At 44.1% G+C, this 283,717-nt stretch overlaps 22 protein-coding genes across 50 annotated transcripts; 11 read left to right on the top strand and 11 right to left on the bottom strand.

The window, feature by feature from the left end:
- The first annotated feature begins 4,318 nt into the window (after positions 1–4,318).
- On the top strand, positions 4,319–34,033 carry LOC118504586 (inositol-trisphosphate 3-kinase A-like). 6 transcript variants are annotated; one of them, XM_036039241.1, is made up of 8 exons: positions 4,319–4,444; positions 20,677–21,284; positions 30,686–30,862; positions 30,951–31,023; positions 31,320–31,450; positions 31,519–31,659; positions 32,120–32,230; positions 32,298–34,033. In XM_036039241.1, exons 2-8 carry the CDS (start codon positions 21,021–21,023, stop codon positions 32,868–32,870), a joined length of 1,470 nt encoding a protein of 489 aa, XP_035895134.1. In that variant the 5' UTR covers positions 4,319–4,444; positions 20,677–21,020; the 3' UTR covers positions 32,871–34,033. The 6 variants fall into 6 exon arrangements, with proteins under 6 accessions (XP_035895134.1, XP_035895133.1, XP_035895130.1 ...); XM_036039240.1 differs by having other exon boundaries at positions 4,327–4,476; XM_036039237.1 differs by lacking the exons at positions 4,319–4,444; positions 20,677–21,284 and adding exons at positions 23,473–24,121; positions 27,847–28,755.
- LOC118504587 (cytochrome P450 4C1-like) lies at positions 33,838–39,049 on the bottom strand. Its single transcript, XM_036039242.1, has 5 exons — positions 38,624–39,049; positions 37,402–37,599; positions 37,148–37,333; positions 36,472–37,086; positions 33,838–36,406 (listed from the first exon to the last, which is right to left on the bottom strand). The coding sequence occupies exons 1-5, from the start codon at positions 38,793–38,795 to the stop codon at positions 36,051–36,053; spliced, it is 1,527 nt and encodes a 508-aa protein (XP_035895135.1). The 5' UTR covers positions 38,796–39,049; the 3' UTR covers positions 33,838–36,050.
- Positions 39,050–40,900: 1,851 nt separating this feature from the next.
- LOC118504595 (probable cytochrome P450 313b1) lies at positions 40,901–42,848 on the top strand. The gene is made up of 4 exons (XM_036039256.1): positions 40,901–41,532; positions 41,598–41,667; positions 41,744–42,309; positions 42,390–42,848. The coding sequence occupies exons 1-4, from the start codon at positions 40,980–40,982 to the stop codon at positions 42,728–42,730; spliced, it is 1,530 nt and encodes a 509-aa protein (XP_035895149.1). The 5' UTR covers positions 40,901–40,979; the 3' UTR covers positions 42,731–42,848.
- Positions 42,849–45,079: 2,231 nt separating this feature from the next.
- LOC118504592 (cytochrome P450 4C1-like) lies at positions 45,080–48,537 on the bottom strand. 3 transcript variants are annotated; one of them, XM_036039254.1, is made up of 5 exons: positions 47,141–48,537; positions 46,741–46,938; positions 46,487–46,672; positions 45,809–46,426; positions 45,081–45,487 (listed from the first exon to the last, which is right to left on the bottom strand). In XM_036039254.1, exons 1-5 carry the CDS (start codon positions 47,310–47,312, stop codon positions 45,147–45,149), a joined length of 1,515 nt encoding a protein of 504 aa, XP_035895147.1. In that variant the 5' UTR covers positions 47,313–48,537; the 3' UTR covers positions 45,081–45,146. The 3 variants fall into 3 exon arrangements, with proteins under 3 accessions (XP_035895146.1, XP_035895145.1, XP_035895147.1); XM_036039253.1 differs by having other exon boundaries at positions 45,080–45,487; positions 45,809–46,672; positions 46,741–46,923; XM_036039252.1 differs by having other exon boundaries at positions 45,080–45,487; positions 45,809–46,672.
- A 153-nt stretch (positions 48,538–48,690) lies between these two features.
- LOC118504598 (glycine N-methyltransferase) lies at positions 48,691–50,606 on the bottom strand. The gene is made up of 4 exons (XM_036039263.1): positions 50,452–50,606; positions 49,575–49,933; positions 49,232–49,488; positions 48,691–49,160 (listed from the first exon to the last, which is right to left on the bottom strand). Exons 2-4 carry the CDS (start codon positions 49,912–49,914, stop codon positions 48,891–48,893), a joined length of 867 nt encoding a protein of 288 aa, XP_035895156.1. The 5' UTR covers positions 49,915–49,933; positions 50,452–50,606; the 3' UTR covers positions 48,691–48,890.
- Positions 50,607–51,076: 470 nt separating this feature from the next.
- Positions 51,077–84,674, bottom strand: LOC118504589. Of its 3 annotated transcripts, none has more exons than XM_036039244.1 (9): positions 84,571–84,674; positions 69,675–70,905; positions 63,998–64,496; positions 55,417–55,628; positions 55,153–55,336; positions 54,761–55,079; positions 54,198–54,682; positions 53,209–53,579; positions 51,077–53,142 (listed from the first exon to the last, which is right to left on the bottom strand). In XM_036039244.1, exons 2-9 carry the CDS (start codon positions 69,851–69,853, stop codon positions 52,203–52,205), a joined length of 3,189 nt encoding a protein of 1,062 aa, XP_035895137.1. In that variant the 5' UTR covers positions 69,854–70,905; positions 84,571–84,674; the 3' UTR covers positions 51,077–52,202. The 3 variants fall into 3 exon arrangements, with proteins under 3 accessions (XP_035895137.1, XP_035895136.1, XP_035895138.1); XM_036039243.1 differs by lacking the exon at positions 84,571–84,674 and adding an exon at positions 83,909–84,554; XM_036039245.1 differs by lacking the exon at positions 84,571–84,674 and having other exon boundaries at positions 52,217–52,413; positions 52,473–53,142; positions 69,675–70,304.
- LOC118504597 (leucine-rich repeat-containing protein 40-like) lies at positions 66,937–103,808 on the top strand. Of its 6 annotated transcripts, none has more exons than XR_004905321.1 (3): positions 66,937–67,086; positions 67,146–68,344; positions 68,413–69,637. XR_004905321.1 is itself a non-coding variant. In XM_036039262.1 (3 exons), the coding sequence occupies exons 1-3, from the start codon at positions 67,019–67,021 to the stop codon at positions 103,791–103,793; spliced, it is 396 nt and encodes a 131-aa protein (XP_035895155.1). In that variant the 5' UTR covers positions 66,937–67,018; the 3' UTR covers positions 103,794–103,808. The 6 variants fall into 6 exon arrangements, 4 of the variants coding, with proteins under 4 accessions (XP_035895155.1, XP_035895154.1, XP_035895153.1 ...); XR_004905322.1 differs by having other exon boundaries at positions 68,399–68,538; XM_036039262.1 differs by lacking the exon at positions 68,413–69,637 and adding an exon at positions 103,783–103,808 and having other exon boundaries at positions 67,146–67,462.
- On the top strand, positions 97,079–101,019 carry LOC118504590. The gene is made up of 2 exons (XM_036039247.1): positions 97,079–97,771; positions 98,426–101,019. The coding sequence occupies exons 1-2, from the start codon at positions 97,082–97,084 to the stop codon at positions 100,790–100,792; spliced, it is 3,057 nt and encodes a 1,018-aa protein (XP_035895140.1). The 5' UTR covers positions 97,079–97,081; the 3' UTR covers positions 100,793–101,019.
- A 10,511-nt stretch (positions 103,809–114,319) lies between the features above and the next one.
- LOC118504591 lies at positions 114,320–124,349 on the bottom strand. 4 transcript variants are annotated; one of them, XM_036039251.1, is made up of 3 exons: positions 124,091–124,349; positions 122,454–123,443; positions 114,320–117,759 (listed from the first exon to the last, which is right to left on the bottom strand). In XM_036039251.1, exons 2-3 carry the CDS (start codon positions 123,151–123,153, stop codon positions 116,513–116,515), a joined length of 1,947 nt encoding a protein of 648 aa, XP_035895144.1. In that variant the 5' UTR covers positions 123,154–123,443; positions 124,091–124,349; the 3' UTR covers positions 114,320–116,512. The 4 variants fall into 4 exon arrangements, with proteins under 4 accessions (XP_035895144.1, XP_035895143.1, XP_035895142.1 ...); XM_036039250.1 differs by having other exon boundaries at positions 124,154–124,346; XM_036039249.1 differs by having other exon boundaries at positions 124,134–124,346.
- A 1,634-nt stretch (positions 124,350–125,983) lies between these two features.
- LOC118504593 (cytochrome P450 4c21-like) lies at positions 125,984–131,345 on the top strand. The gene is made up of 5 exons (XM_036039255.1): positions 125,984–126,374; positions 129,012–129,267; positions 129,682–129,808; positions 129,877–130,113; positions 130,206–131,345. Exons 1-5 carry the CDS (start codon positions 126,032–126,034, stop codon positions 130,782–130,784), a joined length of 1,542 nt encoding a protein of 513 aa, XP_035895148.1. The 5' UTR covers positions 125,984–126,031; the 3' UTR covers positions 130,785–131,345.
- Positions 131,346–132,162: 817 nt separating this feature from the next.
- On the top strand, positions 132,163–133,782 carry LOC118504596. The gene is made up of 3 exons (XM_036039257.1): positions 132,163–132,291; positions 132,356–133,456; positions 133,520–133,782. The coding sequence occupies exons 1-3, from the start codon at positions 132,244–132,246 to the stop codon at positions 133,721–133,723; spliced, it is 1,353 nt and encodes a 450-aa protein (XP_035895150.1). The 5' UTR covers positions 132,163–132,243; the 3' UTR covers positions 133,724–133,782.
- Positions 133,733–137,823, bottom strand: LOC118502450. The gene is made up of 10 exons (XM_036034679.1): positions 137,428–137,823; positions 137,101–137,359; positions 136,899–137,025; positions 136,660–136,827; positions 136,008–136,593; positions 135,188–135,568; positions 134,862–135,117; positions 134,666–134,792; positions 134,435–134,584; positions 133,733–134,369 (listed from the first exon to the last, which is right to left on the bottom strand). The coding sequence occupies exons 1-10, from the start codon at positions 137,774–137,776 to the stop codon at positions 133,770–133,772; spliced, it is 3,003 nt and encodes a 1,000-aa protein (XP_035890572.1). The 5' UTR covers positions 137,777–137,823; the 3' UTR covers positions 133,733–133,769.
- A 1,945-nt stretch (positions 137,824–139,768) lies between these two features.
- Positions 139,769–141,742, bottom strand: LOC118504599 (cytochrome P450 4c21-like). Its single transcript, XM_036039264.1, has 5 exons — positions 141,370–141,742; positions 141,041–141,293; positions 140,840–140,966; positions 140,599–140,781; positions 139,769–140,514 (listed from the first exon to the last, which is right to left on the bottom strand). The coding sequence occupies exons 1-5, from the start codon at positions 141,716–141,718 to the stop codon at positions 139,927–139,929; spliced, it is 1,500 nt and encodes a 499-aa protein (XP_035895157.1). The 5' UTR covers positions 141,719–141,742; the 3' UTR covers positions 139,769–139,926.
- A 734-nt stretch (positions 141,743–142,476) lies between these two features.
- Positions 142,477–144,693, top strand: LOC118504600 (cytochrome P450 4c21-like). The gene is made up of 4 exons (XM_036039265.1): positions 142,477–142,877; positions 142,943–143,325; positions 143,388–143,567; positions 143,649–144,693. Exons 1-4 carry the CDS (start codon positions 142,532–142,534, stop codon positions 144,249–144,251), a joined length of 1,512 nt encoding a protein of 503 aa, XP_035895158.1. The 5' UTR covers positions 142,477–142,531; the 3' UTR covers positions 144,252–144,693.
- Positions 144,694–157,094: 12,401 nt separating this feature from the next.
- LOC118504602 (atrophin-1) lies at positions 157,095–192,403 on the top strand. Its single transcript, XM_036039266.1, has 2 exons — positions 157,095–159,040; positions 189,314–192,403. The coding sequence occupies exons 1-2, from the start codon at positions 157,770–157,772 to the stop codon at positions 189,534–189,536; spliced, it is 1,494 nt and encodes a 497-aa protein (XP_035895159.1). The 5' UTR covers positions 157,095–157,769; the 3' UTR covers positions 189,537–192,403.
- Positions 192,404–204,002: 11,599 nt separating this feature from the next.
- On the bottom strand, positions 204,003–205,671 carry LOC118504608. Its single transcript, XM_036039285.1, has 2 exons — positions 205,366–205,671; positions 204,003–205,288 (listed from the first exon to the last, which is right to left on the bottom strand). Exons 1-2 carry the CDS (start codon positions 205,366–205,368, stop codon positions 204,935–204,937), a joined length of 357 nt encoding a protein of 118 aa, XP_035895178.1. The 5' UTR covers positions 205,369–205,671; the 3' UTR covers positions 204,003–204,934.
- Positions 205,672–205,783: 112 nt separating this feature from the next.
- LOC118504604 (glutaminase kidney isoform, mitochondrial) lies at positions 205,784–211,149 on the bottom strand. 2 transcript variants are annotated; one of them, XM_036039278.1, is made up of 5 exons: positions 210,871–211,149; positions 210,178–210,475; positions 209,805–209,888; positions 207,764–207,860; positions 205,784–207,686 (listed from the first exon to the last, which is right to left on the bottom strand). In XM_036039278.1, exons 2-5 carry the CDS (start codon positions 210,333–210,335, stop codon positions 206,085–206,087), a joined length of 1,941 nt encoding a protein of 646 aa, XP_035895171.1. In that variant the 5' UTR covers positions 210,336–210,475; positions 210,871–211,149; the 3' UTR covers positions 205,784–206,084. The 2 variants fall into 2 exon arrangements, with proteins under 2 accessions (XP_035895171.1, XP_035895172.1); XM_036039279.1 differs by lacking the exons at positions 209,805–209,888; positions 210,178–210,475; positions 210,871–211,149 and adding an exon at positions 208,456–209,040.
- Positions 211,150–211,844: 695 nt separating this feature from the next.
- On the top strand, positions 211,845–213,317 carry LOC118504609 (dynein light chain roadblock-type 2). Its single transcript, XM_036039286.1, has 3 exons — positions 211,845–212,124; positions 212,237–212,315; positions 212,441–213,317. Exons 1-3 carry the CDS (start codon positions 212,122–212,124, stop codon positions 212,650–212,652), a joined length of 294 nt encoding a protein of 97 aa, XP_035895179.1. The 5' UTR covers positions 211,845–212,121; the 3' UTR covers positions 212,653–213,317.
- On the bottom strand, positions 212,953–244,753 carry LOC118504603 (AP-1 complex subunit gamma-1-like). Of its 10 annotated transcripts, none has more exons than XM_036039272.1 (9): positions 244,554–244,663; positions 241,886–242,233; positions 217,806–217,873; positions 217,410–217,740; positions 215,745–216,702; positions 215,484–215,682; positions 215,060–215,180; positions 214,740–214,983; positions 212,965–214,666 (listed from the first exon to the last, which is right to left on the bottom strand). In XM_036039272.1, exons 2-9 carry the CDS (start codon positions 241,939–241,941, stop codon positions 213,974–213,976), a joined length of 2,670 nt encoding a protein of 889 aa, XP_035895165.1. In that variant the 5' UTR covers positions 241,942–242,233; positions 244,554–244,663; the 3' UTR covers positions 212,965–213,973. The 10 variants fall into 10 exon arrangements, with proteins under 10 accessions (XP_035895160.1, XP_035895165.1, XP_035895166.1 ...); XM_036039273.1 differs by having other exon boundaries at positions 244,497–244,652; XM_036039268.1 differs by having other exon boundaries at positions 244,466–244,652.
- A 6,264-nt stretch (positions 244,754–251,017) lies between these two features.
- Positions 251,018–252,415, top strand: LOC118504606 (sugar transporter SWEET1-like). Its single transcript, XM_036039283.1, has 4 exons — positions 251,018–251,322; positions 251,394–251,679; positions 251,758–251,877; positions 251,950–252,415. Exons 1-4 carry the CDS (start codon positions 251,147–251,149, stop codon positions 252,049–252,051), a joined length of 684 nt encoding a protein of 227 aa, XP_035895176.1. The 5' UTR covers positions 251,018–251,146; the 3' UTR covers positions 252,052–252,415.
- A 101-nt stretch (positions 252,416–252,516) lies between these two features.
- On the top strand, positions 252,517–254,298 carry LOC118504607 (sugar transporter SWEET1-like). The gene is made up of 3 exons (XM_036039284.1): positions 252,517–253,312; positions 253,383–253,788; positions 253,861–254,298. The coding sequence occupies exons 1-3, from the start codon at positions 253,143–253,145 to the stop codon at positions 253,957–253,959; spliced, it is 675 nt and encodes a 224-aa protein (XP_035895177.1). The 5' UTR covers positions 252,517–253,142; the 3' UTR covers positions 253,960–254,298.
- Positions 254,299–254,357: 59 nt separating this feature from the next.
- LOC118504605 (KH domain-containing, RNA-binding, signal transduction-associated protein 3-like) lies at positions 254,358–257,048 on the bottom strand. 2 transcript variants are annotated; one of them, XM_036039282.1, is made up of 4 exons: positions 256,698–257,048; positions 256,004–256,637; positions 255,767–255,933; positions 254,358–254,502 (listed from the first exon to the last, which is right to left on the bottom strand). In XM_036039282.1, exons 1-4 carry the CDS (start codon positions 256,906–256,908, stop codon positions 254,438–254,440), a joined length of 1,077 nt encoding a protein of 358 aa, XP_035895175.1. In that variant the 5' UTR covers positions 256,909–257,048; the 3' UTR covers positions 254,358–254,437. The 2 variants fall into 2 exon arrangements, with proteins under 2 accessions (XP_035895175.1, XP_035895174.1); XM_036039281.1 differs by having other exon boundaries at positions 254,375–255,599; positions 256,698–257,047.
- Between the last annotated feature and the right edge of the window lie 26,669 nt (positions 257,049–283,717).

Consider the following 283,717-nt stretch of genomic DNA (forward strand, 5'->3'; position numbering starts at 1 on the left):
CTTACTCCTCAACATTCTTTGCCAAGCTCGTGTTTCAGGGATTGTCCAATCAGAAGGCACGGTGGTGGATGCATTACATTGCTAATTGTTGCAATGAAAGTGAGAACATTGAGTTGAGCTTTAGTTTGCGTTGCCCGCTACACGATGGTGATTCGCGAACCAACGATTTACTTCTTGAGACGTACGCCGTGCCTATACCCTGCTACCATCAAACCGGCACGCTCATAAAATCATATCCTCGCGCCCGGCGGTCATTGGAATGACGTCAATGGTTGGGGTACTCTGGACCATGCTGCGCAGCAATCGGAGCTGCACAGCAGTTTCGAATTTGGCCCATCAAGTGGCATTTGATTGGGGCTGTATAACCAGACGCAAGGTAGATGGCCGGCGGGCAGGAGGCCTTATGGCTTTTATCGCACCGTAACAACTTAATGGTCGATGAGCGAGAGCAGTGCAAAAAAAAAACCTACCAGCATCGCCGCTAGTAGTGTAACGGCGTTGACGGGACGGCGCTGTAATGTGGGCACGGCCACTTTAAATAGGCAGTAGAACTTAAAGCTATCAGCCGACGGTATTAACATTGGTGAGCTATGGGTATGTGATGGCATCTGCGTAGAACGGAACGTAGGAGGTTAAAGCATTCCAAAAAGCCGGACACAGTAGCAGTTACTGAGCATGATTAAGCAGTTTGACACATTTGACAGTGTGTGAATAAAGTTACAAATTCTGTTTGGTTTGCCAAAATCGTACAAACTCAAGTCAACACCTGCGGAAACGTTAACCAAACCTAAGCCGTGGAGAATCACTGAGCGGGGTGTATGTTTGCAAACAGGTTGTTATCGCGTTAAAAATAGAGACAGTTGGCATGGTTTTCGTGGAGATTGTCGTATGTGGCAACCGTGGGATACTGACATTGTTTCTCAAGCGATAAAGTCACAGCCACAGTCAACGCATAAGCGCATTTATTGGAGGGGCTAGCACGTATCGAAAAATACTCTCGTAGCCAAGACTGACTGATCTTTGCATGGTTTTCTTTTCATTTCTGCCATGATTTACCACAAACCGTTATCAGTTGATACGGTGCCTGGGTTGTATCACCATTTATGTTGTTATCTGCTCTAGCATTTGTTCGTGTGTATGCTTGTGTTGTAAGATTATGGTATATTAAGCAATGCCAAATATACTTCGGTTTGGGATCGGTAGTAAATAACGATAAATAACAAAGGCAGTAAACGGGATGGTTCATGTGTTCGGAGTAAATTTGTGTATTCATCTTCGGTATATTTACTGGTTTGAAACGGATTGACAAGATCAAACGAGAAGGCATTTTTTATTGTGAATAATGTTTATAATTTTTTTAATATCCCTTAATTACTAATGATTCATTAGACTTAAATTCCGACTTACAAATGTATAAAGCGCAGGCTAGGTATAAAAAAGTAAATTAAATTACGCAATGGATTTCTGTAAATAGAAAAATAAAGTTAGTTAACCTCAAAATAAAACCTAAAACTAAACAGGTTGCCAAAGAGTAAGAAAAGGAAAAGGATTGAGCGAGACGTGTCTTGAGGAGAAAGCAAATTGGCAATGACGCAAAACAAACTAACCGGTGCAGAATTGGCAAAGGATTATAAAATTAGATTGAACTAAACGGAAACTTATTTCATCGCCATGCTATTGAGTGCTGACGTCAATTTGGCGTTTCCTCAGTGATCGTATCTTTCCATTCGTAGAAAAGACTTTTTTTAAAGGGTATTCACACAAATTAAGCTTGTCTTTAGCGCTTAACGATACAGGTTTTGTTTAAATAGTTAATTGGTCAAGGGATTGTTTAAAAAAGAATATCTAAAATGCCAAAATGCGACTGCATACGCAGTTTAGCTTATGAAGCTGATATTGTGCGACGGTTCGGAGAAGAAAATGTTCTTCGTATAATGAGAAGTTTAAGCTGTAGAATGTGTAAAGTATCCAATTAGCTAAAGGCGGTCCTGGTGGTAGAGGCAGCGACAACGGCACCGGTTTTCATGATCTAAGAGGTCCTTAGGCCAAGAAGAGAGAGAGAAAGAAAGAGAGAAAGAGAGAGAAGAATATGTAAATATTGTTTAATAGTGTAGTGCAAGACGGATGTAGATCGTCGGGCAGTTGTACATAGATGATTTGTATAATGTGAGATGAGATATAGAAATTTAAAATCTTTCTTAATTATTTTCTTGCAGAATATTATTAAAACTTGTTTGGGCTAAGAGTGCAATGTTCCATTCGATTTTTACGCGAAAACTGTGTTCTTTTTTTCGTCGGTCCCTGTAAGTTTGAAAAAGCTTTGTATTGCGGCTTGCATACTTTCAGGAGTAAAAAGCTCGGCGCACGCGGTAATGGTTGATTTTATCATCTAAACTCGCTTGAAGTTGAATATTTATCAATAGTTAATAGTCTAAGTTGGAAGATTGCTCTTTCATGACCTTTTATAAAAATAAATGAGAGGTTTTTCCTATATTCACAAATTCACATCTTCATGGATAATGAAGTGTGAACAAATTTTCCATACAGCATAAATGTAATAATTTTATATAAGACCGTTACAAACAACAAATATGAATCATACTATAATAACTTTCACATGAAATAAATAATATGAAAATAATAATTAAACTAAGCTTACGTGGAAAATAATTAAATTTTAAGGAGCAATCAAAAACTCATATTATATAGGAGTCACTTTCGTCCAATAATATAAAGTTCAATTATGATAGCTAATAAAAAGTAAATATTTTCTTTTCTTTTCTTCCTTCAGGTTAGTATGAATGAAACGGGCAGAGCAACAACAAAAAATGCTGGTACATTACAATAGAAGGGGTTCGTGGTTTGAACTACGCCTTTTGTTCGTTGAAGTCTTTTGTTGCCTGACGGAAAGCTGAATCATGAACGATTGGCATGAACCATTTATTCATTTTTGAGACATGTGCGTAACCGTAAGTAAACGAGACTATAGCAATGTATATTGAGGGAGATCGATTCTCCAGCAAACATTACCCACCCTTGACATGCGATGACGACCGTTTCGAAACGTGCAAAGGTTATTAAAAATTGAAAACATAAAAATAAAAAAAAATTGGTTTACTTTCATTTTTTTCAACACGTATCTTTTGATTAAAATTGAAAAAAAATGTGCTAAAAACCCGACTTATGTAAAAAACAGAAACTAAATTTCCCGAAGCAGTTTGACAAAAATCCTCCCGACTGGTAGCCAGCATACGCCTCTGTCCTCGTCTAAATAAACAAATAGGCACAATGATTGACTGTAAAGCGGTCACTGTTCATTTGTTTGGCTCGAAACAGAACCGTGACATGAAAATGATAAATGAATCTTGGTCCAGTTTGGCCGAGGGATATGTGCGATTGGTATTCTCACAAATACTTGAAATTTCTCTTTTTCCTATTGTGTTTATCTTCTCTATCCGATGTCATTCATTTATCGGAAACAAAACCAAGCGGTAGGACGGAATTGAAGCAATAACAAGAGTAGCAGGACAAGCTCATGTTGGTGTATAAGAAACGTACAAAGTTCAGGATCAAAATTTGTTAAATGAAAGCACTTTTTTGCTGGTAAGAAATGGGGTGCGATTGCGGCCCGGTGGTGTTACTGTACGACATGTATATCACAGGTAAAATAATCCAGCGAGACGATTAATCTTTCGCTAATGGAACTTCCATAGCTGACGGTGTACATTAATAAGATTGATTAATCAAATTAGGCCGACCAAATTACACGGTCGTTGTGGTTCCTTTGAGATACTCGGCATGATGATTTTGCACTTTAGGCGTCATTGATGGACCAAACTGGATAATATCTAATTTTTCTACACGATCATATTACATTATATGCCATACTGTGTCCGGTTGTCACATGAGGGTTCGACGTAACTGAGCGATTTTAAGGAAAATAAATTGTACCAGTACACATATTCTACACACATTACGTTGTTTTTTTATGTGCAAATATTGATCATTAACACTAGAGCTGACAACAATGACAATACAATGTTAATCAGATTTCGAGACAAAACACTTCGACCACCGCAAACTTGCCAACAGCATCTTACACATCTCGCACATGGCTCGGAGCATAGAGATACAGACGTTGTATTACAGAGCACGAGAGAAGGAAGAGAGCTTTTGCAATATAGCGAGCGCTCAATATCAATCTACAGGATCCTGTACGTGCGGCATATCTACGAGAGTAGTAGATACGGAGTATAATCATACCGGAGCGTACGAGCTGAGAGCAAACCCTCGTCGCGCACTGATCGTCCGGGATGCTGTGGACAAAGTTGGTGGTTGAATAGTCACGAATTCGTCGGCCGAGCTTCAAGACGTGTTTCGTGGTGCCGTGTCCTCGCGTTACGTTACTGATCGGTTAAACCGTGATCGATTTGGTGTTTCGGTGGTCGGTAATGGAACAACAACTTCTGATATTAGGTCTGTGTGTGTGTGTGTGTGATGATGTATTTTTTTCGATGCTGTCGATGTTAATGGCCTTCTAGAGTGGGCATTACTTGCGTAGAACAAAAGTGACATGATCGTCGTCGTTGTTGTGTGACTGTGACCAAATGAGTTTGTGATGCGTCATATTGTTGTTCAGTAGTGTTTTCTGTCAGTACGCATGAATAAGATTGAAAACAAAGTAGTAGTGACGATCGACCGCCATAATTCTCCGCTCGCCAAATCAACGTTGCTGCCGTGTGCCCTGACGTAACGGTGGACAAATTGAAATAGATTTAGTGATTAGCGGACAACCGTGCATGTGCACCGACCGATCGGCTTTGTGGGGCTTTCTCCAGCTTCAGGCGCAACGCCCGGCAGGTCCTCGATCGCTGATTGTGCTTCGGTGACCGTGCGCCTGGGCATAAGCCGCCAATCCAAGGGTCTGGCCCCCGGGACGCTTGCAATCGTAAGGAGCGACAGATACGCAGATACGCGGGACAAAGATGAGATAGAGAGAGAGAGAGTGTGTGTTGGGGGATAAGAAAAAACCCCTTGCGTGGAACCCGGCAACCCGCCAACCCGTACGCACCCGTTGCGTTTTTTTGTAATGGTTGCCCTCTGCATTCGTTAGCGTCTTTATTTCGAACCTGTCGATCGTGTGCGATCGTAATAATCAATTTACATTTATGAAATATATCAACCAGTTTTTGCCTTTGATTGATTTTGATCCAGGTGTGCGCGTTTCTCTGTGGTGCGCGTTTGTAGTGGTGCTGCATATGGTGGATGTGTTTGGCGTTTGGCGCTTCGCCAAAGTGCCAACGGAGGGCCAAGAATGCAGTACGCAGCGCGATGCCTGGGCGCGAAGTTGAAGTATCGAGCTACGGTGGTGGTGGTCGATGGCCAGCAATTCCTAAAACGGTCGAACGTATCGAATGCTACAAATTGTTGACATGCCAGATGCGATGCATTAGTGGTGCTCAGAAGAGAGAGAAAAACGAGCGCGACGGTGCAGTCTATTTGTACAACACTCCTGCCTTTCACGGTGACGTACGCTTTTTGTTAAACAAATGATTGTGGCTGGTGTTGGCAGTGTCGTGGGAACTGGCACATAATGAAGTGTTTACCACTCACATGTCACAAGCTGATGATATGCTATTCTACTTAAGAACTCACCTTAAGAATCACTTTTGCAAAGAGAAGGGTATACGTACGTGATATTGTTTATAGTTACAAGGCAATACAATTCCATTGTGTATTCAACTTGTTCGTGACAAACGAAAAAATATTGCTTCAATATTTTTTATGTTTATTGACCGTTAAATTTGTTTGAATAGTTCATAACGCTTCATAAATATGTAACGCGTTACAAGCAATGCTGTCCCAAGTAACTGCCTTACAAAAGAGGCAACCCTTTGGTAAAAAAGCCACACAGACATACGATTCAGAAGTCTCGGTTTGGTCGGTATGTTTGGTTTTACATAATGTACTTGTGTTGACAAGCTACGTTATCATAACAAAGATGTAAACAAACAATGGTTTGTTTGCGTCACTTGTGTCTACGAATAATAGAAAACGGTGTTGTAGTTAATGGTACGCTTATGACTAAGGATGAGGATGAATTATGCTTCAGGCTGACTTAAGAACTATTATGTTAGGTAACATACTAGAAGAATCGTTAGGACTGAATATCCGGTTAGGGAGGTTATTGAATTAAGAAAATCATAAATGATAGTTCAAGAGCTTTAGATGTAGAAGATGAAGATGTAGCTACTTTACTTGTTAATATTGGATGTTAAATACTTATTCGTATGTCCTTGCAAATAGTCCCATAACTACCATTTATTGTTTTTTCCCCAAAAATCCAAATTTAATTCCTTATGGTTCTAGTTTTTTTAAACTAGATATTTATCTACTTCCTCAAAGCACTTCGACACGTTTCTTGGTTAACCATCTGTAACCTTTGAAATTTGAACCGAGCCGTTCGCCGAAGGACAAAAGGGCCCCCAAGTATCGTTAAGCATCTGTAACACTGTCGATGTTGATCGTTGCTTGATAATGTAGTGCTAAGAATGGGAGGGGAACGGAAAAACACACAGACAACACGTCTCGAACTCGGCTTCCTACTCCGGAATAATTTTAACCCCCTTTTTCAGCTTTCAATCAATGGTTACATCTGTCTGTTTGAAGTTTGGTTTGTTGGTAGGTAAAGATCGTTTGCATACCGCCGGATCTAACTAGATGTGACGTAGGTTCGTGGTAGACCTGTCGAAACCCCTGCCGGAGCAGCTACGGCTTCAGTCTAGTGTTTGGCACACACAGGTACCACATCGCAGCTCGGCTAGGGTCGCGCTTAGACTCAGCATGATTTTTCGTACCTTACGACACACGTACTCGGGTGATGTTGCACACGATGAAACGCGCCTGTACCTATAGGCGCAGGAACTGTAGCATTCGGGGCGTTGTGCAAGGGGAAGCAACCATTGTTGAGCGCCCCAAAAGTAGTAAAGTGTGGCGTGGAAACAGTGTAATGGCGCGTGATCAGTGCTACTCATAAATCCTGCGCATAACGAACCATGGCGAAGCCGAGGTTCGTCGCCGAAGAGTGGCCGCTGTAGTGGTGGTGTCGTGAGATGTCGATACAACCAAGGGCGTCCTGCGGATCACGACGAATTGGGAGATTGTACGCACGATGTGTATCGTTACACCGTTGCACGGTTTGCCCTGCTTGTGCCCAATTCCTGCGTGCAGCCCAAAAAAAAAAAAAAACGTAAGAGTGGAAGAGACGCAACAACAACTATAAAGAAACAGCTTCCAGACCGTTCACTCACGGCAGCATGATACGGTTTGGCGAATGATGATGATAGGTCACTATGGGAAGACGGTGGAGAATAGGAAGAGGTGCTGATCATTACACCTCTCGAGCCCTTAATGTGGCACGGTTTCTCCCGCCGATCCCGCACATTCGAAGTTTCGGACCGACGCATTTGCTTCAAATCCGAAAGGCGTGAGAGTGAGCATGATTGATTGTGGGCAATTTGAAGTCGGGACGGAATTCGGTGGATGCAAATGAAGGAGCGCGGTGCAAAATGAAGCCTTTGAGAGTCGCTAGTGGTTTGGCGAATTAGTAGAAAATTTGTGTAGTAAGCGGATAGGTACAGCGATTGGTAGAATCGTTAGGAACGACATTTAAAAGTATTGCGCAAAAGACCACAAAAACTATCTTCATGATCACCTTAAAATGTCTTCATATCCGCGTAGTACCCCTTGCTTGCAGTTGCATGAAAGCCGCGGCGTCAAAGGACACCAAAGTGACAGGTAAAAGCCCTGAAACTGTGGTCACCGTTGCCGGCGAGGTTCGCTGACACACTAATTCTCAGGCAAGATAGATGCCAGCGGCAGATCCGACTAATGGATGGACATTGATTTAGGCTTAATTTCTGGAATGCCCATATCGGGACAATCATTGGCCTGGTCGTGGGATTCAGTGCCAATCCCTTACGTGTACGCTCAAGATGGTTGGCAGGAGAGAGAGAGAGAGTGAGCGAGAGACCTCCGATGACTAGCTGACGACCAAGGGATAGTGACGGCGTAGATGTTCGCCTTCAATGGGACGGTCTATAATTTGGCGAATAATTGCTCACACCTTTAAGGTAAAATACACTCCCTCCCTGATAAACACTCCCCAGCCGTGTCTCGCTAGTAGTCATCAGATTGGTGCTGTCCCCTTACGTTACGGAGACAGCTCTGAAAAGAAGTTGAAATGGATTTTTGGCACTTTTGACGGTATCAATTAAATCCGTCAACCATTCCGGCCCATCAACTGCCACCAAGCGAAGGGCGATGGTTTACTATCCTAGCGCCTCGCGCGATGCTTACGTTTGTCACGTGCGCTAAACGATAAATTGGCGATAAAACAACGGCACACACCGGTCCGTGAGGTGTGCTTTTATTTATACGCTACGTTTAAAGCTTCTCGGCCGGCGAGTCACTAATTACCATTTTGGTCACCATCGTGAACGGCGAGAGGGCCAGCTCCACGGGCCAGGTCTTCGGTTGTGTTCGTACTTCCCGGTTTTGTTCTTCTTTTTGTTGTTGTTGTTTGGTCTGTTTCTAGTCCAAAACGGACCAAATGTCGCCAACATTGCTGCAGCTGAGTCCTTTTCGCACCAATTTTGGGCCCAACGCAATAAGCAAGGCCTCGCGTGGCTTCACCTCAACTGCTTGAGCTGCGCCACGGTTGTTTTGTGCACTTATTTCATCCTAATTTGGTCATCGTGATGAGGTAGATATTGGGGTTGCGCTGTGGTTGTTGTTTTCGGAAGGCTCAAGAATTGGGCAGCCAGTTTTTTGTAGCTGATTTGAACCCATTAGAATTGTGGAGCCAGTGAACGTTGGGTTGGTTTTTGTATGTTTGCAACTCTGATACTGGTTGCCACTCCACGCCGAATGGTTGCTTTTATTGGTCAATTAGGAAGTTTACCAAATTTATGAGCAAAGCAACACTCGTAAAATATGTACGGATCGCTTCCCAATCGGTCTGCTCACAAAACCAGCCAGGAAAAACAAATAAAAAAAACACAATTTCAACTGCGAACCGCGAGTCAGTTTAACGGCAAGAATTCATCCATCTTCGTAAAAACAGCTGCAATTGCAGTTAAGCAAAACTGTGCGCGATACTATCTCTCCGTCTCGGGCTGGCGTTCGTCCGTAGGCCTCACCAGCCATCAGAAAACTACCAAATTGAGCGCAAAATGTCTGTATTGTGCTTGTTTTTTTGTTTTTCGGCTTCGGTTTGCCGAGTGCTCCGCCGGTCCGTCGATTTACATTTAATGCCGTACATTACTTCGGTACTCGTGCCGATACAGTTTTCTGTGTGGTTTCGAACCAGTAAGTTTTTTGGGTGGAGTTGGTTGCATTTTGTCCCCCTTAAAAGATACATCAGTGAGCGCCGTACTCGATGAAACGGAACAAAATATGGCAACTCATTTGATGAATGTATTCCAATGTGCGTAGGCCCCAAAAAAACAACCCGCTGCGCTGTTTGGAAGACTTTATGTGACCGTATTTTAGTTGCTGCTGCTGCTGCTGAATGGAAGAGCTGCTCCTTCAGTGCCGAGATTTTACCCTACGAAAAACCAATCGATCAACGTTAAATGGACCGTTTGGTGTTTTATTTTCACCCGCTTGCAATCGATCGAACGGCTGGCCGCAACTGTAACAGTTTTATCGGGCCTGATAAACGATCGGAAATTAATTCATTTACGAGCCCATCATTTGGGCGGAATGTTTATTGATTTATATGCGATCAATTCACACCGAAATGGCAAAACAAATCCAATATCTCCTTCGCACCGAGCACGATCAATAAACGACAATGAACGGTTTGTTTCGGGGAGGGGGTTGGCAGTTTTGTTTTTTTTTCGCTTGTGTTTTATTTATTTTTTGCTGGCGATCGGCGTATTCAATTAAGCCGTTTGAGCGATAGTTTGGATGTTGCCGATGTATTTTATGGTATTTACATGCAAAGTGATCCATCGCCACAGGGTAGGGCCGCACCAGGAATGGGCTTTTGTGCAGGAATAAGTATCATAAATAAGGGTTATTACATCGTTGTCAGTGTGTACAATGCATTATTATTATTATAATGGTGGAAATTACGCACCGCTACATACATTGTACAGTGGAGCGATGCGAGGGAACTGACAACATTATTATGATTGTCGTTTTGTTACTACAACCCGATACTGTACGGTTGCCATACTGAGGTAGACAGGAAGGTCAGAACATATAGTTTTGATATCTTTATACTATATGGTTTGTTTGAATAATTCCCGATACTAAAATAATCTGTCGAACAAATTGCGACCGGTGTACGGATGTGGCGGGCTGTCGAGAGTCGAGTCTTTTGAAAGTCTCTCAAACCCCCCAAGTAGCTGTCAGCATTGATTCGTTCCAGCATTGCATCCAGGAATAGTGCAAGGCTTGCGTGTGCGGTGCATCGGTTTGATCGGTCAGTACGGTACTGTACGGGAATCTGCCCAACTGCAGCCGAAACCCGGGCTATCGTGTTCGACCATGTACCCCGATCGATGGACAGCGTTGATTAATGGGTTTTTGATGAATTTGACATTTTGCAGCTGTCAACAGTGATTTTCTCTGCGGTTTGCAACCGATCGGCTTGACGGCTCCATTCACTTTCTGTGCCGTGCCCGCTGCGGTTGTTGATGTCTGAAGTTCCGAGTTTGCGAGTAGGTCACGACAGGACGTCAGCTACAGTCGATTCCCCAGGCTTATAACAATATTCCGAACCGGGCATGTTTACTGTTGGCTCACCATAAGTGGGCCAAAGGGACGTGATCCTGTTTTTTGTACCGATTCCGGTTGGTTATGTTTTTAGTATCGCCACCGTCTCCGAGCCTGCATTACGGTTCCTTTAAGAGTCTGCCGTATAATAATGAACATACGCACCGTAGCCACAGTATCCACGGGAAAAAAAGTGCACAAAAATTTTAGTGCATACGTCCGGGAAAGTGGGCACCGAGTTGCGTGTACTGTGTTGGTGAGGGTTGGACCATGATTGATGGGTCGACTTAATTTTGATGCGTTCTTAGCCGGCGCAAAATCATTCCGAGAATCGGCTGCACGGGTTTGTAATTTATTAGCGAATATTTTTTCTTTGGGTGCAAAATTATTCTGGAAGCCGCAAAACGACACTCACTCACGAACAAGCCGTGCAAACGGCGGGTGATAATTCTTCGCGACCATGTTATGCGGTGAGCATGAGCTCTTCTTTATTTTATGACCACCGATCCATATTTGGCCCTTCATCCTTCAGGTATCGATCGTTCCGATGTGCCGATCACATTTCGCCGGAATGCATAATGAAGGCCGTAAATTATGATGGGAATGCACAAAATGTTCATAATTTTGATATATATTCGAACGTCATGGTTATGTGTTGCTGGAACATGATTCCTGTGCGCTTGGCATGGTCAATGGGTTCGCTGTTGTTGGGTTTGTTATTATGCAGTTTTTAGGAATAAATTTGTCATAAAATTGAGAACTGATGTTCGTGTTATGCGTTGTTTTATGCCTAAAGTATACGGTGACCCTGTTATGCTATGGTAGTGTGCTGTGTGTTTATTTGCGTAAGTTGAAGTACACTGCAATAATCAAGTCATTCAGTTCCAGTAGCCCCCCAAAAAGTCTGACAAGATTTAGTCTTTATAGACTCTAAAGTGCTGAAGGCTACAGGTTTTGTTTCGAACGCAAACGAAAATGATTCAATTAAACTCTTTTTAAAACACCATAAGCACATTAAAAGCTTCATTTTCAAGACAATAAATCTCAAAAAAGCATCATATGTTATGCAGTACTTTGCCACTATCTGCGAATCTGTATCGACTATTTACGTGAAAAATAAAACCAAAGCGTGGTATCGGCGAGGCATTGGCAAGCATTTTAAGCATGCTAAAAAAACAAACTTGCCCGGAAAGGACATCAGCCAGTGAACGAACTACATGAAATGGATTACATCTGATAGTGATTTTGTCATAAGTGAGCGTAATTTTTGGTACACGGTACAGATTCTACGATTGCCGTCGTCCCAGCCGTACAGACCAGCTCGTGTAACCTTCGGAGCCCTTTTGCCTACCCCGTTTCGTTGGGCCAGTGCAGTGTACGGACGGCGGAAGGCTAGCCATGTCCTTGGACCCTTTTCGGATGCAGCATCGAAGTGGTTCAGCGCTTTCAGCGAAGCGCGACGGGAGCGTGATCTTCAACACTCAGTTGCAGTGGGCTTGCACTTTTGGGGAGCAACTTTCTCGACGACGATCGTCGCGTGAGCGCGAGGTCGTAAATTACATCAGTCAATTAAGTTTAAATAAACGAGTTAATTTAAAATACGACCGACCGGTCGAACCGCGTGATCCGCGTACGATCGGATCGAAGCCCTGCCGCCGGGGTGCATCCCGTGCTGTGAGTTCGAACAAATTGGGGGCAAATCGTTGTTTGCAATGCGAATGTTTATTGCATTTGTTCGGCTCGGTGCAGTCGTGAGCTTGTTGTCGCAGCTGCGTGCTGATGGGCGGTATCCGGATATTTCGGATTTTTGTACGAACGGATGAGCGTACATGGGTGATTGTGTTGAATTATATTGCCAATTAGTGATGGATACGTCACGCCTACTGTCCTTATTGCTGTCTGGATGCCTGCGCTGTGACAATATATCTTCGAAGACTAGTTAACAGCGTGTTGAGGACACATTTGTGGTTCTGCTATCAGGTTTTGTGGAAATCTGGTGGTGGGCAGAATTCTATAGCTCTGTGCATTGAACTGAAGCAATAAAGAGGTAAAGATGGTAAAGTGACGATACTCTAGAACCCTACGATACTTAAGTTATCGATCCAACACCACGCACCAGGAAGACGGTCGGTCGGTGAACGGTGATGACTTGAAGGGTATTTATCTTCTTTGCGATAGCCCGGTGTCGGTGAAGCAACTTGTTGCTCAATCACAGCCTCACACCGTAATCGATTAGGTGATGAATTATTCAGCGTAGTTATAATGAAGTGCAGCTGTTTGCAGCAATATCCACCGGCCGGTCCGTGATCGCACCACGCATAGCATTAAGCACGACAGACAGATACACTTACCCCAATGCTCCACGACGTACGATGAAAATGTCATCGGCTGGTACTGTGGCTAGAGTAGATAAGGGCTTCTACTACCACGAAATGACTGAATCTCAACCAACCATTCCAATCTCATTCCCAGCCCAGCACTGGTAATCGGATGGATGAATCAGCTGTTAAGTGATAAATTAATTCAAAGACTTCAGCAAACGACCAAAATGGTGCTGCGGAATTGGTGCCTGCACGGTTACGGGGGATTGGCGCAGCGATCGATTATGCTGTCACCCATGCTGTTGCCCGCAAAGAAAAGAGATTGACGCCACACCTCTGAGGAATCCGAGGTGCTCCATAACCGGGATGAAGCTCTCCTTCGAAACGCATATTGTAGACGGATACGCTTTGCAAGCCCTGCGTTCAGGCCTGAAGTCTCATGTTATTAATTTTGCGCGCGCACTGTCTCCCATGCTTGGCTCGTACGTTCATTCCACCCCCGGCTTTTGGTTCGTCGATCGCGCACAGAGCGACGAGTTCGTTACCCAACGCCTCAACCCTCTCGATCAGTCTGTGTCACGAATCCGGCAAGCATCTGGATGAAAGTGGGCATTGGCAATGGCATTTTTCTCTTGCCCTCTCTGCATGTATCGCAAAGAATGGTTTGAACAGTGCGGACCGTTGGCTTGTTTTCCTTTCGACCATTGCGAGAAATCCATTCAAAGGCAGCTGAAGCCGATCGATTCAAATGGTAATCCTTACGGGGAACAAATAGTCCGTTGAAATGGAAGCAAGACTGCTTGGAAGGAGGAAAGATAAAGCACCGCGTGGCGGTGCAATACGCATTGCGGAAAGGGAAACCTTGCAAAAGAATGCCATCGTCCATCCCATTGGCGGCAAATTGGCAAGGGGGTTAGTATGGCGTGTGAAACAACGATTGATGATGAACCCAGCGATGAAATCGGTGGTGTGTTCAATTTCGGCAGTCAATGATCCTTTGGAAGCTTCATTTCTGCGTTGGGACTTTACAGGTTTGTTGTTGGATGAAAAATTGTTTTTATTGTGTGTGAGTGTGTGTGTGTGTGTATGTGCTGAAAGTTTCGTACCAAAGGTTAACATATTGTTGAGCATGGGTTTGGGTGTAGTGGGTTCGTTTGTTTTTCCTACCTGCAAGAGGACAGTAACAATTGGAAGCATAATTTTGAAAGGTTTTGATAAATACCTGCTAGAAAGGATGGTTCTTGTTGTGGTTCTCTTTTCAACAACTGAAGAGAAATCAGAGTTATGGTTCTTTATGATATCGAAAGAGTATAATAAACCATACGCAACATAGATCTTCAGACTGTAAAAGATATGTGATGCCTCTACCGACATGACGCCCAGAACCTGCTTCACAGTAACACCCCCTGTTAATGGATTTAGTGAGTCACTGACAACATCTTTATAAATTAATTCATTTATGGGATGGGCAATGCGAATTAAACAGTGGTTATGGATCATTTGCTGGACCTCGGGCATACTGCGCCAGTGACACCTCTTCATTACACCTTGATTACTAACGTGCCTCCAGAAGGGGCAGAGCCCAGCACTGAACAAGCCATGCACGGAGACTAATTATAAATAATTATTATCATTTGCCTGATAATAAAACACCGATGGTAGTGAGAGATATCGCAAACCTATCATCTTTCTAGGATTTATGAATATTGTATGATTAATCAGTGGCTTTCGCGTTTGCAGCGATGTTTCCTCGTGGCTCTTTTCCGTCCAACTGTAGCGTCGCGAAGAGTGTAAGATATAGGCGAGGTTTGAAAGTTAAACCTTGTTAGCGAATGATCATAGATTGTGCTATCGCGATAAGATAACATGACAACATGACAAGCCTTGTTGCATCGTCACACATCCTTCGAAGGCAAGGGCTCTGTTAGCGATGACTCCCGGTGTATACGGAGCAGCAGCAGGTGCAGCGAAAGGGGATTAATTTATAGAGCAATACAATAAATGTATGCTTGCGGTGTAGTTTCTTAAGGTAATAATTTACTACGTCCCTCTGTGGTCTTTTTATTGGCGTTAAGCTTAGCCTGGTGTCAGTAGTCTATCTTGGTAAATGTATGCTGTGAGTCATAGATGTGTCGAATATATGTTAGCCACAATAACTTCCTGTGATACGCATTTGTGCCTTCCCTAACGCTACAAGGGAAATACATTTGTGCTTCATGTTGAGGTTAACTTCACGAACGAAACACAGATCCCAATGATCGGTTTCTCGTCGAGCAGAGAGGGACAATCAAAGTACATAGCAATGTTTGATAGGAAATCAGTTGTTTACATCACAGAAAGGCTTGCTGCAGGAGAGTGTGTAAACATGGGGATTATGACTAGCATCTGGCTTGTAGCATGAAAATGGACACTGGTTTATATCGTGGCAGTAAACTCTAACAGCAGATGATGAACATGTTACAGATACTGGTGTAAATATGTTCTCCAAAGCTAGTTTGGACAGTTTATCGGCATTTTTACACGATAATTAAGACGATCGTACGTAAATCATTTTACTTATCGTGTATGCACATGTTTGAGAGGCTTTTTTATGATCGTACAACATTGTATTACATACCAGTGGCAGTGTACATACCAGAAATACTAGCTTTCAATTATTTTGAAGTGCATAGTTGCATCAAGTCTATGAAAGAGTTATCTCCCACCTGTCACCTAGTGACTTACTAGGCTTATTTAAATCACGTAGATGAATTGCCCGTCCTTACTAAGGGACCAAGTTCCCTTGTATCGTTTGTAAATAACGAAAGTTTTAGTGAGCACCCGTTATCATATTCCAGGACGCATGTCCTCAAAGGCTCTCCTAGATTGTGTTCTCTCACCAACAATATGTGAACTACTTCTTGGTCAATATGTTAATCATAAAACATCAAACATTAGTGGCGGCTAGCTTAAGCCTTCATTGCATTGATCCTTTGTCTGTTTGTTCAGGGTTGACGTTGAAATCGGCTTTGTGAGTCTATCCGTAAAATCAAGGCGATGTAGGGAACCTGAATGCCGTGGTTCGCATAATACTCCTTACTCGTTTTGTTAAGGTTTTCGGTGAGATTAGTAACGTTTCAATATCGTGATATTTTCTGGTAGTACAAATCCCGAGATATCGTGATGCTTGTCGAATATCTGCAGAGTCTGTTGGTATTCCTCCTGTAAAACTAGATTGATAGCTTTCCATCGATATACGTTACGAGGAACGTTAATCTATTTTGTAAACTGGGAGTGTTCCAAGACTCATCACCCAATTCCTTGATGCCGCCAATAGTCCCTGGTTCTACTTTGCATAGCTGTTTGACCAGGCTGTTGTTTATTGGTCTATGGTTTTTTGTTTAATTTGTTATAAGTTTTGAGATTATTGGAAGCAGCGAGAACCAAACTAAAAGCTCTTCCACGATGTGTGAAATGATACTTAAATTAAGCCATACGACTCGTGCTATCGCATTATATCAAGTAGCACTTGTACCAGCTTAAAACAAGCTATAAAGTATGTAATTTTATCGTTTCATTTTTGGTTTAACACTTTAAGGTATCTTGTTTGCTATCTGTTCCTTCGAAACGGTAAATGGTTTTCTTGAACCACCAATCTCGAACTCTCACATTACAGTGTCCACCTTTGTGCGGCGCTTGTTTTTTTATTTTATTTAACAATACCATCTTCACTGCAGAAACGTCCCAGTCTTAACGGTAGCGCTTAACACGCAACCGGGTGGTGTTTGAGTGTTTGTTTATCGTGCACCGATTGTTGGCCTGGCCTGGCGCAGTAATGCAAACGGGATTTGTGGACCCGGTCTCAGCTACCGTTACGCACAGATCCTTCCTTCGTTAATCATTAATTAAAAATGTATCGCCTGGACGTCGATTGTATGACGGGGTGGTTCAAAGGCTTCGGAAGCAGAAGCACAGGCACTCTTTGGACAGCTTTTTCTTTTAGTAATGATCAGCCTGAGACGGCAGGTCGGCGCAGACGTCTTGGCGGTGTGCTTTCTATCATCATATCCGGCTGGAATCATTATTTGGAAGCAGCCGGACCGTCGCACACAGTTGTCGCCACAAACGGACGAAAAGATTAGCGCATCGGTAGCCTCCGGTGTAGCCGTCAATACGATGACAGTCGGCAAACATGCGACGCGGTAAAGAAGTCGATCAATTTATGCAAATATGACAAGCCGCTTCCAGGCGCGAGCAGCGAAAAGCTCTTAAGTGTCGCACGGACGAGATTGCGCACCCGGACCGTCCAACGGAAGCGGTCATTTTGTTTGCGATAATTTTTCACACCATCTGTCACGGTTGCGAACGCTGATCACTGACACTTGTCACCGTTTTCTCCCCGGGCCTCCGGGAGCTGGGTCTTTGTGTGTTTCGCGCTCACCTGATGCGTCACTGATGTCAAAAGCGGATAGATTTACGATCTCACACTTCTAGCTGGTCCAGGGGGGGAGGGGGGGGGGGGTAGAGAGAGTAAGGGATCGGTCTTCAGACTGGGCCAGGGAGTATGGGCCGGTTCAGTTACGATCCTGGAAGAAGCTTTCTTGACCGGGCGCTCGCATCGACCGATTCGTATCTGGTTCATAAAACGTTTTTGCTAATTTTCTGTCATGTTGTCAATCGAATGAAAAGGATCCGACTGTCTGTCGATGGAACGTTGTGATCATGTTGATCCGACGATCCGCCGTCGTCATCGGTTGCTACCAGTTTTTATTTGACTTTGCAATCGTAGCCTGATCGAAGCCATTAATCTAATGGACGGAAGCGATTGATAACTCGCTCAGGTTAGCAAGACGTCATACTTAAGTTTGTGTATTCATACTTAAATTGTGGAAGCTTTTATTTTATGTTTCTATTTCTCAAATCTTAAAAATATCTATAAAATTGTGCTGTATAAATCGTTACTATTAACAACGTAACAGTTAACATTAAGAGAATGCCCGTTATAAAAAAAACCATTTTTGCTTCGGATTAATCAACACACCGTTAGTGGTCCGGCGCCAAAACGCTAGCCGCCACTAATGTTTGATGTTTTATGATTAAAACCATCCACCGTGTTCATCCTGCTACATTAGCAATCGAAGCTGTTGAACCTTGCACCTGGTATACTATTATATCCAAAAAATCTGCCTCGGGCCAAATTATTTTGCTTTTAATATGTTTGCGCATGCTAATACACCTTTAGCATGGGAGAGAGAGAGCAAGTAAACAAAAAAAAATTTTGCCCAGATATTGCTGTCGCCTCTGGCATCTGGTGCTGAATAATGGAGTAGGCTGATTGTTCATTAAAAGGCTCCGTTTTTAGAGCCAAACAACAACAAAAAATGAAAACATTTTGACACTTTGACTTTCGTGTAATTTGCATTTCGGTTGAGAGTTCAAGGATTGCGCTGTGATACGCTGACGAACATGTTTTTGATATTGCTTGTTAACGAAAAAAAGGGTACACCTATGTTCGTACATATACCAAAATATGATCAGGTAAAGGAATCTGTTTTATACAACTAAACGGGAAACATTTTAAGGTAATCAATTTAGCAAGCACTAAAAAGCAATTCCTTTTTTCACCATTTATTGAACAAGTTTTAGAGCATAATTGGTGCCTTAAAAAAAGGCAGAAAAAGCACAGTTGGAATTCCACTGAAATTACCTTATTTTACAAATGCACCTCAAAACGATCACAACGGGATTACGACCAAACACTCATGTCCGTTGTTCGTTATTTCGTGCTAGTGACAGTGTTGGTAGGAGACAACAAGCAATTGTAATAAAAATAAACACATTGGCTCCAATTTAGCACGTTTTGCTTTACGCCTCCTTGAACTACAGTTTGGTTGACGTATAAACACACACACACGATTGCTGTTTGTTTATTTCCGCATCGCTGTCGTAAAAAGTGCAACAGCACGGAAAATCGACTGAGTGCAGTTTCTCCGTTGGGAGATGAAAGAGAGTTTATTTTAATCGATTATCGTTCAACTTTGAAGCAGTACCGGAATCAAAATTTCTTCTTTCTTGCTTTGTGTATGTATGGAAATACTTGATTGAATGTGTGTGATATTTTCACTTTATATTCACAATCAACATTATGGGCCTTATGCACTGTTCGGGTTTCAACTGTTTATTGTAACGTAAAGGAGTTCTTTACTTAAAGGTTCATTCGTGAATTAATGTTTATGTCAATAGTTGAGTTCATGCAATATAAGCCAAGTATACATTGTCCTAGTAGTTTTCTCTCTTAAATGAGTTCCTTTTTCTATTCATAAGGGGCCGCCTGGTTGTATATGCTGAGATCCTTGTGGTGGTGAATATGAAATTCTAAATATATTTTAATAATTGTGCATTTGAATTCCCAAATTAAATGCTACATTCAAAGACAAGGTTGCTTTTACATTTTGAACAAGAACTAGAGTTGCTATCTAGTTTCTAGTAATGGCTACCTAGTAATGGGACAATCAGGCGGCTGAGGCGATAATCAGCCGGCAGTACAGGAGATCAAATCCCATTCAGACCACCTCCCTGAAGGTAGGACTGACTATCTTCTTCTTCGGTAGCGCTACTACCTCGAAAGGTCCCGGCCTGCCATTTCTGACTTTTTGTGACTTGATTTTACCCGTGGCAAGATAGTCAGCCCTTCTGAGGACTGACTATCTACCTTTGGATACATAAAAGTCACATGAGAAATAGCAGTCCGACCTTTCGGGGTAGGAAGTGCCAAGGAAGATGATTAAGAAGAAGTAAAGTCTGCCTAAGATTTCTGAGGTTGTAATGCTTAAGAAACAGAAGATGGAGCTTTTTAACTTCGTACTACTCGTGTTTTGTATTATTTTAAGTTGTTTAAAAAATATAAACTAAAACCGTGATAAATACTGAAACCATATCCACAATTTATCTGTTATTAACATAAGCCACACCTGATGAGCGACTGGTCATCTCAACGTGCTAAAAAAAACCAGGACATCGCGATTACAAATCGTGTTTTATTTAATGATATTGCTGACAAGCAAACGTTTCACCGATGCGCAACGATGCCGTGTCATTCGTAACGATGACAACGAAATTGTGAATAAAAATGCAAAACGAAAGGCAACCGCAGAGCAATAATGAAACGTAACGTACGATATGAACTCATCTCGAGTCTCGCAACAGCAACTGCAGTAAGGGATAAATGTGACAAAGTATCGTAGTGCGCCGCATCCGTTTTGGGTTATCTGTAATGTCTCAAGAAGTTATTTGCAATCTCCGCCATCAAAAGTGAACCGCCCACCGTGCCCGATGTGCGCGGTTGGTAATACGAAGCTGCCAGTCATTCGCCATTCGTCCGATAATATATTCGCGAAGCCACATTGTGACCGGTGGTTGCAGTTGCCGTTATTTCTCAATTCGTCAGCCATTTCGCGAGTGCGGATTGTGCATCTTGGCGTTAATCAGATGGGCCGCCACCCATTCGTGATGGTGGAGCGTGTTTATATAGCAAGAGACACCGATTACCATCCGCGCTAATTCCCGCAAGTTCCAATCTTTTTCTCTCTAGGATACGTGCAATTAGGTGTGTGTGATCGTCGATTAACCCCGGTGCAGTGCGGTGCGCAGTGCTTGGTGGGACGCTAATTACACAACGATAGTTAACGATTACAATTTTATTAATTGCTTGTGTGATGTGTGTTTCGTGGAGGTTCTTTTTAACGTGCACGCACTGGCAGTTCACTTCCGGCGCGTCGTAACCCCTCACGTTCGGCTGGAGAAAGAAATCCAGCGCAAGAGGTTTGCTCTCCGTGTGTGTCTGTAAGAAGAAATATCAAAATACTCGAGTGCAGCGAGTGTGTATGGTTGAAAGTGTTGTGAGTTAAGATAAAGTGCAGATTTCTTGTACGCAAAATGTCACTGTTCTCATCGAGTAATAGTCGGCCACGGTCGCTGATGGAGGCGCTGCTCGCGAAGAAGATTGAAGCGGCCTCACAACAGACCGGTCCGGGTGGATCGCGATTGATACGAACCGATTCGATGGATTCGAGCAGCAGCATCGGTTCGCTGGGTTCGCAGATTTTGGGCGATGATGTGTGCCGGTGCGATGATTGTTTGCTCGGCATCGTTGATCTGTACACGATCGGGCCAAAGGAAACAGCGAGTGGTATTAAAAAGGTAGGCCAAATACATTGTTATCTGTTAAATTAAGTTGTTTGCTAGAAGCGTGGGTTTTTTTGATGATTGTTTGATTAAAAGGATGGAAATAATACTTTTTTGGCGAATGTCGTTTGAATATTTTTTAAGTTTTGCTTTTTATTAATTTTTTTTTAAAGCGGAACACATTGCTTCAGTTAAAATTTCATGAATATGTTTAAACCATATCAATAAATAGATAAATTGATGATCTGTAAGACAGTAGTTTGTAATGACATATTTTTTGTTAATAAAAAATTTTCAATTTAACCTTTAAAACATCTGAGAGCCTTTTAAATAAGCATAAGGCAGTGTCAAAATATATCTCATATCTACAATCTAGCTAAATTTATGACTGTGGTGACAGGAATTTGGAAAGGTTGGAATATTAATTAGAGAATGTAATTTGATACACAACTATGCATTGGCATCAATGAGTTCTACTATTTTACTATCTAGCTTTTGATAATTGGAAGGTTGATGTACAGGTTGCTAAACGATTTTTGTTATAAACGAATTGTGATAGCTGTGCAACATAATAATAAAGTTTTTAGAATTGATTGGAGAAATAGAAATATATTTTATAAATAGCTGTTGCTACTGTTTACTACAATCATTATTTTTAGTGAAACCCAAAAATGTTATTTAATTAGTTTTTGAGTGTTTTATGCCTGTGGCTTCATTGTTTGTGTGTTAAAATTACAAGTTAAATGATCAATGCTTTTACATGATCGTAAGCTTTTAATGACGTCATATGTGATGCGACAGAGCTTGCTCCATCTAGTAGAAGCTCCAACTAACCACGCGAAAGCTTCTTATTCACCACAGCAGGCAACATAGTGGTGAAACGAAATAAAAGCTTCATCGATCTAATAGATACGATCACGATCTTTAGTTTAACATTGAATCTGCGAGTTAATTACAGAAAGTGTTTTATTTCGGAAATGTGAAATTTAAATGATTGAATAACGTAAAAATCTTGACTTATATTGTCACACAACTCTGCAGTTCAGAAGATCAAGCAATTTCACAATCGAATTGTACATATGAAAAAATTCGAATATAAATAAAATATTTAAATTTACTAAGATTTACGAAGTTTTGTTTTCGCTTTGGTCTAAGTTTTTATTAGTATTTTAAGAAAAAAATCTAGGATCAACAATTCAAGGAGTTATAAAGTTTATATAGAAACTAGAAATATGTTTATTCCTAAAATTACTCCATCGCTCTTACATGTGCGTTCGAGATCATATCGCTGGTAAAAGCTCATTTCACAGCAACATGCGTGAAGCTTTCGTTTGGCCGCACGTGGCACGCACACCACCGAATTTAGGTAAACGCGAAAGCAATGATGCAAAATGGAGTATGTGAGTGGAGAGTCTAATCATAAATATGTTGAGTATGGAATGAGTAGGAAAATTTTAGGATATTTATTATTTGTTAAGAATCTAGAGATTAACAAAAATACGATGTAGCCAGCAAGTTTGGAAAATTCTATGGATATTAACATATGAATTATAACAAAGATTTGCAAACGTTTTGAAAATTCAAGTGACGCTTTAGACAGCTGATATAAGTGTTTTAATATTAGTTTTTATTTTGCCAATGTATCATTAAATTTTTCTCATAAATATTGTTTTGAATAAATATATTTGCTTTCTATTTTATCATACGTTAAGGACAGTCTGCTGCAATTTGATTCAGCAGTACTTTTTTATATTTTATTCATAAAAAGCTCTGCTCTTATATAGTTAAAGATCTTCGAATAGCTTTTTCTGAGTTAGAAAGGCATCTCACATTTGAAAAATCATAAATTATGTCTATCCACACTCATTTGTCCGCTTGTTTCCACTGTGCATGGCGTACTATTGTTTTGGAGGAAATGGGCACACGCACTGCAGTACGAATACACACGCCCCACATCTCTCTCATTCAGAGTCGCGCGGAGTCGCGGAGTGCGCGTGAAACAGCTTCTGGACACAAAAACACACACCCGCTGCTAGGGCTGATAAAGTGAAGCCGTGTGAAGCGAATGCGGCGATCAGCGTCACCATCGTTCGTCGCGATCGTTCGCCTTCACCGCGTTCGCGGCCTCCGCCAGCTTCCGACCCGGCGGTACCCGAAACCCGCCTGCGCAAAACTCGCGCGGTGCTTGCCCGCACCGACTGCTATTGTTGATAGTTCAGTCTAATTCCGACCACCGGTCGCGTCGTGTGTGCGTCGCGCATGTTATCGCGGTAGACTTTGTGCTTTGCATCCTCCGCCGCCAACATTGGCCCGCCTGCGTAGCCGGTCCCGCCCGTCCTCGAACGACCGTAGTTCGAGGCTGGTGTTTGCGTGCGCTTCTAAAACGAATCTTATTTCTACGTTGGTGGAAGAGCTTTACGCTGAACACAACACACGTCAATTGATCGACGATTGAGAACGTGAAGAACCGCTCGAAACCCGTGTGCCTCGTGTCACTCGCGTAGACACATACAGCCGAAGTTCGTGGTCGAATCTCAATTCAATCAGCCGCAAGACGTTTGGTGTGCGCGGATCTCGATCCGCGGGGTTACTACAGCCCGTGGGACTGCTGAGTTTTGGAGACAAGCCGACACTTTCACTTTTGCACGGTCGACGAAAGAGAGCAAAAAAAAAAAGTTTAAAGTTTTTGGACGAAAGTTACGCTACCGGTTTGCTTAGTTTAATGTGCGGTGCCTCGGTGCGTTCCTGTGCACAGCAGTGTGAAATGGACATTCGAGTGCTTTGCACGACCAGTGTGATGTGATCTTTACGCGAGCGATGTGTTAATTCTCCCGACAAACCCTCCAGTGTAGGTAGCTGCCTATCTTCGATCCCAGCATCAATGAGATGTGTTGTTGTGTTGCAGTTTTATGCACTACTCGTCCGAAACTCCGACAGGCAAAATGGGTGTAGTAGTAAACATGGCTGCAAGCGAACTCGACGACGAGCCCTGTTCGCCTCCCAGACACGCTGCCATGAAAAAAAAAACACCCAACTTATGGATCTCCCTCACACTATCGTTCTCTCTCTCTCTCTCTCTTTGTAACTAAGCAAACGGTTTTGACTAAATATTTGATCTCGAGATTAGGGTGGGACTAGTGCGAAACAATATACGCGGGACTTCGGGACCGTAGGCTCGCCGCCGTTCGGAATGCTGCCTGTTGCGCACCGGTAGTTCTCTCGCGCAAATCTACATCGCAATAGACATGGTTTGTGCGGTTTGTTGCTAGAAAAAGCCTGGGAATGCCTCGGTGCAAAGATTTACGAGCTTCTCCACCATTGCGGGACAGGAACTCGGAACTTCCATTTTGCGGGATGGGCGAAAGATTGTTCGACCGTCTTTTTGGTACGTGCCGTCCCGTTGGTGGCGGCAACTGGTGAGATTATCTTTCGCGGCATGGAAAGCGAGGGGGAAAAGCGAGTAGCGTTTGGTGTGGGAGCAATAGCAAAAAAAGGAAACAAATTGTAATACAAAAAATCCCACTGTTGGCGCCAGCGATACTGGATTGTTTAAACAACGCGCTCATTATCAGTGGCGGTGGCGTTCGGTTTGGTGTTGAAATGAGGTTACCGATTTGAAAAACATTTTACCCACCACACCTGATTGAATGATAAGAATGGAGCCCAGTGCTTTAGAACTTTGCAGCACTCTTCCAATAGTTGACAGTTGGGATTTTGAATAATTTTGAATAATTTGAATGAGATGTTTGATTTTAAGATATTTTCCAGTGGAATCGATGTTCAGTTCATAGCTCCCTAAGGCTCCTCATGTCAAAGAACTTGCAATGTCACCATGGCCATCCACGCACCGCGTCAAAAGATGCCACTTTTCAACTTGTGAAAATGCGTAGATGTAATGCGAGGATGCCAAACAATCTCCTACTCGTCGAGATTGCTACGCCCGACAGACGAACCTAACAAAGCCCAGACGAGACAACGCCTACGGGTTAACCTTTTGAATGCTGTCAAGAAGCGCGAAGCCACCGGTTGATTCATCCCAGACGTGTCTGGCCCGCTCTGGAGTTTCTGTGCGTTGGATGCGGCACCATTTATGTCCTATTGAAATGGCTTCTGCCATCATTAGAATGTTTGTGTTCTGCAGCATCATCTCCACCATACGGAGAACGACGGATGACGATGACGAATGGTGTTCTTCGAGCCCGTTCGAGATGTGTCGTTAGATTTTAGCACATATTTAATACTTCCAAAATGGAAATAAAAACCGGACACACACATATATCGTGATTCTTCCATTCGATAGTCGCTCGACGATATTTAGCGCGCAGTAACGTCAGTGCTGAAGGGGGCGTGTATGTTATGGGCACCCGATGCAGAAGACGTCATAAATTAGCAAATTTTCACCCTCCATCACCAACAACCAGTTTTGACCACGGGAAGTTGACTGTTAAATATCATTGCGCTGGAAATCGGTTGGGTCACAGACTTTGGTTGGTTTGCCGTGGAACCGTATCGCTTTTCGCGTTACTGGCGCTGACGATGGTTTGATTTCGGAAGCGAAAAGCTTGCGTCAAAGGGTGTTTTAAAATTCAAAATATTTCATTCGTTCTTCGTTGTATGACGCACGCACGATCGTATGGATTAAATCAGTTTCCATGATACATACGAAGTTGTGTTTTTTATTTGCTTTGAAAATGGTTATGACTCATAACAGAATAGTTTTTTTAAACTTTGATTGTGTGGTTTCTTCTTCCTTGGCACTACATCTACTCGAAAGGTGTCAGACTGTCACTTCTGGCTTTCTATGCCTTTATTGCACACGTGAGCTGGATAGTCAAGTCCTACGTACGGGAAGGCGGTCTGGATGGGATTTGAACTTCGGTCCTGTCGTGTGAAGATCGCTATTGCCTCGGCCATCGGACCACCTCTTCTTGCGTGGTTTATTAGTTTATAAAATAATCCAAAATTGGAAAAAATGTATTGAATTCCAACTTCTTAGGATAACTTCAAGTTCTTTTCTTCCAAATAACCTAAAACCTAAAGTAAGCTTGCGTGACTCCTAATGTTTTTATACTTCACCACAACATCACTGTACGCAATAGTGTTCGTAGCCGTACGTGCAGCTGAACCGGTTGTAACCATCTCTAATGGTCACTAATGGCGTCCCTGACGTTTCCTTATCACCACCAAGTTCAGATTCTCTCCTAAGCACACACCGTGCATCAACGAAACCGTGCATCAACCGAGCGAGACGGGTAAAGGGTTCGTGGTGTGGCGGTTGGTTGGGAAATATAAATTTATTGCCCCAACCTTCCAGCACTTGTCGCAGCAACGGTTACACAATAGTACGATGCTCCAAATGGAGGTCCAGTGACGGGGCAGATTGAACGCTGGCAGATCAACGATGCAACTGCGCTGGAATTGCGATATGTGGTGCAGCAGCAGCTTGCTCTTCCTTCGTGTTCTTCGGTGCGATGGCGTGACTGGCATGACGTTCGTGAAAAATGTCATCAAGATTGTGAAAGCAAGAAGAAACGGTTTTAAGATGCCATTTCGCTAGAATCTACGCGCTGACGAGCGTGGAGGTATCTGGCGAAAGGAATGGCAATTAGTTGATCTGGCTGTTGTATTGAACGTCTTCAATAGCAAAAAAACAAGAGAGACAACCTTTCACTTCGCTGGTAAATAAGTAAAGATTCGGGATGGGCATTTTCAATAAAACCCGCGCCATCTTGCCATCATTTCCAGCGTGTCGCCATGCCGGCAGTCGGGACAATGCTATTAAAATGGTGTTTTTGCGCTTTGCCTTAATCGATTATACCATTTGTGGGGTAATATCCATGAGTTACAATAATGCAAACCTGATTACTGTATGCGTTCGCGCTGGAACCATTGATTATGCGGTCTGGTGGAAGCGAATCGAACTCGTCAAAAAGCGTCGAATAGTAGCGACAGGTCCGCGGGAGCCACCCATCGTTATTCAGTAGCGAGTTGTGTCCGGCCGATTTATTTGCAAGCAAACCCGTCCGCGAAACGTTCACGGCAACCGGTTCGTGGCAGCGAACTTCCAAATATGTCCCCATAAGTACCGCAATAAATTTCCCTCGCTTTCGAACTGACCGGATACTTGCGGGTCGAAAAATGGGCAACATGAGATGAAACGACATCCAGTTTCCTGCCAGTAAGGAACGCACGATGATGAAAAGCATTTTTAACCCGTACACGATCAATCGCGTCGGGATCCTGCAATCGAGGTCCTGCAATTGAGGTGTTTACGGTTAAGGAAACTTGCCCGAACGATGACGGTTTGACGTGCCTCCACGAAGACAAATTAACTTCGGACGCCCCGAGGTTGTTGGGCTCGGGGTGGGTTTGGTTGTGATTGAATTCATTTTCATCCTGTCCGTCAGAGCTGATGTACAAGAAATCGATGGGAATTGCAAATCGAAGACAGAGATGTGGAGAGAGATAGAAAGAGAGGAAGTGAGAACCAAAATATTCAACATCTTTTTGCCTGTTAGGGTTTCGAGAGGACATGTGTTTTGTGTTCCATAAGCTGAAGTTTTACAAACCTTTACAGTGCTCCCTAGAGCATCACCGGTTTTCACCGGGACCGCCAGTAAAGAATACTCTAAATCCATTCAGTTTCGGCACCGAGGATTAAGAAACGATGCCTATCTGTACGCTACCGACGGTGACAATTTACGAGGACTTTGATAAGCTCAGTGCGAAGGAAGTGTACTTCACGGAGTCGGGCGATAAGGTGACGGTCAAGCTGCTCCACTTTCCCAACCTCAGCCCCGAAGAGCAGGACCATCTGAAGACCATGTCGGACAGTGGCGACGAGCATGGCGGTGGCAACAGTGGATCCGCCGGTGCCGGGACCTCTAGCGAATCGGTGCCACGCAGTCGGAAGAAGTCCTTCACCCGGAAGCTTTCCAACGATGCGCGCAAATTTTCGGCCCTTACTAGTCGCAAAAATTCGAAGGACGCAGAGCTGACCGCACCGGCACCGAATGCTTCCAATCTTCCACCAAACACGGGCGGGCAGCATCATCATCACCACCATCACTACCACCACCATCATCACCAGTACGTGCAGCAGCAACAGCAGAAACCGCATCAGAACGTTGGCGCGTATCATCATCAACATTATCAGCAATCGGCTCCGTTGCGGCAGCGGACGCAGAGTTCGTCCCACTCGCATTATCAAAATCAGCTTCCAATACTGCAACATCCGGCAGCGGATGCTGGATTTGGCGGTAGGCCCGAGCATGTGGGCGGAGGTGGCTCGCTGCGATACCGGATCGGTGCAAATCGGTCACCGTCGCCCCGCCAGTCCGCCAGTCTCTGTCCAGGGTACGAGCAGTACCAGATGTCACTGCTGGAGGTACCGATGCCACGTGATTATGGCGATGCATCGAGTGACGATCTGAGCTCCGAATGGGACTCGGACGTTCCGGACGTTCGACATGAATCGGGAGCGAAGGTAAGGGGTTCGGTTGAGTTTGTACCTTGTGAGAAGTTGTCTACTTGCAGTTAAAAATCGTCAAGTTCGGAGGAACTTTAAAAGAGTTGTGACATTCATTGCAACTCTCTCTCAAGAACGGAATAGCTGTGTTTGATCTTTTCGGATCACTTTCCATCTCAAAAGCATGTGCATCGGCCGTAAAGTTGTAAAAGGCCACTATATTCAGAATTGTTTATTTAGACTGCCAATATCAAGGGCCTTGTGAAGCGATAAGCACCAGCTCAAAAAATCTTGTAGAGATGTGTAGACGTAGTGAAGCTTGCGATTACGATGACTGCTCAAACCGGACCGATGTCTTAAAGTCATTTAAGTATTTTGACCCACCGCGAATAGTGTCAATGATTCATCATCAGTAAACGAGGTCATAGCATTGTTTAACAACTGTCCAGCTTGAAGAAAAAGCTGGATGCAAAACTGACTTTAAAGGTAGTTGTGTTTCAAGCGTCTCAACGACAGATGGAAGACGTAGATACGCTCCATGATACGCACAATTGTAGCTCACCGTTCAGATGCAGGTCACGAGCTTGGGTTTCTGTTTCCCCTGTGGAGAACAAAACCTGGAGACAACACGTTCGTGCACATGAAACCAGCACGTGCTGCGGTTGTAATGAAGAAGAAAGGTTGAATGTCGCACTACGTTGAGCGTCGGCGTAGGGATCACTAGCTGTGCCACATTTGCGGCGCAACCAACCACCATCGCATTAATCTAATTCACTCCAAAATTACATGTCTTTACGGTCACGTTAGACGGCCGGTGTCTATTTAAATGAGCGCACGAATCCATCGCACATCGATTTGTCGTCCGACTTCCGGCACAAGACTAACGAGCTTAATTTACGCGCGGGGTGTTGAAATACCCATCACTTCCCAAAATGGCACAACGAACGAATGCGCTGCACAATAATAATAATAATTGACATGACATTTGCTACGCACGACAATCCGTCTCGATTTGCGAACGCTAAACGAACCATACAAAAGGCCGGCCGGACAGTTGGCGCGTCATCGGCGAAGAAATGTGATAGCTTTAAAGTGGTATTTACGTAAGAGTGATGCTTACGCATGTTGCCGCGTCTACAAAGCCCTGGAGCCGGGCAAGAAAATTGGCGCGACAGCTAACCGTTAATAAAAATATCACACAATTGATGTGGGGGGGAGAGAAACATGTGAGCTGGATTTGATCTCACACCGAAGTACACCTGGGCAACGATGGAGGGGATGTGACTTAAATTAGATCTTATTTCGTCCGATTAAATGCATTTTAATTAAAGCTTGAAGCGTGAGTTCGAACTTTCTAATAGTGACAGACTTACATTTGTGCGTAAAGTTTGTAAGTAAGGAAACGAAAGTAGTGGTTTAAAAATGATTAAAATACTGACGTCAACACTGGCTAGAAATGATTCACATAAATCAGCATAAGATTGACGGAAATTTAAACCGCTGGCCGAGCAGTCATCTAATGAGTTTAGAGTTTCGGGAAGCCGAACTAGTTCTAGATGCAGTAATTCCAGGGATGAGTTGTGTTTGTTGTGGGTAATCGAATACGATGCATCTCGTACTGTTCGGTGAACTGTAACGAATAATGGTCGATGCGGTTTTGTGGCGACACTATTTTCAGAAGCGTAAAAGCGGTCCCGTATTACTTACAGCACGGTACGGAAACAAGGACACGACTTGCGGTTTACTTATAGATGTAGCTCGTTTGGCAGATTCAAACCAGGTTTTGCTTGCAAACGGATTGCTCACCGTAGGCTCGAAGTGTTATTTTTCTCAACTTCAAACAATGTTTATCGTCAACTATTACATAAACCAACAAATGGAATAGATCTGTGGCATTGATAAATGATTTGACACCTTCGTTTCTGCTTTTTCTCCCGATTCAACACAGCCGTCTGGATGGCGTAAGTTACGCAACATCGTTCAGTGGACCCCGTTCTTCCAGACGTACAAAAAGCAGCGTTACCCTTGGGTGCAGCTAGCTGGACATCAAGGAAACTTCAAAGCCGGACCGGACCAAGGAACGGTGCTCAAGAAGTTGTGTCCCAAAGAGGAAAAATGTTTTAAGGTGAGTGAGGAGCGGCTTGCTCACATTGGACGATGTGATGGCAGGGGTGATTTTCTAAATACTTCTTTCATCTATTGCTATCTCATAGGTTCTGATGAAGGATGTCTTGAGACCTTACGTACCAGAGTACAAGGGTCAGGTCAACAGTGAAGATGGAGAATGTATCCTTTTTTAAAGCGTTTAATATTGGGTTGTATATTTTTGAAGATTCTCAAAGTTGACAAAAACACCCTCAAAATTAAGGTTAAGCCTTCTTAAGGAACCTCACCTTACAGGTTAAGGTTCGCTTGTGATAGATTTTGTAGAATCTTTGATTCAATTTTCCCAATCACTCATCATTCTTTAGTTGAAGTAATGGATTTTAACAGCCCAAATATGAAGAAATATCAGTTTAGATGTTGATTGCACTTCAAGAATATGTACGTTTCCTTAACTCTTAACTATTCACGATGTCTAGCTACATATATCCAGCTGCAGGATTTACTCAGCGACTTCTATCAGCCGTGCGTTATGGACTGTAAAATAGGCGTTAGAACCTATCTGGAGGAGGAACTGTCGAAAGCCAAAGAGAAGCCGAAACTTCGAAAAGTATGATTTACACCTGTTTTCGAGTCTACGAACGCTGCTTCAACTTAATGCTTCGTTTTTATTTGTAGGACATGTATGAAAAAATGATACAAATCGATCAAAATGCCCCCACTGAGGAGGAGCACCGTGCTAAAGGTGTCACCAAGCCACGCTACATGGTGTGGAGGGAAACCATTTCCAGTACGTCTACGCTCGGATTTCGAATAGAGGTATGCTAGCGTTACTAATCAATCAAGCCAGTGTTTGAAGCAGCTAGGGAAACCCGGTCTCACTGAACCAGGATGTGAACAGTTTTGTTTGATTCTGAGTGCTAGATGTTGTTAAGCTACCTGATCATATCGATCACGTTTGTATCGAAATGACAGTTAAAGACATGGAACTGGTGGATAGAAAATAGCTTATTACTGTTTGTGAAGTTGAATATCACAAACACAGAAACAGTTCTCCAGTTAACCGGACGGACCATTGAAAATTTACGCATATGGTAGTGAATTCAAATTTCTGAGAGCTTTTGTACTGTTAAGTAAAATTATTTCGTAACCTATAACCATGTTTAGCTTATTTCAATATAAGACACGTAGATGTGGGGAGATGCATTAATATGCTGCTGCTTGTTAAAAAACCCCTAGAGCAAGCTGAAGATTCTTATGTCACATATCTACTCAATAGGGCATTAAAAAGAGCGATGGAACGAGTTCGAAGGATTTCAAAACGACCAAATCGCGGGACCAAATATGTGAAGCGTTCCGCGAATTCACCGACGGATTTCCTCATGCTATGGTAAGCTTTGCTAGCTGTGTACCTAACTGAGGCTACTGTTATTTTCATGTTTTCTTATGCTTTTCAGCCTAAATATATTCAGCGACTAAAGGCAATCCGGGCAACGCTGGAATATTCGGAGTTTTTCAAAAGTCACGAGGTGATAGGCAGCTCCCTGCTGTTCGTTCACGACCGGCACAAGGCGAGCGTATGGTTGATTGACTTTGCCAAAACGGTCGCACTCCCGGAGACGGTGGCAATAACGCATGACAGCAAGTGGAAGGTGGGCAATCACGAGGACGGATATCTGATCGGGATCAACAATCTTATCGACATCTTCAGCGAAGTGCACGATCGTCAAGCCGTTCAAACACTGACCGAGCGAATACCGAGGCTTTCCCTGCCGGACGATAGCAACGGTATCGATGGGGACCTGCAACGGCACGACGGATGTAATCGGAACGATCAGATCTCACCTACCACCACATTGCCCACTGTCTCCGGCCGGTGTGGCGATAAAATGAACTGCGTGAACAATAACAATAACGATTACGACTGCAAACCAGATGAGCAGAAACTGGTGGGCAGCAACACCTCGGACAGTGGCGTAGCCAGTGGCGTATTTATGAGTGCCGGGGCCCTAAGCAAACATGATGAATAGGTTCTTAATAAGTTTTTAATAAACATTATTTAAAAATAAAAAATAAAACGTAGGGAGGCCCGTTGGGGTAGTGGTAAGGCGCAGGTCCCGGCTGACTAGTGCCAAAATCCCATCTGGACAGTTTCCCAGTAGAAAAGACTGACTAATCGGTTACGTGGTAAAATAAGTTTAATACGCCGCCTTACAAAACAAACAGTTAGTTCAGTTTTTGCACATTTTTGTTTAGCTCATCATTTGTAGATTCAGTGTTCTCCATTGCCCATTCGACGCATTTCGATCCCTGGGTATGTTCGATGCAAAATCGTCATAGATAAATTGTGAGATATTATCCACGCTTGCGATTGAATTAGAATTATTCGAGCATGAGGCCACTCTAACAAACGTATGCATTTTGTACTATCGTTTCCATCACTTTTTTCTTATTTCCTTTCGTTGCTCATCACCACTTTGAAATCGTTTCAATTCATTTAGCACATAGTAACATTGCCTTTTTATGATACAATATTATAAAAGTTCCGCACCAAAAAATGAGCAAAATAAGCGGGATGCTGCGGACGCACTAACTGTCAGTTAAAACATGTGCGAAAACTGAAAGCTAGGTCAGGGCCCCAAGCTCGAATCAATTATTCCAGCAGCAAATCCTCTAGAATTTCGAAGATATTTATGCCTCAGTACGGAGCCTTGTACTCGGAGGCTTCAGTACGAGGTCCGTTTCATTTTGGGGCCTTCCTCAGTTTGGGCCCCCTGCAAAAGATTAGTATGCTTACCGTTACACTCGCCACTGAGTACAGATCTGCGTGATGTAGTTGGTTTAAAATTCGGCCTGATACAGGCAGTTATCTACGGGGCGTATGCTGCCAAACAAGGACTGAAACTCACAGTACTGGGAACGGTGAAATGTTTGAGCGTTATTCCCTAAGACAATTGTAGCTGGAACACAAACAACTTTTGAAAGGGACGATGTCGAATTATTGTCTTAGATACTATGGTTGGCGTGTTGAGCTCAACCGTTATCCATTGTTTGTAACTAGCACATTGCGAAACGGTTGTTTAATTTATAAAGTACTACGATCAAAAACACTCTTAGCTTTAGGATAGATTATTAGCGTAATTTACAGTAGATATAGTTGGCACATTTTAATACATATCCATTACCAAAAGTATCCAGAAAGGTATACGTTTTACTGTGGCTTGTTGGAGATATCACGTGAAAGTTGAGGTGTGACCATTGTATCTGGTAGGTATTTGTTCGAAAAGTAACCGAGCTATAGTAACGCATATAAAAAGTACGGTCAACCACGGTTTTTTGCCTGTTGGAGGTTGGTGGAACCTGGTTCGTTTTTTATGCAGTCATCGATACATAGGCATGAACAACATAGAGAGGAACATTACGTATTAGCTGGATAGAGTGAGGTATAATAACCTGCATTGTTCTATGAAGCGGTTCTTATCACACGATGGAAGCAATTACATCAATGATGTAAATCACTCATTTGATAACTGTTATGCGTTGGAGATTAATTGTACAACCGAGGGGGGGGGGGGGATGTTTGAGTCTGTTACGCATCAACGTCTCTAGAAAAAATGTAATAATTTTATCAATCAATCAAGAGAGAATTTCAATGGTGATTTGAGTTTCACTTTTTTCTTCCTTTCCAATAACACATGGCGAGGGCTTGGCATGGCTTTTCTGGTTTTCAAGGCTTGTTTTGCCCTGTGGCTCAATATTCAGTTGTGAGTGCTGGAGAACAGTTCAAATGGGATTTTATTACGGACCTGTGGAGTGTTTGACACCAGAGCGCAACCTCTAAGCCATTTTTTTATTCGTCTGTCTTCCTGAACGAAACTATACTCTCGCGCCTTCTCTCATTCATACAGTGCTCTATTATGCCTAAGCTTTGTGAACTTAAAAATGGAGGAATTTCTAAAAGTACATTAATTTCTCATGAATCTATATTTAATTCAGTATGTGGTTGGATTTACGATCGTCCCTTCTTTTAGACAGCATTCCTGCAGGTATTGCATGGTACAATCGTGACAAGCTCTACGGCGTGTTTAGATGAGAACGATAATACAAATCAATTCGTTATCCTCGGAAATTATAATATAAGGGTCTTACCTCAAATGATATTCTTTAAGTTAACAGATGGTTACAAGTCAGGGAATTACAGTGAACATATGAATATTTCTGGGGATTTCTAAGAAAATAAATGTAGCTTCGTATACAGCAAAGCTGTGCACTATACTGTAAAGAAATAGCTCAACCACAATGATGGTAGGTTCTCAATTGCGCCGATAATGATAAGTGCCATCCATGATCCCATTTAAACACAGGTTTGGATTGATCGAGCTATTCCTGGTGCAATGAGCAGAGGAGTACTATTTTTACACAATTACAGCACACTGTAATATAGCTTCAATAGTTACGGTTTTTTTCCAATCCAAAGTCAACAGCTGACCATACGGCACTAAGCCTTAATTCTAAACACAAAAATAAAATATATACAATACCTTCTTCTTCATTGGCACTACAACCTCGAGAGGTCTCAGCCTGCCATTTGTGATTTTCCGTGACTTGAATTATCCGTAGCAAAGAAGTCAGCCCTTCGTACAGGAAGGCGGTCTGGATGGGATTTAAACTCCTGGTCCTGAAATTTACGCAACAAAAGTTAAAGCTTAAAGTTTTTATAAATTAGAGTTGAATTAATAAAACCATATTTCTGATGCTAAAAAGTAAGATAACTTTTATTTGAATGTATGTAATTTTTTAAAGCAATTTTTTTCACCATATGTTTTGAATTTTCGCAACGAGTTCAAGAACTGGATTGTTAGATGCAATATCCAATAAAATCTATGCTTGTTTAAAGTAGCTTGCAGGAATACTGCCCGGCCGTCCTTCATTAATAAACAAAAAGTGGCTTAACCAAAGATAAATATAATACTTTCGCATAGTTCACATTTTTTTAGGAGCCAAAACCGGTGCAAGTTAGAAACATACTTTATAGTTTTATAGCTTATATTTTATCTTAGCGGAATGTGTCTTTTCAAGAACCCAGTACTCGTAGACAAGGAATTTTCACACTGCGGCTCTGTAGCATGGAACTGTGCCTTAATCAAACTATTTTAGTAAAGTCTTATGGATGAAAACTTTGAACAGTTTTCAGTAGAATTATTTAGACATTACACGGGACTACAACTGCGATCCTCTATCGACACAAGACACCCGTTTGTGATTCTAAGTATAATAGCGAACTTAATAGCTAGATCCTCCATCTTGAGCGAAGTTTTAAAGCGATAGTTTCGTACGAGGTGAGCAATAAGAATCTTCATCGACAGCCAGGCATATCGGATACCGATACAGTTCCGCGGTCCTCCACTGAACGGAAGATATGCATACGGGTGTCTTTCTGCTACCTTTTCCGGAAGGAAGTGATCGGGGTTGAACTTGTCCGACTCAGGACCCCAAATGGAAGGGTCACGATGTATCTGGTAGATGCCGAGTGCCACACAGCAGCCCGCCGGAATCGTGTGCTTGTCTAGAAGATGTTGAAGAGTATTACTTTAAATGACTTAGCTATGAAGTAATGAACTCATCGCTTACCATCCAATTTGACGTCCGCAACGCATTTTCTCCCAATTAAAGGACCCACGGGAAAGAGGCGCATCGTTTCCTTGCACACCATCTCGGTGTAGACAAGATTGTTTGCATCCTCCATCGTTACCGGTTTAGTTTTGTCCGGACACACACTCATCACCTCCTGGTAGACCATTTCCTGCACCTCCGGATGCATGGCAAGCATGAGCAACAAATTCGACATAGTAGTGGCGGTTGTATCGTGACCAGCAACAATCATCGTATCCACATGATCCTTGATATGGTCGTCAGTTAAGGAAGGATTGTGCTCTGCTAGTTCGAAGAGATTTTCAGCAAAATTAAGTGCCGGTTTGCTTCCGAACGCTTCCTCCTTCGATGTAGCTTTAGTCTGTTTCGATTTTTCCTTCAGCTCTTTCATCAGATCGAGTGACATGCTTCTGATGATGTTTACACAGTGGGATTCACTCTCATAGTCTTTCGTGAGGCGATAGATTTTCTCAGGATAGCGTTCTACGTGAAGCATACGCTTGAACACGAGCGAGAAAAATGTGTCCAAGCAATGCAGATACTCATCGGCACCGTCATGTCCTTGTGTGTTGAGATCCTTACCGAAAGCAGTTCCTGTGGGCATAAAAAATCTGAGCTTATTATGCTATCCTTACGCCTGATCGTTTGGACGTACCAAATATAGAGTCGATGGTACATTTAGCAATGTACAAATGTAGATCGATTTCCCCGTTACCAACAAATTTACGAAGGTTTTCCACCATAATGAAGTCTTTATCGTTAAAGGTATCGACAAAGCTGGACAACATCATCGGGCTGAACGATCGGTTGAGCAGCTTTCTCTCACTTTTCCAGGCGTGATCTGAGAAAAGATTAGTTATGAGTATTTTCGTCTTAGGATTTGCATCTCCACACGGCTATTACGATTACCTGGAGCAGCAAAAAGACCATTAATGATCCGGAAAAAGTTGTACTGGTCCATCTTGTTAAGCATGTGGGGAGAATTCATAACCGTTTGGAAGTAATCGGGATTGTCCTTGATGCCAACGATCAACTGTGGTCCCATCCAAATACCGATCGGAGACTTATACCTGGGAGCGTATCGATCCAATACTTGCAAAATGTCTTCTGCAAATATCACAAAATGGAATAGATCTCTTGTAGACTACATCGCAGTGCATTACTTGGTTTTTGTTGGTTGCTAACGAGGTAACGAAGCGCTAATATTTCTGTGTGACTTGACTTCATAGGTAAAATCCTATTTACCTATCTACATTATGCATATTTTTTCTACATATCTACATTATGGCAAAAGAAGGCTTTTATAGGTGTAACATTTTCCAAAGTAAGCCCTTGAAGCGGGTCTGCAGATGTCTGAGACCTGACGTTATTCTTGTGTACATATGTCCACTTGTAATTTCACTTTTTTATCAATGACGGAACATGAGAGATCGTTGATCACCATCATTGGCCTTATAAAGGGATTTCTTTTCCACTTTAATATTTACGGAAACCTGCTTTTTCGGCAAATATGCATAAATTTATGTTTAATTTTCCTTGCATGCAATAATTTTAACGCGAACATTATTAAATTGGAGTTCTATATGGTTTCGTTAGAAAGGGAATAAATGGTTACAGCAGCTAGAAAAAGCTTTTTATCACTAAATATACACTGAGAAAAAAAGCGAAAAACTAAATGAAGTATTTGCATGAAATTTACACTTCAATACGTATTTGGTTTTCTTTTTCACTTAGTTTTGGTTGCTTACGGTTTATTATCACCAATATTCGAATAAGTGTCTTGAGCAAAATTTTAATTAGATTGTTTGTAAAATATAGGATGAGAATGAGCTTTAATATGTTGTTGGAAACTTTTTTTCCATGAAAAAAAAGGTCCTTATGAGTTGTCTTCACTTTGTAGAACGTTTTTAAAATTTGATTTGTTGAAAAATCCCTTATTTTTCATTTATTTTATGTTTTTTTGGAATGAAACACTTGAAAGATATTTTGTATTGAGCTGATACTAATTGACTAGTATTATTCCACGCCTCAACATACACACTTTCACATAAGCACATACACACAATTTCATTTAGCTAAACTTGGTATAAATATGGTTGCCGATACAAATGACACACACAAGCACACGCACCTCCACTTCTTTTGCCGAAGATTAGATACACATGACCAACGAGTGGCAAACACGGTGGCCCATCCATGGTGGCCGCCGCTGCATACAGCTTCCGTCGCTTCCATCGCACGCACACCAAGGTGGCCAATGCCAATGCCACAATAATGTACAACAGCAACAACTGCAGTGCCATATCTATGCTGCTGGTGTACCGAAAACAACCATGAACACCGAACCACTTCTGGTCAAGCACGTTTCGCGAAACCGCACACACCGATTAGGAACGTAGCACTATGCACACCGATGCTGCTGCTGCTGCTGGACCGATCACCATGCGCACGCACGCCTGCTAAGGCTCACAAAGAACTGAGCCGCGTGGACGGCGACGAACCTCAATTTATAGAACCCTGGAAATGGAAGGAAGCTCTCACTGCGATCTGTACGGCCCGTAATACGGGTCGCCGCCGCCGCCGAGTGTGTGTGGTTTTCGCGACTGCGTCAGCTGATCCGCGATGCATTTCAATGTGATAGCATCCGGGGCTACGGAATCGTACACTTTTACATTGGCCCAGGGAAACAGGGTAGGCGTGCGACAATGCTACGAGCACTGGAAGCACGATTTAATAACTTTAGCCGAGCAAACGCTAAATTCTATTCTCGCTCTGTCTCGGCCAGTTGGCTAGATCGGCTTGGTTGGCTGCTCACTGATATGCAAACGTTGGCCGTTAATTAGGGAGGAATCACACAAGTAATAAAATGCACCCGCCAACACAATGGAAGAAATTCTTCGCAAACGAATTAAGGAAGGCAAGTGGTGTAAGCGAATCAGCGGAGCGTTTTCTAGAAAGACGGTGTGCAGGGTGTTAGACACATTTGCTGAAAAGCGTCGATTGAATTCGATCACTATCATCTTCTCATTAATTTGTACACATCTTAATATGCGCTCTCCAAAAGGGCTAGTGGCAGTTTCACTTTAATGTTTGGTTGATGTATAAGCATCAAGTCAAAATGATACTGTTCAATGTTGATACTTCTAAAGGTTGAAGGTCAATGATTCAATGCTCCACAGTACGCTAATCGAACCAACTTACAATCTTACAGGTACGCAAGCAAATTGTATCCTTCAATAGTAAATTTTATAGTTAATTACTTTTGTCAATCAATATGGACATCTCACACCTTCTGCATGCTGCTCGAACTGCTGAAGGATTGTAAACAGAACATAAATCAAGCTGGCAATATAAAACTTTACAGCGAATAGATGCGACATTGATGCTGTTAATTGCTTGCGGTTTTTTCGTTGTGTGGTAATCTTTTACGATTTTTAGAAATTGTGAGGATGTATAAAGGTAGCCGTTACAGTACTCTCTATTGATAAAGTGAAGTTTACAAGTTTGAAAAAATATTTTATTTAAATGCTTTAAGGAAAAGCGAATATTATTTAAAAAAAGAATCACTGTATATATTTCACTGCACAACGCGTTTTTCATATTTATGCGAGCAGTTTCTCACGATCATACCACTGCAATCTTTAATCAAATTTACCCTGACTCATTGTTTTGGAGGAAGCGCAATTTCTCCTCAAAGTATGTGTTGATAAGATAAATGATATGTTTAGAAAGCAGTTACAATTTGTGCGGATGGTTAAGCAGAAGCACGTGCCGGTAAGCATGTGTAGAATGTATAATTTACAAAGCGTTCCTATTTAGTTTATGCATGTTGTTTACAAACACATGCCACAAATTGTTCGTTTGAGGGCTTGTTCCACAAAAACTGTCATTTCATTGGCCAATGAGGCGGAGTCGTCGAATGAAAGTGAAAGTTGGTAGATGACAGATCAATCCGATATCTCCTTTTTAATCTGCTTACGGTATCAGGTTTGTAGCTGTATCTTTATTACTAATATTAATGAATAGCAAGACAAAAAAATAATTAAATTTGAAATGTTTTGTAATATTTAATGTATGAATGAAAAAATGTATGTTCATCAGTGTAACGAATGCACAAAAGTGCATTTTCCGACTGGCCGACAGTGCAACATTTCACCTGAATGGTGTTAATTGCAACTTGATGGAGAAGCTTTTAGCCGCCCAATAAGAATGCATGAGTGGACAGAATGCTATGGCTAAATAGACTCGGCTAAATTGCCTGATCACTCCCGAACCATCTCGCCGATACCCTAAGGGATAGCTAGAACCAGCAACTTAACACTGCAGCTGTGTGGATGATTTCCGGGAACTTTATGAGTCGTAAAAAAATGCGTCGTCTTATAAAAGCCACGACAAATTGGGTGTCACTGTTTAGTGTGACTTTGATTGTGCTGTTGGCCTGATAGTCCCGTTCGGTCCCAAGATCCGATTCCTCTTTTCATTCGAGGATGTTTGTGTCGTTAGCGTTTGTGATAGTGGCGTTCGCTTTATCGGTGCTGTGTTGGATAGTGGGGCGATTGCGAAGGTGGAAACATTACAAACTATCCACTGATTTGGATGGTCCTCGTGATTATCCTTTAATCGGTAGTGCGCATCTTTTCCTGGGCAAGAGTACGGAGGAACAGTTTCGGTGTATACTCGACATTAGCAAAAGCTATCAATCGCCCTGCCGTATTTGGCTTGGTCCGAAGTTGTTTGTGTTTATTGATAATGCAGACGATCTGCAGACGGTGCTGAACTCGTCGAGCTGTCTCGAGAAGGCAGACGTGTACAGATTTTTCCAGTGTGAAACGGGACTGTTTTCTGCGCCGGCCAGCATTTGGCGAGTGCACCGTAAGCATCTTAGTCCCTGCTTTAATGCAAAAATATTGGCAAGTTTTGTGTCGATTTTCAACGCAAAAAGTGTCGTGTTGGTAGATCAACTGGCGGCGCATGTCGATGACAAGAAGCTTTTCAATGTGTATGAGTACATAGCGAAGTGTACGCTGGATATGGTTTGTGGTAAGAGTAGTTTGGTGTGTTTGAAGATGAGTGTGATATGTTGTGATTTATTGATTTCTATCTAGCTACAACACTGGGCACTAACATGAACCTTCAGAATGAGCAAGGTGATGAATATATCAACGCAATTGAAAGGTAGAATTCCAGTGCAAGTTAGAGTGTTACTCCTCTAATAAGAGCATTTGTATATCTCTCCCATTTACTTTCGAAGAGCATCGGAACTGTTAAACCATCGACTGTACAAGGTATGGCTGCATCCAGAGTGGATCTATCGCTTAACGTCCTACTACAAAGTTCAGCAGCAATGTTACGCAACCGCCTATAAAATGTCGCGCCGTGTGCTTGCCTTGAAAAGTGACGAACTTGCAGCAATAAGGAATCGTGCGACGCTACAGTCCTCCAAGCCAGACGAAAAGCTACCGACAGATGAATATCGCAAACCTCAAATCTACATCGACCAACTGTTTAGACTCGCCAAGGAAACGGACGTGTTTGATGAGCAAGCTATCAGAGATGAAATCGATACGATCATACTGGGTGGAAACGAAACGTCCGCATTAACGCTGTCCCACGTCGTTCTGATGCTGGCCATTCATCAAGACGTGCAGCAGCGTGTGTACGAGGAGATGGTGGCAATGCTGGACGGTTCGATCGGTGAGATCGAAAACGAACATCTTTCCCGTCTAACGTACATGGAGATGGTGCTGAAGGAAACGATGCGCCTCTTTCCCGTTGGCCCTATCATTGCCCGCCAGTGCACGGAAGATACGAAGATTTGTAATATGCATTCCAATCGATGTGGAATGCAGATTTGTAATGCTTCTCGTTTTATCTTTGCTCCAATTTTTCCCCTACAGCTAAGACAACCGTCCCGAGTGGCGTGACAGTAGTGCTAGGGATCTTTAACGTCCAGCGAAGCGAAATGCACTGGGGGCCGGCGGCAAACTCGTTCGATCCGGACAACTTCCTGCCCGAACGCCACGCTCACCGACATCCGTACTGTTTTCTTCCGTTCAGTGCAGGGCCGCGCAACTGCATCGGCTACAAGTATGGGCTAATGTCGATGAAGGTAATGCTGTGCCATTTACTTGCGGCGTACAGGTTTTCCACGGACCTCACGATGGACCAGTTAACGTTAAAGCTCGACATTACGCTCAAGATTGCTAACAAGCACATGGTTCGTATCGTTCGGAGGTAGACTCTAGGTACTCTTGGACTATTGCAATCGTTCACGTTGGTGAGATAGAGAGAGAGAGTAATACAACATTATCTTAAGGTTTGATAAAATAAATTTTTAAGCAAAAATGTAAAATAAATTTGTGTTCACCCGTTGATTACTGGATGACGAAAACCCCTACTAAAAACACGCAACGCTTCAAGAAAAACAGTGATGAAAGTGAGTTGTTGCGCGTATTGATCTACATTCAACGTCACTCTTCAATGCGATCCGCTTAGCACTGTGAAAATAATAATTGCCATCGAGTGCAAGGTTGACACGCTCGTACTCGTAGTCGATGATAGTTACTATAAAGGATAGGAACTTCGCTTCACACGACAAGGGCTTCACCGAACCGAAGTGACCCGATTGCTGGGAAAAACCGGCAGTAAGCTCCTACTGTATCTTGGTGTTACTATCGTGGGCCATGGCACGTACTGGAAGCACATTGATCAATCCTCAGTTGGTGAATTTCTAACCGGAGGTCGACTATAATCTTTCCTCGAGGACATGCAGTTTATGTCTGGATATTGTAAGTTGCTGACATTGTATTTGACAAAAAAAAACTTAAAGATAATGCTTTGGTGGTGAGATAAGTAACAGATTACCTATTTACTTATTAGGTGCAAGTAACTGGTATCGGTCTAGGTCTACTTTACGGGATCTCTAAATAGCTGAGAGCTGTGTTGGCTGCTAGAAACAGATTCCTGTTCTAGAGGTCTTGTCTGCCATTTTTTCCAGGTATCTCTCAATATTAAAGAGCAAATGTTATATTGCGAGACTCATGTATAAAGCTTCAAATCAAGAGCTTCAGGTCAAGAGCAAACATCACTAATTGTCTACATTCACACCTTCGCCTCACATATCTACGCTCTTTCTATTGATTTCAATCGATTTTTTTTTGACATGCAAGGTATTTTCCAAACAGTCCCAAACCGCCGTCACAACACATGAAGCATTGCGGTGAGAATGCTCACTTACGTAAAACGTTTGTTCTGCCAGACAACGGCGTGTCTAGTGTGTAGCGAACATGGTGAACACCTCAATGAAGCGTAGTGTAAAATGCCTTCCCGGTCGAGTTTTCATCCCGAGACACGCCGGCCACAAAGTTGCCAATTGTGAAAAGCACACAAATTCCACCGAAAGCTATTAGAGACGAATTGTCTTGCCGTGTTTCGATTATTGCTGTAATCATCACATCACAATAGCTGCGAAGCCTTATAATTGTTTGTGGATGTCCGACTGAAAGTAGTTCTGTTACGTATTGCGCTGGGAGAATGATGAGTGCAAGGGTAAAAGTGAATTTCAACGCGGAAATCTAGAACGGCTTGGAAAAGTTGCGATAATGTGAACAGCAAACAGCGATGTTAGCACAATTAGTTGTAGCATGTTTCTGGATGGCTAACGTGTGCCCGGTGTGCTCCACGGGGCGGACGATACAATCACGTTTTCCCACGTTAAGGCGCGCGACAACGGCACGTTATCGAAAAACGATGCGCGCGTGTACTGCTTTCTAACGGTAAAGGTAGTGAAAATAGTAGCTGCTACTATATTAGTCCGTATCGGCATTCGTCATCGTCTTGTTTTTTTTTGCGATTGCGAATATGATTAATTTATCAGTAGCTTCGATGACTTGCCGGCACTAGCCGTTGGATGGATGGCAAAGCGTGCACTTTCAATGAGTTTATCAAAGCGCATCGCGAAAACACGCGGAAGTTACCCATCCCGTCAATGAGCGGAGAAACGTGACGAAAAAAAAGCCCAACGCAAAGAACGCATCGGCGCAACGTGTAGTCTTGTGCCACAACTATGCATTCGGTGCTCATCACACCTGGAGCTGGATGTAACCGCTCATTAGCTTCGTGGTAGCGTTGGCAGTTGATTGTTACTTGTGCGCGTGCTAGCCAGTGTTGAATTGGTGGTGTTTCGTCGTGCGCCTGTACTATAAATTATGGCAGGTAGAATTTGATTTATAGCAATGTAGGACCTTCGCTGCTCACATCCCATGTTTGTTTTGCATCCTTGTATTGGCGTAGACGCGACTGTTAATATGGTAAAAGGGAGGAAAAGTCATCATACGCAGAACCATTTACCTTCAAGTGTTGACATTTGGCCTGGTGTGAGCTGTCAGTGCGCTGAACTCGCTCCATATGGTAGGTAAGCTAGGTTAAAACGTATTTGATTGTAGGTATGATAAGATTGAAAAAATTAAGCAATACGGCCAGACCGTTCTTTATGAATAAAAAAAAAAGATTGAAAAAATGTAAGTTAAAACTAATTTTATTACACCTTTCTAAAAATAAATACCATTTCGGTATTTTCATCTTTTTAATATCATTAACAACAATAATTACTTACAAAATACGTGAATAACTGAGCTAGATAGATTAACATTAGTCTACCGATCCTCAATCGTTAGTAGACACCCGTTCGTAATTCTAAGCACGATTGCGAATTTTAAGACGAGATCCTCCATTTTGAGTGATGTTTTGAAGCGATAGTTGCGTACAAGGTGGGCTATCATGATCTTCATGGACAACCAGGCGTACCGAATGCCAATGCAGTTCCTTGGTCCTCCGCTAAAAGGAAGATAGGCGTACGGGTGTCGTTCTGCTACTCTTTCGGGAAGAAAGTGATCGGGATTGAACTTATCTGCTTCAAGTCCCCAGATGGAAGGGTCACGATGTATCTGGTAGATGCCCAACGCTACACAGCACCCAGCAGGGATAGTGTGTTTATCTGCAAAAGAATGAAAGGAATCATGAAAAAGAATCTAGAAATAAAAAGCTTAGCTTTGAAGTAGATAGTCATTTTGGTCATATTAGTGAATAAATTTAGCACCTACTAGAAGAGATGAGACAAGTATATCTAGTCTAGCTCTTCTTTCTTGGCCCAACGATCTCTTAGGTCAAGTCTGTCAATTCTGACTTACTAGACTTATTGATACCGCATAGTTGGATAGTCAGTCCTCACTATGATGGAACGGCCCAGATGGGACTTGACACCCGGTCGTGTAGCTCTATGGTGGTAATTCTAACCATAAAAAAGCCATCTTCTTACCATCCAACTTTACATCGGCAACACACTTTCTACCAATCACCGGAGCTACTGGAAACAATCGCATCGTTTCTTTGCACACCATCTCAGTGTACACCAGACTGTTTGCCTCTTCCGTCGTTACTGGGCTCGAGCTGTCTGGGCACACACACATCACCTCCTGATAAACCAACTCCTGCACTTCCGGATGCATGGCAAGCATAAGCAACATGTTCGAAATGGTCGTAGCAGTGGTGTCGTGGCCAGCCATGATCATCGTATCGATGTGGTCCTTGATGTGATCCTCAGTCAGCGATGGATTGTGTTTTGCCAATTTCGAAAGACTATCGGCGAAATTAAGTGCCGGTTTGCCTTCGTACGCTGCTTCCTGCTCCGTGACGCTTCGAGAATCTTTCGAATTTTCTTTCACCTCTTTCATCAGATCCAGTGACATGTTTCTTATGATGTTTACACAGTTCGTTTCGATTTGGTAATCTGTCGTTAGACGATAGATGCCCTCCAGATAGCGTTCGACGTGCAGCACACGCTTAAAAACCAGCGACAGAAATGTGTCCAAGCAACGCAGATACTCATCGGCACCATCGTGCCCTTGAGTATTGAGATCCTTACCAAACGCATTACCTGTGGATAGGCATGTTATAGATAGGTTTTTTCTCCAACGTTTATCTAAGCAAAACTTACCAAATAACGCATCTATTGTGCATTTGGCAATGTATATTTGTACATTAACTTCACCCTTTCCGACGAATTTACGAAGGTTTTCCACCAAGGTGAAGTCTTTCTCATTGAATTTGTCGACAAAGCTGGATAGCATCAACGGGCTGAACGATCGGTTTAGTAGCTTCCTCTCTGTTTTCCAGACGTTTTCTATAGTAAATGGGCGTTTTTTTTATGTGGCGTATAGTATAGCTAACCTACATCTTTTATGCCTTTACCTGGTGCGGTCAGTAGACCATTTTCAGCACGAAAAAAGTTATATTGATCCATTTTGTTAAGCAGATGGGGAGAATTCATAACCGTTTGAAAGTAATCGGGATTATCCTTGAAAGCGACGATAAGTTTAGGCCCCATCCAGATGGCGATTGGAGACTTATATTTTGGAGCGTATCTGTCGAATACTTGAATAATATATTCTGATGGGATGGAAATGAAAGAAAACTATTATCCACGATTAACTGTTAAACATACAAAAATCTTATTATACTCTAAAACTAATGTTCTGAAATATTTTCAGCGGAGAACTATTTGACTGGTATTTTTATCCTTTTATTTCAGCTGATTGTAACACTGAACATCACTGATTAATTCTTAGATAATTACATACGAAACACGAACCTCCAGTTCTTTTGCCAAAGATAAGGTAAGCATGGCCAAGAAACGGCAGGCACGGTGGTCCGTCCATGGTTGCCGCCGCGGCATACAGCTTCCGTCGCTTCCATCGTAAACACAACCAAATGGTTAACGCCAAACAGACGGTAATGTACACGAGCATTAACTGGACCGGCATAATTATGCAGTTATTACACCCAATAACACACTGAACACTTGTCAACCGTCAGTCTGAAGCGAAAAACACTTATGTTGATTGTGGAAAGACACCTGATATCACGGTAAACATTTTACAACGCACTTTTCCTAAGGTTATTGAAGAACTGAACCGCCTGGTAAGCGACGAACCTCAATTTATAAGATCTTAAAAATGAAAGGAACCCTAGGTTGGGATTAGTATCGGTGGAAGAATCGAGCAGCTGATATGAAAAATACATCATAGTGGTTCAGTGACCGTTTTCTGTCTTGATCGCTGACAATCGCTAGCTTGATTGCTTGTGGTGGTTAATTTACTTTCTAATTAATTTGCATTCGGTAGGTTGAGGACTCTATAAAAAAAAACAACATCAATTTAGATACGATTTTTAAGATTGATTGGCTATCATGTTTTTTCAAAGTAAATATATTTAAAGAAAAGATAAACTTTTAGTGGAATTTTGTGTTATGATTAGTAAAATGCTAACATGTTTCACTTATTGTATTTTGTGAGCTAATCAAACATGGACAGCCTGTTAAAAACAGACGCAGGCGAAGCTTGATTAGCCAGACTCAGAAGAGTAATTCGAATGAAAGATCAGAATCAATCAGGGAAAGATCTTTCAACAAGAATAAGAAAACTTTTCATCAGCTAACCTGCCATGTTTAAGGGTTGAAGTTCTTTGTATCTTCTTCTTTCTTGGCCTTACGACCTCTAAGATCATGCATGCCATTTCTGGCTTAGTAGACTTATTGATACCGCAATAGTGGGATAGTTAGTCCTCACCTTACATAAGTGGGACTTGAACCCTGGTCTTGCCGTGTGAAGACCGAAGCCGCTTTCGCATCTACCGCCGGGTCACCCAAAGTTTTTCGTATCTTAAGCTTTCAATAGCTGTATATGAAACCGCATTCAGTTTTGACATATTTCAAATGTATAATAGGTTAGTTGATTCGTAGGTAATACATAATTTCGGTAAGGGTAAACGCCTTAAATGTGATGTATGATGTTATGTACAAGAGCAGCCGATACCCTAGGTATATTGAACACGTTAAGAGCAACTCATCCATGTAATTGAGTTTTTGCTACATTTTTGTAACTAATTAGAAGCATCGTTGCATCAAAAATAGTCTATATCACGACCGAATAACGCAGAAATTGATAAAAATACGCGTCAACATTGATCTAAATTCATGGTATCATGAATGCACTCCGTTTAGCCCCCTGCTGAAACTAATAATTGCTATCGAGTGCAAGGCAAACGAGTGCTCCCACATGTTCGGTAGCCAGTCGCACGAGTGTATCTGTCAACGGTAGCCCCTAAGGGAGGGAACTCCATCACACTTGATTTACTAAACCCTTCATTTGCCAGATTATGGTATAGCATAACCAGTACTCGACTCGGTGAGTTACTTTATTTTGGATTTTTCACTGAAAACATGTTGAACGTCGCGTTGTTATGATCGAGAAAATGAAGTTACTCCGATCCCACGCAATAGATCACTTCAAGCGCCCAATCAAATGCCAGGACAGGTTGGTCAGGTCAGGTTTGGTGGGTACTTAGGAGGAAGCTTTCTGCACGACGTGAATGTAAAAGGCCGGATTGGCAACGCCGGTCAGTGGCTTGAAGTCGCCGTAGATCTCGTGCAGCTTGTTGCCTCGGAAGATGGTTTGCAGAATTTCTTCAAACACGCGCAGCTTGTGCGGGTAGTACGATAACCGGAACTCGCTGACATCGTTACCCGTGCTGATCTGGTAGTCCAGTGTGACAAGCGTTGGTTTGGAGGCTACGTACAGTACCGATGTTTTGATGTCCGTCGTGTGACTGCTCTGTAAAGTCAAAGTGAACGTTAGTCTCGCTGTGCGTGCGTGTGTGTGTGTGCACATGTTTTACGTCGTACATTGTAGTAAATGCACTTGGCGGGCGTTGCACCAGTGTCCATGATATTGTCGTAGTTGCGGTGATCGATCAACAGCAAACCACCGGGCTTGACGCACTTTTCAAAGTTGCGAATGGCCTGGATCTGTTCGCGCTGGTCACCAAAGTTATCGAGCAGATGGGCGAACGAGTTACCAAGGCACATGACCGCATCGAACCCACCGTTCAGCAAATGCTTAATGTCATCGTATAGGGTAAGCCAGTTTGCCTCCTCAATAACTGGAATAAGTGGATGGAACGGCAATGAACAGTAAAATATAGGACACTTCGTTAATTAATAAGAAATATGGACACAAACAACTCACCCCATTTATCAAAGTTTGATTCCTTGCGGCGATTCCAGCGTTCTTTCAGCGCATACTTTAGCATCTTGTCCGACGCATCGATGGAAACGACTTCAAATCCTTCCTCCAGCAGCATGATCGAATCGACACCCGTTCCGCAGGCGACATCCAGTATGCGACGCACTCCATTTTCGCGCAGTTTTTCCACCAAGAAATTGCGATAGTTTTCCGTGCGGGACTTTTTGTCACCGATGAAAATTTCCCACACCTTGGCCGCCTTACCATCGGCGTACTGGTCGCGCACACCCTCGGCAGAGATACCGTCCGAGCGGGACTGGAAAACTGTGTCAGCCTGAGGCATCTTGAGCTGTTGCGTGTATCTGTAAGGGTTAGGTTAAGAGCAAGAAATATATTGTTGAGGCTTAAGTTGGTTTCAGAATCTTTTTACTTAAAGTTCGTAGGACAAAAAAAAACCCAACTCCACAATTATGAAGTATTTTAAATAACTCGGTATGTTTCAAAAGTAGATCTATCACAAGTACACTATTTTTGCACTGAAGCGCCCTAGGGTCAGGATTGCATAAGCACAGCACCACACCATGTCCATTTGTAGTTTCCTTCATCGAAACTTGTTCTCACGATTCCTTAGCGCACCGTACACGTTTGTCATTCGCCCGGTTGGGTCGATACGTGCTGACTCATTAGCGCCGGAAACAACCGCGCCTACAGCACTGGCGAGCCGTGTGAGGCGTAGTGGTTTAGAAATTATTATGTAACCCTCGTGGTCACGGTCAAGGAAATGCCGAGTAAGGCTGTTTTTGCTTATTTTTACGCTTATGCGTCACAACTGGCTAGCAGCAGTATGTGACACGAATAGTGAAACTCCTATCATACTTACCACCTTCTCTTGGTTAAAAATGAATCAAGAAATTATGTTGGCTCAAGCAAGATTTAGACCACTCGCCGCCGACGACACTTACTGACTGCTGAGGTGCTACGGGACCTGTTAATCGTGCCACGGCGGTTGCTCTTGAACCTGGCCAATTACTACCACAAGCAACCGAATGTGATCGACGAGATCGCGCGTACCAGCACTTCCTTATCGCACAAAACAACAACGAACTACAGAGACAAATAGCGTGATAGAGCAGATTTCGGCTCAGCCTGTTCGAGCCTCCCTGGTACTTACACAGAAAAGTTGGAATGTTTCTTTACACAAACATGTTGCGTTGCAAATCCAACAACAACAAAAAAACAGGGTCTAAGGAACACACAACAATTTTCCTTCCCTTCCTATCGGCGTACCTTGTCGGGCCGGGCGAGTTTCTAGTAGACATGGAGATTCGTTCGCACTCGGAGATAATAACAGACGGTCAGCTGTTGGCGATAGCCTTGCGTGAACTTTGAATGTGATATTTTGAAAAATATGTTGTGCCGTGTTGCGTGCGTAGGGAATTTCTACTCAAGAAATGGTCCCCTCGTTGTTGTAACATTTTTATTTGGGAGAAAAAATGGAAGTTGCGTTAGGTTTTAAATTGAAGAGTTTTATTGCACTACGATTGTTTCCATACTTATCACTATATTCCCATACTGTTTCCTACAGCTTATGATTGTTGTCGAATAAGAATAGCATCGCTCATTGCACGTAAACGTTAGCCCTGTTAATTATTGCACCTGGGGGGTTCCTCTTACCACGAACTATATGTGTATTGCACGGAAAGTGTGTTTAAAACAAAATGTAGTCCTAAAATAAATAGTAAGTCTTCTCCTTCGTGTAGCCGTACTGCTGAAAGGATGCTTAACGTAGGTCTTCCACACCTTGAATGTCATCGTGTTGACGCTTCAGCAGTGTAGAAATGTCTTAAGCAAGAGCTCTAGCTCTATTAAACCTCCTAGAGAGGTGCCAGACACATAGATACAGCCAACAGTTCGAATGTCATACACAGGAAAATAGTGAATCCTGCTGTTGTACCGCGACTGCTCTTAGTCTAGACTGTGTAGGTCGTTCTATGACACCCGCCACAAAACATTGTTCGTAAGTGCTACGTGTGAAGTATTCTTGACATTAAAATAAACCAACTTGCTAGTAGGTACCCAACCGTTACCACATATTGTACAGCTTAGACAGTTTGTCTAATTCGGTTAAAACCATCCCAATAGAAAAAGGTAGGTAGGCAGCCAAGCGCATCCCTGCACAGCTGCCAGCGGAGAGTATTTTACGTTTCTTAGTTTGTATGTTAAAAACGAGAGTATTATTTGTGAGGTCCAATTTGCCTCATCAAGATATCCCAAAGATGACGGAAGCGATGTACTAGCTTTATGGAGGCATGAAGTCCACCGCCAGGAAGCGCTGGTCTGCGTCGTGTTCGAATACTTATAAATGCGCTGCAAAGTGTGTCCTGCACATATGGAAGCAAATTGGCCAAGAGCACACCAACGGGGCAAAAGAAGAAATGGAAACAAGGAAGCTTATCTTCGCTGAGAGTAAACAACGGCTATGTTCTCCAAACGGGTGCCGAGGTCTGATCCAACCGGATCTGCCGGAACGGTTCGAGATCGGATGCGCCGTTTACTTTCAGGAAAAAAATCGTACTTGTGTTTGAGTGAGTTCGAAAGCAAAGCAAAACAATATAACACACTGCTACATCCCTAAGGCAGATAGCCCAACGAATCTTCCAACCCGAGCGAAGAGCTGACCGGTCGACCAGCCTGATAGTAGCTCTCCGACTTTGTCATACGTCTGGGGTTCTTCAGCTCCTGCTTGCTGCTGCGCACTATCAGATCCGACTGTGTCGAGTGAATGTACTGATAGTCACTGCCCGGAAGCTGCATCGGTAGGCCCTTTTTCTTCGTGCTGGTGCTGTAGTGATGACGGTGGTAGTGAAGATTACTATTGCTGCTGCCACTATTGCTGCTCACCTGACCACCGTTCGATCGCTTCTGATCGTTTTCCTGATCGCGATGATTGTGCGTGTGATGGTGATTATGGCCATGGTGGCGGCTGGAAGCGTTCCGATGGTCACCGGACTTCTTCGTGGTGGACACTAGCGATGAGCTGCCCGATGTGGCGCTTGATTGTGCATCCGCCTTCAGGTTCGTAATGTCTGTCGTCTGGCTAAGCTTGACGTCCGCAAACTCGGCCGCGACCTCAACCGTTTTCTTGACGCTAAGCGCTTCGGATGCTTTCACTGGCCGGCCGCTTCCACCAACGGTGAACAGTTCGTAGTCCAGTGCCAACTTGTCCACCTTAGCCGACTTGCTGTTGGATGGCTTAGCCGAGCAATGAACACCGGCCGTTCCACCATTAGCACACTTGGCGACCTGACCATGGCGCGTGGAGCAATAGCACTTCTCGTTGCTGATGCAACTGTCCGTGTCGCACCAGGTCGTCGAGCCTTCCTCGTTCGGTGTCTCGCCCATCGAGCAGTAGCATTTGTCCTCACTTCGGCAGCTTGGGGCCGAACTACGATTGCTAGCCTGGTTCAGTTTGGCATTGATATCGTCACCACCTAAGCTGCAGTAGCACCGATCGGCCGAGGTACAGGTACAGGCATCCGAATCGTAGCTACACTCCGAACACGATACATAGCTGCAGGGGAAAGGGAGAACGCGTTAGCATGATAGGCACTTCTAACACCAACGCCTCGCTACGTACCCGCTCGAGCTGTTCCTGTTGTGTGCGGTCAGTGTATGCTCATGTCGAGCGTCTGAAACTTCTGAACCACTAGTTGCAATTCGTGATCGGTCCTTCTTTCCGGCCGCTTTAAGATCCAGTGATAGCTGGTCTGCGAGCTGATGGACCCGGCCACTCGTCGCCGTACCGTGGTGCCCGCCCGCCGCGTGTGCACCACCGTTTCCAGCAGCTCCGTTTCCGTGGCCACCAGTTCGCCCGTTGCCGACGCCATGACCGCTCCCTGCATGAGCTCCTCCGGTGTTGCTGCCCGTGCTTTTTTTGCTGCGAAACTTACCGAACCGAAACACCTTCTTGAGACCTTTGGCCCCAATGAGCAGCTTGCGTCGCTGGTTCTGAGGATATGAGAGCAAATCGTTAGTGCTGGAGGCATTGGGCGTTGAGTAGCTAGTCTACGCAGAGTTCTACAGGAAATTACAGGTTAGACAACAGAGAGGTTGGTTTAGCTTGAAGATAGTAAATTTATTAGTTTTCTATGGTTGTTTTCTACAGTGGCCATTAATGTCCAGTTATTCGCCAATGAATGTCCGTGTGGGCAAAACATCTTCATGTTTCGAGGTCTTTCCTGGCGATACAAACGTCAACGGTGTGCGGTTGTTGTGTTGTGATGCTTCTTAGATGTACTGCTCTGCACTGTTGCTCAAAATGTGATGAAAGGTGTTATGTTATCGCTCCGATATTTGTAACGTATCCGTTAGTAGCCCAAACCCACTGTCCTATTCTACTCGTCTACCAGTATGTCTAGTGTCTACAGTGCTCTCAACCGGTGCGGATAGTCGATAGAACGTATTACAATGTTGTACTCTCATGTTTCAGTGTCCCGCGTGTCTACCGTCTGTCCGAGGGCCGCCCCCTAAAACCCTAATCGTCTTCCGTTAGCCAAATGGTGCAGTGGTGTGTTATGTTCGTATGCGTAACCTATACCTACTCTCGTACACCGCCTCCCAGCTTACCTGCACGTTACTGTTTCTTCGCTTCAACTTTTTCTTCTTCTGCCGGCGCATGATGCTCTTCGAGCGCTGGTACAGCTCGTCCTTCGTCAGCGTGACGGCGAGCTTGAGCAGAAACTCCTTGTAGATCGGTTTCAGATCGTTGAACGACATACCGTCCGAGTTAATTATGGCATTCAGGATCTCGTCCAGCGAGTGCAGATTCTCCTGCAGCCGGAACTCGTTGAACAGCTCACTGAACCCGAGCGGCGAACCGCCCCCACCGCCCACCTTGCCCGTGTGCCGCCGTGTGGCACGCGATTTGTACCTTGTCAGGCCGGCCGTGTTCAGGAAGCTCCCGGAGCGCGGTATGGCCACCCGGGTCAGTATGTCCCCGGTCGAGTTGTCGGTGAGCGCCGGGTACGGACCTTCCTTAGCGGCAATTCCATTTTCGTCGTTCGAATGGCTCCGATCGGTATAGATCTCGTCCAGCATCGGTCTGTTAGAGACTGAGAAGAAACGCCGCGAGATGGTATAGGTTAGTAAGATGTGGAATTGAGGCAGCACAACGAGTCCTTAACACTTACTTGCCCTCGGTGGGTTCGGTGGAATCGGGGGTGGCCGCTTGTTCTTGACGTTTTTCTTCCGCCGTTCCTCGGTCGACGATTCGTCGTCATTCGCACCAACGACGGCATCACTTTCGCCGCTCAGCGAGCTCGTCGCGCTGCGCTTCATGCGCGGAGGTCTCGGTGGTGGTGGCAGCATACTTCGCTGGCTGGCGCTCGATCTCCGCGACGACAGCTTGGTGGAGCCACTCTGCAGATGGGTGTTGGTGGTCACCGTGCTGCTCGCAATGCTCATGCAGCTTACTCCGTTCCGATTCTTGGGACGCTTCGGGCGCTGGTTCTGTGGTGCGATAGATGAACCAAGCAACTTAGTTAAAAGGTTAACTTCACTTCACGCGCATTACAACACCTACATCGCCGCTGCTCATGTGGGCCATCAGGCTTTGGTAGAGCGTTGCCGCAATCACAATGGCATCTTCCGGCGTCTGGCAGACGAATCCGTGGCATTCTAGCTGGCGTGGCACGGTCGTCGATCGCATCACGATCGCAAACAGTGGCGAATGTATGCCGGACGAAAGCCGACGCTTATCGGCCGCACTGCACAGTAGGGGGATTGGATGGATATTAAACGTCAGAAATATTGAGCAGTTAAAGCTGGAAAAGCTGTTGCACCTTACCTTAGCGGACGAAACAATGAGCTCTTATCGATGTTTTCCGGATCGGTGATGAGTGGCAGAAAGGCGGCACCACCCTCAGCACCCGACACGACGAACTTGACCGCCGACCACACCGCAATGTTTTGAAACGGCGTCACGGACGGTTCCTTGCCACTGCCCGCCCTTATACGCAACCCAATCGGGCTGATGTCGAGCGATCCTCCGGTCTGCGTCTAGAGTTGAGGTGAGAAGCGAATGGCGCAAAAAGAAAAAGTTCATCAATCGCTAGTTCACCATCGTTTTCCGGCAGTTTATCTAGTTGGACGTCTGATGCGTTTTTCCCGTTTGAAAAATTGACTGGTTAACCGTTTGACCCCTGCGAGCTGACCCATTTTGGGCAGCCTTTGTTGTGAATGGCGTCGTAGCCGTCATCGTTCGCTAGGGCTTCAATTCATCAATATGTTACACACCGGAGGGCTTCCCGCTCCAGCTGGGAGCGCAGAGCAAGCGTTGTAGAAAATGGTTGAAGATATGGCGCACTCACTTGCGCAAAAAAAACCCCTACAATTTTCCTAAACTGCCAAAACCACCACAAATCTTTCGGAGTTTATTTGGTGCTTTTGGAATCAGGTTGCTTCGTTCGAGTGTTCGAGCGCGGAAAAGAAACGCATCGAACCGACCGATTGGAATTTCACTTCATGGATGCGAGCTTTCGAGTTGGGGGAGGTTTGCTTCTTGGTTTTCCCTCAGCAAGCTATCGACAATGGCAGTTCAAGTTTGGGGCCCCCGGACGGATAAGTGGCACAGTTTTGATAATTAACGTTTAACACAAATATTGTGCCTGTCTGTCTGAGCCGCTGCTAGCCGGGGTGATGTTTCTGTTCAATTAGTCGGTTGTATCCAGCAACATGCATTCGATGCTACACGCTACTCCAATCATCCGAACAGACAGCTTTACCGACCACGGGAGTATGGGCAGTAAATATCCATGTTTAGGAGATGTTTAACAAAATTGATTCAATTTAAACTCCTTATCGTCGACTGCAAAATGAATGTTATCATCACACTGCACTGTATTAAATCGATGCAGTTAACGCAACGTGGTGCCTTCGCTTCGGGAACGCCGGGCCTCACTACATCACTACAACAAAAATTAATAACGCTTCATTCTGAAGGCGAAAAACTGCAAATGGTTGTAAATTTGGCAAATGCTGTTTTTAATGAACCGGCTCACCATTATCACGTTAGCCAGTTTTCCATTCCGTTTTCCATTGCCTGGGAGCTTGATGATTAGCTGGTTAGCCAGCCTCTAGCTCGAACCTCACCGGCACCATCAAAATTGCCTAATTTGATAATCGGTCAATTAATTAGCTAGCTGCGTGCTTGGGAAGCTTTGCCAGAACTGTGAGATAATGCACCACCATTAGCATGCTGCTGTTGCTGCTGCTAGCTAAAGGGTATACGCTTTCTAGCGTTCGGGTGGTAAGGTGAAATTTGTAAAACCCGGTCCGGAGTTATAATTTACCCACCGATCCCTCTTCTATCTACGCATTGGGCTGGCCTCTTTGATAACTGTATTTTCTCCACCAGTTCGCTTCAATGTAAACTCTTGAGGTGTGAGATAGGTGTTTGTACGATAGCGCATCATGGTTCGCAGCTGGTCTGCCCTGGTGATACGTCGATATTGACCTGCGCAGCCCGGACCGACAATTATGCTCTTCTTCGGCAGCATAGGAATCACTATTATCGACCTTACCATCCGGCTAGTTGTTAGGGAAGCTGGTTAGAGCCGCATAACGGGACCCGTTTTCAACTGCCGTTCAAAAAGTAATTTTGTAGAGAGTATGAAGAAAAAAATGCTGGCTGAATCGAATACGGAAAGCGTTCGATAGGGAATAAGACTGGGGTTTAGTTAAAGTAAATGGGAACCAAAGATGTATTTGGCGAGGCTTAAGCTTTGTTGTGAGATGTAGGTCACTTGTTCTTTTGAAGCTATTGTTTGCTATTTCGGGAAGTTTAATAGGACAGCGAGGATCTGGGTGTTTACACGCGATAGCGATGTTGTTCTGAGGTATTAAAGTAAATGAGGATTTTAAAGACATTGTTCCGAAGTCTCTCTCTTCTTGGCCTTGACTTCTTAAGGTCATGCCCGCCATTGCTAGCTTATTTAATGATATCACGTAGTTGGATAGTCAAATTTCACAATGGGGGAACGATCCAGATGAAATTTGAGCCCCATTCCTGCCGTATGAAGACCGGTGCAGTTGTTCCCTCTAACACCGGATCGCCCCTTCATCAAAGTCTCGAAGAAATAAATTTCAAATGAAAAATGCCCTTTTAAAATACCGCCCGCACTAACTGATCGAGGTGACAATCTCTGGTCATTAATCTGCTTCATGAAAAGAAACCGCCAGTCAGTTCTATCAATTAGATGATTCACCCTAAATCATTTATCCGTCTTGTTTTTTTTTTGCACTATGATACTTAAGCGATGGCTTCGTTAAACAACACTTTCACCAGTCCGTTTTAAAAAATGCAACAGATAGAAGCGAACTTTGATTGTGCGGAGCAGCACTCGAGGAAATGAAATGGTAATCTTTCTATCGGGTAAGGCATTTGGTTTCACTTTTGTTCCACAACACTTGCCAGTGCAAAATTGGCAATTAAACCAAATGCATTGAGAAGGTCGGAACACTGGAAAACCCCGACGCGCCTACAGTTTTCCGTCCGGTGCAGGTCGATCCTGATGTCGAACCTGGTGTCGTCGCTGCGCTTAGCCGGTTTCATTAGAAGAGGTTAGGCACAAATTAAAATCGGGCCCGTACCCGTGTACTCATTAAAGCAATGCTCTGCGCTGGAGCTTGGGCGAAAGTTTCACGGTGATTGTCGGCTGTTTTGTAGTGTTTTTTTCTTCTCTGTTTTCGGGTACGATCATCTTGAAGTTCGTATGCAAATGGGGCATGGAAAATGGTTTGCAGTTTCATACAGACTCCTGAAGAAGGAAGCTTTAACCGTCAGGAAGGGGTTATCGTGAGTGGTGAATCTTTCCAGACTTTGGACGGGAAAATCGGTTGTAGCTGGTCAAGGTATGGTGAGCTTCGATAGCGTTTCGAGTACTTTCCGAAAGTTTGAAGATCATCTATTGACATTAATCCGAAAACTGCGAAATGAATGTCTTAATAGACAACAGAGCAATCAACTTGATCTATTGCCACTTCCTCTTTGTAGCTAAATGCCTAGAATGAGAATTCTTTAAAGATACCTTGAGATTGGTTCAAAATATGGAGCAGATAGCTTTGAAGTATTCTGTGATCACTAAACGATTACTTCCCTGTTGGCTGTTGCTATTTACGAAAATGAGGAACGGCTTTGATATATTTTCATCGAAAGTAAATCAATCCGAACTTGTGCTTTAGTGAGGCAGCGTTTTTGTCTTCTTGCTCATAAAATAGTTGCCTGCCTTACAGACTACAGACCTTGACGAGCATTGAGATCAGTGAATTAAACCCCGAAAGAAGAAAAACCAACAACACCGAAACTGAAATAAAATCAGTATCGCCAACAGTCGCCGGTCCGTGCTTCCAGCGGCCGGTCGGATCGACGTATCACTTGGCGTGGCGCTTCGATGCGTATTTGGGTGAAATTTTGGATTTCAAATCAAACCTTCGCTCGTCTAGATGCGCACCAACCAGCTTCCCAAACACACAGACACAGCTTAAAAAAAAACCCGGTCGCCTTTCTCTCTGCGTAACTATTTTACCATTTAATCAGACCAGCGGATCAGCACAATCGGAAACACAGTCGTTTTGGGGTGGAAAAAGGCGCGGAAAATGGACACAAATTTTTCATTGCAGCTGTGCGTTACGATAGCGTTAGTTGAGTGTATCGATATCTGCCCAGGACTGCGATCGATCTGAATCAATTGTCTTCCGAATCGTGCAACATAAACAATTATGTACGACGGTTTGCGAACCAACCAATCTTTGTATTTCCCGCGGGCCGATCGTCATTTTGAACGGGATATGCCATTAGATATCACAAACGTGAAGCCGTTTTAACAATAATAAACAGAAGAAAAAAATCCAGCACAATCAGAAAAGAGGAAGAGGAATTCCGCTGCAATTGGAACACAAATCGCACTCTCGCGTTAATCTTTCCGCAGTTTATGTGATTACCATTGCAAATACTATAATTAGAGCACGTGCACAACAACAACACAAAAAAAGGAGGCAAAACTGTGAATAGTCCCTGTTTGGCAAGAAAACCTACGGGAAATCGAAAACTAGACTGCCCATTCCGTTACTTAGGGGTTTTCTTGCCAACCTACGCGCGCTAATGGAGCATCGAACGGAACTGGTTTTGCATTGATTTTGATCTTGATTTTCCTGACCGAACCATGCACTTGGAGCCCTGGTTGGAGTGCAGCTCGTTTCAGAGTGCCAGGCCGTCCGGGAAAAAGGTTGCCGTTTTTCGTGTTTTCAGTACTGCAGGTGCTGCGAAGTCTTTTTTGTATTTGTTATTCGATTCCATTTTTCCCCAACCTTCAATAAGTTTCCGTTTACTGCCTAGGCCAACCCGCTGGTAACTGGGTCGCGGAGGCTCGCGTTACTTTCTTGCCCGGCGCGGATGCAACCTCCCGGTGCGACCTGATCAGTTCGGTCTTCCGGACACTCCAACTACAGCCCATTCCATCGTTCCGTTTTTCCACGAATTCAATACCATTGCCAATCGCCGAGGATGGAGCGTGCCTGCGGTATCTAGCCGGCTTAGGCGCATGGTAGGGAGGAAAAGTAATAGAAAAATTGTTGCAATTAAAGTGTGTCAAACTGAACCAGTTTTATCGGACAGTATGTGTGTGTGTGTATGTGGGGAGGAAGGTGTCTATCCCACTATCAGCTACTGGACACACAGTGAGCAGCACACCAAGCTCCGCATCGGAACTGGTTCGAGCATGCACGGATGTACTGCTGGGATAAGATGGGAGTCTTTTTAGCAAAACTTGTAACTCAGCACCATATTGGCCCACTTTTGAAAGCAGTACAAAGACCAAAGACGGGTGGATAAGATGTACGCACCGGCAGTATGTGGGTCAGTTCTTTGTGAGTGAGGACACTGGAGCTTGGTATCGTGAACTAATTCTTGCGGTGTTTGATTTGAAGCGTGAGACTTGAGTTGGTTTTGAGTGGGGAAGAAATCCTCTTTGGCTCGTTTTTCTGATGAACAAGCATATAACGGTTTGAAATGTTACTAAACTAAATGTAGGCTTTAAGATTGTAGTAATATAGTTTCCAGGTCTCACGATAAATATGAAAATGCACCACAATCCAAAATTGAATCTAAGGGTAAATTCAAGTCACAGAATGCCTAAAATGGCTGGTCGATACCTCTCAAGGTTTTGTAGTGTCAAGGAAGAAGAAGGTAACGGTCAGTAACGCTTATTTCGCTCTTTTGGGTTTATATCAACCAAACTAGAGTTAATAGACAGAAATCCTCGTTTACTCCAAGATTTGTAACTTCAAGTATTGTTTGGTGGACTCTCTTTCTGACCAACTTTAAGGACCAGTTTAGGTGGTGGAGTTGAGTAAAGATATTGCAGCAAACCGGGATAAAGCGTTATTTTGAGTTGACAATTTCCTTTGGTGAAATCTTCGATAGGTGGGCGATCCGGAACCTTCAGCTAAATATATCTGTATGAGATGCTGTCATTTAAAACTACTTTTTGAAATACTTCCAAGACGCACTCCACCCACACGATGGGTTGGGTAGCCAGCAAGTTCGTTTTTCTGCTGCTGATTGTAACACCTTTCCAGTGTTGACTGAAACTCTTCAAGGGTAGCCCCGGGACGAGCGACACTAAATATGGCACTTGCGTCAACCAGCGTTACACGGGCACGGGCGCTGATTTATGCACATTTCACAGTTCGTTAGACAAAACTGGCGCTTACACGGTTTCCATTCGTATCAGTGTGGCTTCTCCACTGCACTGCGCTCCACCACCATTCATAATCGGGTAGCGCTAGCAAGCGATCATAATTAGTCGCATTATGAGATTTCTTTTCGGGGCGCCCATCGCTGAATGGGCGGCCTGACCAAAATCCTGCCGACCGATAGGATTTCACACGATTGGCCCACGTTAACCCATGGTGATAGGTGTAGGTGCAGCCAATTTCACTTTCCACCAATTTACCCACCCCTCCCAGTCGGCGAGGGAGCGGTCGGTGTGACGACCCAGCGTGACGACGTGAGTCGTGAATCGTGCAGGTGACGTAGCTTATGCGTGAGTGCGCCGTTTTTGTGTTTCGCTTTTCATCGACGGATAGAAGCCACCTCGCCACAATGGCAGCAATAGCACTATCCACCGGTTTCATTCGCATGCACACGGGTGCGCGCAAATGAGATGAGTGTAAGTGCACATGAATATGCGAAAAGTAAAATTACCGAACGGAAAGCCACGGTTTTAAAAAACATTAAGATATATTCACGACCGGCTTGGAACATGTAGGGGGGTTTACTGTCTAAGTGTGTCTGTGTTTTTTTTCTTGCTGGATGAGTTTTATGACTATTTAAAACAGTCCCCGCTCATTGTGGTGGTGTAGGCCGGATTGGGGAATTTTAATGATCGGCTCGGGAAAGCTGATGAAGAGGCTCGCCGTGACTAAAGCGATTTCGCCACTCGATTATGCTCGTTAAAGATATGCGAAGAGGGAAATAAAACTATCGGAAGAGCGATTCAATAACTTTTACACGAAATCTGAACATATTCTATATGAGCAAATAAGCGTAGTCTAGACATTCAAATGAATAGATACAATGTAAGTAACGTATCAACTATAAGAAATATTGAAGAAACAATTTCCATGAGGGCACAAGATCTCGACAAGAAAGCAAGAATGAGGACTCTTTTTCTACTCTCCGTTGCATATCTACTGACTGGTTGCATATCGATAGCATTATATGGTAGCTTAAGTAGTACAACACACTCAAACATGCCATTTGTGTCATGGTCCTACTATAAAACATCCCAACGATGTCCAGCTTAACCCTATGGGCATTATGCCGTTTTTATATAAATTCCACCCGAGGCCGTTTCCGAGACTTCAGCCCGTACGGATCTCGAGTCGCTAATTGCTTGACGAAAGATCAACCTCACCATAGGCTTCATAAAATGGTTGGTGGTACCACAAGAAAAAAAAAAACCATCAAATCGTTGCCGTTACGGCAGATGGATTTCTGTGCTTGCTCGGATGAGACCAGAGCGCCCTCGGAACTACTTGGCACGGATATCTTTTTTTTTTGTTTTTGACCAACTTTGGGGTCAATCTCTACGAAAACGAACGTAGCAGGAAGGAATGTTCAAGGAATCAAAAGACGGGCGAATAAAACCCAACGAACGGAACTATCTATCTGGACTGGACTGGTGGCGTACGATCGTTAGTGCAAGATATAGTGCAGCAGATATTTCAATCAGTACCAGTGAGAGGCTGGCATGATCGCAGCATGATCATCCCCCTTATGAGCAATGTGAGAATATGATACATGAATATCTATATTTAAATTGTTGGTGAAGATGTAAACATGTCTTTATTAAACAACAAATGAATGCACAGCTTTAAAATGATTTTGTGGGTAGATATCACTGATACTTCGCTTTAAAGTTTAAGACTATGAAACGATCCATACAAATACTCACGCAAAACAATTGCCACTGGCAAATGCTCAAATTAATTAACGAACGTGATTTCTAACACGCAACGCACAACTTCGCCGACATGTCTTTAGTTTCATTTCCTCGTTTCTCGTGGGGATGTTTAATTTTTCATCTCCTCTTAGCATCCAACATTCATCCAACAGATGCACCTCAATAGTTAGGATCCGTCTTGTAAAGACAACACAGCAGAGCACAAGTACCATCGACGGTATTTGTGAATGTCTCTCGAAAGCGGTGCTCAATCTGAAGGGAGATGAGGGACTCGTTCATGTTGATGGCGATGCCTTCTTTTAGACAGTATTTCCGCCCGATGCCAATGCACCGAAGAAAAAGCTGACCTGATGCTTCCAAACAAACAGCACATCAAACAAAAGGCCCATATGTGGAGTGATTGGATCAATTGTTTGAAAAAGAAATTTTCGATCAATCAATACGGGGTGGTTGCGGTCGGGTTGGTTGGTTGTTTGTTGTTGATTTCTGCCAGATTATCTTCACCATTGTGGCTTTTCACATGTAAAAATAGACAGTGCCGAAATAGCTTTCCTCATTAAGCGAGCTAACGGGTGGTGATAAAATCTTTGCGCAGAAATGAGTGTTAATAAATGTGTGTTTTGATTTACTTCCGGACAAATGAGTGTGTGTTTTTTTATTTCGCGCAGCTGATGCAACGGTACGGCACCAAAACCCCGACCAGGCACTAGATTAGTTAGGTAATCGGGGTACCCGTAATAAACGACTGGCAGCGAAACCGATCGGCTAAATTTGTGTTAATAAATTCGATCGCTTAAAAATGGTTAATGTCCGTGGTGGAATGGAGGACCCCACGTGAAGAGCGAACATCCAGCATTGGTGTTACATGTGATTCTTCGTGTGCCGAAGTTTTTGTAAACTTACCCCGTGTCCTGCACCGCTCAGGTACAGCTGTCTCAGAGGCTCCTGGAGACCGACCAGGCTCGTCACCTTATCCTTCAGTGGCAGCGATCCTAGGCACCGGACGCTGAAGCTTTGTACATTGGCCGAGCTACCGTTCTCCTTTGCGACGTCCGTAAACATACGCTCGATCTGAGCCTGCACGCTGTTACTGATCTCTCGCCGAGCATCACTACCATGCAGCGAGACACCTGATCCAGCTCCTGTTGATCCCTGTCCTCCTGCCGCTGCTGCTGCTGCTGCTCCACCGGCAGCTCCGGCAACGGTAGCACCTAGCGCCGCTGATCCACCGCCGGTGCCACCGAAATCGCGCAAACTGCTTGCCACCGCACTGATGTCCAGATTGTCGCGATCGTTTATGATGGCACCGGCGAGACTGCCCCGACTCAGCCCACTGATCGATGAAGACCGGCGACGGCCGTTTTGTGAGCAGCGATCATCTAACCGCTGACTTATGATCGACCTGCAACGAGCGTTTCGAAGAGCATGCGGAAAGCAAGAAAGAGATAAGAAGATGGTTGCATCAGTACCGGTTGCAACACGGTTTCGGGTGCATCACGACACCATGTTGCTATGAAAAGCTTTGTTAATGGTGGACAATTATGATGTTTCGCTCCGTTCTGTACTACTTCTAGCCACTACGTTACGCAGCTGTTCCGCGTTAATTAGTATATCTAGGTACGCTACGTCTACATGAATGAGGTAGTATTAGTATAGGACTTAGTAGAGGATCAACGCTACTGCTCCTTCACCGTACCCATTGTGAATAGGATCACCGCCGCAGCCGTAATGATAGTGGTTGCTACTGTCGCAGTTAGGATCGCAGCCGCTCGCGTTACTGTTATTGTTATGGTCGTAAAAGCATAGCTGGTGGATTAGGTACACAAAAAAATCACTAACTGTTTGCCACATTGAACCGAAATGTTCGGATGACGTTCATCGATCACGCACTGCTGGTTGCACATTTAAAGCGAGCTCTTCAGCGATCACGTACAGCAAGCGAAAGAGTGTGGCTTTTTCGACACTTGGTTTGCCCCGCTCACTGTTGACTGTTGGAGTTTTGAGGTGTTTGAATAAAATGATTTTGTTGAGAACCAAGTTTAGAACACTACGCTCCAGTTTCTTGCAATGTTTCAACACGAACGCACCGGAAAACTATGCTACGAACACTATGGCACTGATCTGCATCGATTTGCTCATTTTCAACGTTAAACTTCGGCTATTGGGTCAGTATTTTGCTCGGCTCACTTTTCGCGTAACAAATCATCAACCGCACACTGTACTACGCACTCGGTGGACGCACTTACAGCCTCACTTTCGCACTTGCCAATCCTTACTAACAAGCCGATCGCAGCTCAACCACTTCCGACCCGCTGGGTTCGTAGTTGAGGTCGGAAAATTTTAAACATTTATGAGCTATCACGTAGCCCGTATTTCGGGGGTGGTTGAATCTCGGTCAATTAAATGCGCGAACAGTTCAAGCTGAAACACGAAACTGTAAACTTCACTACTCGTGCGCTGGTTGGAGCTATCGTCACAGCACATCACCTCAGCTTTAGCAACAGTCGTAGGGCGAACTATGATATCACAGTGAACGGAAACATTAGAATTAACACAAAAATTTTCGTTCCTGAATTCTCACAAACTTCAACTTAAAACACACACTAAACGTTCAAATGCAACCGAACGATGTCAGTGTAAATGCAATGTTGCGTCCAATGCTTTTCGAGCGTCAAACTGGGGAAAACACACCCGTACGGTACCGCGTACAGCAAGCTATTGAGCGTCGAGCGGACGCAACACCGAACCTAGGTGCGAACCGATTTTCGTGCCTTGCTTTCCTGCGGCCCGGGCCAGCATCACCACACTTCCGTATCAGGCCCGGGGAGCTGCAAGAGTTGGCTCGCGCACGTTTCTTTTTCCCCCATACAGGAAAAACTACTTTCTAATGGTTGGCGAGCTTTCGAGCTGTGGTGTGGGCTTTATCGTGCTCGTTACACGACACAAGATTGCATACCTTTAGGGGTTTGTGGCTACGATCGAGCGGAATCGGACTCGATTTTCGAGCGAAGCAAGCTTGCAACACAGCAGCCGTGTGCTGAGATGTGTGTTGAGGATCAATGTAACTAGTTTTTCCCCCAATGGTTAGATCTAGCCAGCCGGAAGCAAAAAATGTCGTTCTCCTAGATCGGAGCCCTACTTCACGGAGCGGGTTATCTTCGCTGACCCATATCGAAGCGGGTCCCAGGTTTCCTTGCGGGATGCATCTAAGTTTGCAGTGGTCTGGCGATGGTATGTGCACGCGAAGTGACAGTAAGTGTCATTGAAACATGAGTGCGATGGAAATGGGTGACCCAAATGCCGAAGCTGGAGCAGTTTTTTCTTTCACGTGAAGGACTTTGCGATAAACATATGTCACGGTGGTTCCAGTTTTCCATGGCCTGAGTCGGGATACACTTACCAAGGTAAGTAGGACTATTAGAGGACATTTCTTTGCCGGAGATAACTGTAATGCGTGTGAATAGATGATAGCATTACATGGGTGAAAAGTTGTTTCCTCTCGTTTGTGTCATCTCGTTAGGTTTATCATCGAAGCTGTCAATATTTCATGCCACTTTCTGTTGTGGAATCTAATTAATTTGTGTTGTACAGGAGGTAGACTGCTAGCTTTAGGAGTTTCATTTGATTGACAAATTGTAAAATGAATATTGCGGAAGTTATTAACATTTTCAAAAGTGGTTTAAAATAACCACAAACTAATCAACACCTTTTTGTTCATTAATTGCATTTCAATATTGACGTACCTGTCACATCAACCACGATTCTAGGAATGTTCAGGGCGTAATCAAAGCTTCGAACACTGCACAATCGCATGCCCCTTTTGCTTGTGTAATTGTGAGCTCGCCGAATCAAAACAAACCACTCACAGCTGAGATCCTCGGCAAAGAATGATTCAGTAAAGACAGTCGCGGCCGTGTGCCTTTTATGTTAGTTCATTATCAACCTCAAACATTCGCGGAAAGTGTTGACAAAATGTTTCTTACAACAGCAAGGTAGTTTGTTTGCTGTTACAACGTCCAAAATGTTTTTAACCTCAAGGATTATCCGTCAGTGGAATCTGTCTGTTATTGTTTTCAGCGTCCTCGGTGGCCTTGGATTTAAGCTGCAGTATTATTCATTCGCTTCCCATCGGTTCGGAGCGTTATAATTTTAACGCGAGGCATGGAACCCCAGTACGCAGTCAGCAAACATACGTTGAAGTGTGCATAATCGCGAGTGTGAACCTTAACAGCACAGACACCGAAGTGACTTTCCCGAAAAATCAACACATCGAGCTGTTCTACCCATCGATCCCGACAATCGGAAGCAATTTTTTTCGTCAGCTTGGTGAAGTTACCTTGAACTTGGAGCTACGCAAGGGCAACTTGAGTGAGTTACTGTTCGGCGAGAGTAAGCTAAACCATCTGAAAATTGGTGATACTGGGCTGAGTAGGTTTGAAGTGGTGGACGAGTACGATTCCAACCTTCAGACGCTAATCATTCACGAACGTCTGATCACTGTTCTGCCTACGAGAGTGAATTTACTTCGAGAGCTCCGATCGCTGGACCTTTCCGGCTGTTCCCTAACGATTGTAGATCTAAGCCAACTGAATGGATTAAATTTGTTGAATGCCTTAGTGCTTGCCGACAATCAGTTGTCGTCCGTGGAAGATGGAGGTGTGGGTGTCAATCTACCAGCGCTCAACAAGTTCGATGTACAGCAAAACAAACTATCGCGCATCGATCGCTTTCCGGAAATGTTTCCCGCACTCAAGTTCACCCGTATCATGCAAAACCGCTGGGACTGTGAGTGGGTCAGTGAGGTGAGAGATAAAATCTGGCGAAAAAACATCACCGTCCTGGGGACGGACTTTCGCTGTGGTCGTAGGATCAACAACGGTGGGCTCTGCTGTACGTACGCGCATCCCTTCCGAGCGCGTCTTGCAATCGCCAAAGCGATGCTCTCGGTTCTTGATGAGCTAACTGCAACTTCGACCGGAGATGGCACTGCTTCACAATCGATCGATCCGCTGATAACGTTCAAAGTGTACGAGAACGAGACGGTCGACGGTGTGATTGGGGTGGAGACGCAAAACGTTGGAATCTACTTGCAAAATCCCATCGGTGTTGTGTAAATAAGTTTATTCCGTGCCGAGTGCGTCCTTCCGACGAGTTGTTGTGTGCTTCATGCTTCCAGTAACGATAAGAGATTGGCACGACGCATAGTTCATCATCTGTGGGCATCAGTATAATGCGTCCTTTAATATTCATGTAAGTAGTACGAGGTATCAACGCAGACACTGTCAGGTAGCAATTTCGTTAAAGCCCCGTACCTTTAGATTACTTGTAGTGATCCCATGTTCATTAGCCATCATTAAGAGGACGATAGAGTGCTCCCGGGTGCAGCGTAATTCAACATGCTTCATCGAGGGCGTCTCGTTTCATACCCCGACGGAGGAGTACTTTACAGCGTTCCCAACCTCACCGCACATAATTATAGAATCGAGTGAAATTCTACACTTCTCGGGCCAGCTGTTCGATGCGCTCGCTGAGACCGCGTTCCTAACGCTGAAGGGCTCCCTGATACCGACGGTTACCTTTCGCTCGGACGAACTACACTGTCTTCGGATCGACAATACGGGGCTGCGCGAGTTTGCGGTAACACCGTTCGAAAATCGGAACCTCAACACGCTCATCATCAACGGAAATCCTTTGTCGGCCATTCCATCCACCGTCCGCTACCTTACCGGGCTCTCGATTCTGGACTTGTCGAACAATCAGCTAGAACACGTCAAGCTTGACTGGTTTCAAACGATGGAAAATCTATTGGTGCTTGATCTTTCTGGGAATAGAATCACGCGGCTTGATATACCTCCGTCGTTGCGATTTGGACGCTTGAAGAACTTCTGGGTCAATCACAATCTTCTAAGGCATGTACCATTTTTCCCCAACTTTGCACCTGCCTTACGACGTGTTCGGCTTGTCGAAAATCGTTGGAGCTGTGAGTGGGTGGCCCAAGTTCGGCAGGCTATTTGGACGGCGTCCATTGAGGTGTACGGTGCGGAGTACGTGTGTCCGGATAAATTAGACGGGGGACTTTGCTGTTACGAGGATTATCTGTACCATGGTACTGATATAGAGGTGGAACACGAAGCACGAAGGACATACTTGGTTGATAGAATAGAGGTGGAACAATTTCCTCGCGCTGAACGTATGTTAGCCAGGGATGAAAATCGAGAGGAAAGACAACACATGATTCTGAAGCATTCGTTCGACGTGCTGGAGCAGAAGTATCGCCGATTGGTCGAACAGAAGGAGCAGCTTGAGCAGCGATTTGTCAACACGGTGCGTGAGTTAGAACGGACAGTGAAAAGATTGACGGCAGAGTTAACAGAAGCGCAGGACACGATTCGAGCCCAAAACCTTAAAATTGTGTTAAGATAAACAATTACGGAAACCAAAACTCAAATCTCCCCCTAAAAATTCCGCTAAACTGTTAGCATGTAGACAAAACTAATGAATAATAAAACCACCATCTAACCCATCTGAGTGGTTATGTTTATACACTGCGCATAGAAATTGTCATGCTGCACACACTCACCTCGTATCGTCAAACATTGCATCTATCTTCAGCTTATAAATACTGTTTCGGCTAATGCTGGACATTGCGTCCAGGTGGTCGGCATCCATGAGCCGGAAGCCGGAGGAAACACTCGAACCGCGTCGAGGGCGGCTCATTCTTTGCGAACCGTCCATGTTGTACGTGACCATTGCTTTCATTCGATTAGCAGATTTTACCACATTGCACACATCGCTTTCGCGCACAGCACTGCACTTTACGGTCGGTGGTCACTTTGGCCATCATGGTTTATAACTTTGAGCTACTAAGCTCCACCATCGGTAACTTCTCTTGGCGCACGGAACTTGACTCGATGTTGCAGCTTAAAATCTCTCCCGGTGTTAATGCGAACACTCTAATCATGTCAAGCAGTTGAAATTCCACTTCACAAAAACACACTCGCTCGTATCTTACCACGGGATGTTTGTCTAATTATCTCACTTGTTCGGTTACATCGGTACGCGATCGTGCTACTTTCACCATTTTCGGAACCACCAACGAGAACTCCCGGTTCATACGGTCAAAGGACGTTTAACGTTTCGCTTGACACGCGGAACGGCTGCACTTGACCCATATTTAGGGCTCTTACACGCTTCTCAATTGCTGCTCTCCTCCCAAGCTGCGCTTGCTTCGATCGGTAATCAATGCTTGATCGCGATGAGGTCGCACTATCAGTCCGGGGTTGCTCAGTTGCCTATGCTGATGGGGCATAGCCAGCCGCACTGTACCACAATGACCGCGATGAATTTCTTTCTCTTTTTTCCACAGTGCGGTCCACTTGTTTCCCAAATGGCCTACTGTTAAAATGCCGATCCGAGTAATGACGCTTCCACCGTAACGGAACTTTAGTGTGTCGCGATCACCCGTCCCGTGATCGTTACTGCTGATGATGCTTACCAAGCAAGCGTTGGTTCCCTTAGCTAGGATTTGTTGGGCTCACCTCCCTTACGCTGCGTTCTATATTTAGCTTCCTCTTCACTTCACTTGTTTTCTTCACTATAATAATGCGGCCCTTTTGTTAGTTCCATCCTCTGGATGCCTCGCCGAAACACGGGCCGTCGGAAGCACATCCGATGATGATCAAACAGGCGCTGAACCAACGAAGCGTACACACATAATTTCGATTGATCCGTCACTGGACCTCTTTTTTCAAGTTCAATGACGCACACAATTCACTGGTCGATGATGGCTGATGGTGATGAAGGCCTCTCTGCTGCAATTGATGGAAATGGGAAAATGGTAGAAAAGAAGGGAAGGTTAGCGCTGTTGGTTTGCGTTGTCTGGCGCGGACGCGCACGAGCCTGCTCGGTGCGGGTGGCTTTAGTTTCGCGTAATTTGTGCCTCGGTCAGTAGTTGAGTTAGAGGGAGGGGTGGGTTTTGTTTTGAGTTTCTGGCGTCTATTGACGGTGTGCGTGGGGATAATTTTGAGAAAATGGAAAATTGTATGCAATCAAATTGTGAAGAAGAAATGGCACACGCTGACCGTGAGCGATTGCGTCGGAAGTGAAAGAGTGTGCGCACCGTCAGCTCATCATGTAGATGCCTTTTAACCACTTACATCCAATGTCAGGTAGGAAGTGAGTTGCTTCCGAATGGAAATTTTTAATGGGATTGGGTAATCAATCAGTAAGGTTTCAAGGACATGCTATTGGTGGGTAAGCAATGTGTAGGTGAAATGGACTTACGATCATTCTTTCTCATACGATCCGATCATTCTCACATATATTATTAATTACTTATGTTTGTTGTACAAAGTTATTATTACTATGTTTGTTACTTTGTTATTACTTATGTTTGTTGCTTCATTTCAAAGCATCCTGATCATGTAATCGAGTACTTTAAACCCATAATTTTTATAAATACAATAAATAAACATATGAAAAAAACTGTTAAACTATTCAGCAAATAATAAATCGATGAGGAACATTACCAGTGTTGATTGTTAAAATTAGCAAATTGGTAATAGTTGGTATAGTTTATTTTAAGTTTCTTATAACACAAAACATCATCCTCAAGAGAAATCGATCGTGCCAGTTACTCTCCATTTTTATCCTCAGATCGCCCATTCAAAAGATTCGATCCCTTAAACAACGTCCGATGTAGGTTGGGTATCCAACACTATCATCCATTTCGTGTCAACACTTACACACCGTTCCTCGTTTGGGTTGACCACAGACGCCGTAACGCCTTGTCCCCTACGTCACGGGGAACGAGTTTTCACGCTGACCGTACGATCGTTCCCTTCCAAGTACCGTTTTAGCCTGGTTTTGATTTTTATGGCGCAACTACACCGTCTAGGTAGGTTTGGACTGCTTCGCAAAGAACCTGTTTTATGCCTCCGCCTGGAAGAATCTGCGTGCGGCCGAAGGTATGTAGAACCTGGCAAGTAGGTCATCATCTGTATCAATCTATACGTGAACGTGGACAAGGAGCGCTACAAGGAAAACGAAAGTCTACCGGGTCTACCATCTGCATGTGGCTGGAGGTTAGATGAAATAGAGATTGGAAGACTCACTTTTCTATCTCCTGCTGTCGATCGAGCTGCTATCATTGGTCGTTTTTTGCATGGGTTTCCTTCCCTACCAGCGTAAAGTTCAGCCGTATGGGGCATTATACTCCATTATGCCTTCACACGCCACATGGTTCCTTTGCCCGGCATTGGTGAGAGACTAAGTGGCGTTTGACATTGTATTTCTTCACCGTGAAGCGAGTAATTTCTTCAGGGTGACACGCGGAACAGCACAATGCCTGATCACATTCATGGTTTTGCCTCGTACAGTGAAAGCTCTTGTAATGCGTTTTTGCCATTGAAAGCACCATTACATCGACACAGCTCGATCGCTTAGTCGCGGTAGTCAGACTGCAAACGACATGTCTAGAGCGCTCTTCATATTATAAACCACGGGCTCATCTATCCGCCGGAGACAATACCGATGCTACGACAACTACCCCCGTGCAGCAGCATTCCGATTGTCCGCGTCGCTTTCACCCATTCTTATGCCGTGCATATGCATTCCATAAACTAATGAGCAACCTGTTGCGATGGCGTCAATAGTCGGAAACAATCAAAACCCTTTATTCACAATTTCCTTCACGGGCCTTGCAGCACACCGGGCAATAATTTCTGCCGCCCGTTCGGAGCATTTGATTTGGTCCGGAGGTTGGAAAAATGGTTCAGCGTTCAGCAATGGCGTTTCGTTTATTACCAAACACTGCCGTACGACGAAATTTGGTTTTCTACGGCTATCAACTGAATACAATTTGTGTAATCGACCGGCTAGCAGATGCTGACTGCTTTGCTCACTATCGTGAATGGCCCTGTAGGCATAATAAAACTTGCCGGCAGCTCGGGCCTGGCGATTGGACTCGCAGCAAAGCGGTAAACAAAAAGAAAGTCCTTGCGTAATGTGGACATTATTTCCGAATAGCGGCTATGGTTTTGTGGGTAAGCTTTCAAATTGTAGCTTCGATTTATATTTTTGTACTTCCAGACGTTCCTTCCTGTGGGATACCGTCCCATCCCAAGGTCAGCACAATTAGGAGCGGAGATCAGGAATGGTCAGGACTGTTACGGCATCACAGTTACGGGCCATGTTAGAAATGACCCCTGCAACCAACGGTTGTTTTTGGTTAGCAGTCGATGATCAAGATGTGCGGCTGTACACTTGCTCTTCTCAACTGGAACGAGATGCCGCTGATGGAGCAACCGAATCCGCGAACCATATCGGAACGCTGGACCGGGCCGGCCATAGCGGGATCGCCGTGCCCGCCAATGATCAACGCAATGGCTCCTCGGTACTAATTAGTTATTTATACAGCGACCGTTTATGATGGTGGTGAACCGTTGGTCAGAATAGCTGGCGCAACCAGACGTAAACATCGGTACGGTACGGATTCATTGCCAAACCCGTTCTTAAGCCTCTAAATACCTGCACAATGAAGGACCCGAATGCACCGAATGCCGCTGATAGTAGGTTAGTAGTTAATGTGCAACTTGGAAGCCAACCAACCCTTTCCTTTTGGGCCGAGGGCTCATGCATAATTCACCGACCACCTCCCCGGCCATGGGCTACGGGTTGTGGCTACGCTTGCATGCAGCTTTCTTGTTCACAATTGCATCAGACGGCAACGTACCCTGGATATCGCTCAAGAAGGGTTTGGCTAGAAACTCGGAAATTGTAGCGTCGTTGGCAGTGCATGTGTGTGGGGCAACAGTGGCTACCGCACCGATGTGGTTGCGGACGCACAGTGTGTGAATGCGTCAAGTGAAAAGGCGTCGCGATTGCTAAAGTGAGAGCTTGTCAAAGAAAAGCGTAGCTGCAAGCGTTATGCAATGTGGCTACACACGATAGCCACACAGGAAGAAGCACCCACATTTAGGGAGGGGATTGCGAATTAACCAACAACAATGGTTTAAATTCCTTCAGTTGAATGGTGTTTACGGTAAACATCAAATAGCTGTTTGGTATCACCATTTAGACCAGTTGTGGTTTGTTTAAATAGCTCAATAGCTTATTAGCTGTCAGCGACGTTTCAACATAAATGACTGTCATTCGTTGAAGAAAATAGTATATAAGAATAAATGTCATTAGGGGAATGTATAAAATCTTGTCTTTTATGTGAGCTCATGGCTCATCTCCTCTTGCTGCAATCGAGTGCTTTAAATTTTTTTTAGGTCTCTCGATGTTGACAAACTGTACGTAGTTAAACTGTATCACACAGCATTCTTGACTGCATATACAACTGATTCCTATTCTGCTAAAAACTGGATTGAGATCCCAACGTAAACTCGTCTCTTCGGAAGAAATATCCCGACCAGTTCCGTCCTTGTTTGTGCCTTGTTGCCAGGTAACTGGAGTGAAATCCTGCAACATTTGCGTCCTCAGTGATCTAATATACTACATAATCACATCGTTGACCGATTGAGCTCATTTTATATCTTCATTGCCTTTCACCAACCAGCTCTACCAAACATGACTAGGTGCCATAAAATCTGGCAGAACAACATAACGATGCGTATCGGTACCATTCAAACTGGTTCCTCCCCGGAAGAATCTCTCCGAATGCAGTGCAATAATATAAACAGGTTCTAAACGCACCTCGGAAATGTGTGGAATTAAAACTGAAGAAGATTGTACCGTGTGAAAGCAGCAGCGCTGAAGTTTATCATTAAAATAAGACCCTCACCAACCGAAGGAATATAATTAAACGAAAACTTGTGAACTTGTGAAGGCTCTTTTTGTGAATGACATCGTTTGAGCGTTGCAGGTGAAGCAAGAAATTAATAACACTGTCGGGGCATTTGATTTCTTGTGCGCATTTCCCTATCAGCTTCACCCAGCAAAAAGGCTCATGTTCAACGAAATACTACACATAGCCTACATGCTTACGACGCTAATCACCGTGATAACAACGGGCGGGAATGCGAATTCACTCAACAGAAGAAGAATAAAAGCGCAAGTGAGAAACGTGCAGTGAAAGGTAATGCATCCATGCTCGGTTGCCATCGGTTCCTCCAGCCGGTGCGGATGCTAATGCATCGCTGCATAATTTCAGGGAAATTGCAGCCACGGTTCTATTGTTACTGGCGCAAACATGCCTGCGCGGCGGAGAGATGCATTCCGTCCGATGTGAAGCATGAAAGTGCATCGGACTTGAAACCTGGTGCGATTGTGTATGCGCATAAGGAAAGAAACCGATGATTAATTGTCGTCTATGCCATCTGATTACCCTGTCTTCATCGCAAAATTCGAATGGAAGTAAGGTTTTTTTTACAAAGGGGCATAGAAACATGATTAGACTATTCTGAGCTGCGTTTAGGGGGCTTTGAAGAGCACCTTTGCTTCGAAATTATGCAAACAAATGATTCTTGCCCGTTATGTCTGACAGCACGGAAAAGCGGGATTTAGTAAAGCAAACGGCGGCCTTGTCGTGCTCACTATCAATCACCGGACTGGTTCCGCTGTTGAGGAAGCTACTTGGTACATGATTTACAAACGCGTCTACTTTTATCGCTTCATTCAGCTAGGTACATCAAAAAACCCTTCAACTGCGTGCGGGAGCAATCTCAGGGAAATCAAACGCGCAAAAGAGCTGCCACGTTACATCAGTCAACTGATAATGGTTGTTTGCCGGGCTCTTTAACTAACCGCCGAAAGTGTGGTACGTGCAAATCGGCACTAACAAAGCCAAATAACACACTTTCAACCCCCGTCGATAACACCAACCAAATCTTCCTGCCCTTAAATTGTGCATGCATTAAAAGCAACTACGAGAAGAAAAAAAAAATGCTGCAAAAGAAACGTCAGCCACGCTTTTCCGCGGGCAAATTAGAGCCCGCAACGCATCGGATTAGCTATGAAATCGTGCCAGAGTGGTGTGGCTCGAGCGTTCGGTTCGATAATGCTTGAGTGATGTATGTGTCTGGCCGATAACGTAATTACTTCCATCACGATCAGATTAGAGCGAGGATTTTCATTGCCACGAACCCGCTGGCCGAGTGGTGAAAATGGCGGCAGAGCGATAATCCATTTAAATGCGGTTTTTTTTCTAAAAGCAATGCCAGTTGCTTCTTCGTGATTGTTATTATGCCCGTTGACTAGGTTTCTATGACGTGTGATTTATTTGAGCTCAAATTTGGTAACAATACGTCATGCAATTGATTAATTTTCTCCGGCATAAATTAGGTGCTGAAATTGGTAGCTGCTGTATGTCTCTGTTGAAACTTAAATATATTTTTAAGCTTGGACGTTATTGAAACCAGATTCAAGCAAAGGATTACAATTCCTTCCAGATGTTTCCAGCACAAGACTGATGATAAAATTTATGTGTTTTACTCGATTGCTTGGTACTTGTGGAAAATACTAATTCAATAACAAATTCGATTCAAATTGATACACTATAATATCACTGATGAAATAAGAATTTATTATGACAATCCTAGTCCTAAGTCCTATGTTTGGGGGCGATCCGGTGGTCGAAGCGATAACGGCGGGTCCAAACCCCATCCGAGCCGCCTCCCCGTACGTAAGGCTGACTACTTTACTACGGGTAAAATTAAGTCACAGAAAGCCAGAAATGGTGGCAGTCCGAGCCCTTTCGAGGTTGTAGTGCCAAGGAAGAAGAAGAAGTCCAGGAAGTCCTGAGCTCCTGAATTCTTGTCTCGGTGTAATAAGCTATAAAGTTATTTTTTATTAATCTTGTTAAACTGAGCTTCAAATTCTATTGAGAGAATCCCTCAGCACCCAGAAATGACTTTCAAAATTCTGGGTACATCAAGTCATGGAATCCAAAACTAGCTGTTCAAGATCTCCCGAGATGTTAAACTATCAAACAATTTAATGTTTAGGGTATATCGATATTCCATTAAATTTTCTGGAAATTTTCAAAATTCCTAGAACTTCTTACCACACAATGACAAGAATATACCTTAAAGTGGCCATTGTAGAGAACAAAAACACAAAGTTGTTACTTGTAAGAGTTACTAGCCCAATAACAAACTTGATTCAGAATTATACGTAGTGATATCACTGATGAAGTAAGAATGTATTATAACAATCCTTAGTCCCGAAAGTTCTGAGGTACTGAGTACTTGTACTTGGTTGAATAAGCTAGATGCAATTTTAATCTGGTTAAATTGGACATCAAATCCTATCAAGAGTCTACTTACCTAAGTACCTAGAATTGATGATTACCTCAAGCCACGGAATTCAAAACTGACTGTCCCAGATCTTCTGGTGTGTCAAAGTGTTAAACAGTTATAATTAGAAGATGTATTTGTAAAATGTATCCTTCCCAATCGGCTCTCTTTCATAATTCCCATATCTGCTTAGCAAAGTAATAACAAACAAAACACTGCTTGGTTATATCTCCAATCATTAATTATGGCTAGGATTTCCCTCAAACTTGCCACACACACAAACAAAACCGAAATATTCATACAAGTTTACGGACCTTGCATTTCATCTGCGGTTAGATACGGTGTCGATCGTGATAACCAATCCCGGTAATGCTAATTATGTTACGCCATTGCTAAAGGAAGTAGGTGAAAGAAATTTAATTAACGCACCCTCAAAACGTCGAATTTCAAAGGCACCTGTTATCAAGCTGATAGGCGGTATCGAGCGTCTGTTTCAGCGACGAAAGAAAATGAGCAAAAATATGCATATGTTGTGCGGTAGCGTACTGCCAGTAGTAAGTTGCGTTACAAAGCGATGAGCCGTTGTTTCTTTGTTTTCTTTTTTACTGAGAAGCTTTAGAGATTTGGCCAATTTTCTGTTTCCCGGCCAATACATGGGAGATGAGTCTATTTGGCAAGTGAAAAAAAAAACAGTGATAGGAAGTACTGTTTTCGCAAGGCAACGTTATTACATTCGGCTGGTTGCCTGCTGTGAGCCGCGTTGAATCTCTTCATTAACTTTCAACATTCCCGTACGACCCCGGGAACAGGCAGGCCTCGGCTCGGGATCATCATTTGGCGCAATCATAAACAACAAATAGAGGGAACCACTTGCAGCATCCCACCCACCCTGCCCATTCCACCACCTGCCACGCATCAGCCTGTGGTGTTCGATACATTCGTATTGTATTCCCTGCGCTTCCGCAACAGGAGATCGGGTGAAAATAAATCGTTTGACCCACTTCCGTGCTGTAACGCGAGTATAGATGCGTTGCATGATTTCGCTCCAGGCTCCGTTGGATCGGGGGAAGGAATGAAGCGAAAAAAAAAAACACACACACGCACCCGGCTGAAGCTGATCTCCCAGAAAACCAATCGAAAATCATCTTTCTTGACCACTTGCTCATCAAACTAGCGCCGAAGACCGCTATTGGAAAGAGTTCCCAATCCGGGATGCTTCCATTGTTTGGAGGACCTAGAAAGCACACTTGGAGCCAAATAAAAACGAGCAAAAGAAACGGTGTTACCAGTTTCCAACCGGGCACCCAATCTGCACTGCTCGATAGCAAACGATACACGCCATATGTGATCATAACTTTTTGGGGAAGAAAACTCATCATTCGCGGCCGGGATGATTCTGCCTTGATTGGACCGGCCGGAGTGCCTATGGTGTGTTCCATTTTTTAACCATCCGCTGAATTGATAGGAATTTGGATTGCCCGTTAGTGGGTAGCAAAAAGGTAAAAAAAAACCAGGAACAGCAACACCGTCGGATAAGAATGAAGAATCTTATAATCCGTCAAAAGGCAGCCTTCATTGTGTGGTTGTGTGCCGATGAGAGATGTTGGGGAGTCATTGTGAAATAAAATTAAAATTATCTAAGCGCTTTCACCTGTTCTTCGGCGAAAAAAAAGGAGCCCAAGGGCAAAACGATCCGTTTAGGAAAAGCCAATTTACTGCATGATTTGGTGGTGATTATCAATAAGCGGGATAATGTGCCTATTTACATATTGGGTCTAGGACTTGCGTCCTATATTCGTAACAAGCGGGTCCAATTACAGTGTTCGATTTGATGTAGCAGTTTTGGCTGCCATTTTCTGAGCGATTTGATTGATCCGCGGATTAGTTCAAATGAAGTGTAAATGTTGTTTTAATTCGCTGAAGAACGGCCTGGCCGTATAACTTAAGTGTTCATTGAACGGTTATTAGCAATATATAGAAAAATTGTTCAATAAATCATTAAGTTATCAGTAAATCACAATGGTTTAAATGTTTTTATGTGTGTTCAAAACAATTAAAATGCTTTAATTACTACTACATCATCAATCGCTCAACAAATATTGCTTTTCTTCATCACTTTAAATATTGTTTAACATTTGTGGGAATCTTGAGCATCTCTTCGACCAGCACTGTAATCTATGGACTATTAATCAAAAAGATTATTTTCTTCACGTCTACTTCTTAGCCACAGACGATAGCAAAATACTGCTAGCGGATGTTTTACCGTTGCGAAAAAAAAAACACCAACAAATTGTTATTTTACATTTTCAACCATCCCATTTGCAAACCATTTTGCAAAAAATGATTCAAAATTATCCACAGGTGGGATGAGCATAAGCGAATGAATGCCGTGAAAAAAAAGCGGTGTCAGCATCCCGTTAACATATCCGATCTTGAGCTTATCTACTGGAGGAAAAATTAATCATTAGCAGTGCAAAGAGTTGAAAATTGGTTATTTACTTTGAACTATTTTCTTTGCCTTTGGGTGCTTTTAATAAATGTTAATCTCCTGTCGCGTTCAAATGTTAGTGAGCATGTTGCAAAAAGCGAATATCATTTGAGGGGGTAGTTTCATTCATCACTTTTTAATTAATATTTGCTTAAGACCACGAACGCACCGTGTGCAGTGACACGCACGTGAAGATGTGATTGATGATGATCAGCATGCTGTCCAAAAACGGTTTCGTAACCAGTATCTTTGCTTCGTATCAGAGCATGAAAATGAAGCAGTTAAAAACGGTTACAGTATGCTTCATGAACTCTGCGTCATAATAATACTGTGGTGATGTAGGAAAACTTACTACACCTGGTACAACATTTGACTATTGGTCGTTGGATGTAAATATTTGTTTTTGTGAGGTTAGCCATACCCCCCCCCCCACACACACACACACACGCTACATTCTTTCGAGCATGGGTTGGAAGTAAAAGTACGTCTCAAATTTCTTCAACCCCACGCCCCGGTTTTTTTGTTGTCGCCGGTCGATTGGTTTGAGTCACTGACCACACGAATAGGATCCGGTTCGGTTGTAAAACTTGTTGCTTAATTTTTAAACCCTTTTAGAAAGTGTTTTTTTTTTCTTCGTTGCTGCTTTGTTTCAATCGCTCCTGTCTGTACGCGGCCTCCCAAATGTTATAATTTCTCTATCACCAGTAGGAGAAATAAAGGAGTTACTGGTGGGATGAACATTTAAATGGAAGAAGTTTGAGCTTTCTTTAAATACAACTTTTTGTTTTTTTTCAACCACTTTCGAATGACGCATCGGTTAAAGTTTATTGAAATAGTTTAAATCCCACACGAAATTGAATCAGTGCTTGTTTTCTGGACTCTAAATATAACAGCTAGCTCGACGCCTAGCCTTAGCTAGAAGCTTAATGGACCAAATCTTGTCTGATAAGGTTTAAAAAAACGTGTAAATGAGGTACGTGGGTGTGAGTGTATGATGCACCCAAACACGCCCAGCAAACTAGTGCGAATTAATGTTTTAATCTTGTTAACCACCTGCAACAATGTCACGCTGCAGTGGCTATATCTGTCACGGTTGGTTTCGCTGCCGGTTGTCCACCGAATCGGTTACAGGGTAATGTACCGTGCCAAATTCAATAGCCAATTCCTATGCATTCCAACCGATTACCACCACCGATGGGTGTCGGGTGAATGGAACGTAAGGAGGACGCTGCTTTATGCACAATAATTTGCAACATACAGCCATCTAGTCATACCACACAGCTTTTATGGTGGAAGTGCAACCTTGTAGAACCTTTTTGGACCACACTTTTATTAAATAATTTAAAAATAAAATGCTTCTCCACCTCCGGAAGAGATTAAATTAACCGCCAAAGGTTTCTGCATTCGGGTCAGCAAACAAATTAACGCTCGCAAAATCGATGAAACCTAAGCGCTTGCCGCTATTAACCGCAAGCCTGCCGCACACCAGCCCCACAACTTTGCTTCTGATTCGCTCTGCAGAACAGAAAAGAAGAAAAAAATATTTCCGTTGTCTTTCGTCTAATCCGTTACATCCTAGAATTATCGATAATTAACTCTCACGATCTATTTGCACTGCCCACCAGCTCCAAGCGTATTGATTTCGTAAGGTACGGCACGTTGGGTGCTAAACCGATTTTCCGCGATCATTCTTGATCGATCTTGATTGTTTTCCCACCTTTCACAAGTTTTCTTTGTGTGTGTGTGTGTGTGTGTGTGTTTTTTTTTTGGTTTCCTCGCTGCTCTTGCGGGTGTTTTGGTTTTTCATGGGATTTACTCTTTCTTTTGCATCGGTTATTCTGTTAGGCTGTGCACTATCGAAAATTCACACTACCGGAAATGATTGTTTCTTTGTGTGTGTGTTTTTCAGCACCTTTTCATCGATTGTTGGGAAAATTGATTATACTCCGAGCCTGAGTTCGTCTTTCGCCTGAGCCACCATTAGCGGTAGCGGTACAGTGCCGTGAAGAAGTGGAATGCGTTTAGGAAAAACATTGGAAGATCTAGCACGGTGGTATGCCTTTTTTGCCTGGAGCTTGTAATTATTCTTACCCCGGTAGCCATGGATTCTGTTGTGTATGACCCTGCAAAGTTTCGTGTAAAGCCTCAAAGCTTGCCGAGCCTTGGATGAAATAATTCTTCCGAACTAAGTATACAATTTTGCACGATAATTACTAACCGTCTTGAGTACGTGTTGGAGTGGACTGTACCATTTCACCTTCTTCCGTGAAGGTCAGAGAGTTGTGAAATACTGAGCTACGGTGTGAGTTTCACACCTTCACTACACCATGTTTAGGGTGCAATTATTGTTATTATTGTTTGATTAAAGGAGTGAAATGAGTAGACAACTTTCTAACAACTTTTCTGATGTCGGACTACTCCGATGGTTGACATAAATTGATGCAAAAATATTTTTATGTGACTTGCGTTCATATATCTGCAAACTTTTGATTGTTTTGATTAACACACTTTCTTTAACATTATTTGATGAGCTCTATAGTACTAAAAACATTTCACCAAGGATGCATCTACGAAGAAACGGTAGCGTATTCCAAGATGCCTACCTAATTGCCAAATGTTTTGATTTTTCTTCGCACAAACCCAAAACAAAACACAAAACACTGCAACGAAAATTAAAATGTTTGCCGGAAAAGTGATTTCCACAGTGCAACAGTCCCGCGGAATTGTATCGATAAATCGCCCTCCCCATTTCCCAGCACCCACCCCAGTACGGTCGAATTCGATTCGACGTTGACAGGCGCAACTAATCGTTTCCGGTTATGGCGGCAAAAAAAAGGGAAATTATTTGCAGCTCCAAGCACCCGCTGGCAAGAATTTCGACACTTTCCTATCGAAACAATTTTCTATGTACGTGGTGTTTTGTCTCGCTCTTAATGTTTCGGAAACCAGCTGTGGCTAATTGCAACTGGCCGTTTGGCCCCCGGACCACACCGGGCACACTCCCCAAACGGCACGATTTGGTGGCGGCCTTACCCAAAACGCAAGGTACCACGCTTTCGTGAAAGCGCCAGGCTAGCCAGACCTGTCAGTTTCAAACGGTTTGACGTTGGCTGTGTAACACCCGCCAATCGAAACGATCTCGTATTTGGGTTTTGCTTTACCGTTTGCTTCATCCAACTCCAAAAAAACAAAACAAAAACTAAACAACTATAAACCGCCAGCAGACCGATCGCCCGAAAGCTTCCAGAGCAGAACTCCACATGCAGGCAGAGAGTGGTGGCCCTCGTGGAGTGAAACCGGGCGTTTGAAACGTCCTCTCGCTAGGAGGAGGCGTTTCCGGCTGGGAGTAGCTGCAAATTTATCGACCGAATGCGCGCACCGGGCAAGCAGTGATGGACCGATAGGCGGCTGGAAGCAAAACGCTCTGCCCTGCTGGAACGCAATCAGATCGTAACATAAGAAACGAAAGCGAAATTCCTCTTCGCGGGTGCTGCCCTGCAAATTTGCAAACTACCGACTGGCGCGAGCTGGTCCGTGCAAGATTAGCAGCTTCATGGTACGGGAACCGGCAGCACCCTATAATAGAGTGCGGGAAGAGCCCTTTATGCGTTTGTTTCTATACGTGCCTGCAGCTACATCATTCACTGCGTTTGTCCACAATCTGCAATTCAATTAGGAAGCATGAAGATATGATCGTGTGTTGTGGTTTTAACACCGGGCTGATAAAGCAAGTCTAGCGTCTCTGATGGTGGACAAGCAAAACTTTCAACAATAGTGTGTGGTTATAAAACTTTATAGAACCTCCCCCCAAATAAAGGCGACAACTTGCTGGTTGTGATTAAAAAAAAGCACATAAACTGGAATGGCGCTTGTTGAGTGAAACACCACTCACCCTAATAATATCGGTTTTATATGGGCTATAAAATCGTTTGAAAATTTTTCAATCAAAAGAAGGCTAATGATGCGACAAACGATTCAATGCTTCAGGTTCTAGTGGGAGAAAGTAGGTTAGGAAGCTATCAAACATTGGCCGGCATTTGACGCGAACAAGTAGAAATCTTACATTTACCAACACGCATCGACACTTACGACTTTGTTTACTAGCTACGGGCGGATGTTATGATTCAATTCAGCTTCACTCATGTTGATAGATCCCTGGTTTCAGGATTCTGCAGGTATTAACTGATCACTATTCCATCTTCTTCATGGAATGGAATGTAACTTCCTCTTGAAGAGAATTCTTCCTCATTCGGCTCCGATATCCCCAGCACAAAGTAGTGTTTGCTTACAGCATATCTCTAACGAAGTTATAGTGACTGAAAGCAGACACGGGAGCACTGGAGGGCGATAAACGATCGGGGCCGGTTATCAGTTCCTGTTTGCACTTTGCACCGCTGATGACGAGGAAGCACCGAGAAAGCAAATGCTAATACACTGTCACGTACAAGCAGAGGTGCTCCATAATCGATCCCTCGAGGAGTCGTCGTTCGGTTGTTTTCCTTTTTTTATCCACTTCCACAACCCTACACACTAACAAACGACCTTTCTTTCCTGATGCAGCCGGATATGAAATGGGTTGGAGGAACGCGGTTTAGGATCACGATCCAAACACTCCGATTTGATCGACATTCGGACGTAGTGAAATGAAGCGAAACAATCGTGGCAGGTGATCCCCGGGAGCGTGCATACTAAAACAAAAAACCCGTCCCGGACCCGAGGTGAATGAGGAAGGTAAATATACACAAACACACACGCACTTGAGCACCGAGCACACAAACTGCACCGTGTGGAAAACGGTGGACCAACAAAAGACCCCCAGCGACACTGATCTGATTGCGAGTCGAGTTCGAAGCAGACTGACGCAACCGTAACTTCAGCGAGCCGGCACAACCCTCTGGCAAGGTTTGGCGAGTGAGCCACCGCAAAGAAAGTTGGCTCGCCGTCTCACCACAACAACAAGCTGCTCACACCGACTCATACACAGCGTCCCTCACACTGTGAGCAGCTTTTGTTGTGGTGAGATAGAGTGAGCAGAGAATTGTTGAGGCTCGTGGTGAGAATCGTGATCAGCGTGAGTAGCTCGGGGAGATGCATCGATTGAAGGAAAAAAAAAAACAAACATCGCGTCGTGTTTTTGGTATGATTTTTCCCCCCGTTTCGTTTTGCTGCTGATGTAAGATGCGTCGTTTGTTGTTTTTGACCAAGATATGTGTCTCCGTGCAGACCGAGATGCCCGCCTTTACAAACGTCGAGTGATGGATATCACTCACATGTCTGATAGTGGTGCGTAAAAGTCGGTGAAAAACGCAACGCGTAAACTGGTTGGTTTTATTGCTTACAGCTCAGAGGAAATTAAAATTCACCAGACCAGATGTGCGGTCTGGTTCGTGGTAGGGAAACTTTATCTTTCGTTCCCTGAACGCAGAGCAATTCAAATACTCAGAAGAAGATTGAGCAAGACGAAGGAAAAAGCATCGATCGAACTTTTCGGTGTTTTGCAGATGAAAAATCTCCCGAAAACCTTATCCGGCGGTAGTATATTGACCTGCTTTAGTTTTTAAATGCAAGCAAACCGATTACCGAACAACCTTGCGGCCGTACTATACCGTGCGGGTGTGGAACAGGAAATTGTTTACGAAAATTTCGACCTAATGATAATGCTACTTTCCGGCGGCGGCACTCGATTCGTTGCCCGCAATTATCGAGTACTCCCCTCTGGTGAGGATAAGGTGAAGCAAGCTCGGAACCCTCAGGAATGGACGCGAACGAACTTTGTTCGTCCAGTGCTTGATCGCTCGAGATCGCAAGATTGATAGTGAGTAACCTTTGGCAAGCTTGGGTGTTGGGGCTGTTTTTCCCACCTGGTTCCGGTTCGTATCGATCATCAGCTCAGCGTCCTGGCGAGCTATCGAGTTTTCCTCACGTCGGAAGACGGCTTCAACAACATTCAACGCTCAGGTAGGATAATGATACCAATTATTCAATCCCATCAGCATACTTGCGATACGAGATTGTTACACTGGTTCGAGCTGTATCACAACGATGCTCAGCAAAACTGTCCAGCGTTGGTCCAGTTTTTGTTGTGCTGTGGTGTTTGTGCCGCATTTTACTACGCAATCGCTTTCCTTTCTCGCAGTCTCGCGATGCCTAAGCTTTCGTCGGCCAGGTACACCAGGTACCACGTGTTGTTTACCATCGATCATCAAGCTGTCGGAAAGCGGGAATAACTTCCCGTAGATCAGCCTGTGCGAGTCGCGTAATGTCCGTATCGTGGTCACCATTCCATGTCCATACCATTCATGCTACAACCATCGCGATGTCTTTGCGCGAACAAAGTGTTCGGAGGTGCGCGCTCGTAGCGTAAATGTGGCGTTGCCATCGCTCTCTTCAATTGACTGAACGCTCACACAGTACCGTTCGTTGTGAGTGAAAACCACAGCCGGTTGGCGCTGCAATTGAACAGTACTTGCGCGACCAATACTAACGGGACTGTGCATCGAAACTGGGGGAGAAAATTAAAAAAAAAAGCCTCACGAAGCTGCTCGAAGTACGGAAGAAAGAAGGGCTCACAGTGTGCAGTGCGCATCCTATGGACCTTGACATATTTCGCTGGCATTACTGTCCATATTACGCCACTACGCGCGATCGTTTCCCTAATCGGGGAAGGGTTGCCAACGCTCCTCGCACCTTGCCAAAGGCTCACACACCGTAACGTGCAGGCGGCCGGCACTCCAATCGGATCGCAATCACATAATAAGCAGCTTGAAAGGAGGAAAACCCGAAAGAAACGCCCGAAGACCTGACGCTGACGGGTGGGTTGAAGAGGTGATTCATTTCGAGCGGAAAACCATAACTTTGCGCCCAAAATTGCCAAATTGGTTGACAAATTTTCACAGCTTTCTGCCTTTCCATGACGCTTTTTGGGCTCAGAGCGAATGCATTATCGGTTGCCCGGCTAATGTGCGTGCGTGATTTCTGTTTGAGTTATATAAAGTTAAGGATTTCCAAATATCTATCTCGCTCGCATGGCATTCCGGCGGGAGTGAAGAAGGCATGGGAAAAAGGGGAAAAATCTTAAAAGCACTACCACCACTAACACTTTCCGCTTGACCGCACATCGGAATTCTGGCCCGAGGATTCTGTGGGGGGGTTGAAAAATTAAAACAATCCCCCCTTAATGGAAAACGCTAATTCCACTGGGAGAAACCGTACTACGCGCTGAAGGTTCGTTAGGCCGTTTCGCTAACCCAGAACGGTCATTGATTTTTCCCGTATGTGTGCAATTAGTGCGATGGGGTACGATGTTCGTTGAATTAAGTGATAGCCTCAGTGTCAAACGAGAACCAAAAAAACGGGACAGAAACTTTCAATTAATGTCTTAATTTCTACCTTTTCGCCTGTCTTCGGCTGGTATTATTGGTTTGAGTTGGGCTTGGCTAAGAGGTTTGCCGATTGTATTTTCTATCAAACTGTATCGTCAAATGTGGATCTTCTTCCATTCGCACGGTGCGATACTGTTACATCTGATACGTGTGTGTTCCTCCCGCGTGGAACCGATACAGGTGAAAATGAACCAAACAGGCCGTTCGTTTAGATAAGAACGTGCAGAAATAAAAGCTTCTTTTTTGGGGATGGGATTTTCCTTCCCATCTGAGCGGTTCGCAATCAACGGTACTGCGAACGGCTGGCCGAATCCGAATGTAAGAACGTAGAATTGGGTGCAATTAGCATTTTGGGGTACGGGTCTCAACCTGGCGACGAATGCCGATGTCGATGGTGATCACATAATTTAGATAACTGTTCGTAGCGCGTAGGACGCTATCTCGATAATTACGCCGGTGTAATTTGGATTACAAATCAGCGCCCTGAGACATGGCTTATGGCTTCGAGCATGGGTGGTTTATTGCTCATGTTTTTCGCTTGCTTTCTTCCAGGTCGACAATAATTCCCAAAAACCACCGAATTAGTCAGAACACCCGATTTCGCCACATACGACCATATCAAGATCTCATTTGCTAATCGGATAATGTTAACAGAGAGCAGCACTCGGTGTGGTGGGCAAGCGAGCAAAGGAAAATCCCAAAAAACTAATGCTCCCATTCAGATCTTTTATTAGAAGGCAGAAAACCAGGCACACAAACAGACCGGCGGAAAATGATTAATGAAAAACAAATAGCAAGTGCTGGGCTATCGCGCTAAACACGCTTAAACAACATTAGGGGTGTTCACGCTGGGGAGTTTTTGTTGTTGTTGTTATTTGGTTTTGTTTTCCGGGGGAAATCATTTCCCGAAAACCCAATTGCTTTTCACCACCCGGTCCGAATCTCTCGCCATCTAATCCACTGCAATTGATTGACCAGAATCAAGCTATCGGTATATCACACGATCGATTCCCGTTAGATGATGGGTGCGAGTCGTGCAAAGAGGTGCCAAGTTGTGCTCGCGTTAGGTTGCATTTTCTCCACACCGGTTGCTTCTCTGTTTACTCTGCTGGCAGCCGTTGAATGAGGGAACGCTGTGAACAAAACCACCTGAAACAATCATCCCCATCAACAAGGGTGCTTTGGTGTTTGGTGCTGGTGGTGTAAGCGTGACAGAGTGTGCAGAATGTGTAGCAGCGTGAGCAGCAAGAATCATACCAACAGGCTGTAGGTTCCGTGAGCCGCGGGCAGAAACAACACCTCCACCGGGAGGGAAATAAAGAAACGTAAACAACGTTGCACCTCTACAAATAATATGAATAGTAAACTTTATGTACACGGCGAAAAGCTTCTGGAGCTTGGGAGGTGTTTCGGAGGTTAGCAGGAAGAAAACAGTGCCAGTGGGAGCGGAAGCAAACTGTGTTGCTGTGTGTCAGCTGCAACGATGTAATGCACTAGCCGAAAGGGTAGTGCAATTGCGATGTGTTACCGAAGATTGTGTCGAATTTGCAATGAGCGATGAGTGCATAGTGCGTGCGTCGTTATTTCGTAATTTGTCTTTTATGTGATGTTTTATCCAAAAAAATTCATGGAAAAGCCAAATTAATTACAAAATGCTTGAATCATTGCGGTTATGATACTATAGAAGATTGTTAGCGACATTTTATAGGGTTCGTCGCTTTTAAAATTTGGTTGAAGTCTTTCGTTATGGTTTACTCGGCAGCATTTTCGGACAGTCTTTTTACCGTTGAAATGTTTAAAATAGTTAAGCATTTTGATAAATAAGTGTGCTTGTGGTGTTCTGGTGGCAGAAATGAATACGGTGCGGGCACTCACTCGGCGGGAACGGGTATCGAATCCCGTCCGAACCATCTCCCCGTACGCACAGACTGACTATCCAGCAACGGGTAAATGAAATCAAAGAAGCCAGAAATGGCCGAATAAGACGTTTTGAGGTTGTAGTGCCAAAAAAGAAGCTGAAGTTTCAAATACTGTCAATAATTTTTTTTTTGTTTTAATCGTCTAAAATTTAAATTTTTCTTCCTCTGTACAACAATCTTAACTGGAGAAATTTACAACGTTTAGTTAAACTTTCTTATAACCGTTTGGTCATAAAAAAAATTTTATTAAACCTAGAGATAATTTTACAACTCGACTTATCGTTTCGAACTCCTAATTACAACTGATTTATCATCGCCCAGCTTGTGCCCTACTGTCGGGAACCCACGATGGTTCCCACGGTTTGGCCACGTTGGCTCTCCACGTGCAGCGGTGTCCTTTTCTGGAGCTGTCTGCGCGTGGCCAGTGTCGCGTTGCTCGGCGTCTTCGTCGTCATCGCTTTGCTCGGTGCATTCTGCTGCGTTGCAGATTCTCGATGCTCGATGCCGTTCTGCGTTGTCGTCTTTTAGCCCATGCTGCGATGTCGTCTTCGATGCGAGATCAGCTTAACTCGGCTACGATGTCTTAACTCCTCCCCTCTTAAGTGACTTTGCCCTCAAAGTCTCGCTGCTGCGTGGAACGAGATAGGTCGGCTGACAAAGGTTTCGAGTTGTTTCGCTTGAGTCATGTCTATTTTTACTGTAGTTCTCTTGAATTGGAAGAATAGAAATATTATACATGCGCATATGCATATTAACGCAAATGTTCCTCCAAATATGTTAAATTTCCATCTCAAGGAGTCGTTTTGTAGGTTGATACTTTTTAGCTTTTCTCTGTGTTCTATTGTGAGGTTTTGTATCAGTTGAAGAGGCGGTCTATGTTTGATTTCGCCTTTGTCAATGTTAATTCCTGTTGTTGACTTAAATGGTTTACCAGGAATGGTGACTTCATTGTTTGAATAAATTTCTCCATTAATGATGATGTTACAATTTTCGAATTGTATGACGTAGGAACCGTTCAGTACTTGGTTCATTTTGCTGCAGTTTGATGCGATTTCTGCTATGACGTCATTGATTAGTATTGTGTCTTCTTTGATTCTTTTTATGAAGCCTTGGCTATAAATCTTTTCGTAGTCACATTGTGAATCTTCTCTTTTCACAATTTGTTGAATGCATGTTGTGGGTTGTTGTATGCCGATTTGCGGACATATATAAACGTCTTCTTGTTGTTGGCACTTCTCTGCCATGGAATATACGTGGGTTTGATTTTGTAATATATAGTTCTGTGTGACGATTATACGTGCATCGTGTTGTATTATCGAATCGATATAGTCGTATTCGTAGATTTTTGGAGATAGTTTGGGGAACTTTAGCATGTATAGTATATGAGTTTCATTTACTGCAACTTGGGCAGTTGATTGCCTTAGCAATTCTTCCGGTGTGTTGTATTTAATGTTATTCTTTTCAAGGAACTGTTCTATTGAGGTCAGATCCTCAAGGGATAGTAGCTTACTGCTCGGAATCCCGTGTTTAGCTAACAGTATAGCGTCTTCTATGACATCCAATTTTTCTTGTAACATATTTATGTTGGGAAGTAGAATAAGTTTTCGATTTTCTACTTGGTATGACTCGTAGCGTTCGTTCTCGATATTTACGACTTGGTTAGCGACATCAGTTATTTGTTTCAGCCTGTCGTTGAAACCTTGGTTGATTATTATTTGTTTGTTGCTTTCTGCTATCAGGGAGTTCATTGTGGAGTTAATGACATGTAGGTCGTCGGCGTCAGGAGTTCCAGCGATCCATTTCCAAACTTTACCTATCGTGTCCCATCGTTTTTGCCTTTTCACAAATGGTTTGATTTTCGCCAAAGTGTCCTGTAGCATGCTAGCTTTTATTCTAATTAAATTGTCGATAGGTTCAGTAAAAATTCCATTTGGACTATCTAGCAATGTTTTCTCTATTGTTTCGTTGATATCGGCTAAATCTATTGGATGAATTGTTCTAATGTACCCAATTTGTACTTTAGCTTTCCCTATCGGTATTATGGCTAATGGATCATTTGTTACATTATGTATCTTAATTTTACTCGATTCTATCGATGAAATAGCGATAAGGATTGTACTGAAATGATAAGAATAATGAATCAATTAGTCGGATTTCTTAAATTCACTTTATGAATTTTTCTGTTATGTGTATCGATTACATACGTAGGATAATTTTCTTTAATCTTTACCATATTGAAACGACTATCTCGTTTATTATTTGTTTTCCTCTTTTCGTACGCATATTGATTTGGTTCATAGTCTTTATATTTCTTATCTTTCATCTTTTCATTTTTCTCTTCGAATAGTTTTATAATTTTTTTATCAAGTTTTTCTCTTAATAACGCTCTGTCTCTAAACGACATTTCTTCCGATTGTTCTCCGATATATACGTTTTTGGGGGTCTCTTTCGTAAACGAATGAATGGTGTTGTTGTATTTGTATACAGCCTGTTGCACTAAATTTTTATCTGTGATTTCTGGGTTTAGTGCCTTGATACACCTGCCTATCTCACGAATTGTTGAATGGCATCTTTCGATTTGACCGTTTGTTTCTGAACGATTTACGGGAGTTTTAAAAATAGATATACCTAGATTTTTAATCATTTGCTCTATGACATTTGAAACAAATGTGCATTCGTTATCAATTACGATATGTTTTGGTAAATTCCAATCATATAAAAGTTCTTGCATTACTTCTTTTATATCTGCAATAGATTTTGATTTGATGAATCTTACTTTGAGATATTTGGAAAATTTATCTACTGATGAAAGGTACAGCAAGTTTGAGTTATACGCAAATATGTCAATGTGAACAATTTCACCTGGATATCTGGGGATTGGAGTCTTTATTGGTATAAATTGTTGTGGTTTCCTATCATACTTTTCCATTTTGCAAATTTCGCAATTTTTTACAAATGACTCTATTACTTTTCTCATCGTTGGGAAATAAAATCTTTTAATGCATTGTAATGAATTCTCTTTCGAATTTCTATGTGCAAAATTATGAATGTTTTTAATTTCGTCTAGTTGTTTTTCTTCATTTGTTAAATCTTCAACTTGTATTTGAGAAAATCTACATCGCATTGTTTTCGGATTGAATAAATTTTTATACACTTCTTGAATAAGACCCATAGTTACTTCATCGGTTAGTATACCGTTAATAATGTTAGGATTGAGGAATCTTTTTAGTTTGTCTGTTAAATATTGGTTAGTAAATTCTGGTTCACAAAAAATATGCCTTTTAAATTTTGGAAACGGCGTCATCATTTCATAGGACGAATTGTTAGTTGTTTTAAATATTAGTTGGTTATGAAAAGCGTTGATGGGGGCTTCAGTAGACAGTATATATTCACTGCTATCATCATCAGCGGAATGTTGTGTTGGTGTTAGAGAATTAATTTGGATTCTTGATAGCGCATCCGCTACAACGTTAGTTTTTCCAGGTTTGTAGCGTAACTCATAATTATGTTCCTCGATGAACGCTTTCCATCGTTTTAGTTTCGCATTGTTATTTTTTGGCGACATTGCATATGTTAAAGGTTGGTGATCTGTTAGTATTGTTATTTTTGCACCATATATGTAATTGCGCAAGGAATGTAAAGCCCAAACTATAGCAAGCATTTCCTTCTCGTTGGTAGCATAGTTTTCTTCCGTTTTCGATAATGTTCTGGATATGAACGTTATTGGTTTTTCAATACCATTGATTTTTTGTGATAAAACACCTCCGATTGCTTTGTCGGACGCGTCTGTGGTTAATATAAAACCATGATCAAAATCGGGGTACGCTAAAACGTCTTCGGATGATAAAATTTCCTTGAGAGTTTTAAATGCGCGAGTGGCGTCTTCGTCAAATTTAATCGGAAAATTTTTTGATTGATTTTTTGTAATTTTACAGTGGCCTTGGCCATCCTCTCCTCTTAAGAGTTTTGTTAGAGGTTTTGCTAGAGCAGCATAATTTTTAACAAATCTTCTATAGTAGCCGGAGAGTCCTAGAAATGCTCTAAGCTCTCGGATAGTTTTAGGTTCGGGATATTTTTGTATGCTTTGAATTTTTTTCTCATTTGGTTTCAGACCATGTTCTGAGACAATGAATCCTAAGAATTCAACTTCAGTTCTTAAAAATTCTGATTTGTCTGGTTGTATTTTAAAATTGGCTTCGCGTAATGTGTTCAAAACAATTTCCAAATTTTTCAAATGTTCATCAAATGTCTTTCCAAAGACTATTATATCGTCGATGTAGACATGACAGATTTTTCCGATATGTTCCCTTAGAACATCATCCATGACCCTCTGAAATATAGAAGGTGCATTCTTTAGACCGAAAGGTAGTCGTAAAAATTCATATTTCCCATTGTTAATTGAAAAAGCGGTTTTTTCGATATCTTTTTCTGTCAAACGAATTTGATGAAAGCCTGATGCTAAATCAAGTGTGGTATAATACTTATTGTTTCCTAAATTCGAAAGAACTGTTGACGTGTCTGGAATAGGATATCTATCACTCTTAGTTTTTAGGTTTAGTTTCCTATAATCGATCACAAGTCGATACTTTTTTTCGTTAGATGCATCAGCCTTTTTGGGTACAATCCAAACAGGTGAGTTATATGGTGAGCGGGATGGTCGAATTATACCATTGTTTAGTAATTTTTTTATCTGTGTCTCCACTTCATGTTTGAGAGACAAGGGGTATGGGTATGACTTACAGTAAACTGGTTCGGTGTCATCCGTAGATATGGTTGCTTCAACCTTTGTTGTAAATGGTAATTTCTCGTCAGGTGGCTGAAATAAATCTTGAAACTTGTTAAGGAATGAATGTAATTTTCCTTTTTCTTGGTTGTTAAGATGTTGATCTCTTATTTCGATCCTGTTAATTTCCTGTAACGGGTATAGTAAGAGAGGTATTATTTTATCTTTTATAATAAAGTAATCTCTTTTGGCATCTATGAATGCTCCCATTTCTTTGATGGTATCGTAACCAATAATGGCATCGAAAGTTTTCAGTCCTTGTAGATGATAAAATTTTACATTTACATCGGAATAAGGGGCAAATATTTTAGCTTGTGAATATTTCGTGACAAGCAAGTCTCCTCCTACTGATGATACGATAAAGGGTTTCGTTACGTCATGTGAGATTTTCGCATGTTTTGGGTTTATGAAATTCTTATTGGATCCTGTGTCAATTAAAATTTTTATCTGTTGTCCTGCTTTACCATGATATATAAAATAGGGCAAAGCAGACTTCATTCTAAAAAATTTAGTTCTGCTGTACATGAAGTGTTGTTTGTTTTCTCCTGTTTCTCTACATTTCTCATGTATCGTTCATATGACGCCTGACTTTCAGTTTCGTCTTCATATGGATTTCCTTCTTGCGGAAATGTTTCTATGTTGAAAGCTCGTTGTCTTTTCATAGGCCTTACATTGGATGAATTGGGCCTATTCGCGTAATTAATTTGTTGTGACCTAATTGAATGGTCAACTTCCATCGGTTCTGGTCCGCGGAATTGGTTCGTATGTTGCATGAAATTGGGTCGGTTAAAATTTGATCGTTGAAATATTGGTCGTGTCTGATTTGGTTGATAAAAAGCTGGACGCTGGAAATTTCTTGCATGATTCTGGAATGGCTGGTTGATTCCAAAATGTGGTCTTGTGTTGTTTGTCATAAATGGTCTGTTGAATTTGGATAATTAGTATAATTAATTAATTTGCATGAAAATATTTTGAATTGTTATTGCATGAAAAATAAACAACACTTGACAACACTACGAGCAGAGAGTATAAACCAGACGCCAATGTAAGAAAAGTGAACTAGAGTAATTGAATTATGTACAAATCTGACGGTTGAATAAACATTACAAAAGCAACTTCCAAACGCATAACACATATTCAATTATCCGCTACAGTTTTAGAAATTCCCAAATATCACAAGTTTCCTCCCTTCACGACCGGTGTAATTTATACATTTGGTCCTTCGAACCGGATCGGTGAAAGGAAGCATTACGTGCAGTGAAACTTGCAGCAGGACACTACGTGTTCACAGATTTGGGAATAAACGGCACTACGTACCGTTTATGTACAGTGGTGATTCAAAGTGTGATATTTCTCCGTTTAAACCCGTTGTGTTTTTCATTTCCTTTGGTTGCCCCGCTATCACGGGCAAAGGAGACGTTTGTGAAGTGTTCGTGAAGATTACATCGTGTCACGAACAAGGAACAGAAAAGCGAGTGTGTAGTTCGATCGGAACGCGTAAGAAAACCGACGCCACCCACGCCATTTCAAATTTGGCACCCATAACTGCAACGACACCCATTGCGTTTTCAAATTTGCGCCATTCGAAATTTGGTTTTGCGTACAAGTTGCATCCAAGTTACAGTGAGATTATCCTACGCGCCAAAAATTCAAAGAGAAAATGGCGAAACAATTAAAAGCGTTTCAACTGAAAAAACGCCAAGCTGCCGAGCTAATTAAAACCGTGGAACAGTTCACCAGTGAATATACCGATGATAGAGTGAGTGAAGTATCAGTGTGTCTAGACCAGCTGGAAAGGTATTACGAAGATTTTCTCCAGGCAAGCGCGAAAGTTTCGGAGCTAGATGAGGATGGGGCGGAAACGTATGTGGCGGAACGTTGCGAAATGGACACGCGTTACCGACGCGTGAAGGGTTTCCTTCTACGAAGGCAACCCTCGAACCCGGGTGTGAGTGATTCGGTGTTGATCGCGAATTCAACGATGAATACTACGGGACGATCGAGTGCTGTGAATGTGCGTCTGCCGAAAATCGAATTACCTACGTTTGATGGTGATTCTACCAAGTGGCTTACTTTCCGGGACCGATTTGTAGCTATGATTGATTCTTCCGCGGACATTCCTAACATCATGAAGCTGCAATATCTGCTGTCGTCGTTAAAGGGTGATGCTGGATTGCTCTTCGAGCATACCACCTTAACAGCAGATAATTACGACGTGACGTGGACTGCCTTGCTGAAGCGATACGACAACCCGCGTACGCTTGTTCGCGAGTACTACCGGAAGATTCATCACCTACCGACAGTGAGCCGTGAAAGGGTGGATGAATTGGCGCAGCTCGTGGATGAATTCACGCGGCACGTGAACGGGCTGAAGAAACTCGACGAGCCCGTTGAGTACTGGGATACGCCGCTCGCCAACCTCTTGCTGATGAAACTGGACACGGCGACCATCTTGGCTTGGGAAAACCATTCAGCACAGCACACGAAAGATAAGTACAAGGAGTTAGTAGATTTCCTTCATAGTCGTGTCCGAATCCTTAAGTCAACGCGTGAGTTTTCCCATACTGAACTAAATACGAGAATGGTGGCCGGTAGCAAAAAAATATTCGAACATAGACCAAGGTTGGTGGGTAACACAGCGACGGCAGGAAGAGCAATACCGCATATGTCAGCGCCACAGCCACCACAACCACCGTGCATTTTTGGTTGCACGGAGGCTCACCATTTGCGGGCTTGTCCGGAATTCGCAAATAAGGACGTACCCCAACGGCGGGAAATCGCAACACGAGAACGGCTGTGTTGGAATTGCCTGAATCGTCATCACCAAGTGAGGGATTGCCGCTCGTCGTACCGGTGCACTACGTGCAAGGCACGACACCATTCACTACTACATGTGAATTCAGCGGTGACCATGGCTGCGCAATCCGATGAGGAAATGGTTCTTCTGGAAACGGTCCTTCTCCAGCTCGTGGATGATCACGGCAACACGTATGATGCGCGGGCACTTCTCGATTCGGGATCGATGTGCAATTTCGTTTCCGAAACCATGGCGCAGCGATTGCTAACACCGTTGTCAAAGGTAGACGTTGCCATATCTGGTATAGGGCAACACATGCAGCACGTCAAGGGTTCCATTACAGCGGCCGTTCAATCGAAAGGGGCTGACTTCTCTACAACAATGGAATTTCTTGTACTAAAGACTCCGTCGGCAGATCTTCCAACCACACCGATAAACGTAGAGTCGTGGTTCCTCCCGAATATAAAATTGGCTGATCCTACTTTCCACGTCCCCGGAAAGGTAGATGTGGTTATTGGCGGTGATACATTTTGGGAACTACATACTGGAAGGAAGCGGTCACTGGGCGAAGGAAAACCATGGTTGTTGGAGACACCGTTTGGATGGGCGATCTCTGGGAATACTTCCCGTTGTTCTGGGCCCAATTTGCGGTTGTGTCACCTGGCAACCAATGAAGGTGACATTGCAGCTTCGCTACAACGGTTCTGGGAGGCTGAGAGCATTTTAGAAGGCCCTGCGTTGTCTTTGGAAGAAGACCTGTGTGACAAGTATTATGCTTCCACGACTACGCGAAATGCTCAAGGTCGCTATGTCGTGTCGTTGCCGCGAAATGCCAAACCGGAGAAAGTCCTGGGTTTGTCAAGGGATATAGCAGATCGGCGTTTGTTGGGAGTTGAACGGCGGCTAAAGGCCAATCCTGTAATGGAAAAGGAGTATAAAAGGTTCATGGTAGAATACGAGCAGTTGGGACACATGGTGAAACTCACCGAACCTGTCGACGATAGTGAGCCGCACTGCTACATCCCTCATCATGCCGTGATTAAGGAGTCGAGTTCTTCAACCAAGGTTCGTGTTGTTTTCGATGCATCCTGCAAAACAACATCGGGCTACTCCTTGAACGACACCTTACTCATTGGCCCAACGGTACAAGATGATCTGCTCACAATCATCTTGCGATTCAGGAAGCATTCTGTCGCATTAGTGGCAGACGTGGAGAAGATGTACAGGCAGATCCTGCATTATGATAAAGATCGAAAACTGCTACGCATTCGATATCGGGAACGTTCAACCGAACCAATAGCAACGTATGAGCTACAAACGGTGACCTACGGTACCGCATCAGCTCCGTTCTTGGCCACTCGTACGTTGCAACAAATTGCGCATGACAACAAACAGGAGTACCCCAAAGCCGTAGACCCGGTTCTGCATGATTTTTATGTGGATGACTTGCTGACTGGTGCAGCAAGTGTTTCAGAAGCCATCGAGACACGTAAACAGATATCATCGATGTTGGAATCAGCGGGCTTCTCACTAAAGAAATGGGCGTCGAACATACCGGCTGCGCTTGATGGTGTTTCAAGCGCCGATTTGGCCATCAAATCAGTTCTAGACTGGCAAGAAGACCAAGCAGTCTCAACACTGGGCTTGGTTTGGGAACCATCCAACGATATGTTTCGGTTTCGGGTGGATTTGCCAACCCCTGCAGAAGAGCTGACACGATGCCTGGTGTTATCATACACGGCCAGAATCTTCGATCCTCTTGGTCTGTTGGGACCAACGGTGATACTCGCCAAGATGTTCCTGCAACGCCTATGGGGATTGAAGCACGAGGGGAAGACGCTGGACTGGAATCGTCCGCTACCAGCGGAGATTCAGGAAGAGTGGAGGAGGTTCCACTCAACGCTCTATGTGTTACGCGAACTGCGAGTACCTCGATTGGTGGCACATAGCAATCCGGAAAGGCTGCAGCTGCATCTCTTCGCGGATGCATCTCAAGGAGCCTATGGAGCATGTTGTTACGTACGCTCGGATTCGACACGGGGCTCTACGGTTAGATTGCTAGCGGCTAAGTCCAAGGTGGTGTCCCTCTCAAACACACATTCCATCGCCAGATTAGAACTGTGTGCAGCACGGCTAGCAGTACACCTGTTCCAGAAGGTGATTCGAGCACTCAACGTTTCATCGTCGACGGTTATCTGTTGGACAGATTCCATGACCGTCATGCATTGGCTCAAATCATCACCTCGTCGATGGAAGCCGTTCGTCGCCAACAGGGTGGCGCAAATACAAGAGGAGACCCGAATTTCATGCTGGCGTCATGTTCCTGGTAGCGATAACCCGGCGGATGATATATCGCGCGGGTTGAGGCCCGAAGAGTTACTGCAGTGCGAGCGATGGTGGCAGGGGCCACGTTGGTTGTCCTACGGACAGGAAGAGTGGCCGGTGGAACCAGTACTCGCGAAAGAGAACGAGACGGACATCGAGGAGCGGTTAGCGGTGTCCAAAATAGTCATCACCTCTACGACGTGTGACTTTAGCAACACACTTTTCGCACGTTATTCCTCGTACGGCAAGTTGCGAAGGGTTGTTGCTTATTGCTTGCGAATCCTCTCCAACCTCAGGGCGAGCAAGTCAACGTCGATCAACAGCGTCAAGCGGAATACGGACATGAAGACGCTATTGAGTTCCGTTCCACCGCTTACAGCGGCGGAGTTGCAGGATGCGGAACTGAGGTTGTGTCAACGGGCACAACATGATTCGTTTGCGGAGGAGATGGACGACCTGAAACGAGGAAAGCTGGTGAGCGGAAGGTCGAGACTAAAGTGGTTGTCTCCATACCTCGACCCAAAGGGTGTGTTACGCGTCGGTGGCCGGCTTGGTAACGCCAACATACCAGAGTCAACCAAACATCCGATTGTCCTCGCTGCATCACATCGGCTGTCGACACTACTGGTCGAGAACACTCATCATCAAAAGATGCACGCGGGGCCACAATTCATGTTAGCAACAATCCGGCAGAAGTTTTGGTTGATTGGGGGCCGAAACTTAGCAAAGAGCGTGTACCATCGATGCCACACATGCTTTCGGAACAAGCCAACGCTGGTGAAACAGGCGGTAGCTGATTTGCCTAAGTCACGAGTGACACCAACGCGACCGTTTGCCGTCAGCGGCGTCGACTACTGTGGGCCGTTTTTGTTAAAGTCGACCGTCCGCAACCGAAGCCCAACGAAGGCATACATCGCGATATTCGTATGTTTCGCGACAAGGGCAGTCCATATCGAGCTGGTGAGTGATCTCACATCGACTGCTTTCCTATCAGCACTACGTCGCTTTGTCGCGAGACGTGGTAAAGTAGCCGAATTGCATTCGGACAATGCAACGACGTTCAAGGGCGCGGCACACGAGTTGCATCGCATCTATAGGATGCTGAAAATCGATGAGGGTGATAGGAGAGCGATCTTTGATTGGTGCGCAGAGAACGAACTGGTATGGAAGTTTATCCCCCCGCGTGCGCCTCATTTTGGAGGACTTTGGGAAGCGGCAGTTAAGTCCGCTAAAAGGCATCTGTTAAAGACGATAGGAGTTAGAAGTGTGACGCAAGAAAATATGCTTACCCTTCTGGCACAAGTTGAGCTTTGTTTAAATTCGCGTCCATTGATACCAATATCAGATGAGCCAACAGATTTGGAAGCACTAACCCCGGGCCATTTCTTGATAGGGAGTAGCATGCAGGCGGTACCACAAGTAGATCTTAGCAAGATTTCTCCGAACCGTTTGAAGGAGTACCAATTAGTGCAAAGGCAGATGCAAGAGATTTGGGCACGGTGGTACCCAGAATATCTACAGCAGCTACAGGCCAGGGCAAAGCACGCGAACAATACACCGGTGAAGCTAGAAGTGAACCAATTAGTGATCGTGAAAGAAGACAATACCCCACCTGCAGTTTGGCCAAAAGGGCGAATAACAGCTTTGCACCCAGGAAAGGACGGTGTAGTGAGAGTAGTAACTTTACGAGTGGGCACAGGAAAAGAAATTGTTCGAGCCGTCAGCAGAATCGCGTTACTACCCAATCCAATCGAACAGAGAGGTTAGAGCGGAAGAAGGATACACGTGGGAAATAGTAAACAACAGTTGTTGACATTTGGAGCGTCAAGTCAAGTTAAGTTTACACGTCGATCACATAGTTTCATGCATTTAAAAGAATTCTCTTTTGGTGGCCGGAATGTTGAATTTGGATAATTAGTATAATTAATTAATTTGCATGAAAATATTTTGAATTGTTATTGCATGAAAAATAAACAACACTTGACAACACTACGAGCAGAGAGTATAAACCAGACGCCAATGTAAGAAAAGTGAACTAGAGTAATTGAATTATGTACAAATCTGACGGTTGAATAAACATTACAAAAGCAACTTCCAAACGCATAACACATATTCAATTATCCGCTACAGTTTTAGAAATTCCCAAATATCACAAGTTTCCTCCCTTCACGACCGGTGTAATTTATACATGGTCTTTGGTGGTTTTGAAATACTCGTGGTGGTGGATGGGGAGTTGGGAGTGGTATTAGGTTCCTTGGTGCTGATGGGGGTGTGTTTACCTGTCTTGGTCTTGTTAGTAATTTTCTACATTCCAAATTCTGGAATGTTATGCAGTAGCTGTATGCTGCTGCTAGAGAAGTCGGTTCGTAGTTTCTTATGAATTTGTATACGTCTCCATCTAGACCTCTGATAAACGCATCTATTGCCTTTTTATTGTACGTCTCTATCATTGCTTTTGAGGCTTCTGGGTGGGCAAATCTGCTATCCGTTTTTATCTGATTCGCAATTAGCGAAAGCAGTCTATTTATTTCATCGTAGTACGTCTCTAAAGATCGACTCTTTTGGTGTGCGCTCATTAGTTGGAAATCGAGCGTCTCCAAGTCGCGTTTCTCTCCATAGTATGTGATAAGCGTTCTCCTTATGTTATTCCAGTTGATCCCTACGTTCGATGCGACTAACGCATCGTTAGCTTCTCCTCTAATCTTTCGTCGAACAAACTTGCATACCATATGGTATTTATTTTGCTGTTCTTCTGTATGACCAGGAGTAGTTTCGTATAACCTGATCAATCCATCAACGTCGCTGATCCAGCTGTTGAGTTCGCTTGGATCTCCACAAAAAACGGGAAGGTCTTTCACCAAACCTGGGATCTTCTCGAAAGTCTCCGGGTTTATGGCGCTGCCGTCCTTTTTTACGAAAAATAGTGGAGGATCTCTATAATCGTCCGTTATATTGTTCTCTTCTAATCGTGCCTCTAGGGCTGCGATTCTGTTGATCAATGCCTCCATTTCGTAATTACTCTCTTTTCCTTCGTTATCTTTCTCTTTTATTGAAACTGAGAATTGTCGTAGTGATTGGACTAATTCCTCCAGTTTGACTAATCTCCTAACTTTTTCACGAATTTCACTTCAAAATTTCGAATTACACTAATCGACACGTATACCGACACACGATTTTCACGGATTTTGTCACTCACTTTTATCGGATGTGAATATGTTTAATATTATTACTTACATTAACAGTTGCATTGTTCACCTCCACTTACGGGGCTGTTTCCTTCACCTCCTCTGACGGGGCTGGTTTTCTTCACCTCCTCTGACGGGGCTGGCTTTCTTCACCTCCTCTGACGGGGCTGATTTTCTTCACCTCCTCTGACGGGGCTGGTTTTGGAATCCTTTGGTGATGTCTTCCTTCTCGGTGCGGCGGCAGAATCCTTTTCCTCCGATAGACTGTTGCTGGCAACTATCGGCTACTCTGGTACCAACTCGCACGGCTGCCTAAAGTGTTCGATAACTTCTGCACTATGCACTTGTGACACTAGCACTAACGCAGTCACTAAAGTTCACTGCACATCAGTTTGTTTTCACTTTTCACAGGCGATCGGGATAGACTTCCGAATGTCTATGTCGGCGTAACTCAAGCACTAACGCGGTTACTGCACTTCACAACACTTGGGTTTTCCTCACCAAAGGTCCCTATTCGGGCGCCAGTTAAACTTTCTTATAACCGTTTGGTCATAAAAAAAAATTTATTAAACCTAGAGATAATTTTACAACTCGACTTATCGTTTCGAACTCCTAATTACAACTGATTTATCATCGCCCAGCTTGTGCCCTACTGTCGGGAACCCACGATGGTTCCCACGGTTTGGCCACGTTGGCTCTCCACGTGCAGCGGTGTCCTTTTCTGGAGCTGTCTGCGCGTGGCCAGTGTCGCGTTGCTCGGCGTCTTCGTCGTCATCGCTTTGCTCGGTGCATTCTGCTGCGTTGCAGATTCTCGATGCTCGATGCCGTTCTGCGTTGTCGTCTTTTAGCCCATGCTGCGATGTCGTCTTCGATGCGAGATCAGCTTAACTCGGCTACGATGTCTTAACTGTTTGATCTGATGCCATTGCTATCGCAAAATCTACATTTTTGAATTTTATTACGTCTTCTCAATTATGTAACAAAATATGTTTATTTTTTAAAACTTTATAAAAACGCGTCATTTGAAAATTCCAGTGTGTATACCATATTCGATGTTTCCACAATTCAGTTCGCTTGAGCGCCTGAAGGTATACTATGCGCCTTACACCACACAATGCATATCCCACGGACATGAATGCGATGTTTTTATTTCGTGCGATCTTTAATATCACTTATTCAAAAATTTAAACAAATAAATCATTGTACAATTATGGTCAAGTGTAAAAGTTTGCGTGAATTTGAATTGATTCATTTCTAAATCATTTGTGTTGGGTTCTTATCAAAAACGACCTTTAAGTTTAAATGAATATTTCCACTTCTCTTGTCAAAATACCCTCAATGTTTTTTTATGATTATTTATAATATAATTTGATCGGATAAACTTAGAAAAATTAAATTATTCAATTAAACCATTCATAAAAATATTGTTTCAAGCAATTTTATCTAAACATAAATTCATTAATTGAACAATCATTCTCAAAATGTTTCTCGTAGCTTATTTAAATCAACTCATAAAATATTTGCAAATGGTGAATTGAATCCGTCTTATTTTTTATTTTCAAATTTTTAAAGGTTTGCACTAGATCTTCAATCTTGCTTTTTTATCGCTCGAAGCCACATTTTGACGGTACGGTGTTAATTACAGCCTAATGCTGCCATTCTTGCCTCGAGCGATGCGGCCCGGGCACATCACGAGACAGGTGACATAATTTCTTTGAGCCAGTTTTCATCCCCACCACGCTTGCTTAACTGTTCTGCTAATTTCAGTCCAGTTCAACTGACCAACATCTTGCCCTGGACGCTCCGATCCTCCTCTGTTCCACCGGATCGGTCGGCTTAGCTACTTGGAATGCCGTTCAGTTACCAATACCAGCAACCACCATACTGACTAGTGCAGAACATTCCTGTTTTTCGCCGTTGACTGCAGTTGCGGCCGCGCACACTTGCTGGCGCATCGAATAATTGGATCACCGTACCGTCGTTGTTGGTCGGTAAGCTCGGAATGGAACATGTTATCTAATTTTTGTTTGATTTCATCTGATGATAGCTCAGCGTTCCTTCTGTTATCGCTTTGATTAGTTCGAAATCGATCGAATGAAGTAATCGTCGTACAGACGGAAACAACAGCCACAGTTGTTCGGTTGAACTCTTGCCTAACCACAGTGCATTCAATGTAACTGAACTGATCTGCATTGTTTCACTTTCAAGCCAACGATTAAGGTTAAACTGCTTGGGCTACGAGGAGTGCCCCAGAACGTTAAAGGTAGGGTTGCAGCGGAATGTGCCTTATTGGTTGCTGGTTGATGGATATTTTAATTGAGCCAATCCCTTGCATACTTTCAACAGCTATCACTCGCCAACGTTTCGAATGTCTGAGAATAATTAAATAATTATCGACTTAGTTTACAAAAATGTTAAAGCAAATTACAAAAAAGTTTAAAGTTGTATAAAGAATACTGAAAAACTTTGAAAAAGAAATCTACGCCTTCTGGAAGGCAACCACACGAAGCATGTAATATTCCTAAGAAATGAGCTAATCGTTTAAATATGCAGCTTCCAACCGAATCACCACACATTCCTTTACAACGTGCCGTGTTCTCTTTCGATTCTGATGTCCCCCTTTTCGAGCCTCTGGGTCTGGCTGATTGGCTGTGTATTTTTCTGTCGGGTCAAACTCGGCGTTAACATATATTTTGTGTCAACACACAGCCACATCGAATACTTGTTTGAAAACTTGTTTTTCGAAATCTTGAACCGGCTTGATTCGTTTTCGACAAACGCTACACGATTCAAAGAACGGCGCATCATTGTGGCGTGCCGCAACCCAGGCATGATATCATGATTAAAATAATAAAAATAGTAATCATCATTGCCAGCGTCCGCCGCATCGTCATTATCATCGACTGTTAGGAGGAATAATTTTCGAACCCTTAAGGGTTCCTGGCTAGCAACGGGATGGGGAATGATGTCATTTGTAAGCTTTTTGGATGACTTCTAGACTTGAAGAATGTGTGGCATGAACATTTTATTGAAACAGTAATAAAAAGTTCAAAAACTCTGAAGTGTACGATTAAGAAAATCTGCCCAGAATATATCCTATTAAACGTATGTGGAATTAACAATAATCCCAAACAAACATTTCAACCAACCAAAACAAATCAATATAAAAAGGAAAACATTTTGTCTCTAGTATATCTTTTCCAGGTAGCTAAGCTCACTTCAAGCACGAATAAAAACATTCGTTTTGCCAAAAATCGTACGTTCGCTAGCTCCGCAAGCTAGATGATGCTAATAAACTATCGCACCAAGGCAAGATACATCCATCTTCTGTCTGGCACAGCTGATTAATAAGGAGCTCTTCCATCCATAAAACTTTCCGCCAATAAAAGTGGATGGAAAGTCGAGTCTTTCTCTCTTGCTCTGCGTATTGCCTCTTCATTGATCATTTCGAGGCTTGGATGGAGCCATTCAGCAACACGAGTGCCAGGCACAAGTTGGCTGCATGGAAGGAAAGTTTATTAAACGCATGTCGTTGTTGTGTATCGCCCGGTGTTTACTTGACCCCAGTGCAGTAGCGGATAGTAAAATGCAATCTTTGTCGAACGAAAGCTTCCCAGAAGCGGTAGCCCAATGGTACGTGTTGGCAATGGTCTTGAACGCTTTTCGACGGTCAAGGTTCTTCCTGCTAGTGGTTTTATGGTTCAATTAACTTTCAAAAAAATATATATTTACCACCAAGGGGCCCTGTACTGCCGGGTTCGCTGCTACGTGGGGAGGGGGCGATGGGTACGAACGGGTGAATATATCTTCATCGCTCGTATCTGAGTGCGCTAACAGGTGAGGTTGTGGGGGGAACCGCGAACCGGCGTAATGGCGAGGGAGGGGAATGGAAAAATCTCAACATTCACTTGGGCACTGATCCGCGTCGGGGTCCGCCCGTTTTGACCGGCCGGTCGGTCCAACAAACCCGTGAGAATGGTCGGTACCCGGGGTCACGATTAGAATTGAATCGAATATCTAAAGCATGGGAGCTTCTTGGACGGGAAGCTTTTTTCGTAATGGTGCAGAACCAGGAAAAGAACAGTTGGCAAAAAAAGCGGAAAATCAGATTAATTGCCACTGAGGGCATGCGAGGAAAAACATGATAGAATGCGGCAGAATTAAGCAACAGAAGCATGAAAAACCGTGGTTGATTTCGTGGTCTTCTTACGTGTATTTTAAGTAATTTTTAAATAAAATAATAATATTTTAAATAAAATAAAAATAAATGAAATAAATTATTATAGGTAGCAAAATTAAACCATTTTTCGAGAATGTGTTTGAGTTGGTTGGATATAGAGAAGAAAAAAGATTTATTTGATTGCGTTCTAGAGAACACTGTACTTCAATAAGTAAAAAGTAAATCTAATTGCTTGTCTCAAGTTGCGGCCTTTGAAATTAAATTCCTTCCGTATTAAAACTACGTCCTTGGTGATAGGTCGATTCTGGTAATTCTGTTATATCTTGCTCTTAGGCATTCTGAATTTATATTTTATTAATAGATTGATGTATTGGTGAAATTTAGTTAAGTAGCTGAGTTGATTAAAATGGAATTTAAAATGTTGTCGAACATCTCTCCGTTGATATATCACGTAGAAAAGGTGTTGATGTTATGAGAAGTTCAGTTAAATCTACTTTTCTGCAACAAGACTCTGATTTGCAGTAGAAAGATTTGGGAATTATGAGCTGGACCTCATATGGCAGAGGTAATCAAAGCTGTTGTTTCGTTTTCTTAAGCTTTTGTGTACTTTCCAGGGCGGTCTTAATGTCTATTTGGGGATGTTAAGGTCTACCAGGACCAGTTGCTTAAAGGAAGGATCCTTTTTCAAAACTTATTCGGACCATCTCCTCAATCTCTTGATAGATTTTCGAGGTACAGGATATGAAAACGACAAAGCAAGCCCCAAAAAATCGCAGGTCCTGTTGATGTTAACCCAAAGAACACGAAAAACTTGTAATGTTTATAATCTTTGTGTTGTTAGCATATTTTCTTCTTCTTTGGCACTAAATCCTGAAAAGGCCCCAACTGGCAATTTTTGGTTTTCCTTGACTTATGTTTACCCGTAGCTGGATATTTAGTCCAGTCCACGGTGAGGCGGTCCAGATGGGATTTGGTCTCCGATCCTGCCAAGTGAAGACTGGCACAGCGTGTTTTATAGTCCTTATCAAATCCCCGATGCCAGATTGGCTGATTTTTTTTAAAGAATGTGTCTTTCAGATAATCAATTAGATTACTACCAAGACTTTGGACCCTCCTGTAAGTTATTGCAAAGTATATTTGTCCCTTCTTCAATTCTTGTCTAAGTACCTAAGTTTTATAAAATTATAATTTAGAGTTCCCAAAAAAAAAAACATACATCAAAACATTCTCATTAAACAAGCCAACAATATAACATGCTATGTTGACGAATCAAAGCGATAAAAGCTGGTTGGTCCTACAACAATTCTCGACCCATCCCACTGACCACGATGTAAATATGTTTCAATTAATTCACTTGCACTGTTTATCACAACGACCACCGCACACACAGGACAAGCAAACGCACCGATCAAACAGCCGTGAGCTCTGAGGAAAACGAAAAAAGGAGAACAAAAACAACTCTTAAACTAGAGTACCTGAGTTTGTCTGTACTGCTTCTGCTTGTAGCAATAGACACAACTACAAGTCTTAGTCCGGGCAGCCTCACCCAGTAGACGTGCGCATTCTGATTCAATGTATTTTTTTTTATTTCTCTTGCTGCAAGGTCTAGACCTCCCGATGGCTACAAACACCCCTTTTTTCTCTCGAGTCCGTGGCTAGTTCTTCTTCGCAATTGATCGATCCAGAAATTGTGCAGGGTGTGTGGGGTGATGCTTTTTATGATGGTGTTTTTTTCGTTTTGTTCCTCCTCGTTTTTTTTTGCTGCTACGTTTTATGCAAGCCAATGGTGTACCGTAACCAACCGCAGCAATGTTATGATTGAGTACCATTTGGATTTATTATGTATTCGATTATCGGACAAGCGTGCCAATGATGTGCGCTGTGAAATGCTGTTTGCACAAGACCTCGATGATGGGTTGACAAATCCGGCCCGGGTAGTTGTGTGCAACCGTGAAAACGATTTGCTGTACTTAACATTTTACGCAATGCAAAAGTGTTAATTTGTGGTGTTGTGGAGCGACGCATTGCTGTGGGTTTGTGAGGGAAAATTCGGAATGTTTCGGAATCGTGTGAGCTCAACGCCCAAAAAAGGTTTTCGGTCTCATTTACTTCAAAACACCTGCTAACACATGCGCTCTAAACCGTTATCGTTTAAGCCGTGATGATTTGATCACTTGGAAAATGTTAATTAAGATCCTGGAAAACTGCACTAATAACTGATCCGCGAAATAGATAAAACAGCCCTTATTTTACAGATGTGCAAAACCAAAATCTATTCCTCTACACGCTTTGTACCAGTTCTTCCTCGCCAGGCCGATAACAATTTGCCAAGCATGGGCACACCGATGACCGGGCCCGTTTAACGTCCACAGGTTGCGGTGTTCCGACCAGAAGCAGTAAACAAATAGCGCAACAGCTTTACAAACTTCACCGTAGCACAACAGAAAGCGCCGCTGCAATCGTCGGTACCGTTTCGGCAGGAACGAGCGCTCAAAAAATAGCTTCACGTTTGCAAACAAAACCGGCCAGGCTTGTGGCCAGTAGAAAGCTGCTGGGGAACTACTGCTGTAAGCGGTTCCTAATTTTGGGCTATTAATTGCTTTTCGAATCAGCACCGCCGGTGGGCCTCCTAGGCCTCCTCCGATCAAAAACTTGTAACGGAAGCATTTCTTTCTTTTTTTGTGGGGAGTTTTACGAGAAGTTTTCCAAACGACGACGCTCGAAACTAACACGCGGTTAGTAGGAAAACTTTGTCGGATTAACTCTTCGGAAGTGGAAGCGAGTGTCGTGAACGGGGTAGATGGAGAATGGTTTATTCACACAGACAGGAAGCCTAGGGCGGACCCGTAATTAAAGCTCCATTCGCCGTGCCTACTAATGCATCCGACTGTTTTCGTCCACTTGATTTGGGGTATTTTCTATGAGGATCGAGTCTTTTAAATGTTTTCTCAACCACCCGTGCGCACGTGTGTTTGTGATGCCACCGGAGCACGTACCGGAATGCTTTTGATGAAGGAACAATTAATAAGACGTGCTAGCGAGTCTAGTATTGATGGTTAAATTGAAAAGTAAATAAAAAGGAACATCAAACTTATGAAAAAAAAAAATCATTTCAAGTGCATCGGGTTCAAATCGAGCTAAGGCGAGAGGGAAAGTGGAGCGCAATTAGTTGACGAACGCGTAGTGGTTTACAATTTGCATACTAACTTGAAAGTTAGCGTCTAGAAGATCATTTAGTAAATCAGTAGAAAAAATATTTACTATCCACGTCATTCCCGGGTTTTTTTGATGAACAAACAGTCTTCAAGGTGTTTATGGACTTTGTTGAATATGACGTTGACAATGTTCAGCCAATAGCTACAATAGACAATATTCGACACCTGTCACTACAAAGCATTTAATTTATAGGAAGACATTACAGAAATAATTCAGTTGTTGAAGTCCAATTGTTTCCAAATATTAATCTCCAGTTCTGTCAACACGAATGAGGTTATCACTTGATCTTCGACAGAATCAGAACATTGCTCTAACATTGCTAGTTTATCGAAAGAACCCTGTACCTTTGAAATTAAAACAGAGTAACTTCACTTACAAAAAAATCAACAGTAGAAAGACTCACTCTCTAGACGTGGTATGCTTCTGACCACCAAGAAACCAAGCTTATCTGTGCCTCCGCATACAACTTAATAATCATGATTCTCACATACACGACGAACGACACACTCTTGCCACGTTCAACATACGTACGTACCGGCGCCGTTGGCCGTCTGTTTCGCCACGTCATGGTGAGCGTATGTTGTCTTGTGCAAAAAAAAAAAGACAACACACACAATCTTTCCCCTACCTTCGCGAGAGAAAACCTTCGCGATTGCAGAAAAGTAAGCCAACTGGGGTCCCCACTGGCTAGCCCACCATCTCGGAGGGACACTTGAGCACAAACGGTGGGTCGGTGTTGCTAAACCGGTATATGATGTCGTCGCGTTCCTCGCACGACCACGGCGACGTTCTCCCTTGCTCAACGTCTTCGGACTTTGGGCGAAGGGAAAAGCGTGTGCGTCTCACACACCGATGCAGCGTCGTGGAAGCGAGCGTGGCACACGCGCTTGTCTCACGGGATCGAGATCATGGAATGTCGTTTGGTATGTTTTCCGTTTTGATGGCGTTCCCTTGCTGGGTCACCGCAGTTCTCCTCCCTCCGGGTCTTTCATTCTCCCAAGATTCCAAACGAGACATCATCCTCGGCTCATCCTCTTGGAGAGCGTCTTAGGCATCTCTCGCTGGCAAATGGTTGCTACAAATGTCGCACGCCTGAGCCCGAGCTTCGAGACATCGCGGGAGCTGTTTTGTTGAACGGGCTTCTAATGTTTCCCTCGGTTAAGAGGGTGCGCCAAAGGTGCGACCCCTTGTCTTGGGGCTTTCTGGGGGTTTCTGATGCTGCGGGAAGCCCTCAAAATGTGCAAGTGTTAAGGCTGGCTAGTGGCTCAACCATCGCGAAGATGAACAGGTTCCACATTCCACGGGTTTGGATTTCTGCTTCTCTCTTTCTATCCTTTATTTTCATCTATCTGTACATCCCGAAGCCATTTTATTGCTGACAGTGAAACAAGTGTCAGAGTGTGCCTCAAGAAATTCCTTTTTTTACTGTCTTAACTTTTTTGACTAAATTTTAACTCAACGTTTATATTGAATTACATATATTGCACAACGTCTTGTTGCTGATTCAAAAGAATACAAATGACATAAATTGCTTCCAAATTCTTCATCCAAACACTAACACGTCCAACTTTTTTTCTTCAAAGATGTCCAAAAATAGCAGCCATTATTTGCTTTCGGATCAATTGGAATTCACAGAAAAAGAAAGCGTTTTTCCCTTCCTCGCCATGATTTCCTGGCAGAGAAAGAGAAAGGTGCAAACTCCGTATGACTCTTCAGCCAACCAGCAGCAGCAGCACAGCCATACCGGGGAAAATTCGTCTGCGACAACTGTGACAACGAATGGCGAATGCACCATTATGACGACGGTGCCGGGTGGAAGCTGTCCCTTGCAAACATAACCGATAGGCAGCGCACAACCACTTTCCAATTTCTTCGTCGGCATGAAATTCTTGCCGTACGGTTTTTCGCCCAACCAACCGACGCCGTTAGTAGGGCAACGCCGTCGGTCGAAACTGACGGTCCGACGACGAAATACGCATCGATTGGAGGTCGATCATCGATCGACCACCTGTTCAACGATTTGTTGACGATTTCACCGCCACATTTGTCTGGCAATGTGTGTGCACGAGCTGTACGAAAGCGGAGGTTGAGGTGGCTACAAGGAGAAAAGAAAAGCGTCTTCCATCGCCGTCTGTGCGTCCGGATAGGTGTCGTACGTTCAGTCGGAGAAAGAGGCAATCGTTTACTTCCACAATTAATCACAGCGCATAAATTCCACCACGCTGGTCACCAGTTACGGACGACGGTTCATTCACAACTTTCAGCACATGGGGTTAGACCGCACCAGGAAACACCCCACCCCATGGGGTAGGGTGGGACAGGTGTATTGGATGGGTCACAGTGAGGGGCAAGAAAGCATTCAACGGTGAAAACGGTGTTAAGTGACAAACGCACCACGCTCGATTCTTACCATGACCAAAATGTGCTCGGTGTCTATTGGAATGTCGTGCGCTATGCTTCGTTGAACCGTCGGGGAAAGGAAAAACAATGTCACCGGGACACTGGGAACATCAGGACCGCTGTTACCATTTGGTACGGTAACAGTTCTCCGAAAGCATTTCACCGAGTGGGATGGGATAGCTATGAAAACCAACACCTTCGAGCAGAGGATTGCTGCGGGATGCTGGACACAAGAGGAGGATAAACTCGACGAACGATATGGGTGTTAGTGCTGGCAAATAAAAACAAAAGTTCGGCACAGCTTTCTCCGACCAGGGAGAGGAAGCTTCACTTGGAGCACGAGACAGTGAAGAGTTCGTTTTACACACAACACTCTACCTCTTTTGGGGTGAAATTAGCATCACGGTGAAGTGCTTCTGGAAGATATTCTTTCAAAACACTTACTGGTAGCGTAAGTGATCTTCACATTGACTTGATACAAGGAAGGAGATCTACATCTTAGGTATCGCGTTTCATTTCTTTCGTCAGATCGTTGTCAAGGCAACTAAGATTATGATAAATTAAGGACCTCCAACCTTTTTTTTCGGAAACAAAAAAGAAGTATTTAAGAACTAATGGTAGCAGATGTAATAGTACGAAACAGGGAGACAGTTTTTTAAGAAGAAATGTTCAGTACCGCATCTAAAAAAAAGTCTAAGCTAAATAAATCAACTTTCCACCTCTATTTGCACTTGAGACCCAGTAATTCATCAGGTTATCGTATAATCGATGGAAGATATTTATAAAATGATGGACAATAGTTATACAAAGCTAACCACCTATGTCTGGGATGATGCAGTCGAAGATATTGCCCAATTAGTCGAAGATATTGCCTCTTAAAAGGCTTAAACGGAATGGAACTTGGAGGCTCCTAGCACATCGATTGAGCTGATCTGAAATGAGGATTTTGTGCGATCGGGACCCTTATGAACGCGAGACTCCTGTGGCTGCTTAGTTCAAGTGCTGCTAGGCCTGTTACCATTCACAGCGGCACCAAACGACCTGTGCTTGTTTACAGTACTTGTGAAAAGTATATTTCCGTCGATTGGGGCGTTGGTCGATCGAAGAAACTCCTAATGTTTCAACTGACCAATGCAAGCTGCTTCTAGAATTAACTATTAGCTATCGGAAAAGCAATACGGCCAGGCCGTTCTTTATGAATAAAAAAAAAAGTGTCAGAATAATGAATCGTAACGACCCCATTAGGGGTTGATTCTTCGAGAGGAACAGACGTGTTTCTGAAGATACAACATCACCTATAGATTTTGTTGAAGAAGTCTCTACTGGAGACCTTATCGAACCATTTTGTATTCTAAAAGAAGTAATAACTATTCGCTTATTCTTAGAAATCCCTGACAGAATACGACCATTCAGTTTAAGATAACTAAAGCCAGGATGTTGGATAAATGCTGTAAATATGCTCGGCTATAGGCGTGACAAAAGGTGGCGATAGTTTCGAAGAATAATTCTAGGATATCTTTTGAAGCTTCATTTTCGATGACGTTCAATGATGATCTACTTGTTTAACAAAACTTATGAAAATATCATAAAACACCATAAAAATAAATAGCTTTGTGTAATGCAGATGCGTTACGCTGTGAGTGTGATACCTGATATAACCTCCAAATGTCAATGTACTTACCCCACCAGCGGCACAATATACAACATTACATTCCAACGCGTCTCGCGAAAACGGAAATGGAAATGTTGGAAAGTGAAATGCATTATCATCTTACTTACCCGCCTGTCTCCCAATTACTTACGGTGCCATCTTCACGTGGCACTTGCATCTCGCTGATAAGCAAACAACCGACGCCGCAAAACGACTTCGATGCGTACGTAACCATCACTTTCGGATGCAAATTGCTTTCACGACCAGTACGGTTGGGTGTGTGATGCGTTTGCCCGATTTGCACGGATTCGGTACGGATGGCAGCTTCCTTCCATGCCGTTTATCGGTGCAAGGGCTTCCGGATCAAATTGATGGTTTCTTGGTGATGCCGTACTACCGAAAGCGTCATCTGATGCAATTGAATCATTTTCTCCATCAAGCGTCGTAAAGCGTAACAAATTGCATTCAAGAAACGGGGGGGCGACAAAACACAAGTGCATGGGAACGTGTTTGTCAAACTGTAACGAAAATCCGAACCGGTGAGAACTTGGTTTTGGTTGGACGGTTACGGTTCACCGCCTGTGAAGAATATGCAGAACATTAATGGCGAAGAAACCTACAACCCGACTTCCCCCAAATTCATAGTCGAAACACAGTTGACATTCGTTGTATTGGAGTATTTTGTATTTTCTTGACATTAAAATGATTGGATAACAATTCATATGTAGTGTACTTGTTTTCTAAGGGTTTTAGTTGATAAAAAGATTTGGCAAACTGCCGCTTACTGTCTAGCCAAAAAAAAGAAGGTTTTTTTAGCCCTCTTATACTTGCCCTGCCTTGTGCCTGCTAGTAATGATGCTTCTGTTTGTTTATGGTACAAGTTTCTCCGGTCTCTCATCTTCCTCCCTATCTCGTATGCGAGTGTATCGGTGTAAGCTTTCCTTTGGCCCGTTCGCTTTTTTCTATCTCACCAAAAGCACTGTTGTGGAAAAAAAGTTGGTCACAACGCACCTCCGACTATGAGAACTCGAAGATATCTTCTTCAGGTTTTTTTTGCATTACCTTTTTGAAGTTTTTTTTTGTGTGTGCGTAGAAGAAGCTGTGAAATACAAAGAATGTGTCGTCGTGTTGGCGCTTAAAATGGCGAACTGTGTGCCGGTCTTTTGCGAAACACTCCCAAATTGGTTCGGTGGAGAAATTTTATGCCAGTCTGCTCGATTGCTTTTCCGACGGTTGCCGTCCCTCTTTCGACTATTTCGCCGCTTTATCGGCAAACTTGAAAACACTTGTTTTGTCTTTACACACGGCGTCGAGGGTTTGGTAGGATTTCTTCTACGCTCGTTTATCGTCCGTCTGTTTCTCTTTCTATGACTGCGACCATTTGATACCAAGTCCCCAACGATCGAAAAACGCTTTTCCTTCGCGCGATCGCTTCTTCACGATTGATTGATGATCAAATTTTTGACTCTCGCCGTTTATCGTGCCCACTGTCCAGCTGCCCAGTTCTTCCGCTTCTCTAGCCATTGTTTTCCCTTTTTCGACAGGGCAAAAAGAAGCAAAAAAAAAAACCAATCGTTTCTTACACTCTCCGTATTACAGTGCGTCGTTTTGGCTGATGGATTTTTTTTTCCTGTTGCGCCTTACGGCCCCCCGAGGCACTTTTCTTCCGTTTTCGCTTTCGAACGGCGCTTTTTGGGGCTAATGGTAGAAGCCACCCACTTCGATCACTTTCCTTTTGACCGCGGGCGTTACCCTGTTATGAGTGGATTTTGCGTCTCTAACCATGCGAAAGCTCTTATCGGAAGTTGGACTCGATCATTAAAATGAGTTTGCACATCCATCATGGCTTCGAACCGGGACCGAACGACGCCCTCGCGCACTTATACCTCCAACCGTCACAAGCGCCTTACAAAGTGTGGGGTGATAATAATCTTTGAAAATAATTTTGAACCTCAAATTACGCTCAAAGGAAATAGAAACTCACACCAACATCGATTCCCAGGGTAATTCGCGAAGGTTGAACCGAGAAGAAAGCTTACTCCGATACATACCCCATACGAGCATCTCGCATCCTCAAATTAGCAAAAACACACCGAAAAATTTCACTTTCATTTGTTTCAGGGCTTGGTTATAATTAAATTATCTAATTACCTAATAAGGCACATTCATTTCTTCTTGTAATTGCATTTTATCTGCCGCTGTCCAGTTCTTTGCAATCCTCGGGACCGTGCCACCGGTCAACAAACCCGCTGACGTTGTTGACGGGCATCCCCTACTCTTCGGCATACGTGGATGTGTGCGTTTGATGTGTTCGTGTGTCTGTTTTGTGTTTTATGTACGTACAACTAAGTTTAAGACACGCGTGTAACATAAAATCAGTAAAAAGTTCTGGTGAACAGTTTCGCTCGCTTTTCTGTCACTATTGGTAGCGAAATACTAAGGCTACCCTAAGTGTCGTTACTGCTGTCACCGATGGATAACAATGGATAAAAGTGTTTTGGTAATAGAGAACCGGCTCGAATTGACTGTTCCATTGCGTTTATCTGCTCGCTCTGTCCGCTGCTTACACTACCATCTAATGCCATTTGCTGTGATGCTTCTTCACCGTGCCGGTAAACGTCTATTTTACAACATCCGTCGCGTTTAAAACCACATACTACGAGCATTTTGTTTTCGGTTCGTGTCTATGTATGTGTGTGTATTTGTGAATATTGTGTCGGCTCTCCCCGTGATCGATTCCCTGCGATCAAAATCCCCAGCTGTGAATCCCCATGGAGAAATCGGAAAGCAACGGATTGTGTACGGTGACTTCAATGAGACTCTAGCGACGAACGTCCGACGTCTCTACCTTATGCTCATCTTCTCGGCTTCCCAAACGTACCGGACGATCCGGCCACTTCCGACCGGCGTCTTAGCGTGGAGTCATCGGTCAACTCAAGTCCGGCCACCATCTGTGCGATTTCGCGCTCCTTCTTCATGTCCGGCGGATTGAACTGTAGACTAGCGAGTGAGCCATGGCTGCGGCTGCGGTGCTCCTGCCGGATCGAGTAGCTAAAGGCCCGTTCGTTCAGGTGTCCCTTGCGCCGATAGATACCGGTACCGCCCGGCGACTCAGCGCCCGAATTGCCCGACACATCGTCCAACCCGGCGGCTGCCGATTGGGCCAGCTTCCGATTGCTCATCGACAGTGGACGACTGTCGGCAAGCGATCCGGGACCGCCACCACCCAAACTGCCGTTCGGTTGCGGTGGATAGGCGAACATGGGCGGTACGACCGGTACCCCGATCGGGATGCTACCGTTGCTGCCGTTGAGCGTTTTGCCCTTGTCCTTCTTCTTTTTGCTCGTGCGCGGATGCTGCAGCGTCGCGTACTGGGGTGCCATCATCATTGCCGGCAGGGTCATGCCGTGCGGATGCATACCGGGATGCGGAAGGCCCATCGCTGGGTGCATCTGGGCGTGGGGATGGAGCATGGGATGGGGAGGTAGACCGGCGGCCATGGCCGCCGCCGCTGCCGCCGCCGCACTGCCGTTCATGCTGCGGTGACCGATGGTGTGGAACTGGCGGCCCGGTACCGGCGGCGGACCGGAACCGGGATGGCCCGCCATCGGGTGATGGGGATGGTGGTGGTACATCATCATGCCGTGATGTGCGGCTGCTGCGGCGGCCATTGCTGCGGCAGAGTTGGCTGAGGCTGGACCGGCAGCCGGCCGACCTAGTGGATTCATGTGCATGGGACGTGGTCTTATAAGCGTACCGGATAAACTTTGACTGCCTACCTGCTGCTGCTGTTGCTGGGTGCCTTTGGCCGCTTTCTTGTCCTTTTTGGACTTTTTCGGTTCCTCTTTCGGGGGCGGTGGTACCGGTACCGGGGCACTGATCTGGCGGACCCGGGCCGGGCGGCCGAGCGTGGAACCGCCACCGCCGACCACGCCACCACCGGTGCTGCCACCGGAGTAGATATCGTAGTGACCATCGTTACCAAAGCCGATGCCATCGATCTGATCAGTGGAACCGTTCCACACTTTGTGATTTTCGTCGCCATTGTACAGTGAGCTTTCACCGTCGTCCACCACCTCTAGGTCTGCACTGCTGGCATAAACTGTTGCATGGGGAAAAGGAAAGAAATAAAACAACAAAGCATAAGTATGAGTGGAAGCTGGAGACATATTTTTAGGTATTGTTTAAAAACTTGGATAAACACTTCATTTCCTCTTAGGTTAGGCCTTCTCAGCCATGTGATTGCGTGTTGAACGTAGGAACATTCTAGTGGTCCGATGACCGAGACATTAATCACACCGATTTTTCATGTGGCAGAACTAGATATATAACCCTATGTGGATCGAGCCCTCATTCAAAGTTCATTTACCATCAGTATCCTACTGAGCTCGGCCATTTTTTTGGAAAATACGCTCTATGAGTAAAAGACACAAAAGCAAGCTATCTGCAACTACCATATCGACTTACTTCCACTCGAATGAACAAAATTGGCCAAAAGTTCAAACTCCAACAGCCCACCACAAGCCGGCACAATATAAAAAGGGAAATTCCAAACCGGAACCACGTTGGCGTTCGATCGAAATGTGTCTTGTACGGCCAATTTCACTGGTTGTGTGAGCTTGCAAGAAAAACAGCAAGAGAAAAAAATCCAACGCTCTACCCCACAGTGCTAAGTATATGTACACGTAACTTGCCCAGCAGCAGTGGAATGCAAAAAATCGCTGAGATTGAAAAGAAAAGAAAGCTTACGAACGAAATTTGAGAGATGAAGTGCCAGCTCATGCCCTGAAGCGATGGCGGCGGCAATATCAGAGCGAAACTTTCTTCCATTTTTGCCGCGATAGGACGGCAGTGTCGTGTGACGTGTCATTATTGGGGGAAAGAAACATCAAGCAAATGAGGCCATTATCAAGAAGAGCTCAAAAAAAAAGATAGTACACACACATTCTGACATCTTGCATACTCCGCAAATCCGAAGATACGAGATGGTATAAAAATTGTAAAATGGTGTCCTTCCCACGCTCCAAACCTAAAGCAGCACCACTTGCTCGACACGTTCCATTGCACAACGATCGCAATAATCGATTGGCAATCCATGCACTGTGCATCCCTCATCAACAGTTAGATACACTTGCTCCAGCATTCCATTTCCAACACACTTCCATTGTTATTCGGAAGCACACCGACTACCAACAATCAGCAATCATTACGGCAATCGGGCACACTGACGACCTGTCCTACCTTTCGGGTTTAAAGCACGCGAACACAATTGAGTGATGATGTTCGGCTCGTCTAGTTTGTCCCCCCACCCCCGAGGGCCACTGCATTCTTCCCGACCTGCTACTGTAGCTGACAGCCGTCATCAAACCTTTTTCCCATGCAGTTTTTCCCCCTGAAGTGCATGAACTTGAATTTACTTCAGCGTGGGGAACATCGGAGAGGGCAGCAATACAATCACAGTTTCGTGCACACATACTCCCGGTACAGAGCTGAACAATGATGCCCTGTATCTTTCAAATCTAGATCACAAACTTGAAGACTCATCGTGTTTCCTGCACTAGCGCCCCTTGCAGTAACTCCAGGTTCCCATTCGCTGTCCCCCTGCTTTATGTTATGAGCTACATCAGCAAAAGTTCTTCGTGTGGTGCTTGACAAGCCGTTTTAACTTCCTGCTACTTGTTACGTTCTCCGGCGACGTTGTGCTGCTGCAGCTCTAGCGTGACCTAAGCGCTCCAAATAGCCTCGATTCTTGTCTCGCTGCGGGCCAGCGCTATTGTCGGTGCGGTGCTCGTTCGGTGTCTTTCGCTCCATCAACTTCATCGCAACAAGGTCAGCATGTTTCCCACTCATCATGGAAATGATATCACAAGGCACCTCCCAGTTACTCGCTCAGAAGACGCTTTCAACCGGGACTACGGGAGCAAGGTTTCCTCCAGTTTTCTTTTGCTCAGCATTTGCGTTTCGAAATTGGTCACGTCATATGAGAATTTTCAGTTCCAATTTTCAATTTACCTCAAACATTGAGGTAAGCATTTTTGATTTGATTTTCTGTAGCTTAATAGCCTCTAGAAGGGATTTTCCATATTTTATATTCTCGGAAAATCCGGACTTCTGGCGTATAATCAGAGTTCAAAAGTCTCAGTGCAGCGTCTTAGAATTACTGAGCGAATCAATAATAATCAAAGTCATTACGTGATTGCTAATTAAAACGCCAATTGCTCAACAAAATACATGCATGCATTTACAAGTGATCAGCACGTACCACAGCATACCCCTGGAACCAATCGGTTCGCATCGTTAAAGGCATTTTGATTTCACGCCAATTGCAATTCACGAGACATAACGCGATTAATATGTAAAACACAGCTGTCCTGTCGATTGTCCGTAACCACACCTACAGCTTGTGTAATACACTTGCATCATATTCGGCTGCTAAATTGGGTGTTAATGAAAGCAGCAGTGAAATCCGACCGTTCCAAAACATTACCGATACAAATGCTTGCAAAGTGCATTGAAACGCACGGCTAAATCATTCAGCTTGTGGCTGAGTGATATCGAGCGGACAAAGCGCCACCGTACTAGGCTGCAGCTGTCTGTTTCAAGCGATTTAACTGCTGAAGCAATTTTCTGGCAGGTTTAGGCATGTCATTTGCTTTAAGATAAGCCGCTGAGTGGAAGGCCAGTAAGGGTCACCATTACACGTTCAAACGTACATAAACAACCTTTAATGCACCTGTTGTATTTAAAGACTAACCCTTGAGACGACTAGAGACAACTGTTTGAACTGGTGGACACGTGGTTTGATGGTGCAACACTCTCTCAATACAAAAGGCAATACCAGGTGCCGATGGAAACGATTTATGAGTTTCCATATTTACGTGTCCCTGTACGTGCAGAGTAGCTCAGCTCCGTTCAGCTCGGTTTCAATCGCTTCTGCCTTTCCATACCCAAAACCGCCACTGTTTTCCGTCCGCTTCCTGTGCAATTTTGCAACCGCTTCTCGCTCTCTGTCTCTCTGCCCATGTTCGGCCACACGGAAAGCTTATAAATGTCGGATTTTTGTTTTATTGCACCCATGTTCCAACGGGTGAACGGTGATCCCTTTGAAATTCGTTCATTAGTTTAGCATCTGGGAGCTTATGGAGCGCCTCGCCTGCGATCGTGAAACATAAGGAGCTTCTTCGGGTTGCTTGCTCACCCGGTGCAACGATGGGTGAAGGACCCCTCACTTCGGACGCGCTCCGGCGTGGAGTGGTCGGAAATTATGAAATTTGCAGACAGCCCAAACAAAGCCCTCGAACGCTGGAATGGGTTGTTGCTGGTTTCACGGTCGTGTGTTTGATTGGCGATTGGAATGAACCCGTCTTTGAAAGCGTACATTCGATGCAAAGTGAGCCGTGTTGTTTAGGCTGTTTTACGATGTTGCTTACGAAACTGAAAATTAGTCACCACTGTTGAAACGGACCGAACCGTGTAGTCCGAATCGTGTAGCTAGTTGCTCGCTAATGATGAGTCGATAGTAATGTGTGTAAGGGTCAAGGCTAGACTTGATGTTCACGTTTAATGGGTTCGTTCGTTTACCTATGCTACCGTTTCGATGTGAAGGTTTGCTAGACTAGCAGTAGCTTCCTTCAATTAGTTCACATCGATTGCATTAATGCGGGTGAACCTTTAGAGCCGTTCAGTTGATCGCAAAATACCAACCTTTTGCGTTAACCTTTCGGTTTGGATTGTATGGGCCACACTTTCAAGCGGGTGAGTTAGAAAAGGTTACAAAATATGACAGTCGTGGAAAAGAATTGTTACATCTTGCTACAAAAAGCATCACTAGAGTCATCGTTGAGTCTTCAACTCCAATCTGCCCAATTCACATCCTCCAATTCGCATCAATTTGTACCACCAGTACAATTGGTTGATCACGACACGATCGCGACGTTTGGGTTCCGATGGGAAGCCTACATTCGAGTGGCTTTGTTTCTCATGGCACCTTTTTTTTGGGTGATCATCACATGCCATCTCATCACCAAAAAGGCGTAGGGCAACAGCGACAACCCAATGTCGGACAGTGGTTTCAAACCGGTTTTCCGAACTAACACCAACTAACCGGCTACTTTCCAGGGTGTCGGTGTGTGTGCGTCAAGCACTGTCCACATCGCACGTTGACGCACTTGTTCGGTCCACGAGAACAAGTTTCCACCACCAGACCAACCGCGACGAAGGACCAACCGAATATCTTGACCAACATGCAATATCGTAAGATTGGATAGGAACGGTTCGTTTTTTTCGCACTTCAAATGCCACTTCCAATGACGATGGAAGGTCATATCACGAAATACAAAAAAAAAAACACACACAACATTGACACAAACCACACTTTACTTGGGCTATCATTTGCAACCATTAGGGTGGCCTTTTTTCTGTTGTTGTTGTGAAGTCTCTTTCGTGTGTGCGCCGATGCATTTGCAACTCGGCAACTCATAATTTGTGGCGTTGGCTGCATCGATGTTTTGCTGACAAAAATGAACGTGTCGGAATTCGATTCTCTCCGCTCTTGTATGTGCGGGCATGGGTGTAGCACCCCTTTTTTGGGGCAGAATTGCCGACCCACACAACTTTCATAGTTAGCCTAATTTCGTTAGACACCTTAAGTTACCTAAGAGAGTTTGCCGCCCCTACAAACAGTACGATCACCTTCACCGCGACGCGATATTGAGACACTCAACTGCCCGTACTCGGGGTTCCTACTCCCAACCCACACACACGCACGCACCCATCAGGGACTGTGTTGATACTTACGATTTTTCACCGTGTACGCATCGCCGACGCCATTAATTGCCTGCCTGCTGACACCGACACTGTTGAGCGTGGTCGTGCTACCGGCACGTGACCGCCAACCCTCGCCGGTACCATTCGATTTGCCACCGATCGTACCGTACACACTGTTCGAGCTGCCACTTCCGGAACCACCCTCCAGCTGCCGGGCGTACGAATTGTCAGCGTACGCGTGGAAGCAACAGCGGACCAGCGCATTGGCCGCCGCTTCCCGCTTGCAGATAAAGGTGTGACACTCCAGCACCTTGATGCCGGTGGTACGGCGCAAGATGGCCGCAAAGATGGGTGGATGCTGAGCACGCGGCGTACGGGCAAACGGGGAGTCTAGTGGAAGAAACTTCGGCTCCGGATTGTTATTGCCCCGTTCCGGTATCAGCACCTGCCGCACGGCGGCACAGTAGTGTAGCGATTCGATCGGAAAAAAGCGTGTCACTTGCTTCCGGTTTTCGTCAACGTTCTCGAGCAGAATACCATTCGACCAGACGCTCAGCCACGAATCGATACCTTTCGCACCGATAGCACCCTCGGAAGGGTATAGGCTTCGCAACGGTTCCTGTATACCCTGGAGGCCGTCCTTGCTTTGCCGGGGCACAGCACTGCCCAGGTATAGAACCCGGCAGCGACAAATCGGTGTCGATTCTCCCATCGTGTGTGTATCCTTCATAAGACGCGCCGGGCTTGTCCTTGCCGGACACGTACGAGTGTGTGTGTAAGGTTTGCGTTTTGGAAACAGAAAGAAGGGTCTTTCTCTATCCCTCAGCTGCAGCTGCTTTGAGTTTTCCCGATATTCGGCACTTGTCGATCACCTGTATCCCTGTGCACACACACTAACGCAGTTCACTTGCATTCACTTTACAACACTTCTGATACGTCAGATAAACTTCACCGATCGGTTGTTAAGCAAACATTTTTTCCTTTCCGATACAAAAACCGACTGCGGCAGAAGTGTTTGCTCTAGAAAATGGAATCAAAATTAGTTAAAATAACACACGAACAAAATACTAATACATCACTCGCTTTTCACCAACACCATAAGAACTATATCTGAGAACTGAGCAGCAAAAGCTTTGTGATCGTGAACCATTTTCTCAGCCAGCTTGTGACCGAGTCTTCAAGCAAGCGCTGAAATCTCTAGACCTTTTCCTTCATCTTGCCACAACCACACTCAAGCAACCTTTTTCTCACACTCACTTAACCTTTCACAAACACACAAACACACTCAAACGCCCATTTATCACCAACACTGCATTCCAGTCACTTATAGTGCGCTGCCTGAAGAAGGAAAAAAATCTGACCGCTTGCGTTCCTCGCTTCTGGAAGCATTGAAATCTTTTGATTTCCAGACAGTTCCACGAGCAACGGCGAATGCGGGTCTCAGTCACTTGGCAGAAATGGTATACCACGTCAGCAGGATTCCAGATATTGTGCATGCATTCAACAAGACATTTTTAGCTTCCTTTCGCCTATAACGTCTCCAACTTCAACACTTGAATTAAAATTTCACTGCTTTCAGTACGGTTGGGGAACAAGCATTGCTGTCAGTATAGGTTTGATAATTGCCGACTTGCTTTATTTTTATTTTAATCCGGTAAAACACTCACTTCTTAAGAGCACTGAACAACTGTTTTGCTCTCTTTCACTCACAGCTGCCTTAGCCTACACACCCTGCAAAACTTGAAGCGAATGCCTGCCACTTGCTCCAAGGGTTGTTTCTCCCGCAAGAGGCCCCTGGTTTCTTGATGTACACTCTCGCAGCCACACGCGCGGACCGTGTGTTGCCACGGCGAAGGCTCACAGAAAAATGACGTGGCTGTGATCTTTTTACCTGTTGGATGTGTAGCTGGATCGCGATCGCCGCACCGTCGGTTTTCCTCTGTAGAGTGGGTGAAACGAACATTCACTTTGTGTGGATGCGCATGAGTGTAAATAGACATAGATCATTTGAAATAAAATAAAAAAAATTCTTAAAGTTAAAATGAATAGCTTTTTAACATGCTGATATTTAAAAACTTTCAGAGCCTTAGACATTTTTTATGATTTTGTTGAATTACTTCAATAATCATGGATTTTTGTTTACCTATAAAATTAGTTGAATTATTTGAAAATAAAAAATGATGTATTTTCTTGTGTATTGACCAATTTTACGGATTTTTGTTTATATTTTGCATCAACGCTGCGAATTACCCATTGTTTCATTGTTGAACAGAACGAGAGAAGCGTATAAATTGAGCGGGAAGGAAATACTCCGCTCAGCAAAACGAAGCTCACCGAAGCTTGGAGCATGATTCGAACATGGTTCGAAGTGGTTTCGAAAATGAAAAGTTAAGTTTAAATATAACATTCCTACACCCCATGGTTAGCTGTTTTCTATTGTTATTCTGCAAAAGAAACGGCTTTTTTAAATTTTACTGTTCTATATAAAGAATAAATGAAGCAAGAACTTGACATAAAAACGGCAAAACATTATGAGAAAATACTTCCCTGAGCATCACTTTGGATGCTACCAGGACTTTACAGATTATCCTTCCTAAGGCAATTAAAAAAATCTGTGGAAAAAAGTACTTAAATATTCTCTGTGGTGCATAATTTCTCATGACTAGTTCCTCTCACTCGAAAATAATTTTCTGGTATAGTCTTACTATTAAAGCTTCGAATTATTATTTTAACCGTTAATGACGCGTTTTTAAATTTCTAAAAATATTATCCTTTTTTTTTGATTCGTAGTACGGTTGCAGTTACCTTATACTATCACACCATTTGAATTAAAAGAAAATCCTACAAGCATCATGCTTGAAAAATATGTCACGAAACAATATTTTCATAGCTGACGTGTTAATCAGTCTTGTAGTGACTTACTCTGGTTTACCGATGAACTAGGTCTTCCCCACAATAATTGTCAGCTCATGTCAACCGCCTCATTTGATCGCCACGGTTCCACATGGACTGAGTGATAATCTTCGATCACAAAGCTTAATTATCAGCAAGTAGCTAGATCGATTATTTTACATAATGAGCTTAAGCGACACACGTCAAACCACGCAGAAAGCATTGATTTCGTACACCGATGAAACGGTGGCGTTGCCGGAGGAAAAACTGCAACACCGAATGCTTCGAACGGTTCTCCATCGCTTTTCCTCGAGTGGGGAAACTCGGCACAGGTTCGTGGCGTCGTCTTTATCGTGGAGCACGCACCAGCCAGCTAGGTTTTCCAACCAGCCCCACTCCAGCTGCAACGATGCACCGATTGCGTTCGAGCGTTGTAAGGACCGCATGCCGGCACCGTTGCAGGTCAGTGCAGGTTTTTTTTTATTGTGTTCCACTAGCATTGCAGGGCCATATCAGTGGGTGCAAGGGTTGGGAAAAGCTCGCCTCCGTATTGTCGAGTCGAGTTACGTGGAATAATTCTGGGGGCTCGCCCTGAATCGCTCCAGCACGGGCACAGTTCGAAACGTTTTTCGCCGATCGCCCATCAGTTTTCCTTTCGGTCCCGTCGAGTGAAGTAGTCAGTTCTTCCGTTGGTGTGCAGGAGTTTTATTTGCAAGATGATAACGCTTCTGCTGATAGGTTTCGGCATCCTTTCGCTTTACGTGTACTGCAAGATAAAGTTTAAGTTTGCGGAAAAAATCCCTTGTGTTGAGCCACTACATCCTATCTTTGGTAATGGGCTCGAGTTTGCGCAGAAGAATTCGTACGAAATCTTTAAAAGTCTTACCCGTGCGTACAAGGATAATAAACGCATCTTCAAGCTGTGCTTTGGACCGATCCCGGTCATCTGTCCGACGCATCCGGATTTGATACAGAAAATTATGACCGAACAGGCCAGCATGGACAAACCGTTCGTGTATGATTTCATGCGTGTGGACCACGGATTGCTTACGGCACAGTGTAAGTTTTGAAAGATTTGTTTCACTTGCAGCGCGTTAAGGTTGGATGGAAAGTTCTCGTGTTGTTCGTGCTAAAAGTGTTTGTTAAGAAAACACAGCGTGTAATTAGAGGGTTAAAGTGTGTTGGCTACTGTCAGCCTTTGTATTGAGGTTTGAAGAAATGTAAAGCTCTAGTACTACAAAAATTTACCTGTCCGCTCGCAGTCTAAATGGTGTCTTTGATCCTATGTCTGCTTCAAAGGTTCAAATGATTAATTAGGAAGTGTTCCCGAAGGTGAATTTAATAAGAAAAGTAATTCAATGACTTCTAACATAAACACAGACCAACTCATAGAATGGTGCTTCTACTATTTGAAAATAATTAATTTAAACGAAATTAATTTCCTCGTACACTTTATGATAAAAATCCGTGTACCTAGAACGGTTTAATTTAAAATACATGCTGAAGCTTACCTTATTGCTCGTGTTGAAAATGATTTGTTTAAATCATATTTGTTTTTCAAAAATATTATATTATAATATACGTTTCGTTTAAGCAGAAGCAGAATTATATAGTTTTTAATAGTATTCTTCTGCTGTGACAGTACCAATACATTGATACAGTACATTGATTTACGAATTAAGTCTATCATAATGGTTCAGAAAATTTTCCCATGGATAGTGAAATTTTATTCATACTCATGAGTTCTTGCGTGATAATCTCAAAGCAGTGTTGAACTATCAAAGGGTTCAACTTTAAAAAAAAAAGATTTTTTTTTTCCAGGTTGCAGGATATACTCTTTAGTCGGGCCAGATTGATTATTTATATTAAAATTTTCCATAAATTAAGCCCTTTACGCTAGCTTCCAAAAAAATATTTTTGTTGAGCAATGACTTACCCAGATTTTACCCAATAATAGTAGCAAAGGAGTTTTCCTTGTTTTTTAATTGCATTGTGATAGTTTCGCGTCCTGTGGTGTTGTGTTCTGGTTTAATAAATGTTTCTTACTGGTGAGCATTGAATACACGGTCGATGAGGGTACGCATACGATTTATGAAGCTTGAAGAGTTTTTATTTTTGGATTTAAATTCTTCGAATCAGAAATGTTAAGTGGCTGGATTCAGAATAGTTTTACTAGTTAATGTGATATTCAAAATCACCCGATACTATTGTTGTTTTATTGAAATCACTTTATATGTTTACCAAATATTCTAAAATTTCTATTAAAATGTCTACGTAAGTAAAAACTGTTTACCAAACATTGAATCAGTCGACTGGGAGCCAGACAGAGTGTAAATATTTGTAAGATTGTATAACCCTTGTCGGCTGTTGAGCTGACGGTACCAGTCAAAGTTCAAGCATTAAATTCCTTATCAGATTCCAAAACAAGTGCCTTGATGTTTAACAAAAGTGCGGTTATAGAGGTTGAGGTGGTCCGGTGGCTGAGGCGATAACGGCGCCGGTTTACCCACGGCAGGACCGTAGTTCAAATCCCATCCAGACCGCCTCCCCGTACGCAGGGCTGACTACTTTGCTACGGGTAAAATCAACTCACAGAAAAGCCAGTAATGGCAGGCCGAGACCCCTCGAGGTTGTAGTGCCAAGAAAGAAGAAGGTTATAGAGGTAAAAACATCCAAACTGACATTTTACATATCCTATCTTATCGTTGGTAGATATCTTAGTATTCTTGTTGTTTGAAAAAACTTTTAAATTGCTCTGTTTTGAACTTTTTTTTTGTGTGAAAAACCTAACTAGAACAAAAATCTTACACCAAATTATAAGAGTTTATTAACGAAATGATAAAAAAATTACCCTTTCAACCTAATAATTTGGATATTATCAAAATTCACCAACTATCGGTTCAAATTTAATGAACTCATCATTGTTTCCTGTCAAATCGACTACTGTGTGAATTGTGTTACTTTCACCGTTTACCTCCAATAAAACAGTGATGCGTATCAATCCAGTTCTTTACACAATCTACCATGTTACCCATCACTGGCCAATTGAAAAATCCAGTTTCTTACATGAGCTGTCACCATTATCGGGAAGCACTAACGCACCGCCATTGCGCAGGTTGAGAATGGTTTTGAACTATTTATCAAAGCCCGCTCAATGAGCCTGGGCAATAAAACAAGTTTTCAGATTTTTCACCCCTTTACTTCTTTCATGTGCCGGTAGCAATCCAGCAAGGATCTATTCAAATCAACGGTAGATAAAGTATGTAACCATAAAAAGGGTAGTGTTGAAATTGAAATCTTCATCTACATTTGATTGGATTTTCCATAGCACTCTGTTCCATAGCAAACTGTTTGATTAGAGTAGTGAAAGGAAATGAAGGACATTCCGTTGATTTTATTGCTACACTACCAGCAATCACGAATGGTCATAATTCAAGTTATTTTACTGAGCAGCAGTACAAGGAAAACGACATCAAGTGCTGGAAAATGTACTTTCAGATTGAACCATTTCAAAATCAAGTTCCGATGATATGCAAAGTAACTTGGAAGTGATCGTATTAAACCGATCGAGCGAATTCCCTTACCAGTTTAACCGCTTATAAATCTATGTATCTAGAAAAGTTTAAATTATATAGTAACAATTATCAAAAAACTGCATATTCCTCACAATTGTTTTCTACCAACAACTCCCATCAGATGACGAATGGCGCGTGCATCGGAAAGCCCTGAATCCAACGTTCAACACACGCATCCTGAACAGCTTCATACCGATCTTCACCGACTGTGTTGGGAAAATGATCGCCAATATGGAACGGCACGTTGGGGACGAAAAGCCAATTAACATGCTCGAGTTTACCTCGCCCTGCACGCTGGAAATGATTTGTCGTACCTCACTCGGCGGGAAGGTACTGGAAAGGGAAGGCAAGCAGGAGTTTATCGAAGGGCTGGAAATGTAAGTGATGCTAGAATTATCACACCCCATTTAAATGGAGTACGAAACCGAAGTGAACGGTCAAAAGTTAAGTGAAAGGAATTGATCAGAATCTAACCCTGCTATTGTTATAAAACAAAGATAACGATCAAAGTTTGGTTTTGACATTGAAATGATTTACGAGCGGCAGAATACTTAATCCGCCGGCTTCATGATAGTTGCAGCTGGAGAATTTAATTTATTGCATATTGAGCGATAGTGGAGAGAAGGAAAACTGTATCGCTATTTTAACAGACGAACGAATCAACTTAAAAACATTGGAAAAAAATACATGCTCATGAACCTACAAATCATACTCGCCATGGACGAGGGTCGTTTTCTCTATCCTTTTAGAGTAGATTTCAACAATTCAATTGATTTCTCCTTCTGCCTCAGTATCCTTCACAATGTAGGCCTTCGAATGTTTAACGCAAATCTCTACCCCGATTTTGTGTACAAGAACACCCGCTTCTATCGTGCAGAAATGGAAGCCCGTAAGATATGTTACGCTTTCACGGACAAGGTAAAACTCTGCCAAATAGAGCTTATTGAAAGATGTACTTACCGCATGGAACTGTCTCCCACCTGTAGGTAATTCGTGAAAAGCGTGCCAAGTTTGAGGAACGACTACGCTCAACGGTGGACAGCAACAATAACGGTACGATGGCCGATGAAAATGGCAACGTCGTCTTTGGTGAAGAAGAAGACGATATGCTTAACTACAAGAAGCCCCAAATCTTTGTCGACCAACTGCTGACCATACCGAACGATGGTAAACCGTTTACGCACGAAGAGATTACCGATCACATCTACACGATGATTGCTGCTGTAAGAGAATGTGACTGTGTGACTTTGTGGTGCTTGGAAGATAATACTCGTTTGTAATTGTTCTTGTGCTCTCTTGTTCCTTACACGACCAGGGAAACGAGACATCCGCTACGCAGGCTGCCCACGCCTGTCTGCTGCTGGCCATGCACCCCGAGATACAGGACCGAGCGGCAGCCGAAGTTCGCGAGCTGCTGGCCGACGACGTGGAGTACACGCACGAAATACTCAAATCGATGGAGTACCTGGAACGTGTCATCAAGGAATCGCAACGTCTGTGCCCGGTGGCGGCCGTATACGGTCGCAAGACGATCGGCACGATCCAGCTGGACGAGTACGTCATCCCGAAAGGATTCATACTGCTGCTGAACGTGTTTGCTCTGCACCGGCAGAAGGAGTATTGGGGCCCGAACCCGGACCGGTTCGATCCGGACCATTTCTTGCCGGAGCGTGTGAAGGCACGCCACCCGTACGCCTATCTACCGTTCAGTGGTGGACCGCGTGGTTGCATCGGTAGCCGGTACGCTATGATGAGCTTGAAAATTATGCTGTCACAGATATTGAAGAACTACCGGCTTACCACCGACATACCGTACGAAAAGATGGACTTTAAGTTCAAGGTTTCGATGCATCTTTCCTTCGAGCATCTGATCAAACTGGAGCCACGTGTGTAGAGCGTGGGTTCGTTTCTTCTGGAGGCATCGAAGTCTTTTCATTTGTATCGGTGATTTCAAATTGCGATTGCTCGCGTTCGTTATGAGCTATCGAGCTCGTGTTTCATTTGTTTTTTGCTGCCCTTGTTCTGTGTGTTTGCTTCCCTAAATGCGATGCAACGATAAGCTAGCAAAACCCAGTAGAACATGTTGCAGCGCATTGCGTTACAACGCTGCTGTATCGTAGCGTAGTGCATTCGTTTAACCTACCTGAAGCATATGCGCAGCGAATGAAAATTATACACCAAAATGCAAAAGCGTTTTCTGTCTTGGTTTTGTTCGAACTGTCTGAAACACACGCAATAATTGCTGCTTTGATTCACGCAACAGGCAAATCGATTAGATAACTCTGCGAAAGTCTGCCCGCTGCCGGTGTTTACAATTACGAGCCTATCGTCGAATCGGAAGTGATAAGTGAAGCAGCATTGAGCGTTCTCGACCGTTCTCTTCCTGTACCACCGCGTACACTTGTTTAGCTGAACTGAGCTGAATTTACTAGATTTATGTGATATTTCTTTTTATTCAAATCCGTTTTTGCTTCCGTTGATTGAAATGTTTTGCCGGTGATTATGCTGCTGCGATACTGTTAAGAGTGGTTGTTTTGTTTTACACTACAAATAAAAAAGTTATGAAACAATGTTCATTACCGGAATGGGGTTTGCTTTTACTTTCAAGGGTGCTGTGCAGCAATACGGTTTAATAATGCGCTAAAGCGTTGCCTTATTGGATTTAGCTAATTGTCGGTAAACTTGCGTTGCTATCGAATTAGACACGCTCATTTACAAGTCAAATAGGTTGAACTTCTGGCCGTCGAACGATCGAATGCGAGCTTTTAGCGAACTGTGGCAAGTTGCACAGGTGGTCAGACACTCTGGTGCAGTTGTCGTAATGAAGAAGCGTATGGAGGGCACCACTCACAACACCCGTTACTAATAAGCTTTTAAAGGTTGCTCAACCGTGAATGATAGTAAAAGGGACAAGCGTTTGGCTGTACGCGCGTTATTTGCTGAAAAACTCAATGCGACGTTTAACAGAGGGCGAGTGTAACAACTTCAAGTAGCGCACGAAAGAATCTGTTTATATTGCACAGCAAGAACAAATATTGCTAATAGCTAACTCAAAGCTTCCAGCCAACCTGCTTACATGGATTTACACGAGTGGACTAAACATAATTCAAAACGTCGCGTCATCGCCCATCTCTTCCCTAAGTCGGATTCATCCCAATAAAATCCATCGATATCATCGTTACATTTCGTTTCGTGCAAAAAAGTGCATGTAATTCTAAAATCAGCCCTAATTGCACGATGTCACAGGCACATTAGCTTCCGGAAGTCAGCTTCGTGTTGGGTGCGTGATGGATCAAAACCATTAAGCTGGTGACGAATTGACTCACTTTACAGTTTGCTGGTGATCGAGAGCAATGGGCCACCGTAAAATATTATCCACAATATTGCTTCTCTGGGGAAGTGTATGTACCTACAGCGCCATGGTAACGTTTTGAAGCTTCAATTTAATTATGTTCCTCGTTTTAGCTGCAAAGTTATGCAAAGATCTCCCCCAAAGTTATTTCACTGCAGCAGGTTCTGTACAAGGAACTACAGGCGCTGGAAAAGAGTGCCTTGATAACGCACCCTCATCACTCAACGCCACACGAAAGTGCCTCAAGCCAGTTGCGTACCGTGTTCCACGAGTTTGAACATCAAAACCAGGAAAGTATAACGGCCATTTTGCGAGTGTTGGCGTTGGTTGATCATACGCTGGAAAACACGATACAGGACTGCGAAAAAGTGTTTCATCTCCCCTCGCTCGAAAGTGAGAATGTTCTGTTCCGGGAGGTAACGTTACCGCTGTTGATTCACGTCGAAACACTATGTCAGCGTGTAGCCGAGCAGGATTTAAGTGCGATAGAGCTAACGATGGAAATGGTGGAGCGGGAAGCAAGCCTTTACCGCCTACGGTTGGACGACACAAAACAAAACATGCGCACTGTATTGGACGAGTTGGATAGCAATTTGGAATCTATCTCACTATCGAGCAAGGTGGACAGTTTGTACGAAGAGATAGAGCTGATGAACAGAACAATTAGTGTGTCTACTATGGCTGCTACCGGGAGGTTCCTCGAGCGACAGCAATACATCATAGACAGTCTGGTACAACTGGAAGCCTCCAACTCCGATCATCGTTTAGTTGAAACTGTTGTAAGCTTTATGACACTTTTGCAAAACGAAACAGCACTGCTTGTGGAGGACCTCAGCGAGCAGCTTGACAGTTGGTTCAATCAAACAGCATCCATGATCGGTGTAGTGGCGGACGAAGTTCAATACATACCGCGCGATCTAATGGAGTCTCCGATCGAGAGCTTTCTGCGCAAGGAAAGCTCACTGCAGTGTTTGGTAGAGTACAGCAACCAGAAGGTGGTAGAAAAAATGACCCATGGCTTGGAAAGTATATTGCAGTGCTTCAGTATAACAACTAATACCGAACGGTCATTTGTAATGGCGAACCAGCTACTCAACGAAACTGGTGATGAAGTGGGTCGAATTTTGGAAGATATTTTGCACTGTCATCAAAGTACTAAGCGCGATGGGTACGATGCAGATGATTATGGGGAGATTGCAAACTGTTTCGAAATGGTGAGTATGGGAAACATGATTCAATTTCCAGAGACTGTTCTAAAGGACGGCTTTTCATTTCAGTCGAACTCGATTTTGGAAGCGATGGAAGATTACATTGACTCTAAGATGGATGAAATCTTCTTTCACGTCCAACTTGCGATGCACCTGAACGAGCTTAAAATGGAGACGTGTGTGTACTATAAATCTCGCGAGATGATGTTGGCCGTGTCGTTGGTTAACCATCAATATCGGAAGTGTCACATGGAAGGTGAAATAGAGCTGTAGTGTGCACTTTGTTAATACAAACTCTTCTGTGAAGTAACTAATTTGACTAATCGTTCAAACTCAAATTGCTTCGTCTTTCAAACTCTATCAAATATCCCTGATCTTGTTTGAGCGCAATATCGAACCGAAACTTCGTTTGCTCCATTTTCATGTTGGTGTGAAGCTTAAACGAGCGTACGATCATCGTCAAAATCACCTTCATACTCAGCATAGCATATCGTGACCCGATACAGTTACGGCTGCCAGTATTGAAGGGTATGAACGCATAGGACGGCCTTCCTTCGCTCCGTTCAGGCAAGAACCGACCGGGATCAAATTGATCAGCATCTGCACCCCAAAAGTCTTTTCTTCGATGCAATGCAAACAGACTGACGACCACCGTAGTGCCACGCGGGATAAATTGTCCGTCGATGAGTAGATCTTCCTGTGCCTCACGTGCTACCGTAGCACCCGGTGGAGCTAACCGTAAGCTTTCCTTCAGGACACACTCCATCAAGGTTAGGCGTTTCAGTTTTTCCTCAGTGAGAGGTTCATCGGAACGAACAAAAACGTCACACAGTTCCTGGTACAGTTTGGTTTGGACGGTGGGATGCATTGCAAGGAATAGGCAGGTATGACCAATCGAGTGTGCAGTCGTATCGTTGCCCTTGAAGAAGAAGGTTTCATGAAGGAGTGTTTCTGTTTCGAAAGAAAGATAAGAACACTACTCACAGCTCCAACTATAGAGTAAATGTTGTTGACAATTTCTGTATCCGTCAGAGGACCATCGTCTACTGTCGTTAGCAGGCGATCCAGCATGGCCGGAGAATCGTTAGCTTCGTATGATGCGTTTTCCAGTGCTTCTCTTCTGGAAGCGAGAACCTGATCGAGTATATGGGATAATAGAAAATCATTTGTTTAAACATCTTTATTTGTCCTAATGCATTTAGCTTGTGACCTTACTTTATCCACTACACGATAGCATTCGGCTCTGGAGTTGGTTTCTACTCGAAAATTGTTTGTATACCGGTAAATCCAGTCGTAGTGATATAAAACATTTATCGCTCGAGCCGATATCATCTGGAACAAACTAAACGGGGGGTGATTAAAAAATGCCGCTACGAAGCATAAATTAATATTAAATCACTCTCACACCCACCTGTCCAGGTTCGTCAGAATGTTTTTCGCCTCGTGCGGTTCTACTACATTCGCACCCAGTGTGGTAGAAAATATGATGTTCAGCATACACTCACTCAGCAATGGAGCTAGCGAAATAGTTGAGCAGTTTTCTACCATCAACTCCAGCTTTGCTATTAGCTCACCGGCACAGGCTACGAACGATGGCAGGGCGTTGCTAACTTTGCTCGTACTAAACGCCGGACTTAGTACTTTGCGATATCGCTTCCAGTGTTGATCTTGAAAAGAGCGTAACAAACAGATGTTAGTTTTAGAACCAGCAACAAAAAAGTTCGATTAAATGCTCACATTTACGCGTCAGTATACCGTCCTCTAGCTGAACGAAACTGTAAAAGAACGGCTTTTCGAGGCACTTTGGATGGTTCAGTACGGACTCCGCAAGCAGCGGATGCGATGTGCACAGTATTAGCTGAGGTCCGAGCCAAATTTTGAACCATCGATCGAACTGTTTAAACGGTTGCACCACGTTTTCGAACAATTTTACGGGATATTTTTCCATAAACGATAGCCCATTGCCTATCAGTGGATAGCAGGGCGTTGCAGTGGGAACGTTTCGCGCATATCGAACGCGGACTACAAATGTGTAGTAATAAATGGCACTCGTAGCGACGGTCAACAAAATTATAAGCAACATTCTGACTGAGATGACGGCTGGAATGGAACTGAGTGCTACCGAGGTTTAGCGCACGCACGCTTGATGATAGATAGTAGTGTGTGAAGGATAACAAGACGGTTCACATGTGTTGTTTCTGAGGGTGATGCACATTTTCATGAGTTTGTATGTATTAGAATGCGTGAGAAAAGCGGTCGATGGGGTACTCATTGCATGCAACGGGCGATGCAACTGTGGATGAATGGGCGATCAGTGCATGCAAGTTCTTCTATGATGACAACCTGTGCTGTTACTGTGCAGGGTTACTGTGCTGTGATTTTTGTCATCTGTTTCTTGCACCAGTATTTTTTAACTCAAACATAATTAGCTAAACAACACGTTTTTTAATGAAAACTTTTATTAATTGCAAATTAAAAAAATAATAACCATGCCACACATTTCACAAAAACACTTAACACACACAAAACTTGCGCTCGTTTTCAACAAAACTTTTTCAAACTTGCGCTCGTTTTTCTACATCCAAAACATAATCCGACTCCAGCTTTAGTGTTAAATCGAAACGAAACTGTAAATCGCTCATTTTCATAGTTGATCGTAGCCGCAACCGTCTCAACACACTAACCAGCATCACCTTCATGCTGAGCATCGCATAACGTGCACCGATACAGTTCCGCGATCCTGCGCTGAAGGGTATGAAGGCGTTCCCATTTCTTCCAACGCTCCGTTCCGGGAGAAAACGATCCGGATTAAAATCGTCCGCATCCGGTCCCCAAATATCTTTACGCCGATGCATCGAGAATATGCTCAATACTAGGAGACTATCCTTGGGAATGCGTAGATCCGCGATTTGTATGTCTTTCATTGTTTGACGTGCAATATTTGGCCCTGATGGGGCGAGCCGAAGACTTTCCTTTATGACACACTCCATGTAGGTAAGATTCTTAAGGTCTTCCAGCGTAATATCTTGGTCTGGGTCGGGGAACACTTGCATTACCTCACGGTACACTCGCTCTTGGATGTCTGGGAACATGGCCAGGAACAAACACGTATGAGTAACTTGTAGTGCTGTGGTGTCGTTGCCCTGTAATGGGAAATATGTAATTCTGAATTAGCTTATCCCTTTAGTGAACATTGATTCAATACGTACCGCTGCTATCATCGAGTAGATGTTGTGCTTGATTTCTATGTCTGTAAAAGGATTTCCGTTGTGTTTGACGGATAAGAGTTGATCTGCAAATATTTGTGGTTTTTTGTAATCCGTACATTCCTCACCAACTTCTGTTGATTGTATGCGGGCTTTGGCCTTTTCGATGACCTAAAGAACAGACGACATGTTGGACACATTGCTTATCAAAGCACAAAAGAAATCCTACATGAGCCTCTTACCGACTCGAAGAATTGGTAGCAGGAAGTACGCCGCTCAGACTCTTCCAAGCAATCTTTGGTAAATCCGTAAAGAAGCTCTATATAGTGATGAATATTCAGCATCCGTTTTGCTACCAGTTCGAAACATCTAAATTGGGTAATTAAAATGTTGCTTAGCAAGCAGAAACGCAACAGGTCGCGGCGCATTTATTAACCACATTACCGGTCCACATTTTCTATGAACGTTTCCTTGCCGGGCTGTTCCAGCACATCACACCCGATCGTCGTGCCACATACCATCTCCAGCGTGCACTTGCTTATGAAGGGAAAGATGGATAGCGAAGCGTGCCCTTCGTCGATACTTTTCTCCACGTTCTGAACCATCAGCTTGGCGCACTCGACAAACACGGGGATAAAACTGTGCAGGATGCGTGTGTTGAATGCTGGGTTCAGAGCTTTGCGTTGAGTTTTCCACGGATGATCTGCAAAAGAGCAGTAACGTTTTGATGAGCCTCTCCGAATCGCATCACAACCAATGACCCTCACGCACAGTGTCCAGCAAAGATTCCATGTTCCAGTTTCACAAAGTCATAGAAAAACGGCTTCTCCAGGCAGTCGGGATGAGTGAGCACCGCGTTCATGATTTCCGGATGGGACGTACACAGCACCAGCTTAGGACCAAGCCATATTTTAAACCAGCCACTATGCTCCTTGAACGGGCGCATCAGAACGTTGAACAGCTTCACACGTGACTTTCCCATAAACAACTGCCCATTTCCGATGATGGGATAGTACGGTTGCATGTTGGGCAGATGGTTCGCAAACCGATGCCGCTGAACAATCCAGCAGTGTAAAAGTCCTACGATTGCAAGCACCAAACCGAACCACAGCCACCACATTCTATCGATCCTTACACCTTCACTGTTCTGAGTCAACTGGAATGTAAGCTGGGTGCGTGCGGGAATAAATATTTCCCATTTCAATGCAATCGGTGCAAGTTGTTCTCCCACGACAGCCGGTGACAACTGTCAACAACTGTACCGGAAAATATGCATTTGGTTCGGCATATGCAACGATTGCCACTTGCTTAACGCGGTCGGTGCATCGCGACGTGCAGCCATCATCAGATGAGTGGATGCAAATTAAAAAGACCATCAACCCCTTTGAACTTCCTGTAATGTTGGATGGATGTTAAGGAAGGTTCGTCTGTGCGATGCCAGACCAAGGGATCACCGGTTGAAGGCACAGTCGAACAGAGTGTACGCACAATGAGTGCAAACGTATGGCGAAGGGTGAGTGAATTGTTAAGTGCACTAGAAGTGTATGAAGGTAAGCATGGTCTTATTGTTTGGGTTTGGGTAGAAGCAGTTAATACTGAACTGCGATTGTTTTGAAGAAGTTCCGTAAAATATTTCTTCTGAACGATAAAGAATTTAGCGTCTCGTAGTGAAATAAGTTTAATTATTCAGCGTTCATGGTAATTGTAACTGATATATTCCTCGGACCGCCAACTCCGCAAATAAAACATGGTGGACGCAAAAAACGCTTCTCGTTACTCAATGAAAAACTGAATGAAAATGTAAACCAATCGGGATCGGCTTCCGGAGCGACTGGATTTGCTGCGCTAAATATGAATTATGGTGCTTAATACCGGATAGCTGCATTCAAATACATTTGTTGTTTATTATTGGGGAGCTGCAAATGAGCTGAAAACCTGTTACTAACGATTGATACTGTAGCAGTGGTGTTTCATAAGGTATCAGCTTAACATTCGATGCGAACGGACGTGTCCACTTACAGCGCACAAAATATATAAACCACATGCAGATCATAGCTAAAACTGATATTGATATGTGATAAAGTGATTAAGTGCTAGCCAATATGACAGTAAGCAGTCGTTCTGAAGTGAGTACGGTTTCGGCAATCGCTGCTTACACGGGCAAAAGGTCGAAGCGATTTTTCTCAACTGAGGGAACCTCATCCGACGATGATAGCAAGGATGAATTTATCGAAGTTCTTTTTTCTGAATCTTCTTAAAGGTGTCAAAGTAAAGATGCTGCATCTAGCCGAGTGGGCCAGAGTTCGCTTAATGAGACGATGGATTCCGAGAGCAACTCTCCAGATAGCAGTCGAGCCGATACGTCCAACATGGCAACTACACCGACAACAAAGACTACCTCAAGGGGCCATTCGAAGATAATGCAAACTACCGATCGTGGTCTATACTCCATACCAACAACTGCGAGCCGAACTGACCGGAATACTGGGCATTGTGTACAAAATAGCTGCTCTTTACTTCCATACTCTGACCAGCCAAGTTGAAACGAGTTTTAGCTCATCTTAGGACCACTTGCAAGGAGTTTTACACGCATGAAACCATTTAAGGCGGTATTACGAGTTCTCCTGTGGATACATTAATGTCCCCTCTTAAAGAGCAAGGCTTGGGGACATTACTCCCCAGTTGGTTCAAAAGATTGCAATGCACAAAGAAGTGCCTGTACCCTGTTAACTTCAAAAGTGCGAAAGGAAGAATGAACAGCCGGTTCTACTTCATAATGGAATGTCATTATGACGGAACAACCATGTAATAGAAATAATACAGCAAAGCAGCTTCGTTTAGTACGCGTAAAGTATGTCATCACACTTGATAATTACAACTTGATCTTCCATGAAGTAAGCGAATAAGGAGCAATATTCTATCCACAAAGTTGAAGTGTAAATAACACTCTTTTTTATTAGTTTGCATTTGAAAACGAACGAGTATCTAGGTGGTAATAGGCTTATTTAAAAAAATCCATCGAACTACTGTAATTTATAAAAAAGTTTATGAAATGATTATGAAACAGATTTTATTTAGTTTTTCAATTGTTTAATGCTCAAAAATGCAGATAACAAGTGCTTCAAATAATTTATTCAAACCCCGTTAACTCATTTATTCTTAATATTTCCATTAAGAACTTGAGCATGTTAAGAAGAATCGTGATTAAAATATTTGACTTTGGAAAGGTGCTGCGTATTACATCTCAATACACGAACAAATATCTATTCATCAAACACCAATAGGCTCAATGCGGAACTTGTATCCCTGCGACAGATTTAACGTAATGTCGAACTTAAACTCCATCTGATCGTACTGTAGATCCGTGTGAAAGCGGAAGCCTTTCAACAAGTGAACGAACACCAGCTTCAGTCCCATCATGGCGTACCGCTTGCCGATGCAATCTCTCGAACCCATGCTGAACGGTTCGAATGCATGCGGATGACGCCCGTGCGAATGTTCGGGCAGAAACCGATCCGGATCAAACCGTTCTGCGTCCGGTCCCCAAAGATCCTTTCGCCGATGCAAGGCGGATATGCTGAACAGGAAAGATGTACCGCGCGGTATAATGTTACCATCCACCTCGACGTCATCGCTGCAGACCCGGGCCACCACCGGTGCTGAAGGACACAAACGCAACCCTTCCTTGATGCATCGCTCCAAATAAACCAACTCGTGCAATGCTTCTGGAGTCGTTTCGATTGCGGTGTCGGTTGGGAAAATACTGACAATTTCTTCCCGAACCTTTTCCTGAACATCTGGATGCATTGCCAACAGAGTCAGCAGGTTGCAGATGGCTAGAACCATAGTGTCATTAGCCTATCGAATAAGAGATAGCAAAAGTTGATGGCCTTGTACTTTAAACGTCGATGTGTGTGAAATTTTTATTGGCATGCTACCTACCCCAATAATGATTGTGAAACAGTTGTGTAAAATTTCGAGATCCGGAAACGGTTGTCCGGCACGTTTTCCCTTGAGCAGATGATCGATAAATATTTGAGGCTTTCTGTAGGAAATTTCTTCATCCTCTTGTTCCATTTTTTCATCATTTTCCGCCGCGATCGAGCTTCTTTGTTGATGGATTATCTGCAAAAAACTGAATTCTTATCCAAGTGCCTTGAAATAACTTCACACCAGACCTTACCGAGCGGACGTATTCATAAAAATCATGGCGGTACTGCATTTCGAGCTTGTAGGAGTTCGTTAGCTTGTAAAGAAACTCTGGATGCTTTAGTACATTGAACATACGGCTAGCCACTATCTCGAACGCACTGGAAAACATGTTAAACGAAGTCTGACTTGATCACATTACACACTCACATTAAACCATTTTTTGCTCACATACCTAGCAGCAAATGTAACATATTTGTTCGCTTTCGGATCGTCCATAATGTTCGTGCCAAGGGTTGCTCCACAAACCATGTCCAGTGTGCAGCGGCTAGCGTGCGTCATCAGATCTACCTGCGCTAGATTGGGCTCTCGCTTCATTTCGTTGACCATTTTCGCCGCACATTTGTCAAACAGTGGGATAAAACTCTCAAGGATACGCTTGTTGAACGACGTGTTCAACGTTTTCCGCTGATGTTTCCACAGGGAATCTAGAATGCACACAAACACAGAACTCCACCACCGTTACTTTAAACGCGCTCACTAGAATCTCACACTCACACTTACAAGGACTGGAAAATATCCCAAATTCGGATTTGAAAAATGCATACTGTGGAGCCTTATTCATCACCTTAGGATTATCCAACACCGCATGCATTATATCGGGATGGGAGGAGGAGATGAACAGTGTCCATCCAAGCCTCATTTGAAATAGCCGATCGTGCGCGAGAAATGCATCTTTCAATATTTGAAACACTTGTTCGTGGGTTTTCCCCAACACCAACAGCGAGTGGCCCAGGATAGGAACGTACGAATGATGCATTTCTATGTTGTCAGCAAATTTGTACATTTTCTTATACTTCCGGTACAGGATTGTACCGAGAATGAGGACAAGCGACCACAGAAACAGCTGCATGATGCACTAGCTCCGACCACACTGTTACGGTTACTGAAACCGGAAAGCGCTCGGAAGCCTTTTATTTATGTATCCGTGACGAATTGCTCTAGAGCTTTGATAGCCTGCCGATTCTAAAGGTGATACAAGTAAGTAAAAAATGAACAGAACAGTGAGGGACGTATGATTCATATTGTGACCCATTTCTTTCTTAAGATTATAATTTAGGCAACGTAAACAAGTTCTTGAAAGAATGAAAGGCTTTTAACGTCATTACCATCTACCAGAAGAGTCTCAAGTTTGTTTTTTTTTATAGGTGAAGTAACTGGTTAGGAAATGGCTTACAGTTTTATTGCTTCTTCGTTAGCCCTGACGCAGGTGAATAAGAAACTGTGTTCATCACTATGTCCACATTTACACGTTGCTGTCGGGATATTCATACAGATGTTTATCCTCTCGTTTAATTGATAAGAATATTTTTGAAAATATATAGTCAACAATATGGAATCTACACCTCAAATCATCCAGGCCATCTATGCGACAAACATATGGATAAACCCCCATCGTTTACATTATAACACTACAGCCTTGATTTCAACTGAGGCAAAAAAAAACGTATCTCAGTCTCAATTCGCACTATTAACATTACCAACGTAAATGAAACCAGTTTTTGTGATGGCATTTAAACTTAAACTTGACTCCTGTAGCTGTGACATCAACTAAATGGTGGTGAACATTAAAACAGCGAAGGTTCTCAGCTCAAATTCAAGTGCACCGTCCATTTGTTCGCCGGCGTCAGTTAGTGACTATCGTTTGGAGTGAACGGTTGTGAAAATGTTCTTCGTACCAGCGGTCATTGTGCTTCTGGGGTTAGTTTTCTTCTGGTGCAAACTGTCCAAAAGCAGTGCCCTGTTCGCGAAAGACATCCCAGGACCAAGGTCGTACCCGATCATCGGGTCCACCCATCTATTCGTGGGCTCCGAAGAGCATACGTTCAGTGTTGTAAATGATCTGTTTCGCAAGTATGATAGTATATTTAAACTATCGCTCGGAACGAAAACTGTCCTGTGTTTATCCGATCCGGACCTTATTCAGCAAGCTCTAACAACCGGTGCGTGTCAGGATAAGGCATTTTTCTACCGTTTTCTTGAGATGGATTATGGACTGGTATCGTCGCGCTGTAAGTTTTACCACCAAAGTGTGGTGGATGTGATGTGGGTAATGTAATCTGTTGTTTGTTCCCAGACACGGATTGGAAATTGTACCGCAAACTGTTGAATCCTGCCTTTAATCAGCGCATCTTGATCAGCTTCATATCGATCTTTAGCCGTTGCTCAGAAGATATGGTATCGCGAATGGCTAAGGAGGAGGACAGCCATAGGCCGTTCGATGTGCTTCACTATACGGCTCAATGTACGCTGGAGATGGTGTGCGCCAGTTCGCTCAAAAGTGACATTACAGATGATCCACATGCGAAGGATGTTTGCGGAGGTATTGAGAAGATTGGTTCGATAATGAGCAGCAGAGTGTTCAACGTCTTGCTTTATAGTGATCTTTTGTTTACTATGACGCAACGATACAGAGAAATGCAGAAGCTTCGTGCGCAATTGCAACGTGTGGTCGATCCGGTATAAGAAACTGAAGTATGTTTAGGTTGATTAGTTTTCTTATCAGAATTTTAAGTTTACAGATATTGTACGGAAGGCGAGAAGAAGTGATGAAGCAGCGGTTAGAAAAGTCCCACCAGGATAAAGAGGAACAATATCGTAAGCCGATGGTGTTTCTCGATCAACTGCTGAACATGCAACGTGGTGACCAAGATCTTGAAATGCAGGAGATCGAGAACCATCTCTACACCATTATTGGAGCAGTACGTATTGTTGACTGGTTTTTGTGCAAAATTTTGCTACGCCAATAATAATCGTCATTTTATCTTCTACACATCTTTTAGGGCAGCGAAACAACCGCAAATCAAGTGGCTTACATCCTTTTGTTGCTGGCAATGCATGCAGATGTGCAGGATCGTGTATATGAAGAAATTCTCTCCATCTACGGCAGCACATCGCTTGACATATCGTACGAAACGATTTCCGCCCAAACTTACCTCGAGCAAGTGATCAAAGAGTCCATGAGACTGTTTCCGGTGGCACCGCTCATAGGACGGGAAACGATCGAGACGGTTAAGCTGGGCAATATTGTCGTCCCACCAGGAGTGACGCTGCTCATCAACATTCTAAGCGTCCATCGCAACAAAAAGCTTTGGGGTGAACAGGCGGATGTGTTCGATCCAGACCGTTTCGAGCGTTCGATGTACGATGCTCGCAAACAGCATCCCTTCAGCTACATACCGTTTGGTGGTGGGCCAAGAAACTGTATCGGATATCGTTACGGCATGTTTGCTATGAAAATTATGGTCACACAGATGCTCTACAGATATAAACTGTCCACTCCGCTGTCGGCAAAGGATTCTTTACATTTGTCGTTTGCGGTCACGCTCAAGACTGGTGTAGGACACAGGATATGTATAAAGCGCAGAGAAGTCGTTGCGGAGTAAGTAGGTTGCAGGAGATCTAACGCAACACGTGCTCTGCGAGCTCTACAAGAAATATCCAGTAGCCATTCTAAACCAGCAGTATTTTGAAGTATAAATGTGGTCACGCAATGTTTTTTTTCCCGGGTAACATAGACTACCTCGTTCTCATAATTCACTTTAAGCTATCTTTAATTAACTGAGCTATGTTTTTTTCGTAATAAAATCACAAAAATCTTGTTGCTATAATCATCCGAAAAATTTTAGCTCGTCAAGCAGGTACTGTTCCTTGATGACTTACAGATATGTTGGGTGTAATTATTGAAATTTAATCTAAGAACACACTTCTTGCATTTTTAATGATTCTTTTTCGTAAGTAGAATGAATGCAATAAAAACATTCCATCAGTTTACGACGCAATTTTATAGCACACTGATTGTATGCACAAGAAATACTGCTATAAAAAATCATATTTACGCCTGCTGTTATGCAATGCGCAACACATTCAGCAAACGCTCATCTCGCTACACAGTGGTCCAATGCTTTAAGCTAAAACGTTGGCTCAACGTCGATGGAATTTTACATGATTAAAAACAGTTTAAAAACTATCTGGAACCGTTTTTTTTTTTCAGCATGAACAGTCGGGCCTTATCGTTATTTAAAAAGTTTTATTAGTTTTCCATATCTAGTAAATGCTCTATAAGAAAATACGATCAAGGTACCTATTTTTTTTAAATATACTTTTAGTGGACTTGGTTAACAGAACCTCCATTCTTTGGACTTAAAATTTTTACGAGTCTGGGACTGTCATTGCTTTCTTTCTTAACTTGATCATATAAGTAGTTGGGCCAGCGTGCGTTGAGACAGTCTGGATGTGATTTGATGTCGAACTGGTCCTTTCGTGTTAGCAAGATTTACCGAAATCAACTGTTCTACCGGCAGCAGGGTTACAGTTTTTATCCAAAACCCCAAAACTATTGAACAAAACAGAAAACACCAATGTAATAATTGAGTTAGTAAACGAAGATAGTATTCCCTTTTATTATAATTCCAGATAATAGCCTTAAACTACAACTAGCTGAATAACTGGTTCGCGAATAATATTTTCTAGTACGACTTAATTAAAACCCCTTACGGTCCTTTTAGCGAGTTAAGTATGCATGCATCAACCTACTTCAACTGGCGCTACTTTATCCATAACCCCTAAATGGACTGTATTTGGGCACAACATGCAACGAAACAAGTTAAGCTAATCTGATGATGATCTGATTTGTTGCACAAGTGCACGTTGCCCGTATGATCCAGTTTCTGTTTTCCCCGAAAGCACCAATTATCAGATTACCACTGCGCGCTCCATACCAGCATGCGCTCCGCTTTCCGGCTGTGACATCCGCACACTCTGTGTGCACTCGTTGCCAGCAACAAAATAAGTCACATTCAAACAATATACGCACTGCCTCCGGTGCACACTGGCACACTGCGATGAAAAGAAAGCATGCATCAGATGAAAAGCATGGCTCAGAAGAACAATACAATTTACTGCGTCATGTCGCGCGGGAAGGTCATGGGAAAATCGGTGACAGACGTATTAGCATGTGGATGCAGTTGAAATTGCAAAGATAAGCGCATACAGGCACACAGCTTCAACAGCCACGGCTACCGATTTGACACACATTTCGGTCACCTACAATCCTTTAGCTTGATTGCGTTGGATATGAACGTACGTACAGTTTGGTCTAAGAGAAATGTCTCTATTCTAAAACGTATTACGCATGCCAAGGCGAATCGAATGCTTCAAATCCTATAAAAGTTCAGAAGAACCAGTGCATCGCATAAATGGAGCTAACAAGCCCACAGACGATTTACATGTTTATAAAGACCTTCAAGACCTTTTCTAAACATCTACAAACATGTTTCAAAGAGCACCATTTTGCTCGATTTTTTCCACTTTCTTGCTGTAAGCAATCCACTCGGAATGGCAAAACCCCCGTACACACACACACGACCGACACCCAACGCGCTAACATATGCATCAACAATGTGCAATTAAGCGTTTCGACGGCTAGCACCACCACGGTGATGAAGCCGTGTGGAGAAAGAAATGAAAAAAAATTATATGAAGAAACGAAAGTGAAACACCTAAACAACAAACAAGAGATGCATCCACCGAGAGTGTAGACAAGAAAGAAAAAAAAAACGGACTGATCCCATATAAACTCCGATCATCAACCGTTTTGAGCATGCCAGTCTGCAAACAGAAGTCTTCAGCCGGGTAGGGTTCAAATCGGTCGAAACAGATGTAACAAAACATTGAGAAAAGTTCGGACTTGCTCCGCGTTTTTGCTCGTGTAGCACGAGCTACTCAACAGATTAATGTTTGCTAATACAAGCACCAATCAAACATCGGCTAGCCGGGTTGCCAAACTGCATGATGGATAAACTTTCGTAGTGATGTGATGAAGCAGAAGCAAGCAAAAAATTTGGGGTTGATCGAAATGCAGCCAAAGTGTGAACACTGCGGGTTAAGCAGAAAGAAACGTGAAATGAAATGAACAAATACTACATCAATCTGGGCAGAGCATAGGGAAAAAAAACTGCCGACGCACCTGTGTTCCTGTGGTTGCGTGGATGCGCTTTACAAACTAGCTAATGATGTTATTGCGCAATGCTGAGTTAGGGAAAGGGTCAAACTAATTAAGAGCATGTACGGATTGGTGTAATAAGGATGTAACATTTTATTTGAGGAACAGGTGCGTTAAATCTACGATTTCATTAACACTCTTTTGTAGAAAACTGTATTGACTCCCAGACATATATTTCCGTGGTTATGCGCAGGTGAAAAGGTGTAGATGTGCTTTTAAGGAAAGTTGTTTTATGTAATTAGTTCATTGGGCTATTACTTTTTTTAAAAATTGGTTTTGTTGTTTTTTACGCCGCAAAATAGAACATTTCTTCCAGATTTGATCCTCGACTCGATTTGAAGTTATCGACTATTTTGTCAAAGTGACAAAAGACCTCCAGATTTTTGTCACTAAGATGAAATGTTATAGACACGCACAAAGCGCAATTCAACGGGTTAATATTCGCACTGCTAGAGGACCACAAATGTTTGGACGAGAGCTGATAAAACTCATGGTTGCGACCATCCTTGGGTCCTATTGGACAGCGCAAGATACTGTTTTTAGAACATTATTTTGAACATCACAGAAATTACCATAAACCAAGGTAAGCAAGTTTTTATAAATAAATTCGAATTCCATCCCACATCTCGATATGCATTATCAATATCTTCATATCTAGCAAAAGTGAAACTGACGACATTTTTTTAAATTTTGAAATAAATAGCTTGGTTTGAAATATTAACTTCAACTACTCGATAATACTCTCAGGTTTATCTAGTAAAAGCATATGTTTTGTATGGCTGTTCGAAACAGTAACGATACTGAATAACTTTCGATTTTCACACGGCAGAACTGGGGTTCAAATCCCATTTAGACCACATTCCCACTCGCAATACTGACGATCCAGCTACGGGAAAATCAAGTGACAGAAAGCCAGAAACTGTAGGCTGACACCTCTCGAGTGTGCCAACGAAAAAGACGAAGTCACTTGTAGTTTTTTAGCCATTCTGTAATCAAGTGAAGTTTTCCCATACGCCTATAAACAGCCGGCACGTATTGTTTGATAATTGACCGTAAAGATATCTCATAAATACAGGTTTTATTGGAAGGATTCCTGATAAATGTAAAGACGAAAGATATCTAAATTTCCAAAAGATCCTAGAGAACGTTCTAGGTTAAAAATTACTTGGCCTCAGTGCCATACTTCCAAAACCATACCCTCCATGAGGTGAAATCATTCCCAATATTTTACCCTCCACTAGAACGTAATCCAACATTAATAAAAATGTAGATCGGAAGATCTAAACCACTCCACACACACACTAGCACGCACCAGCAATCCAGCGCTGCACCGATCGCATCGCCGTCTTGCGGGTCGAATGCTTTCTTTCTGACCGAACGCGAAAGCACACACCGGCAGCTAGCGGCACTTGGGATGTAGTACGTGTGCTCTAGAAGGAGGCCATCACGGTTCGGGGCGAAAAGTGCAGTGTTATGTAAGCGCAACGGGGAGGGCCAAGTGTGTTTGAGAAATGCGTTCCCATTGGGATAGGGCTCGCACAGTCGAGAAGGAGCCCCGGCCACTGGACGGCCGGCTATGACGCGGTCCGGTGCCAGTGCCGGGTGCCGGTTTTCCCGAAGGCGATTCCGGCGACTCGGTTGTCTGGCTGACCTGAATTGCGTTTCGGGAACGGTTCCAACCCGGTGCAATGGGGGGGCATGCGCGGATGAGGCACAAACAAATGAGATCTTGATTGAATTAGGTGCAGCATCGCATGCTTGTTGCATTTGCACCTTTCCAGACGCTCCAGCGGTCTCCACAATCGCTGGCCGATTCTGCCCACTCTGCCCGGGTTCACACGATCACCTGGACATTGCAAGGGTGGCTGCATCAGAACAAGGCAGAGCAACTGCACCGAAGCGCGAAATGGAATGGATTGGAATGCCAGCAGAATGCAATCCACTCACACACACACAAACAACTTGGTTCGGTGTGATTCTCGGTCGCGAGTTCCACCGCCCTTTCGGACGATTGACCTCGGCCCCCCCGCGGGTGTATGATTATGCCACCACCACCACGGATGCACCAGGAGCGCACTAGGAAGTGGTGAATTATTAATGCTTCCACATTTATCATACAACGGAGCTGTCGACAACGGTCCACGGCGTGGAAAAGAATACATATGCATCGACGAGGCGTGAAAAACCCTTTTCCTGAGTACCGGGAGCATCCGGGAGAAAAGAACGCGATCGAGCGGCGATCAGCGCAAAAAAATACCCCTCCGACTAAAACCAACGGTACTGCAATCGGCGACTGACCGCGGCTGACAAAAGGCCATTCCGAAACCTTATAATCGTGGCCCGCACCAGAATAAAAAAATGCACACACACACACCTTACCAATTTTCACTTTTAATAGCATCAGCCATCTAGCGGCGCTATGCATCGGGTGCATCATAATAAACTGCATCTCACACTTTGAAGTGCACCGTTCCGCGCAATTTAGTGGTGGCACTCCGGTGGTGGCTTGCGGTGATGGCGGCCCTTTCTAGCCACCAATGAAGATAAGCACACCCTTTTTTGTGCGCTTATCGCGCGAACCATACCGGTACCGCAATCGGTACCGTTCTACATATGCCGTTCTTGCTGAACCTTGCTGAGCAATCATTAGCTTAGCGTTGCTCTTCATCTTCTACTGGTTGTTCTAGCAGGCAGTGGAGTGCAAAAACCGAGGATATATTACCTCATTGAACGGACAGCAGCCAAAAGTGCATTAGCAACTGGCATTATCAAGAACGAAATTTATTTGAATTGTCTTCACCCAGGTTTTTTTGTGTGTGTTTGAACTTTAGAGCGATCTGTGAAGAAATGACCTACCGTTACTTCTACCTTTAGAAATGTGTTTTCTGTTGGTAAATAGAAGTAATTTTAAAACTTTTTTTGAGATAATTTATTCTTTAGATATTGGTCTACTTGAATTGCTCAATGTATTAAATTAATAAATTTTTAAACTATTAAAACGGATACGCTCATGAAACGCGTACTTAAGCACATTGAAACCGAATAATGCGAAGACTTCATAAAAGGACGCAAACACGACAATAGTTAGATCGCTTTGTCCGAAATTATTCCGATAACACCCAAAAAGTGTTTTTTTTTTAAAGGGTCTTAAGGGTCGGCCCTGTGGTAGAGGCAACAACGACGCTGGTTTTCATTTCACGACCCATCTGAGTCGTTCCCCCATACTCAGGACTGACTATCAATCTACGTGGTATCATCAGGTCTAGTGGGTCAGAAATGGTAGGTAATGACCTAAGTAATTTCTTCCTTAGACCTACAACCTCGAGAGGTATCGGCCTGCCATTTCTTAATTAATTTGAGCCCCGGGGTCCTGTCGTGTGATGCTGCCGTCCCATTTACGTATAATTCACGTACAATAATAAGAATAATAAAAATCCCAAATTACTCCCCTTCGAGACTCCTGAACTGCACTAGATACTGCGAGATAATTTGTTGTTTATCCTTACACGTTATGAAGTATGCGCACATACGAGTGAACTATCTCTAGAAAGAATGTCCCAAACAGAAATTTGATACTAATATTTGTACTCAATTGTGCAATCATGCAACAAATCAGTGAAGCAATCGTGTGCTGCTATTTCGAAGGCTAACAGTAAAATGAAAGTGAAACGATAGGTCATACTCTCTGATCACCGTATGCAAAATACCGCAGACGTAAGTGCAGTCATTTGACACCTCAAGGAGAAGGTGAATCCGTTATGATACGGTTGACGAAACAATCAAGCAACAACCGAGGTACGGGTAATGTACCCCTTTTTACGAGCCGATGGTGACATTGTGCCACCCCTATCTTTGACTGTAGTAGGGCGTGTTTCATTACAAAGCCACCATCATCAACCTATCACTAATCATTCGAATCGAATTTCGATCACACAGGCGTACGTCTCTGGCAAGCCATCAGCGATCCATAACCAAGGCAGACCAGGTCTACCAACACAACGGCAGGATGGTCGTTGAAATGGCAAACTTTGAAAATTGATCTTAAGGAATGTTGCTACCCCATTCTCCCAAAGCGCAGACCCCCGGTTCCAAAGCGCCACAGCAGAAGATACCCTTCACGATCACGGCACGCCATGATATGATTACTTTCGACATTTTCCCGTTTTGCGCCGTTGACCTCGGCGCACATGGAGCATCCTCTGGTCGGTCGAGGTCCCGGTGATCCCGTTAGACTTAGATTCTTTTTTTTTTTTTTGGGGGGTAAAACAACAAACCGCAAAACCCATCAAATAGCCCATAGCCGGTGATCAAATATAAAGCAAAACCGTGTTCTACAGCCCTACTAAACTCCGGTGCTAGAACCCGCCGGGCACTTGTGATCGCTTCATCGTTGTGCCACGACCAACCAGCGACAACGACGCTGATGACGATCCACTGAACCCGGCTGAACCCCTTAATTGGGTCCCATTAGCTTCACTTAGCTTTTGGTTTATTGCTTTACCCAAAAGCCCACCAGCATCCTCCTACAAAGCGGCCCATGGTTCGGGACCGTGATTTTGTTCTGTCTGATGCTACTTCCGCCATTCAGGCCCCGAAAGGCAAATTCTTGTGCCACCCCAAAAACCACCCAAACGGTGTTCCGCCCGGAAGAAGTGGCGTGGACCATTTTCGACATTCTGCCAGCGCTGGACACAAAATTTCACTCATCTCTCGCTCTCTCTCTGTTTTCCGTTTTCTGATCGGTGCTCCTGTGCCCTTAGAACGAAACTTCATACGACAGCAGAACGGGCTATCACGCGAAACCCATTGCCCGGCAACATATCGCTAATAATTTGTAGCGACTAAATGCGTCCAAAAACCGTTTACTGCGAGTGGTTAACAGTGGATGGAGAGTCGCGCAAAGGTACAAAAGGGCTAATGGCCATCAGGTGGAGAGTTATGACCCATTTAGCATCTACAAAAATGGCCCCGTTAGCACCGAAGTCGTAAAGAGCGAGTGCTAAAACACACCATGTTATCGTGCGAAGGTAGCAAACGAAATGCAAAACGTTTTTGATGGGTTTTTAAGATCTGGTAAAGAAGGAGTGTGTTGATCAAGAAACGTTATAGTACATATTACAAATTATTATTAAAAATCTTCTCAAATGAGGCAAGCGTTAAAGCTTTATTCTAAAAAAACTTGTTTATTTAAATTTTTTCTTTTATTCACATTAAGGCAATCTGCTATCTACTGTCTCACCGACATATGGTCATCTACAAAAATGGTTTTTTTTGCCCTATCCATCGGCTTGCTCAAAATGAAGTTGTTGTTGAAGAAAAATAGAGATATAAGCTCCTCTGGCTATTTAATAAGTCATTTAATGTAAGTCGCTGTTTCTAAGTTAGAAGTAGGATAAACGAGAAGGTTTCCTGAAGACTTTTTCACATGTTGTTGAATTGTTTCACTACGTTTAGATAATTTTACAATTTGGTTTTATTCACAACTTAGGTTTAGCTTCTGTTATCCTCAGCAAAGTAAATAAGAAAGATTGCTTTCTTATTTTTCTAGGAAATATCAAAAATATAAGTACTTCCATAGATGTTAATAGTAAAATAAAATCATTTCATACAAGTTTATCTTGCATCGAACCAGCGCAGGATAGATTTATGGGGTGTGTTTTCTCGAAGGTTGAAGTGATTCTACAAAACAATTAATTTCTTTGACGTGTCTCACTCGCACCACGGTGAAGCAAAATTTATTCGACCAGATTCTTTTACACTCTAGTCTTCCATTAATATCAATTAACAATTATTCCCTTATCACTTATCAATCTTGTGCTATAAGAACCCTATGCTCGATAATCATCTGTCCTACAGGCTGCGCTGGTTCGCCCTAGTGTATCAAGTTATCACTTCATCCATTGTACGCAACCGGCATAGACGTGTCACGAGTCTCCTTAATATATGGTAATTCTTCCACGAAGCACTTGCTAGACCACTTTTTGTCTGTTCCAAACATTCTTGCTCCTTCAGACATAACGAATACAGCGATCGTCTGTGTTCCAGGACAAGTTCAACTAGTTGCAGAAGGCTAAACCACCATACGCCTTCAAGGACATTGTTGCGTTTGTCCGATAGTCTGCACCCCAGCTAGAGATAAAGCACAGCAGGAAAGGGCAACATACGGGACGGCCACAAAACCGGACAGTAACAGGTCGATTGTTTCCTTTTACGGACTTCCTGGACGCCGGCCGCGGAACATGCTATTTGTGTGATCACGCACACTGTTATCATTTGTGGTTTAATAAGCATACTGATAAAACTGCTGAATGGACAATTTTCAAGGCGCGTAAGTCTGATTGTTTTGCACTATAATTTTATCCACCGAGAGAGAATGTTGTGGAATAAACAACAGCTTTCTTCCTTTTTGCTTCCCCGTAACACACAGTGAACCCTCCGATACGATCAACAAACTTCCTCTTTATAACTCTCCACACGGTACGAATTTATTGACAGAACGCTGGAGAAACGCGCCGTTTGCCAAAGTGCTTACCCGTGTTTGTCTAAATCATTCCTCGCCCTGGCTATTGTTTGCTCGGATTGGTTAGTGTTGCGGGAACGCTTCTGAAGCCTAATGTGACCCATCGTACTCACCGATCGTTGCAGCATGAAACATTCATAAGCCTTCATTTCTCACATCTTCTTGCGGGCTCAATACATTTGCCCAGGTTTGGGCTAGCCTGCTTTCAAAACGTACGGGGCAAATTTGAACCAAAGGCATGGATGTCTGCATGACACCTGCGTCTTAAATATTCGTAATGAAGTTTCGGTGCTGCCTTTTTGATTTAGGTGAAAGTGCATCACTCACCGGTTTGATCATTGGCCAAAGGAAGACGATTCATAATTCGTAGCAGAAAACAATGGTTCAGGTGCTTAGCAAAGGAAAGAAATCAAACAACGATTGGTTCCGATCTACCAACGAAAAAGTAAAAACTGTTGTGGATATGCCATGTGCCGGGTCCGAGATTGGCAAGCTCTCCGTGACTTCTTGCGCTAGGATTCATCCTGTTCCGCACATACATGCCCCGTAGCATCATTCGGTAAATGTCACTTCCTTCCGTCTCGTTACCACCGCGCCACACCGATCGTGCACGGCCAAAGACCGTTTTGACATTTCAGCATCGGGCTGGCTCGTGGAAGATCGTGCCAGCGGACGTGCAGAAAATTTGAAGACGACCCTGGTAAACGGTGGTCAGGATGGACTGATGAAAACAACAAAAAACACCAAACGGAAAACAACACAACATAAACTCCCGAAGAAAGTTTCGCCAGTGTTCGCTCGCGGAATAAAGCGTACCGCTGGAGCAGCAAGGCATTGGCAGTGGACCAACGGCAAGCAGCGCATGGTCTGTATGCCATTAAAAACCGTTTCCCTCATTACTCATCTTGTGCGGCGAATGCGCTGACGCTGATAGTGGGTCCGCGTGCCTGTGGCCAACCCTCTTCCTTCCTTTGCTTCCAGCTCTGGCGTAGGAACAGCAACTTCACAACCTTGCTCAATCTTGAAATCCGTTGCATCCCGAGCGCACCGAAAGGGAGAGTGATCCCTGTGGATTGCGTTTGATATGTCGCGTATTCCGCAACATGCACGGCAGGTGTCTTTCTGCGCATCGGCTCCCACTGTTATGCCGCGATTGATCGTATCGATCGGCACTGCTCGCTGGAAATAAATACCAAAACAGCATGAGGAACAGCTTTTGACGCTTGTTTGCCGGACGATAAACTTTGGTATGGCTTCTGGTAGAATTCAATTATCCATTGTGGAATGCATTTCCTCTCCCGGGTTGCAATCGGGTGGTAATAGAAAAGTAAACTTGTATCTAAACAGCCGGCGAACAATATAAACGTCCGAAGAAAGTTGAAGCTATCATAATGTTTGCATGATTTATTAACGACAACTACAGGGTCTCTAAGCAGGGGTGCCTAATTGATTGTCCAGACAGACTTGAAGAAAACCTCCCGGACGGTGTAGCGGGAAAAATGTTCAACAGCCTATGTGTGTGGGAAAATTGAATGAAAATCAAATAATTTACCTCTGGAAGTTGAGGTCTACTCGTTGGAGTTGGAGTGACAAAGCAGCACCTCAACGGGAACGGTGGACAATATGAATTTTCTCCCCTTTGCTGTAGCATACTTTCAATTAAGCGATATCACTACTCCAAGAGAAGAAAAAGTTAGACGAAGAGATACTAAACGCACCCAGTGCTACTAGAAATGGAGACCAGAAAGCGGGCAAGAAGAAGACTCTGTCGAATTTCACACTCAACAAATTGAATGTTTTTAATTAGAACCAGAAAAGACCTCCAAAGAAAACACAATTTCAAGTAGCTCTCGTGGAGACACGGACGGTACCAACAAGTGGTGATTAGCGAGGAAAAGCGATAGATTTCACTTTTCCACCATGGATGAAAGCTGTTTATAGTATTTCAGTTATTTGGTACAACTCTGGTCATAAAGTACACCAACAATGTACACGCTGGAGAAAGTGAACTATAAATTCTGGAAAACTACCTTCTCGATAGAAGGCATCCGGGCTGCTTTAACAATCGTTTTTGACCCTTATTTTCCGATCGGTGCAAGAACGCTGCATCATCAATCCCACCAATCATGGTCCAATCACTCTCATTTTCAATCACTTTTCCTTTCCCCCGAAAAAACCATCCTTCCGCCAACGCCCATTTCCGACTGCGGGTCGGTGTAACTCATTTTTCACTTTTCCCAAGCTATTGGACGCCTCGAAGTGGTTTGGGCGACACCAACTTCGAAGTGATAGGGAGTGAAAAAATCAATTTCCTCGATTTTTGATCACCCCTGTCCGGTGATGTACGCTCACGGTGGTGTGTGATCGACACAACGGTAATGGAAAGTCATCACACACAATTCCATGCACGACAGCACATTGGGTGATGGGTTTATGGGGTTTTCTTCTTTTTCGTTCTATTTTTTTGTAGGAAACCACACCGGTACACACATTTGCACAAAAGCTCGATCAAACGCTTCCCGGGGGTGTGTGAGGGTGTTTGAGTATTTTAATTTTATTTACTTCCTTACCGCCTGACGGCACATGCTTCCTTGCCTGCCAGCGCCTCATCCGATTCAAATCCAAGGTCTCTGTCGCAGCTCACTCACGACTCTGAAACCGTGCAGATGGTGTTGCCCATCTAAAGTGTCACCCAATGTCAAACACAGAACCGTACCGGCAAGCAGGCGTTTTGATGCGCCGGTTTTCAATGAATATTCAAATTTGGGAATGTGATGAGTGTTGCTTTTCCTTGATGCTGAACATGCTGTCGCTAGCAAAAGGTCTCGCGCCGGTGTGGTTGCATCGTTGATTAGGATCCGGTTAGCAAAGCGCGAAAATCTTGTTCATCGCCTAAACCACACACATACGCTCGTTGGTTGAAGCTGTTGGATAGTGTTTGCGGAATTTACAATGAACGAAAAGTTTTGCTTCAGGTCTCAAACAAATCTTCCTAAAACAGTCTATAAAGTTGTAGCATTATTGCTGAACGTAAGCTAGACGACTCTTCAAATACAATAATGGACTCAAAAAAGAGCTAAATTTAAAGTCTAAGTCTAAATCCAAGCTGTTGGCAGACATTTTCTCAATTGTTATGATTAATATATAAATTTCATAACATGACGTTCATTTCCCGATCTTCAACCAGGACCCATAATTTCTCAACTCCATCAACTTGCTCAGTCTCCCGTCCCAAGCTCCATTCATGCTCTTCCAGCACGAACGATCAATCCAATGTGCGTTGGTCCCGAACCCGACGAGTCCCATTCATGCTTATCTCCTATTTTTACACATTAGTTTGCTGCTTTTCAACGAGCTTTCTATCTGGGCCCGGCCATCGGCAAACGCTCCCTATTCATTCGCTTCCCTCGATAAGACATTCTTTCCAACATAACAAATGCTTTTTCTCGCGAGCATAAACTCTCACACGTTCCCTCTGTGTACTCTCCCTCTCTCGATTTTCACCCTTTTTCACCACCCTTGTTTGAAAACCCTTTCTCCCCGCTGCAAACATTCCACTGCGGTACATCTTTTGAACAAGTTTCTCTCACGTCCTCTCTCTCTCTCTATCTCTCTCATATGCCGGCACACAAACATTCACTCTCTGGGAACGTGATCGTTCGGTGCGTCAAGTGAATTTGCGCGTTGCCAGTCGTTGGTAGTTTTCTTCCAGCAGCCTCAAGGTGTGCATCGGCCCAAACGCACACGCCATTCGGTGGCTCTCGAACTTCGGAAATAAACTCGAGTATTTGGTGTTTGGCGCGCTCGAATCTCTTTCGTCGGAAATCACGCGGACAGCGGAACAGGACGGCCCTCGTACACGGTTTGCGTTGCCCCCGGGGCTGGAACGCTGTGTGAAAGTGATGTTTTAGGAAAGTGACGGCGATCAGATGTGCAAATTGGGCGGCCCGGCATGGTGCTCCCGGTGCGTATCACGCGAACGTGTAAATGTTTTCGTTTGTCGCGAAAGTGAGTTGCTTTTTGGTGGTTGAATCGTTCTGCAAAAAAAACCCGACGATCGAAAACGATTGTGTGAAAACAGTAGGGCACAACAAAGGTCAGACGTAGGGAAGAATTGATCACAAAAGCTGGCTGGAAAAAATAAAGTTTGGTCCGAAAGAGTGGTACGCTTGTGGGAAAAAAAGGTTTCGCTAGTGCGTACGAGTGATAGTGACAGTGATTCCGAGGTGCACCGGCACAACGATGATTGAGCAAAGTATTTTCAGTGACACCGGAAGTAAACAGTGACCAGTTATTGTGATTAAAGTCAATTCCTTATAGAAAGAGAGCGTGTGTGTGTGCGTGTGTGTACTACATTCGGAAAATAGGAGTTTTACCAAAATGGACTCCAAGCCGGAGGTACGCTCGAAGCCGATCCTGAGTCCAACGCGTTCGCTGGACGAAGGTTTCGAAAGTGATCCCGACCGCATCTCGACCGATTCGGAGCTAGCCACAGCCCAAACGACACCGGCATTCGACGTTTTGCAGCGCACCGATCGTGATGGAGTGCAGCACACGCAGATCGCACGGCGTACATCGCCCGCCACAACCCAAGACTCGAGCTCCTCCGTATCGACGAAAGACAGTGGCCCCGAAAGCATTATCTGTTTGGAGGGTGAGATCGAGAAGGAACTGCGCACCAAACTCGAAAAGACTACACTAGGCCGACCACCGACCGGACTTCCAAAGGCAAACGGCACCACCGCAACAGCCGGTGGACAGCAGATACGGTACAGGCGGATAAAAACGCGTGCACCACCACCTCCGATCGGTTCGTACTACTACCAGAAGCGATCCGCCTCGGTGGACAGTGTGAACCGGGCCGGTGCAGGTGTATCGCACGGTCCGGCCAGTCTCTACAATCTTAGCCTCGACCCGGGCAGTACGGTGAACCTGCATCTCGATCTGGCGGCGTCCGGTCCGATGAGTGTGGCGACGCCGGGCGGCCAGCAGGTTCACGATGTCCTGGCCGGGCGGTTTGTACGCGTTACCGTCGATCCCAGGCATCACCAGCAGACAGCGCAACCACCCGCCTCGTTGAACCAGTTCCGATTGGCGTCCCTGTCGACGAACAACATCTACAAATATTGTCACGCGCCACCGGCGCCAATGACCGGCCACTACCACCATCTGCACCAGCAGCAGCAGCCACTACAGCACCATCCGCTACATCCCCTATCGCACCATCACCATCATCATCCCTTGCATCATCACCATCACCAGACGCAGCAGCAGCAGCAGCAGCAGCACTCGATGCACCACGGCGGACACGGTCACCTTAGCTACATACCGACCTCGGTTGCATCGGGCGGTGGTCTCGGCAGCGGACCGGTCGGCAGCGGGAGCAATCGCAACAATTTATACTCATTACCACCCCAGTACGGATTAAGCGCGGTAGCGATGGCTTCCGGTGCATCGGCGCACGGTTCGCATCAGTCCGCCGCATCCGCGAACGCTGCGGCCGCCGCGTCTGCCGCCCATTCGCAGCAAAGTACGGCCGGGTCCGTCGCTATCACGGGCAGTTCTTCAACCGGCCCGACCGCCAGGAATTATCAACATTTCAATCATGTTCCAGTTTGCTGGACTCAATCGATACCCAGACAAACGCGAAGGTAAGCTCGCCAATTCCCATAGCTCTTCCCGAACCACCTGTGCTTGAGTATGGTTTGCCTCTAATTCCACGCACTTGACATTGCCGGTTTCATTCCATCGCGATTGAGGTCCACGCCGGCCGGGTACGGAATGCATACAAACGAGGCCTCGGTGGGCCCCCTTTGTTTGATCTGATTTCGGTGCACGTTTGTTCCGGTGGTCCAGTGTGGCTTGGAATAGTGGCCTTCTTAGGTTTGAGCCTCACCGTACTTTTCCACAGGTACTTGAAGAAATTTGTTTGCGTTCAGCAAGCTTATGCCGTACGCGTACCCACGAACCGATAACCCAAATTTCGTGAGCAGCCCTCAAATTGACGCTCAACGATAAATACGAAGATAAAGCCCTGGCACACAGTATCTAACGCGAGAAGCAGGAGCTTGCTTGCTTCTTGAACGTCTAATGGAAGCGAAAGGTTGTTTTCCGTTCGGCAGCGGCCGAATCGTGAGCGTATGATTAACACGCGCGCTCGCAAGGGCAAGTTGCTACCGTTTGCCGGGCTCTTTTCACTTGTCGTACTGATCGAATTACATACCTGTGTAAAAACTGCTATTAAAAAGAAAACTGCAGTCACCTGTAAACAGCGTTCCGCTTCAAAATATGACCTATAAAAGTTATTGTTTGTTTTGATGATGGTGCTTGCTGACGGTGCAGATCAAATAGATCGTTCTCGTACATTTTGTTGCTGTAAATAACTTGCTTACATTTACGCGGACCAGCTAAATGCTGTACACATTCACTTAGCAACTCAGCCACCATCTTCCTCTATCGAACGATCAGCTCGCATTGTTAACACTTTGCGACTTTGCGGTTGTCAACAGAGCTCTCACATGCGTTCGTCCTTTAGCAGCTAGCAACTAAACGAATGGGGATGTGTTTGTGATGTGGAAATCACAGAAAATCAAATAACAAATACGCTTCTTCCATAAAAAGCGCCATTATCTGTTCATTAGCCGTATCGAACCGTGCGCCTCCGTAGAGAAGGTCGATAATTTGGTGATGCTCATCTTCGAGCGCTATCGCTAGGAACAAAGCTTCATCCCGTTCTACAACCACCTCCCAGCCACCTGTAAACCTCTACGAATGCCGTTTTACATCACATTCCTCTCTTTCCGTTTGACGAACGCTTATGGTGCGTGTGTTTCGGTCAATAAAACCGTAAATTATGTTCACAGGCCCTGCCGGCTCGATTGTTTTTTGAAGGGGCTTTTTACTTCCAAGATCAGCCCGAAAAACGTGACCACTTGTACGCCGCTACGTCCATCTTCAACCGGTGGCCCTAGTGCGTCAGCAGCGAAATTGTACGCAAATCATCGTGCCGAACGAACGAAAGATTCCACGGTGACATCAGGCGACGAACCCGTCAAACGAACGTTTAGGAAGCACAAACGATGGGACAGAACTCAAGCTTGATGGCGTTGCGTGTGCTGATGACATTTGGAAACGTTGTGGATGTGTGGATGTGGTAGGCAACTTGCGTCCAGCCGTGTGTATGTTATTGGGTTTTGGAATTTGCTAATGCAAATGCCAATCGAAACCTTTGCGAGCTGCCCGTTTTGAAGTGGTAGCAAATATATGGGGTTTGGATTTATGAAAAGGTTAAGTCATGCTCGATTGAAGCTGGTAATTTGTGTATATGTGTGTGCAATTTTTACACACGGTATCAATATTTACTTTACTAGTTGGGGCGGTCCGGTGGCCGAGGCGACAGCGGCGCCGGCCTTCACATTGCAGGACCGGGGTTCAAATCCGATTCAGACCGCCTCCCCCCGAATGTAAGGCTGACTACTTTACTGCGGGTAAAATTAAGTCACAGAAAGCCAAAAATGGCAGGCCGAGACCTCTCTAGGTTGAAGTGCCAAGGAAGAAGAAGAAGATCAATATTTACTTAACAATTTTGTCAATATTTTTTTGTATTTTTTGTTAAAAATTATTTATTAAAAATTTATGAAAAATATATAGTTACAACCGAAATCAACAAAAAATTTACTATTTGATAAACAAAACCTTTTTTATTAAATTTTAATTGATATTTTATCATAGCAAGAGGGCTAGACCGTCCCTTGAGAATAACAAAATATTATGATTATTATCGATAATCATGCAGTTAACATTCTAAAACGAAATTATCCATTCACGATTTTCAATTCGAGTCATCAATCTTGCCAGTTAACGATTCATTTAATTTGCGATATCGCCTGTTTGTTCTTGACCGTTCTTTAAAACCCACCTATTCGGCCCTTTTACCTGCCCTAAACACACAATCTCCAACGATGATTCCCACGATTTTGGTGGTCACTTCCGATTGGGTGATTTGTGTGAAAATCAGTGCCCTAAACGATATGCTTATTTGGCCACCCAGACATCCATAATCGTTGTGTTCCTGCGTTCGCTAGTACCGTGCCTTCTCGCAAACGTTCTCGTCAAGGGCACCTTCCACGATCGTTTACAAGCGATAATTGGCCCCCCTACCGTTCATCCCTTGCGGGCTCGTGGCAATGTGCAGGCAAAAAAGAGACACAAAACATCCCATCCCAACGGAAAACAATTCGCCCTCGGAGGAATGTGCTCTGCTGGCCCCCGAGGTCTCCCAAAGCAATTGAACTCCACCGAAGGCACCGAAGACTCCTCTAGCCCAAGCGTCCACTGGCGGGAAATCGAATGCAATCGTGCAGACGAAAAGACGGGTTCCAAAAGCAAACAACTTTTACTTTCACGGCCCAAAGCATCCGATCCGATCGATCGCATATGCCGCGGAAGCCATTCCCCGTCAGGTCCGCTCGCCTGTCCCAAGCCCGCCGAAAGCCCATCGTTCGGTGCATATGAACGCGCGCGCACGGCGTCAAAGTAACAGATGGAGTGAAAACTGTACAACAATTCCAACATCACATCAGTCATACGGTTCTGCAATGGCTCACTGACCAGCTACAACATGCTAATGGCTCTTGTGTTGTTGTTGCATTTTTTTTTTTGCTTCATCCTTCTATGGCAGGTGAAATGTTTGCTTACCGGCTCATGCACGAATCAAAAGTCGCGCCGCAGATCGCAACTTTGCGCGGATGATTTTTTTTATAATGTAGCTAGGCGATGGGTTAGTAATGTTGGTGTTTGGTTTTGTTTTTTTTGCTCGCGCCCATCAGAGATAGTTTCTGACCAATTGTTTAATTTACAACCATAACCTGGATTTCACTTGATCATCGTCGAAGCATCGGAACACGGAGAGAACAGTGGAGGGAATGAAGAAAAAAAAAGCGCGCCAACACCCATCACCCAGTCAACCGAAATCTTCGGCGAATGGGAAAAAGAAACTCACTTATTGCGAACGCAATACACCATTAATAACAACACCAAACAGCACCAATGAAAACAGATGAACGAGCGAGAGAGAGAGAGAGAGAGAGAGAGAAAAAAGTCCTAGCAAAACTCGATCAAGTGTACGAATTATTCGATTTTGCCTACGCACGCAAACAGCTCCGCACTGGGTTAGCACGGGCCGCTTTTCTTTTCGCCCGCTTTTCACCGGCGTCAAAACAGAACCGTCCAAAACCGAGCGATAATTAGACCCGGATGGTAGCTGGCTGGCACGCAAGCTGGCTGGGCTGGATGACGAGCGAAGATGTTCGAAAATTTACACACAATCGAGAGTCGAGAAAACTGCAGTGCCGTCAGTCGGACTGGACCGGTCGGGCGGATGCCTGCCATCCCATTACGAACAGTTTTCAACAGTTCACGCTATCGGGTCCGCGCCGCAAAATGGTGGAAATTTTGGTATAAATTAATGAAGGAAAAAAGTGAAATTAGCGAACGGGGGTTTGCAACATCCCAGACGGAAGTTGATTATTGTTCGGTGCTTTCGATTTCGTTTAAGGGCGTCAGCAAAAAAAAAAGAAGATACGAAGCTTCTCCTTCGATTGCAATCAATTTGGAGGTAGTTTTGGGTTGTTTAAAGTCAAGAGGTTTGCGTTTTTTTAAAATTACAACCACGTTAATACGCGCAGAGATGTAAAGAAAAGCTTATATAGTAAGACTTTGTATGGATGCAGACAAGAGTTGCCTTTTCTTGAGTACCAACATTATCTCAGGATACTTCTTATCTCTTAAAAAATCAATAAGGAACTCGTTGTATAAAATTGACTTCCCTAAATATCACAAGCGCCCAAGACAAAACGTTCCATTCAGTCAGGTACCGAACTTCGTTTAAAAAACAATCCAAAAATAAACCACCAACCGATCACCGTCGTCGGTGGCGTTTAAAGTAAAAGTAAAACGCCAACCTGATTCTTCACCGTTTGATCCTTCCGCGACACGACGCCATTTACTTTGGCTGGTAGTGGTCACTGACAGACACAATTACTTCCCTCTCGTCGTTCAATTGATTTCCGGTGTGTATGTTGCATACAGCTGTTCGGTGTTTCCTTATTCCGCGCTTATTAACCGGTTGGATAAGACACTGTACCGACACATCGTGGTGGTAGCGATGTAAGTCACGAGCAGCACCTATGCATACACCAGCTCGGCTAATTTTATCGTACACTGGGGCGTCTCTTTTGCCAATCTCGTGGCGTCATCTTTTCCTCTCGCTTTTTGTGCCTTCTGGTCACAGACAACCCCCCACAGCCCATATCCGATCCGTCACGCATCTATTGGGTTTGAAGTGAGTTTTAAGCACACAACAAAAATGCTCACACTTGCACAACATAATCGTCGCTTGAAAGCCACACATTCATCTTCTGCTCGTGATGTTTTCCGGCTATTCCGACTGAAAACGAAGAAAAAAAACCCCATCGAGTACAGAGCGATAAATTCGCGTCAAAGCTTCTTCAGCGAACTATGTACGCAAAGTATAATTGCAATGTTTAGCCATTAGCTAGTTAGTTGCTGCTCGTGTGTTTTGCACACGGCTCTGCGCGAAACTCCAGCCCCCAGAAGCCGCGGAAAGATCCACCAGCAACCGGGATAACAGGTTGAAGCTTTATTTCAGCTCGTCCAGCGCGAAAGGACGCACTCAAAACAACTTATAATAAATGTGTAAAACACAGGCACAACAAATGCACCAAGAAGCAAGCAGGAACAAAAAAACATCACCGACCGAAACCTGAAAGTAAAAGTTTTTCATTTGCCACTTGCTTATGCTCTCATGCTGCTCGGTGCTGCTCGACGACCGTTGAAGATGTTTCGATCGTGGGTCGGCTGTGATGGGTGGCTGGCTAGCGGGCAGTCGGTATGTCTTTCTCCACAGCGCAGCAAGAAGAGAAGTGCTGCAATCAAATCACCATTAGTACGAACAAAACATTTTTCCACGATCGAGTAATTGCACCTAATGTTGGTGGCTAGAATTGCTTTCCCCGTTGCATAATCCATTGCCTGGTAGTGACATTATTTCATACGCACCGAAAATGCACTCCGTAGGTCCGCAAGAAGACAGCGATCGATTTTCTAGGTGGATATGATTCCGGTTTGGTGGTGGTTCGCTGCGGGCTACAACCAACTTTTGGGGAAGTTGGTGTATTTTGTCGATCGTTTTTTTTTGCTCCTCTCCGTCCACTGTCAGGAATGTTTGAACCTGGCCGGGTAGGTTTATGCAGCGAAAGTGTGGCCATCGAGAGCCGTTTTGGTGTAGTGTTTTGAGCATGGGAGACCGAGCAAAGGCCTAAAAAAAAACGACGACGACGACGACGCTCAATCGGAAGCGGCATCACAACCGGTTCTTGAGACCCCGAACTGGTAACGGTTGTTCGATTATGGAACGGAGTTTGCGTTGCCGAAGCGGTGGGCCCTAACATCGCTTGGTATGCGAAATTTTTATGCATAATTTTTCGGAATTCACTTTCAACTTAAAGCAAAATCTGGACAAAATTTCGCTTAAAACCCATGTCACAAGTTAATCTAATCTAATTAGGCTGCTCAAACAATGACCCCATCTTTAATCCCATTAAAACAGTATCGTTGAGCGGTTCGTTCTAATCTAACGATCGGGGCCTACGATGGTTATCGTAGCTAATTGTTTTGCCTTCCAGACAACCGTGGACACCCATGCAAATGATCGGTGTTACGTGCGGCTTTGCGTTGCAACCGGCGACGACAATAAAAAGAAATAACCGTTGCATCGTCATTTCACGTAATTAAACGTGGAACTATCCAGCGTTCACACGACACAGGGGAAGGGGGGGGGGGGGGGTGGATTGGAAACGAGCGTCCCAGTCACCAGCGCTCTCGGGACGCCCGTTCCGTTAATTATAATCTTTTTCTTTCCGTATGTCTGATTTTTCACCCGGGCTTTACATAAACTCGCAAAACCTATACGAAAATTACGCATCATTACGCCCTAACTGCAGATAAAGTGATATCGTACCGGGCTAATTAATTGCCTTACCTTAAAGGCTACCGGCGGGGGAGGGGGGGGGGGTTAGCTCGTGAGGGAGTGTGATTGGATTCTTTCACCCCCGAAGCCATTTCTTGGCCACGTGAGACTTTTTTGTTTGCAGTTTGCTCGATGCAGCCGCATAGCTTCTGCCTGCTCAGATAATTGCAATGGAACTGCGCGAAAAATTCGCAACACACGCACCACCGCATCGAAGGTGGTTTTGGAGGAGATGTTTAGAAAGCGCACTCACTCTCTATCTCTCTCTCTTTCTTTCTCACGCGTCTGAGGTACAGATCATCCTCCCGCTTCGGGCTGCAGCTTAAACCATCGCCGGCCCATTCTAGACACGCGATCTTAGCTATTTTAATTAGCATTCCATTCACGTAGCGCGGCGCGAAGTCCGACGACGCCAATCGTTGGAGCGTTGCATTCAATGAAACAATTTATTGGTTGCCCTCTCCGGTGCCCTTTCGTGCATTTTTCGGTCAGCCAGAGCGGTTGGAGACCTTAAGTGCAGCTTAAGGTTCGGCGGGTTAATCTTCTCAACTTCATCGGCGTTTGCAGTTTGCCTTGTGAGGCGAAGAAGTAGGCCAGATGGGATTTCTGCTTTAGGAGTTTAGGGGCTCCTTTAGAAATACATTTGGAGTAAAAAATTGAAGCATTAGCCCAACGCGTAATGTTGACTCGCTCAACCCAACAAAACAAACACAATACAGGACATTGTCTTAAAGTGACCAATGCACTCACGGTTTCCCTTCTTCTGTTGAATCCGGCAGATCCGGTGCAACACGCATAACCTCAGCCGCAACGTTACGACCGCTGCACTGCTTATCCTACTTACTATTGATGATGTAAACGCGCTCCCAGCGCGCACACCAATGCCGGTACCGCTGTTACTTTCCCGGTTGCATACGAAGGCATAAAATCTTGATTCAATCTACCTCTGCCTAATGGTTCAACCCAATGGCTTTCCGCATTGTGTTTATCGAAACTAAACCATCGCCAACTAGCCTCACGGAGCCATGATTTTACACACATACGCGCAACAAGCTCACTTCCCCTTTTTTGTGCTGTCTGGTGCAATTTTTGTTTTGGTGTAGCCGGTTTTGTTTTTATCATCTTCCGGGAGCACTTTTCCCGCCCGCTGCGGAATGACTCACAAAATGTTAATTAGCCTCGCGATCATCTTCCTTGGGCTGTGCGAACTGTTGCTATCTACGGTTTGCAAATTTGGTCCTCTGGCGGGTTGGCTCGCATGGAGAAAGGTGCCACTAGACGCTTCACCACACGGGAGAGTCTGTAAGGTTACAGGGGCTATACGCAGCATACCACCATGGTAGGAAAACATGTTCCGTGATGAACCAATTTTTGGATGACTTTTCCTGCTATCCGGTGTGTCTCATCGCACACCGAATCTAAGCATCAGTGTTGGACAAAGTCGTGGATCGTGCTGTTGCTAGTTTTTTGGATGGAACGACGGACAACTTTATAGCTCCCCGCTTTATACCGCTTTCGGAGATGAGATGTCGGCTCCAAAACATGGGAATACGATGCCTCTATCAACAACAACAAAAAAGCCCATCTCTAGGCACGCTGGAACGAACACCACGACCAGATTACAGAACAGGAAAGGTGACGAAGATGATTATTTTGCACTCTTCCACAATCCACAGCGCCGTGATGTAACGAAGAGAAAGGCGTCCGTATTTTCCGTATTTACGAATATATAAAGAAACAGGTATCGCAAAATGTCGTGGCTTTCGCTTGTTTTTCTTTTATTACCGCACATGCACACTCATAATTGTGCAAAACGTGCTTCGCTGTACTTTGTTAGTAACGCTCTTTTTAAACTGCAATCGCTGCTACTCTCCACCAACTCTTGACAGGGGTTTGACTTGATGTGTATTAGTGATTAGCAAAACCTGTTGTTGGCCAAGAAGACCTCGTACGCTCAAGAGCAACAAATCTGCATGTTAAATATCCGATTGCAGTTTGACGAAAGAGAGATGGTTTACATGGGTTCGATTTTGACACGACGCACGTTGGCGATCCGCACGCAGCGAACCGTAACTGTTGCAGGCGAAAATCACACCTCACTTTCGTCAGATCTTCCTTTCGGTGCAATCGATCTTAGGGAGATGGAAACAATGCACTTGTGCACGGGGCTTAAGCCGAGCGAATGGTAGCAAAGAGGAACCGAATTGGAAATGGAAAACCCGATTCAAACTATGAGGTTATTGGGGCTATTGCTAAAAAGTAAAGAAGTACTGTTAAATAATGTTTTTTACTGTCAGATTTTAAGATTGTTGGTCGCAAAAAATGGGGAACATGTAATTGAAAGCCCATAAACTCCCGTTGTAGAGAAATATTAATTCTCGGCTAGAAAAGCTCAATTACGATATTCCCAGTATCTGCCCATCAAGCTGTCCTCAAATGCCGAATGGGATAATTGAGCATTTAATCAGCGGAAGAGCGGAATTGTCCAAAACGCGTACGACCGAGCAGTGTTACGCACGAGCACCCGCCATCTCCTAAATAGATGTCCCGCCTCGTTCAAGTACGAACCGAAAACAACATACTGTACCAATTACCTGAAGATGCTTCCCGAATCGTTGGCCACATCTCGCTTGTAGCTGCGCCATGGCTCGTTAAAACACCGCTAGAATTCAACCCAACACATAGCAGCGGAAGCAGCGATGAGCTTTCCGCAAGGTACAGCGTGGCGTGAGAATCGTTGAGATCCCGTCGGCTGCATCGTGCCCAACACGACAAAGACGACCGAAAAGGGCATTCCCGGGGGCCGCCAAAGGCAATCCGGGTTCTGATGCGAGGACGCTTCCCAACACTCGCTCGGTATGCAAGATGTGGTGCCGAAACTACGCCGTACAACAAAGTTGCGACGCTTAAGTGAGATGTCCAAATGAGCAATTATCTCGGCAAACGGTTTTCAATTGACCCAGTCATGGGTAGCCAGCGATGGGTAGAATAAACACGAACCAACGAGGGGAGGGTTTCTCTAAGCGGGCGTCCAAGAATGATCTTCGATCTCGTTTGAGCGTTGGATGACCGGTGCCGTGTGGTTCTCCCGCATAACCCGGAGGTTTACCGAGTTACTTTTCACTTACCGCTAGCGGCCACAATCAGGTCCAGAGCTGGTGAAACGCCGCACCAACGCAGTTAAGCCAAGCGGCATTGAAACCGTTCAGCTCACTAACGGAACACGAATGCATTCGAGAGGATCGATTCCACGATCGGGAGACGAGTTGGCGTTAGGGCGATCATCGTGTTTTTTTCCGTTAGACGATCTGGCGCATCACTGGCACCGAATCAAATCGTACCGAATCGAACCGGGCATCTTGGTGCTTTCGATGACGATGTGACACACGGGTGCAGCAAAAACGGGAGCAGTTATCAGAATGGTGAAAGGAGCAGAAAACGATGTCATCTAGGCCGTGTCACTTGCGGTGGAAGAGCTCCAGCGAGTGGTTTGAGGCGGAATGTGACAAATACTCTCGAGTACACCCGTTCCAACTCAGCCCGCAAGCCAAAGAACGCCAGGGATCATAATAATCATAATACAAAACGATGCGATATGCCCGTACGGTTTGAATGCACGGGCGTGGAAGCGATGTTCATTATATTCGTCAACGATCGGAAGCAGCCAGCGAAGCGAGGACTGAGGATAAAATTTAATTACCAGCGGTTATGGAATCACGACTATTTATTTCCTGCACTATGGGCGTGCTGCGGCACTGGCGGGCGACTGTGCAGAATGAGGCTGCAGAAACGAGCAACAAAGAAAAGGCATCAGGGGCCAAGATTGTCTCCCTCCCAGCAAGGTGGTAGTATATGGGCAATAAATTTATTCTACAGATACCGTTAAGTTGGTTATGTGCCATGCCATGATGCTACCGAGAGAATCTCATAGCCCGGGTGTCACGGGCATGGTATGGCACTAATTTGTGTTGAGCGGTTGAGTGGTGCTTCTTGGTGCCATGGTGGATGTGATCCTGGATATCTGCGCGCCAAATACTGCGCTGTTATTAATTAGGATTTCTTGCCTATCGCCAACAGGCTGAATAATGCTACAACAAACACATTCGATATTGCTAAGCGAATACCATACCAAATCTTTTACAAGATCTTAGCTGTGGATGTCGAGATCGGAGCAAAGTTCTTAATCACCGAAAGATATTTGTAAATCATCAAATATGTTATCCTCGCTTATGCTAATGCTTCCTCACCGGATCTTATCTTTTCAGATAGCCTTTTTTGAGTCAAAAACACATTTGGGTTGATTTATTTCTACTGATTACGAAAAACAACCCGCTTTTTGATTTCCATTTCACTCGATGAAAAACAAACATAAGCTTTATTGTAAAGCTGGCGTCTGCCTACCCAGACGTCCATTCCCATTTAATGAGGCTGTAACGTTCTACCCCGGAATGGATACCTCGACATCTGCACGTTCTTGCACACTAGCGACTCCTACTCGTTTTATACAATCAAGCTGGTGCCTTTAAAAAAAACCCTGGCTATTCAGCTAAATAAATCACCGTTCATTAAAATAATTCAATAATTTTATCATCCATTCGCTCGACATCAACTGATGCCAGGATTAGGTGGGGCAAAAAAGACACAAAACTACCAGTACCGTTCCATTTCGCTAACGACCCCAGCTGGTCATACAATGTTGTACGACACGGGCCGGGCGATTGGGTTGTGAGATAATTATCTGACGGTGGGTTTCTTGGCGGCGAACGAAATCCACCACCCGGTACCACAGAACTCCCTCGTGGTGTGCCCGAGCTCGAAACTGAAAATCAATACAATTTCCGCAAATAAAGTCTGGCGCTTGGTCTCCCGACCACACTTTGACATTTGTGATCATTTGTTTGGTGGGTGGTGAGTTGTGTTTCATTTCTCCACCGACGTTCTAACGGAAGATCTACCGAAAAATCTTGATTTCTGTCGTTGAAGCACCATATTTTAGATCAGTCTGCTAGTGAACGTTTCCTGGAAAGCGGTTTCCTGCTGGTATGCGAGACTCGAAATTAGCTCCATCTCTAGCGGGTTTGTTTGAGAACAGTCATGCCCAATAAATGGACCAGCAAACCATTATAAATCAATAAAAAGGGTCTAGACGAGCCAGAATGAAAAATAATTCACAGCTTGATAGAAAAAGCCTTCCTCGACAAGGCGAAGGGTCTGATTCGGATTCTTACAAGAGAAGAATATTTTCTACCAACATAGAACAGAATGTCAAAATTAAGAAACATGCGATAAATCATCACAAAAACAGCGATGGAAAGCTATATTTCACATCACTCGACGTATTCAGTTATTCGAATTTAGCAAAACTTGATTCTTTCATTAATTGCAATTAAACTAACCATATTTCTTTCCGACTCTCGGAGTCATTCTTTGAACTCCCCTGTACAAATTTGCCGTTCCTTGGTACGGAAGAAAAGTCGTATTACGTCGCAGTATCACACTCATTAGAATCTCATCCAGCAGCGTCAAAGCCAAATGGGGAATACCCATTGGTTCCCCTTTTCCGGGACGCCTCGGTCACCCCAGCCCTGGGACGAGGTAGAAGATCTAGGCATAGAGAGAGAGTGGATAAAATAATCCACTGTGAAATTAATCTGATTTTTAACCATTTTCGCTAAGACGCACGACCTGCGCCCTCTCAAGGGCATTTCGGGCGTCGCCAGCAATGGTGAGTGGGCCTCCAAATATCTCGTGCTGATTTCCATCCACTGGGTGGCTTTTTTCCCGGTGTAGATGAGAATGATGTGATTTTGTTTTGCCTCACCTATCTTTCTTCGGCCGTATAACATGAGACAAATATCTCGAGTGAGGTCTCCACTACGGAAGACACTTGCTGCTGCTCGCGTTCGTTCTACACGTTTGGTGATGATTTTGCTTTTGTCTGCTGGCTCGTCGCTGCTGAGTGCTGACCGATGGTCATCAAATCGACAGATTTGCCGGATCATTGAACTCGGCTTGACGTTAGGATCTGTTCCTCAGGAATCACGGGAGGCGGGGGGATAACGCGAGCTACGCTTTTCTGGGATGAAACACGATCCATCGGGCGCCCCATTCCTGACGCCCCAAAGTAGTCTACTCGAAAATCAATCCACCATGGCGAACACCCAACAAGTGGCTAGCATCACTTGCGCAAACTGGCCAACCGTCCCCAACCGAGTCCAAGAAATCTGCGCCCTGGCCAAAGGGTTGTGCTGTGGTCGTCGAACACGATTTCGAACGCCTGTTCCGGTCGGTTAGCTGGTGCCAGCCGTGAGTCCCACGATATGCCATGAGGTACACTCGTACATACACACATACACACCGTTTGCTGGTGAACAAACTGAACTACAAAGCAAATAAACGGCCAAATAAAAACACTTTCAATTTGCAACGCCATTGAAATTGCTGACTTCCTCATTCTTGGCGCCATCGCGCGCGCCAGTTCAATATCCGGATCAACGATGTTTTTCCGATCGGGTGTTCGAACATGCCAATGCGGCACAACGATTGATTCGTAAGTTTTTCCGGTCAAATTGAGAAATCAATACGCCAGTTTACATGTAAGCCAGCGCTCGGAACATTCGGTACATTTCATCCGCATTTCTTTGTACGGTACCGTGGCCTTCCGACGGTTTACTGGTTACAACAACTTGACCGTACCACGGGTGTCGAAACAACTTCTTCACCTGCAGAACGGTACACAACGGCACTGTATCGTTAGCTGCGTCAATAATCATCATTAGCAATTAGTTCTGTTGCCCTAAATTGCCCAAAACTCTGACACAAATCTTCGATTACCAAACACCCCAAACACAGCCCAATGTCGGAAAGCTCATTTTGCGTGTAAACGATGAGGCATTTTTGGCAACCCGAGGCAACCCAGGATGATGTTACTTGGTAAATGTAATTAGATATATTTCGATTTCCCATGCACTAAACGGACATGCATGATGTAACGCACCACACACGGTACATGCTTTGCCAACCAGGGGACCCGTCCTTGTGCATCTGCTCGAGTCGGATATCTAAAACCAGGTCTAAACCATCCACCACAACTGTGTGTGAGACCCTGCGTACGAGCAACATCCTTTACCAAGCGTCGATCGATCTTCGAACACGCTCGTCCGGCAACAGTTTTACGATCCGCTGCAGGCTTTCCCACGTGTGTCCAACGTGAGCTCTTTACCGAATGTGTTGCAACGTGTACGACATTGCACTCAATGCTACCGAGACTCAATGTTGCGATCGGGTGACTGAGAGAGCTCTGCAGACCATCAACGATTTTGTAGATTTATTACATTTGCCAAATTATCCTCTAAATGAAACGTAACGAACAGGGTCTGGGATGTCTAGGGCGCTTCTGAAGCACCCTGTTAAAGTCATGGTTAACGATTCGATACGCATAAGCGATGATCTTAGCTCGCAAAGCTCAAACCGAACTACCGTAGCGTTAATTATTCATTCCAGCGTTTTTGCTGCTATCTACTGTCAATTTCAATCAACTAATAAACGATTTTTTTGCTCTTTTACTTACATGCTCTTGGAACCCCCTTCACCCGAACAGGTAAGTTATCGAACATTTTCAATGTCAAATTAAGACACAAAAAAGGTAATCTCTAAACTAATCCATCGATGGATCGGTGTGCAGTATGGCAATGGATCATTCTGGATAAGTGATTTTTTACTGTCTCTTCCGATGATTTATAGCATGATAACCTCACAATATTCATTTATGGTCGCAGATATTCCTGGCTCACCTTCTGATCTTAGGCAAATCAATCATCTGAAGCATTCTTGCCTCCATGTTGTGTTATAATGTGCATCAAGTTACCTTTTAACCATGTCTTCTTATCAATATTTACCCAAAAACCAACAGAAACTATCGAGTCGAAAATGGTTGCTTTCATCTCTTCCAGTAACCTATATCACGCCGCTAGTTATTTATAGTCCCAAGCATTATTTAGCCGTTACTAATTGATTATGATCACCAACACCGCTGTGCAAAAAGTTAGTCACAGTCCGAAACAATCCTCCAAGACAATAAAACTCCACACCTTCCCCAGGACGTGCCGGGGGTATGATCGTATAATTTTCAATTCATACCGATATCTGCCAAACCAAACTGGCCCGGGGTGCGTGATCACAATTCTCGACCGCCGACTTCTCCACGACCGAGTGCAGACGGTTCAAGACCCTAGTTACGGTGGCGCAGTTCACGGTGGCGACCCCGTCAACACCGGTGAAACTGTCAGCAGCTCAAACTGTCAGTGAAAGTTTGAACAAAATTCCCACCAGCGCCGGTACGCTACGAAATGAAAACTAAAGGTGATACATTTATACATAAAACAAAAACTCTCGGCGCACTTTCTTCCCATGCCGTACGCCGGTTGCTCGCGAATGCTCGAAATGCTCGAAAGTTATAGCACAAAATTAGTGGCAATGGCAATCGTCAGCCCATCATCAGCCAGTCGTCGGCACAGCTGGAAAGTGTGTGTGTGTGTGTGTGTGGGTAGGTTGTGGGTCCTAGCAGTGTCGCTGCAACTCCACCTCCGCCGGCACGCATTTGTAGTCACATTCTAACAATTGGTGCAACGGGGAAAACATTGAGACTTCATAAAATTCTCATTATTGTCCGCGCACTCTGCGGTTGGCTTGGGCTCATCATGGTGACGCTCGGCGACGACAATGATGAAGACGATGAAAAACGCATACGATTCGTCGCCCGGTCGCCATTGACAAGCGGCTACATACACCTCCTGACAACCCAGCAGAAAGTCGACCGGGAGCAGTTTGTTCGCCGTTCGTGAAGATTTATGCGAGCTTTAGCTATAAATTCCGACCTGTTAGAAAAGTTGCTACTGCCGGCTAATCCACCCACGGCCTGCTGCGTGCCTGCATGCGGCCGCGTAGGAAATGATAATAGTTAAAAAAGGAAAATCTTCCATCCCCGGGTGCCCTAATGATGAATTGTGTGGAAGCGCATTAATGCATCTGTGGATTCCCACGATTTTGATACAGTTTCACCACCAACGATGCAGCGATCTGTTTAGATGGTCTGGCCGAGCGCCACTCACTCACTCGAACATACGATCGTAGGGCCTGCCTTATCGAGATGCGGTGCTCACACACAACATTTCGGTGCATTTTCGGTTTCGGTACAGGAAAACGTCATACAGGGGGTGGAGGCTGGCAAATCGTCTTTCGCTGGAATGACGCCGAGTGGTTGTTTTGAATGTTTTTGTTTTCTGCAATTACTTCAAGTTCGTCTACCCTTACAAGCTCGTTATCGGCTTAACGAGCCAATTAACATGGAGTTGGGGTAGGTTCAATACGAATTGAAGATGTTTTGAGATTTGAAACGATAGAAGATATTTAAACGCGTTGCGCTGAAGCTTATACAGGACTTGAAATGGATAAATAGTAAATTATTGCTCTGAGACTTAAAGGGGATACTGTTAGAGGGGAGACTTCCTGTGAGATTCTGGCAGAATATGATGGCTATTCGAGGATTTTTGAGGTTCTCATATACAGCTAAAGTTTGCCAAAAAATCTGTATTAATGTATTGCTTAGAAAATTTATAATCCCTGAAGTCTCATAGTCTCTTAGACATGGACTCTGTCTGACTATATCCTCAAATAAGCGGTCAAGAGGAAGATGTTCTAAAGGATGTTTGACCCCGTGTAGATGATACTACAATAACGAGTTCTATGAACTGTGGATACAGGACTGTGGATACTGAACACAGGTTTAATACATCAGATAAATACATCAATAGCACCACATGCCTAGCCAAGCTAGCCAAACCTCGTATATCTTTACTTTTACACCTACTTATCGTACTCACTTGCGATAACCATCGACACCGATGGTAGATGAAAGTGAAACTTACATTCCATCCTCTTTTGACCCTTCCATTGACCATGAATCATTGTTCGGACTTTCGGACATCCCAGGCGAAGGTCAAAACCTTCACAGGTGTGCGCTAGCGATGGGAAGGCACACCAACCACATGTTTTATTAGTTGCGCAACGCCCGCAAGCGATAATGCAGTGTTATGTTTCACTCGACATCTCTAAACCACGCAGTGAGTCATCCGAGGAACACCATCCAAACATATGCGCATAAACACGGCGTTGATGTCTTTCCGAGCAGCTTAACTAGCTTGGTACAATTCTCTTTTACAGCTCTTATTTTTTCCGAAAATTTACAACTTCCGATTTTACAAGCACCGTGCTTTGCACCAACAGTATCAAAAGCCACAACATAACCAGTATGCCTTGAAGGCTCACGGTGTAACACGCTACGTTTCATTTCCTAACATTCGCGTGCCGGATGTATTAATGCGTTTTGAACTAAAAATAAAGAAAAACTTTCACTGAAAGATGTTTTATATTCAGCGGCTTGACGGCAAGCTAGACGAGGTTGGTATCGTTTCTCCTTGGGTATTCCAAGTCGTCGAAGAATTTCATCTCCTGCGGCTGCTTCTAATTTACATGAAATAAATATGCACACGCCACCAACACGCAGTACGCATGGCAGGGTGAGCCTTACGGTTTAACGTATTTAAACTCTCGATTTCAGTGCAAAAGGGCACGTATCTTCAACAGCGTGTATATTTTGTTTGGTTTATCTGAGGGAAATTGATAAAATTTGTTTGAGTCTATAAGCCATCCTCAAACACGGCAAATACTTAAAGCTCTCAAATCGTATTCCTACTGAACGACAAGCTAATCCAAACTGCAAAAACAAAACACTAGAGGTTCACGTTCACCAAGATCCACCGAAAGGCGAAAGGGTAGGATTAGTTGGTCAGCGCGACCGCGAATTGTTTAGTGCACTTAGCACAGTCATAGGGAAGTTGTAAAGCCGCGTGGAAGGACCTTCCCTCCGTTGGCAAGTTTTCGGAAGGCCGGGGAGAGAAAAACCAATCCGGATACAACGTGTCACACGCTGATGGTTTACGATGCGCGGGATGTACCCCCAAACCGGGGTGTCTCCGATTGCTAGAACGTTTCGTTACGCCACGGTGATGCTCGAGCGTAGCGGTTAAATCGGCAGTTGAGCTGTCGATGGAGACGATTTATAGCCATCATTAAAACTTCCATTTCCACGACGTTCCTCGGGCTCCATGCTCATCGCCGACACTAACTCACCCCGATTTGCCAAACAGCTCCGTGTGTGAGCTTGCACATTGGCGGCTGCTCTAAATTCTGCTCCTCCTTCAAGTGGTCCAACGGCAATTTCATGGAGTCAACGTCACAAACCCGTGGCCCGCACCAACACTCCCCTGGTATGTGCCGTAGCGGCAGGTGTCAGAAGAGGTAGGCACGCTATCTAAACCATTGCATCTTGGCATGATTTATTCCGAGGCAATCGTTATGTCAGTCGGACGTCGGACGGTTAGCTTCTGTTCCAGCCGCTCCAAACACTTCTCCTCGTCTTCTTCATCCCGAAGAAAAGTCACCCTCAGAACTGGCTACGTCACCGCATCGCAGCACAATTCGGTAACGGTCTCTGTCAATCCCCGAAAGGCATCGACTTTGGCCGGTTTGGTGGCGCAGTGTGGCAGACATCTGGCAGCCGGCAGCGTCACGGCAGGGCTGGAAAAGTATCTCCACAGGTTTCCACCACGGGCACACTCTCAAGACACTCCCACTCGTGTCTCGTGCCCCAAAATCCAAAACCGTGCCGAAGGGAACCACGGGAAATCGATGAGTATCTGTGTTCCAATGGGGGGTTTTGAATATTTATGCCAATTTTCAATCCGATTCCACTTGCATCGTCGCTCCCTTGTGCGACTTTATCTCGATTGCTCCAGGGAGCCAGGGAGCAATCCAGGCTCCTCGAAAACAAAAAAATGCCATTAACACTGACCGGTGCTCGAGGTCCGGTTCTAGCTCAACTGCAGGCATCGATGGGCCGGCAGACGGTTACATAACCCACTTCCATTCGGCTGCGAGCTGCCGACCCAACGACCGAGTCGGAGCATGCTATCTACCCACCGCAGACCCATCGAATTCTGTGCTCCGGTCGGCAGGTTCTTCTGCACCTAGAAGAAAACGGGTTATAGTCGGCCTGTGGTAGGTAGGTGGCCGGTGTGAGAATCCTTTCCACACGAAACTGTGTCAGGTGTAAGCGGGCTGACCATTTCGTAACGGTGTGCACACACATTTGCAGTGCGACCTCCGCATGGACCTCCAGCATTATGCACATCCGTTTCCACAGACGCTTTTCGCCGGGATTCCGGGTGTGGATTAAGCGGCACGATACAGGCGGACGATACGCTTTGCACGATTCACAGCCGATGGCAACGGCAGAATTGTCTTACTTCTTTCGGTACAACCGGCATAAAGCGTACGATCGGCGGTGGTACGGGAGCAATCCCAAAACCCGGTTTCTGCATGGCTAACCTGAATGGTCATGAGATGTGCATGATTTGTGCTAGCTGATATCGCTCAGAGCGTTGAAATGACCGGGTCCGTAAGTGGAGTCTTGTTTGCACGGAGTGAAATTCAATCACAGAATCTTTGCCAAAGTCTACATTTTAGAACTGATTGCTAGCAAATTGAGCATTTGTTATTGTAAGAATTTTTTTTTTGCTTCTCAAACATTATTGGCAAAACGACAAAACATTCGGCCAATGCAACGCGGAGTCAGTCTTCACACGACAGGACCGGGGTTCAAATCCCATCCAAACCGCCTTCCCGTACGCATGGCTGACTACTTTGCTACGGGTAAAATCAAGTCACAGAAAGCCAGAAATGGCAGGCCGAGTCCTTTCGAGGTTGTAGTGCCAAAGGAAAAGAAGAACACGAATTTAGGCTCACCTAATAGTGGAAAAAACAGGAGCTTCATATGGCAGGACCAGCGTTCAAACCCCATCTGGACCGTTCCCCCATAGTGAAAACTGACTACCCAACTACGTGGTATCAAAAATTCTAGTAAGCCAGAAAGGCAGGCATGACCTAAGAGATGGTTAGGAAAAAGAAGAGAATTTCGACTATCTCTTCTGGTTCTTTTTTATGCTTAAGCCAGGTGTTCGTATAGTTTGATGTTTGATACGCTTTCTTCTTCTGAACAAAATACTTTTAGTATTAGGCTTGTATAAATTATTTTTGTAAAGAACTTAGCAATTAACGGGGGCGTTCCGGTGGCCGAGGCGATAACGGCGCCGGTCTTCACACGGCAGGACCGGAGAGCAAATCCCATCAGAGACCGCCTCCCCGTACGCAGGGCTGACTATTTTGCAACGGGTAAAATCATGTCACAGAAAGCCATAAATGGCAGGCCGAGATCTCTCGAGGTTTTAGAACCAAGGAAGACGAAGAAGAAGCAATTAATGAAGGTAACATACACGAAAGGATACTTTTAAATTTTAGAACAAACACTTCCCCTTTCACATATCACATCTCCTTTTCCTGTATCACAATACATGAGTCTGGCTAATAAATGATAGACTACACCAATACACCAATCGAAGACCAACACATGGATCTTATTGATTATTTGCAGTATGACTTACACATATTCAAAAGGTTATGCAATAATGATTGGCAGTATAATCGATTTATAAATATGCTGCCTGAATATTAATACCTGTCCATATTGGTACATAAATATTGAGCTGTAGAGCTTTGACAAATTTTTATTTTCATTTAGAAATTTTAATAGAAATGAAATATAATGCAATGAAAAGGAAGTAAATTTAAACCTGTGTCTTCATAAATCGTTTTAAAAAATACCTTATACTTATTATGTTTTTCATTGGTTCACGGCCTTTTCATCAATTTCGAAATATTTACTTCCGGATGCTGTGGAATGGACTACAACTATTACGTGAGATTTCTTCTCAATATCACAGAAGCCTGTCAGCAAAGGCTAATTTCTGTTATCTGTTTTGATCTTCCGACTTCAAACCGACGATTACAGTCAACTCCAAGCTCTGTGCGTCCACTGGATGCTGGATATAAAGAAGGAAAAAAATAGGCGACTCCACGACATCGTCAAGCACAAATAGCAAAACAATGTCCCCAATTGATGGGTGAAAAATGACTCCGCACGCGCCGTTTGACTGACTTTGCATGACTAATGGTTTCATTTGCTGTCGATAAATTACACCGCATTTGTCTAACCGCACTTTTGTTGTGCCACTGTGCTTTTCTTTCTGGAACCCTGCTCACCCACTTTGCTCCGGCACCGTGGATACACGGACGGGCATCAACAACGCCGGAGCAACTACACACACCAAAAAAAAAAAAAACGACATAATTCCACCTAGACGCCAGCCCCCGTGAGAAAGTGAACGTTACGGTGGGACAGTGATTTTTATTTTGGAACTCTGGTGCTCGTTTTCAAGCTTCCCTTTAGAGTTGGTCCAGTAAGCAATTTCGGTCTTTATTCCGGGATATAAAAAGGTGGCTAAGACAAAACCAGAGTAAAAGCAGCCTTCCCAGCAGAAGAAAGTATGAACGAATCCTAGGCGTAGATAGTGGATGGCCGTAAGCCGAGAAGCTCACGGGGACATAACACGTCGAGGGGACGTTCCCAGGTGTCGATAAAAATGATTGAAATGCGTGTGACGCAAAAGAAGGAAAAGTGTAAGCTTACGCAACACTGCTTCATACCTATCGATACACCCTGCCTGCTTCATCTCCTTGCCAAGGTACAAGAAGTTAGAAGTGAAGAAAGAGGAGCATAATTCAACTTTGAGACAGATAAAAAGCAAAGAAAGGAGGTGAATACAAGAAGAAAAAAACAAACTGTCACTTTCATAATCGCCACCAGTAGTACAAAGTGAGCGATTACGGGAATGCCGTACGAAGCTGCGCCCGTAAGTTTTGCGGAAGACGATGGTGCGTACATTGCGCGCCGGTCCGGGCCTACCTTGGCGTTTCCTGAAGCTGAACCTTCGGACTGGCCACGGGCGGTAATAGGCGCGTAAGACGCGTAGAGGCGCGTGCAATTGTACGGACGCTATAATTAGGTGCAAGCGATCGCCATCGCGACGATCGAGATGAGACACGGGGGTTGTTACGGTGGTGTGTATTACGTATATCGTGTATTAGATCGACAAATCCAGTTCGAGCTTCCAGTTTTGTGGTTCAATCGCCGCGCAAGAGTGCGATGCGAATCTTCAATTAACTTGCAAACCGATCCAGCTGTCTCGAAACGATCGATTGCCTCCCGGACCCGATAATCGAAGCCCGGCCCGGCGATAACGGCCTTCGGGCAGGCGTTTGATTTATCGTTTGCCAATTGCTTCTGATAGCTTTCCCGCCCATCGAAATTGAGCGCGATAGTGAAAATGCTTTAAAAAGATTTTAATAGCTCATCTGTAGCTCTTGCATTACTGCCACAGCAAGAGCAGCAGGAACAGCCAACCATTTAAAATTCCGAATGTCCGACTAGTGATAATAGGCACTGAGGTGCAACTACCACTGTGATGCTTCGCTGGATGCACCGCGGCAGCCCCATACTCTCCATGCAAAGAATTGCCCTCACATAGAACAGCTCACCGAACCACGGAACGCCAAACAAAAGCCAGACGGGTGCAACATGGAAACCCCGTACACCAAACCACAATGGAACAACACGTGAAAGTGAAAGCCTGTATTCTGTCTGTAATGGTGTCTTGGAGGTGTTCGTTCGGTTTTTTTTCTCGTTTTCCTTCTCTGTTTTTGCTCACTTTCCACAACAAAACATAAACGGATAGAAGGTGTAGCCAAGGTGTGTTTATCGACAAAGGTATTACACGTACGTCAGGGCTTTTTTTCCCCGTTTGCGGGTCATTCTTCCGTTCGTAGAACACGAAACGCGATATTGTGTGGTTGGTGCGTATGATTTGTACCTGAACTGCGTTGCAAATTGTTGCACAGGAGCTGTCCTTAATTGCTGAGGTGATTTCTCAACTTTTTAATGATCCAATAAAAATAATACAACAATTGCCCCAAAAAGCAGAGATTTCTCACGCGTATCTTAACCTTTTTTTGCTGACAAAATGCTCCGATATCCGACACGCGATTCGGGAGAAAGGATTTCCTTCCAAATCGTTACCTTCTTGGGTATTGATATTGGTTAAAGTTGTACGTTCATTGTACCCAACAATTGTGCCTTATGAAAGCAGCATTGTTAATGGTTCGAAGCAGTAGCGCCTGAACATGGACCATGTAGTTTCGTTGCCATCAGCTTTACTGCCCGCGCCTATTCAACCGTCACGGGCTCGTGAAAGGCCCTATGCTAGGCCAATCTCGAAACGGGCAGGATGAAGGAGATTGCCCACATTCTTGCGCCCGGGAGCGATAAAGAAATAAAAACATGCGGTGTATCGGTGTGGATCGATTGCAGGCCACACAGTGGTGGCAGGGTGCTGTGGTTGGTGCTGTCGGTAGCCATGTGGATCGGCATCTCAGTTAACGCCTGCCGACCGAAGATCGATCGATCGAAAGTGAAGCATGTACATTGCTAATCCACCCGATATGATATATCAGCTATGTGTCGATTGTTTCGTTGCTTTGGCCGTAGACACCCTCACCGGAGCAGCCAAAGGGGTGTAGAGAAGAAAGATCTCTCTCTCTCTCGCATCGCTGGTATGATGATGGTGGTCTACCCAGTGCGGTAGGTCGACGATCTACATTCAGCTGGTACGAACGACGCACCGGTACAGCACGCCACCACACACGTGCCTGGTGTTGTTGTCTGGTTGCGACCTGCTTTCTGCGTTGCAAGTGCCTTTTCCATCATTCCACGCGATACCACCGAGGAACGGAGCGAGGTATAGATAAATGCAACTCGATCGAGATCTAGCACCATTAAGTTTGAGAAAAGATTTTAAAGACATTAAGTCTAATTGCTACCGATGGTTGGTGTAGCGCGAAGCGAGCGTTTTAGTTGGGACTAGCAATTTTGTTTAATTTTTATCTAGATTAATAAATTGCTTTTTCCGCGTTTAAATTACACTCGAACATTTAAAAGCACACCTTACCTTGGGCTACGGTGAAATAGAAGAAGAAGAATGAAGGAGAAATCTTTGTATTGTAAGTACCGGAGGATATAATTTCTCTTTTAAAATAGGAATGAAATATAGTACAAAATCAGGATCACTGATGGCGAAGACTCAACTCTAGCAATCGCAGCGCCGTTGTGACAGATGCACCGACGTCAGCAACTGGCCTCGATCGGCTTCTCGGCCGAAAAGTAGGTAACGCGAGCGTGCACTTACCGTAAGCAAATTACGGTTGTTCCTGTTTTATTTCGTCTTCGCCTAGATTTCAGCAAACGGCGAAGACACAAAACCCCCGGTGCAGTGGGCCCTCTACTTGTTCACCTGTTCCGACACAACCTTGTGCAGAGTCGCAACAAGAACTTGAAGCTAACCTTGTCTTGGGATGTGGTTGTTAACACGTGAAATTGATTAAGCGAGAATTTACAATTACCTCGCTCTCACTACTCCTCGCTCGGTGGGCTCAAATTACCGGCAGGTCGGACTGTGCGAAAAATAGTTGCAGGATTGCAGTCGACAAAATGAATTCTTCACCTCGCAAGCATTCCTTTGTGTCGTTAGGTTTGGTTGGTATGGTTGAATGGTGTAGTAGGATAAAGCTTGTTTTTCGCTCCCATATAGTCCAATAAAACAAAGTGTTTGAACTACAGCAATCATGTCGCGTGATGTTCCATGCTATCCAATCGATATTTTATACCACTTCGCACACACTCTCCACGCTGCTGTGGAGCAGGATGGGGATGAACAGCACCCAACCATGCAAAGCATTCAATAAACTGTTTAAAATTAATTTGCATAATCTATTCCGCGAAAACAAAACAATCGTCAGCCACCTATCGACTACAGCATACCACAGAATCGTGCCTGCAATATCGCATATCACCCAGCATTATCGCACATTCCAGCGATTGATTTATGCCCATTCGGCAGGACACTGTAAACCAGTTCTGATAGCGCCTGTCAATACAGTTATGCCCACAAATGGAAACGAAATGGCCACTTAATGAACCAATTTGACAATCTACAGTTAGAAGCACGGGAAGAACGAGTCCAGAATGTGTAAAACAGATTTGGCTATAAACTAATCGGGATCGGTGTCTGCTCTGGAATTCTCGCTAGGGGTGTGCATAAAAACCCGGGGGTATCGTAAAACCATCAAGAACTATCAGTGCCAACTCTTTTCGTTGTTAAAAGAAGCACAAAACATAGCTTTTAAACATTTTTATGGTGATTAGCTTGCCAATGTCGTGCAACAAATGTATGCGAACAGAAAACATAATGAAATCAATGTACCACTTTGTGGGAAATCACCGTTTTGTTGGGAAATCCTGGAGAACAGGAGCGTAGTTGCCAGCGAAAATACGGATGACCCCTTTTTTCGGTGGTGATATAATTCGAACGAAGTTGATCATACCCTTCAGTACCCCCTTAGGTAAACGGTGCGATAGGAAAACAAACACCATTTTAGCACCTTCCAACGATCAAACACTAATTCATCATCATTTACTTCCAACATGACTCATCACCCGACCCTGGACGCGATGGGCCTGTTTTTAGCACCCGTGCCACGATCAACAGACCATTGTTTGCGCATTACTCGTATCGCATCATGCCGGCTTATGATTTCATCGCGCCAATGGTCAGCAAGAGACACCATTATGCTCTCGGCATGACACCTTCGGCGTACCAAGTGCCTGATAGTAGTAGCATCAGCTCCGTACCAGCTACGCAACCTTCTCCCGAGTGTCCTCCCGAGTGACGTTCGTGCGGGAAACGACTTTTACTTTCTGCTTCCCAGCACTTAATGCGTTGCGACTGCAACACTGCTGCTAGCAGACCAACGGCAGGGAAGTACAGAGTGCCGGCAGGGGCCTTGCATTACCTCACAAGTCAATGAGCCGTTGACCGACCCAACAGTACTCCATCATTCGCTTGTTGGAAACGATGCGTTACGCTACTCGTCTCCGGGTGACGGGCATCTTCGCAAACACACACACACACGGGTTACGGGCGCTCCAGAGCCGCTCATTAGCACTGGTGGGCAATAAATCATGGATCCACTAAGGCATCTTCACCACAGACACTTTGACTTCAGCAGTGTCTGGGTTTGCGGTGCAATTATTGGAAGAAGGAAGAAGCTCCCGATGGGCGATTATTAGATGGCCGTTGGAATGACCGTTCACCAGTGTTACGATTTGGTTAAACGGGCTGTTTTGCAAAACCCAGAGTCTGGTTGGCGCATACATGAATCTTTCTTTCGAGCTCGCTTACGTTACGCACCAACGCAAGCTGTAATCGATGATGATAGTTCCAATCTTGCAATCGATTGATCGTTGCATTGATCGCCCGATAAACGGTCTCGGGGCACGGGTCTAAGTATGGGTTTGGATGAAGTGGGAAATTGATAGGCGGTCTGGCAGGCACCTCCCAGCCAGGAACTTATCAATTGTTGACCATTTACGCAGTGCGCGATAAAGCTCACTGAAGTCTGGTGCGAACCTGGTGCGACACTCTATTCACCGTACTAATTATCCGCTTGACATGTGCTGTGGGGTGTTGACTATCTTTCCTTCTCTCGCGAGAAAGTAATTGCTTCCTGCCAGTCCTTTCACCAGCGTTATGCAACTGGACGATGCAGATGCCAAGTTGTATGCTTTCAGGGTACTTCAACAAAAGTGTTTTTAGCCCACATGATAAACAAACTCTTTGTAGCAGCTTCGTTTGTTTGATGTTAATTAATGACAGTTGCTTTGTTCGCTTAAAGTACTTGGCTAGTTCCTTGTAGCTTTCAATAAGCAATGTCGACAAAACGTACTTATAGAGTAAGCTCCTGCTTTCCTGACATCCATTTCCACTGAGCAACAATTTGTTTCAACACCCTCGAACTGATCATCCACCCGAAGTCTTTAAATGTGATTTAATATGTCGCTAATCTCGCCAGACGCGACGACTAATGGTATTCGAATTCAATTACGTTCCCCGCGCAAAACACTTTTCACTTTCCATCTTCGCTGCACGATGTCACGCCGTTTCGTTACGCGAAGTACCGACCAGTTTCGCCACGGCCACAAGTTCAATGCTCTTAATTTGCATTCGCGATGCGAGCATCGAGCCCCCGACATCTTCGTCGTACGTAAAAGCTTAGCAGCGGGTAAGTGCCACCAGCACATCCTTCACAGATGTTCGCCCGAATGCGGCGGAAGCTTTGCTCTGGCTGGGAGCGTAAAATGTCACGCAGTTTGTCACCTGCCACGCTTTGTCCTGTTACGCTTGAATGCGGCGGAAAGCGAAAAGCGAATCTGTGCGACATCCCCAAGCCCCAAACGAATTAAGCCGATTTGTCGGTGGGCCGAGAAAGTGTGAAAACAGCTCCCCTAACGGTCCGGCGTGCCTGGTGAAGCATAGAAATTGGGCCAGAACAGTGCGGGCACTAGGTCAATCTCCAGAGCCGATGCCATTTGTGCGAATCGGTTTCATTTTCCGTACGGTTAATGAGCTTTATTTTGCACCCGTTTCAACACCCCAAACCTTAATGAGAGTTCACATGTTTGGCTGTTTGTTTTCTTCGGCGTTTCTTTACACCGAGCAGCTCTTCAGTTCTCTGTATGTAGCTTTGGATTTGGGGGTTTTACCCACTGAAAGCGGACTTTTAATTTAAACACATCAAGATGACTACCAGCAAGTGTCTAAAGTTACTTCCGATGCTAGAGGCTCTGCAAGACGAACGTAACTGAGCTGCCGGGCACGGAAAGAGCTGAAGAAAACTGGTCAGTAAACTGCACTGATTATGCAAACCGTCAATCATGCAGCTGCTGCAACATGCCAAATCGCTCGATCAGCAGCCGCTACTGACGGCACAGCAGCCACCCTGTGCTGGCATACGTGAAGGAAAGCACCATGTCTCGCTACCTTGAGTGTCGGGGCCAAAAAACGCAACCGATGTTGTAAAAAGCTGTTGGATGGATTAGTCAGCTCGGTTCGTGACGCAGCACCACACCGCCCTGCCTTAGCTCCAGCTGCCGGGAGGTGTGTGGTCGGTAATTTGCATACTTGGCGTGAATTTGAGCATGCAATAACCACCCCAGCTTCTTCGCTCGTACTAACGCTAGCCGAGTGGCTAGGGATACCGGTTGGTCTCGACTACGGCACCGGTAGTCGACGGGCACGATCGAACGTACGATGGAGGTTCCTCACGCGATTAGACGGTTACGCGACACTTTAAAGTCGCCACCTCACTCATTAACCTGACGTTTCAAGCAGCGAGCAACTTTCCTTCTGCCGCAGCAAGTTCATACACCTGTACGCTTTGTTTCGTCTCACTAGCGAACCGATCGACTATCGGTACGATTTTGAAGGATTTTAAAGAATCATTACCGCTCAATAAATGTCATTACCCTTTGGAAGTGTTCTAAAGATCTCTTATGGTGTACCTTTTCGCCCACTATCTTATCGACCGGTGGAAGCACCAGTTTGCATAGTAGTAGGAGATCGTGACAGCCAATTATGTATTATCGTACACTACAAACAGCCCTTCACGAGCTTCCAGCTGCATCAAGTGGAAGAGAATTATTTCAAGAAAAGTGAGCGACTTTTCACTGTAGGTTCAACAGCTTCGAAGCTAGAAGCTACCACGAACCAGTCAATCACACGCCACATCGCGATCAACATCGAGCGATCGAGAAGGTTACCCTGGGAGAAGGTTTCCACCGGTTGGCTCGAGGCTATAGGACGAGGTACTCAGGTTGATCGCCGGCCGGGTTGGCAAAAAAAAAGAAACAACAAACTGTGATGGCAGTTGATGTCATTCACTTTCGTTCGCTGCAACGGAAATGAATAATTACTTACTTTGAGCAAACAACAAGAACGTACAGCATGATTTACAGCCTCTTAAAAAGTAATAAAATTAAATGCTGAGTATCAGTTGCTCCTTTACTTTAAGGGCAGCAAAGGTCCTCAAAGTCTATACAATTTTTAACAAAGTGTACTCAGTAAGTGATTTAAAGCCATGAATTTATTTAAATTCAGAACAATTATATACTTTCAAAATAAGGTCAAATAAAAAATAAAAAATCGGAAATGAAGTGTTTTTCACAAGATGCAGCCATTCATCATCTGTTTTGACAACGTCATTTCCATTGCAGTATGTATTTATTTATACATCTTGATAACGACCACCAAAATGTCTGAGCGCAAATACAGAAGCACAGATTGTATTTCCATTCTTACCGAACAACAACAAACATTTCTTTTCTTCGGGGCAACTGGTCCTGCAGTAATTGTTGCTGAACAATTCAATTCAATCCCTGCAAACCGCACCGACAATCATTCAATCTCCTAATGAAAAGAGCAAATCTCGGTTTAAGTCTCGCATACACTGGACGCTTGCATAAAGAGCAAAGAAAACAACGCATGCACACAAAAGATCAACTCAATGACAACTCGTTCGTGTTGGGTTTCAACTTTTACCAACTTTTTGACACAAAAAAAAAACGGGCGTTGCGTACGAGAATCACATTTCGGCACACATGATTCATAAGCTGGTTTGCCTGGGGCGGATATTATTGCTTAAAAAAGCTCCAGCACTTTGTAAATGTACGAAAATGTCTTCTTCTCCCCTTCTGCTGGCGTACATTCACGGTCAGTTAAGAATCATATAAATTGCAACCGCAAACTTTTCAAAAGCATCCTTCACTGGCTTCCCGTACACCGCTGGACGTGTTGCGGTATGCGCAATTTGTCAATTCAATATAACCAATCAACCTTTTCCTGTGCTGACCCGTTTTTTTGTTTTGCTTACTCGACAGTCGAACATCTCATTGACATTCGCTCAAGGTCCCAAAGGAATGGGCCGGCTGGGTCGGAGTGAAATCGCAACGGCGAGAAGGCAAACCGCAGCCTAACCAATCGAAATCTGTCATGTGATGGGTAATTTCTTAATTAAAACAACAATGGGATGCTCAAGCTCAAACGCTAGGACGCAGCGACGTCGATACCGCTGCAATGTACAATAGCGCTGAACAGAGGAGTTCAAAACTGTGTGCGAGAATCAGTTCGTCTAAATTGCTTTTGTAAATTGTGTCTACAGGCAACCATCGCCTCTGATCTACGAACCACTCGCGTAAGATGACGTTCGACATGATCATCGTCATTGAGGATAACAACAGCAACAGCAAAAAGTAATGAAGATGAGAGAGTTAGCATTTACACGCTAGCAACGCCACCATCTAATGATCAAATATTTAGACGATCGTCGACGCACATCTGCCCGGCTTTTCTACTCCGCCCGGGTAGATCTAGCGTGACCGTTCGATTAACATCAACGTCGAATGGCCACCACCAAGCGGGAAACCACATTAGGCGGGATTGAATAAAGTTCACTCACTGTCGGGGGTCAACCCTCGAAAAACGATTTCCTACCGATGCGATGCGTTAACCACGAATGTGACCCTACATACAAGACGCAACGGAGCATAGATGGGCAAGATATTTGAAATGTCGACTCGATCAACGTTCTACAGTGCTACAAGCCAAAAAAGGTTGTACGAGCTGAAACTGGACTACATTTGATCACATGATCCTGATGTGTTTTTTATCACAAGTCTCAAACCCTTGTTTCCTATAATCTTTATCGGTTGATATCCTTGAATCAGGTTTTTTGTTTTGATTCCACTTCAAATCTTAATCGTTCGGAGAAAAAAATCCCGTCAACAACTTTCCGCCCAAGGTTGCACCCCACAATGCACTCAATTTGTTCGCGCCCAAACTCCTTAACCTTACCGGCTGCTTACCGATTTCTAATATACATATGGTTTTGTTTACACTTTCCCTCTACCTCACAGATACATCACCCCAACGACGCTACCGCAGGTGATTGCACCATCGAACAAATCAACCAGCACCGGCATATCGCAGAAGCTGCGCGACCTGGCGACCTCGGCCGGTTTGCTGACAGCCAAACCGCGGCCACCGCTGAAACCGGTCATCAAGACGCGCGGCTCCAACAGTACCGAGTTCCCGAAAAAAGTCACATTCAGTGCTTTTGCAACCGTGCAGGTTGTTTGAGGACAAGATACAGGCAGGCGAGAGAGAGAGAGAGAGGGACACAGAGACACCACACCCGAGATCCAAAGCCACGATGATGATCATCCCGGATCTGGTTTCGCGACTGTATGACGCATGTACGACCGGCAGTCATTCACCATGAGAAGATATCACCACACCATCAACACAGAGGGCATAGGACATCGCAGGACCCAACCGACCACACCCCCCAGGAATATCAACTATTTCTATCAGGCTACAGCTACAGGAAATAGTTCGTTATTCTACCCAAACTGACTCTTACCACCCCCAAAAAAAAAAAACGACCAAAAGATATAGCCAAAATCAGACGGTTGATTTTGATTCGATGGACCACTTCCAGACATACAGGGACTTGTTTCGTCCTGGCACGCACCTGTACAATGCATCCTGCAAACTTGGGTTCGCTTCTCTAGCGTTATCGTACCTTCCTGTGCCACACCGCTTCGGGTGCAACTCCGATTGTACCAAGAAAACAAAAAACACACACTTTGAAAACCAATCAACCTAAAATGGCGCGGATACGCTAATCGCGCTACAAATTGATCTTGTCGTTGGATGCGTGTTGCCTCTCCTAGGGGAACACGAACACCAGCCGGCCGGTTACATCATACCGGCGAACGCAACACGCTGCATCCACCGATATCGCCCGTCCTGGGTTATAGCAAACTTTCTGCCAACTATCAGCAACAGGTTAACCCGCATGCTCGCAATCGATCGTTCAATCGCGTTCGCGTCACTTGTGCGGCAATTTGTGCGCGGTGTTTTTTTTCTTATAATCCCCAAGAGCACCCTACAGGCCATTTTAATTCGTATCCAGTTTTGAGCAGCAGCCCTGGGCGATTAGTCAACACGATGTTCGATCGGTAGAATGTATGTAGCTCAACAGGCTGCAACAGCAGGAAAAAAGCTCTCTCTCTCCCGTACAATGACAAAAACAAAATCAGGCATAAAATCGGGCAGATTGAGTGCAGGAGTGCAGTGTAGCTTGTAGTCAGTTTTTGCACCGTGATCTAATCAACTGACACCCTTTTACGTTGTGACATTTTCACCACAATCGAGCGTTTGAGCATAGTTTTTTGTCTGGCTTTTTTTTCTCCGGATTAGACTGCGACGAAAGCAAATCGTGTAGTAAAATTAGTGAAGTTAAAAATTCGTCGTTTTATTGAAGTTTTTCCGACCAGACTAACTATTGGAAAGCAAATAGGCTATCTCTAGACAAGCGCTACTTCCAGCAAGGGCCTCATCCAAAACCGAGGAAATGATCTTTCAAACAAAAGCCGTACGGAAAGGTGCGATTCGTAGGGAAAATTAGCAGGAAGCTGTTCCGAAGATCGAGATAAGGCAACAGCAACGAAAAAACGAGGGCTTGCCACCCGATACCTACCAGCCAACAATTAGATCAATTAAAGATAACTGGAACGAGCGATGCTTTTTTTTTGAGAAGCTTAGCTCGTATGCTGGGCTCGCGTCATGAGCAAGAAAATTGCAGCGTGAAAAACGGCAAACCGCAGATCTGCATGGAACGAGTCAGGACCACCGACCACGGTCGATGATACATGCGGCAGTTGTCAAATCAACGCCACCGAGAAAAAGCCCCCCCAGCTGCCCAGTGAGTTGAGCTTGAATTCGATCGATCGATCGCCCAATTATTCACTACGGTTGTTGGGCAGTTGGGCAATTGTGTGATCTACTGCCCTTAATGTAGACAATGGTCGCAGCTTTTGGATTGTACGGGATTTTTATTGCTTCGTTATAGAGAAGCGTTCACTGGATGCGATATGATGCAGTAGGACTCTTCCAAGCTGGTCTGACCGTGGAGAGAGATTAATCTCAAAATTGAAAGCGATAAACCGTAGAAAAGTCATAAAGATCGTCAAATTTGAGGAAAAACTGTGACAGTGCTGAGGACAATTAAATCTACCGCTATAACACACAGGTGATCGAGGCTTCAACATCTGCTACGTTTGATTGTTCCATACGGCTCTTTGTTCCAGATTGTGAAGAAATGCTTCTGAAAGCTAGGAAATTTAAAACTATTCCGATTCAGATCTTATTCGACTCTTGATCTTCCAAGAGATTGTGCGTCGCTCACCAAGGATATCTCGTTCTTGAATTTGAAGTCTTTCAGAAGAAATAAGCATCCTGCTCCCTAGCATTCAATTCTACGCTAGATGCATTGTCTATCTAAACGAAACATCCGTCGAAGCATCCGTCCCCTATCGCCAAACCGCTGTTACGAAACAATGAGCTACACGAATCGAATCGGTTTTACTTAGCGATGACGCAACATCCACCAAAGCGTTTTCCCAGGCCAGCTGATTACAGTTGATGAAAATAAAAATAATAAGAACCCTAAAAACCACAATCAAATAACCAAACACACCAACGATTACGCACCGCACACAGAGAAAAACTCTCGAGCAAACCGCAAAGTGATGCAAGATAAGGAACGAAGAGTAGAAACCCAGACCGGTAGGCGATTAAAACCATATTATCTCTCACGGTTTTTTTTGTTTATGTAAATACTAATCTACTCTAAGCAGAAGATAACCGTTTGGATCGTGTCGTAGCATATTGCTGCTACTACTGCTAAAACTACTATTGGACTGAGACGGGCACGGCTCAAAGCTTAAGCCATCTCGGCCTCGAACGTTTAAGTAATTGTGTGATTGAGACTAAACTGGCATAGAGGCCCATATTACACTATCTGTAGAAACATAAATAGGCTTCCACGGTGCACATCAGTCCAAAAAAAAGAAAAAACACACGCAACCGTTGGAATGAAAAATGAGCATATTTGAATAAAAAGAAGAAAAACTAGACTTCAAATATCTGCAATGAATAGATGAACCTGTTCGACTCAGCTTTGCGTTTCATTATCCGAAAAAAAATATGGACATCACTCTTGTTCTCTTTCTTTAGCTCCCGAACGGTGTCATTTAGCCGAAGCTACCCGCCTCGATTGCATATGTACAGGTCCCACCATTTGATGTGACGTGTACTCGTAAAATCGTTTACGATATTTCTTCCATCGGATGTCATCACGCGGCAAACGAATCGTTTTGTCGCGGTCACCAAAAGACCTGGCGCCGTAAGCCCGGTTCGCATACCAACAGCCAGCGGTTATTAATATTCATAATACGCGCACCACCTCCTTTTTTGCGTAATCCACATTTAGCTCAGCCAGCCCCGCGGCTCGTTTGTGCAAAATTGTCGAAAAGTGAAGCCGAAAGCGTTCCGTAAGCGAGTGAAAAGTCTCATGGGCACGATGACATTTGAAGAAATGTGCTGTGCCGAAAGCGCTGGTAGCTGCGAGACTCGGGATTATGCTTTCAATAGCATTGGTCCACCATCATCATTGCACCATTAGTGAGGTTAGTCCATAAAAACGGCGTACAGGAGACGTTCTCGCATTACTCTAACGACTTGCTATTTTCCTCGCCAACCTTCGGGTTCGCTTCCTCAGGATACGCTTCAAAATTGTCCCCTATTTCTGGCCTTTTCTTGAGTGAAGTCGGGTTGGGATGCAGTTTGGGAATGGTGCACAGGAGAGGGAGAACGTAGTAATGGGCAAGCAACACATCCACATAAGTGTAGGAAAACTAGTGGCTCAGTATGCAGCATGCAGCCTCCGAGCAGTATCATTACACTTGTTCCAGTGATCTTTTCACCAGTGATCCAGTTTTTCTGACCGCTGCTCACCTGGTCGCGGTAAGAAACGATTGCAAACACGGTTGTACAAATCGGCACGGAATCGCACCGTTCAGGGTTGAGTGGACAACGGCCATTCGACATAGGTGAAAACCGACTGCAGGGGACTCTAAATTTCAATGCGATGAATGAGATGAATTTCAGATGATTGACCGTTTAGAGCGACTTTGGTGTGGCATTTGTGTGAGGTTGATGAGCAGTGAGAGTCTGCACAGAACTATGCCGTAATGTCTTCATCAATGAGGTCAGCTTGCAGCTTGAGTAATCAACCTACACGTGTGTGATTAAGTAGAGTAATCCATTTTAATGCAATCTTCAGTGTCGTTAAATTAAGCGATATTATCTTTAGGGTGATTATAATTCAAGAGAATTTTTTTTTAAATTTTTTTTTATAAATTAACTTTTGTTATCATAACTGTTACAGTTTCTTTTCGTAGCACTTGCATTGCGTTTACAGCACGGAAACTGTGCAGCTAACAAACGCGTTCCAAAACAATATCCGTAAACAACACCAGCCATCCGTGTTCATTCATTCGCATTTCCACCATGTCCAACCCTCCCACGAGCGCACAGCAACCAGAGTTGTTTTTAGAAAACGACAGGAAAAACTCTCGTACAAGCTAAAAACCGTACCGAAACCGGAATGGAAACCGGTGGCTCCAACGTACTATTCTGGCCCGGGCCGTTCGTGCTTCCAAGCCCGGATGCGTACGTGCCTGCGAGTGCGAGACCTCGCGGACACTCCAAACAACTTGTCACTCAAGATAACTTCACTTTCTTCTTGCCCCAAACGAGCGACAAGCGAATCGCTGTGCCAAAAGAATCAGTGCTGTGCAGCTATCACAGCAACACCGGACGACCACAACGCCGTCGACAACATACTGCGAAAGGGAAATGCCGCAACTCGGTGGAGCAAACTAGGCAACGATGCTTTATTCGGTGGGTAAGGTGCCATGGGAACCCTGGGCTGAGGTGGCTAACCAGCGGCTCACGACCTCGTCGAAGGCTCTTGGTAGCTTCGGTTCGGCTACCGTGGTTCAGTATCGAAATGCTTAGCACCATCATGGTTCCGTTCGGAGCTCAACCAAACCGGTCGTTTTATTGATCTTCAATTTTCGCTTTCGTTCGGCCACCAACATCGCCACCGGACTTCTACCGGACATGTCCATCGGTGGTTGGAGCGTGTGGACCAGTTTTCTGACGGATCGCCAAAACTGTGCAGTTCGCCGCCGATAGTGTGGACCTCATAAATGCACCTTGAGCTCCTCATCATCGCACAATGAACTGTGGTGCATCGTGCTTGGTGCGAAATTGTATTGCTTTAAAAAGAAAAGGTGTTAGAAAAATGTGTTGATTAGTATATGTGCCCTTGCCGTGGTTAGGTAGTAGCCAAATGCACAGGCCTATTTTGATTGTCCGTAGTGCAATCACACTAAAAGTAAAAACCACCCAACTACTGAAGGACAGGATGGAAAGGAAAATAAGCACACTAAACGAAGAGAGTCAAACAACAGCGGCAGCACTTCACACTGGCAGTAGCAAAAACAAGACGCGAACAAGCAAGAAACGCACAGCAACAACCTCCTGCCGATTGCCAATTTCGTACATCTACTATCACTTCTACTTTTGGAATGTAGGTTAACCAAAGCTCGCCTGCCCATCGCAACTGGATTCCGGCTCCGGTTCCAGGGTCATCGAACGGTTGATCGATTTCTGATGAATTTTCGAGCCACGGACCAGCCACCGAGCCCGGGGAGCAGGGCTAAAGCAGAGCGGTACGTGGATCGATAGCAAGGTTGTCGTCCATTACATGCTGCCCAAGCGCTCAATTGTCAACTGAGCCTTTTCAAGGTGAGGGCGCATTTGCTGTGCCTGGGTTTGGCTAATTAATCACGCCTTCCACCTTCAACTGTTGGAACGTCCGCCGTGGTGTTCGTCTTCCCGCACGTCATAGTGAGGTTATCATTCGTTTCCTTGTCCGAAATAAAGCGCTCCAACTTCAAATTCATCCCTTTACATGATCATTTAATATGGGTGACCCATCCCATTGATGAGCCAGTCAAGGCGGGCGAAAGAACTCTAAAATAAAGGACGACCAAATAGCATAACCACAGGTCCCTTGGCTAGCCGGTTCCGGACACACGCATGAATGGGACACCAAATGAATGGGTTATACTCTTAACGCTCCAGAAAGAAAACATCTACTAACAATTTGTCATTCCCTTTTTGCTCCGAAAGTCACACGATCTTGGATGACGATGACGAAATATCCTGTTTTCTAGGTATCTCTACTTGAGCCGCGGAACCACAACACACAGAACATTCGGTGAAGATTGATGGGTTTCTTCCAGTTCTAATGAGGTTTCATTAGAAGAGTTGCGCTTAAAAGTTAAGAATTGTGGTTTCTCACGTGCCTCTTGCTCTTCTTACTCTGGGTCCGTTCATGGGAGCTAACCATTCCTTAAACCAAAAATTATTTACTTTAATCATTCAAACTATACACCAAATTACTTCGGCTGCATTTCTGATCCTCCTCATTTGCACTACTGTTTGCATGACAAAGATTTCTATTTTCACATGTTTTTCTCCGCTTGTGTGTTATGTAAAATCACACCTACCAGTTGGCCAGCTGCCAGGGCTAACTATTTGCATAAATAAGTAACCTAACGATGGTAGGCTGCCCCGGAGGTACAGACATGCATTTGAGCACTTTTTCTCAGCCAACTGTCAACTGTCAGCAATTGGTCGGTCTACGAACGTCGCCACCGAAACGCATATCATTTCCAATTTTAAGTATAGAGACCTGTTTTCGTTTCGAATTTAAATTCCTTTCGTATTTTTTTTTTTGTTGGTCGCTCCACAATTAGCAGATCGTAGCATGGGTAATGGTGGCCGTACCAGTCGATCACGAAAAGCACTTGCGCGAACAAATGGTTTTCGTACATCACGACCCTTACTCAGGTGGCGATGGCAGCAAAGGCGAAATGATTCAACAGTCGTGTTTCGTATTAGCACACTAAATGGTTTCATTTGGATCGTAATTCGGTGGTGTTCTTTGCATTCCGGCACATAGTTTGCACTGTTGAGAGTTTAAGCTGTTTGACATGATTGGGAACAAAAGCTATTAAGAGGAGAACATACTCAGATTGCTGCAAAAATGACTTCCTGGTGGTATTATTCCAAGAATTTGTTTTAAAGATACTAAAGATATACTTAGATTTAGATATAGATTTTACTCATATTGCTCAACTATAAGCAAGTAATTATTCTCTCGTAGCTTTAGAAAAACTAAGTCAAGTACGCCGAAAATAGCAGGCAAAGACTTCTCGAGGTTGTAGGGCCAAGAGCAGATTAGTAAGATGAGAAAAGTCCTGGAAGATTGATGATCTTTAATTTTAACAATATTGAATGAAAATTGAGGAATGAAGTTCACATAATCAAACAATTTTAGATACTAATTTAAGCACAGAAATAATCAATCGCAATCAATTAAAATTATCTAACAAACATAATATAAAGCACGAATGATGCATTTCCTCCGTTTAACACTATGCCCATCAGCCATCATTTCCTTTGCCGATGAAAACTTCCTGGCGGAGATGCGATTATGCAAGATATCCCCCTTGAAATGAGCTGGAAAATTGTTTTACTCTCCACATTGCCTAAATGATGTTCCACGAGACACGAAAACTGGATAATCTTTATCAACGAGTGGGCTTCTCTTTCTCTTCTTTGTCAAAAGTTTCATTCTGTTCTCTTCGCACTATGAACACATCGGCTAATACGTCACGCCAATATATGATCAATAATGGTGGCTGTCTGATGTGTTTCAAAGCATTACCTCAGCGTTCGCCACTTGCCATGGCATTTTCCTGCACGTACCATCGTACCAAACTTAATTTACGAATATCGAGGCCAATAAGCTCAGCATGCCAGGAGCGCTCGGGCCAGATTGCATAACCGTTTGCGAGTGCAGCTTGCAATCGATGGCTGCGTGTTATCAGTGCGTTTTTCAATCTCACAGAGCCAGAAGAGTGTAATATTGGTACAGTTTTTTTCGTTATTCATTTCCGTTTTGTTTGTATGCGTGATGGAAATTTGTATGTTACACAACTGCTCACTTTACCAATCAAAATTTTTTTTGACAGTTGGCGATCACTTGAAAACAATAAGCTAAATTATTTTTTTTTGTTAAAACAAATTTCACAAAAATAAAAAAAGATATTTTAACATGAAAATAATTCATAAAAAATTATCAAAAAATTACTTTAATGACATTCACATGTTTTTAAAATGTAAACACTCAATCAGCTTTATTTGTTTGCCAAACCAAAGCCACGACTTATGCAACGGCCCGCCAGTAACTTCCTTCGCTTTAAAAGAAAGAAAACGGAAACAGGGTTCCTCGCTTCTCCCGTTCAAGTCGTTCGTTTCACCGCGGTCCAATTTGAACGAGACTTGCACCTCCGATTAGCCGGATGCTGAGTAAGCTCCCGGTCAGCGCCTTAGCACATGCTGTAAAACTGTTGCTGCAACATTGTAACAGAAACGAAATACGTTAATTAACATTCGTCGGTGTATGCATTTGTGGCTAGCATTTTCACATACGGCCGGTTAGCAGTAACATAACCGCACTAATTATGTTTGCATCGTTGTGTTAAAGGTAAACAGAGTGTTTGAAAGGTTTAATATGATCGTTTGAGAAAGAAAATAACACTCTTACTTTTATCATGGCTAGCCTATCCCCGAGCCATACCACAGATAAAAAAATATTTTAAAAATTCAGATCACTATCACTAATTAGGAAGTTAAACAGTGTATCGTTCGGATGTCTCCGATCGCTTATCACTCGAATTACAAAACTCGCGACATTTTGTTTTAATGTTTTGTTTCGTATATTTGCGGCAAGAAAAAAACACAGCCCCAACTCACTCCACGAAACACAGTCAAACAACTAAACGACAGCAAACTAATCAACGGGAGAAAGTCATAGGTCAACATAATCAAGCAGTCGGGCTCGGGCTCGAATTTGCCAGCTTGACACGATTATGCATCTGATCGTCGGCTAATTTGCAACACGCAAAGATCACTGATAAGCCCCCACCCCCCCCCCCCCCCAAACAGCTGATCGGGTCCGCTTTCGCTACACTATCAGCCCGTTTTTAGCTATTTCTCTCCATTCGAGTGGGAACCATGACGTGAGCATGTCGCATAATTCACCTCACACCTCCATTCGCCACATGCCACATGAATCGAGCGAGACAGAGGTCTCGGTCTAACACATCTCCATACCGTACCGATTCCACAGGCACCGTACAGCACAATCGCGAGAAAGGTGGCTCGCGGTTTTGTCTAATATTTATCATCTTCGATTTCTCTTCGCCAACCAAACCGGTGCAATCGGCGTTGAGGCTGGCCTTTCTCAGGAGCCGACCAGACTGATAAATGCCGGCGCGTTGCGTTGTATGAGCGGGTCTGCAGAAAAAAGCCCCCTCGTGCGCAAACTGTTGAGCCGAACCAGTTTGACTTTAAGGAAGCAATACACCGACGATCCGCATGTCACATTACGTGAATGCATAATCCCGTTCGCATTTCCACTTCCTACCAAGCTTCCTTATCTCGTCTACTAAAGGCCAATCGTCCTTCCCCATTTGCTTCGCCGGTAGCACTAATCTACTGAGTGGGTTTGCATCCTGGTTCTACCACTAGACACTAAGGAAAACGTTTCCCATCTCGTTTGGGGTCTCGAGTTTCTCACATGGACCTGATGAGAATTCCTTCCACACATCCCCAAAACATTCCCTTAGTAGTTTGCGACGTCTGATGCTGCTTGCTTCGGAGCAAAAGAGATGGAAAAACGACCCAACCAAGCAAGACCTAGCACACGCTAGGTCCGGTCGGTGAGATTAGAAAGTCATTGAACTGCCGACGGGCTGTGAGCCCTGTGACTGTCGGGCACCGGAAGGAAAGATGCGGTAGATGCTGTCCGAAAGGTTGCGCTTACCAAAAGCGAATGGGACCCAGCCAGTGGGACAGTGTCTCGGACTCGGTGCCTTTTGGCCATACGACCATCGATCGAAAGTCCCCGAGGGCTCACTCACTGGAAGCCACTCGTACACGGAGAAAGGAGTCCTACCGGCTATCGGTTGAAAAGCTTGTTTTGAGTTCGTTTGGGATGAAGCTAAAAGTAACGCCTTACGCCTTACCGGGTTGAATGGGGCGGGCAGATACTTTGCTCACTAGACTTCCTTGGTTGAGGCTTACTCAACCGTGTGGCCTTGTGGGTGACAGTTTTGAAGAATAGCCACACATTACGTGTTGCAATTTAAAGCAAAAGCTTTGTTTCGTTAAATAAAGAGAGTTCGTTGCCGATATGAACAAAGTGGAAATTGCAGAACTACAAGCATAGCATTGCTCGTGAAAGAAATCTGCAGCCAACCGAATAACAACAACTGGTGCAGTAAGAGTGGCCCGATACATTGAGGTGGAAAAAAGTAAACATTACTCCAAACATGATTTCACGCATGCAAACATGGCAAGCTACTCGGCCAGAAAAAGTCTTGTTCCAGGGAAATATTGATCAATTAGCAAGAATAGAAATCAAAACCAAAGCACCGTGAAGGTTGTTGTAGCAAGCTTTGAACACATTATCGGCAAAGAGCAGCATCAGGAAGCATAAACCAAATCTACGTGAGGTTTACATTTCCTCATTTACAATACAAACGAAAGACACACATCATCATCAGTTGCACAAATAAGGTCCCGTCGTTGTTTGTATGACATCATGGCAGCAACCTTGAATCATCCAAGCTTTGCGTCTTCAACAACTATTGGTGACAACGTTACTGCCTGTAACATTACATTGACGTAATACAAATCGAACTATGTATTTCTCAACTTAACACGCTGTCAGCTGTATGCTGAAAATGTCACAGAGTGCAGTGCTTCGCGGCCAGTAGTTAGCTCTCCACGGGTAGTCTAATTACGCCGGTAATCAGGATGATGGTTACGCACGAACTTAGGACACGAGTTCGCTTGCTCCAGTATGCCATTGCTGGTCGTGATCGGCATCGGAATCATACGTGAGCTGAATTATATGCTGTTAAACGGTAGTTCAAATTTGGCAACGTTTAACACCTACGTATAGAGGTTGGTGGTTACATCGTAGCCGGGCGTTATGAAACTTTACACTTAACATTTTCTTTCAGAGTTTACTTTGAAAATATTAAATATAATTTTTCGTTTGCACTCCTTCATGCTAAGTAAGATCTCTTGGTTGTGTTGATTATTTTATAGAAGTGAAAAATCGAACCTATCGGTTTGAACATAGTCTGTTACTTAATCGTAAATCATCCACCAAACGATGGTACTCGTAGGAAGGAAATCCGTCCATAAGTGTCAGCGTGCGTGCGTAGCACATCTACCATTCGCTACCGTACTTACCATTTCAAGTCCATGCGCTCCCATAAATGGGACTCCCACCAAAGATCGCCGGAATGGTTCGGGGGACGATTATTTAATAGGCCACGTTCCTAAAACTGAAACAAATTCAGCACGCAACCGAACCGTAAATGACAAAAATGCACTTCGGGACGGCTACCACGAGTCATTCCGATGCCCCACCGAATAGCGGGGAACCCAGTGGGTGATCGGTAAAATTAATTCCTAATTAAAATTTAATTACACTGTCCACGAGCACGATTCGGTAGCGCTGGGGTGTACCATTACGACCACACAACCGTTTAGCGTGCGTTGGTAAATTGTGACATATCGATCGCTAACGATCGGAGCGCCACCTTTGGCATTGTCACGCTTTTATTCCAAGTGTAGCGTGCAAAAAAGGAAAGCTAGTGAATCGAGAAAATCGTTTGAGAACTACTTTATTTGTTTCATTCAACATCCACTACAGAATTTTCTACAAAACTATATTCCTGCAAGTAAGTCGCAACGAACGAACTGCTCCTGCAGTTTTTACTTTCAACCCAACCGGCTTCCTTCTGTCATTCAAACACATTTAAACTTTCCACAAGAGCCGATTCGATCTTAGAATTACGACGAAAGTGTTCTCACGGCAACGGCCTCCTTCCAGCCAAGCGGTCAACATTATCCGCACGATAAAGTTATTTACCGCCAGTGTAATGCGTCATTACGCCAACCACCGTCCAACGCTCCTCTTCCATCTACCGTACCGTTTGTCCAGGGAATCGAAATTCCGCAGTTCGATCGCAATCGGATGCGTCAACAGCCGGAGCACCGAGCGGCTAATTCGCTCACTTACACCTTCGACGGGGGTCATCGGGCGATCCGGCGTTCTGATGGCGCACTCGAGACTGTTGCTTTCGTTGCCGTGCCAGAACTACCGGAACGGTAATGACTCCATTAGCCGGTAGCTGGCGAGCGATAGTGAGAAGATTCACCTCAAATGGGTGGGACTAATAATCTTTGAATTAGCGTCGGTTCGCCGTCATCTCAGGTGACCACCGGCGACCATCGAGCCACCCATCCCATTAGGATATTCTGTCGCGATCGTAGCCGATGGCATGAGACACACACACAAAAAAATGGGACCCACCTCCCACAAACATGCTTACCAGCACACCGAACCACCGAAGGTACGTTGCCCTTGGGAAGACCTCCGCTGATCGGGACTGACTGCGAGAATTACGTGCGAGAAGCGTTCATATAAGCGATGTATCGTCCAGGCGAAAGCGAAAAAAAATTAATTACTCTCGCTCAGTCTCTACAGCATTACCACCGTCTTGGGTAAGCGCCATTCTTCCAGGTTGGTGTTGGTCACTGTTGGTGCCCGGTGGAATGGTCGGTTGGTATAGGGAGTTGTCGTTTCACGTTTCGTACTGTAGCCGGGACCGAGATCGAAGCTAGCGATCGAAATAGATTCCATCGGTCCTGGGTCCGCTTGTCCACGCAATCAAGAATCAAGAAAGGTCTTGATTCTGGTGGACTGTAAGGATTTTAGATAAATTCTGCGCACGTAGCGATAGTTCGCCGCCAAGATGAAGCAAAGATAGATTAAAGTAAAGTATCCAGTTTTTATGTGCCGCGTCTATTTTCGATCTATTCCGTGATGGGGATTACCATTAACAGTGCCATGATTGCTGGTGGAAAACTTTCAATTACAACAACAGAGATGGGATAGGGTTTAAGGTTTGTTTTTAAAGGTGTCTCTTCGACTCTTTTTCATATAATTGCTTTGGTATGTCCTGTGACTTATCTTTAGTGTATTTGTGTTTAGGATTTTTAGTTTTTAACCAGCTTTTTGATGGATTTAATCATTTCAAATTTGATATATGGCTGTTAATGAGATGGACTTAACACGCCAACTTCACATCTTAACGCGAAAATAAATGCGATCAAACTTTCTTACGCTTTCATTCTAGCATACATAAGCCAAACCCCCACAAGAATGGAATGCTCCGGCACAGCAAAAGCAGCACGTGTCACAGTTGATTAAGCGTCCAATGTTCGCACTCGCCGGTAAGTTAAAACCGTGAACCTCGCCCTGTTCGACAAACACGTGACGTCTTTGCGTCGAATCACTCGATCGTGGATCTTCCGAACCCACTTGAGAATAGCACCCGAGTGCTGCCAGTTATGCCACCACGCTCGTCGTTATGCGAAGGATGAGGTTGGAATTTATGCAATGAAATAAATGCTTCGCCCAGGATGCCTTAATAAAGCTGTCAGCTTTCGTTCGATGTCAAAACACTCGCACTCGTGGAGTGCGTTCACCTTAGCCCTCACGAGCGAAGGAACTGATCCGGGCGATCCGTATCATCCAGGGGGTACAGTGGTAGGGGTATTCTGCCCATCATTCTGAAGTTTGCCCAAGTGGAAACGATTGCTGAAATAAAGCTTAGGCTGTAAGGTGATATCATTTAATTAATGGCGGCGCAGTGTATAATGGATAATATAGAATAAAAAAAAGTATCGTTGCTCCGAAGAAAAACGCATCTGAAGAATGTGGTGTGGCGGTTGATTACTGTAATTTGCATACACATTTTTCAGATCCCATTCCTAACCTGTCCTTCAGAGTACTACCACGGTTACTTTGCATCTCGGCAAAGCTGTGAACGGCTTGGCACCTTTCTGCATCGGAAGACCGGGATGCAATTGCTTTTGCGCTTGCACAGCCACACATCGTGCACGTGCACCAAATTTTGACACTGAAATAATGTACTGCGAAACAATGTTTAAGAACATTGTACATCCCGCATCCCGTCCGTAGTGTGAAGCTAGGGCGTGTTTTTTCGTTCTGCAGAATGTGTGAAAATGTCTGACAATCGCCCAGAGGTAGAAAGTATGAAGCATCCCAATTAGCACATTTAAAACACTTTGGACGGTTTAATAATATGTCAGAGCAATGTCTCGCTTTAGTGCAAGTTTGTTGCGGTTCTTCAGAGTGAACATCAACAGAAGAAAATTACAAGCATAACTTCGAGTAACGCGGAATGATAACGATTATATCATATAAATGAGAGAGTTGGTATGACAAAGCTTATTGATTTATAAAAGGAATTCGAATGTACAAAAGACGAGTGCACGTTTTGGAATGCGTCCTTCATTGTAAAATGTGTCTTTAAAATCTTTCTTCTATGTTTATTGAGACCAAGTAATTCGAAAGACGGTCCTCATACTGGGACCATGTGAAGACCGGCGCCGTCGTCGCATCTTCTGTCATCATGCTAGTATATCAAAGATATTGAAGCATTTTTGTTCCAAGATGTTTTAAAAGTTTGTTTTTTAAGTTGCCTATTTGAACAGAATTTTACAAAAAAAAATCAAGCATTCATATGCTTGGGATTTGTTACAGTTGTACTTGACAATAAGCTATTATTCAAGTTATTGGGTTGGCTTTAGCTGTTTGCTATGTAAAGCCGAGACTGTCAATACCGAAATATTTTTAGGAATTTGTTCATGGTTGTTGGTTAGTTTTGTATTATTTATTTATTTATTTATTTATTTATTATTACGGACTGATGCCGTACTGTCACCACCGCGTGTGGTGACTGTGAATTAAATTCACGAAAACAAACATTGAAATAAAATTGACTAGGCATTTCCTCCTAGTCATTTGCCATATCCCGGGCATGCTCGGTTGTTAGTTTTGTATTAACCCTAATAAAAATTTACTTTATTCTGCTTTTACTTTATTTTCAATCCCAAAAGTTTCCATCGATATGTGCCAATTGAAATTTCATCCATGAAATGTAGTTCTGCTATCGTTTTAAACATTACCATTCTTTCTTACCATGTATTTTTTATGGAAAGCTTATATTTGATCGCGAATTCGAAGAATTTATCAAACAGTATGTTGGGATTCGCCTTAACATGCTTATTTCTCCCTTAAAAATGTGTTTTTCTTTAGTTATTATGACCCACTTTTAATCGTTCAACATTCGCAAGCTATGCATCAGCCGGCGCCTGACACTTCTGCAATGGTTAAAAATTAAAGCCTTATTGCATACTTTGAGGCGTACATAAAACTACTCAACAGCGTGCGGTAATTTTAAAATTTGACCGGTAAGAAGTTAAGCGTTTTCTTGCTAAAAGAAACTTAATTAAAAACCTTAATTTCTTAGAAAACTTTTAAAACTATATTTATTTTATTGGTTTATTTGGAATTATATAAAATACACTCTGTTTTCTCACTCAGGAACTTGCACGGTGATGTACAGCAAACCATGATCAGGATCGGTGCTAATGATAGCCTCATTGTTACGCGTCTTGATACGCAGCATAAGAAAATCATCATTCGCGTCCATTGTTTTTAGATAATAGCAAGCTTTATCCTTCAGACTAGCGTACAGACCGGCCGTTGTGATCGCTTCGCCCGTGTTTTCGATCGTGCTCCTAACTGGATGGCCAAACTCGTTCATTACGATCACTTGCTTCACGAGCCGTACCTGGCGAATGCGTTCGAAGCAGCAGTCGATGTATTTTTCGTGCAAATCTTCCGGTTCGGGTTCCGGTTCTGGTGGAGGGACACTTGGTGGTTTTTCCTGCGTCAGGAAAGAAAGCAACATTTTATGGTAAATTCTATACGTAGCACTTTGAACGGTCAAACGAAGATACGAACCATTACTTTCACTAATCGTGGCTACCACAAGACTGATACCGCGGTGTCAAAAACCAACCGAAAACCGCAGCACCTTCGCACTACCATACGAATAAAGGTTCAGCGAGCTATGAATCGATTGATGAAAGACACACCCACTTGTTCCAATCATAGACGCAGTCATAGGTAAAACAAATGTATCTAGGGGACCCTTACCCTTAGACAACCCTTATTTTTTCAACCAACTTCTGTTCTCCGACATGTGTCAGTCACCGCAGAAAAAAATTAGATTTTAGTGTTTGTTTTTCACCTCCCATAATAGGATTTCCGTTATTTATCGGCAGCATAACCGCACGGGGTGGGTTAGATCAATTTGTTTGATGCTTGTTTGAGCTAGGCGACATGAAAAAGGTACAATAAAAAACCACCTCGCGTTGGATACAGTCTCATTTGCATGTTCTAGTTTATTGATTTATTCGATTCGCATGCGTTGCTGCTAGTTGTACATGGATTATGAATGTTCGGTTTATCGAGTAGAGGGTATAATTGACATGCACCGGTTACAATGACGATATACATACACGCAGAGAGTGATAATATGTGTGTTGAAACGAGTACATGAATGCGAAACATCTAATTGACTAGCTAAATTATTTAAAATAACGTAGAATGGTGATGCTTCACTCTACACTTATGGTAGCGCATAATTATTGTCGTGCGTTTCGTTGCCTTTAAATAGCTTAAGGTAAAATTGGTGACCCATTCGATCCCTTCGTTCCTTTCCCGCTGGACGAACCATCACTGTCCTGGTCGGAGTTGTAGCCCGTTTCGCTAGCGTCAAACGTTTTTGCCTTCTGTACCTTTTCTTCCCACTGTCGCAGCAGAGTCACCACATCCTCATGACCAAACGTTTCCGCCTCGTCAATCGGACGATTACCCCAACGATCCTTAGGATCATGCGGTACGCCACAGTGTTCCAGCAGGAACCGTACACACTCAAAATGTCCTTCCGCACTTGCCAGATGTAGCGCCGTTCGGCCATCGTAGTCCGACAGTGTAATGTCCATGCCGGATAGTTTGTGACGTCGCAGGGCAGTTACATCACCAATCGCAGCGGAGAACAGTAAGTTCACCACCGACAGTCCCTTAGTTTCGTACCGATGGCGCCGTGGGTCCTTTTTGTTCGACCCATGCTTAATGTTGTCGTACAGATGGAAGTTAAACACGTCCACAAGTTCCTTGCAGAACTGTACACCTCGACAGCTATTGCCGAGCGGATCGAGCGGCGGTGACCACATAAACATACCCATTACGTTCGGAATGACTAGCATAACACCGCCCGATACACCGGACTTTGCCGGCAGTCCCACCTTAAACGCAAACTGACCACTAAAGTCATACATCCCGCAGGAGTGCATCAACGACAGCACATCCCTTACGTTCTCGGACAGCAGAACACGCTCCTCCGTCAGCGGACAGATACCACCGTTGGCGAGGGTAGCCGCAACAACCGACAGCGTATCGCAAGTAGCTTCCATCGAGCAGATCTGGAAGTAGAAATCCATGCACTCGCGTAGATTCGCCTTCTCCGGGTAACACTTGTGTTCACGCATGTAGAACCCAAGTGCGTAGTTACGATCGGCTGCCTCACGTTCCGACAGAAATACGGCATTGTTGAACCCGAGCGGTTCATTACCCGCCATACGGCTGAACCACGTCTGTGCGTAATCAAACTTTTCCGCCAACGTCATCTCGGGTTGAACCAACGTCTTTAGCAGCGAACAGGTAAGAATCGCACCAGCGTTAATCATTGGATTGTGTGGTTTCTTCTCGTAATCTAACACAAGCTCATTAAAGTTACGTCCACTCGGTTCCTGTCCGATGTACTGATGGACTAACTGGGCACCCAACTTTTCCAGTGCGATCGCATACGTGAGAGGCTTGCTGCAGCTCTGAAGGGTGAAGGGTACCGAAGTGTCACCGATCGAGAAACGTTGCCCATCGATCGTACACACGCTAACGCCCCAGTAGTCCGGATTAACGCGCGATAGCTGCGGGATGTAGTTGGCTACCTTGCCGTCCGCATTGCTTTTACATTTCCAGTAGATCTCCTCGATGTCTTTGGTGAAACCTTGGAAGTCCGGTATGACGAACTGGTGGCGGAAAGCGCGTGCGATCAGCACAATGTTCGGTGCGATGACGGCTTTGAACGTTTCCTCGTTCAGGTGCTGGGTGTGGGGAGACCCGTGCTCGTAGTTGTTGAGCTTGTGGACACGCTTCAGGTTTTCCATCATCTCCTGAATACGAGGATCCGTTCTTCTGATGCCAATCGTTCGAAGTTCCTAAAGAAAAATAAACAAAAAATATTTTGATACTGTCGAGCATCTCTGGAACACTCTGGAAGGACAAGTCAACTTACCGCCAAGAATTTTCCCATATTAACCGTGTTCGTTTCCTTGTTCTTGAACATTTGGAAAAGTTGGTCCTCGGAGTGTTTCTTGTCGGAATCACGTTGCCTAGAATGAAGAGAGTTTGAATTGGATTAATCTTAGTGTCTTGCTAAACTTAAGGAAATCGAATAACAAGATTCTAGATGTATAGTGACATTGACGCTTTCAATGGTTAAAATGAATGTTTTTCATATTCGACAGCCAAACCAAAAGTAAAAAGATTCTAATCAATATTAAGTATTTTTACTCTGAAGATAATGACAACATCTTCCTGCTTCTTTCTTGGCACTACAACCTCGAAAGAGCTCGGCCTGCCATTTCTGGTTTCCAATGACTTGATTCTACCCGTAACTGGATAGTCAAGTCCTGCATTCGGGGATGTGGTCTAAATGGGATGTGAACCTCGGTACTGCCGTGTGAAGGCCGGCGCTGCTATCGCCTCTACTACCGGACCGCCCAATATATACCAGACCACATCACCAATAGATATTCTCAAGATATTGCTCTTCTGAGTATAAAAAAAAAACCCTTAAGTGACTGAGAATCTCGTACTAAATCTCGTCAGAACTGGCATATCCTTGTAGAAAGGTGCTAACTTATCCGCTTGCAGAAGGTTTTTGTATCCATCACAAATACATAAATTCGTCACTTTCATTCGTACCTCACAAAATTAGCCAACAGCTTCACAAACGCTTCACGCTGCTGCGAGGTAACTTCATTGCTTTTCGTTCGATTTAACTTTTCGAACGTTTGTTCGCACAGTGTTTGCCGATCCGTATCATCGTCCTGCATCAGGTTCTCCATCTTGATTATCACTTTATCAACGTAACAGTCCTTTTTATCAGTTTTCCACACACTCGTTTAGCAATTTAAAACCCAATTTCACTATCTCCGGCGCACTGTAAATCCAACAGACAACCTGTCGCGTATGATAGCGAGCGTAAACTATCAAAAGATCAACCGTTGTGGTGGGCTTTTTATTTGCCCGAATCACTCGATCGATCCGCCCAAGACGGTGTAGGTGTGATAAACCATAAGCAATCGTCGTTTGATTTCCTATCGAGACGAAGCATTAGCAACTTTTCTTCCCACGAGCTTGCCCGGTGCACATTCTTTACCGAAGCTTTATTTGATTGATTTTACGACGATTGTGTTCCTGCGTGATGGACGGTATTACATGGCCTGTTACCAACAGGGGTGAAAGAAATGGAGCGGAAAACTGGACTATTATTGTGGTGAACGAGATGGGTAGATGTTTTTATTATCACGATCAACGTAGGTGACACTTTTTTTTGCTGCCTGGTATGTTGATGCTCAGGTGGGGACAATGCCTGTACTCATTAACTGGCAAGTAGCCGCTAACAACTGGCGATCAATATTTATGCCGTCGCTTAGCATTCCGTTGATGGTGGGGGATGGTGGCGATCTCCAAGCTCCAACTATTAAGCCGAGGAAGAAGTTGCCAGGGAAAGGCGTTTTGTGGCGTAGTTTTCGGGGGACCGAATCGTCACAAGGAAGCTGTTTACAAATGATTTGATGTTTATGAATATATTTCGTACACAAACATTGCGACGAGCCCATGAATGATACGACACACCGAATGCTACGAATGGGAACTTTTTAAAGATGTGTCTCTCCCATCCACTAACGTCATAATAGGTTCGACGTCATCATTCCTTATACGGGAAACGATAAAGTCTGCTCCAATGGAAATTCTTCAGACTTATTCACCAGACAAACAGCGAAGAACACCCGTGTCACAGTGCGTTCGTACTAATCTTGGAGATTGAGCAAACACCCTATGACTACCACCCTCTGGGACGCTCACGTTACACCACACCGGGGGGTAAACACGTAACCAGTTTAATGCTGCTCTCGGCGCGTGATTCTGACGTTATGTGGATTTTGTTGTTTACTGGTTAGCTTTTGGTGTGGCTTTGGTTAACTTTCTCACTTTTTTTGTTTTGCATGTAAAGATTTGTTTCAGGATTTCCAGGGGATAATACTTACTCATCGGCCTGCGGTGGTGGACGTTTTCTGTCGACATTGTAAAAGTGGGCCTTTTGGCTGTAAGGGCGTACAGTTGTCCAAAAGCTGGCAAGTGAAGAGAGATGATAGTGCGATAAAGAGAGGTGGGATGAAAAATGCACAATGTTGTGTAATAATAAATTTTTAATCTGTTTCATAAGGCAAGATTTTTTTGTATGTCCAGTAAAATTCCATTGAAACAGCTGATAATTACAGCATCTTTGACAGCACATGCCACGTTGAAAGGTAAGCTTCTTATTCTCTCTTTCCAGGGGTTTGCTTATCAATTACTATTACAACAAAATGACTGCTCAGCGAGTTTTTCTCAATGGTTTACTTCTTCATTCTCAGTTACCTGCGTTCGTCGGCTCGCACAGAAGAAGTATCTAAGCTAGCAACACTGTTGATGCCCGAAAACGACCTGTATCCGTGACTAATGACACTCGCTGCAGCGCCACCCTGAAGATGATGTGTTAAGTTTTGTAAATTTGCACATACACGAGAGATAATCATCTCAAACTCGACCTAAACCACTTTACTTTCTGAAGTGGAGCGCTTTAAAATCTCAGAAACATTCACTGGAAATACGATTTTTTCAACAGTTACACACTTTAAAGAGCCACCAGGAGGTTATTAACCTTTGGACGATTTTTCTGCATAGGAACAAGTATTGATTATTACACTGCCAAAAATTTGACAGCACTTGGTGTTCACTTTCTACGAGTGTTTTCCTTTCACAGTTGCCCAAACGATCATTTATTCACTGCTACAAAAAGGAGGTAAAGAAGCACGTGTTTAAAACGATTACGCTCACGTGTCTAAAATGCACGACACGTAGGGAATCTTTCAAATCGTTAAATCCTTTCCGAAAGCACTTTAGATGGCGTGCAGTTGTTGTCAGTCGCGTAAGTTGGTGAAGTAAGCAGCCCTTTTGCTTCCACTGGTTGGCTGATAAGGAAGAGCAAGGACACGCACACACTAGCCAGGACTCATGGTACGTTTTTCTCTCGCGAACAGTTTACAGCTGTCTCAGTTTTTCCACGCTCACGCTTTTCTCTGCTCACTACGTTGCGTTGTCGGCATACAGTCTGTGGGCGATGATGTGGACCTGCGCTTGGGCGACGAAAGGTAGTCCTGTCCTTTGCTATTTCTGGAGTGTACTAAACGGGCGCTAAACTCGAGCATAAGTTTGTCTCTTCGTTGCATCATCTGTGCGGGTGGTAATTCATCGTTAGTGTGAGTGTGTATGTGTGCGCAAGGTTAAAACAGAAGAGCGTCTGAGTTGGTCTTGAAAGTGGGTAGATTGTAGTGCATGGTGTATGGTGTATGGAGCGTTGTTACTTGCGTTTTCTATTTACATGTTATGTGCGCACGAGAGGATAAATCTGGGAGCAACAGAGACACCGTGTGTAAACATTCCACCACCAAAATACGCTATGATACAGCACCGTTATCGGCCTGTTGATAAATATCGGGATGGTCAGAGGATGAGAATGAGAAACTACTGCGCGGTATGCATAATGCTGATGGTGAAATAAATAATTTGTTAATCACGCTACCTCGTTTTATGAATGGAGCAAGATGAATCATGCGCCTTGTTGTGTAAAAATCGTCTCTACAATTACTACAACAACAAAAATTCTTGCGGGGTATTACAATCGGAAGGCATAGCAACAGAGAAGAATAATTTGAAATGATGAAATTCGTATGAGTGTTGTGATTAAAACAAGAAATGGAAAGTACTAGTGCGATCTCTTATCTTGTTCAAATATAGGATGCTAGCGCCTGGAAGCACATGGCAATTGGTATTTGAATTTACAATTGCAGCACGTGTTGGCTGTAATGAAGCGTTATGCATTCAATTTCATTGTGTGTATTTTGCTCAGTATTAGATGTATAAGAAGAAAGGTAGAAAGTTAATTACATATTAGATTATTGTAAACTCTTTTAAGAATATTCCGATCATATTATATTCTTAATGTTGAATTAAAAATTTAAAAATGGTAACCAGCAACATATTCACCACTCCCATCGATTATATTCACCACCACCGAGTAACGTCGTTACATCTTTCGACCAACCAACTGTCATCATGGTAACGCTGCGTTTGGTTGTCAAAACAAAGCGAATCCGAGGTGGCAGTGACGAAAATTTACACAGTTTTCCTGTAAAAGAAAAGTGTTTTAACCACGTTTCAGGCCTTTTTCTGAATTAAAATCAGCTTGAAAGGATAATCAAGCGCTAGGTGCTGCATTTTGCGTGGAGTTTCATAAGAATAATCTCCAATTAAAAACAGAAAATGGTAAGCATTGAGCAACCCCCTACATTATCGGTGCTGGCAAATGTTTTGGGAAACGAAATGTTTCAATAATTGTGTTCTTATGATGTATTTTGCCTGAATATTTTCTTCACAGTCGCAAGAGGTAGAAGAAACGCTAAAGCGAATCCAATCCCACAAAGGTGTTGTAGGAACGATTGTAGTCAACAATGAAGGTAAGCGCGGTTGCTAGCTAACGGTACATCGTTCGATGATGTCATCTTTGGTGCTACTGTCGGTAGGATGTTCCGTCCGGAAGTTACTGACCCACGCCCCCCATCTCGGCTTCTCTAAACCGTAGGCATTCCAGTGAAAAGTACGCTCGACAACACGTCCACCGTGCAGTACGCCGGCTTGATGAGCCAACTGTCCGACAAAGCCCGATCGGTGGTGCGTGATTTGGATCCCTCGAACGATCTGTCCTTTCTGCGAGTGCGGTCCAAGAAGCATGAAATTATGGTAGCTCCCGATAAGGACTTTCTGCTGATCGTCATTCAAAACCCGACGGACTGAATCCGGCGTTGATCGCACAAATGCAAAGCAGTGATATTGGAGGTTTCTTTCTTTGCGTTTCTATCACATTTCTATCGCTTTTTTTACCGGCAACAACCTTTAAACTGGCTCCGACCGTGTATGCTTGCTTGCAGCGGGAGATAAATTAATTTAAATGTAGTAAGAAAATCGTAATACACATACTCATCCATAGAAGTGTGATGTTTCCTTAGGAGCCATGCCACACCTTTTTCAAAATCTTATTTAAAGTGCATCTATTGAGTCGATTCGTGTAGCAATAACACACAGACAAAACGACAGTTTTTGAAGATGTTTTTTTTTTTGTTTTCGTCTTAACTTGCTTTATTTATAGGTCATCTATATAAAAAAAAAAAACGAAACATAAAACAATTGTTTCCTTAAAAGTCGCTTCACAAACATTCGAACAATTGTGTTCCATTGGTTTAAAAGTAACGAATACTATCAATTTTTCAACGTGTTCCTACAGAATAGTTCCGCTTTTCTATATTAGCCATCTTCCGGTGCAGGTATAGCGTCCGTACTGCACTTCCTACGCAACATTGATATAGAAAAGATTCGTAGATGAATTTCTTCTTAAAATCACATTCTGTGTAAGTTGCTTGTGAATGAAGGGGTCGTTGACCAGCGTACTTCGTGATAGAAAAGATGTAATTGAGCGTTTCAGTCATTCTCTTGGTGGTCATTTATCCGTTGTGATTAAATATGAATCGCTGGGATGGTCAAAATGTGCGTAAAACAGCGATCGATGCCCGTGATCTATGCTGCTCTACGGTGCTAAGATGAAACAGTTCCGAGTGTACTTTTTACACGTTTCTAGGAGATAGGTTTTGCTCTGGTCAATAAGTTTGGTCCAATTTATGTGCATACGTATAGGTAGGTAGGTTTGGTGGGGTAATGTTTCTTTTTTTGTGATAAAATACACTCTGATCACATGTGGGATACCTGTTGTTCAGTTAGAAATCCGTACTGGAACAGTGGTAAGGAATCGAGCGACAAGGTTTTGAACAAGAAGCCCCTTTTCTTATCATATTAGTTTTCCATCTTCATGGGGCATTGTAAAAGTGCAGCTCTGTTTCTAAACATTCTGTACAAAACGGTTCGAATCCATCATGCCCGCGTTTCTATCGTATGCTTTGTACCATTATTCGTTCTTTCTAGTTGCCGGAATCCATTTAACTGCGATTCTTCTTTCTATGAAATCTATCTTGCCTCTTCCGTCCGATTATGTCACTGTCTACAAATGCTAAGGCCATCTTTTCTCCCCAAAGCGCTACGCTTTTTAACGGCCATTTTGAAAATGCTAGCGTAGAAAACCGCTCGGAAAATCGTTCACATCGATCTGCTCCATCATGGAATAGTTTTCGACTTCGTACGAAAACCGAACCTTCATGCGCAGTCCCGGTCCTGCATGGCTGGGTGAAGTTTGCCGTGCAATCAATAGGTCCTGCATGATCGTCCCGCCCGGTGGCATCACTGTGCTCGAAGGCTCCCGGAGCGTCAGTACGAACGATTTTGGGACCGCCGCTTGAAAGAGGAACTTTTCGATCGTCGCTTGCGATCCGTTGGTTGTTTGAACGGTGATACGGGCTGAGGCAGTGGATGAAGGCTGCTGCTCGTCCACGGTAGGATGGATAAAGAACCGGATGAAGATGTCGTCCTTGTGATAGACGTCGATCGAAGGTATCGATGCAGCCGTGCCGGACGTTGCGTAAGCGATTGTCTGATGCGTTTGATTTGGGGCTGTTGGTGCTGTGCCTGCTGCTGCTGCTGCAAGTCCAAGCAGATCCATAATGCTGTCGGTAGTTCCTGCCATTGGAACGTTATTGTTGTACGAGGACAAACCGGCTTGATTAAAGCTTGTCGTTGGAGTTGGATAGTAGGGTTGCGTTGTGGCAGCAGCAGGTTGTGAAACGGGCACGACGGCCAGTGCATTGTTGCCGTTCCCATCGCTGCTGAAACAATCTCCCAGTAAATCCAGCAGGATATCCTGATTCTAGAAAGTAGAAAATAGTTTAGCAAAGATGTTCTTCATACTGAAAAGATTAGGTGGATAAATTTTAACTTACCGAAGGTTCCTGCTCAGCCTCCGGATCTTCCTGCTGCTCTTCCACTTCGGTTGACTCGGGAGATGCAAAATCAGCATTGTACTCCGAAGTCGTCAGCTCCGTTAGCTTCAGTTTTGGCATTTTTTCCAGCAACGAATTTCGCAGGTGTTTGTAGTTGGTGAATAGCTGCGAGAATTCGTTTGCACGCTGTTGCAGATCGATGTTCATGTGCACTCTGAATGAGTTGATGATGTTTTGAATTTCGCTAAAGGAGACAAATAGATAAAACTGATATTAACACGAAGTTCGTGACAGATTACTAGAAGAACTTGATTTCTTACGGTGTACAGCCATCTATTCGAACGCTAATCTTTGCCAACGACACCAGGATGTACTGCTTGGTGGTGATCGAAAGCTGCGGTGCCCACAACAGTTGCCGATAGTGTTCAATTAGCTCGAACTCTGCGTGTTTTGGAAAGAAAGAGAAAACTCGAAAATATACCACTGTTGTCGCCTAATCGATAATGGTTTCTGTATTGATTCAGTTTGGACTAGTCTTTTAGGAAGTGATAGACCAATCTTCCTGACGAGTATCAAATATGAATATCAAATGCAAATTGGATCGTTATTATTTATGCATCTTCAAATTAGTATTAATTGGTATTGGAGTGTCTGTTTAACACGCTCTTTCCGTTAACCACAGGAGTATTGATTGGTTACCATCCCAAAGCCTGGACATGATAACCATTCCTTCACCAAGCTTACCATCGAATCCCCCAGATTCTCCGTACTCGCCGATCGTCCATACAGCCACTTGCACCAGCGGTTGTCGGTTCTCGAGCTGGTTCATGTTCATGATGGCTTCCCACATTTTGTCGGTAATGAAACGCTGCTCGTGCTGTGGGCTGTTCGAGATGAGCTGAATGGTCGATGAGATCACATCGTCTCTGATGTTGTTTCCGGCCTGAAAGAAACAATAATATCACAATAGATAATGGTCCTCCCCGTCTACGTTCCTCAACTTACAATTGTGAGAATTTTTAACAGCACATCCAGATGCCAACGAATCGACGGCGAATAGGTTTCGGCCGCCAGTACGATCTTGCTGCTACAGAGCGCCTTCATTTCGGCGTCGGTCGATTCGAGGTAGCGCAGCAGTTCCCGCACAACCATCTCGATGTTCTGTGTGTTGATGAGGGTGAAAGACAGTTCCATGGCACATCGCTGTATCGATGGATCACCATCCGAAAGGCACTCGAGAATCGTTATGCGATGGCGCTGTACCGCCGTCATGTCTTTGTGTACGGTCTTGACGAGCGTTAGCAACCCGATGAAGCGAATGTTTTTATCGTTATTGAGCAGAAAACGTCCGAGAATGTTAACCGCCAGCACTCGCAAACTGTTCTCCGACTCAACGTTCATGATGGTGAGGACCGTTTCGTACAGTATCGCATTGCCGGCATTTTTGCTCGTTTCCGTACTGGTAGCGACCTGTGCCAGAACATCGTTCATAATTTCCGACTGTGTTGAATCTCCGTGGCCTAGTACACGCAACAGTCGCAGTATCTTAACCTGCAGGAACGGATCGCTTACACCGCTAACCAGATGCTCCGGCGAATAGCCGGTCACCGTGAGCGACTTCAGCATGCGCACCAGGGTAGGTATGATGGATTTAAAGTACCGCAGCACGGGCAAACTCTGTTCGCACATCTCGGTGATAAGTGTGATGGTAGCGATCAGGATACCGTGGTTTTTGTCCGCCAGGAACACTTCACACTTGGGCAGATAGTCCTCCATCAACTCCGGGACGCGTCGTACAAAGCGGAAGGCACATAGGATAGCTTTTTTGCGCAGGAACGCATTGGTAGAGACGATCAGACGCTCGACATCGTTGCACAGGTCGCGGGCCATCTCGGGTGATGCAATGGCGGCTAGTGTGCACAGTGCAGTGCCTACGACGAATTGTGTGGAGCTGTTGAGATCGCTGGATAGAGAGGAAAATGGTAAGTGGTTGTAATGATGAGTAGTCGAGTTACATTGTTGAATGCTGAAAGGTATTACTGCATACTGGCATACTTCAGTTCGATTTGACTTTGGGAAAGAGCGATAATTTAAAAATGCGCTACGATCGCAACTATAAGGACTTTTGAAGGAAAAGACTAAGAATTGAAGGAGAAAGTGTTAAGGCATAGGTCATATAACGACAAAAATAGGCTTACAGAGGAGCCGACTTGAATGGATCCTATCTAAATCATTAGCATTATATATTTTCAAATGATAACATGCACTTCATTGCTAAACACTTTTTTCCAGTATTAAATTGCCACAGAGGTTCTGTAGACAGTAGTTGATACGCAGTCGCCTTGTAATATAGCGTTGCATACTTTAAGAAAAGTGGTGCAATTCTCAAACATGAAACATGCGCCTCCATAAACTGTAAGCTGCCATTTTCTATATTTTCAGTGCCCCCAACAGGCTTCCATTATTATGATTAGCGTTTGCTTAAATCGTACAGCAAAAGCCAGAGCCATTTTCAAGAGCAGCCAGTTTGGAGTAAAAAAATAATTAATATCTTGGCATATTATGGCCGTTTTATGAAGGTGCCTTTTTTAAACCCCAAAGTTACGCATTCTTAATGGCGCATGCGAAACGTTTTTTTATAGGTTAAAGTTTCAAGTAACGCTTACTTACTTTTTAAGGCAGTTCGTAAGCAGCACGTGCACGTCGGTTCGTTCGTCCAGCAGCAGCATCGCGCCCAGATAACCTATCCGCTTGTCGGTATATTTGGAGCTAGCGGCCAGCTTGAGACACTCCACCTGTCCGAAATGGGCCGGATAGCCGAGCATGTGGATGTACAGCAGTTTGGCCATATTGCGACATTTCCAGATGCAGTCCGTCTCGCGGAAGGTACTTCGGATGTAGGCACATTCTGTGTTGACCACCGCCCGTTCCTCGGCGGCCGTTCGACAGGCGCGGATCTGTCGAATTAGCTCCCGCAAGCGTGTTGGGGCAGGCTTTCGTACTGTAAGCAAATGGTTTAAATTAACACACAATCTAGCGACATTACAGTAGTAGCCGTATACCTACAGATATTGGTTTCGATTGTTTCGTTGATCACCTGTTTGATATTGTTGATGGTCAGACCTGGACTGTATCTGTAATCGAGTACATATTTTAATATTATTTTTTTATAAAAATGACTCAAAAAACTAAAGCTTGTTGCTTATTTAATTTTGATACTGATTTGGCAAAAACAGATTTTTCCTAAAGTCAAACTTTTTTTGTTGTTTACATCGATCGTTTATGAATGAATTTAATCAACTTGCCACTTGGGGTGGAAAAAGGCCAATCTCATTATTGCTTAAATTATTCTTGCTCGGATCTCTATCTCTCTTTACGACCGACCGGCAAAGGCCAGCAGCTTCGAGCTGGTTTGTCTGTGGGCGATTTTTCATCATCATTAGTTTAGGAAGGTGTTGCGAATCCGTCTTGCATGTACCACTAGCACCACTGTTGTGTCTTTAGTGTCGTTTATCCTATTTAACCTACTCCAAACCCTAGGTTCCTTTTATGTGGTTTGCCTTGGGTAAAATAAATAATTTTGGGTTGTCTGAGAAGTTTGTTCACAAATTGTTGAAGATGTTATTTGTGGAATATTTGTTTCGTTTTCACATGTTGAAATTAAATAAGAATCATAACAAATTCGACAGATATTTTTAGTTAGAAGAGCCCTATCTGCTAATGTTACGAGTTGTTTATCCTTTATTTGTAAAAAAATAGCATTATTTTTTTAATCCTAGCTCAAAGTTCCTGTAAAAATCACACTTTTATTAGAATAACCTAATGAAGCCAGGAAAGAAAATCCTTGTTAGAGCCGTGGTCGTAAACGGGCAAAGAACCCACGGCATCTAACACTCATTTACAGCAAGCTTCAATTTCGTAATCAGTTTACGTGTCCGAAGCAAACGCAAAGGGCCATGAAAAGAAACATAGGCCGTCAAAGCGTTCCCGGCACCATAGCAAATCCCACAAGCCGTTACTTTGTACAACCGTTGGGTTAGCTCGGCTTCCTGTTATCCATGCGCCACCATGCGTCTCCATGTGCCACCATGCGCCACCATGCGCCTCCATCCGCCTAATCTGTGTGCAGTTACTACATCGAAAAGTATGTTTAAATGGGTACAACGAAAACAAAAACGAAAAAGAAAGAAGAGAGCATCGTACGAAATAAAATAAAGAGTAAAATGAAACATATGCAAATACGCAACGATTTGTAGGTCAGTATTGACTGTGTGTGGCTGCCGCCGGCATTCCATGGATGATGTGGGTTTTATTTGATTAAAGCACAGCGGCCCGTTGGGTGCACAGTCACCGCAGTAAGGTGACGCCCGCCCAGGGTGCGAAACAGGCCGTGTCGGGACCATAAACCACAAAATGATAGTCCATAAATTATTTGTTTAAGCATCCATCCCATTGGGGGTTTGAATATTTGAGCAACAGCGCAGCACTTTGATAAATACATCAAAGATTCGCACATTGGGGCGAAATATGGTGCACGAATAACGGGTGGGGAGATCCTTTTCTTTTTGCCATTATCATTACATTATCGTCAAAAAAAACCAGATGGAAAGCTGGTTTTAATCCTGCGTGGATGGGTAATAATGGCGGTACATTATCATCGAAATATTTCATTCACAATTTCCTGCCAAATTCCCGAGTGGTGCTTACGGTTCGATGCGCATAAACGTAGGTATTGGATGAAATTGTGATGTATTGACGTCAACCAGGCGTCTCCATTTGGCATAGGGAAATAGGTAGTTTTATGGTCCCAAGTCTACTTGCTGGCTGGACTGGATAGAGTTTTTCGGGCAGTTAGCTAACTGCTGAACCAAATTTCCGGAGCCAATCCAGCAACATGCATGAACAAATTTAATAACTGTCAATAGTGACAAAGTATCATATTTCCTGGTGCGTCTTTCGCCGAGCTTATTGTAAGCAGAAACACCACAGTTCCAATTTTTTCTCCCTCCCATCATCGTTGAAAAGGAACTGGGATGAAATTTTAAACACATTCAAGAGGAGTACATTCATCTTCAAAGCAAAAAACTACCAGCTTGCGTACAACCAACAGATGGTCTTCGAGGTTTTCCGTTCCAGTTGACCCGACCGAACCTCCCGTCAGGCTGGCCGGTGACGAGACCCGCACAGTTCGTTTGATTGATGGTTGGCGCTCAAACGTGACGCCCGCTTCCTTCGAGATAAGGGCAAATGGAGAAAGAAAAGAAACCGACCAAAATACGTGCCAAGCATTCAATCCACTCGCATACACATACACCAGCGTCCGATGAACTCTGTGGTTTTGGACATTGTCACAGTTTTAACTTTATCCTCTTGGCTGTATATTCGCTTCCACGAACGAGTCGTCGCAATATCGCATCCAGTACGCAGTAATGTTTGAAGTGAACAGAAGCAGCAGAAGAAACTTGGCTTGGTACAAACAAATCCATGCCCGGTAGCATTTACCAGCCACTGCGGTCCAATGGCGGAAGTCATGTTCATGGTGCTCGTTCGTATCTTTCAGTCTAGGCTGGATTGTAAAGACTGGAAAAATGTATGGGATTTTGAATGTTGGAGCATTCTGTTTATTCTTGCTACACACAATATAGTGGCCCTCGGAAGACTGGCATTTCCTCACTGCAATGAAATGATATCTTGGACAGGCAAGCCATACACCTTTGATGTAACATGGAAGTATGCCACACTGTTGGACATAACTACAAAAGACAGATTGGTTTTTGGTAGATTCATGGAATTAATTGCCACAAATGGCTCCAAGCAATTGCCTATAATCGTATCAGTGGGACAACCACATTTAGGAAATACCTAGTACACGTCGAAACCACCTCCCATTACGCAGTATAGACTAACCAGCTGTGGATAAAATCATGTCCCAGAAACCAAGAAATAGCAGATCTTTCGAGGTAATCATGTTTAAGAAGAAGCAGAAGAACTTAGTAAAAAGACACAATCAAAACGATAATACGTGTCCTTTTACTGATTTTTTGCAGTGCGTCAGTCCTTTTTTTATATTCGATAAGAACGGCCTAGTTGTTTTTCTTAGTGTTTCAATCTTGGGAATCCAAAAAACATTTTTGCGCTTCAAAAACAATCTTACAAGATGACAAAAACTTTATCTACTCAGTGTCCTGTAATAGAGTAATTTCAGTTCACTTCCTATACACATATTTTGTGATGGACTCCTTCACGTTGTGTATGAAAGCTCAACGTACACGTCCAAAGCAACCTAACCTTGTCAAAAGCCAGTTCGCTTCTCGCTCAGTTTATTGGAACGAAACGCAGCAACTGTCTGTCTGGCTGCGAAATATTGCTCAACCACAGCCTCGTCTGTCCGTCGGTGCGCTCGAACGAATCAAACAGCTGTTGCACGCAACATTAGACCACGCGGAAAAAAGGGATACCCATGACGGAGGAACCCGTACCCGTGCTTCATTTGGCATCGGCTTCTATCGGGTGCGCTGGCAGTATCATCCAGCCCGAACCATTTACGTAGTCTCCATGCTCGAACGCGAACGCTTTTCGGTGCGTCCAAATCGTCAAATATTCATACACAGTGTTTGTGTTGGCCCGAATTGGACGGTTCGGCGTAACGGAAGTGAAGTCATAAATTTGCAGCACCATTCTCCGGTCGAGGGTATCAAATGGAACAGGCATACTACATACGGGGTCCTGCCCCGGTCTTCCCGTGACCTGCCGCTGTGAATGGCAGGCACACATTTCTTGTGTCGATTATCCTTCCCCGACTGTGCTCTGCTCCTACTTCCGCTGACTTCATTTAGCTCACGAGAGTGATCTTTTAGTGTGATAGTCTTGTGTCAGCTGTGTCTTTTGAGCCGAAGCTCGGTACAAATGGAGGGAGAGATTGCTCGGCGAAATGGGATTTGGCCTCGATGAATGCAAAGGAAAGCTCCCACAGTGAGCGAAGCTAATGACTATCCGGGGGTAACTTTTTGGCTCTTTTGCACAATCTTTTTCGCTGTGAGCCGTAATGGGGTTAAGGGGCCGAAGAAAAATGGAATAATTACTTATGATCGCTTTTCGGTTGTCGAGCTGGGATGGGATGAAGCCATCTCTATAGATAGTGGGATTGATATTGAAGATTGAGTTACCGGAGCAAACATTTATCGGCTTCGAGGAGTAAGTCACGAAGTTCACTTGAGTACCGTATTTGCCTTCCATAAATCCTTTCGCCTAGACTGAATTGAAATCATATTTCTTCCGCAAGGTGAACAAATAGCTGTCGACGTTTGGAATGGAGAAAAGGTATGATATGATGGAAGCGATGGTACTAGCAGCAGCAGCAGCAGCTGTGAATATGCCCATTTCAGGGAAGATTTATTTTCCGGAACATAGTTGAAGAAAATAGGAAAGAAGTGATCAAAAGTATGAGCTCGGTTCGGTTTATAATGGGGTTTTGTGCTCACGTGGAGCGTTCTCGTTCCCTCCGCATGCAACGTACGGAGTCGTGTGCCTGATTTGCAACAGTAACCGCGAATAGAAGACAGCTCGTTGAGGAAATAGTTACATTCCTCACATGGGAAAGGATCTTCAGGGATTGGGTTTGGAACGGATAAAGTTCAATGTTTGCCTGCTCACGGAATATATTACTTGCGCTTCATATGTAAGGGTTTGAAACCATATTTAATGCTTCAAACACTTGAATTGCGTTGTGCGGTCGAGTTTTAAACAAGTCAAAAGTCATATAAGTAATATTTGTTACTTGGTTCCTTGATTGCTTTCTGACCATCAGCATTGTGCAGACTAGAAAGCAGATTTTCTGGAGAAAACCTTGTCAAATTAGTCCCTAGCATCAGGAAGAAGAGCGACTAAAATGTATCACAATCACAACAGAGCTATTCTCCAAACTAATTGAAGATTGACTTGTTCCTTAAGTAGAAAAGGAAAAGTTGGAAATTAACAATACAATACAATGTAATGAGTAGTTACAGATAACTGGCCATGCTTCTCTCTTACTTGTCGGTAACTGTCGTCCGAACGAGGTAGTAGCTATCAGGAAATCGTACTGTGTCATTACGAAGCGTCAACGTGTCTTTACAGACGAAAAAAACTGAGGATACAGCACTAGACTTCCGAGATCAGGACGGGCGACAAATCCCAATACTCTCGACACGATTGAATTAAAGACATGGAAGATAGTATTATGCTTTACCTTGGCCCAAACGCCTATGTCTGTGTTTCTGCGAACTATTTTCTCGAGCGTCTCATCCTCGATAATGTACGAAATTATCTGCATCTTGATGGAGAATGAGCAACGAGACTTGTGTAGCTGGCTGAGCTTTTTGTTTAATGAAAACCTGGATTTTTACATACTTATTAGTAGCTTTGGGACTTCCAGAAATCAACTAGTTTAAACTATTTCTAACAGTGTTTGAAAATATAAGGGCAGTATGTTGTCTTTTATTATTTAATCCAAGCTAATTTTAAAGTATTGTAAACAACCAACTGGTTTCCAAGCCATTCTATGGCAATAAAATGAAATTAGTTTGTTGTGACAATGTTGACAACCTACCGCAGGTGCCGATTGTTTACAGAGTGCTTTTTATTTCCGCTTAGTAAACCCTGGACTGCCCAGGATTGCTATTTCGAACCCGTAAGTCAACAAATAATTCCCGCCCGAGTGTTGCAAATATTCATTATTTTTTATCACCTCCCGAGGCACAATCACAACAAACCGTGCAACCGTGCGCCATTGACATTCGACAACACAATTTCCACAAGTCTAACGGCTATTTTGTGTCATCGCCTATTTTCTACCGTTTGTGCCTGCGTTCTTCTTGTTCGTTTGTTATCTTATCCAACGATGTAACGCTGTGGTAAGGATAAAATGAAGAGAGTAAAAAAAAACTACAAGACGTGTAACATGTTTCACCGCTTATTAACTCGACATTGCTGACTCCGAACATGGCTGGGTTTTGTGTGGAAATTGGAAAATATGACACTGTAGAGCGTAAGGGTAACGATGACCGACGACGACAGCGTGTATGATGGCAATGTGAATCTATCGTTGGGGAACATCGTTATCGACTCGATATCGCAACGGACTGAGCGGGGTAGTATTGATCGGTAGGCCGTCCAGTTTTTTTTTGTATCTCTTCTTCGACAAGCATGCTTTTGTTTCGGCTTGCAATGTTCCTAAATTTTCCCTCCAAAAAAAACGCTGGGACACACACACACTTAATCGTACTTGAATCGTAAGTTACACATTTTCGTTCGTTTCATAATATCGATTTATCAACGATTCAATGACAACATGCCTGCTACTGTTTCACTGATCAGTGTGCGCATCACTTTAACGATAGGTTGTTAACGGTAGTCGTTCCACCAATTTTCCCAGACATATGTGTGTGTGTGTGTGTGTGTGTGTGTGTGTGTGTGTGTGTGTGTGTGTGAGAGTGTGCTTCTCGGTACGGTTAGTGTCGTAGTGGAACGATTAGGGAGCAAGGCTAGCCATGTTTGAAAAGATGGGACAAATAAAAAAAAAATCCAATCAACTCTCATTACTAAAGGTCCACAGGTAAACGTTACTGCCTCAATACAGTAACTGGCGCACGGGTTTTTCTTATTCTTTTTTAGCATCAAATTTTTCTTCTACCAGAATATGGCCATCGCAAGAAGGGCCTTCGGTCGGTCGTCTACCTGGCGGGGGTTAACAAAGGGGCTTATTTGTTTAGTATCGTTTGTAATAGGATATTTTGTTTGCCGTAAGTTTGGTAAGTGACAGAGCTCAGCAGAAACTGTCTACAAATCAAACGTTCATTTTGGAAGGCGAAAGAGAGAGAGTGTGAGTGAAACAGGATTCCGGGTTGAACATAATCTAAAATGACCTTATACTATCGGAACAGCAGTTCCATTTATTTATTTTTTTGCTACGAAGAGTAAAATTAAAAAGGATTTTCTTTTAAAGTCTCCAACAAGCTGCTGCAGCTCACCGGGAATGCTCTGTACTCACTGTCACTTTCGGTTCCCGAAATGTCATGCTACCGGCCATAAGCTCCCAATCGGGTGAAAACAAACAAAACTGGTGTTTGTGGTGCTTGTTGCACAGAATGATCATCGCCTCCAACCGAAACAAATATATACCCACACAAACACACACAGAGAGATGTACGCAAATTCAAAGAGCTTAAGAAGGTGGTGGTACAGAAAAAGCGTTCCGAAACGGTTTTCCTGGTACGCCACCATCCCAAGCTCGTGGCGAGACCTCAGGCAAATGAGGATTTCGTTTTATTCAACGTTATGTTTTTTTTTTGCTATTTGTCTGTATGTGCTTGTATGTTAAGTTGGAATAGAAATAAAACGAAATAGTACGTGGAAGCATGACCAAAGCAAACTGCTCCGGTAACGATCAAAAACAGTTCACAGGCCCCGTTTTGGTGCTCGGTTGGTTCCTACTGCTTGGGTCATTGGGCACAAACGACAGCGGTAGCCAGCATGTACTGGAAAAAGGGACCGAAGACTGTGGAAATGGGAGAATATTTTACCTTTGATGAGCCTGTCATGTTCCAAGCCCCCCCCCCCCTCCCCCACCCCATGCATGGATTGGTTGGATCCTGATGTACGGCAACACTCACATTTGTTCGGTGGGACACTTGGGACATTCTCGGGATATTTCGTCCCACTTTGGGACGCTTTTCCGAACGGTTATAGAGCGGCATGAAAAGTAAATAAATCTTCACAAGCGATAGGCCTTTTTTAGTTGGAGCATTGGGTGGTGAAACGACACACACACACAGAGGGATTGCTTGTTGCTTGTTTCGGGAAAGCAGTGGAACATCAGCCGTTCTCCTGCATGGTGATGGCAGGTAATGAATAAGAAGCTAATTTGGTACGATGATATGCGTCGAATGTTTGAATGGTGGTGGAAAGCCGTAACGAAGAAGGGAAAGAATTTGTGGTACGGTTGACATTGATGAAGGTAAACATGCATAGTGTCGAGTTGTCTTTCCTACATCACTAACCGGAAACTATAGCTAACCGCAGCACAGTACGTCCAGTTTGCTTTTATTTGAAGCAAGCTTTTGCATTTGGGGGTGTACTACCGTAACCTTTCTACGTGAGAGACAGTTTTGTTTGATTTAATAAAGCTTTCACTAACGAACGCGCTTTAATTTAACGTTCCAACTCCCAAATTCCAGCTGAACGCTTTAACGATCAGCCATACCCCGCCTGCTTTGTGGCATCAGTTAGGCTAAAAGACAACTTTTTCACAACGCACGTCCACTGCCGTTCCGTAATAAAATCCATTTCGGGAGATTAAACCCATAACAGCACCGTACCGCCTCGTCACGCGCATTCCCAATGAACAATTAGAAGCGTTTCCGGTGAATCCTTCCCAGCAATTAATCTCCAAATTTCAGGATTTAAAATTTCCAACTCGCTCGCTCTCACCCGCCCGCATCAGACCGATGCGCAAAACGTTGGAAAAACTGTAATTGTTTTTCTTTTGTTTCAATTCGCTTGGAAAGAAGGAAATTGGAGGCAGGAAACATTCGTTCAGGGATGTGAGATGAAATCGGAATGAACTAATGACAAGTGCTTTCATTCGAGAGCCAGATGATGAAGCCAACCCGATTGGCAAGTACAAAACGGCGCGAAAGTAGCACCGAACGATCGTACCGAGCCCATCGTCGTCGTTGTGTTGTCACTTTCGCCGGAGCTTAAGCCCGCTCGAAAATGGACGGGAAATGTAAAGGCGATGTTTTTCCAGCATGCCTTCCATTTCCGTTTTGCAGGGCGACGCGGGAATGGCAGTACGTCCGGCCAGGCCAAATGATTCGAGTCAAGTCAATAGGAAATTCAACACCATGTCGCTACAGCTCGGGTAGGCACCAAAGCTGGAGCGCTGGTGGCAATTATACGCCAGCAAAATCGAATCGGTGCTGGGTTACAGGCAACTGGTACTGATTTGAATGAAGGAATCTAATTTGCAACAGATTTTGCAAACGTTTTCAAGGGAGGGGAGAAACTTTCTTTGCTCCCGGTGGTATTGCACACCGCTGACAGTCGTCAGTGCGAATGTTGAGGGGGTGGCAAAGTTCTGCCAAAAACTTTTGCTTGCTGGTTTTGAAGAAAATTTTGCACAACAATGGGAAAACCGCTTAAAAGCACACGCGTAGTGTTATGTAAAGAAGCTCGTGTTAAAAAGGAGAGGACAGCTGCTCACTAACCTGTGAGACGTGAGGCTTCCCGGTATCTCCACACTCACTGGGGGCGAAGAGCTACGTCATGAGGTAGTCAAGTCCAAGGGGCCTACTACAGGGGACTATTCCAAGGAGTCGAGTCCAAGTAGCCTATTCTAAGGGGCTTAGTCCAAGCGGCCAATCCAAGGGCCTAATTCAAAGGGCCTAGTCCAAGAGTCTCAGTCTACTAGGCCTTGTCCAAGGGACTTGCTCCAGGGAGTAATTTCAAGGGCCCTGTTAAAAGGGTTCTAGTTTAATGGGTTTAGTGTAACTGGCCTAGGCCTAGGGAGTCTTAATCAGAGCCTTGGAGTAGATCCCATGAGCCAGGCCTCGTGGGCTGGACTCCCTTAGAATAGGCCTATTGAAGCAGGCTCCTTGGACTAGGCTCATTGGACTAGACTGCTTGGACTAGGCTCCTTGCACTAGGCTCCTTGGAATAGGCTCCTTGGACTAGGCTCCTTGGACTAAGATCCTTTGATTAGGCTCCTTGGACTAGGCTCGTTGGACTAGGCTCTTTGGACTAGGCTCCTTGGACTAGGCTCCTTTGATTAGGCTCCTTGGATTAGTTTCCTCCGACTAGAGCCTTTAGAAAAGTCCAATATATTGTTGTGTCAAGTAGATCTTTTTAAAGAGTTGAGGCCTCCCGGTAGCTTGTAGGCTTGAAGGACGAAGAGCTTGTAGAGTGCCAAGAGCTATTTCATATGGTCAAAGAACTTCCTCGTGAGGGCAAAAAGCTCGAAGAGTGCGAAAATCTTCTTTACGAGATTCATAGTGATAACTTCCTCTATGTCTATCTCTCTCATTGACGTGAACCTATCCTTCTGTGTTCCATCCATGTTTGAATGGTCGGTGAAGATAATGCGGTCGTTTTGCAAGTGAAATATGCGGTGAGTTCGAGAAACTCACTACCAAACACTACCCACGGGCTGTAGATTGTTGCTCACCGGGAGCGCAGTTTCGAGTTAAGCGTTATTCAGCATAACCTAACAATGCATTAATCAGGTAGAACCGATCGAAAGCATAAAGGTAAAGCAGCAGAGAAAGAAAAAGCAAAGTTCGTTTAGAGTGTTCGAAAAGTTTTACCTTTTAATTAAAATTCTCTCTCCCCTGTTTAAACTTCCTGAAGGGCAACAAGAAAGCTCTGGTCAGATTTCACAGGAAAAACATCAGCAGACACTGAACCGGGGATGTTTTTCTTTTATTTTCTTGGGCATCACTTTATAAAGTGATTATCGTGATTGTAGTATCAATTCAGCTAACAATACGTGTTGTAGTTGAATAAAATAAGCAAATCCTTACCAAACCGCGGCAACCTTACCGAACACAACCGGTGGGTGTTTTGTGAAACCGAAAAACGGTTTATCTAAGCAGCTGATAAACGATTTTCCGTGCAAACATTCCGCTGTCAGCACTCGGTACGGCCCACCCTCACCGGATGGGGCCGACCGGTTCGAAACGGAAAACTGCTTGAGCGTTGGGCGTGCTTCCATCGGAAAACTTTCGCTTGTTTACGGTCATTCGATAAGCATCTTAAGTGGTTTTCGTGAGATTTTCTCAAGCACACTCTCCACCGATACGAGCCACCGAGCACCGGTTTAAGCGATTGTGGCCCCAAAAGCCAATCGTTGTCAGCACAGAAGAAAAAAAAAACAGAAGCCAACGATCCATCTCACAGGACACAGTGCAATAGGAAGTGTCGAAACGATTATGAGCAATAGAAAATTCGTGCCTGAGTTGGATTGGGTTCTGGGGGATTGACGATAAGCAAAACGTTGCAATGTTCCAGTAGCAATTGGAAGAATCAATAAGTAACGCGTCCAATTAACTGGCTCAATGGTTTGTGTGTATATAAACCGTGCTCAGTACGATCCCCGTGAGCCAGCGGTTACTGATCGTTTTACTTATCTCAATTTATGAAAGGACGGTTGCGATGTTGTTTTCATCGTAAGTGAATTTTACCTTTTCCCAACACGCGAACGTGAGGGATCATACAAACCTATTAATTTTAATTATTTTCGTACTCAGCACCTTTTTTGCTCTGCTGACGAAGGATATCGAAAGAAGGTTCAAATCGTTGTTAAGAGAAAAAAAATCCTTCTCCCGTTGATTATAAATTAAAAGTTTCGCCGGTTGGGGTGGTTAAATATGTTTGGCCATTTTTGTGTGTTTGTGCATGTCGTTGTTTTGTGCATCGAAACGTTGACCCGCCGACGTCAAAGAACAAAACAGAATCTCCTTGGTAGTGGGGGTGAAAAGTTTTGCGAAATAGATTGGAAATCGAAACCTCGAAAAACTGTCGACTCTTGCGTTAATCAGTGTGGAAAGAGTGGGATGGGGGAACAGTGTTGGTTCATTATGGAAAAGCAAGACAGTAGAAAGTCTTCGGAAAAGCATCTGGACATTATGGTTGTGGGTTTGACATAATGTGAAAACTTTGCTCGTTTGAAACTGCTGAGCGGTGCATTAAGGTTTGATATAAATTCAGCTGCTGTGCTTGCGCTCTTGTCAAGCAGGATAAGCAAACAGAAAGGATTAGATGATTGTTTCTTTGAAAAACAATTTTTTAATTCCTTATTGTATCAGCATTACAAAAATTAAACAAAAAAGAAATAATTTCCAATTATTCATTCTTGTTGAACATGTGTTACTAAAGTTTAATGATGGATGCAACGATTAGATGGTTTAACGATGGTTGCCAAGGAAGAAGAAGAAGATCCAATCTCAGACAATCTCAAGATTCAAGATTTTTCGTGCGAAATACACATAAGATTCGATCAGCAAATTTGAGGCATTTTATAAAAATAATTGGCCTACAAATAAATATGGCGCCTAGTCATATTTCAAAGTATCATTTTGCATTTTATCGATAAAATTTTCTTGACTGCTAAATTTCCGCTCGTGTACAAAGGAGTTACTTCCTAACAGACCAACATCAACTCCGCTCACATAAATCATTAGAGGACATTTAGAGTAATCGGATGAGGGTGTCGAGTAGAGATGATATTACTCTCCAGACAGTATCAAAGTCTAGAAAAGGTTTTACAAAACGATCTTAACAGCGTTCTTCCAGCAACACAAGCCTTAAAGTGTTTCGTAAGGAAGTGATTTCTTTAATAAAACTTGAACTGTTGAGCGCAGGATATTCATTCGACAGTTTGAGGAATATTTAATAAACCTTTTAACACCCGTTAAAGCTACTTGCACAACATTACCGGTGGCTAGACAATCATGTCGGTTAATTTAAAATAAAACCGTTCAATTGAACGATTTTCATCGAAGAACATTCTCACCACAATCTCGGTAGATCGATAATTCAATCAATTCTACAAAATCTACGCCAAGTGGTGTGTTCATATGTTTACACATACAGAATGTACCGTTACCCGATAGCAGTTTTCCCTTTCGATTACAATTTACCCTCCTAGAAGCAACGGAACTTCCCTAGAAAATCGAAAGCATATTCCGCGAAATCATTTCCATTCTACAGCGTATTTTTCTCCCTCATGTACACCGGCTGCCAAGCGTACTCTTGCAGGGGAGTTGGGTGGCACGATTTTTACCCCTTTCCCTTTCCTCTCCCCCTTTCATCTTCAATTTAACACAACCCCGTTCTAGTGTTTGTTAAACGTTTTGAAGCGTACGAAATTGGTGGCCAAAAATTTCCATTTCGTGAATATCCGAACCGAAGCGCGGAAAGAGCAAACGATTATTTGTGACGTTCATATTCGTCCTGTTCGGGGTTGGAATGCTTTAGGGGCCACGAGAATTCAGCATGTAGATTTTGTCCTATCGCGAGCGATTATCTTGCCTTCCTTGTTGGTTACAGGTTGCTACACCTGTATCTGATGGGCGGCAGTTGTTCGAGCTGACGATTTAAAGCGTATTGACGGTGCTCCAACAAAGTGTTAAATAGTACATTATTTCTCAGAACCTTAAGCTGATGGAGGAGAAGTACGAAAACGAGGGGCCTGGATCGATGATGCACACATTAACAAAGCTCAAAAGAGTGGAAAGTGTTGCTCGACAACACTCCAACGAGGTGGAAGCGATATTGATAAAATCGATTCTGGTAAGGCTTGAGGTACGGATGGCAACCCATGGAGAGAAGATGAAAAAAAGCATACTAAGCACATCAGTGAAATCAGAACAGTTTAGTGTGGGAGCATTATTTGTTTGCTTACATAAATTTGCGACAAAACCCAACATTGGGCGAGTCAAAAAGCGAAGAGGACGTGGAACGATGGATATGACGACTTTTATGCTTGCCTTGCAACACTCATCGATCAGCGCACGCACACACACTGCTCCAGATTGAACGTTGAGTATTCTTATCTGTTGATAAGCTACACAGTCTCTCCATACCCTACAAAGTACAGCGAGTGGTGGTGATGTGCAACAGTACCAGGGGTGCTTCAGTGACACATCCCACCTACTGAGCACGCGGAGAGCGTCAAACGGAAAACTTTCCCCGTTAAAGAGCCAGAGCACGTTGGTGCTTGTGGTAGCCCTGTTGGTCGATGTGGCTTGTATGTTTCCGAACACAAAAGTCAATCCGATTGCACCAACCAGTTGCATCTTACCACTCACTGCTTACTTGGCCCTTGAAGCCTTCGGTAGTGTTTACCACCCGGGGCAGTAAGATGCAACGTGAAAAGTTCTACACCAAAAAACAAAGCAAAGCACAAAATGGGAAAGAAAACCTTTAACCCAGCGGGATGAGTAATAATCTTCCACTGTCATCCCATCCACAATGGCACAGCGCGGTGTGTAGTTTGCAGCGAACATGGTTTTGGGGTTTGTGCAATATAAGATGATAAGATACCACACAACGACTCCAACAAAAAAGCAAAGAGTTATGATGGGTGTCACCAGTGTAACCGCCTCTCGAACGGGTAGCGAAGGATTAGTGCCACAAGCTGCGGGATATTTCGACACTTTTCAGCAACGGGGACAGAACGGCAGGATAAAGATAATCACAAAATCCAGATTATAAGAAGAATCAAGGAAGGAGTCAACGAAGAGGTTTCTGTCATATCATGTGAGTTAAATCCTTCCACAGAATCGTAGCCTCTTAACGGCTTCCAGTACCAATGTGTTGCCAAAAAATAATTTATAGTTTAATTAAAGAAACGCTTTAATTTACATTTAAACAGTAAATCAAACACAAATACCGCTCGGCGACTGGGAATTGTCCTCGGTGGTGTACGCTATCAGCATCTCACGCACAAAAAGCAGGCAAAAAGTAATTAATTCTAAACGAGATTTCCCAAACCGAGGCTGTAAATCCTTTGGCATTAAGAATTGCGTACCCTTTTTTTCTGTCCTCTCGAAACGGATGCTTTGTGTGCTTGGTGGAATTAACTTTGCGTGAGTTTTTGAGGATTAGAAACAAAAATAAATGAAGGGAATTGGGTGTTTTTCGCTTGATTTTACTTTGAGGCCTTTGCGTGTTTTTCCTGCCATCTCTCAGAGGCTGTGGTCAATCGAGAGCCGCGAAGGTTTAACCATTCCAGTTGACTGTTGGGTTGCCACGTCGGTGTACTAATCCGCGATCTACTCGTCGTCGGAATCGTGTTGACAAATCGTTTACGAGCTGACCAAGCTGTCCGTTCGCTTGATGCCCATCACATCCATCAACGGAGCGCGCAAGGACGGATGAAACACTCGCAGCATCCATTCCCCGTTCGATGGTCTTTACCGTAAAGTGAAGTGTTAATGTGCTGGCATAAAAATAAAATATGGTGCGTTTACCGGTGTGCTGGTCAGGAAAGAGCCCAATCCGTGCTCTTTTGCTACTCTCAATGGATAGAGTAGTACGGGCTAGTTTTCATGATGAAGTGTGATACGGTTTAACGGACCTAGAGGTCACCAGTAAAAAGGAGAAGGATGAATAGCGACTGCTTGAATGCATGGCGGTCTACGAGCTGACGCCTATATGGGTTCCTTCATACCCGACCGAAAGTAAGTAAGGAAGGTCATAGAAATTTATTACATCCCGAAAAATTCGCCATCGTTCCGTCGGCCGGCCCGTGAGCAGTTTTCCACGGGGCATTTCGCCTTCCGGACACAAATCGACCGTTCAAGGGCACGAACTACAGCAGAATGGACGACGATTGGCTATTCAGTTTAAGCATTTTCCGGTTTTCACTCCATCCGTTTGTGAGCCTTGCTGCTGCGGAAAACGGTAGAAGCGAAAAAAATTGGAACAAATTATGCATAAATCACAGGTTGATCAAAATGTTCACCATTTGGAACCGGGTCGAGTCAAAGTAGCCCTTTCCGACGTACGGATGGCGTGAAATGGGAAAAATGGCAAACGACGCGTTGCATTCGGTACCATTTGTGTCCATTCGATAAATCTTTGTTTAACGTTGCAAATACATTTGCCCAAAAGCAAATGCTAATGGTAAAAAATACATTAGTGAAAACCCGGGGAAACCCGTTACGGGGGAGCATCGTAAATAGCACGCCAGGTCAGCGGGATAAAGAAAACTGATGACGGTATTACGATCGTTTTGGGGAAGAATATGGAACAAAACAAAACACACACAAAAAAAGCTAAAACCCCACCAGTCGCCAAAGGAAAGCTCATTAACCATTCGTTCTATTTTTAAAACGAATCATCACCAGTGGGAAAGCAAATTTTGCCCTTCCGTGCTTGGTTCTGCTTTGCTTCTTTATGGCCGATTTCCCCAATCGAGCACCGCAAACATAAAATCAGTTCGGGGAATTGAGTTGCTTCCCATTGCCCCCACAAGCTATCCCTCGCTACACTTATGGGCCGTCGATGGAGGCGCCTGGTAGATGGAGAATTTTCCATGGGATTAAGCGCCAAACGTACTACTGCGCGTTCTGCGATGCCCATTTGCTCTGGTGATTGTTCATTTTGCTTTTTCGGTGTACGGCAGGGTATCGAAAAACTTTTCTAAGCTTCTAAGCCGGGCAGGGATGTCTGATGTGGTAATTTAGTTACAAGGAAGCCCTAGCGCGGGATCGGTATGTATTTGTGCTCTTTTTGGGGACTGTCACAATCATCTTGAAACATTTGATTAAAAAGCCACAGTTTCGTTACAAGGTAAAATATTAAATTAATCTGTTGTGGATAGCGCTATTTAATCCCTTACTCAGCGCGAATGCCGTGCAGCTTCATTCGCTGATAATGTAAATAAGAACATCAAATAAACTTGCTGTCGAAAGAACGATTCTCCAAACATTTCCGCTAAATCATTGTAACCGCGAAACCGAGACACCTTTTCAAAGCGTACTTACTAAATGCATGGGGCCTAATGGTGTCGACTGTACAATTACGCACGCTGGTACCCGGACACCATCTCACTATCGATATTTGGCTATGTCCTGGCGTGTGTGTGTGTGTGTGTGTGTGTGTGTGAAACGTTCAGCTTACAGCTAGTTCAATGAACCAAAGATCACAGTCCTGTGCCGGGTGACTGTAACCGCAAACGAACTTTCGCCACCCCTGTGTTGACACTTAGCCCGGTGCGACCGGTCTCTACTGTCACCGCAGTGGATGACACCTGATGGTATTTTAGTGACGGGTCGGGTTGTTAGTTGTGGTTTCTTAGCATTAGTTTCAGACACCGGAGCTAATTAAGACGGCACGGGTAACCGAGTTTACACACCGCTGCTGTGGCTTTGGAAGGCGAAAGAACACGTACGTGTTGAGTAAATATCAAACACGATGAGGCGTGCCTATTAGTTTTACTATTGTGTGCCGTTTTGTGTGCCTCGGATGCCAAGAGGTTTGTAGTAAGCGTTATCGTAGTAGCTCTAGTATTGAAAGGATTTTTTTAAAAATTTACCCTCTTGAAAGCTGCAGAACTCTCTAAGGGTTGTACCGTCGGAGCATTACCCTGTTGACGTCATAGTGTGTCCTACATACACACAAACACAAATACTTAGCAGAGTGTTTTCCCACCACGGTAATCTTTTTGGCACCGGAACCGACACATCGGTGTGTCGGTGATGGTGATGGGATTTTCGCGTTCGATCATTAACCACGTTTACTTGTTGGCATTCTGGTTCTGAAAACGGTGCTCATGTGAGTCTGGAGTGGTATCTGCTCCCAAGCTAACTAAATTCTTCGTTAATGGTTCCTCGTTGCGAACTCCCCAAATCCTCGGGAACTTTTAGCTTCTTCCGAACATCACAATTCGCGAACCCTCGAACCACGACTTAACCTCAAACTTAGCCGACTCTAAAGCGGATCTTCCCGAATCCTTATGGACCAGTCGAAGAAGGGCACCGGATACAGAGCGTTGGGTAAGGCTCTTTTTGTTTAATATTTCATGTGACCATTGAACCGTTTCTGATTCCCGACTTTGTAACTTTCCTATATTCAGGCGCATACAACTCGGCGCTCTCGCTCGCTCTCTCTCTCTCTCTCTCTCTCAGTGTGATCTTTAACCGAGCCACCACCACACTTTCAGGGTGACCGACTTAAACCCTAATTGTTTTTATTGCGTTTCTGGGATAGAGACGCAGGAAACTGGGAGTGGAAATTATGTGGGATATGTCCATTTCCCCGCACAGACACATATGTTTGCGGTGCTCGGTGTTTGTCAGATTTCGTGGCAGTACAAGGAGGTGGAAGGGCTTCGGGGCTAAAACAAACGATTAATTATGTTTCCGAGCACGGAATCTGGCAGACGTTGTCAAGGATTGTCATTCACCGTCTGGCATGTGCTGTCGCCCACACGGGTTGAGTTACGCAGCGGCTGACACATGTGCTGTATTCCGGTCCGGTGAAGCGGTCCGGACATGCGACGTGAACACGTCACACCCGCAAACCATAGAGCCATCGAGAGCTTTGAACGGATTAAACCAATTGAATCGGAAAGGATTTGGTTATAAATTACGCTGGTCAAGGTTGGAAAATCGGAACTCGCTCGCTTCGGCTGGGGATGGCGTGCAAAAAAGGTTGGAAAATCAACAATTCCAATGAAACAGCGCCTCACGCTTCAAACGCTTTCTCCCAAAAACCAAAGATAATCGGATGGAAAAATTGCACGTGCTCTAATTTCGAGGGTAAACAGCAAAAGTTCGTAAGGTTAGCAAACTCCACTGGTCCAGTGGAGCAACCACCGGTCGGTGCTGCGGGTGAGCATCGTGTCAATATTGGGGTTGTCCCGCTTTTGTCTATTTGTCCTGTTGAATTGCTCATCTACCGATGAGGGTGTTTTGGGAGAAGTTTTTTTGCCCCCGCAGTTCCTTCTGATACTACTATTTGGTCCTTTTTCCTGGTTTGGGCCCAATTTTTCCGCCTGTGGGCAGTGGGCTCTTCCCATCTTTCGAATCATATTCTTGCACGATCCGATGGTGTCGATGTTAATATTGTTTCAGTTCGTGGAAGCTGGCTCGGAGTGGACGGACGAACCGGAACGGCCGGTGGTCGGGGTCTTTCTTAATCCTTCTCGTTGGAGCGCATCCACTTTGATGGTTTTCGTTGTGCCCTTTCGTTTCCTGCGGAAGCTCCCCGAAACTCGAGAGGTCAATCACTATTGGCTATCGGTATTGAGCTCGCAGACTCACGCGCAGTAACGGAAGACACGGAGAACGGTCGTCGTTGTACCATTAAATGTAACCTAATCAGCTGGAAAAGATTGGTCATGTATTGTTTCATGCCTATTTGAGCGTGCGAAGAGCTCACAGCTCTTTTCGATGCAATTCGTCGTGGGACCGATACATTATTGTTCTTTATTTGACCAATAAATTGAGATTGGTGACGGCCAAAGGAAAAGCAAAACAGTTTGTTAGTTTAATGATTTGAAGGAGTATGCACCAGAATTTCCCTTAAAATATTAAATATTAAAATCAATATTTAAGCAAAATATTTTTTCCATCAATGAACAATTCCAATAAGTTCATAGCTCAAAGGAATGTAAATCCCGGGTCGATCATGCCCTTCTTTGTCGCGATTTGCGATGATCCACCGCCATTGCGTACTTGTCGATCATCATATTTCCCTCGGGTGGGCTGCTATCCTCATCGTATCAATTGACACGATTCCATCTCGGCCGACAGCCGATAAGTGCCTTTGCCTGTCACCCATCCCAAAACCCCGGCTGAGGATACTGTGTAGCGTTTACTAGTGCCGTTGTCAATTTCGCATTAAATCTTCTCGAGTGCGGTGTACATTACACAAATCGTTCAAGGCGGCAATGCTCGCCCAAAAGGTGATAAAACGGAAGGAATTTTATTTAAAAAATTCATCTCGTTTACGGGCGTGATTGAATTTGGCATGCGACCGGTAGAGGATCGATTCAGCAAACATTCTTTTCACCATCGGAAGCCATCCACCTAGTAGTGATGGGGCATGGGCGCGGATGAGCTACATTTTGACTTTCAAATAAGGGGCGAAGGCAGATGGAAAGCAGGGCACATTTTCCATCATTGCTCTCTCGTGGCATGTCATTCGATCGGAATCGGCAAGCAGGTTGTAGGACCTTCGTGGTGCTGATATCGATCCCGCAAATGGTGCTTGAAGGTGTGTGTGTGGCACGGAACGAGAGGTAGTGGTGATTGTTTTAAAGGGGAAACACTCGGAAAAACGTGATCCACGAAGAGGCCTTTAAATGGCGTTTACAAGACTATGGTCTTTAGGTGATCATCAAACGACAATGTGGTTCATAATTAGGCAGAACACGAAAATAGAGCATTACAGCGTTAGCGCATTCAGAAACACGGTTCCGGAAACTATTATCATTTTAATTTTAGGCAGACGACGACGGGGTGCCATTTGGCCGTTACGACAAGAAATTGTGAAAAGCTTTCTCGTCGACCAATGAAAAGGATGCACATTACATTGGCCGGCTTTCACTAACGAGCACCCAACACCTGGAGGCACTTTTAAAATAGTTGTTAAGTTTTACGAGCTCTCAGCGCATGTAGGCATCAAAATTGGGAAAGTCAGAGTCTCGGCGGGACGAATGCCTTGTGGCGCACAATTAGTCGAAGTTGTAACGAAATTGATTCAAATTACGCATACACAAGCACGCAGTCAGTTCGCTTTGAAAAAGCCGTGTTGGATCTCCTAAGATGAGTTAGTGCAACGAGCTTAAAAATTCATATAAAATGTTTTTATAAATGCAGTTTCTGATAAATTATGTGGATTTTTTCATTTTATTTTAAGTTACCAAATATAATACAAGTAGATTAATAAATTCGCCATTGCATTATGTTAATTTTGATAAGATATTCAGATATGATATGTTAATGATGGAAGCCACAGCAGAATTAATTCTGAAGAGAGTAAAACTAGTTAATGCAGTCGACAGATCAAGTCAACACTGATAAGCAAATGTCTTTTATGGCGACTTATACTTTACTGAGCATCAATATTCACCCAACTTTCTTTCCCACCTTTCCAAACAAATACACCCACAAGTTACAAGATCTTTCCCCGGCGAGAGTATATTTAGTTCTCGCACAGACCGGCAAAACTTTATTCTTATGACCCTTGGCAAACTTGCTTGGCCCAGCACAGCAGAAATCAATAAAATCGTAGAAATATATTCGCATATTCGCTCTGTCTTTCTAAGCGACTTATGTTGCTCCCTCCTTTTTTTGCGCTGCGTGCTATTAATATTTTCGTCAACGAATCGTACCGTAAGTGGCCCATCAATATCAACCACTCGTAGCTGTGTGCCGCAGGATTTCACGATTCGACCGAACCGAATACATCAACCAAATGGAATGGATACTGTCAAACCGAGAAACCGAGCAGGTTTAGGGGGAGTTTTTCCCCCCACGGGTTGGGGGAAAAGTCAGCATGGGAGATAGACGAGTGCTGCACAAGAAAAAACGCAAACAATTTCCGTCAACATTCGTTCCCTTGGGCATATTTTCTCGCGTGTTTGCATTGCCCCGAAAAGGAACGAACGGAGAAGAAAACAACTTTCATCTCAATACACAGTTAAAGACTTTAAAAAGTAAAACCACAAATCGAAGGCAACGCAATGCGAAATGGAGCATACCGCTCCGGGGGAAAACCGGGCAGCGAAAAACACATAATGCTTGAATGGTAGGAAAAGTTGGAAGTTGTTTTCCCCCGACCGCCACGCCACCGATTGGCTGCGGAAAGTCACAGCAAGCAAACACGTCCAGCACGCACACCCACACGCACACACCTGATGTCCGGGCAGTAGAACTGAATCGATCTGGTACGATTGATGAAGCCGGGACGGGCTGGCTAAGCAGTTGTGCGCTGCCATACGGCTCCGTTCAATCAAATCAACTTCCCTGGATTCAAAGTTACACTCATATTTTGCCGCTAGCTTTTCTGTCCCTTTCTAGTGACGATGGCGTGTAAAGGAAAGACGGGAAGGAAAAAGGAAATTACCACAATCGAACAGTGCCGAAGAAAGTGAAAGTGATACAAGGAAGACTAGGGAAGGCAATATAAAGAAATGAAAAAGATTCTTCCCTTTCTGGTGCTTTCCGAACATCTGACGCGTGTTTGTGAGAATTCTTTGGAATACACTGGAGAAAGTTTTCTTTTTGTTCTCTCTCCAGCAATACTGACAATGTTATTGATTGCTCGATAAAACAATTTGTAAGCCTTTTGTGAAGGAGGGGTGCGTTTAATTGTAATATTGGTCGCGTGCGTTGTTTTACAGCCAACCGCAATCGATGAATGAGCTTTACCGGGATATGGGAAATGTAATTGTTTGGAAAAGACTAGATTCAATCAATAAAGGGGTGCTTCTAATCACAAAGGGGTGAACATATTTTGCGAATGAGAAAAAATCGGGTTGAAACACAATTAAACACTAATTAAATTCATTTGAAATGATTGCACACATGCCAATCATATATGGAAATGAGTTCAGTGGAAGGAATTTCAGTAATGTGAGGTCTTAATTAAGTAACCTCAATAAATGATTTGTTTAAATAGTTTGTTTGAAAAGGTAGGATATTCAACTGTTAAATTAATTTAATTGTAGTAATTAATCTCATAGAAAAATGCTTCGGGAATGCTTTGGTTTTAAATATGGACTTCACTAATAATCACATGCCAATGAGGTATCGGTAAATAGATTTGAATTGTTGGAGCGTTGTTGGAACGTTCAACATACATCCAGGCAAACACATACAACCCATTAAACCCTATGCAAACTTTGCCAGTCAAATCTAAAAAAAATTGCACTATAAAATATGAAGACTTTAAGCTAGATTAAAGCTTGGCTGTTTAATGCTATGACATTATAAAGCTTCGCGAACAAGGCTATTTTAAGCAGCGGCTTTATCGAATCCTTTTTTTCCCTTTTTCATTTGAAGTTTTAAGATAATCTGAAGAGCCACGAATTAATTCTTATCTCACTTCGTCAACATCCATCCGTACTCCTTCAAAGACTTTCATACCTAACAGACATTCTGTTTGGTAATTAACCTACCATCCACTCCATGTAAAATAATGATCTGTTTATTTTTAGGCTAATTAGCGGGCTGGTTCTGTCATGAGAATAACACCGAACAACCAAGAACGTGAAGTATTTTTCTGTTCGCATACCGTCGACAAGGATAGGCGAGACTTGATAGGTCCAAATTGAGAGGAAATGTTAGCGTTCATTTGTCCGCCAGGAAGGTATTGGATTAATTGCCGATAGCGTCAGACTTTGGAAATTATCAACGATTTTTTTCCGCTGACCAAAATTGCAATGCAGTTGTGCGCAATTTTGGGTTATATCTACCCGAGGAAAGGGGGTCTATCAAAATATTATAAACAAAAAAATTGGAAGAGCTTAACAAATACGAGCAAGTAGCTCTGGTGGTCTCATAGTTCTGTCAAACCGTTTTTTTGCATGAATACTAACTATTGCCAGAAAAACTTATATGACATTGCAGAAAACTAATTTATCAACACTTCTTAATAAATTAACGATAAAAGTTATAAAAACTGTTTCACAACAAAACACAAATTGTTTCAATAATCTAGCGAGCATACAGCAGTGTAAAAACTTCTTCGGTTTATCCAACGACAGCTTGACGACGTAACGACAAATCAGTTGCATGGGAAAGTCAACCATCGATGTCTGTGTCTGTGAGTGTTGGCCATGTGCTGAAGTTGTATAAAAAAAAGCGAAACGCGGGACACAAAATTGAATCGACTGTTGCATTTTTCAACAGCTTCACCAACACTACACACCGGGCAATCGGCTTTCGAGAGGTTTCCTCGTGTCGGGCAACGTATGCGTTACCCTGCCTGCAGAGTGTCTAATAAAATATGGAACCGCAACGTTGTGCACACGCTGCACCGCCAATGCACCAGCGCGACGTTCGATCGTCGCCAGCTTGGTTTCGTCGAGAAGCTCTTTTCATATTTAAACTCCATTTTCCAATCCTGAGAAATGGATCCAGCAAGGCAGGCAGTCGGTTACCACATGCAAACGGCTCATATACCAACAAACACACACGCGCGCAAACAGGATGCAAGAACCCGGCTAATACAGACTAACGCAGGAAGTAGAAAGGAAGCGAACGTGACGGATATTGGAAATGGGAGGAAGTACAGCGAACCGAACCGGTGAAACAGCCAACCGGGAGACAAAAAAATGAGGCGAGTTTCAGCTGTGTAGGTCAACAGGCAAAAAGGTCAACAAGCGTACTGTCGTCTTCGTCGTTCGTTCTCGGTGGGGTTGAGAGAAGAAGAATAGTAAGGAGTAGAAGTTCCAAACACACACACGTACATAGCCACCTATAAGTAAAACAAACGGTAGTGGAAAACTTTTCCCACCAGTCACGAAAGTTTTTCCTTCGGCGTGGATGGTCGCGTGGACTACAACGGCATGAACATGTTCACCCGGCTCGTATGTCACTTGCCATGCTGTATTTTTGTTGCAGCGTGTTGCCATCATTAGGGCCCATACATACCTTCGATTGTGCTCCGGCGGTAGAATGCTCCAGTCGGTCTCGTAGTACGGGTACATGATGTTGATGACGTCCTGCGCTGGCAACCGAGAATGATGGAAACCCGCGATCGAACCGTACCGAAACTTTCTGCACCTCACTCAAGTAATGTGTTTTTCTTTTCTAATATCCCCCGTTGTATTTATGTTGCAACAAATTTCCCACCCAAGAAACCCACACTGCAGACCGGTTGTTTTTAAGTTCTCCTTTTTTTTGCTTCGTTTTTGAAAAGAACACTCCACTTACACTCGGATTCCGTCACGTTTGCCACTACTTGCTTGAGCGATAAATTCTGCTTTTGCTGATGAAGTGCTGTGTAAAGTGCAGAACAGAAACAACGGTGAAACGGTGAAGAAAAGATCGGTAATATTAGAAAAGGTACGGTGGTAATGGCGGTCCGTCCTGCATTACGATAACCGAGGAGCGAGGAAAATGTAAATGGAAAATGTAAAAACCCATCCCCGGTTTGTTTGCAATTCTCATTTTTCCTTCATCACTTAGAAAATCTGATGCTGCTGCTGCTTCTGCTACCTCTGCTTTGGTACTCCGCTTGCAAGTGCCTTGAATTGTGGAGTTGCCCAAGGAGCTTTTTTGTTTTTTCTTCGCATAAACACCCTCTTAATTAAATTTTAACCACTTTCGCCATCATGCGCACGGCTAAGACCGAACATCACATCACAGGGGAAACGCAAAACTATGGTGGAGATTTTCTTTGGAGATTTTGCTCACATCTTAGGATAGGGCCCAGAGCGGCTATGTTGGCATTACAGGCCGGGCAACGGTAACGTTTCAATCAGGTAAAGGACTGTACCAGGTGCGAAGGGCTGATGACCTGGCAACACCTGCTGCCAGCTGCACCGCTCAAGTGGCACAACGCTGCAGTTACTTTTCCGCGTCAAAGCAAACGTAACGAAAAGTCACTCAAGCGCGCGACGGTTCCCACACGAGTAGAGTACCTTCGCTTTGAAATTCGCGTACGTAGTTACAGGGAAGTCGTTGGAGTAGGGCGGACCTCTTTTGTCCTTTTTAGGGTTGGCTTACCACGCGCGCGACCATAAGGTGTGCTCTAGAAGCAACCTTACAAACCTGGTACGCCTCAGGTCAACTGAGCTTCCCGGCACAGCACGCGGCGCTCAATGAATTAACATCCCTGCTTCTCTTTTGTGGAAATGCCAACCCGTCATCCAGGGTACGACCTCCGATAGCACACAACCACCCTTCACTGGCTTGCACACACTCACGCGCCACGTTGATGTTGCTGGCGTCAGTGAACACCAGCGCGCGTATGGGTAATCGAATCCAACTACACACCGGCCACAACCTGCGGGTAAATTACTCTTTATGGCTTGACTGGAGGTGGGTTGTAGGTGGCTAACCCATTATTCCATACAAACACTCACACATACACACACACACGTCCGCACACTTGAAAAGGGTCCCCGCGGCGGATAAGAGTTGGAGTTTCCCACTGTAAAATCCTTACAACGCGAAGATCCGGCAAAGAGGAGCTCTTGCCGGCATCTTGATGTTGACGGAGCTTTCGGCCATTCGTTTGCAAGAATGAAAGCGCACGGCGTACAATACTTGAATGCATAAATAAAATAAAGCAGAATTAATTCTTCTTTCACTTTTGTAACACTGCTTCAGGCGCGTGGGAATATTATTCTTCTGGCTGCATGGTTTCAAGCAAGAGCGACGACGTTCCCACTTGCTATTCTGCGACTGTTGGGCCAGGGTAGAAATTATGTTCCACCAATAAACACCTATACAAAACCAAGCACAATAAAACCAATTTTCACACACCGACACACACGCGCGCAACAAACGCAGCATTTTCCCTTCGAGGCGTAAAGCTCCCGAAGATGAAACGATTGTTTGGCAGGATTAATGTCCGGAAGAAGGAGCTATTCAGCAGGTGTAAAAGCGTTTCCCCACTCCTTGGAGGATAGCTCAGACCACACGGTTCCCTCGCAATGGAATCTGTAACCTCTTTCAACCGAGAAGCGGCGGAGCTAGTTGGGAATTCCTTTTGCGCAAAGAATTTCTAACACGGCTATGATATTTTTCATGCTTTGAGTATTTTTTCCCTGTTTTTCTGCACCTTCCGCAAACAATGCAACCACTGTGAAGGGTAGAATCGCGACAAGGCAACTAGTGAGTACAACAGAAGACAGAAATGGCTTCCCGTTCCCAACTCTTCCATCACCGGAATCTCCAAAATCCCGAGCTGTAATTATTCCACTTGAAATTGGTTTTTGGTAGCTAATTTCCATGCGCTTGCCGACACAGAAGACGAACACTGTTTGTCTGGATGGTTGCAGATTTTCGCGCGCGATTTACATAAAATTGCAGTTGCCGTGCCCGAACTTTCCGCACTGTTGTCGCACGGACGATTTCTTCCCGTGCGGGACGTGCTGATTCATACTGGTTGTGTGTGGATTACTTGCTGATGAAACTTCCACAACCACGCCGAGCACAAGTGTGGTAACAAAAAGTAGATAAATAAAACACTTCACTAAGATATGAACAAACAAGCAGCAGCACCTTGAGGACTGATAACGCACCCCTACTTTACGGTTTGTGGTACAGTATAGATAGGTAGCACTTGCACACTCGAAGCAAACACACATACACTGCACCGGAAGAAGGATTTGAATTAGTTTGGCGCACACCGGCGAATGGCGAAGACCGTCCTGTCGGTAGCACGTTTTTCGCTAGACTGACTTCAAGCCCGCTGCGGTGAACGTGTGCTCGAAGTGAGCAGCTGTTCCGGCCGGGCGGTTCATCGGAAAACGGCCCCAAACAAACCGAAGCCATGGTGATAAGGGTGGATGAATCGGATGAATCGATCGAACTCACTAAGGGAATTGTGTAACGCTTGGAAAGGACACTTTTTTTGTTTATTATGTATTCTTTGGTTAATTAATAGTTTAAGAAGCTCCAGTTTCATCTCGAAGAATGAAGGTATTGTTAAGATGAAGGTTCCAACAAGAAATTAGACCCTCTTTGGATGTTAATAAACATAAAACTATAACAGCTCTCGCAATGGATACAATATTGCCGGAATCCTAAGTGCAAGAAATATTTTAACAAATATTCCGGTCCGGTTTGATGTTTATACTAAATGTTTCCAAATTTGCTCCTCATTTTGATATTTAGCGATCATTCGGTGCTGCATCTTGTATACAGAATGATTGGATAATAACCTCCTTAAAAGGATTGTCCAAAAATTTCTAATTATGACTGCTGAGACTCCCTTCGGTTGACGCATCAACAGATGCAACAGGTATTGTTCACAAGCGCCGTTAATTGCTAATTTTAAATGATGGAGAGCTTAACAGTCATGGGTTGTAAGTTTTGTATAACAATATTTTTCCAGCAATTTTTTCACCGGATTTATTGTCTCCTGGATCCAAGTTTTGGAACAATATATCTCGAGATTGTAATGCTGAAAAAAGTAACGTAATAAAATAGTTTATAAATTTATTCTAGTGTTATTTTAAATTTAATAAAGTTTTTGGAATCAAACAAATATATAACAGAAATTAAATCCAATTTATTTACGTAAATAAAAGCTCCTGAATGAATTTCGTTCACTGTGCCCGTTAGCACGAACGTTGTAATGAACTGTCGGAAAGGCTACACGTTCCTCCGCGTGTACTTATCTGTTGCGTTACCGTTCGGCACGACGCCACATGAACACGAACGTAACAAACGTGGCCACCTAGTGTTTACCACCAGGCATCCGAAAAAAAACACCCGATAAGACAGAATGAACAAGGGAAATTTTGAACCACACCACCTTCGTCTTTGCATTCGTTATCAGCTGAGCAAACAGGTTTTATCACTGTATTGGAAAAAAGGGGGTTGGTTGAATCATTTTCGCTTAGAGCAAAGTGTGGTGAGGAAGGTGTTCTTTTGGAGTTTTATTTCGTACTATCGTAGTGTGGGGCAAGTTTTCACTCGTCGGTCTGTTCACAGCTACAGGTGAAATAATTGAAATGCAATTTTATGGTTGATGCTTAGTACTGTACGTTTTGCCAGGCGGGTATCAAATAATTATGCAAAAGCAAATACGTGTAAATTAAGAGTAGATACGACACAAAACCAAAGTAGCTTTTATCGAGTATAGAGAAGAACTAACCTGATGTGTTGAACATTGTTTTAAGAGACACATGTTGTTGGAATAATAGAGAATGCTTGAAGCTGTATGAACAACCATTTCTAAGGCTTATCAGCATGGAATATGGCATTTAACTAAACAGTTTAAAGTTTATGTGTTTAAATGCTTCATATACGGTTAATTATTTTCGTTCTATTTTTGAAAATGTACAAAAAAAATCGATTTCAATTGTTCTTGTCGCTAGAAATCGTCGTTTTTGACGTCAGCACGCATCGGGAACGAACAATCTCGTTTATTTGAGGATCCATGGTTTGTGAGTTCCAGTGTAAAGAAGATTAACTCCTATATTGCTGACAGCGTTACACCGATGCCGTACTGCGATGCTTTGATTCATTTGTCGCGCAAGATATTCCAATTCCAATTCCATCCAATTTCACAGAACCAACCCGGGAATGAAAAGTATTGCCGTAAAGGGATCAAGAGCTAAACACTTCGGATGGAAGGGGAAAATTGGAAAATGCCATCCGTGCTGTTGTGATATAGGACAGTAGTTTCGCTGCTCGAATAACTGCAACAATTTCGTCAACTGCGTTACCTGGAAAAGCCTGGGTTGAGTTGGCAAAATAAATTGGAATAGCTACATGAATTTCATGGTTTGATTCGTTTTTGTATGTATCGTACGAGGCACATCGAAGTAAAATCCTCCAGAACGATGAATTACAATTTTTATCATTTTAATCTTTTTTCACATAAAGATACAGATTCAGATACACATAATATGCTTATTTTGCGGTAATTCAATTTAATTTAATTAAAACTAATCTTTACATCACCGAAAAAGAAAAATGAAACCTGTACAAAATACGCTCTTCGAATTGAAATCAAATAACCACTAATGAATAACCCGAAACAAACGAACGAAAATACGCCAGAACACGCTTTAAAGTTGCTCGATACAAACACTGGGTACAAATTTTTTGGGAACCGATCGATAGAACCATTTAATTTTAATCATAACTCCCGCTAAACCCCCCATCAGAGAAAGGTGGCATAATGATCAGTATCGACCCGTCGTCAGATTCGCGGGGTCGCGCTTTTGTCGATGGTGGCAATTAATGGGATGTCACTCAAATTTGCATATTAATTTATGGGCTTTGGAGAAGTGGATGGGTGAGTGTGTGTGTGTGTTTGCTAGTGAGTTTGTTCCTTCTTCCGGGATAGGTCAATCGGTCGGGTCAATTGTATAGCTCGTATAGGGGAAGCATGCTGTCCATTTACTGCTTCAGTACAATCAAAATGATGTTCAATTTTCCGATGGTGGAGGAATTGACTTTCGAATAGTTGTCATACATAGATGCAGATACAGTGAGAGAGGCTGATGGAAGGATAGACCCAGTAATACCACCCGGCTGTCAATAACGCATAGCAAATTGTTGTATGTACGAGCTGTTCTGTGACGAGTTGCTGTGCACCGTACACGAATCGTACGTTGTATGCAAGGGAAAATGATCCAAAGCATTCGTACCATTGATTGAAAAGTATCCAATTTTATCCCTAAATTTATATAGTAAGATTAGCCGATCGAATGTGATTGGGTTCTCGATGTTAAAGCTCACGATGTGCAGTATATTTTCTCGCTGGGTTGGGTACATTTTTGCTTCGCCGGGTTGCGATGCAATCAGAGTACCCAGTACTGTAGAGTGTTCGAATAGCAGGATTACAAGGATTTCTTGGAACTAGTGCTTACGAAACGGTACAGCCGATCGTATTTTGCTCGTAGCAAATAAATATCCAACAAAATGGTTTCCCCATTTTCAACCCCGGGGACTGAAGTCCAACGGAGCTCCCGACCATACATCCATTTTTTCGAATATCAACCTCCATTCCCAAACATCAGTTGATGAATCAAACTAGCTGCAGTAATTGGATACTGTCAGGCCACTGGAAGCCTGTGCCAGTGTATAATTTGTTTTGCGAATCGGTTCAGCCAAACAACAACAGTTGGCTAATAAAATTACTTCCACTGTTGTTTCGCTCCACTTTCGGTTCGCGTTCGTTTGATAAGCGAAAATAACCGGTCGAACCTGACACACATGAATCAATCAGACAGCAGAAAAAGGGTACAGACACAATACTGCTTCTACCGGCATTACTTCCCCTCAGCACAACTCCTCTCCGGACATCTCGCGAGGTGCGAGACTCCGATGAAAGAATCATTTCCATTCCATTGCACCGATCACTGCATCACTGTATCAGCAGAAACAAACAGAAAAATGGCGAATGGGAGAATAACAATCAGATGCGGGAGATATTGTTTGGATTTTATTTTTCAATCGCATATTCGCTTCCAACATCCGATGTTGGCAGAAGAAAAATGATAAAAGCAAGCAGAGCACTGGGAAAATGAACAGATTTGCGAATTAAAAGAGTAATCAGCAAGTTCATGCAAGGTGAGTTAAATACGATAATACAATCTTAAATCAGGACAGTTAACGGCTGCTGAATGCCCATTTCCAAGAATACGGTAGTTAAAGGAAAATTAAGCTATGAGAATCTCGTCGTCGTCAGGGATATTCATGATTGGAGTGTGGAAACTTTTTCTTATTCCCTTTCTTTCATTAATTACGCACGTCATCGTGAAAGGCCTATCCTTTCTGTCAAACACATCGCGACGGATGATGGAGTAGTGGGTCTGATAAATTAATAGATGGCATAGCGGTGAAAGCCAAACATCAAGTAATTCCTCCATTTCCAGCTGCTTCAGCTAATGAGAAATAAGAAACAGCAGCAACACGCCAACGTACCGTGTCTACCAAGGTATGGCTAACACCTTTCATCAGCTTCATACCGTGGTTTGGCATTTGTAACCCTTATCAAATGTATTTAACCCACTACGGCTCGGGGAATGTTGATAAGCACAGCCGGCCCGATAACAGTGCCTTGGTGTGTTTGTGTGTGAGAATAGTTGAAGGTTGTGCGAGTATGTCGCTAGGGCTAACATGACTTACTTTTCGATGTTAGGCATTGGAGGCAGTTTATGACGAATTTTACAAATGGAATTTATATAGAATTTCTAAATAAAATGTATCAACTTTTAGAAATTCATAGTCAATAGATCTAGCTTTAACAATAACCTGAGGTAGAACAATCATCTGCTTAGAAGTTTAAAATTTTCCTCTAGGCTCTAATCCACATCCATCCAACAGTAGCGAAAACTACTGTATCATTTTGGCTTTCTTCTAACCGTGAGTTTTTCGCAATTTCCATACCACTAGTTGGTCTCGTATTGCTTGGCCAACCGCTTTGCTCAGCTGTGCTGTGATATCCATCAAGCAGAACAGCGCGCTATAACATATGCAGCAGTCGAGCAGTCAGCAATTGCCGAGAGTACATTTTCACGAGCTCCGGTGGTACAGCGCTTATCGCGTTGTTTTTCTTACTGTACCTGTATGCATCATCATCATCAGCATCATAATATGATGGTGGAGATCCATTAAAGTTGTAAGAGCAAGGTGGCACTCACTCATGTGATTTTTTATTTCTCAGGGCACAATGCATCGTTCTGGATATTTACTTCAAAACTTTAATTCTGTAACAATTTAAGGAGGTTTCGGAACAACAATTTTCAGGAGATGAAGAGCTTAACTTAGCTGCTGACCACATTATAACGGGCATTATCAGAAACCCACCGAAAAAAGCTATTTTAGCCCACCCCCACGTTCATGTGAGATTGAACGGAAATATCACTCTAAACTCGCAACCTAAACAATCCTAACTCAACCTTCCGCCACGACAGCACTAACCTGTTGTTGCACTAAGCTTAATGCTTTTGTAGTAAAAGTAACCTCTTACCTTTTGTCTCCGTCAGACAATATCATGCATAATGGAAAATTGAGATGGTTCATAAAAGCACATTCATTCCATCTGCTCGGTATATCAGCGAAAGGTAACTAGGGCGAAGTTCCCCATTTCAACCGTAGTACGACGCTGCATTGTTTTGTGCTCAAAATCTCAAAATTGCATGCTAATGGCGTCTCTTTTCCTCGAAGACAAAACATTCCACAGTGCATCGCCCCATGCATGCACATTCACTTTCTGCTAACAGTTACCATTGTGTACGGTATCGGTGTTGAACGATTGCGAAATTTCCTTCCACAAATCTTTCCCTAACCACCCCTCCCATTATCTCTACTACAATTACAATGCACATAATCACATAACCAACGAACCTGAAAGCTTTCCCCTCCCCGGCCGGCAGTACGATACAAAAACTTTGAAAATGGAAGGAAAATAGCGCTTTTCCGAAGCAGGATGGTTTATCCCTGCAGCAAGTGCCGGAGCGTGCCACATCGGAGGCAGCAAAAACATCCGGCATCACAAGTCAAAGAATTGCTGACTATCGGCAACGAGAAAGTTTTGGTTTTACTTGGTCGTCTTGGTATCGAGCATGTCACCAAATGAGGCGGTAAATAGAGCGGATGCAATGATGGTGTGAAAATGGCACCCGTAAATGTTGGTTTAAATGTATCGAAACAAGGGGAAAGTAATGGAAGTTTTTCGGGGTTCGTAACAGTGAGTGATTTATTGGAAGTAAACTGACCATGAAAAAACATAATTGATGACAGAGCTTTTGATTAAAATAATTTTCTCAAAAAATTACTATTTTAAAAAGTCTGCAACAACTTGTAAAAGAAAACATCAAAAAGGAACATTGTTAACCTAATAAATTATTTGTGCTTCGATAAAGCAACATCCAACACATGCTGCCAGCATTGAAGAGACCAAGCACACACTCCATGGTGCTGATTGTAAAACAAATATGCTGGTGAGCTGGTTCTCATTTCACAGATAAGTGTTAGCATGATGCCTAAGCCTCCGAGATTTATAAGAGAGATTAGCGTCGTCGTCGCTCACTCATCGTAAGAGACCGGAGTACATTAATTAAACCACGCCACCCTGGGGCTTGTTCGCCATCTTCTCTCGCAGTTAGCATCCTGCCGGTGTCTGCGTTGGATGAGATCTTTCGAGAGTTCCTCGAATCGACATCAGCCGATGCAGCTTAGTTGTACGGTTCGCCAGTCTGCGTTGTCATTTGGTGAGCCATGTTTAGCACGACACTATTAGCCGGTCTCGAACCGTACCGGGAGCGGATCGGACAGGCAGCCGGGTTTCTCACGGTTGCTCAGTACGTAGCGGGCTGGTTCATTTGTAATGACATTCGACGACGAGGAACGACGGTCGGTGTTTCACCGGTTCGGTTCATCGGTGGATGCGGACTGTGAGTACGGTGCGCCGAGGTACCATTTTATGCTCTAAGATGTCTAATCGGTATAATCTGCACCTTTTCAGCTCCATTCTTCAACTGCAGTACTCTCAGAAGCTTCAAGCTCCGGCACTAATCTGGACGAGTATTATTACACTAACCTTTTCAATACTTTACTCGCTTTGGTACTGTTGGTATACGCCGCGCAGTTTGAGAAGCTCGTTTTACAGACTCACGATCGGCACGGCCACTGTTACGGCGGGTCTGTACGCGTATGGCGCCCAGGGTGACAGTCCCGAAGTGATGTACCGGCTTGGAATGGTTTTGACAATGCTGGCCCTTGCATTCATCGCGCTTCCGCTGGCTCAGCTCGTAAGGCATCCAAAAAATGGGGCTTAAAATTTCCACGGAATGGTAAAATTTTAATAAATTCCCCTCCATTCACTGTAGCGTTCAATTATTCGCGCCAAAAGCAGTGCCGGATTGCCACTGCCGGCAATACTCGCCTCCACCGGTGCAACTATCCTGTGGCTGCTGTACGGGCTACTCATCAACAACACGTTCATAGTGGTAAGTGGATAATGGGTAAAAGTTTTGTAAATGCAGGCCCTTTTACCTTTTACCGACCGCTTCCATCCACAGGTCCAGAAAATCATAGCGATGGGCTTGTGCATGGTCCAGCTATCGTTGTTCATCATTTATCCAGCAGCCAAAGCTGACGGTAAGGGAAAAAAGCAACGCTAATCCGCCGCGAAGGATTCACGGCAAGCCGTATCTTCAATGTTGCTGTTTGGTGCGAAAGCTTGGTCCGTCTGCCGGACAGTTGATAAGGCATTTGTAACACAAAACGCAAGCATCGTTTGTTCATGGTTGCTTCTGGACGCTGCGCCAGGCTGTGTTGAGATTTTACATTGAAAGCCAGGCGGTGTTGCTTTTTTGTTAGATTGCAATACAAGGTGAGTTTAAAAATAACTCTATTGCATGCGGCAGTTAGGAAAGTCTGTTCAATTTTGAATCCCAGACAGTTGCATTTTTTTTAAATCACCAGCGGAAAAATCTACAAAAGTACTTATTGCAAATATAAAGTATCATTTTTATTACAAACGAATTGCATCAGTATCATTCACCCTACACACCACTGGACGCTGTGAACGTTGTCATTTAATATCAAAGCGCGATTCTGACGCGAAAAAGATAAGATAAGATAAACCGGGACGTGCAATTCCGAAACTGGTTGTCATGTTTTGTCATAGCAGAAACACAGCCAACCGAATTGCAAGAGCGAATCAACGATGCCTGGGCCTGTCTCACGCAACAACCCCTTCTCATACTTCTATTTTCCAATTGTCATCTTCAACCACGTGGTGGTAAGCGTGCAGGTGGTTCTACGATTCTACGCACCTCGGCTATAAATATTGGTGAGTGCCTTCTAGCGCGAAACCGAACACCGAAACTCCAACCCACCCCCTCCAGCGCATCTGATAGCGAACATGCTAAGTCACGTTTTTCGGTCCCTACTGTCGAATCGATCGTCTCTACCGGCGTGTGGGGATGAAACAACGCTGTGGAACATAGCGGGCTGACCTCGACATTCACTGTCGCGTTAAGAGGATGGATGCGTTAACACGACTACACTCATGCAGCTACAATCTGTGAGCGGTGATTCTCATCAGCTGGACCAGTGTGATGGTTGATCGTGGTCGCACAGTGTCGCTTAGTATCTGTGCGGTACCAACCGAAACAGCATCGCGCAACATAACGCGCACTGCCCTTGAGAGAGGTGCCGAGAACAATTCCGTGTGTTGTTGAACTTTGCGTGAGTGAATTGAGTGAAAATGGAAGCAATATCGGAAGCTCTACAACCGTACAAGGAACAGGTCGGAATGGCGGCCGGCATCCTTACGGTGGGACAGATGTTTAGCGGTTGCTTCGTGTGCAACGACATCCGGAAGAAAGGCACGACGGACGGATTCTCGGCAATGCCATTCGTCGGTGGTTGTGGACTGTAAGCAGAGCTTCCATCCCGTTAAAGCATTACATTCATCTCGATTCTGATGTTCATCCTCTTCCCGTAGTACCGTTCTGTTCCTGCAGCACGGGATGCTGATGAATGATTCCGCAATGACCAATGCAAATTTGATCGGTCTCACGATCAGTTTGGCCTACGCTTTATTCTTCCTGCTCTATACACCACCAACCGAGCGGTCAGGCTTTTGGCGCCAGGTCGGCGGGACGGCCCTGTTTACGATCACATTGCTTGGATACGTTAAGATAGAGAATCCGGCAGTGGTAGAGGATCGCTTCGGTATGATCATCACTGTGCTGATGCTGTGCCTTATCGGACAACCGCTGCTCGGTTTACCAGAAATCATTAGAAAGAAAAGTACCGAAGGGCTTCCGTTCGCCATGATCCTGTCCGGTACGATCGTTGGACTGAGTTGGCTGTTGTACGGTGTGATCTTGAACAATGTGTTCGTAGTGGTAAGTTTTTTAAAGTGAATTGATCAAGAAATGCATATTCGATAATATTATTTGCATCGTCTCTCCAATAAGCTACAAAATTTAGCAGCGGTTACGCTCAGCGGCATTCAACTGGCACTGTTTGCAATTTATCCCTCGAAGTCGGCCCCACCCAGCAAAAAACGGGAATGAGGCAAGCATTCTTAGACCAAAGGATTTAAAATATCATAGCAAGTGCAGGATGTTGTAGAGATTTTCACAATTTAAACTTAAAGCGCTAATGAAATTAGCAGCAATTGCGTGATTAATGTTAATAACGTATGGAAATTCGTTTACGATGCAGCACATTCATCAAAGAAACAAAGATGCAGGGAAATTGTTATATGTAAGACTCCTAAAGCAAACGAACAACAATGGAAAGTATTAAATATTGTGCCCAGTCCATCATTCTGTGCCTTAATATTAATATGAAATTTGTTACATGTTACACAATGTATAGAATAAAATTACAAATCTGATATGAAAACTTCACTTAAATGTTTTGATTTATAAAACGTAATACAAGCAATAATTTAAAAAATCTATTTAAATACCTTGTTTGTCGAAGTATGTTTGATTGTAGTGGTGTATTAGCTCTGATAGATACTGCCGTTCACGAGTGAACAATCAATCACAATTGTTTGGTGATTATAATGGCGAAGGGGTGCCTAAGCATAGACGAAGTACACACACAAACTGAAGTAAAATATGAATGTGTGTATGGATATAAATAGTATGTCTTGCATAATGTATGTTTGAAATGGAATGAATTTGTAGGTTTTGGATTTTTTTCTTATTATGGGAAGATAGATCGGTGGGTTGTTGCGACGCTGCTCGTAAGTAATATTCATTATGTAACGTGCATTTGTGATTCGTTACATTTAATTATATCTTCTTTTTTTCTTGATTTTAATTTCACTGCTTTTATAGTTGTTTGATGGTTTACGGCTTTTTAATATGATTATTGCTCACGATATTATAACAATATTCTCTTTTTTCACTAGTTTTTGCACTTTTTGTCTTCATTTATGCTTGATCTTTCTTTTACATTTTATTTCCTGTTTCCATGTTTGAAGTTATTTAGTTTTTTATTTTGATTTATTTACGTACCTATTTTTATTTTGGTATATTATTTTACTATATTTTGCAGCGTGGTTTAAAAGCAGTTCAGTATGGCTATTGGAAATGTTGGAAGCTAACAGTGACTATTGATTGATTACAAACGATTCGTAAAGTATCTGCCAGTTTTATAGTAGGATCAATTTAAAATACAAAATTCAGAAATATTACTTCCTCACGCTTCTGTTGGAAAATCATTTACTAAATTAATGTATCAATAAATAATTCTCCATCCACTGCTTTGGAAACAAAAACCCTGAGAAAAAGCAGGCAGCATGGGGGACCTTCTTTGGCTTATTATAGCCGGATGGCTCAAATATGCGTGGTCGGATCATCGACATCGCAACAAAAGTAGTTTTAATGCTCATTTTAGAACTGAGCTTGCTTTTATTATTGCAATTAACTTATAACTTGCTTTTGTGTGCTCTCTCTTCTACATCTATATCAGAAACGTACTTGGCAGTAGCAAATAATAATCTTTTAATTAACTAACGCGTACTTCTATTTCGATTGTCGTCCATACGGTGTATGACGATACGAATGGAGATCCCGGGTAGCGTGATGTTTCAGATCGTTTTGTTCTCGCGTTGAACTTCCACTGTATGTTGACGGTTTCCACGATCGACCGCTCATCGATGTGGCGCTCGGTTTCGACGGAGGAACTGACAATGATTCTGAATAAGAGTTTGTATATGTTTTTAGCGCCATATTCGTGTTTAAATGTTGTAAGGATTTATCAGGTTTTGGGGAGTTATTGGGGTTTACGTTTACACCAGTCTTTTTTGTTCGCTGGTTAAAAATTTGCTAATCGCTAGAATAACAAGCATAACACTGTACTTACCAGAGTACGAGCTGGAATTGCGGTAGTAATCTCTTCGGTAATCGTCATTATGGTTATTGCTTTCATATTTTGATCGAGGTGGAGGTGGTTGTGGGTGGTACTGGTACGATGAATCAAAAGGTTCACGCTCGTACCGTGAAGGTTCTTCATATCTTAACGCAGTTGAGCTGAAACGGAATAAAATTCTTAAAAGTTAGAAGAAAGTGATTGTATTTGTAACCGTTTAAGCTGCCTCACCGTGGGAAATGAGTGTCTTCCAGAGCGGCACGTGCTTTGTCTAAAATCGAAAAAACCTTCCGCTGAGTTGGTAATGATCGTGATGAGACAGGTACTGAGGTGCTGGACATCATCCCGGACGATGGTTGACCATCGTGAACATTCGTATGAGGTGCAATCGATTTTTGGTACGCCTTTTTCACCGGTAAATCACACTCCGGATCTTCTAACATTTCACGCATCTGCTCCTGGCGAATAAAATCGTTACTGTCGGGAATAAGAAACTTTCGCACCTCTGCTAGCGCGTATGCAATGCGAGCGTGTGCCTCCGCTGGCGGTCCCAGTGCATTAATTTCGACGTGCAGATCATCGTTTAGGTGGGCAAATTTGGGGTCCATTGTTAACCGAAGCTCTTCTTCCTTTTTGCGATCCTTCATCGAACCTCGACCCAGAATTGCCATTTTGCACATGGTATCTTCCTGCAGACGTTTCAGGGAGTTTCCTTTTGGGCCAAGCAGTTTACCGACGAAGTTGAATTTCGGGTGTTCCTTTACCGGTACGATCACCTTCACCTGCAGTTTGATGGGCTTTTCCCGGTAAATATCAATGTAGCGGCGAGCTGGAGGTTTTCCATTTTTTTGTACAGTTTCAACCTCTGCAAAATAAGAGATAAGGTGAGGTTCAAGGGGTTATGAAGAATCGAAGTGCCACTTACCCATTTGCAGCAACCGATCAGCAATGGGATATTTACGATCTAATGAAACTCGTTCGTTCAGTATGTTTCTTATGTATTCTTGCACCTTTTCCGATTGCTTGCTAGATTCTTCACCGTCATCGTCGGGGTCGATCTCACGAAGGCTGGCATTGCTTTTACGCTTGAAGTCGCTTGCTTCATCGTTGTACCCGTTTGTTTCTTGGTCTGCCATTACAACGTTTAGCCAAGGCAGATGATGAATATTTGGTAAATCTCACTTAACGTTCAGGCTATCTTTTAAACTTCGGGGAAACCGATTCATTCAGGCACACAACACAGCTGTAACGCGAAACACGAATGTAAACAAACGTTGTTGTTGTAACAGCGCCATCTAGCGGTCGGTACAAGAAGTTCGTTTGACGTCTGTTTAAATCACAGTGGGAAACGACCGTTCGTAATGGAAAATGCTTTATTTATTAAAGTTTTGTGTAAGTTAAATTTTGAGTAAAAATGGTGAAAAATAAACAAAATAAAATAAAACTAGTGAAATTATATTTTTTCTTTTCACATTAAGCACATGTTAAGAATCTAAAGATATAATAAAAACTCTAAAAGAAATTATTTTAACCCAGTGGACAATCTGAAGGAATGTCTCAAATTGGTTGTAGACAAGGCACTAAAAAGGTTTTATTTCAGAAAATTTTCACGTCTCTGCATATTATGTAAAACATGAACGAAGTTGTTCCAGTGTTTGAAAAGCCTCTTTATATTGATAATACTTGAAGTTGGAATGTCAGTCTGCAGTACGGGGAGTCGATTCACATGGGATTCAATTCTGGTACCTGGCGAGTGGAAAATCATCGACACTACCGGATTAACCACCTAGGACATCGGAGCTTTCAAGATGCTTATAAAGACACTCCATGAAATTTTAATACATATCTTTTATCAACCGGTTGCCGAAATATTGAGAACATAGACATAATGCGGTTTGTTCAAGTCATGTTCAAGCTAATAATTCAATCGTACTTCCGGCTGATCAATAGACAGGCGGCAATCAATAGGAGAGTGGGATCTATTTGCAAGCGCAACGGTTTGATATCTTCAGTCTCTTAACAGAATTAATCCAATTAAGTAACCTACTCGTTCAATACATCCTACATGTGTATGCCATGAAATATCACCCCTCCCTAGCAGACGAGAAATCTTCAACAGTTCGGTTCAAGTTATCAACCGTATAAATCATACACACACAACCAGTCCCACGCTTAAGTTGTCTAGCGTTGCGTTAGAAATTGATCCTAATCAAATCATTGCACAAATAATTGGCACGCCTTGCATCATACCTTCGTCGCTCGTTGCCAATGGAATGGTTGAATGATATAAGATTCAGAGAAAATGCAGTCTCAATCGAAACTCTCTTCCTAGTGCACGTAGCAGTGTGCTGATGAAAGTATAAACCACAGCATGCACGTTGGTGTGGACACGTGTTGCTTTGCGTGTAGCAACACTAATAATTGGTCGACGTACGGTTCGAAGATAATGATTAGTTGGAGCGTAGCACGAGCCACCTGCACGTACCAGAACGAAATGACCATCTTTACGTTTACAAACAGCCAATTTGTACTGCTCGGTGCACTACTGTACGGCGAAATTGAAAGCCGTCCAATAAAATGCATTTCTTTTTGTTCCTCTTGGTCTTCACAGGAAGAACTGCTCCGCAAAGGATGCAAAGGATTTTGCATCTTTCCCGAAGTTCAGCAATAATGACTGGAATGGTCTGTAATTTTCTCTCCGTTCGCCCATAATGCTACGTTTCTAACTTTTTGATGATGATGACGGTATGGTTTCGCTGGAGAGTTTGTGGGCGAACGGTTTCGTTTGGAGGGGTGGGGAAAGGGTGTTATAAATTTTCTTTACCCTCCATCTTTTCGATGGTCTCATCCAGGAGGAAGCAACTTTGGCACTTCAGTTGGCACTTCAAAACAATTCTCCTTACTTCGGGTCCCGGTGGTAAGCTCGGTCCGAATGTGCCAAAGCATATGATGCGAAGTCGTTTGGCGACCGTCTTGCCCAGAAACAGACGGAGCGTACCGAGAGCAAAAAGAGAAGCAAGAATACGAATAAAGAAAAAACCGAATCCAGCTAACCAACAAATGGCCGAGCAACGGGCCACTATTCAAACCTCGAACGGGTATGCCAATTACGGAATGGTTCAAGTTTCTAATTAAACAAGAAAGATGATTGCAACGTGTAGCCGAGGCACCAGCTCACTGGGCTGCAGCAACTCGATGGAAGCTGAGTATGAAAGTTCTTCGGAAAAATCATTTTGCGGCAGCTAACCGATGGTGAGATGGTTTTTAATGCTTGTTAAATGCTACATATTTCATTACAGCAACCTTCAAAAAGGTGTGAAACGGAACGTTTCCCATTACTTTGCATCTAGTTAAAGTCGTTTTCCCGGAGACCAGTTCCTGCGTTAAAGTGATAGTCGGCAGAAGCAGGGGAGGTCAATGCAGTGACTTATTATTTCGAAGCACAATGTGTACAAAAAATTGCATTTCGAATCCATTGTTATGATGTTTCACTTTTATGTTATTGTTTTCCTGCTTATTTTTATTGAGCTGAAGTTTTGCTTTTTTCGCTTTCCCTGCGGTTACGCACCGCCAATTGCTGCAACGCTGTAGGCAATTTTCCGATATTTATTTACTTACCTAGCGTGTGGAATTGGTGCGATGTTTCATCTCTTTCTTGTTGTATTACTCTCTCGCTCTCTCAATACAAACTGTGTGGCCAGGACCATACTGAACCTAGCCACACGAAACAACCGGTACGGAAACACGATTCGGAAATATGACTCTCGTTCGATTGAACAATCAATTTTATCGCTGAAATAAGAAATTATCTACCATAATCGTATTACGAGCTTCAGTTGCACCTTTCCCGATCGACCACTTGGGAATGGAATGGTGACGTAAAAAAAAACATACACACACCAAGCATTTACCACCCCTACGATCCTACGCCATCGCGAAAGGTGTTACCGAGAGCACGTGCCACCATTTTTGGTCCCACAATCACTTCCATATACAATTGCGCTGTACATGGGATTACATTACGAGTGGACTGGAGCCCTTTTTTTTTTGCTTCTGCCCAACCTTACCACAAGATGCCAATCGCAACGGTGCAAGAAAATAAAACGAAAAAAAAACCGGGTAGGAAAATCCACTTTCTCCTGTTTGCATCCTGTTGCTTGTCCATTTCGAAGCAATAATGGACCCACCGTAGGGAAGGTGGCTGTTTTTCCTCGCTCGCCTTTTGTGCGCGTGACAATTGTTTGCACTTTCGGAAAATGGAAAACGGAATGCAAAATTGGTGGCAAATGGTATTTATAAATAGGTTTGGTTATTTTGTTGCCGAGAAAAAAACACAAAGCAGGGAACAATAGTTGTGGAAGCAATTTGTTGGTGATTTTGCTTTGATTACTAAAAAATAAATTGGGAAAAGAGAGAGAGAAAGAGAGAGAGAGAGAGAGAGAGAGAGAGAGAGAGTTTGTTATAAAATTGATTGTTTTACTTGAAAATACACACACACACACACACACACACACTTTACTCAATATGTTAGCCTTGTAATTGTTTTCCTAACTATATTATGTTAAAATTTTGCGACTAGTATAATATTGTCATAGCTCGGGAAGCATCGTGAAGATTTATCGTTCTAGCAAACTTTTCTTCCTACGTACTTTTGCCTATTTAAAGCTATCTCAAAAGAGTAAGTTTTCATCATTATCGGAGCAGTTGGTTGCCGTTCGTGTATTGTGTATCGGTAGATGGGAAATTTCGTCTAACGCGTAACGATAGTGCCCCGTCCTGGCACGAACAGTCCAAAGATGGGAGGGCAAAAGTTCCTCCAACCTGATTGCTGCCTGTGGTGCTGTGATCCCAGTGGCGCTCCAATAACGTACCGTACATACCGTCTTACACATGATGCAAATGCAGCTGACGATACCCAGCCGCCCAACCCGAGGAACAGCTTTCCCGCTTTCCCCGAAAATCAACCCTATTTACATCACCAACAACTGGGTAGCACTGGTTGCCAAAACTGCGTAATATTCCTCTACCGATAGCGGAAGATTAGGACGGGGGTGCAAAACACCAAGACATTATTATTAGCGCAAGCTTTGCCCCCGATGTGTAGTTGTAATCCCCGATGGGGTATTTGTAGAGATCACCGGCGATCAGGGTTTTGGGTTGCGCACGGTAAAGTTTTTCCGCCCCAAAGTACGAGATTTTCATTTCATAAAAGGTGAATTTTTGATTACCCCGTCCACCTGTTAGATGCGCCTGTTTTTTTTTGGTTCACTTTTCCAACAACGACGAAGAGCGTGTGCTAAGAGCGAGTCACTGAAGCATTTCTCACCTACATACCGAGGAACCGCGGGTAACGATAGTTTTCTTCCAGACTTGTACGAGACTTGCGTACCTTAAAGTGTGGCTTCCAGTGGAATTTTCCCGACCGCTTTGTGTGCAGTTTCTTAAGTGAAGTCGCAAAAAAATCCACCTTTACCATATAGAAAGTAAGAGAGAGAGAGAGAGAGAGAGAGAGAGAGAGAGAGAGAGAGACAGAGTTGGAGAAGCAATCTTACCGGTTAAAGTTTAACAGTAAAAGTTGTTTCAACACCTCTGCAGTCAAAGAAAAAAAAAGCCCACACACACAGGACCAGGAAAAGCATCTCTTCAGTCTCTTTCAACGATAATGTGCATAAAAGGATGTTACATGGGAAAAACCGGTGTCTCAAGATTGGCCTCTGTTACGCGGCACTTTAAGACGGAAGGCTTAACCTTGTTTGTCAGCGTCTGACGCAAAGCACACTTGGTGCATTTTCGCGTGCACTTAATAGCGCCACAAGGGCCACAATCTACGCTTGACGTTACGAGTGGCATCACAAGAGCCGGTCCCAACGGTTGCACTTTTCCACCGGCTGCGCTTTAAGCTAAACGATTGAAGTCATCGCTGCATTGTGAAGGATAAACATGGGTTAAAAGCATCGTTGGTGGTTATAAATGGAGGAGGGTAAACTTTAATTGTTTACCAAAGATAGTTTGATGAAGGTAGATCAGAGTCTGGGCGATATATTCCTGAAGAGACATTACGTTAGTTGCTCTGTATCCAACAGGAAGTTTTCAACAAATCGTTGCTGTTTTGTTCTGAACTCTATCAGGAAACCCTCTTGATTTTGGGAACGGAAGTAATGGCGCCGGCGTCTCGGGTGATAAAAGAGGGTCATCGGTGTTCCGGGATGAGTGAAAACAGTTTTCCCATGCGGCGAGCTATGAGAAGTGAGCATACTCACAGCTCACTTCAAAACCCTCACATCCAAGACGCCACCGAAAACGTTGGAAAATGTGAGAGCGTCTAGCCAGGCAGGAGATAAGCTCTCATTTGTCCCATCTCTCAGCAGCATCACGCAGTCGGCTACAGGTCGGAGAGCTTTACTTCGAAGGGCTTTCTGAAGCTTGGAGCTTTCCGAGGGAATAGGATGCCTTCGGCGATTTGGGTTGAAAACAAAGTATCATGTTTGTGCTCAGTATGGAATCGCCATTCCGGTCGTGATGATACCCTTCTCGAACGCGCTTTAACCTATTTTCTCTGCGTGGGGGGAGGCCGAGTATTCTCGCAGATGATGAAACTGTAAACATGATCTGTTTTCATGATTGGAGGGCGAACCAGTTAATCACCAATAAATATTGATTAATTTAATTTAAATAATCTCACGATACAATCGATACAGAGCGAGAAAAAAAAACGACATCAAGCTGCCAGGACATTAATTACGATTAATTACTGGTCGATCGGGGACTCACCGAACACGCTCATGCTCGCGAGTACATGATGAATGACCATAATTTTTGACAGGACCGTATACAAAATAATGAACCGTGGTAGTGCAAAATTTTTAAACGGCGGCGACGAAGCAAAGAACATCTTGATGTGGTCGATGATGAATTGGTTTCGAACGGGCAACACCGGGATCGGGAACGGCCACTTGTATATTGGTAAACTGGTTGTTAGTATTCAAACTCCGCTCCGTGGCCGAAGTGCGGTTTGCTGGGGGCGCTCATTTTCCGGCAGTTGATTGTTTTGCCGCGTCATTGCGCTGTCATTATTTAGCTGCTTAAACATGTGCCCGTTGGCCACAGAATTTGCTGCTGTGCCTCGGTTCGGGCTGCTGCGGGAGCTATGGGAGGGGTGAATAATTTTAGATCCCATCTATCATGCCCTGATTAATAAAGGTCACACGCCATGTTTGCTAAGCGCTGTTTACTGTCCAGCCACGTACAATGGTTGCCCGCTTGCGCGTTTAATCGTTGCAATGTAACTGTGACACATACTGAAATTTTGGCGATAGATTCACATGCATGAAATGCGTTGAGCTAACCTGCTGTAAGGAGCTAACCGTTTGATAATTAATTATTTGCCAGCCTGCTAATTGCTCTTTAAACACAAGATCACACACGCCACAGTGCATGGAGTGCTAAAAGGCTCCACGCATCGTACGCTCGTGCGGTACAAAAGGATTTGTTTTAGTCGACTGCTTGACGACGTTCAATTTGTGGCCAAAAGGAAGGCTGGTTTGTTCATTTTGTTGAATGTTTTCGAAGGTTTTTGCGGACCAGAGCGCACGTTAGCCCAAGGCACCGGTTTCCAGCTCGTCAAGTTGCGTTACCGGTTGCGCATGATACACGCCTCATCCTTTCGCATCCGGGGCACCACGGCACCAGGCTGCGTGGTATGAGCAAGTTTGTGTACACTTGGCGTGATTCTTGTTTACACTAAGTCAAAGCAACAGCAGCAGTTCGAAGCACATCAGCCCGGCGCGTTCGGGGCTTTTGGAGATGCTCGGGGGATAAGAGCAACGAGCAAGCAAGGTCTCATCGTCGTCGTCGAATTTGGTCTTTGTCACTCTGATCTGCCCGTTGATGATTACACAGGGCTTTGGGCTTGGAAAGGATTTGACGACATTATTTGGACAGATACAGGTCAGATCACAGCCCGAGGGCAGAGATTGACAAGATGTGTAGTGCGTGTGTGCGATAGCGTATCAGGTACGAGGTACCGAGGAAAATCAAAACAGTGTCTGGGCGAAACAAAAAATGCGACTGAATCTCGAATCTTTCCGACGACGAAAGGCTAGAGATTGTGGGAATGTAATACGCCACGATCCTGCAAGATGGTGGTGAATCTCCGTCCCCCAGAATGTAAGTGTCCCCGGGGAAGGCATGAGCATTATGATCGCATGATGTAATTTCTAGGACTAGCCCGCCCGACCGATGGTAATGATATTTGACGAAGTGTTAGTCTAAGCCCTTTCCGTTCGTCAATATTTGTTCTATTATCCACACGGAAAACGTACGTAAATACTCGGGTCCAGTCCAGCTAGCAAAGACTCAAGAGACACAAATCGCTCTACGAGATGGGGGAGAGGTTCCGGCGAGACGAAAACTGAGCATTAAGACAATGTTTTCCATGGAAATCAGATCTGGTATGTACGGCTATGCACCGGTTGTGGTGCAAAACTATTACTACGAGCCACTTTGTGTGCCGGTGTGAGGTGGCTTTAGCTAATCCATCCATGGCTGATTATTGAAATGAAATGATCTCCTCTTTCATCACGCAAAACCATTCAACGCAATGCAAAACGAAGTCAAAATTGCACATCCAAAAGCCGGCAACGACCGGTGTAACAGCTGGAGTGGAAATTTGAATAAATTTGTGTCAACAATTGGACGATGGTGAAGGTGCTTGTGTGAGCGACAGAAAAGCGTTCGAGCACTTTCCACCGAGAGCAGTTGTTTAGCTTGCATACGAACGTTGTTTATCTGGGATGGAGATGCCTGCCTGGAGGATGCAAATCTACGCTCGCTGAGAAAAGCTTAGACAATGTTGGATTAACTTTCTGTTCAGTTTATTTCTAACCCAAACTGTCAACACCTTTAAACGATGCTTTCACGTGCGCGTGTATCTTTGAACAGTGTTTATGCAAACACAATTTTTAAAAACTGAATAAATAAAGCATCCACTCGGCCTAAAATAGCCATCAATCATACGCTGGTAAGCAGGCGGTGTTCTGTGCCACCGTCGGTGGGCGCTTCCATTGTGCAAAACGGCTCAAGAGATTCCGGTTCCGGTTCGATGCGTTCGCCGACGCGCTAGTCAATATGGTTCAAATATGCTAATCGACTACTCACCTTTCGGGCAGCCACGGTTTCATACGCTTTCCGAAGAAGTCAATATGATGGCACAGATCGAAACCGATCCGGGCGGTATTATTTCCCCCTGTATACCAGCATACTTCCGGTTTCCTGCCAAGTGGAAGCAGCACAAGCAGCTGACATTGCGACAATGTTTTCTCACTTTATGAAAATTCTTCAAACACGCACAAGCAGGCAATCGATAGCAACGGAGCAACTTGAGCTGTTACGAGGAATAGCGCACAACGTTGGACTCGAAATGTCAGCTGCCTTTTTCATAGCTGAATGGTTGGTTAGATTTTTTCGCGAATCGTTACTCATCCGTATCATGATGCATTGCGAGCTTTCTTTCTTTTTTGTTACATGAGGTCTATTAGGGAAATGTGAAGCCCCCGTTTCGTTGCTGGTACTGTACTCTGGCATTTGTAGCGAAGCAATTCCGATAGGGTGGATAAAAAATGGTGTTGGTAATTAGTAATCGTTTTTCACGCAAGATTCAATGCTTCCACGGTAATGGTATTGTATAACGTTAGGAGCAAGATGGTTTTCGACTTGTTACTCGCAAACAACCGGTCATACCACAGCCTGAGGAAACTTCTCCACTCTAAATACCTGCCGCGACGGACGAAGCTGGGACTGTACAGAACTTTTATAGTCCCAGTACTAACATACGCCTCTGAGACATGGCGACTCTGTCCAAGACTGACAAAGCCCTCTTAGCCGCGTTCGAGAGGAAGATGCTCAGAAGGATTTTTGGCCCCGTATGTGTGGAAGGACAATGGAGGAGCCGCTACAACGACGAGCTCTACGAGCTGTACGATGATCTCACTATCATACAGCGCATTAGACACACCAGGCTCCGGTGGGCTGGTCACGTCATAATAATGACACCGGACGACCCAGCCCGTAAAGTCCTTTTAGGCCGTCTACAAGGACAGAGGAGGCGTGGTAGGCCCAAATTGAGATGGAGTGATGGCGTTGATGCGTCCGCCAGAATGGCCGGGATAACGGATTGGCAGACGACGGCGCTGAACCGTGAGCGGTATCGAGGATTGTTGCAGCAGGCCAAGACCGCAAAGCGGTTGTAGCGCCTGATAAGTAAGTAAGTACTCGCAAACAAAATGGAAACATGTTGTGATTTAAATTGAAATCTGTAATTTTTTAAACGCCCTACGTTCCGAAAGCGTCATCAGGGAAGCAAAGACCCAACTTTAGGAACTGATCCTAATTTATCCAGGAAAAAACCTAACATACGATTGAAGTTGATCTGCATTGAAATTAGTGAGAGAGTTACGGAATTGATCATCCTTTGCGTGACTGGTTCACCTATCGATACCATTTGAACTCCAAAAGATTGATTTGAATCTGTTTGTGATCTACCTCGTATGGAGGCCTCGTATGGAGGGATTAATTGTCTCAGATAAAAAGTTTTTTTTTAATCTGCTATTCAGGACGACAGCTACATGCTTAGCTCAACAGGGGTGGCCCGATGGTAGAGACGATAACGGTGCCGGACTTCACACGACAGGACCGGAAGTCAAATCTCATCCGCTCCGTTCCACCGTAATGAGAACTGACTGTCCAACTACGTGGTATCAACATGCCTAGTAAGCCAGAAATAGAGGAAAGGACCCAAGAGGTCGTTAGAAGCTGAAGAAGAGCTGATAACTTTCTGATCTATGATCTCATGTTGAAAAGGAGCGAGACTGGTAAAATGATGAATTTTTCCTCAAAGATAGTAATTACAGAAATCTCAAAACTCTACTCAGTCTCCTAATAGTGAGGCAACCTTATCTACTAACAATACATCGTTTAAGAACGGAAAGACTAATATTAGTTAATCCTTTCATAAGGTGACAAACGCCATTGGCTTTTTCGAAGTTATTCACAAATTTTAATATTGTTAAAAATTGTTAAACATATTCATGATTTTTGTACAAGTCCTTTATTAGCAATGGGAAATATTCCATCGCCATTATTTCTCAGCTCATGTAAAACAAAGAGTTTTCTTGGAGAATAATAAAGGTTGGAAATATTTTATTCAGGTTCAAGGAATATCAAGATTCCGAGAGATTTTTTTCTATCTCATTTCAATTTTCATTAGAAGCTTTGGCTGAAGAAATTTTTCCATCAAGACGATAAACCATCATGGCTCCGGGGAATTGAGTGGGTGAAAACTGCATGCAATCTCGTGCGAAATGTAAAACTGTGCAGCAGACGTGCATATGATATGCAAATCATCAACACCTGCTGCTTCTCGGTATGTCTTTCCCACAGAGTGTTTAACATCACCTGCCACATCAGTATAGTGAAAGTGTTCTGTCAGTAGCAAAACCCTAGCCCGTACTCCCATTTCTCCACTGACAGCGTTTCGTTCTTTTCTTATTTGAAACGATGATTGCCACTCCCGCTACTGTCAACCAGCGTGCAAACGTCGTTTGAACCGACCCGATGCACAGTCGATTAAGGAAGGAAAATTAGATTTTCCACCCGATCGGAGGTGGACGCGTTCGGAAGTGGATTGATTTTATACCGCTCATCCTTCGAACACGGTTCCCGTCCGTTTCCTGTGCTGCACGGGCCAGTCCAGATGCCTTAATTATAATCACCATCACCGTTGTCGCCTTTGTTCGAGAAATCTATTCTCTTCGTCGCCGGAACCACGTTTGCACGTTTGGCACGAAGAAAACCCGGAACGCCTCGGGCCGTTTGCCAGCACCATCCTAGAGAAAACGTTTAACCCTTGCATTGTTGGCCATGTTTTTTTCCCCCGTGGTGTGTTGCTTCCATGTGCCAAAGATAGGATCTCGGCATCGTCCACAGGCTAACGGGGGGAAAATGAAGATTAATTTGAAATAATTAGACATGGGCTTAAAGGCGAGTTTTGGGGCCGATATTGAAGGGTTTTTGGGGGGGGGGGGGGGGGTTGCGTTGAAAAATAATGAGGAAAGCGCTATAGATTTCACCTTCGAGACACTTTACTGGCGATCTTGGGAGTTTGGCCCCACCCGGGATAGGGTTATTGGGGCTACGAGGACGATCTACTTTCTTGCAGCAAACCTGTCTCGGTGAGTTTGTCTGTCCGTGGCGTAGTTTAGCCGGAGAAGAGCAATTTGATCCATTCTTGGTGGTGTTACGGGCCCAAGGTTCGTGAGTAACTGTGTGGATAATTATTTTGGAGAATTGCTTTCAAGAGGGTGTCGATGGTTGGGTGCTTTTCGCATACAAAATGATGCAGATAATGGTTTAGATGAAAGCCTACTGCTTCTGCACGATTAGACACTTGCCGGAGCAGATTAGCAATGGGCGGAAGGCTTTCAACGCTATGAAAAGAAGATTTTATCTTAACTGCTTGTACGATAATTGTGAACCTGAGGCGGGTAGACTAATTAACCCAATGAACCATTTTAGTTTTCTTTAAATTTTGACCTTATCCATTACTGTTTTATAGGTTCACGGCCGAGTATCGCTTTGTTTGGTTATCAACATTCGATGGCCTTTACAGTTAAACTTGCTCTCCGCGTAGACTAATGCATTTTGACAGGCGCTGAAGAACTAAATCCTGAGCATGCTTAATATTCCGATCAGACTGTGGCAAGGATTTTCCAACTGGTCAAATATATGACACCGAATCGCTGCACCGTGTACCGAACCACCAGCCAGACAAGCGAAAGGTACGTGATTTATTCTTTCACGTAATAATCCTCCGCCGAATGGTACCGGGCAAGCATGCCACGCGCTGGTAGTAATTAATGCTTTGAATAATTAATGAAGCAATATTTATAGAGTGTGCAGTGTGGGTGCAATAGAACGCAAAGGAAGCTTCGCCCGGCAACGGCGTACTGATTCCGAGCACATCCACGAGAGAACAAAAAATTACGCTAATGTCTCGTGTCAGAACAATCGCAGGAATGGTGTAACGGGTCGGGTAAGCCTTTGAAAAATTCCCTCCGATCGGAAGAGTTATAGCGCTCCATCAGCGCATACACAATCACATCCCTTAAGACACCCGAGAGCACCAATATGTCTGTGCGTTCGATTTATTGCCCGTGCGCCAACAAATGGGATACAGTTTTTCCCGCCCATTATTGCCCACCGACGAAGGTGCTGATCGGCGAGGATGTAAGGAGGCGCGACGATAAAAGGCCGGAAGATTGGTTAGACATTAAGACACACTTTGTTGAACATTATTATTAGTACCGAGTGGGTTGCTGTTTTTTTTTCACGTGCAGTTTATCGGTGGCGAAAAATAAAACCACCCAATGGTGGGATGAAGAGCAAGGCAAGACATTAAGCTAAAAACGTAATTGCCTTCCAGTCAACCTGATGAAACCGATGGTGGCAAATGGCTGGTAAACAGAGAGCGGTGCGAGACAAAAACAAAGCACAAAACCGTTTCAAGGGTGGCCAAAGAGGTGGCAGCATAGAAATGATAAACAATTCATTAACTCGGAAAAGGGTTGCCTGAAAGTAACGGCTAGCCGGGTGTAAGTCTTTTTTTGTGGTTCATTTATTGGACTTTTTTTGGTGTGTTTGTGTGTGCTGTTGGGAGCTTTTTGTACGTAGAAAAAGCGATTAAGTATGACCCCTCGGTTCCATTTTGGGTGTACGAAATTGGGGGTTAGGGTTTGATGGTGGTTAATTAAAAATTTCATTAATGGTAGCCAACTTTGCCAAAGATTTATCGGTAAAGTCATTGTGGGTAACGTAATGCAAATCGTACCGTGGACGAACAGGTTCAAGGTCAACCTTTCCAAGGCGAAAATTACAATGAAAGGGTTGTGAAAAAAGGATCGCACAAATCGTTACTGCAAAAAAAAATAATTGTAATTTATTTTACAATTTCCCCAGTGGAATAATATGATTCTCCCTTCACTCGGTTATGCAATTATTTCTTTTTAAAACTTTTGCTAGGTATTTCCAATAGCTAGAACTAACAAAAACAAGAGTTTCTGTTAAAAAGTCAACAAATAATTGCATTAAAATCAAATATCTGAAAATTTAACGGAATGATAATAACAAAAAATCAACCTTCAATCTGGTCATCTCAAGTTAATGAACACAGCGAAATAAGTATAGCTCCACCATGGTTAATTAAGCATAATGTTTATATGTTAACCAACCGTTTAAATTTAAGTCAAACAATTTATGAAAAAGAAAGCGAAATAAAAATAGCACAACTAAACAAACGAAGCTTACAGCTCAAGAGATTGATTGCTTTTGATTGATTGGGTTGAGATTGATGCTGAGAAACTGATAATTTGAATGATTTTCCTTTTCAAGTTTCCATTAGCATGAATCTGAACGATATGAAGTCGAAGTCCTGCTTACTTTTAGAAATCTTGTAATGCCTGTTTAGCAGGACCAAAATGATACGATTTATAGCTGTAAACTGGCTAAACCATGATTTTAACTCCAGTTTTTTTGTTTGCTTTTGATTGGTTCAATTCGTGAAGAACGGCCTGGCCATATTGCTAACTGGACAGTTTCAAAAAGTTCCAGTCTTGTACAATTCGAATTTTAACACGAATTAAAATTTTTTTTCTTCAACACTCGTTGAAAAACCTATTGTACAGTTAATACAAGTAGCGCCATAAAATTCAAACTCCCCCTTTTTTTGTTTAACCGTAACTGTGCTCTTAACTCACTCCTGGCTGTATGCTGCACACAATCACTAGTAAGTGCAGCGTACTCATTAGACGTCACGGTACACAAAGTAAGAAGACATGATAGCTGCTGTAAGTTTAATGTCAGAAGTTGTCGTGCACACATGTTGTTATCTCGCAACAGAAGTATACAGAACACCCATCTGTCTGTGAACTGGCTGTTTCCGAAGTTTTTGCAGGTTACGTTTGAAACTTTGGTAATTAAAACCTGGGGGAGATAATTTTTTTCAGAATTCTATTTGACAAGGGTTTTTATTCTGTAGTTAAACCTTTGAGTGTGCTCGGAGAATTGTTTTTTAGTTTTGTAGAAATGGAAGTTTTTACAAAATTTTGTACTTTATATAAATAAGTCCCAGAGTGCAGATTAAAAAGTCCGAAATCGATTAAAATATTTCCTTGTTACGCAATCTAAAGTAAGCTCCATCGACGCTACGGCTTGCGTCTCGCGGATAGCTAATCGATGTTTATGAAATCTATTCAATCAATGGATATTAAATGAGCAAAGCTAATGGAAAATCAATCTGGCTCCTGAAATCGGAGCTCTCGGTACAAATAGTGAAACAACAAATTGCGTTTCGGCGCTCTGGTGCTGGCAGGGAACATTGAAATGGGACGCGATGTCACCCGGATACGTCAGTAGCGCGACATTGCATTACACTCGACAGGTGCATCGGGCTGGAGCACCGCCCATCGCTCTCCCCCACATTCCCGCAGGAATTTCTGTAATGGAAATCTAATGAAAACGAAGCATTTCGTAACAGTCCAGAGAGAGATATAGAACGAGAGAGAAAAGTACCAACGCTCGAGCAACGGACCGGTGGTCTTACAGTGGCCTTTGGCTCATTCATCACTGACTAACGCGTTGCTGGGGGGGAATGCTGAGGCAGGAACTTCCATGGCAAAACGCTGGCAGCAAAAAAGGGAAAGGCAAATGTTGTCAGAAAAAGCGAGCTCAACATTTTTCTTTTCACAACCGGAGAAGGGAGCAAAACAAAAAAAAGGAACAAAACTTTCTCCGTTTGTGTGCTTTTCATCGCGCAAATATCCACGTGCCATTCCCGAGCTGCACAAGGTGCCGAGCGAAGGAAAGTGCTGCTCATCTTCCGGTCGGAAAACCGGGAAGCCGTTTATATCTGAGGTATCGTTCGTTTCCTCCATTCATGAAGGGGCCACGCGATGTTTGGGCAAGTGTTTTGTACTGTTGAAGGGATGGTACCGTGCGAGCCGTTGGCAGTGTTGCTGCATACGGACGGAAGGGAAATATATAAAATGGCAATTTTCAATTTATATCAATTCACTTTCGTTTCAACTTACCGCCGCTTCTAGCTCGCTCCACCACCACCACTGAAGCGTTTGGCGTCCTAGTTGGTTGTGCTTGGCGACTTTGTTGACTGGACAGGATGCCACAGTCTTTCGGTTGAACGGAAGGTGGACGCTCCGTCTTGGTTACGTCGCGGGAAGAACAAATTTTTGTACAATTTTTGATGACCTTCGCCATTAGTTATACACTGTTGCCGTGTTTTTTTCCACCGGCCCGGCCATTATATCAAACTAATTCTATGTACGGATATTGTACAAACGCAAGACACTCGTTGCAGACTGGCGCTCGGTTGGTCCTCGGAAGCATAGCATCGAGGAGATGCGATAAAGCATCGGCTGTCGATAAATTCCCCTGCAGATTTAATTCACCCACGGGATTGCGACGGGCGAGTGATGTTCTAGAATCGGTCGTAAGAAAGTTTGGGCCGAGATTTACTTCTTCCGCAAGGAAAAGGAATGTTACCATCGGTCTCATTTACTTTTCCTGCTACGGGATCCGCTGCTGGAATACGCGAGGGATTTCCAGTTCTCTGTCTGTTGAAGGTTGGTTTGTATGAAAGTTTGATTGGATTCGGTCCGTTATGGAACCTTTTGCATTGGCTTTAAGGATGCGAGGCTATCGTTGGTTCGTCCTGATTAGAGATTAGTTTTACTTCATTAATGAATTATTAAGGGCCTATTAGCCTTATTTGTGGTTAGCTTAGTCTGACAATAGTTTAATTTAACTAGCTTTTTATTTTAAAATTATAACATCAGACTTATCTCACAAATTTCTCGAAATCAAAAACTATTTCGTTGGTTTTATTGCGCAATCGAAGTATTTTATTCTCCCCACCACGGTTACAAATGGCTTTCACCATGGGACAAACCACCAACAATCGATTCGACGGGGTAAAGTGTTTACAAGAATTATTACCTCCTATATAGCACCACAGAATGCGACGTTTGCAAGCCAATGGCCGATGTTGGAAAATGGCTATCTTCTACATTAGCGTGCTGAGTTATGGGACGACACTATTGACAGTGGCAAACGCAGTGGTCCGTGCGTTCGATTAAAGGGCCAATCGTTGTCCAGATAGAACATTAAACGCTGATGGTACAGATTCGCGATGCCATCGGCTACATTTAGAGCATGCGGCAGCAACAGTTTAAGTGGGACCTTTGGAGACCATAACATTGATAGTAAGATTTGCGACCGGAATGACTTTTGATTGCAGTGTGTTATATAGGAATAGAATAAATCTAGAAACGAAAGCTTAAATTGTCGATTGGTTTCTGCTGTAAACCACCATTTGATTGAACAGTTGAATGGTGATCGGTTAGTTCCCAGAATTGTTTAAGTATGCTGTGTTACATTGTAGCATGGCACACATTCAAGCAACTGAAAAGCCATCAAATCTAGATCAATTCATTAGCCAAGCACGTTTGGAGGAATATTCAATACGTTGAATTAATTTAGGATCCTAATTCTGGGGCTGCTACAGCTCCAATTTTGCTTTTAAATCTGGTTACACTGTTTTTCCACCAGGAACTGAAATATTTCCGTTTTTCGGCTAGCCCTACAACGTACGACAAAGAATACTCTACCCATCCGGGCCAAATGCTACCACAGAACGTGAACGTTGCAGGAACGTTAAGCAAGAGCAAATGCTGCCTCCGATCAGATGTAAAGCAAATTTGTCGACCTCGATTGCAGTGTGCACGAGCAAGGTCCTGGGCACACGCATCCCCAGTAGTACCGTACCAGCCGAGCTAAAACGTTTTTAACAAAACTGATTAGAATCTCTGGCCGACTTTTAGCCCCTGCGAACGGATGTGAAGAGAGTTTGTATTGGTAAATGGAAAACTAATGAATGGCTATGACCACAGAAAGCATCCAGATTTTAGGCTCGAACCGAATCATCATCCGGCCATCGTCATCGTCCGAGCGCCCGATGGAGGCGCCAGGTACTTTGTAATGGTGCACAAAGTACTAGGCGTCTCCATCGTGCACTTGCACCCAGTTTTCGATGGACGTTAGCATAAAGTGCATGGTTTGTGTAGGTGTGTGTGTTTTGGTTTTTGGTGTAGTTTTAGGTAAAGGTAACATTAAAAAACAAACCTCACTGCCTACAAAACTCATGGACACTCTTCGCATTTTCCAGTGTTTGATTAAAGCAATAAAACCGGCCAAGCGATAGATGGTGTTTTTGCATGTAACGCACTCGAATCCGAACCTGAGTTGACTTTACGATAAATAAGGCTCCATTCATGCAGCAATAGCACTTGTGGTTGGAAAATTAAACGAACGAACGAACGTGAGCATGACAGTGGAAGCAGAGGCAGAGTAGAAAAATTGTACGCCCACCTTAACATTTATGACACCGTCTGTCACACGGACAGCTGTTGGTAATGTGATATTTGTGTGTGTGTGTGAAAATGGTGAACGAAAGTTTATGACACCCTGCAGCCAAAACTGCCACTACCGTCCCCGTTGCGATGATATGTCTTGTTCTCGTCATTCATTCGCCTGAAGGAAAGTTTATCGAAAGTCCCACGGGCGGGAAAAAGTTAGAACACCTTGTTTAGTTTTTTGTTTATTTTTCTCTCGTTTTGTTCTCTCTCTCTCTCACTGTGTGTTTGTGTGAGTCTGTATTTATTTCAATCCACACCTTTGCACACCTGCCGACGACTGTTGTAGCCGAGTTGGAAAAGACGCACCGAGTGTTATAACTAGTTTTTCCAATTTCGGTTTTTCCAAAACTTTGTCCAGCGTACTATTACTACCACTTTCAGCAGGTAGCGCTACGTTTACCTCGCAAGCGTGCATACTAATTGAATCTCGTGGTGGGGTTGGGTTGGGTGTGGCTTTACCACAAAACCTCCGAAACCGGAACCGCAAAACAAAGCGGTATGGAAGCAAAAAAAAAGCCTATATTGTGTAACCTTCCAAATGAGCGGAACGCTGCGTGGACAAAAGTGCAACACGTGCTCGCCACTAACCGATTCGATCAGGCCGCAGCCACATGAGCACACACATGAGTACCGATGAGCACACACAGACCCAGACCTCGTGAATGATGATGCATAATTTGATAATCGAAAGCAGAAAAGCCATCGCATAAGCCCTCGTTACGTTAGTTTTGCGGGCGGCGCACAACGGGCAGGGGAGTGGATTGGGCGAGGAGGATTTTTAAAGTTTGACTTGCTCTGCTGCTTAAAGAGCTTAACTTTAGGAATATCCCGAAGCCTTTCGATGCAGTCGAATAGTGAAACTAGAAGCAAAAAGTAAAGTGTCATCATGTAATTAGAGGATTATTTGCACAGTGAGTTAGTATTGGGAAAGTTTAAGCTAGAGCGAGGGAGAGAGTAAAAATTAATTCGGAATGATGGTGTTAAATGCATAACAGGGTAAAGAATTCATACGTTTGAAGCTTTTAAACTGCACCAGGAAGTAACATGTGCCGGAACATTTTGTGATAATATTATCCTCCCAAAGCTATGCAGCCTAACCGTACCTGGTTGAAGCAAGCAAACTTTTCCACGGTGTGAATTCGACCAAAGGGACACACAGGACACAGGTTCAAAAACTCATAACGAAAGAAAATAGTTTTGATAGAGTAAAATCATCATCGTTGGATAAAGTTTTCCTGCGCCTAGGTGGAATGGAAAATTGAAGCAGGTACCGGTAGAACCGAAACTTTACCACCATCACTCCGGGAACACCTGAACCTGGTCTCGTATCTCCTGCAGTCTCGGAATGACCCAGTACCGAAAGGCATCGCCGAGGAAATAATTTTCAATGTAGAATTATTATTATTATTATTATTCTTTATTCAAATTGTTTGCCTCAAGGGCTTTACAAAGTCAATTTATCTTATAACTAAACATACATGGCACACAAGGAGGATATAGGGAGCAGACAGAGATGGCTAATGAGGAAAAGAAAAACAGATTTTAGGATAAAGAAGACAAAAGACGGGAGCGGAAACAATTAATGGAGATATTGTGGTCAAACAGATCACCAACCGAATTGAATGCTAGTAACGCGCGCATCCATGGATCGCTCTGGGAAAACCGCGTACGACAAAAAGGGATAAGCAGGGGAGGACGTACGCGTAAGCGATGGGAGGGGACATATAAAGGGATAGCTGCCAGAAGGGCGGGGGAGTCAATGTTGGAAAGTAGGATGTTGGCAATAAATAACTTGCGAGCATGACCATGACGATCTTCCAGCTTAACCAAACCCAGTAGCTGGCACCGCTCCGAATAAGAAGGTAAGGTTGTGCTGGGGTCGTTCAGTAAACGTCTAGCGGCTATCCGCGTGAATTTCCTCTGCACCCTCTCCAACCTGTTTATAGCGGTGACACCAGCGGGGGACCATACAACACTGGCGTACTCCAGGATGGGACGCACCCAGCAACAATACAGCGCTCTCAGGCATAACGGGTCTCGAATATCAGTGGACATACGAGCGATTAGACCCAACACCTTGCTAGCCCGCTCAAGGACCGAGTTGAGATGCGGCTCGAAGGACAATTTGTCGTCCAGCCACACCCCAAGGTCCCTGACCAAGGAAACTCGCGGAAGTGTTGAGTCGTAGAGCCGATACTGGTGTAAATGTTTGGAAGAAGAGCGACCAAACGAAATTACACAGCACTTCGAGACACAAAGAACGAGCCCGTTGGATATGCACCAGCCAGCGAAAGCATCTATGTGGGATTGGAGGGAGCGGGAGTCGCGGGACGAAGACACAGGAAGATAAAACTTGACATCGTCGGCATACAACAAACAACCGTTAGGGGGAAGCGATTGAATGCAATCGGCGATGAAGAGTGAAAACAATAAAGGACTCAAGACACTACCCTGAGGAACCCCAGATTTGCTGATGAACGGGTCCGACAGAGCCCCATCGACCCTTACCCTGTACGACCGGTCCTTCAAAAAGGAACAGAGCCAGAGAAGAAGGGCTCCACCGAAACCCATTCGCTCGAGCTTTGCCATAAGCAATTGATGCGACAAACAGTCGAACGCAGCTTTGAAATCTGTGTAAATGACGTCAACCTGCCTACCAGCGGCTGTGTGCGGAAACAGATCGATCATCAACGACATAAGGTTCGACAGGGTAGAGCGTCTCGGCACGAAACCGTGCTGGGAGGATGGGATTAACGGGGAAACAATAGGAAGGATAGAAGAGTAGATTACAGACTCGAGGACTTTGGACGCTGCACAGAGGATGGAGATGCCTCGATAATTTAAGGGGGACGTCCGGCAACCTTTCTTAAAGACTGGGATCAGCCAAGCTGATCTCCAAAGAGAGGGAAAAACTCCCGTATCAACCGACCTAGAGAATAGGCGAATCAACACAGGAGCAATCACCTCTCTAGCGTCAATGAGTGCGGAAGAAGGGATGCCGTCAGGACCAGGAGAGAAGGAGCGCTTAAGCTGACAAAGTGCAGTGAGCACCATCTGTTCGTCGATATGCACCGAGTGAGCGTTAATATAGTCCCGAGGAACACTCGAGAGCCCGGCCACAAGAGACGCGGTAGAGTGGGTCGGATCAACAAAAAGACCCTCGAAGTGATGCGCAAACAAATTAGATATTTCCAACGGGGAGGAAGCAGAGCAATCGCCCAAAGACATATTTGTTGGAATACCGGAGGATCCACGTTGTCTATTGGCGTATCTCCAGAATGACCTAGGATTTGTATAAAGATGGGATTGAATGCGCGCGTTATGGGTACGAAGGCGGATCCTGTTATAACTGCGATGAGCAGATGCTGCGTATTTGAAGACACGCAGGTGAAAAGTGGAGCGGTGCATCCGATACGCACGAAGCGCACGCTTAAGATCCGCCTTAAGTGAACGAAGGTGTCTATCTGACCACAAGGGATTTGGAGGAGGGGTACGAAAGGGACAACACTGGGAGAGGAAAGACAAAATCACAGACGTAAACTTGGCTACTGCCTCGTCAATACTAGGAGCAGCGTCCAGGGAGCTCCAGTCGTATGTCGAGATGAGACGAGTAAATTTTCTGTTGTCGAGCTTCCTGAAGTTCAGCTCACGCGTCAAAACTAAACGAGACGGACGATCAGAGGGCGACGCGAAGACGGTGATGCACGTCTCCAATGCTGGATGATAAGCGTCCTCGGGAATAATCGTCAAAGGCACTCGGTGTACTGAATCACAGATCGCGGCTGCAGCGGAATTGCCAAATATCAGGTCCAGTTGACGTCCGTTACCGTTAGTTACCCCTGAGAGTTGCTTCAAGTTGTTAAAGTTCAGACCGTCAATGAACGTCGTATCCCGCTGCCTAAAATCGGAAGGATAAAACCACAGTTTATTATGGGGATCAGCAGTCCACGAGATGCCCGGCATGTTGAAGTCGCCAAAAATCATAATTTTATCTTCGGATCGCATGCGCCCCAGGACTACACCGATGCCCTCCATCAAATCATCAATTACAGATGAGGATGAGCTGCTGTATGGCGGAATGTAGATGGCTCCAAGGTACAGGTGCGAGGTCCCCAGGTTGATGCGAACCCACACCGCCTCCAACGATGCGCATGGTGACGAGATCGACGAGACCGCATGTTGTGATGAGCATGCAATAAGCACACCACCACCACGCGAAAGGTTGCTATTCCTGTTATTGCGGTCGCATCTATAGATGATAAAGTTTTCATCGAAAAGAAGCGACGATGGGATCGAATCATCAAGCCAGGTTTCGGTCAGGACACATATGTTATAGTCAGATTCAGCAAAGGCCTGGCGGAAGTTAATGAGTTTCGTGCGGAGACCCCGCACGTTCTGATAGTATGCATAAATTTTTTTCCTGGGCGCCGAATTATGCACGAAAGAATTGGTCCAATGTTTGCTGATGGGGACTACAAGTTAGTACTCTCTTACGCTTGCTAGGGGGAGCGGGATGAGGAAGTGAAGTGAGTGGTGTAGCGTGGATCAACGTCAAGTCCGAACTGTGTCCAGGAGAGGAAGGTGTGCTGTGGAGAGGCTGAGTGCGGTCGATGTAGGGAGCCTCTCTACGACGGTGTCGAGCGGCGATGAGAGAATTACTAACTGTTAAAACAGGAGTATTGTATGGAGCCGGTGGACGTCTAACTGCTTCGTGATGAGTAGCGGTGATAAACTCTCTCACACGGATGCCAACAGGCCACGTTTCAGGGGAGAGAGCCAACTCACGACAGGAATCTGGAACACGCACTTTAAAAGATAGAGAGCGTCGAGAAGCTGGATCAACACCTCTAGCCAAGAGAGAGAAAGCGAGCACGTCCTCGGTGTTGAGACGGCGTATCACCGATGCTCTCACTTGGTCGGTCGTGATATGGTGTGCAACTCCAAGGAGGTGCAACCAAAATCTGCGAGGATTGCGCGCTTGAGTCGCTACTAGATTAGGTGACGTCACCGCATTTGTGCCCGATATTCCGACAAGGCTCGGAGCGGGGGTTTGTCCTGCGATCGCGGCATAGGAAGAAGGACGGTCGGTGCTAAGGATAGGAGGAAGCCTGATCGGAGAGGAGGTGGGCGCACCATGATCAGTACCTGGTTGGTGAGAGACATGAGTTAAGCCGGCCTTCCGAGGAGATAGCAGAGAGCGAATCTCACTAGTGAGAGGCTGCAGAATGGCATCTTTGAGCGACGCGACAATGGAATCTAGCGCCGTCTGGAAGCCCGCTTGGAAGCTACCATCCTTCGTGGGCAATCTGCGGCGGTTTTCAACGGTTACCGTGCAAGTGGAACAGCTCCAGTGGACATTTTGGTAAGGGCTGATGCATTCTAGAACGGCGTCAGGAACTGAGGCGCAGCTTCTATGACAAACCGCATCACAAAAACAGCAGCACAGCACATCAATGGCCACGGAGGCATCTGCTGCACAGGCCGAACACACAGGAGCCATTTACACACACAGCGCAACACACAAGCCCACGGAATAAACAACAACAAACAGCTGAGCGACGCTAAACAAAATCGACCAAATTAGGACACAAACAACAACCGTTAAAGCAAGGAGATGGTAAGCACGGATAGAATGATACACAAACAAACGATTGATGCAGGGAAGCACAACGGACAAATAATTTTACACACAATTTTTTACGTTTTTTAGTGGAGCCGATACCAAACCTTACTTGCTCGAGACGATTTGACAGCTATGACCTATGAGCTATGAGCTATGAGCTATGTAGAATGATTATTTTCTTAAGAAACCTATGCATATGGAACTAGGCTGAAGAAAACGTTAATCGTGAACGTGAAGGCGGCAAAGGCAGGCAACGCTCAGTATTATGACTATAGTTACCCACCCGCTGGAACGAGGTAGAATAAATAAATAAGTAATCATAGTTTGACAGAGCGGCCCGAACACCAAAAACTTGATGGTCATGGGAAATGGGACACGACAACATCGTAGTGGGTAAGAAACTGTTTCACCGGTCCACATCCTTCGGGCTGGTTATGAGCGTATGGGAGGAAGCGTCCGTGCCTCGTTTTGATTTACATTCAAGCTTAGCCCAAATTAGCATGTGCGAATGTGAACCAATCTTTCGACTACAAGACCCCCGAAAAGGGGGTTTTGAGATTTTTCCGACAACTAGATATAATAAACAGGCACCAAGCAAATGGGCAAATGTCACACAAGACGCGCGTTAGTGGGGTTCCGTTTAAAAGATGACACGATAAATATTTTATCAAGCTTGAAGTACATTTCACAATATAGAAAAGCAATTAATTTTTTAATAGGACACATGATGAATGATGTAGAATCGTCTACTTACTCTTTTTCTTTAAAAATTTTATGAACCGGAAAGATGAAGCTTTTTGATGATGAAATTAGTAGCTGGCTGTGAAGGCACAATGTAGGAAAAACTGGCAGAAAAAGAAAATAAACGCCCTTCCACTTAATGACAGTAACGTGAACGTGGAGTAGTGAAAAAAGTCTGCTGACACTATCCAACCAAGAAGTGATCAGCGTTGGACTTTACTTCATGACTCATGATGATTGAGTGGGTAAACTAGTCGCAAAAAAGAGGCATAAAGGGACAGTTTAGCAACAAAAAAATGGAGCGTCGCGCCACAGGGTGTAATGAACGCTCACTGATGACTTCTTCACGATTTGCCTGAGTTCATTTTTTTTTTTGGTTCACTTTCGTTACTTGGGGAGAAAACTAAATTTAATCAGTACGCTTCGCGCAAACGTACCGATTGATAGTTTCCTTTACGGTGGGTGGTGAGAAAGATTTTTCACCACCACCATTAAACTATTGCATAAAGCTCCTTTTCAAGGAGAAAAGCAATAAGCACGATTATTTGCCATCGAAGTTTCATAGTACCAGCGGGCGGAAGTAGTATTAAGAAATTTTCTTCTCGTTTCGTCGTCGTGCGGACCAACCGAACCGAAAAGCAAACGAGAAAACCGGGAAAAGTTTATTATATTATTTCAAAGTATGATCAAATCAAACATGTTTGACCCCTACCGCGTACGGGGTAGGGTCAATGGAAACCGATTCCGATCGTCTCGGTTCGTTGAATGGCGCGGTCTGGCACGCTGAGCTTACCAGTGCTGTCAGTACGGAAGAAGTTATTTATTTTAGCTTCATTCACGCCCTTCTGGCACCCATGATGGCAGCGCATGTTGTGGTCTGTTGGCCATTGTCACTAGAATTTTCGACGTGTCGTACGTGATCGGAACAAGTTCGTCCGGAAGTCGGCAACTTCCCCGACTGACCGTGGTAGAAAATGGATGATCATCGAAAGAGCAGCTGACGTCCGGTTTTTGTGGTTGAAGATGGAAGAAGTGCGCAGTTCAAAAACCAGCAGCAACGCTGGTAAGTATTTTATGCTCTCGCTTTTATATTCCTGGAAGAAAAGGATAGCGTTGAGAAAAAAATAGACTCAAGCGTGGTAGAGTTATAATTGGATGTTGCATGATGCTATACCGTGGAAAAAAAATCTGCAGGCTGTCTGGAGTGCGAAAATTTCTTGTTATGTTTTAAGAGAACAGTTTGCATCAATCCAGTGATGTTTTCGTAGTTAATTTTGCCCGCGGATACCCTCATAGACCATTAGTCAAAAAACTTTTAAACCCCCTTACGTAATGCATTGGGAAATTGAATAACCATTTTTCCACATAAAGCCGGGGTGAACCAGTTTGCTGGCTGGCAAATTGCCGGAACAAACTACAAACTGTATTATAATTACTACCTGTAGCCTTAACTGTTGGTCTGTTTGCTGGTTTTGTTTTACACATCTTGAGCGCTATTGCATCAAGCATCCCGTGCAAGCGATACACCAAGGCTTCAGAATCATGAAGGTTTCTGACAACAAAATGGCAGACACAAGTTACAACTTGAACGACAGTCACCGAACGAAACTCGTTCCATCTGCACCTGGAATGCATTTTCCCGGCGCTGGTGAGCTACATGTTCCAAAAAGTTGTTCAGTAACCGTTACACTGGAAGTCTCTCGTTTGGCAGAAAGCAAGCTAGCACCCTGTAAGGTATATTTGAGGTACGGCTTTTGGTTTCAGTTTGTTCCGGTCGTTCTGTGGGATGCTCTGTGTGTGTTCGAGATTCAACACACACACACACACGCAGACACAGCGGGAGGGATGGATGCTGTGTGTTCGATTTTGTCAGTGCGATACTCTCTTCGTGCTGTTTCATGGTGAGGCACCGGAACAGGAGGCAGCTGATTGTGTAGGCGGATTTATTTTGTACACATTGTCGGGACACATTTCGTTCCGGTACCGGCACAGCTGTGAGGTACGGTAGCGACAGGAAAATAAGAAAGTTGGTCGTACAATTTTAATTACACAGCAATTACGATGTGTCACCTGTGGACCGCCCGAAACGTTATGAGAAAGGCAGGCAGTAATAGTCCCCCCTTTTTTGGTATAGGAACCATTCAATGGAGGACTATTCGAACGACTAACGCAGGAAGAAGACGTTTTTGACATAAGGGTCTTACAAGCTTTTGGGAGCGTTTCTTGGGGAACTTTAACATGGGTAAAGTTAAAGAGATTCCTGTGAATGAATAACCGAACAATGTAATTGTTGCACAGTATTTTCTAAATAGTTTCTCAGGTTATATAACAACCAGCACTACTTATTTCTTAGCAGCACATTTCGATATTCCTAACCTCTATAAACATAAAATACATTTCCTACCCACACACTCACCCACACACTATCCATGGTTTCGAAAAAGCTTTACTCTTACCAGGAAAAGCCTTGCAGCACAGCAACCAAAGAAAAAAAGGTAAGTTCTTTTGTCGCACCGAGACGCCATTGTTAGCGTCTTCCGTAGCCAGCCCGTACCGTGTACGTGTGTGTGTGTGTGTTTGTGTACACAAGAAGGACAGCTCACCTTTTCAGAGCAAATGACAATTTGATTAAACTTGATTTGACAGCTTGACGGGTGCAGGGGAACGGCTGTGGTGCGTGCATGTGTGTGTGTCCGGCAATGAAAAGGAGCCATTTCGAACCGGGATTTTTTTCCGAACCGGGTCCGGACCGATTGCTTGACGAAACGACAAACACTACAGCACCATACATCGAATGGTGGTTATTGGGTTTTCGGTTCGAAGTTACAGTTTCTGTAACCTTCGGATAAAATGGTCGTCACGGATGGTGACGGAATGATGCCGGTCGTACAGAGACGCCCGTCAGTATCGAAGGGAAGCGAATGAAAAATTCTTATATAGAAGGAACGAGTGACAAAAAAAAGGTTAATAATATTAATAATCCAATAACGATGCATCATCAAAGATGATCGCGTTTTGTTCGGGAGAAAGCGAATTTTTGAA

Source organism: Anopheles stephensi, chromosome 2 (genome assembly GCF_013141755.1).
Source record: "Anopheles stephensi strain Indian chromosome 2, UCI_ANSTEP_V1.0, whole genome shotgun sequence".
In the NCBI taxonomy this organism is placed as follows: Eukaryota; Metazoa; Arthropoda; class Insecta; order Diptera; family Culicidae; genus Anopheles; species Anopheles stephensi.

Excerpts from the sequence above, each read along its gene's own strand:
- LOC118504586 (XM_036039237.1), top strand. The coding sequence starts at position 27,937 with ATGCCTATCTGTACGCTACCGACGGTGACAATTTACGAGGACTTTGAT. Across the intron at positions 31,451-31,518 it reads AGAAGCCGAAACTTCGAAAA|GACATGTATGAAAAAATGAT; the intron begins GTATGATTTACA and ends TTTTATTTGTAG. Across the intron at positions 32,231-32,297 it reads ACGGATTTCCTCATGCTATG|CCTAAATATATTCAGCGACT; the intron begins GTAAGCTTTGCT and ends TATGCTTTTCAG.
- LOC118504587 (XM_036039242.1), bottom strand. The coding sequence starts at position 38,795 with ATGGCACTGCAGTTGTTGCTGTTGTACATTATTGTGGCATTGGCATTG. Across the intron at positions 37,334-37,401 it reads TGGTCTTTTTGCTGCTCCAG|ATCACGCCTGGAAAAGTGAG; the intron begins GTAATCGTAATA and ends ATCTTTTCTCAG. Across the intron at positions 37,087-37,147 it reads TACCATCGACTCTATATTTG|GAACTGCTTTCGGTAAGGAT; the intron begins GTACGTCCAAAC and ends TTATGCCCACAG.
- LOC118504595 (XM_036039256.1), top strand. The coding sequence starts at position 40,980 with ATGTTTGTGTCGTTAGCGTTTGTGATAGTGGCGTTCGCTTTATCGGTG. Across the intron at positions 41,668-41,743 it reads TATATCAACGCAATTGAAAG|AGCATCGGAACTGTTAAACC; the intron begins GTAGAATTCCAG and ends TTACTTTCGAAG. Across the intron at positions 42,310-42,389 it reads CACGGAAGATACGAAGATTT|CTAAGACAACCGTCCCGAGT; the intron begins GTAATATGCATT and ends TTTCCCCTACAG.
- LOC118504592 (XM_036039252.1), bottom strand. The coding sequence starts at position 47,312 with ATGCCGGTCCAGTTAATGCTCGTGTACATTACCGTCTGTTTGGCGTTA. Across the intron at positions 46,673-46,740 it reads TGGTCTACTGACCGCACCAG|AAAACGTCTGGAAAACAGAG; the intron begins GTAAAGGCATAA and ends CATTTACTATAG. Across the intron at positions 45,488-45,808 it reads TGCCGATGTAAAGTTGGATG|ATAAACACACTATCCCTGCT; the intron begins GTAAGAAGATGG and ends ATTCTTTTGCAG.
- LOC118504598 (XM_036039263.1), bottom strand. The coding sequence starts at position 49,914 with ATGCCTCAGGCTGACACAGTTTTCCAGTCCCGCTCGGACGGTATCTCT. Across the intron at positions 49,489-49,574 it reads ATCAAACTTTGATAAATGGG|TTATTGAGGAGGCAAACTGG; the intron begins GTGAGTTGTTTG and ends CACTTATTCCAG. Across the intron at positions 49,161-49,231 it reads CCAAGTGCATTTACTACAAT|AGCAGTCACACGACGGACAT; the intron begins GTACGACGTAAA and ends TTGACTTTACAG.
- LOC118504597 (XM_036039259.1), top strand. The coding sequence starts at position 68,325 with ATGCGTCCTTTAATATTCAT. Across the intron at positions 68,345-68,412 it reads ATGCGTCCTTTAATATTCAT|ATTACTTGTAGTGATCCCAT; the intron begins GTAAGTAGTACG and ends CCGTACCTTTAG.
- LOC118504589 (XM_036039244.1), bottom strand. The coding sequence starts at position 69,853 with ATGAAAGCAATGGTCACGTACAACATGGACGGTTCGCAAAGAATGAGC. Across the intron at positions 64,497-69,674 it reads GCAATGTTTGACGATACGAG|GTCGATCATAAGTCAGCGGT; the intron begins GTGAGTGTGTGC and ends CGCTCGTTGCAG. Across the intron at positions 55,629-63,997 it reads TGAGCGGTGCAGGACACGGG|ACGCAGACCGGAGGATCGCT; the intron begins GTAAGTTTACAA and ends CCTCAACTCTAG.
- LOC118504590 (XM_036039247.1), top strand. The coding sequence starts at position 97,082 with ATGGAATTTCTTGTACTAAAGACTCCGTCGGCAGATCTTCCAACCACA. Across the intron at positions 97,772-98,425 it reads GTTCTTCAACCAAGGTTCGT|GTGTTATCATACACGGCCAG; the intron begins GTTGTTTTCGAT and ends ACACGATGCCTG.
- LOC118504591 (XM_036039251.1), bottom strand. The coding sequence starts at position 123,153 with ATGAAGGATACACACACGATGGGAGAATCGACACCGATTTGTCGCTGC. Across the intron at positions 117,760-122,453 it reads TGCGTACACGGTGAAAAATC|TTTATGCCAGCAGTGCAGAC; the intron begins GTAAGTATCAAC and ends CCCATGCAACAG.
- LOC118504593 (XM_036039255.1), top strand. The coding sequence starts at position 126,032 with ATGATAACGCTTCTGCTGATAGGTTTCGGCATCCTTTCGCTTTACGTG. Across the intron at positions 126,375-129,011 it reads CGGATTGCTTACGGCACAGT|ATGACGAATGGCGCGTGCAT; the intron begins GTAAGTTTTGAA and ends AACTCCCATCAG. Across the intron at positions 129,809-129,876 it reads GTTACGCTTTCACGGACAAG|GTAATTCGTGAAAAGCGTGC; the intron begins GTAAAACTCTGC and ends TCCCACCTGTAG.
- LOC118504596 (XM_036039257.1), top strand. The coding sequence starts at position 132,244 with ATGGGCCACCGTAAAATATTATCCACAATATTGCTTCTCTGGGGAAGT. Across the intron at positions 132,292-132,355 it reads TATTGCTTCTCTGGGGAAGT|CTGCAAAGTTATGCAAAGAT; the intron begins GTATGTACCTAC and ends TCCTCGTTTTAG. Across the intron at positions 133,457-133,519 it reads TTGCAAACTGTTTCGAAATG|TCGAACTCGATTTTGGAAGC; the intron begins GTGAGTATGGGA and ends TTTTCATTTCAG.
- LOC118502450 (XM_036034679.1), bottom strand. The coding sequence starts at position 137,776 with ATGTGGTGGCTGTGGTTCGGTTTGGTGCTTGCAATCGTAGGACTTTTA. Across the intron at positions 137,026-137,100 it reads TTCATAGAAAATGTGGACCG|ATGTTTCGAACTGGTAGCAA; the intron begins GTAATGTGGTTA and ends TACCCAATTTAG. Across the intron at positions 135,118-135,187 it reads CGGTATACTGACGCGTAAAT|ATCAACACTGGAAGCGATAT; the intron begins GTGAGCATTTAA and ends GCTCTTTTCAAG.
- LOC118504599 (XM_036039264.1), bottom strand. The coding sequence starts at position 141,718 with ATGCAGCTGTTTCTGTGGTCGCTTGTCCTCATTCTCGGTACAATCCTG. Across the intron at positions 140,967-141,040 it reads TATGTTACATTTGCTGCTAG|TGCGTTCGAGATAGTGGCTA; the intron begins GTATGTGAGCAA and ends CATGTTTTCCAG. Across the intron at positions 140,515-140,598 it reads GTTTCACAATCATTATTGGG|GCTAATGACACTATGGTTCT; the intron begins GTAGGTAGCATG and ends CTTATTCGATAG.
- LOC118504600 (XM_036039265.1), top strand. The coding sequence starts at position 142,532 with ATGTTCTTCGTACCAGCGGTCATTGTGCTTCTGGGGTTAGTTTTCTTC. Across the intron at positions 142,878-142,942 it reads TGGACTGGTATCGTCGCGCT|ACACGGATTGGAAATTGTAC; the intron begins GTAAGTTTTACC and ends GTTTGTTCCCAG. Across the intron at positions 143,568-143,648 it reads TCTACACCATTATTGGAGCA|GGCAGCGAAACAACCGCAAA; the intron begins GTACGTATTGTT and ends CACATCTTTTAG.
- LOC118504602 (XM_036039266.1), top strand. The coding sequence starts at position 157,770 with ATGGACTCCAAGCCGGAGGTACGCTCGAAGCCGATCCTGAGTCCAACG. Across the intron at positions 159,041-189,313 it reads ATACCCAGACAAACGCGAAG|ATACATCACCCCAACGACGC; the intron begins GTAAGCTCGCCA and ends TCTACCTCACAG.
- LOC118504604 (XM_036039278.1), bottom strand. The coding sequence starts at position 210,335 with ATGATTATCTCTCGTGTATGTGCAAATTTACAAAACTTAACACATCAT. Across the intron at positions 209,889-210,177 it reads GTGCGAGCCGACGAACGCAG|CTTTTGGACAACTGTACGCC; the intron begins GTAACTGAGAAT and ends TTCACTTGCCAG. Across the intron at positions 207,861-209,804 it reads CCACCACCGCAGGCCGATGA|GCAACGTGATTCCGACAAGA; the intron begins GTAAGTATTATC and ends TCTTCATTCTAG.
- LOC118504609 (XM_036039286.1), top strand. Across the intron at positions 212,316-212,440 it reads GATTGTAGTCAACAATGAAG|GCATTCCAGTGAAAAGTACG; the intron begins GTAAGCGCGGTT and ends TCTAAACCGTAG.
- LOC118504603 (XM_036039267.1), bottom strand. The coding sequence starts at position 244,738 with ATGGCTTCGGTTTGTTTGGGGCCGTTTTCCGATGAACCGCCCGGCCGG. Across the intron at positions 217,741-217,805 it reads AACAATCGAAACCAATATCT|TACGAAAGCCTGCCCCAACA; the intron begins GTAGGTATACGG and ends ATTTGCTTACAG. Across the intron at positions 214,667-214,739 it reads AGGCTGAGCAGGAACCTTCG|AATCAGGATATCCTGCTGGA; the intron begins GTAAGTTAAAAT and ends TCTACTTTCTAG.
- LOC118504606 (XM_036039283.1), top strand. The coding sequence starts at position 251,147 with ATGTTTAGCACGACACTATTAGCCGGTCTCGAACCGTACCGGGAGCGG. Across the intron at positions 251,323-251,393 it reads TTCATCGGTGGATGCGGACT|CTCCATTCTTCAACTGCAGT; the intron begins GTGAGTACGGTG and ends GCACCTTTTCAG. Across the intron at positions 251,680-251,757 it reads CGCTTCCGCTGGCTCAGCTC|CGTTCAATTATTCGCGCCAA; the intron begins GTAAGGCATCCA and ends CATTCACTGTAG.
- LOC118504607 (XM_036039284.1), top strand. The coding sequence starts at position 253,143 with ATGGAAGCAATATCGGAAGCTCTACAACCGTACAAGGAACAGGTCGGA. Across the intron at positions 253,313-253,382 it reads TTCGTCGGTGGTTGTGGACT|TACCGTTCTGTTCCTGCAGC; the intron begins GTAAGCAGAGCT and ends CTCTTCCCGTAG. Across the intron at positions 253,789-253,860 it reads TGAACAATGTGTTCGTAGTG|CTACAAAATTTAGCAGCGGT; the intron begins GTAAGTTTTTTA and ends CTCTCCAATAAG.
- LOC118504605 (XM_036039281.1), bottom strand. The coding sequence starts at position 256,908 with ATGGCAGACCAAGAAACAAACGGGTACAACGATGAAGCAAGCGACTTC. Across the intron at positions 256,638-256,697 it reads TGATCGGTTGCTGCAAATGG|AGGTTGAAACTGTACAAAAA; the intron begins GTAAGTGGCACT and ends CTTATTTTGCAG. Across the intron at positions 255,934-256,003 it reads GAAGACACTCATTTCCCACG|CTCAACTGCGTTAAGATATG; the intron begins GTGAGGCAGCTT and ends ATTCCGTTTCAG.